The 242,847-nt window shown below is 43.9% G+C and overlaps 3 protein-coding genes and 1 long non-coding RNA gene across 4 annotated transcripts; 3 read left to right on the plus strand and 1 right to left on the minus strand.

The window, feature by feature from the left end:
* Positions 1 to 8,053: 8,053 nt before the first annotated feature.
* Positions 8,054 to 130,045, minus strand: nbas (NBAS subunit of NRZ tethering complex; the record flags this gene model as incomplete). The annotated part of the gene is made up of 53 exons (XM_079291210.1): positions 8,054 to 9,142; positions 17,201 to 17,335; positions 19,018 to 19,165; positions 22,451 to 22,590; positions 38,399 to 38,582; positions 39,730 to 39,819; positions 42,485 to 42,672; positions 45,322 to 45,546; positions 47,523 to 47,863; positions 50,926 to 51,176; positions 57,487 to 57,597; positions 57,745 to 57,968; positions 65,098 to 65,235; positions 65,894 to 65,970; positions 69,124 to 69,247; positions 75,881 to 75,994; positions 76,573 to 76,749; positions 78,381 to 78,464; positions 78,863 to 79,020; positions 80,714 to 80,827; positions 83,339 to 83,452; positions 85,528 to 85,640; positions 88,031 to 88,185; positions 88,318 to 88,395; positions 88,612 to 88,714; positions 88,814 to 88,936; positions 90,712 to 90,774; positions 92,836 to 92,969; positions 93,296 to 93,469; positions 94,828 to 95,013; positions 98,366 to 98,519; positions 99,269 to 99,355; positions 102,142 to 102,278; positions 102,622 to 102,726; positions 104,410 to 104,488; positions 109,183 to 109,320; positions 109,492 to 109,643; positions 109,953 to 110,078; positions 113,569 to 113,829; positions 115,357 to 115,550; positions 116,038 to 116,101; positions 116,530 to 116,658; positions 116,774 to 116,839; positions 116,934 to 117,072; positions 118,834 to 118,932; positions 120,535 to 120,668; positions 121,851 to 121,984; positions 125,122 to 125,165; positions 126,122 to 126,169; positions 126,801 to 126,878; positions 128,924 to 128,960; positions 129,511 to 129,562; positions 129,953 to 130,045. The coding sequence occupies 53 exons, from the start codon at positions 130,043 to 130,045 to the stop codon at positions 8,867 to 8,869; spliced, it is 7,092 nt and encodes a 2,363-aa protein (XP_079147336.1). The 3' UTR covers positions 8,054 to 8,866.
* Positions 130,046 to 130,361: 316 nt separating this feature from the next.
* ddx1 (DEAD (Asp-Glu-Ala-Asp) box helicase 1) lies at positions 130,362 to 136,606 on the plus strand. The gene is made up of 26 exons (XM_079290888.1): positions 130,362 to 130,397; positions 130,517 to 130,568; positions 130,665 to 130,728; positions 130,817 to 130,846; positions 130,962 to 131,058; positions 131,208 to 131,255; positions 131,354 to 131,437; positions 131,590 to 131,673; positions 131,796 to 131,872; positions 131,969 to 132,041; positions 132,143 to 132,219; positions 132,310 to 132,424; positions 132,672 to 132,810; positions 133,056 to 133,116; positions 133,238 to 133,336; positions 133,486 to 133,575; positions 133,740 to 133,928; positions 134,060 to 134,111; positions 134,283 to 134,429; positions 134,517 to 134,608; positions 134,693 to 134,765; positions 134,876 to 134,948; positions 135,147 to 135,189; positions 135,276 to 135,371; positions 135,530 to 135,650; positions 135,815 to 136,606. Exons 1-26 carry the CDS (start codon positions 130,382 to 130,384, stop codon positions 135,943 to 135,945), a joined length of 2,223 nt encoding a protein of 740 aa, XP_079147014.1. The 5' UTR covers positions 130,362 to 130,381; the 3' UTR covers positions 135,946 to 136,606.
* Positions 136,607 to 150,325: 13,719 nt separating this feature from the next.
* LOC306793322 lies at positions 150,326 to 152,440 on the plus strand. Its single transcript, XR_013772875.1, has 3 exons — positions 150,326 to 150,451; positions 150,773 to 150,894; positions 152,319 to 152,440. It is a non-coding gene; the product is annotated as an uncharacterized lncRNA (long non-coding RNA).
* Positions 152,441 to 194,070: 41,630 nt separating this feature from the next.
* itsn2a (intersectin 2a) lies at positions 194,071 to 238,448 on the plus strand (the record flags this gene model as incomplete). Its single annotated transcript, XM_079291211.1, has 38 exons — positions 194,071 to 194,236; positions 215,508 to 215,600; positions 215,692 to 215,755; positions 216,064 to 216,239; positions 216,517 to 216,738; positions 217,696 to 217,789; positions 219,748 to 219,890; positions 220,146 to 220,209; positions 220,803 to 220,940; positions 221,023 to 221,129; positions 221,232 to 221,482; positions 221,572 to 221,721; positions 221,795 to 221,935; positions 222,055 to 222,142; positions 222,241 to 222,380; positions 223,339 to 223,419; positions 224,114 to 224,253; positions 224,358 to 224,781; positions 225,189 to 225,364; positions 225,506 to 225,566; positions 226,792 to 227,024; positions 227,117 to 227,157; positions 227,254 to 227,420; positions 227,653 to 227,686; positions 227,811 to 227,935; positions 228,790 to 228,886; positions 229,630 to 229,821; positions 232,368 to 232,489; positions 232,597 to 232,703; positions 232,931 to 233,114; positions 233,218 to 233,316; positions 233,444 to 233,611; positions 233,917 to 234,129; positions 236,207 to 236,328; positions 236,421 to 236,503; positions 237,025 to 237,108; positions 237,194 to 237,367; positions 237,742 to 238,448. 38 exons carry the CDS (start codon positions 194,071 to 194,073, stop codon positions 237,891 to 237,893), a joined length of 5,316 nt encoding a protein of 1,771 aa, XP_079147337.1. The 3' UTR covers positions 237,894 to 238,448.
* Between the last annotated feature and the right edge of the window lie 4,399 nt (positions 238,449 to 242,847).

The following is a 242,847-nucleotide window of genomic DNA, read 5'->3' on the forward strand; positions in this document are numbered from 1 at the left end:
GAGACAACACTTTGACATGTGATGGAGATGTGAATAGGATGAGGAGTTAAATCAGGAAGCGAGGAGGGAGAGTGAGGTAAGTTCTCACACACACACACACACACACACACGCACACAACAAACACACGTATAGCTTCTCTTTCTTTTCTTAATTAGCCTAAAGCCCTGGTGTCTGGTTTCACTTCTTCCTCTCAGTGTGGTGCCAGCGCTTCTGTTAGTTAAGATTTCAGCTCAACATCCTCCACTGCTTTTATCTCCCCCTCCCCCTCCCCATCGCTCTCTCTCTATCTAGCACACACACACACACACACACACACACACACACACACACACACACACACACACACACACACACTTGTCACTTTGCTCGCATCTCCATTGCACTTCTCGCCGCATTCCTTTCTTATTTCATCACTTCTCCTCGTCCTGCTGTTCATCCATGTTCACACAAATGTGTTATCTGGGTTTATTTCTCTCTCCATTGCCCTTTCTACATTCTCCCTTTTTTCTTGATCAGCCATTTGAATTGGCTTCGAAAGCTTCGCTGCCTGCCATTGTGATTGTTGCCTCGCTGGTTTTCAGTCCACCTCCCCCCCCCCCCCCCCCGCCTGACCTCCCTCTCTCACCCTGTGAAAGTGAGAGAAGCGTTCGCTGGAGCATGTTTGATGACATCTATCCGGTGGCGGTGTGACATTCATTCACCGTGTGACGCCTTAACGAGCCCCGGAGGACGTCACGCCCTCCGAAAAAGAGCATCCGGTAAACTCTTCACCACAGGCCGCACACTCACATAAAAGCACACGGAAAAACAGTGCATACAGTATTCTATTTATTTATTTATTTTTAAATGTTGGGGACTAAATGCCCACCCTGCACATGAGTGGAAGTCTGTGTCAGAGTGCCATTCGTCACCAGGCTGTCAGTGCACCTGCTGGGAGGGAGAATCAGGTAGGACGTTGTTTACCCCAGCAGCAACCTTATCATCATCAAAGCCTGTAAGTGACGCTCTCCAAATGAAAAAGTGGTCTGCAGACCCCCCCCCCCCCTACTCCTCCTGCTCCTCCTCCTTCACCATCACCATGGTAACTGATTGCCTCATTCTCCTCTGGCTTGAATTCCTCAGAAGCACAAACACCTGTTGGTCCCGTTGTTGCCGTCATTATGTCAGATCGTTTGGAGAAGTTTTGCTCAGAGCAAACCAGAAGCTTCTCCACAAACACCTGACGGTGTGCAAACGATAAGATTTTCTTCTATTGAGCTCAACTTTAAAAAAGACTCTGAAAGACTTTTTTTCTCAGTCAGCTTCTTATGAGTGATGGGGTTTTACTTTCACAAAGGTTCGGGTTTCTTCTGTATAAAATAACTGGTTTGAAGTGGGTGATGTCGTATATTTATGTGCAATAAATCAAAAGTGATGACAGTTCTGTCGCCAGGCCGCTGTCAATCAAATCTGATCACACAGCTCTTAACTCTTCTCAAAACAATACCGAAAGATGATTTATTGCGCTTTAACTTCGATTCTTGCGTATTCATGCCATGAATCTTTGCTGTTATAGAGATACCAGAGTAACCAGGTACAAGTGTCTCTTAAAATCCAATTTTCCTTTTATATTTTCCCTTACAAGTGACTGAAGTTGGAAAAGCATTTTATTGCACACGATCTGACAGCATCATCACATATTCTTGTTTTAACTCTCCACTGAAGCGATACGATGTTTACACTGAGTGAAATGTTCAAACCCAAGGCTCCATGTTTTTCCTTTCATCAACTGGAAATGTGCAAATCCACACGTACACACATCCCTCGCCCCGAAGTCAGCCTGACACATTTGGTATCTTTGCATATGTTGTGATCTACACTTGAATTTAAAATCAATGAGTCAAACTTTGAATACGATTTGGCTGCAGATCATTCGTTTGTAAGGGCCGATGCAACAGTGTGACAGTGGGAGTGGAAGGTTCAACATCTTGAGATTGAACTGTACTGGAGCTTTCTATCGCATCACATGCTCTTCCTCAGCAGATGCCGTGGCCTATAGTTGCCACAGAACTGTCAAATGTTCTTCATTTTTCTTGAAAATTCTCCTCTTGTGCATCTATTTTCCTTCTCTTCCTTTGTCTTTTCAAAGAAAAACTCACGCAAGTTGCTGGCAAAGCAGGTAATTTGCCTCATTCAGCCAAAGAGGCCGACATCAATGAACAACTGATTGCAGGAGAAGAGATGCTACACACACACACGCATGGTGAAAACACACAAATACACACGGACAGAATTGGTATTCTGCGTACATGAGGGTGTATTGTACGCACACAGGAACGTACGTGTACACACAGGTAGCTACACACACACACACACACACTGCTGATGAAACTTTTACTCCACTTAGTCTGAAGTATTACCCGGATATTCAACTCCTCTCCCTCCCACTCTCCATCCACTCCTCTCCTCCTCCATTTGATGTGTTCACAAAAAAGAAAACAGACGCAGCAGACTCATTGTTACAGCGCGACCTGTGAGAAAAATATATAAATAAAAGAATCTCCCATGCTGCTCATATTGATTTGGTAGATCTGCTCGGTTCACGTCCTCTCTCTCTCCTAACCACCTCCTGCTTTGCTTCTTCCTTCAGCCCTGTCCTCACACAATCATCCAGTCATTCTGGATCCCCAATGTTGGCACTTGCACCTTCACTGCTCTGTCCCAGGTCTCGAGTCAGCTCCCTCTCGCTTCCGTTCTCGGAAACAGTTTGGGAAACATATGGCAGTCAGCAACAGCTTGGAGGATGCGAGCGCGCCTGTAAACGAGGATCGGGCGTTAACGCCGATATGTGAAATGCAACCAATTACCCCCTTTTCTTTCATCCTCAATGTAATAAAGCAGCTGTTATGGAAACATGCCACGCTTACATCAACACTTTTCTAAAACTCAGAGACATTTGTGTGATGTCATAACCTCACACGTCTCTAATTCAGAGTAAGGCGTCTTTTAATTCCGTCATGATTCCCATATGGCAGCGATCACGCAGGCAGCGCAGAGCTGCTTCTATAGAATTACAGCGAAGAAAGAGAGAAGATACCATATTGATCTGTTATTAAGTGTTGCAATCAATCAGACTCTCCACCAGCTGTGGGAGTTATATTCATGTGTCTCCGATGCAAATCAACTCATCCCCATCAGTTTTGACGAATCAAGTGTCATTCTCCTGCTTAGTTGTGCAGCGATCGGCCTCATTCTGCCGTGTTGAGAGGAACCTCATGCTGCTGGCAAAGTCTTTCACTTGTTTTACCAAATTCTAAAAGTTTCCCAATCAACGTCCATCCATTGGGATCTAGTTTCAAGGGGCTGTGACGAAGCAACTGGTCGGCTACATCTTGCCTCACATCGCAAAACGAGTATCGTCTCTCTCATGGAGCAATGCTTTTACAAGTGGGCCACATTTTTTGTTTGTTTCACGCACGAGGATGTAGACATTGCATTGCACATCCCTGCTGTTGGTTGGATGCACACGATGATTTTGGTGAGCAACACTGAGCGTAAACTAAAAAACTTTCAGATACATTATGAGGCTACTACTCAACCTCACATGCGAGATTTGTCAATAAGTACACGCCGTAAATCCTCTAATAAATGTGCAATTACTTTTTTTCAAAGGGAAACGAATGAATCATGGACGTTTTTTTAAATACATATTTCAGTAAAAGCAGCTTTTCAGCAGTTATCTTTTTCACTGCAGTGCCACTCGGGTTTGCAGGCCCGGGCCGATGTCCTTGTTCTCTCCCGCCTCTGTTGTTCTGAAGCCCTCTCAAGTGATCTAAATCCCACAGCGCCATCTTCAGACCTTCTATTAATCGCTCCTTTCTCTCTTTAGTCCTCATCTTGTTTGCCCTTCACTCACTTCCCATCTCGCTTGCTTATCTGACCTCCCACTTCCTGAACTCTTCCAATTTATTTATATTCAACACTATACAACTCTCTGTACAGCATCCTTTAGAAGGGTTTTGTTTTGAATGTGTGCGTTTGTAATTCAGTGTACTAACAGACAGTCACTCTGTGGAGGGCAAGGCTACGGGATGGATGAAAAACAAGAGGTAAAGGAAACAAACAGGGCCTTGGAGGGTGAATGATTTCCCAGGATTCAGTCTGTTGACAAGGTAGAAAACCTCTCTCTCCTCTGCCTTCCCCTCCCCTCCTCTCTCACTTTCTGGATGGATTGCAATGATGGCTCACACTGCCTGCAACAAAAAAATAATGATGCTGACACTTGACGGGCTGTGACGTCTTGTTTACCAAACCCCGGCAGTATGGGGAGGAGACAACATTTCCCCACAGCTGCCTGCAGTCGATCTGTGCAAACAAGCACAAACCCAAAAGGCATTGACAGAAATGCTTGAAATGATTCACAAGGAGAAAACAGCTCATGAGAGGAACTCTTGAGATTGTTTCAATAGTTCAATCCATTAGAAAGCAATCCGGTGTAAACAAAACCCTGCAATTTCCATTATCAATCTCCACCATGGCTCCTGCAGCAGTGACGTTCAATGGCAAGAGCAAAATGAAAAACAGTGAAGATGAGAACTCCTCTCTGTTTGTGTTTGTGTGTGTGTGTGTGTGTGTGTGTGTGTGTGTGTGTGTGTGTGTGTGTGTGTGTGTGTGTGTGTGTGTGTGTGTGTGTGTGTGTGTAGATCATGTTTAGCTCTACGTGAATGAGAAATGTGTCTCAAATGCTAAATCCAGGAGACTGTCAAAAGAAGAGACATTGTATTTCAGGTAAGTTTGAAAGGCGGAAAGGCGGAGATCTAAACAGACAGGTGCTCTTAAATACTCAGCACGGTTTTGTCAGCATTCGCTTTTCAGCAGTGCTCAAAAGCATGAACATTACGCAGGACTAGATGGAGTTTCTGCGGAAAAACACATGGTGGTTTTAATATTCATGAGATGTTTACAGGGCGATAGGGCTCATGATGACAGCGAGGAAAGGCCACTTTGAAGAAAGATTTGTTGGTGCTGAGCAGGTATTGTACAGTAGGTTTTTCACTTTAAACCATGCTGCGGTTAAGAACGGCTGTGAGAGTGATAAGACAGTAGCGATGCAGTCTGGAAATTCAAAACAAGCTGAAAGATGCTAAAAAGCCGCTCCGTGGTAAGAAGATAATTCTCTGATGGTTCATCACCTTTCAAGCATTTGACCCCTCGTTAACATGAACAAATATTGCTCACCGCTTTAAAGAGAGCAGAAACATTTTCAGCCAGCAGTGGGAAAAGAAAAAGCATGAATTCAGTAAATAAATGAAGAATAGAAAATGCTTCAAGTGACAAACTTTTTTCACATCGACTCTTTCCCTCTTGTGTCCTTGCTGGAAAAGAATGCTGCGAAATAAGATGCAAGTGCTGTGTGGACACGACTGGGAGGCTGTTTGGTATTTCAGGTGTCAAGAGTGGCCTCAGGGGTTTATGGCGGTCAACTCTGCTGATCAAGAGGGGTCAAAATACTGTGCCAAAAAACACTGCAGAGCTAACTTGGTGCTTATCTCCACTCTGGCCTTTTTTATTTTTAAGCTCTTTTCTCTCTTTTTGTTTATAAAATGCTCTACTAGCCTCCCTCTCCTCCAGAGATTTACACATAATGTCCTTTTTGTTGTTTGCTAAATGACGGCTCTGAGTGCACACAGATGTTTAATTGCTGACCTCAAGGGAAAAACCCTCACTCAGACATGAGGGGGAGTGAGTGAGTGAGCGAGCGAGCGAGTGAGTGAGTGAGTGAGTGCGTGCGTGCTTTGGCAACACATGTCAAACATCATGCCAACAAAGTATATTGAAATGAATTGAACAAAAAACATTTAGTGAGTGAGTAAGTGTTGAACCCACATCTTATTAGTCTGCTTCCTGTGTGCGTTCTTTTCCATCGCTCTGTATACACACACACACACACACACACACACACACACACACACACACACACACACACACACACACACACACACACACACACACACACACACACACACACACACACACACACACGCTCTTCTGTTTCTTTTGTGGTACACCACCACGCTTAGCACAATGACTTCTGCCTCCGCCCGACCGAGTGTAATTAGACACAGAAAAGTCGGAGCTTGAACCGGCATCGATGGATGACAATTTGTGAGGGGTCAGAGTTCCCTCTTCTGCAGCTACGTGCGCGCCTGTTGTGTAGTTTTGCTCAAACGTAATCCGAGATGTACCACTTTGGTGCAACGCCAAAAGCCAAAAAAGGTCGGCGCCCGCTGGCTCTGATCCGATCAACCCGTATGAATGGAGGATTAAACAGTTCAGATTGATTACATGAAAGGCTTGGCGTAATCGTGTTAGCACGCCGCAGACAGTTGATTTCATGCTGGCCAGGACTAAAAACGGATTCCTGCTGTAGCTGAAGGGTAGAAACAAACCAATTACTATCTGAGACCAATCTCATTCTGCAAGGTTGATGCAACTTGTCTGACACAAGAGAATGAGCATCAGTGTATGTTCTTAAGACTGCAAAGCCCATTCTTCTTTACAACTAGTGTGTGACACTGGCTTAGAATAGCACTGAATGGCATAGCGCTATGAGTGAAGGAGTGGAAGGCTGTGAAATTGACCCATTCATCTCTGCACTATTATTTCCTCTTATGATATAATGTTGACACTTCCTTGCAGCCAGGCCTGCAATAAACCAATCGGATAGTTTCTTGCCTGGCCGTATTTTCATGTGGCCCTTCACTGACACAAGCATTGTCTCATTTTCCTCCACAGGTGGGGCAGATTCATTACGTTCTTGTTTGATATATACCCCACCCGACCCCATCTCCTATATATGTGCCTGAAACACAGCAATATTGCTGTCAGGGTAAATACCTCCGAGCCACAGCCTTGTATTCAATTTCTGGCCTGATATGAGCTGCTCTACTCCAGCAGCGGTTTTAAATGTTTCCTGCCAAAGTGAATTACTGTTGAATATTTCAGGATATGGAAAACACTCTTATTTTGGCGAGCCTAGAAGTATTGCAAATGACAGAGGGGTTAGGCAGGTGAATACCATTGTGCACTTATGGAACAAAACGATAAGGGGATTGCAAACAAACTGTATTAAGTAGAAACGTAACCGTGGGGGAATTACCGGTAAAATTAATTAACTCCTATTTAGTCTTTGGGATGCAGCGTAAAAAAAAGCAGTCTTTATCGAAAAGCCATGCTGAAATCATTCAGAAGTTTATTCATTAAATTAAGGGATTAAGAACAGCAGGAGAAAGTTAACGAGCAAATATGGAAACATGATCTGCTTATGACTGCCTGAACAGATTTAAATGAGCCTTGAAGCAACTGATGCCACAATTCGCCGATAGGTAGTCGCCGAGAACAGTTTCTGCTACTTTTCCACAAGCTGCGTCTGGATAACTCACTGAAGCACATTGCAGACGTTCGTGAGGCGTTTAGAAATGCTCTGAAAACTTGGCTTCACATCTTAAAAGGCCCTGAAACTTTCTCAGCTTCTGAATGATGTGGACACACGTCATTCAGAAGCATATGGATTAACTTTGGTCATTTTTTTCTGGATTGTTTTTGTCGGCTCTTTTCCCTGGTTTGAAGTTGGTCCGTTTTTAAGAGTTAAAGTGTAATCAAAGTCCAAAGAGCCTGACTCAAATCCTGATTGACGCATTGAAGTAAATTACATTGTCTTTTTCCACCAGATTAAAACAAACAAAATAAACATTAATGTCTCACGTGACGTAATCAAAACATCCACCGTTGGCTAAAAAATGCACGTTGGATGTTTGAGTCTTACGACTGTAAGTTTCTTAGAACAATGAGACTGAAAATAGTTTGAAAGCATTAATTGTGAGATGGAACATAAATCTCTGTTACTAAAAACACAGTATTTATAAAGAAAAGCAAAACTGAAATGTTAACAAGGTCGTCTTTGAAAAATCTTTTCTTAAACAAATAATTTAAGACGTCTATTAAAAAGATTTCAAAGACTTAAATGTTCAACAATTATATATAAAAAAAAAAATCACTCGTTCTCATGTCAGATTTTTCTTTATTTCAGAACTTAAAGGTGGAACACAATCAAACCTGCATTTTACACACAAACGCAGCATGCTGAGCGTCGCTGTGTGCATAAACACACGTTTATTCCTCATCATCATTAGCCCTACGCGATATCCGCGGGGTGGCGGTGCTTGTGTATATTTGTGCATGCGCATACACACACGAACACAGCGCAGGGCAGCTGCGGGGCTAATTTGTTTAGGAGGAATTAATTAGACGTTATTAGGGGGAAAACAATGACGCAGAGGCAGGGTGTTTAACGGTGGGACGTCAAAGAGGCAAACCTGTCGCGGAACAACAGGCTAAAATCCACCCACTGCTTCCCTGCTACTGCTCAATTACTGTATCACACAATAGGAGAGGGGGGGGGGGAGAGAGAGACACACAAAAACAAAGGCAAGCAGGAAGTGCCTTTTCCGATCAACTTCGAGTTATGAAGGAGAGACAGCAGAGGCTGTGTCGCTGTGTTCATGTATGCGTTTCTAATTGAGCAGACGTTTCAGGATTAAAGGTATCCGTTCTTCAAGGCAGACACTGCTGCTGCTGCTGACGGGCCTTCAGTTGATACGAACCCAATTACGGGACAAAATGCAGAGATTTGACAGAACTTCTACTCTCACGCTAATTTCCTTCCGATCTCAATCCAATCTAATTACACTCCTCTCTCAACGCCTTCCCACTTGGCTTCCCAAAATGTGCTTCATCACTGCAGTCAGTGGCTCCTGTCCAAGCTGCCTCCCCCGTCGCGTTCTTTCCCTCACACCTTGTTTCTCCCCCTCCTCCTCCTCCTCCTCCTCACAGCCACTTCTTGAGGACAGCCAAGGCAGAGTTGAAGGTGAACTGGGCCTGGTGGGTCCCGCGGTGAGCCAGCAGCAGGGAGCCGGCCTCTGGCCCGTGGCCCGCTGCCAGCAGCTCGGCGGCTGCTTTGTTGACGTCCCAGCCTCGCTCCTGCTGGTGGGCCAGCATGTGGGAGCTGAGCAGGGGGTACAGGGCCGAGGAGACGCAGCCCACCAGGAGCCCCGCGTCCAGAAGCAATGAGAGGAGTTCGGCGTCGCAGGACGAAGCCGTTTCCTGGAGGAAAAAGAGAGGCGGGAGAAAGTGTAAACACACGTGCGGTAATGGAGTCAGGAGGAACCAACTTCCCTTTTAAAGTGTGATTTCATTTTTCTCTTTCATCCCTGTGAAAATATGCCAAGAGTACGGTAACTGCCACAATTTTGGCGAATATGCAACCAGTCCATCATCTGCCAGGTAAGCGGCCCTCATTGAGCAGACCTAATCGAAACACTCACTGGCTGTTAAAACACGGAACAAAACAGCAGAAACGATGTAGTGCAGCTTCCTGCTGCTGCTGCAGTAGTATGTCCAGACTGTGTAATTACAGTGTTACACGCCTGAAGAAACTTGATGAGGTCAGAGTGTGAGGTCAAATCCTGTGTTGACCCTGCGGCTCACCACTGTACACACACACACACACACACACACACACACGCAAAAACCTTTCTATGGAGCTTTGAGAGGAACATTCTCGGTAACCAAAACAGTTCTGAACACATGTTGACACAGGCACAAACAAACCTTTACGTCACGTTTTAATCCCATCTTCCATCAATGAAACGCATGCAAATGAAAACCGCTAAAACGCCGCTGGGCCTGCTGCTGTGGTTCACCGGACAAAGAGAAGCCAGGCTGAGTGCTGGGGTGGAAAGTGACTCAGTCCATCTTCTCACCTGTTTGCTGTCCTCTATTATTCCGCTTGCACTTGCTAAAACTACACACGCTCTCGCGCGCACAGACACCAGCGAGTCCCTGTCGGGGTATTTCTGGAGCTGAGGCCGATCAATTATGAATGTGGAGCTCATGTCTTCTCTTCTGTCGTCCAGAAGGGGAGCAGAGACGGATGAATTTCTCTCCCTCACCTCTAAAAAAAAAAAATCTCTCATCCCTGCCGGACTCGCTCCATTTCTCCCTCCTCGAAGGACAATTCATGTTTAGAAACATGAAACTGTTAAAGAAAGGGTCAGTTCTGGGTATCGGCGAACCTGAACGTTTCCACGCGAGCGTTGAGAGACATTCAACTGTTGTCATCGACAAGGACACCGTCCCCTTGCGGAGTTGGATATTTTTATCCAAAATTTTTCCCCAAACTGTGGGAGGGAAAGGGAGCACGACAGAGAAGACAGACGGAGACGGTTTTGAAACTTGAGACAGAGGTGGACGAGGAGGTCATCCGGTTATAATGAGAATGAGACGGGAGGTCTGCGAAGTACGGGAAATGTGTGACGGAGAAAGCGGGAGAAAGGCAGACATGCACTGAAAGCATCAGATGCATTCATTGTTAAGTGCACCAACTGCTTCCGAGGGCTGAATGCACACTGGAGTCAAGGAGAGGCACTTCAAAACAACTGAACACTTCAAACTTTTGATTTGGGAGCCACAGCAGAGGCCCAGAACAAATGTTCTACATGCGATTTCTGGAGCTGCAGTCAACATTGACCTACTTTGAAGCTCAATATCTTACAAGGACTATTTGAAACTTCACGGGTAACGGAGCAAAGGATGATTCGTTCGTTGGAAAAAACAACAATGTGAGACACATTTGTTTACAGGGCAGGCCGTACTATTACAAATCGGGCTAAAACGATTAATGATGAATGAAAAAGTGATATGAACAGCAAACTATTGTGCAAATTGATTAATCATTCAAGTGATTAATCAAGGACAAATGCCTCCTGTTTCACTGAGGAATTGCCCATTTGCTGCATTTCATATCATTGTACAACAGGCTGGGTTTTGGACTGTTGATCGTGTTAAAACAAGACAAAGCGATTAAGCTCGAAAATCGACTTAATCGATCATTTAAACAATTAATAGTTACAGGTTGGCTAACCGGGGGATTTGTTTGATACGAGTCTTGTCTGTCCTGTCGTTTCACCGACTTTTCCGCGTTACCGAACCTCACAGCACTGAACACAAAGTAAAGCTGTTGTACAGTATTAGGTCATGAACCAAAGCAAATAAAAGAAATGTACATGCTGGTCCTGCCACATGAAGTGAGAGGATCACTTCTGTTATAAACAATTAATCCTGAGGGAGACATGAATCTCTGCACAACATTTCATTGCAATCCATCCAACAGTTGTCGGGATATTTCCGAGAGATCCATTCTGCGAGCACGGCTACAAATAAGACCAGAAATGTAATGAATCGCACATATTCGTTCATGGCTGTGTCCGTTGAAGCTATTACCGTGATTAAGGGATGCACAAATTAATTAGACTTGATTTGACCTGATAGTGTGCTAATGACTGAAATCACCTTCTGGGGTGTCTGCAGCAACTGAGAAATGCAGTTCTGTGGAAGTTTGAGTCTGTTCCACAGCGAGGAGGCCAGAGCACGTGTCCGGCTGCTTTGTACAGTCGACACGCTGCAATAAGAAATCTACCAAAACTGGTTTACGATTAAAAGGAATTTAATCCCACTGATGCAAGTACGATTACAGTTACACAAAAAATTAAATTAAATTAAATTAAATTAAATTAAATTAAATTACTCCTAAGACATATTACAATATTAACCCACTTTGGAAAAAACTACCTCTGGTCCCAGGACACAGCCGTCCCAGGCAACCACACGCTAAAAAGAGGCAGAAAAACACTTTCTGTCTCCCGCCCTCATATCCGTTCCGTTTATCCCAATTCCTATTGGCTAACTTCCCTGTGCACTTCTGTAAACGCCTGTCTTCATGACTCTTTCCCTGAGCTCCTAACACATTCAAAGACTGTCAGTTATTGCTTAATCACTTCTATAATAATCCTTCAGTATAAATGTTAAACTTCTGCAACTTTGGCAAAAGCTTAATGTCTCAAATTCTACTTCTAGCTGCTTATCCTAAAACACTTTATGCTTATCTTAATTATGCATTTCCAAAACACTTATGATTATGACTAATTATGAATTATGAATTATTAAACACTTTTATAATATCTACTGATCACACAGTTCTTTGCTCAAATTTCTTACAATTCGGACAATATTGATAATTTCATAACTGAGTTTGACTTCATTTTTTAAGGGACAAGGAGATCAAAACCCCCTCCCATATCTACGCATTAAATATGCAGCTACAGAACAGCCAGGGTACAGTTAGCTTATCTTAGCATAGATAGCTAGCCTAGCCCGGTACAGCAAAGGTAACAAAGTTAGTCGGCCTAAACCTCTAACCCTCACTAATTAACACAATATATATATATATATATATATATATATATATTGATAGCTTAAAAACACAAGTGGTATCGATCTTTTTATCCAAGTCTCAGGAGGGAAGCAAATTAGCATATTTACCAACGTATTACTTAGTTTTACATATGGGAAGAGTTTGGTCTCATTTAAGTACAATTGGCCTCATATAAACTCATATTAAAGATGACATCATCAACCGAAGCGCACTACAAACTGGAGTCACAGCGTTCAACTGTCAAGTACGCCATCCTCCGAGTCGACTACAGCTAACGATCCAGTCGACTGTACCTCTGACACACCTGTACATCCATCCGTACCGCCTCCCCCCTCCTGTGAGGCTTCCCTCCTCACCCTTCTCTCGCTTTGACTGTTCACACTTCCCCCGGCGGTCTGTCCGGGCCTCGCCTTTACAAACACTTCATCGCAAACAGAATCTGACTGAGCAGGGAATACATCCATCATGCCTTGCTTTCTTTCTCAAAGGTCAGCGGCTTGGAGAACATGAAAACCTGTCCCGCGGTGTGTGTGTGTGTGTGTGTGTGTGTGTCAGGTTAAAAGCCCCCCAAATCGCCTTTAAAGGTTCAAACAACACTTTGTCTCTCTGGTGAAGCGAAAACAAGAGGCATCTTGTCTCTCCTGTGTGTGTGTGTGTGTGTGTGTGTGCTCCCACATGCCGCCGGCGTGCACCTTGAGTGAATGAACAAACACTTAGCATGACAAGAGACCTGTCACATCAAACTGTAGCCATAAGATGTCCAACCCGCCCTCTCGCTCTTGTTATTACCTTCTCGTTTCCTGCTGTCTTGCTCTGTGAAAGACAGCCAAGGTTGTCTCGTCTCCCCCGCTCGTCTACAATGGACGCTAAATATTGACTGATTGGTCTGGTACATTTTTAACGCCCTTGTTTTCTATTCTTGCTCTGCACGTCTCTCATTTCCTGTATACGTCTGTCTCCGCCTTCCCCCTCCCTGAGCTAAACTCGGCTGAGAGCTTAATTGGGATTACCGTACACGTACAATGCCTAATACTAAATTATTTTATCATTTAAATCATAAAGCATCTTTGGAATGCCAAGCGACACACACACAACTATCTTCTTCCCTTCTCTCCTCTCTCATGCTTTTCTCTGTTTCCCATCCCTCCGTCCTCGCTGTCCCCAGGCTTTAGTGGTGCAACTGAGTGTGCACACGCACACACACACACACACACACACACACACACACACACACACACACACACACACACACACACACACACACACACACACACACACACACACACACACACACACACACACACACACACACACACACACACACGCCAAACAGTCCTTGCTTACAGCGCGACATGATTGAAAGTGACAGACGAAGAGGCTGTGAAGCCAAACAAACAGAAATAAAAGTGGGGATGTGACGCACATGAGCGCAAACAAACACACGGTGAGCAACCACAGCAAGATTAACAAGTCCAATATGGCACAAAAGCTGTAAACAAGCCCACTTAAACAAGCAATTAGATTCATAATCACTCGATCACACACAGACACACAGACGCCTCGTCTTTCCTTCACTGAGCAGATGAACAAGGTGTACGATTCTTTGGAGAAGCAGTGGAGTGTAGTACAAGAGACACACATAATTGTGTCTTTTTGAATTTATCTGCTCTAACGTTGAGCTACAATTGTTAGCATGTCCAGCTAACTAGCTTACTTCCTACAGTGGCCCCCCTCGCGTTGCTTCCAAGGCCAAGACTTCGATTAGAATTATTAGATGAGAATGAAAATGTGGGAAAAAATCCGTTCAAAATAAGTAGAATATATCTGAAGTCAAATGAAAGCTGTGCAGTTTCGTGCACGAGTCCTTTCAGAGGGAAACATTGATGGCCACCAGCTGGAGAAGAGAAGCCTGCTTAAGTCGACCTCCTAAGAGCAGGGAGTAGAATTTTGGGAGGTAAATTTGCCATTGTTATCATATTAAACTGCATCTGTGCCATGCGGGGGCTGAAAGCCTGACACACATAGCAACAGTAACTTGGGGACGGGGGGGGGGACTGAACAGATGATTAATTAACGCTAAATCTGATGAAGGAAGAGGAAGAGCGAGTGGAAGCGCTAATGACAAAAAGAAGGCGAGGAGACACGAGGTGTCAACTGCAGCTGTGTATGTGTGTGTGTGTGTGCACGTGCATCCATGTATGCTGTACGCTAACAGCTCATTCATATTGGCAGAAAGCTCTTATCATCCCTTTGTCTCTGTCTTCCATTAGTCAGCCTGGTGTTGAACTCTAGCTCCCTGCTCCACTCTGCTCCTCCGTGCTTCCGCACATCCTCACTCGGAGGAGCAGAGCAGAAAAGGAAGCAGAGGAAAGGAGGAACTAATGTGTGGGGGGGCAAAAGTGCAAGCGACGAAGAGAGGAGATGTGCTTCTGTTCCAAGTGAAAAGAAATAAAAGCCTTCGCGGTATTCTCCTGCATCATTGCTTCATTACCTGCTCTTTCTACTACTTCTTTGTCTCCCTTTCAATTCATACACTCCATCCTCTCTACACCCCCCTCCTCCTCCGCCCACTGTGGTCTCCTCCACAGCGAACAGTGAATGTGAAGCAAAATAAAAGTAGCTCACGCTAAAGCAAAATAAATTACTTTTTCTCCCTTACGTTTTGTGTCAAGTGGTTTTTTGTAACACCTTTTTAATTAAAAACTAATCTTCAGAATGAATCTTTTTTTTTTTATTTATTGTGATCCAGGGCCATGTGTCTTATGGGAAAAATACAATACAAATGTGTTGATGCTGGATAAAAACAATGTGCGCTGTAATCTATGACACCAGACAGAGCAGAGTGCCAGGGAACACACGGGGGTCGGGGGGGGTGCTGAAGATAAGGCCCGTCAGTCACTCAGAGCGGCATGTCATGTCCACGCATCTCATTAAGAGCACCGTGTTTTTGCAGTTTGCGGTTGATAAATATATGATGCATTGTGGGCAAAATCAGCCTCAGGCTTGATAATGTAGACATGAAAGTAAATAAAACCACATGGTTTTCTGTGATGAAAAATATGTTTTTACAAGTGTGTGGAACTGAAAACAATGTGACAAAACAAATGAAACGCCGAAAGTAATTTCAAAATAACAGCAGTTAATAAATAGCTACGCCTCCACAGTGCTCTCACCTGAATTTCTGATCGACTAAGCTGAACTGAAATAAATCATTTCTGATCCCTTGATAAGACCTTCTGTTAAAGGGTCGGGGCAATTCGGTCGAAGCAACATTTGTTCAGTCCAATAAAGTTTTGGGAGCTCTGATGCAACGTGCAGACACTATTAGGGAGGAATCGATGACACTGGATCTGGCGTTGCCACCAATACGACCTTATTAAGCGGACTAAGTATCAGATGGACTTCAGCATTGCTAATGAGGCTCGTCCAGCAACATCAGCAGGGTTTCCAATGCAGAGTGATCCCGCCAAACAGTTGTGACGTTCATCTGGCAAGGTGCCGTTGTGGTCAATCAAATTCATGCAAGCACACATTCCTGGTATATTACATTGCACATGCGCTATATTTCTATTGTTTACATCGCGAGGGTCGCAACTAAAAGATGAAGTAGTTTGTAAAATCCTATATTAGAGCGTTATAAACTCATGTGCAGTGTTTTCCCGTACTGGACTACTGCAATACTGCACTACTGCACTACAATACTGCAAATACTGCACTAGACACTCGCACACACAGACAAATACACACGAGCCGACACATTATCTGATGCACGAGATGTTCGATCATTTCTCTCCGTCTCTGTTGATGCTATCTTCAGATGAACACTGTACTGCGCTCCTCTGAACATGGCCCTGTTCGTTCTGCTCTTAGGGGGCAGAGGCGAGATTATTTCTCAAAGCAGTGTGACACACGACCTGTCTCACTCTATTCTCCCCCCCCCCGCCCTCTCTTTCCATCTTCCCTACTAAACCATCCCCCTCTACTCTCAGGCTTGTGCGCCCTGCTCCGTCCTCTCTACTTCAGTCTCAGTAATGCTCGCTTTACATGTTCATACATTTGCTCCGTCTTTGCAATTTCCCTTCTCATCTCATCTCTCGCTCTGAACACGCATTCCCCCCCCCCCTCCATCTGATTTCCTCTTCCCACATCTAAATCACACATCTTTTTCTCCTTCCAACTTTAACACCCCGCCTCCTTCAGTGTTGCTCAGGTGCACCGATATATAGGAGCTGTAACTGCTTCATTGAATAGGGGGCTCTGTCACTGAACAGAGTGGCTTCCTGTTATCTGATGCAGGAACAAGGAGAGGGTCTGCTGGGTCCGAGAGGCCTACTTTGTGACAATTGCTTATCTGATGGGGAAACAGTGGCGGCTGGCCCACACAGTCTTAAACTATTACTCTCTTATCCGATCGTGGCTTCGAGCAAGTGAATGAGCGCTTTTGTGAATGTTGAGATTCTTTTGGAGAACTTCATTCGGTGAAATGGTTTTATAATTTTTGCCTCAAATTTGTATCAGTAGTCTCCTTTCCTGCCTGTATTTTGTATTCCATCTTTTTTATATTGTTATATTCTTGCTTCAAATACAAAGTTTCACAGTGTGCGTGTGTCCTTCTGAACACAAGCGATGCACGGAGAGAAGAAACAACGATGACGTTGGAGCTCATCTACCGCGGGTTTGCGTAGCACTGAAACGCGATGAGGTTTGGGTTTTGAATGGACCAGACAAGGAATATGAAGACATTATCTTGACCTCCGCAGAGTTGTGACGGAAATGTTTCACTATTTTTCCCCAAAACTTTAGAAACTCAGTAAATAACCGATAATCCCCCCAAAAATGACATTGAAATTTGAACATGGGACCATGCAGACTATTAAAACATCACTTACTGCGCTCATGCTGTTGATCTGATCCAGAGTCAGCTGCAGCAGTTGCTCATCGCCACTTTCAGCCATCAGCTTGAGTGCAGGCTGCTGGAGGCTCTGGTGGTCTTGGAGCAGCAGGGTAGCTATATGTCTGATACACTGGAGAGGAAGAGAGAGGGAGAGAGAGAGGCCGGGGGGGCGGGAAATAAATGGAAAGATGTGTTGATGAATGGATGAATGGAGGCGGGGGTGAGATAAAGGCAAACGTGGGATGAAAACAGTAAAAAGGAGTGATAGAGAACAAAAGAGGAGAGCAGGAGACAGAGGGAAGAGAGTAGGCAAGGAACAGTAAAGGTTAATCGATGTGCATATACTGTACAGACATGCAGGCACATAATACTTTTAAAAAGGTCGACACACACACACACACACACACACAGTCCTATCCAGTAATATATGGATATCACAATGCAATCTGACGTCCCCGTGCTCTGGCGGTTTCATTCCAGGAGATTCAAATTAAAGCTGTTGAGAACAGAGTAAAAGGCCTCCTTCTACGCCTCCCACCCCTCTTCCCACACTAATATCAGACAGCCAGGCAGACACACTGGCCCATTCACACTGAATAGCATTAGCGCTAAACTAATATCACAGTCAGCCGGAGCCAGACGTACAGAATGGCACGGCTTACTACTTCCATGGTGCTCAGTAGGGCATGAATAGCATTAGGGGCAGTCAGACATCAAAGAGCGGCGAGTGCCGATCGTACATTGCAAAAAGCACTGAGCTGATGCTAACATGTTGCTGTGGGTAACATGCTTAATGGCTTCAGGCTCCTGTGTTAAGATATGGGGTAAAATGGTGGCACTGCAGTGAGATATTCATGTTTATCGGAGGGGAATCGAAAATGTGTTGAAGCCGCGTTTTTTTTTCTTTGGTTCAAAGCTTTCACGATTCTCACTGTATTTGAAGTAATAATCTTGCAGATTTTCATTTAAATAAAGGTCAGTTAAGTCACCATCGACATACCCGGGAACAGTGGCGCTCTGCTCTTCAAAACTATGGGTCTTTGGTTTTCAACACTCTTTCAGATGTCTTAGGGGGCCCTGCTGACCCAAGTCACCACAGTGCCATCTTTAGAGTACCAACTCATATACAATGTACAAAGATATAATGTCATAACTAACCTTAGAAAAATGTACTGTCCTGTGGGAGGCTCAAGAGAATGTTTATACTAAAAATGGCCGTCTAAATCTTTTTTTTCTGCGTGTTTTGTTTGTCTTCAAAATATGAGGCATGGAGATATTTGTTACTTTGGAATACTGGATTTTTACCAACATCTCCAGGAATGAAAATACTTTCGAAGGAGCAAAAGCACAAGCGGTGACTTCTGGAAAGTGAGATCCAAAACACACTCCTGTGACTACTTCATAAAAAAGGCAAACTCGTGTTCAGCCATTTAAATCTTTAAACATAAAGCTGCAGCAGTGGGAAATATTTGGTTTGCATAAATAGTAACTTAACACACAAGATGTTTCTGGGGATGTCGCCACAGACACTTCATGATACGGACATATAAATATTGCAGTTCTTACATCAATGGGCTCAATTGCCATCGTGTTACCTCATCCAACAACAGATAACAGACATTGATATCAGTGAACATCTTTGTGTAGTTCATGTAGTTCAATCCCCCAAAAAATATTTGAATTTAATCAAACTGAATGTTTAGCTGTAAATAACTAGCAGCTATAACTGTCAGATACATTCCGTGGACGTAACGGTTCAGTCATTCCCTCTGACACGAGTTAAAGTAAAGCAATGAAGTGTTTGATGTTTACCTGCACAGGAAGCTTGTGTTTGGTGCTGTAGATGGATCGCACCATGGCGACGACCTGCTGACCCAGGTCGAATTTGACCTCCGACGCCTGGCAGCGGCTCAGCAGTGCCGAGGTCAGCACCACCCAGGGGTTACGCTCCGACTCCGCCCTGGAAACAGAGAGCAAGACAGACCGGTGAACGAGCAGTGCGTTTGCTGTGTAGTCCTCTGCTGAACGTGCAAGAGAGGAACACAGGCTGGTGAATACATCAGCTGTATTAGTGAGCGTGTTCAGGATAATATATGGGAAAACAGCATGTAAAACTCCTGGAATGTTAATCCAATACTCTGCAGTCTTGTGCCGCCAGATTGTAATCCTCTTAGACAATGACTGGGCCACAGCAGCCGACGACTGTATGTTATTATGAATAATATTATGGATAATATAAATACAACAGCCACGTAAGAATAACAGCATCAAATCACGGGCTGACATGAGCTCAGACGGACCTATCAAGGGGTTTGCAGACGATCTAATGAATTCCGACATGTAAGCGAGGAGGAACGATGTTTGACCACTTTACTCCTGCAGTTAATATTCAACACCTACACGCTGCATTTCCTCTGCGTCTCGGTAAACACCAGGGGGACCAGCTGCCAGCGCTGACAGGCGTCACTTTGTTGACACGCTCCTTTTATGAGGTCCTCAAGACCTTTGCTAATGCCTCCAGAGTAACCCATTAGCTCCCGCCGAGGCCAGCAAATGCCACCGACGTTAGGGCAACACCACCTTCGTGGATCTTTATTAATATCAGTCATAGGAGGGGAACAAATACACCTATGGGAACCAGAGAACGACTCATCTGTTAATTAGATCTTGGTTGACGGATGGATCCTGTTGAGATGATTAATTCTATTAATATTATCATGAGCATGGCCTGGAGTCAACGCTATAATCGAGTCCCTCTAACTGCCCACTAACATTAATGGTTATGGACGTTGTCGTTGAATAAAAAGGATGAATAATCGAATCTATCCATCTGTCCGATCACGCCACTTAACCCGACGACGGAGCGCATTGCTGTCCGCGGTCATCGAACAAGTCCGAAGAAACACGCGTCAATCGCTACGAAGCGATCTCGAGTAAGAGGCTGCTGTCTGGCCAGCGGCAGGCCACAGTGCGTTTCTGTAACCTTGTTTGTTTTAAGTTGAACTGTACTGTTATTGTGTATGCTACAAAGTTATATGTATGTGATTAACGTGACAAGCAGTACATCAAATATCAAACAGTCCGGAAAGGAAACGGAGGTGATTGGAGACGAGAGGATGAATCCGATATGAACACGGGTTTTGTTTCACTCCGGGTGTTTTCACATGATAAAGGGTCGATGGTAACACGCTGCTAAATCCTCAGTGATATGCTGAGAAATTAAAGAAAAAAGCAAAGCGGGTGAACCCTGATGTCAGATTAGGCGGCTGAAGGGTGTCTTAAGAAAGCTCGTTAGAGGAATGAGACCCTGTGATGTGATGTGTGTGTGTGCGCCTGTGTATATCTGCAAAAGGAGATGGTGTGTGCGATAGAAAGAGCTTTGAAATGAGAAAGAGGGAGACGGCAGGGGGGACAGCGGGGCTCCTGTGTTTGACCATCGGTATCAAAGGCAGCTCTCCATCCAGCTACCGGGGGCGTCTTGTCCTGACAAGCCGCTTCACCTTCGGATGATGCGGCCATGGGAGCAAACACTTGCGCTGTCTGGCACACCGCCGCTCCCTGTGCTTCACCAGGGGCACCGGCAGGCTCTGAAGAGCGTCCGTGTGCTCGCCAAATCTGTCACAGGGTGCAGTGTGAGTCACAGCCAGCCTCCATCCGTGCTTTGAATCATGACTCAGTTTATGTGGACAGACAAAAGGATAAGCTTTTCAGATGCAACTCAATATAGCTCCCAAAGCCGCCTCTTGTAGTCTCACTGAAACAGATTACCTCTCCACAGATACGCGCAGTAAACACACTTCCATCCCGACCAGGATTAAATGCTGAGTCAGACCAGTAGTTAAGGTTACCCGTGTGTCACGCACCCCTCAAGTCCTAACGGAACATTTGAAGTTTAAGTTATTCTGAGTTTTGTGTCCCAAATTATGACTGACGGATGCAGCGACCATTACACATAAAATGCACACTAAAAGCAGATCGGTCCTAAATTTCAGGCTCCTGAGCTTCAAAGAGGCAGATTGCATCGTAGTGCCTGTTGCAGCAAATGAACTCAAGCGGTTTAAATCAGGCAGACTAAAGAGACAAGCCAAAACAAAATCCGTAATCAGAAGCCAAGTTTGTACTTTGCATTTAAATCTGAATTACAGTACAACAGCTCAGTCCACAGTTGAAAGAAGTGACTGAAGCCGACTGTCCCAGCAGCGGCAGTTTGACGACAGCTGTTCCGCACTCGCAAAGTCAGAGGAATCTGTGGGTGAACTTGAAGCACCTGTGTCGTCCCGAACCTAATCCCAACCCTCCTACCGCTTCTCAGTTAAAAAAAGACACAAACTCAATGCCAACTCTGCAGTCCATTACTAACGCACGGAGGATTTAAACAGCAGTTCAGCTCCTGATTCTTAGTTCTTGATTAGTTTGACACTCGGCGAGACTAGGTGAAGGATGCCATTGTTGCTGACATTCCTGATCCAATCAGCGTTACATCACAAGCAGGTTGGGAAGTCGCTGCAGGAACGTGATCCCCTTATCTGACAAAATACAGTTCATTCAGAGGTTGAAAGAGAAAGTATCTTACAGGTTGTGCTGGCCTTTAAACCGCTGCAACACTAATGTACACGTGTAAATCTTGTTCATCACCAAACAGACAAAGTTGTCAGAGTCCATGAAGCAGACTTATGCACACAAACACATATAAACAGCTTAGTGAGTTTCAAACAACTACTGGAGAAGAGCTCTACTTTAAATCGCTGATCGAAACCGTTTCAAACAAGAGTCTGCTTCGATTGAGCTGGAAGGAATAAACTCCCGACAGCATCGCCCTGTATTGTCTCGGCGGACTTCAGAGTACCGCTCGCTTTTAATCAAGAACAATGGAGAAGGAGAAGAGCAATCGCATCATTAGGCACTTATCGAAAAAACAGCCAACACTGGCCGAGGCTCATAAGATGTCCATACGTTAAATATAAGGCTACAGCCAGCAGCTGATTAGCTTAGCATTAATTCTGAAAACTAAGACTACCTCTTACTCAAAAGTAAGAGGTAGTCTAGAACAACTTGTCATTTTTATCGTTTTTTTGGTACAGATTAGACCTTTGGACAGATGTTTCCCTTTATTTATAGTCTAAATGCTAAGCTAGGCTAACCAGCCCCCGGCAGTAGCGCTCTATTTCTATCGACTCCCAAAATGTCAAACCATTGCTTTGACCAAAGGGCAATGAAAGAACGAGATAAAAATCATTTGTCTTACACTTCCTCTTTCATCATGGGTGGCCAAGCTTGCAGGAGGAGCGAGAGCAGCTGAAAGTCCTCCCACTTTTGTGCAGCTTCCAGCAGCTCCAGGAAGAGGGCGTATCTCTTCTCCTCATTCTCCACATCTTCTATCTCAACCTGAGAGGAAAGGTGGCGAGAAAGACGGGAGGTGAGAAAGGCAAATCAATTTGAAAGCTCAAAAAGCAAAAGGCGTGCTGTGAGGCTCTTGATTAAAACATAACACCAGTTCATCGAGCAGACATCAGGAAAATGAAGAGTGTTGAGTAACTGGAGTAACCATCTGTTCCTTTCAAATTCTGCTACACGTGCATTGTTGCGGCTAAATGTGTTGATAGATGGCAGCAGGAAGTGGATTTCAGCGACTTGTTATCTTGGACACTTCCACGAGATTCTTTTCCAAAACAAGCGCCACAGAAACAGGAGAGCGGCTTTCATTGATTGCAAATGAAGCTCTCGATTGGGATGGCGTAAACCTGACAACCTGATGATTGCAGTAGAGTTAGTGGGAAAGGCATCCTGCCAAAACCGGAGCCCAAATGAACTGCGCAATCACAGACCCTCAATCTAGACGAGCATCAAAGCAAGCTTCAAGCGAGGCGTTGAAAGGGAAGGACGAGGCTTCGTACGTAATGGCACGTTTCACTGTTCGTTTAAAAAAAACGTCAGCTGTGGCCAAACATATACCATACCATTATGAGAAGGAGAGTGCAAGAGCGAGAAAGGAATGAGGGAGGGTTGATGTGGAAAGGCGGAGGGAAAGTAATTAATTTTCTTTTCAGAGGTTGGCTTCTAGTGTGATTTAACAGTTCAGAGAGCGGCTGATTTCTGAGGGGAAAACTACAACCTGCCAAAGCGTGGCTGCTGCAAAGACAGGCTCCGTCACACACACACACACACACACACACACACACACACACACACACACACACACACACACACACACACACACACACACACACACACACACACACACACACACACACACATAGTTTCAGCCTCAGTGGTGGGATCAAATTTACAAGCCTGGATATCCATGTAAAGCCTGGTGATATTTCACCAGTATGAAGGTCTATACATCGTCTCATTTCAACATTTTAAGACACCAGCAACTGTGAGTGAACCTGTTAACACACGCCTCTTTTTTAAATCTTTATTATGGCAGTTTTGCAATGAAGCTGGGTCAGTACAGAAACCATCTGTGCACTGCCATCAGTGCTGGTGAGATCTACTGTCGCTCCAATTACTCATATTTTGGGTTAGCAAATGAAGCTGTCCCATTGGAAATAATTGAATGAAATGCAGTAAAAGACTTTTCCTTAGAGAGGATGAATAGCTGCATTAAGACGCCAAAGGGGACCACGGTAATTCTAATACATGATGCAATATTGCCATCAAATTGATGAGGAAACTTTTCGGTGTCACATAAATAAAAATCTGTCACGCTGTCAATGCTGCAAACGTTCTGTGGATCGGAGCTCCTGTGGCCGCCCCACTGCATGTTGCATCTACAAAACGTTACACCCCGCTTTACGCTGTAGATCGTTGCGCAGTCAATGGTGGATAAAGCCACACATTGCTAGTTCTCTGGCAACTACTGGACACAGATGTATCTGCTTGAATGTTGATGAGAAATATAACACATGAAAGGCACTTATTTTGGTGATTTACATTCGCTACAAAAAGTCCACTGGCCATAAATTCAGCTAATATGCATCATAGTGCTCAACCCTAACAGCTATTTTACATATGATGCACAGGGGGTCCTTAGGTGGCCATAACAACGATTCCCAGATTCCTTAATTTCCAAAAATGAGTTGAAAAAGTGACAGTGACAAATTAAGATATTCCTGGTCATCAAAGAATGGAAAAATATAAAACAATCTTCACTTTTAAAATAGAAAGTTACAGTCCTACACAAGAATGCTTTGTTTTCTTCCAGTTTACAGAAACCAGCATGAAGCCTATATATTTTAAATAATATTGCAAGTTAAATAATCAAAATGGACCATAAAAAGAATCACCGTTACTTCCTTTTGCTGATGGTGGGGCTCCATGTAATCCACTTGCTCGTGTAATTGTGTTACAAAGGACCAATGTGATGGTTGACTGGTAATTAAGCAGAACTCACATTGGCTGATTTGCTGAATAAAGTACTGATACTCTTCCTGATTTTCAGACATCCGTGGTGTTAAACCTCTAATTTACATGCGTGTGCAAATAGGCAGCAGCACAGCGGATCCACGCACAGCGGTGCAGTGAAGCGCCTTACGATGGGGGGATGGAGCAATAAATGAGTAGAGCTGAAGCTCAGGACCCTCTGGAAATGGAGGTCATTTTGGAAACAGAAATGGAATCTTAACTACCTGTAAAAAGCCCTCGCTGTAATCTAAAGCCCTCAAATCCATCACCGAACGTAAACTGCAACCCAAAGCCTGTTCATCATCGTTATTGCCTTGCTGTGCTGTGAACACTGAATACTGAACACTCTCGAGCTATTCAAGCATTTTACAAAGTTGTATGGCCGCATCTCTTCATTTTTTGAAAATGTAAGGGGATGCAAGACCTTGGGATTCCTTGATTATATTTGGATTGCGTGTTCTCCATTCAACACGCATTGCAAATTGCATTCAGACATACTAATAAGCACTCTTTTCAGAAATAAATACACACCTACATCCTCTCTTGCACTCACTAATCAACACTCACCTACAGGAGGCCGCGAATAAATAGCTGCCGATTACTATGAGGCTGTGATGAGGCTTTTATTTTCTTAACAAGGAAGGATGGTAATTAATTATGCCCAGTGATTAAAAACATTTCCTCTGTGGTGTTGTACAAACAACATGGTGCCGAAGGGCAGAGAGAGGAGGGAGGGACGAGACTGTCAGCCAATGCCGTCACACTATAGCCGGAGAAGTGCTGGCAAATTAGATCCGACACACGGCCTCTCGGTCAACCAGTCATCTTATATTCTTCCCTTTTGGGTCCATCGAGGCTTTTTCCTATCGTCACTATCCATCTGTCCATCCAAAGATCAGTTACAGCAGTCGACCGCAGGATAAACGCTAATCGCACAGTATATTTGTGAACGATAGATTTGTCTTTGGCTAGCTACAGGAGCTATATCTGATCATAATCCCTCAGGGATCGTTTCAGCCAGTTGAAGACACATTATTAATTTCACTGATATGAAGCCATTCCAAACGGTAGGGAAAAAAAGAGCGAAAAAATAAGGATAAAGAAACAAACATGGACCACGAGTGAAAAAGCAGATGGTGGCCTGCTTGCATGCAGGCGAACAGACATAATTCCTGTCAACACAGCGATTCATGTAAACCAGTTTCAACCACTGATACCGAGGGGTCAACAAACAAAACGATCCAATGTGAACAACACAGTGCGACAGAGCGCAGCGCATGCACACAGGCATGGAAGTGAACACGAACAAAAAGCTGCTAGCTCTCACCGCCTGCTTCAAAAACACTGTTTTTTTCCCCCGCTGGCACAGGAAGCAGCGCTGTTCAAATTATGCCGACCACATGCGACATGCTCGCCTGCTGTGACTGGAAGTAGCCGAGCTTTTAGCAAAATGATGCACGAAAGGAAACATGGAGATGACGTAAAGAGACGGGGAGGCTGGAGTCAATGAATCTTGACAACTATTGCTGTTACCAGCAGCTGAATTACTACTTTGATGACAACCCTTCACTTTTCAACACAGTAAAAAAAGAAAGCATCAGTGCATGTGTGTAAAGTGACTTTCCAAAACTAAGAAGACTGACTGACTAAAAAAAAACCATCACTTCGAAACTTTTATAAAGTTATACGAGAACGCGGTCACATACACGTTTCTATAGGACGAACAGCAATTACAGAGTGAGCTGTGGTTTGTCCAAAAAAAGCTTGTGTAGTCAGACAGGGTATCTCTCCACTGATTAAAAACTGCAATGCAGTCTAACCCTGCTATCAGCATATGATAAAAAAAACGGGGGGGGGGGGGGGGGGTATGTGTGTGTGTCAGGGAGGCGGGAGCCGCTTTGGGGCAAATCGATAGGCAGAGCAGAAAGCTCTCAAGAGCCACGTGGGTGAAAACACACACAGTTCACCAGAGGATAAAAATGGAGATGAAGTAAAGATAGACTGCAGCAGCAGTAGTGTGTGTGTGTGTGTGTGTGTGTGTGTGTGTGTGTGTGTGTGTGTGAGAGAGAGGGAGAGCGCGAAGGCCAGACAGATGAAAGTAGAGTCATCTATTCCTCCTGAGAATGACTGGCATGAAACACACACACACACACACACACACACACACACACACACACACACACACACACACACACACACACACACACACACACACACACACACACACACACACACACACACACACACACACACACACACACACACACACACACACACACACACACACATAATAAGGACTGTGCAAACAAGCAGGCGTGTGCACACAATCAAACAACGGGTGCCACTGAAACAGAGCTTCATTAAACTCCCGTGAAGTAATTTCCTCCATATGTCACCGTCTTTCCTCGAGGAATAAACCCGCCAAATAAATATTCCAACATCAAAGTGCTCCACTGTAGTCTTTTAAATGTGAACTGCTTTCAACGCACAGGTGACACTGTGACGTCAACACTGTGGATCGTTTTAGACACACAGGGTGAATATGAAACACCTGGTCTGCTCTGCACTGACTCTTCACCAATGAACATCACAGCTGTGGCTCCAGCAATGCGAGGCTCGAACCGACATGCGACTCCAATCGAGATCGAGAAAACTGGGATCAAAGTGTCGGTCGGTGTGAGCAAATTAGGGGCCTGCTTGACAAACTCCAGCCCACTTGTAACGAGAGCCGTCCTCCAGAACTGATGAGACGGACTTGGGTTCAGTGTCTGAGCAAAAACAAATAAAAGGAAAATTGCCAATTTGTTGAGCGAGATATGGTTTTTTTTTTTCACTTTTCATTATTCTAAAATAAACTACATGCATCAACGCATAAGGATTGAACATTAAATATAATTGAATTCTGTTTCGATGCTTTTCATCACTGACACACATGCATCATATTACCAGTATGCGAGGGGGTTCCATTTGCTTTTAGTGTCATTAGTTTAAACCTGAAGAGGCGCAAACATTTCCAGCAGGATAAAAAAGATATCCTGTTTGGAGTGTCAGCGATGATTGTTGACATTTTCCTGTTGTTTTAACCCGTGCATGTGATGAGGTTGAGATGGTTCAGAAACCTCAAGCGTTTGATCACTTCAACACAGCAGCCTTGTACGAGGGTTTTGAAGGGGCAGTGGGTGTCCTAAAGCCACACAGCCCATAATTACATCTTACTTTCGTCTGATCTGTGAATACACCAGCAGAAGGGAAATTGGCCCTTTGGTACGGCACACAATGCCCAGTGTTTCCCACAGTTGTTAATAGTGGATGTGGCCCTACGCCACTAAATTATTGACATTCACTGCTAAGACATTAAAGCGGCTTTCTCACATTAAACCCACAGAGAAAGAGACTATTTCAACCAGCAAAGACTATATATGCACGTCGTGAGCCAATAGAGTGACTAAATAAAAGACAGTCAAGATGATTGAGAGCCCGTCTATCACAGCTCAGAAGATTACAGTGATTGACCGATCAGCCTCACACATTGTACGTGCGCGTTTCTATAATTTATCAAAACACCACGTTGGATTCAAAACGTGAGTTATTTGTTGTGCGGAAATGTTGAAGGCAAACGGCTCAATCACTCACTCTGCAGGGGATGTCTCAGGAATAACTCACAGCACTTGTTGAGACACAACAACCAGTTGGCCAAGCACCAAGTTGAAGTTTGGTCACAGTTTGAAAATGATGACCTGAACTTTTAACATCAATAACTCTTATCAGAGGTTCAGTTCAGGGGAGGAGATCAGTCAGAGCTCAGCCTCTCCGTCTGTGTTTACTAATCATCCTGTGGCTGGAAGAGCCAATGGATCACACTGGTAGAACATAGACCAGATCGAGGATGGCTACTGGCTAAAGTATGCATGTACTGTGCATGCAAAATTATTTCATGACAAAAGATTAAAAAGTACGGTTTGGAAGCCTTCCAGTTCGGCTTTCGGCCATCGTCATCTTGTTTTCATGCTACCGAAGAGAAATGAGACGCAGAATAAGACATTTTTACTGAAAAAACAACTCTCCCAGAACGGACAACACCATGGTAGAGAGCCAGAATTCACAAGGCAGCCACACCCTAAAGCACACTCTGCTATATTCTCTATTTCAGTCTAAATGGAACCATCATTGACGAAAGGAACATCATGTTGTTGGGCTCTGACCATGTGGCTTAAACATGTGCTGTGGACAAAGAAAATGAGGCCTTAACTTTTTCAAGCAAAGGTCTCATCCTGATTTGTAGTTGATAAGAGCAAAGGGATTTCACACTAGGGTGTGAATTTCCCCCCCCCCAAATAACCATGGTAACCGCGGCAATCTCATTGGCCGAGAGCCAAGAGACCCCAGGACCCCTGTGGTTCGGCCACTGTTCTATAAAACTCTCTGCTGCCCCCACCTCATAGCTTTTTCCAACTCTCCCTCCGGGGTAACAGGAGGCACACAAGGCTCTTCGCTCGGACACCCCCGTCCAGGCCACAGAAGAACCAGCTTTTTCCCTTCGACCTCCGTCGAACAGGGAGCACACCGCGCTCTCTTCGCCCGGACCCCCCCCGGCCAGGCCACAGAGAGTCCAGCTTGCCCCGCCAGCGCACGAGGCCACGAGGAAGCAACGGCCCTTCAACCCTACTCAAACCCTGACAAGCCGTTTCGCTGGATGAAACAGCCCGCGATAACGAATCTGCTTCAGCGATCAGTTCAGCGCTTTTTGTTTCTTTTTCTTTTGGTGCACACATTCCGGCGAAGGAAAGACGACAACGCCTCCCTCCTTCACCGACGATTCCCGGTAAGACGCACGGACCACGCCGTCAGCCGAAGTTAGAAAACTGTCCTCCCTGCCGCGAGGACAGATCACGTCTGCCACGACAGACCGAAACAGCGCCAGCTCAACGCCGCGCTGAGAAGCACCCCCCCCCCCTTCCTCTCGAAGAAAAAGGACAACTTTGCTCACGAACCCTTCAACGTTGCAACGAAGCATCTACAAGTAAGATTCTTGGCATTTGGGCATAGCTTAGCTTAAATTAACTTAAGTTTAATTCAGGCCATTCATTTATATGTTGATATTCCCGTGTTTTTGTGTGTTTAAGACTGTCGCGTGATATTGAGGCATTACGCAATCATTACGGAGCAGAGAAGCTCCGCTGTATTCGTGTATCAACTATGACTGTTTGCTTGGGATTTATTTGATTTCTTTTCATTGGTTTTACTACACTTCGTGTAGTATTCTCTGCTCATTAAATCAGCTCTGTGAGTGAAGTGTGGAATCTCGGCTATTGTACATAACTGCTGGCAGTTCTACCGACAACGGCACGTTATGTACGATACGCCAGACACCCCCATTATCACTACAACGCGGACAGCACGCAGAAGTCTGATCCATGAGCCCCCACCTTTTTTCTCGTTCCTCCTTTCACGAAACACGCACATACACATAGCTCCTAGTTCTACTCCTGGGGAACCTCGTTCAAACGAGCGCCTCACATCACGTGCTGCCCAGGCACACGTGAGTACATACAGCAGCCTAACTGCCATTTTGTCCGGGTCCCTCGACTCCGCCATCTTTGTAGTTTTTAGCTGTAGTTCTTAAGGCCCCTCCCCTTTGGCCAGCGTCACTCGACGCCGCCATCTTTGTAGTCTTTAGCGTAGCTGTAAGACTCCCTCCTTTTCACCCACAGACCCACACACACACACACACACACAGACATACACTCTCATCCATTTTATTCATTCTTTAGTTTAGGCATATAAAATTGTATGATAACGTTTGTTGGTTGCAATATTAATTGATTCTGATCATCTATTATTTTGATTTAATAAACTCTGTTATACTTTAAGGAGCAGTCGTCTGTGATTACTTGTGCATATGTATTTGATAAGACTGTATGTAGTAGCCTGTGCTCGAACTCAAAAACCTTCACTGTCACTGAATGAATAGTCATACGCAGACTATTGACATTATGAGTGACTACTAATTATGAGACTTAGTTTTATCGTTTGGTTATTGGTCCCTGTTCGCAGGGTGGTGCCCCGTTTATATTAATAATCATTAATAATTGTTACATACATCAATAATTCTATTGATGTCAAGAATTCAGTTTCTTAAATGCTGATAACCCAAACACGCTCCTTTAGATCCCAACAATGTTGTATCAAAAAACACTTGAAACTAGCGAGTGAGACCATAAACTCACGTGTACAATGTTTACTGAGGTAATAAGTCAAGTCAGAAGTAGAGTCGTTTTCTCATATACTTCTATACAATCAGACGTCTTCTTGCAACCACATGAGACGCCCCCTGCTGCTCTTCAGCTGTCAAAACATTTCAATAAAACCCAAAAGTATCAACCTCATGGTGGGGCAAGAGGAAAAAGTCACCAAAGTCCTGTGTGCAAGGACATTTAGATGAAAACTGGAAGCCTACGGGAGTGTTCAATCCAGCATTGATTGCTTCAGAACAACCCAGTAATGGAATGCAATTGATATGAAACACCAAAGTAATGGAAAAGGACTCTTGTATTACCACTTCTCCAGGCAGAAATGACACAGGAACACTCAACAAGCACCACACACACTCAAACGGTCAGTACAACTCAGAACTTGCACACCAGTGATTATATCCCGCCCAACACACACACACACACACACACTGAATACATGTCGTGTCTTACATAACCGCCAGGAGCCGAACCCTGTGGCTGCCTTGTTAAAGCATGTGGTAATCCAATCATCACCTCTGTGCTTAACACCGTGGTGGACAGGTTAATGATCGGTGCGACCGTCACACTCGTCACATCTTATTACCGCTGCCAATCATGATGGGGAGCGCCATCACGCCCCACCTTTCTATCAGATTAGCAGGAGAAATGGAGGGTAGCGCGTTCTATTAAATGTCACGGCGTGCTCCAGGGTCAACTTCATCGTTTACGGGTGTCAGATTGCCATATTCATCTTCACGTAACTGTTTTCTGGCGGTTTAACAATTTGTCGTACATAAGTTGATGTTAAATTTGAGATGCTCGGGACTACTGCACCCATGCTTCCTCCATCCTGCCGGCATAGTAACCAATTTTTGTCAATATTTCGTGAAGGTTTCCTTATTTACATGTATACTGCAACCAAAAGACAGAACATGAGGGTTAACCGTATTCCAGCAACCTGGTAAGCTATGTTGATAGAGATGTGTTGATTAATTAATTAATCATCATTTTGTTATCTTCATTTCATCACTTTTAGGCTGATTATTTTACCCCTAAATCACAAAAGTAGGTCACTGAGGGAGAGAGAGAGAGAGAGAGAGACAGACGGAGAGAGAGAGAGAGCGAGAGAGAGAATGAGCGACGCTGAGAAAGTGTGGGGGGGGGGACGATAAGAGAGTGCAGGTTTCAGACAAAATGAGAGCACAGAGAAGCAAACACCAAAAGGGCAAAGCCTCGGGGCCTGTGGGGGGCTGGGGAGTTCATTGCGGCTTGAAAGTGAAACACATAAAACATGCAGAAGAAACACAAGCGCAAAAGATAAAGACAGGCGCGCTCGTAGAGAACAAACAAACGCGCACACACACAAACACGATCGTGTGCCTGCAAAGTATGACATGGCAAGGGGAGTGCAATGACGAACAAATACAGCTTCTCCAAACCGCTCCCCCCATTTCTCTCTCTCTCTCTCTTTCTCTCTCTCTCTCAGAGGAGCTCCATGTTGTATAACATGACACCCGAGTATACATAATGGTACACGCCTCAGGAGAGGAAGACGAGGAAGATAAGAGACAGGGGGAGCTCACAAGACAAACCACAGGAGGGGAGTGGTTAGAAAGGAAGAGCAGATCAAGGTTGGAAGGAAACAACGAGCTCGTAGCTCGACACACACACACCTGCGTGACACGACGTCCCAGCGCCACACATCAATGTCGAGCACATAAGCAGAAGCGGCGTTTACAGTATATCTGAATATTTTGTGCCACGACTGCAGCCTCTCCTTAATCATGCACGCTATAGGCTGTGATGAATATTCAAGCCGGGACAAAGGCCAAGGGGAAGGGAAGATGCAAAGGTATGTAACACACACACTACAAGAAGCACACTGCTGCTTGACACGCAAACGCACGCGATTACTTAAGATCAGCGGAATTACTTACACCGTTCCGTGAGTAAACGTGAGAGGACGTTTAAGCGTGCACTCACACTCAGGCTCAGGCTGAATCACACCCGTTGAAGCGAAGCCTTTACCGGGTGCTACAGAGCAGCGGAGAGCTTGCCAAAACAGATAATGGTGCATGAGTGGCCCCCACTTCATCTCAGATTGGGCCGTCTTTCTCCCTCCCTCCCATCTGGCTCTGTGCTGCCCTCTCCCATCACTTCAACTGTCCTCGGGCTCTTTTCTCCGTCCGTCTCCCTCTCCACATCTCCTCTTTTCTTGTTTACTTTACAGCACTGCCTCCTGTCTGGTGTTTTCTGACTGCACCATCAACTATCCCACCGAGATGACAAAGTGTTGTGCTCTCCTCTCCTGGATCTCCAGAGTTTAAAAAAAATGATATCAAAAAAAGGAGCATGAATAAAGTTTTCGGGGCTGAGGGTGATAAACGCTGTCCAAAACACGTGGACTTATAGCTGGGGCTCGGCGATGACGGCAATGACCCCACGACCTGTTGCATTAGAGCAGCGGTTCCCAAACTTTTTAGGCCACGCACCCCCTTCTACACCCCGCCCCCTTCATAACATTTTTTTAAAAAAGCAACAGAGCCTTTTAAGCCTTTATAGCCGCATAAGAATCGGACCAATGAGAGAACAGTTTGATCGCGCGTGGCGTTTGTTTACAATATTTAGTCCGCTGTTAAATGTTGCAGTGTGAACACAAACCGAACAAAGGGGCAACTGCAACATTGTATCATATTAATCCCTGAATCAGAACAAAGGGACCTTTGGGGAATCTGCGTTGCCAATCCAAGTGAAGCCCAGCCACAGATACTTTTCATCATATTTCCTCTTTTTTTTCCCAGTCTGATGCTCACTCTAGTTTCCTCTTTTTTCACCTTGACTCGATGGGCCGATGTGCTCCCGATTTGTCTGTGCTATCCCTTCCTCCTTTTCGGTCTCCTCCGTCTCATCTTCCTCTGACTCCCGTTCGATTTCTTCTCCCGGTCTCTCCCCACGCACCTCTCCGTTCCCCTCGCCTCCGATTCCTCTCTCTCTCTCTGTCCCTCTCCTCTTTTACGACTGATGGCTTCAGATGTCCCACCTGACAGTTTCCCCGATTTCAGCCAGTTTAGCATATTTGCATTAATGTTGCTGAATGAATGAAGTTCGCTGTTAGCTGACGTTAGCTGCACAAGCTAGGCTAGCTAGTGTGTACGACTGGCGACTGGCATTTATTAAATTTTTAATTTAAAATCTTACAAAGGGAATTTTTATAATTCATGTTTTTATTTTGTGAAAACTTTTTAAACTTTTTAAATTAAAATTACATTTTTTTTAAATATTTAATATTATTACACCATCACACCGCCATTTCTCTCTCTCTCTCCCTCTCTCCCTCCCTCCCTCCCTCCCTGCCTCCCTAAGCCTGTCTTTCCAATAGCAGACGTTGATCTGAAATAAGATTCTAAAATGGAAAAAAAAAGTCCATACCTCTGAGAATAAATGGGATGTTTGTCAAACTCAAAATCTCAGCCTTGATCAAATCAAACCATCAGCAGCATTTCCAGGGAATCGCAGGAGGAGGAAAAAAAAAAAAAAGCACAGGACATTTTAAAAAGGTGAGACGAAAACAAACTAAAACGTGCCTCAGTAAAGTGAAGTCGGAGCTCGGCCGGGGTGTAGGGATCTGCAGGCTGTGTAGCTGACAGAGTGCAGCTACACAGCCTGCACCGCTCCGCTCATCCATATCAGACAGACGACGCTCCGCAAGGCCAAACAACACAGCACCGAAACAGGGTGTCACAGCAAATGATCCATGACACCGACGACGGGGGCAAAGGGGCATGTAGCATCAGCTATCACTGTTGATGAGTTTAGATGATGACATTTCACACACACACACACAGGGTTGATTTCCCTCGCAACCTTCCCTTATGCCCCGCAACATTTGGAGTGCACACAGGTGTGAAGACCTTGATGCGATGGCCGGGATGTGTGTGTAGTTATATATGTGTGTGTGTGTGTGTTATAACCCTGATGTGGGATTCAGCATGATACTTACTATCTTCACACTACAACATCAAGGATTGAGCAGAAGTGGGCTTTACATTAACACGTATGTGCACGTGCAGTATAAGTAGTGGTAGTCACCTCTTTGTGAAGCGCCATAACCAAATGACCCTAAGTATACTGTTATTAGCAACATAAAGGCCAAATACTAGACACGCGGACAAAGAAAAGACCCCCCAATGTTGACAGGGGTGACATTTGGATGCCCTGCTGTTATGACTGATCACTCAAAATGAAGGCACAAAATCTATCCCCAGCTTCACCTCCTACACCCCCCCCCCTCACTACCTAAATGTCAGCATTTCTATTGGGCTCATTAATTCCTCCCTTTTTATGCGTCTGTGTGTGCCGGCGCCTGAGTAGTGTGTTGGGATGCTGCTGGAGGGAGGAAGGATGATGTATCGGAATGGTAAATGGCCTCTTGTTCTCTTTTTCCGTTTCGAGATCATCTCGAAATCCTTCCCTCTCTGTGCACGTTCATGATCCATCATTATTTCCCTCCTTTCTCTAATCCTTTTGCTCTGGTTTCCCTCTGATCCATCATCGCTGGGTGTGTGTGTGTGTGTGTGTGTGTGAGGCAGCGGCTTTGAATCATCCAGTGGCCTTTTCACTGACACGGCCCGGCCCGGCCCAGTCTGGACAGCACCGATGCTAAACAGCATCCGTCATAGTAACATTTGTCTGGTCCTTTCACGGGGCTGGCTTGCTGGAATGCAGGCATGTTTGTCTGTTGGGGTGTATTATACAAACATGCCACTGTATATGGATGAGGACGCATGGACAGAAACATGCAGAAGGGACGAGGAGGCTTGGACAGCCAGTGTGAAAAGAACACAAGACTTTTCAGATCCGAACAGACTGTGAGGATCTGAGGATTTCTTGAGGTGTGCGCACAAGGCAATGAGGCAAGGATGGAGGATTACACAGTCAGTGAATCGGATCTGTAAGAATACACAATGCAGCCTCGAAACACCGGCAAGCGGGTTATCAGGAGGCTGGCAAACAAAGAGAGCTGGAGAACCAATGATCTCTGAACTAAATCAACTGATTATCAGAGGTACTGTACCGCAATTTGAAAATACACATCATGCCAATGTAAGTGAAATATGAGAGATAGGTGAAAAAGGTGAGTAAATAATGGACTTGCATTTGTCCTGTAGCCAGACACACGACTCCATATGAATGAATGATAACGCTGCTTTGAGAAACTAGATGCAACTGTTTGCGGATGTTTGCTATACGAGCTTAAACTGTGTCAGTGCTGTGTCCTCCTCCCCGGTGGCTCAGGAATCTGCAGGTTTACATATGGTGGTTTAAATTAGTCCCCGGTGATACTGATGCACAGGCATCAGACTCGGCTGCGAGCCGTGTTGTCAGGGATGTGAGAGCCTGCTGGCAGCGTGTCAGACAGTTTATTACCAGCAACAATCAGGGACAGACATATTTACATACTGCACCAAGCTGTGACCTAGCAGACAAAGATAGAGTGGCAACTCCAAGCTTACAGTGTACATATGGTAATTCCCTTTAAACTTAAAGAAATAGTTTCATATTTTGGAAAGAGTTAGATAAGAACATGAGTACCACTCTCGTGCCTGTGCGGTAAATATAATGCTACAGCCGTCATCAGCTGATTAGCTTAGCTTAGCACAGAGAATGTGACCCTGTTTGCTGCTGTTCATTTTGGTCCGACAAGCTGCCAACTGCCTGGAAGGTCTCCAACCAGAGTCCCAGCCTGAGCTAAGATTAACATCCACATCAGCAGTTAGTAGTCTAAGATCTAATCGTCTTCCTGCTTGTTCCCTCTATCAGAGGGTCAACAGTCAAAGCAGACCAAAACCACCCAAACCACAAGACCCACATTTAATTCCCTTTTTGTAATTCAAGTAATGTCTACATGTCGACATCAATCTTTTTCCTGTTTTCAAGAACAAAAAAAACTCAATATAATGCAAGTCTGGCATAATGTCTGTAATTTATCAATGACAATTAACCAGGCTGATTTTTAGCACATTAAAAAAGATAAATGACAGCAATTTTGATCCTGAAAAATGACTCGATCCATTACAAACTTTAAATAAAGACAACCTGTAGTTTCATCCCCTCTTTTTTGCTCTCTAATTCATCAATATAAATGTTATGCCCCTTCTTATTATTCCTCTTTCCAAAAAGAAACAACCTTTTAAAGTATTAGTTTCCTTTCTCTCTTAATTGGCCACAAATATAAATAATAAAATTCAAAATGAATGACTTGTGAAATACGAGCATTTTGATTCATTAATGGTATTTTAGTGTTATTGATGTTAGAGAGCCAGGAAGAAATACAGAGAGCGAGCACGAGAGCGAGAGCGACATTTCTAAGATCAAAACGTTTCTTCAGTTACATCTGAATTAAGACATTCAGACAGTCGGCATATTCAGTCTCTGCGCGTGTGAGTGTTTGTGTATGTACGCATCTTAACACATGGAAACTTCTGTACATTTGAGAGTACGCCTGTGAGTGTTTGAGTGAGTGTGTGTGTGTGTGTGTGTGTGTGTGTGTGTGTGTCTGCCTTTGATCGGAGACGACAGCGCTAATCAGGCGCCTTTGTCAGAACAACAAACGGACCGCAGCGGAGAAGACTAGACGAGAGAAACATAAACATACTTCTGGTTTCCGTTCCACTCACACGCTGTCGCTTGACAGCCCGGTTGTCATGGATATCACAGCAGGCGGTCCGTTTGTGCACGAGTGTGCGTACACACCGTTACGGTTACACGGTTACAGCCGGCGGTGACAAGTTTCGCTCCAATTCGGAAGCAAAAAAAGGCTTTGAATTTGTGTTTCAGCACACGTGTGGCCGTGGAAAATCTTTGCAAATACCAAAAAATTTGACTAATCTCAATGAAATGAGACATTTGGCTACAAAAAGCCTGTTCACACATTGTACGGCCTTTTGGTTGCCTCAGGGAGAAACAAGAGAAAGCACTTCATCTGAAACGAGTCTCGCTGTGAGAGCGAGAGACTAATTTCAGATGAGGTTGATTCATCTTTCACAAGATTAATTCAATGATCCCTTGGATGTACACTCTCTTAAGAGCACACGTGTGTGCCCGCCTGTGTGTGTGCGTGTGTTTCGTGAGAGGCTGACAAAAGTCGGGAATGCACCCAATTAGTTAAAGAGTCCGGGCCCACGCACCTGTCTACCTGCGCCGACAGTGGCCCACGGCTGCGTGCATACATTTACACATTAATTGACCAGCTCGGGTCATTAATTAGTCAGTCAGGAAACTTAATGACGAGCCGCTCGTTTGTACGTGACACCACTTATGTCTTCCCTCAATCTTTTCAAAATGTATGGCCCGGCGTTTGATAATACGCCCTTGGAGATAAGAAAAGTAAAAAAACATATCCAGACATCTGTAGCCTCCTTCACATCAAGTACCAGTGTTGTAAAGTTGTTTCTAAAGTAACTATACTTTGAGTGAGCATGCTCAACATCTCTCAAAGTCGCAGTCTGTTAGCGAGAGGGCTGATGCAGCGTGCATGTGTGAGCGCACGTTACCTCTCTGTCTTTGAGGACAGCCCGAGTCCGGTAGAGCAGCAGGAGACGGACGTCGCTGTCCCGGAGGCTGAAGTTACTCTCCAGGATCTGCAGCACGTCGATGCGAGGCAGAACGGGGAGCGACGCGTCGCCGCAGAACGGATGCAGCCAAACCAGGAGGTCGTCGGCAGTCACCGCGCTGTCACTGAGAGAGAGGGCGGCGGGGAGGACAGCAGTCAGACAGGCTGAGTGAGGCAGACATAAAGTGACAGAGATGGAGAGGTAAAGTGTCGAGGTTCTTCTAAAAGTTATTCAGTGGTTAAGAGCTTCTAGGTTTATTCCCACGAGCTTGTTCAAGCTCACGTTTATTGCAGTTCATTACAGATTCATTGTAAGGAGGCGTGTGTCCATATTGAGCTTTTTTTCCTCTGGCACAAAAAGCGCTGGCAGGGCGCTGGAGAGCGCTTCAGACTGGCGTCGCCTCTTTGCTTTATATTATGCATTTGGGCGACTAGCTTTTTGCTTGTGGAGCATCTCATCGCCGCTCAATCCGACAGCCGAGGATGCGGTGCATGTACGATCCGTCTGAGACGACAATGCGGTGAATATCATTGCCTCGTCCAAGAGCTACTGTGTAGCGCGGTTCCAGGCCTATTCATGCATTCACATGCAGCGGTTAACATAGCACTTTGTATTAAAATCTCCTGCTTTCAGTCGGGGTCTTTTTCTGACGGAAGTGGAGAGGTGTGAACGGCTGAAACAATGAAAACAAGAAACACTTTACATTACTTTTTTTACTGCTAAAAGTGTTGCTTTTGTAACGCGTTAACACTGCTGTTCTAGCTAGCAAACATCAACCAATCAGTAGAAAAATAATCTCCAACATTTTTGATAATCGATTAATCGTTTAAGTCATTTTATTTGTTTTTAAATGTTAGGATTTGCTGCTTTTCTTTGTCTTTTGGATTACTAAATATAACATTTTCAAGAAGCTCAGAGGAAATCACTTTGACACTCCGCTGATAATGAGGAGTCATTTTGTCACAGATCTGTTTTACTCTCATTTGGTTGGCCGGTGGTTACCAGGCTGTGGCAGGCGCTGTCTAAATGTTGTCGTCTCAAAAATAAAGCTAGCAGGCAGGTTGGCCGCTGCCTCTTGTTGATTTAACTGGTTTGCCAGTTGAATCAACTGGCAATTTACTGGCATTTGACACTCAGCAGGTGTTCATTTCAGGCCTTGAACAGAAGCTGAGAGAATAAAGAGAGACTGACACAGGAGGAGAAATATTTTAGAAACATGTTTGATGACAAAAGTGTGTGTGTGTGTGTGAGAGGAGATCTGGATAACCTACCCACTCTGGACATTATTGTGCACAGCGGTCACCATGGCCTCCAGGACACTGAGGGCTTGTGGGTAATTTGTCAGGGCGTCTGGGTCTCCACTGAAAAACAAACCGCATCACCACAATTAAGATGCATTTCCAAATGACCACAATAAAGAGGGACAACAACTGAGGGAAAGAAAACGATCAAAGGCTGTATTCTCCGGCACAGTGTCAGTTAAAAACGTGTCTGGCAGCAAGTAAATGTTTCATGCAAACACAGCTTTGTAAAAATTAGCCATCTTGAATTTATTAAGTCCTCGAGACATGAAGCAACAGAAAAACATTTTAACTCGTCTCCATCGTTTCAAGCTCACAGAGCACGTTGGTGAAACTCACCAGCATATTAATACTTTAATCATTTGACGTTGATTAAAGAGCTACTTTCAAATAAGGTGTAAATGAGATTTAATGGCACATAATAGCAGCTGAGCTTAGAAAGGTACGGTCTGTTCTGCTGCATTGTGTGTGTGTATCTGTGTGTGTATACACACTGTATGTCGCAAGAGTTGGGCTATTTTTCACAAAGACAGAAAGGGAAAAAAAGGGTGATTTCCCCCGACTCCACTCCGCTTTGCAGCCGTGCTAATGTACGTACACTATACACAAAAGCACCAAGGCCCCCGCACACGCACACACGCATATATATACACATACATACATATATACATACAAATACATATATACATATATACATACATACATACATACATATACATATATATGCACACAACATACAAATGATCTGGCAAAAGATGAAATGACGATGCAGCATTTCCTTTATTGCATTTTACTACTTATGAATATTTTCTCTTCAAAGACACACAAACACAGACTCGTTATGACAGATACAAAAGATGGCCATTAGTGTGAGACTCAGGTGTGCCTGCTGCGCCAGACTGAAGGCTTCGGGAGAGCCAAAAACAAGACCGGCTCATTCATACCTGCCAAACACAATGCTTTGAGAAAGCCCTGCAACAATGGACACGCACACGCACGCGCACACACGCACACATACTTGAATGCATAAAGGGATATTGTGACACGTTCAAGGGAAAGAGTGCCTCTGATGAATACATAAGGCTGTGTGTGCGTCTTGCACCTAACACACACACACACACAGACTGAGTGTGTGTGTGTGTGTGTGTGTACTATACGTGTGTGTTGGAGCAGGAGCGGAGTGAGATCTGGAGGGGAACAGCTGTATCAGGCTGCATTAATTATGAGAAGATAATGACTCAGAAAAAGGAGAAAAGCGTGTGCATGCAAAAACAGTGTTTCGTTCATCAGGGACGGTGCACACTTGTCTGATGAACTACAAATGTGTGAGTGTCTGGGCCCGCGCACGACAATCTTCTGGTGTGTGTGAGTGTGTGTGAGTGTGTGTGCCAGTGTGTAAATGCAGGTGCCATCTATCTGCAGCATGCGCCATTGAGCAGCCATAAAGAAGCGGGAAATGAGGCAGGAATATAATCAAGGCGATTGGCACTCATTCATCAATCGGATGGCCCGATAACATATCTGTCCCCGTCAGTAAAACCTTGCGCATTGGTCCGTCAGTGTTAGCGCACAAGGTTCTATGAGCATTAAAGAAAAACGTAAAAAAACACACTACTCTGAAGATAAACCTTCCCTTTAAGCCTTGCTAGTTTTCTCGTTTTTGGATGTGAAGTCCTACAATATCCAAGTACTTTCCACTGGCCTGAACTCTTGCAGCTCCGAGGCATGTCGGCCTGAATCATTGCTCCCTTCCTTTTCAAAAAAAGACACCAATAAAATGCTGTGAGTCCAACTCCCACAGGCAGCTGCTGCAAAATCAATTCAACACTTTTGTTATGACAGTGCCAACATGCAGAGCCCAAAGTGGACCACCATGCAGAATATATTTTAGATAACAACCAACAGAGATCGGGTAGTAGGTGGTGTGTTCGGGTGGCCTTCAATATTTTAGAATATACATCATAAAGGCCGCTTTTGCGGTGGATGAAGATATTTCTCTTCATCGGATTTATTAAAAAAAAAAAAAAGACATATATATTTGCATACATATGTTTGCAATCACAGCAGACAGGTATGAAAGGGCTGCATGGAGATGATTATGTTGTTTTTGAAGGCGCAACAGTGAATGTAAAAGAGAGAAAAAAGGGAAATGTATGTACTAACCTGACAACTTGATTTTCCTCCTGCCTTCGTTAGGTTAGTCACAGTGTGCGTTATCTTTGGTAGCACACAGTGCACACGCCTACAGCGGGGTCATTTTCTCAGTGCCGTCCTATTGTTAACCGTTTTCTGAACAACTCGAGTGTGCTACCCAGTGCAAACACCAGATGCCCACAAAACGCCCATCATCTGGATGATGGTGAGGAATTTGGTAGTGAGGCATTAAGTAAGCTTCACTATGTAGGAAAGTGTATGAAGGAAATTTAGTCAGACATATGACAACTTGCACTTTAGAGGTGCTGGTAGGTTTATTATTAAACTGAAGAGAAAGCCAGGCCAGCATTTTACCCTGGCTTCCACTCTTTATGCTAAGCTATGCTAAGCTAAGTTACTCTCCTGGCTCCAGCTCCACAGGTAGGTCACAGACGTGACGTTACCGATTTCCTCATCTAACTCAAGAAAGTAATTAATTCTGGTGCACAGCCAAGCTTCTCTGTGTCGCTGTCTGTGTTCTCAACGGGCAGGTGTTTTGTAACCTGTAGGGCCAGAAGGAGAGAGATGTTACCTGAGTGCGGCCACCACTCGCTCCATCGCGTCACGGAGCACCGTTTTCACAGACAGGTTTTGGGGTCCAACCGCCACACGCAGAAGCTCTCCGATGCGCTCCAGAGGCTGCCCATCAGTTGCCATGTCGACTGCCAGCTCAAGAACTTTTGACCTCTCGGATCGGGACAAATCATAAAGTTGGCTGTACTGGAATAAAGAAAAACAAAAGTGATGGTGTGAGAGAGTGCAGACGTGTTTGACCTATCGGGGAAAATACGTGATGAAGGAAAGCAAAGTTCACAATGTACAAGTTCACAGCCTTGTCAAACAGACATTTAGAAAAGATAAACAGACGCGAGGAAATCGTAATGTGAGATGGCAGAGACAGGAATTAAAGACAGAAAGAAAGATGTGCAGTGTGGTTCCTTGTCTTAAAATATTTTCAGCATAAATGCATCTTCTTTTCCTGATATATTCATAATATACTTGTTCCTCTACAGGCAGCACTCTCATCTTTGAGTCAAGATTTCAGTACATGCAGCACTAGAGTACATTGAGTCAGAGCAGATCCTCAAAACCTCGACCCTCGTGGCAGCTCCAAGGATTAGATCTGGTTGGTGCTCGTCATTGCAGCAACCAAAGAATGTGCTGAGATGCACAGTGCTGTTGTCTGCCAGGGGAGACACAAGAAACAAGGCCAGATGCTGCTGTTGGTGTCTCGAGTACCTCAAGATGGCAAACTTTTAGAAAACAATCTGAACGCACGAGTGTTTGGGGAAAACTGGCAGAGGGAGAGCTTTCGTTGAGACATTGACATTCTTGGCATCAAGTCAACGCACAATCACCGTCGGCATTGGACTCAGACAAAGGTGCCCCTTGTCCCCTCTCCTGTTTGTAATATTCACGGTATATGGACGTCATATACTCATTTATATTATATTCATAGGAAGGTTATCAAAGCCTAGCTGAATACGGATTGAGCTTTTTTTTTAGACATGGTTCAGAAGCCGAGTGTGATACAGTTTGAGAGTCAAGTTTGGGACCATGGTCGTCTCTTGGAAAAAATATAGATCTTTCATTACAGGCATAGAGGAAGCACTGTTTCAGTGCCAGTTAAGGACATGTGGGTGTGGTGGAAGACAGAGCTGCACGATAAAACTAAGCTCTCAATACTCTGTTCCAATCCTCCCTTATTAGCACACGTTTTGCTGACAGAGAGCGATTAAGGACACAAGCGGCAGGTGTGTGAGGCTGATTTAGCTGAGAGTAACAAGACGGAATACCAAACGCCAAACAGCAAATGTTATTGGTGGCAATTTTGGTGCCAAACAACAACCGCAACTTCCCCGGTTTGCATCCAGTGGAGGATCCTTGTTGCGTTTTATTTCCCATCCATCTCTCGTCTATCTACTGTTGCTATCAAATAAAAGGTTAAAAATGCCCTAAAAGATCATTATTTCTAAAAAAAAAAGACGGTAATTTTGCCTGCTACAGCACTGAGAAGGCTAATCACCACAGTCATGGGTTTTACACTCTGCAGTATTTGATTCATCGTCTCTAATGTCAAAGGGACATGAGCAGGTTGTAATACAGATCTGTACTTACTTCGACACAATATCTGCAGTGTGTGTAATTTGCCGTTTGTCTTCATGGCAGGTCAAGGCACTGTGGTAGATTCCTCTACGATCCGCTATTATCCCCGGCAGCTGGTCACATACGCTTGACAAATGACCAGAGTGTAGCCAAACAGAGCCTACACGGCTCCTTCTATCTATCTCTCTCTACCGATCTGCCCTTTCCTGGTACTTATATCCTTTGTATCAATCTCTAAGGATATAATCGCTTCCTGCACTACTAGAAGGAAACATCGTACAGGTTGGTGTGTGTGACTTTAGCATTGTAATGCTTGTATCTTCTTCACCATTATGGAGGGTAAACGCTTTCAAGCACCGATGAATCATTGGCTAAATATCATAAACTTGCACAGTGTGGGGGTCAGAAATGATCAGTTTCCTTGGTCGCATAGCAACACTCAGCTCCCCAAAACCACAAAGTCCCATCTCTCTGGCCCCACATACACACACACACACACACACAGACAAAAACACACCAACCCAGGAATATACAACACACACACACACAGTCTGTATATCCAACTAAAGGTGACCCCGTGACCAGGCAAGGGGAACAGGATGCGAGTGTAAATGTGTGTTAAAGGAAGTGAATGAGTGACTTGATCAAAAGGAATTTCGGAGAATTGCTGTTATCAACAAGATGAACACACAAACGAACCACATGTCCCTTGTAGATGTGTCACAGCATGTCAGAAAGTTCACAGAATTTCTAATATGGCATGCGTATTACGTACATTTTTTTTATTATATATTAATTTACTTTATTTTTTCTATTTTTCACTTTTATGTCCGTTTGTTTTTTGTCATTAACGATGTTTTGTCACGTTTTTGGTTCAGTGTAACAGCAACTGAAATAAAAAAAAAGTTTAAAAAAAAAAAGTATATCATCTCGTTTATCCTGCTGATGAAGCGAGGTCTGTGTTTGTAACTACCTAAAGGTGAGCAAGCACAGTCTTGCCATGTTCAGTGGATTTGTTTTGTGCAATTTCTATGCGTTTCCTCCACAAAGCCACCAGATTTAGCTGCATAGGACTTACAAAGACCATCTAAGTCTTCAACTGCTCACTCGACACAGTTTGCTGAAGCGCACCGATGAATCACTACAGCAAACGATTTGCGTGTCTACGTCCACACTACTTTTAACCCATCATTTGCCATAAAATGTACAGCAAGACGTCTTCTCCCTCTTTAGCATATGAAGTGTCTGGCAGATGGGGCCTACCTGCTGGCTGTCTTTGAGTGACAGAACGAAGGCATGGCTCAGGGTGTCCAGGTGGGCCAGCGATTGCCGCAGGTGTGTCAGAGCCTCATCAAAAGTCATCCCCGCTGGGTGCGACCCTTCCTGCACCCCGCCACCTTCGCCTCCTCTCTTCCTGCTCTTCTCGCCCAGCTGGCGCAGGGCTTTGGTGGCTCGCTTTATCACCTCCGACCTCGCCTGGATGCTCAGCTGGAGACGGAATAGGATCAGAATAAGGAGGAGGAGGGACGGAGGGGATAAGGGAAGCAAATTAGGGTGAGGGTGTGGGTCAAATTGAGGGGAGAGAGGGAAAGAGAGGTGCACAAGTTATGTGTATTCATTTCAAACTTACCATGTTGACGAGGGGCAGGCATAGCCCGATATATATGCACCAAAATACCACGAGGAATCGGGGTAGCATGTGTGTGAGGAGTGTGTCCGTGTGAGAGAGAGATGCACAATTTATTTTCGGGGGGGTAAGTGTATAAGCATTATGTGCATACAGTCTTTTGTTTTACGTGAGAGTGAATTAGATACAAGAACTCACAACCAACTTCATTCAAAGCCTCGGGCAAGGTTTGAAAACAGGCTGGAGGTTGAGCTTCCACTAAAGAGGCTACCTCAGATCAATACTTCAGAGAGGGGGAAATGCCAACGCTGTATCCAGCCATCCGTCTCACCCTTTGGCCTTGTAGGAAACGGATCAGTCCATTGTGTGGGGGGCAATGGGGGTGTGAAAGGTCAGATGCATTCCAGGTAAAGGGGGTAAAGAGTTCCCCTTGAGGGTTCAAAAGGGAGAGAAAAAAAGGAAAGAGGAGGAAGGTGAGGGGAGAAGGAGCAGACAGTGGGTTTCTGAAGGTTAATCTGCATGTTAAAAAGCACAGTGGGGAAAATAGTGCCTGGTGGGAATTGGAGTTTAATTGGCTCTGAAGTAGAGTGAGATCAATTAGCTCTCTTGGAGTGTCTGGGAAAGACAAAAGTGACATTGAAGAAAGGTCTGGGGTGGGGAGGGGGTGGCAGTGTGCCAGCATGAAAAAGAAAAAAAAAGCAGCGGGCCACCATTGATAAGGTGCGCTGAGACACTTTCCCCTGCAAGACAATTTTTTCAGAGTGCTGTAATTATGTGGCTGATAGTTCTCCTGCTATTTCATAATTTATTTTATAAATCATGACTGGTATCTGTGTACTTTGAGGTGGCAAAGTGTGGATGTGAACAGAATAAATTAGAAAAGGGCTTATGACGTTCCCAAAAATGTAGCCGAGGGGCACGAGAGACGACTGGGCGGACGATGGAGATTACAAAGTGATGAAGATGACAGTCGGATGAATCTTGTCTGGGTGGCTGCCGGGAACTACCTTCTGTGCTGAAATTCTAAATCGTCAGTCTGCCAAACATACACCAGTTCCTGTCTGAGCCTCCTTCACACTGTACTGTGTCATACAATGTTTCCTCTTTTCTGCCTGGCGTACAGTGATTCATGTGAAAGAGATGGCTGGATTTCAGGGGGGGAAAAAACGCTGCTAAATTGCAAATTCAGAGCATATGATTGAGGGATTGCCTCCGCACGGCTCTCAACATGGAAACGGCTGAGCTGGTGGCTCGAAGCTAGAAGAAGAACGCCAACAGTGCAAACAATGGTAACAGTGCCCACAGACCACACGGTGTTAACCTGAAGGTAACTGGTAGGTGGACGCTACACTTCTGCGTCAATGCCGTTGGTTGGGATGCCGGTATAAGCTTTGACCGCTATGAGATGCAGTGCAGAGTGGCGGCCATTAGCTTGCCAGTTGGTAAGGCAAGGCAAGTTTATTTGTATAGCACATTTCAACAACAAGGTAATTCAAAGTGCTTCACATGAAACCATTAAAAGCATAAAGGCAAAAGTAAAGGAGATTTAAAACATACATTGAAACAATAATCGATGTCTCCCTGAGACATTACGCTGCACGCAATCAACCATACACTGCCGCAATTCTGCAATTACTCGCACACAAACCACGTCTGGTAACACACAGAAACTCTGAGTCGCTAGCCGGTCCGGCTACGTAAAAACAAAGCACAGAGAACCTGCTCAGGTCGACACATCTTTACATAGCAAATAGTTTGCTGCTAGATTAATGCCCTGAATTTTACACCTTTAAAAAAAAAAACACAAGCTTCCCTGTTTGACCGAAGTTAGGCTTACATGTTCGGCTGCATCAGGTGAGAAGGTGATGGTATCCAGGAAGTGGACAGCGTCAGCAGGGACAAGCCTGTCCAGGTATTTGCCGCAGGTGTCGTACGCATGGAGGTATTCTTGGTCGCTCTGAGGGGGTCTCTTCAGCAACTGGGGGTCTCCTTTCCAAAAGAGCTTCTGCAGCCACACTGCGTGGACTGCACTGGGGGACACTGTGGTCCCTCCACCACCGGGCACAGGCAGCCGATTAGCAAGTTTGGAGATAGACAGGACGTTCTGACTAGTCAGAACTGGTTGTAGAGTCAAAAGCGGATCCAACGATTCATCAGTCAGGTTGCGGTAGTTCAAACCTGCAGGAGAGAGTTTATTATTTAGAAGAAAAAAAAACAAGATAGCGACGTTCAAAACAAAGATGGCGACGGCCAAAATGCAGCGCTCAAGGCGTCAAAACGAGGGCGTCTATTCTTTGTACACATGATCTACTGTGGCTCACATGTTCAATGCTTTCTAAAGGGAAATATTCATTCAAGCTCAACACAATAATACGATGAATAAAGAATATGACCTTTTCAGTTTATTGTTTAATTTACATTGTTGAATATATTCTCTTTTTTCTTTACTGCTACTCTTAGAAATACAGCGACGTTAAAAACACAAAAGGCATTTTGAGGCATTGTGCATACAGCGTTAGCACATCTGCATTTACTTGACGAGGCAGAGCAAAACAGCTGCATTGTGGGGGGGAAGAATTAGCATTCAAATTGCACGCCCAACACGTCACGAAAGCGGCAGTTTTCTGCTGCATTCACATGCGACATGTCCAAACCATGCAAGTGCTTTGCAGGATAATTACAGTGATTTGATGTGCAGATGTTGTGAAATGTTCCATTACGCGACAGAAACGCACAGAAGAGAGTAAAAGGTTTATGTGAACAACAAAGATAGTGCGTGAAAAGGGGTGCTGTCTGCTTGCGTCCACATGCACAGGTTTGTGGATCCGTCTGAAGGCGCCATATCTCCTACCACTGCAGTACTCTGTGTGTGTGTGTGTGTGTGTGTGTGTGTGTGTGTGTGTGTGTGTGAGAGAGAGAGAGCAAGTGGCATGCTCTTGGTCTCAAGCGCTATCAGACATTACTGGGGCAACACCACAGCCTGTCTGGGCTTTAAATATTTAACACTGGTCTGCCTGTGGGGAGGGCTCAGAATCCGTCACGTGCGCACACACACACACGAAACTGTGTGCGCGCGCACGCACACACGCACACACACACACACACAATACTTTCAGACAGGCCCAGACGGACACTTAAACCGCAGATAAGAGTTACATGCACTTCCACATGTACACACTCTCTCTGTCTCCGTCTCTCCCCTGCCCCACCCACTCCTCTTTCTGCCTCCGCCTCTTCCCGACTCCAAGCAGCATTTCATCCTCTTCCTCAGGAGAGCCCCGCTCACACAGTCACTTGGTACCGTGTCTGAAACCGTGACGAATATTGGACACACACCACCTGCCTCTACATGGTCTGGATGCTTTTTAAGTCTGTTTAGGAATGCAAATTAGTCACTTGTGTGTGTGTGTGTGTGCGTGCGTGTCTTAGAGTTGGAGTTATTCGAAAGTCGGTGGCCGGTGAGACACCGCAACAGCCTGTGTGTCAATTTTGCTACAAAGTGTTTGTGTGTGTGTGTGTGTGAGAGAGAGAGAGACACGGACAGTGCTAGTTTGTATGTGTTATATACGTATGTGCCAGCGCATAAGTGTTGCTCATGCATGTACGTACAGTATACATGTGTGCGTGCTAATGTGTATCTGGTGGTCTTACTTTTGCTGCAGTGGTTCAATTTACAGTTTGCATTCCATCTAGGGCTGGGTGTGATCATTTATTGTCTTTCAACGAAATCATATATTGAGATATGCCATTGTTGAAATTAACGATAAAAAACACACAAAACACGAACTTTATCAGAAAACCCCCAGTGGAGTTAAATCTAACTATTATTATCTCAGTATGATTACTCTGTATAGCGTGGATGCATTTAAATAGCTGGAAATATTCATTGTTTTTTCCTGTATAATTCTACTTTATGTCTAAAAGAAAATGTACTTTTTGTTATATAACAGTTTTGTTATTTAGAAATCTGCTTTTGTCTTGCTTTTGAAATCCAAGAACCATTGTTTAAAAAAGAAACTACTTGTAATTCCAAGTGAAAATGAGCAACACTAAAGAATCAGTTTCTATTGTAGAGATATGATACGGTAGCTGTGTGTGTGTGTGAGTGAAACTGAAATGACGCAGCAGCAGCGAGAGCTTAAAGTAAAGTACCCTTTTTCTTAGTTCATGCAGAAATGCAACAAAGTGTCGGTGTGGATGACTCAAAGGCGAGCGCGTCTGTGTGCTAAACGCAGACATGCGTCACCGGTAAAAGCGGCGGCGTTATCTGGGGCTGAGGGAGGAAGCGAGGCGTGAAAACACAGCTGACACCCGGCTGACCTTCACTGAACTCCATCGACAGGTGACACCGCCTCCAGCCGTGCACGCAGCAAAGTCTGTGCACTCTAGCCGGACCGCTGACACGCTACAACCTGGACACGGCGTCCTTGGAGAGAGGGTGCTGCTGCCACAGACGTCTAAGTGGAAAACAGCATCTCACTGAGACGCTGTCGCTGTTTCGGGAGCTTGGGCTGTTCGGTAGATCGACATACAATACAGAGGTGGATTCTCCTCGCTTGTCGTTCACGCGAAAGTGCGAATGGTTTTGTTTGTGTCAATCCTGTTGCTTTTTTCTATTTTGGAAACTAAAGAGGAATAGAGTAACGAGAAGATGACGTAGAAGATGACGGGCGTGTTTGATTTGTCCTCTTTTCAGAGGGATATTAGGATTGGTGCCAGAAACGTTGACGATCAGCGACATGCCGTTATCTAGCGGCTCGAAGGAACTTCAACATCTGTATGCGAGTCATCAATCATGCCGAGAGGGATTTTGTTCAAGCCTTCAGCACTGGACTAGATTTCTTGACATTAAAGGCTTCCTGCTGATTTTCCACTGATGATATCGGTGCATTACCCGATGGCTTTCTTTCTCTATTTTCTCTCTTAAACAGCACTACGTGTTCGGCAAATGGGTGCTTTTGTTGAGTCTGATTTTCTAAGCAGTGCCATTGTCGAGCAAAAGCAAATAAATTCCTTTCTTTATGATAGATGGCTCCTGCGTAGACGATCGCATGAGCAAAGTGTGGATGAATACATTGCGGATGGATTGGTAGTTACCCATATCATTAGAAAGAATAGACTTAATCAGGCTTCAGTTGCAAACTGCAGCCATTGATTGAAGGGGTTACATTTTACATGAGAACAAGCTGCCTTTTGTTCGTCCTGTAAACCACCTACTAGTTTTACGGTAACGGTCTTACCGTTGGCAACAGCTCGAAGCTTCTTGAGCAGTTTGACATGGCAGTCCGGCTTGATGGCGGTGGTGACGTACGGCTCACAGCCGGCAGCGTCGAGTAAGGTGTAGTAGTAGAGCAGCCGGCTCTGGTCGCTTCCCTCCACAGTGGGCAGAACATACTTGGTCATGTGGCTGTAAAAGGCCTCGGGGTCGCACTTCAAAGTGTCAAACAGGCCGAGGGACTCGCTCCGGGTTTCAATAGCCTTGGTGGAAAGACTGGATATGGAGGGAGAGGGGGGAGAGAATAAAGCCATGAGAAGGTTTTTTGATTGTTTCCAAACCATGAAGTTTTCACAGGGATATGAACACACAACAATAATACAGCCTATCCCGAGTTCAAAGCTTTTACGTTCGCTGTGTTCAACACCTGCTGTGTGAGATATGTCTTGTCTATGGAAATGACCCATTATGTACACAGGAAGGAAAACACTGAGCAGCAGGTTTCTGGCATCACAAACAGCGGTTTGCTTGAAAAACAAAAAAACAAATTAAGATCCAAGTTGTTCACATAAGCAGAGATAACCACCATGCCGGAGAAAGATATGAGCAACACTGACAAAGACACCATCAAAGGAGGAAGACAACCGGCACTGTAAAATAGTTGGTAGTATAGAAACAGCACTGATCTGAAGGCTTATCACCAAAGACACAGTCCCTCGAAAAGGAAGACGAGGACTTCACAGATTCCCACTGAGAATAGTGAAGAAAAGAAACGAGGAAGACGGAGAGAGAAACGAGAGAGTAAGAACGGGATGTGGAAATACTCAGCGAGCGGAAAACAGTTTCAATTTGCTTTGCGTGTTCAAAAAAGGGAACAGCAGCAGGTGGTCTGAAGAATGAGAGGACAAGTGAGAAGAACACGATCAAAGCACCGGGGAGAACTACGAAACAAAGGTTAAACAAGGGAAGACGCGAAGAATGGAAAAGGAAAAAAGGAGAGCTGGTGGCTGGTTGCTGGTTGCCACCGAGGGGCTCTGAGCAATCAGTGGCTGTCGTTGAGTGCGTTTGTGTGTCTATCCGTTAGAACGGGACGACATCAAAGAGGACAACGGTTCCTTCAGGCTCTCCAGCAGAGCTCCCTGGGAGGCTTTCGCTAATGAAAAGAACACAGACAGCGGCAGCAGACAAGAAGCTCAATAATGTAAATAACACTAATCGTCCTCGCAACAGGGGCTCTAATAAGACCGGAGTCAACTCGAAGAACTAACTCCAAGTAAAGACTCTCTCAGTCACTGCTCCTCTCTCTCTGTGTCCCAACAGCACACAATCACAGTCGGATGTTTCATTATTTAATCACATTCGCACCAAAGTGACTGAGAGCACCAAGGCATGAGAACAATGGCGACAACTTGTCCCGGTAGGACTGTTTGAGTGGTGTTAAAAGTTCTCCTTGGCAAGCGCACACAGGCAGACACACACACACACACACAGCTGTGAATGGCGGATAGCTTTGGCAGAGGGTGTTAACTGTGTTTCTTCAAAGCCAGGTCGTCGCCTCACCTTTGCCTTTCATCTGTCAGTGACGTGTGTTTAGCGCCTCCTCTGTAACTTTCTGTCCCACTGATGAGTTCCCTGGCGCTGCTCACTCGCTCGTGTGTTTCTCTCTCTGTACACACTGCTCCCCTCACTCGATCTCTGTTGCGCTCATGTGGCTGTAAAAACCAGGAGCTTCTCATTTCAATCTTTTCTTGTTGGTTTTTTTCAAAAGCCGGAAAAGAAACCGATTTAATACGGTGGAGTATTCCTCATTCTCTCTCATCCCGCCTCTCCTTCCCCGTCTTACATTACCATATTCTGTTTCTCGTCTCTTCCGCCACGTCTAAAGAAAATCAGGCTGCTTATATTCGTAAATTCAGCTTATTTAACTGCCGTGGTAATCAGACGGACTCTATGGGGGCTTTGGCTGTGTAGTGATAATGATTCAGCGCGTGTCAGTGTTTTGAATTCATGCAAACTTTATTTTTGTTTGTATGATCTGCGCTGCCAATGTGTACAAATGACTGTCCAGTAAGGGGGTTATGAAAGTGTGTGTTGTGCTGTCCAAGACAATAGCGCCCGACAATTTGACTTGACAACAAGAGGCATACAGCCGATTCACTTTTTCTTTTTGAGGCCATTTCTTTCTGCTCATCGCACATTTACGCACACACACGATACACCGATACTTCACACACCATCTGCAAACACACACACACACACACACACACACACACACACACACACACACACACACACACACACACACACACACACACACACACACACACACACACACACACACACACACACACACACACACACACACACACACACACACACACACACACACACTTGATCCTGAGGAAAGAGTCACACAGTAGAGCATACACGGAACTCAAGCAACACATTAAAATCGTTTTTTTTGGTGAAAATGATTATGCAGTTTTGGAAAGGGGGGGGGGGGGTGGAATGAAACTGTGAACACAAACATTACATATCATCAGGTATTGTACGGTGTTTTTTTTATTTTACTGTAAACAGTTGCTTAGTGCAGATGGGAACGTCAATAGTTTCACAGTTATTTGGCCATCAACCAAAAGCACAGGACAAATTTAAATAGAGCAAACTGGTGGACCAACCAACCTAGAGCGCTGCTGCTAGCGCGGCTAAAATTCAGCTTTCACATGTGTTCAATTTAAGGCAAAATAAAATACTTTTATAAGAAACATAATTGCCAAAATCAAGCCTAACTCTAAGTGGTATATGGCAGTTAAGAACAGCGGGTTACATGAGGAGCTGGTGGCATTAATGGACTGACTGCTTTGTTTTAACTGTCAAACTAAATGGCCCAAGTGCCGTGCATGTCCCTGGTATCAGACAAAAGTGTCAACTTGTTTCAATCAGTTCAGTCAACTCGGTGGAGTGGGCCGCTTCAAAGGTCTGGACCCACGCAAGCCACGCATAGACCCCCGCCTCAATGCAGTCAGGAATATTGTACCGTTTTGTTCCACCGACTCCAGTACGAAACCATACGCAGCTGTATCCTTCAGTCCAGCTCCGGCTTTCCCGGCTTCTCCAAGAAGCGTGCCTCCAGTCACGCTCCAGGCTCAAACCTTGCATGAGAGCATCACATCGACAATCCCGACAGTAAGCATCAGAACCAACAGCAGCCGAGCGTCAGAACGTACGGGACTGTTCCTAACCTGTGTGCAGCAGCAGCACGGTCCTCATTCCTGCTTTTTTTAATTCAACTTCCTCACGCATACGCCAATAAGAAGGGCCTCAATTGTAGAAATGATCACTCACTTGCTCATAATTTACAGTTTGCTAAAAGAACAAAATCCAAAATTTGCAACATGGCAGTAAGGAAGAAGTCCATTAAGAGTAAAAGGTGAAACCTTCGGTGACGAGGGGAAGAAGGGGAGCTTTGCTGTGACGGGGGCGACTGCAGTTCACCGTGTTCTTTAAGTATTGATATAATTTGCATGTAAGGTTAAAGTGACTTTAGACAGAGAACAAAGGAGAAGTAAGGTTCAAATTAATTGGTGGATTTCATGAAAAGGAAATGGCTCGAGTTAATTAAGGGGTCTTTGCAACCAGTATATTGGATTCTGGCACCACAGGAATCACAGAGAGTCAATACTTAGCCTTCTTGGAGTGCTTTATATTGATCCAGGACACCATCAACTAAAGGAGCACAACTGGCAAAATGTCACTTTTCAATCAGCCTATTTTGACCACCTGGGAAGCCAAAAAGTTGTGACTGCATGGTGTGCAACACTGCCAGTGTCTGACGTCATTTCAACTTGTATTCACCAGCTGATGCAGTTGGGAAGGCGCTTGTACAGAATTCAAAAAGGTGTCCTCTCCGCCTCTGAGGATTCCTCATTAGGCTCAAAGCAAAACACCTCTTGAGGATGAGTCAGACGGGAAGGTGCCACAGAAGACGATTTATTTCTCATCAACGGGCAAACGCTGATCTGCAATAAAAGCAGCACAAGCGGTCAGCAGCATGAAATGAGGAGCTTGTTTGTTTGAAATGTGTGATGTTTGTTTGGATCAGGTGACTGTGAACCGACGTGGAACACATTATTTGTGTGCTCCCTATACCTGAAGTGATTAAAGTTTCATTGACTCAGCGTATTCATCAACCGAATCCTGACGTGTGCCGAACATCACGGAGGATGTTAGGATGTCTGTGGTGGTAAAACTTTTACAAGACTCAGAGTTCATTTTAGGCGCACAGAAAAAGGCCGTCGCAAAACAGAGAAACAACTCAATTGGCCGGTTACGAAGTAAAAATTGCACACCCTTTTCTGTTTTTGGAAAAGTAATTTTAATGATCTAACAGCTGTCATTAAAATGTCAACAGAACTTCATGTCCCCAAAGACTCCCCACGCACATCTACAGAGCCCTACACGCGGAGCGACCGGCTGCGTTTAGCGGGGCATCGATTCCTCTCAAGAGTTTATTCTGTGTTAATAGGACTGTCTCAGGGACACTCTGGCTCTATCATCCATCTCTCCTTCCTCCATCCATCTGCCCCCTCCCCCCCGCTCACACTGATTCAGTGGGTATTTCTCTGCCTAATGACCTTTCTCTCCAGCCTGCATTCTGTAACACTTAGCGGTGACTGCTCAGCAGCTCTTTCTACTCATTTGACCTGAAGTACATTTATGCATTTTTTTTTCCCATTTGTCAACCCTTTGACCGTTTTATTATTACTGTACGTGCAGATCTTTACAGTGGCATCAGGACTTTTTAAAACAATCTACCCTACTGTACTGCCAGTGCTCGTTCATCGCTGCTCGTAGCTTTAATTACCAACCATATTACTGTGATACCTTTGAGTCGAATGCCGAAAATAAATGAAATACTTTTGCTCCTCTGAAATAGAGTCATGTTTGATCGCCCTAATCGAAAGAAAATAATGAATCAATCTAACTTGTTCATAAAAGCGCGTGAGATTCTGAATCATAATTCCGGTTTTCTCAGCCCGCTCCTGTAGATTCCTCTTGTACAACATCAGGAGGATTCGGGGAGCAGCCCACTGTTCAACCAACGACGACTGCAACTCCCTTCTCGATGGAGCGCCTGCATCTGCCATCGGTACTCCTTCCTTCCTCCAAACCACGGTCAAACTCTTCGTTCCGGCCTGCTCCACCTCTGGATGTTTGGCTGTCCCGTCACTCGGAGCACCTTGCGGTCGCGCCTCTCGGTCAAAGCTCTTCTCTCTTCTGACCCAAATAGTGGAAAGAACTGAAGTCAGGATTCCACAGTCACTGCCCATCTTTCTCCACAGCCTCACTTAGCTGCTGATTTAAGAAGGTTGCACTCCCAATCTCTCACGACATTCAGTTTGTTTGAGTTTGAATGCACTTATTGTAAGCCTCTTTGGACAACAGTGTCTGACTTGTGTTACTTCCTTTACTCCAAGCACCAGCGTCAGACCTGGACTTGATTCCCGGAGCACTGTACTGTGGCTGCTGCTGCTACTAAACCGAATGAGTGAAAGAATGCATCTCCCTACAGGGATCAATAAAAGTTTAAATTCCATCTCACACCTCTTTTCCTTCAATTCTCCCCTCGTCCGTCTGCTCTGTTTATATCCGTCCCCGTGTCCAGCCATCCGTTAAATCAACACGCACATTGCAGATGCCTCTCGGCGAGATGATAGTATGAATATTCTCTTCAGGCATTTGTCATGATCTTGAGATTTTGGTAGAAACTCTCACACACACACACACACACACACACACACACACACACACACACACACACACACACACACACACACACACACACACACACACACACACACACACACACACACACACACACACACACACACACACACACACACACACACACACACACACACAGCAGCTGTGGTCGGGTCTGAAGGAGGAATAGGTTGTAATTTATCGTTAAGTGGAGTCCATAAACCATTTCCCTTATATCAGAATGCGACAGGGGGATATTTATCACAGATGCACACACGTGTGCGCACAAACACGCACACACACACACACACACACACACACCTGCTGAAAAGGCATTGTATCAAAACAAGGAAAAGGTGCAGAGCTAGTCAGTTCCCTAGCTATAAAGTCCGAGAGCAAATAGATTATGGAAATAGACTGACACACTCACGTCCTCTCTCCCTCTAAAACACAAGCACTCACATACGAACACATATTCACAACATGTTTGATTTACCCTGGGGGTGCCATGAGTCGGCTTTTTATGGGGGCGGGGTTTGTCGTAACTCCGAGGCTGTGTTGCTACTTAAATTCACTTTGTTACACAGCACTTTTCAGACTTCTAAATAGAGGACAAGGACATGTGCACATACTAAACTTAATAAGACATGAGAATACAGAAGCAGTCACCAGCAGTATGCGTTTCTTTGTCAAAAAACAAATGCATTTAGGAGCATTTCTCGTGCACATTGACTGACGAAATATTTCAAACTGATGAGATGCTCAGGGAGAGGTTATGTGAGGGTGTTTTCCTTTGTGTGTGTGTGTGTGTGTGCGCATGTACCCGCTGTCTGTAAAGAGGAACTCGAGGTGAGTCATGTAGACCTCCCACAGAGGAACACTGTAGCGCTTAGCCAGAGACAGAGCGATTCCGTACACGTCGTCCTGCAGTGTCCTAATCACATGTAGAGAGGAGAAAAGTAGCATCAGATTTCATCGCATGAGTTTGCTTTTGTTTTTCATGTCAGATTACTGACTCAAAGTTCAGTCATTCAGTCAGAGCAACATGGCAAAGACGGTATATTGTCCACTCCCTCCTTACTCTGTGAGGCCAAGGATGGTCTCCTTCTTGTAGCCGGCGTCGGAGCTGAAGCGCTGGACGTCCACTCCGCGGCCGAGCCCCTGCAACACCTGGGCCTGGGTGAAGTCCCTCAGGCGCTCGTTGTACACATGCAGCTGGCCGATCAACTTCTGTTGCTCCTCCGGCCAATCCGAATACGCAGACACATGGTGCGTGACCAATCGAATGAGCTCCTTTGGGTCAGCCTATGAAAGGGGGAATAAATCTCATGTTTACTCACCAAATGCTGCCGAATGTGTTATTTCACGCTGGCTGCCTCACAGGGTAATAGTATATGAAGAGGACATTTGTGCTAAAAGCCCAGTTTAGTAATCCTGAGAATTACTATAACGTATTACACGATCCTCTGAATAAAAGCACAGAAAGACTGAAGGTGCAAATCTCTGGTCCTTTGCTGTGGGAGAGTATTTACATATCGGCTCCTGATTTTGAAAAATAAAATCTTTACCATGCCTGCCAGCATGATTTTTTATATAATTAAGAAGATGTTTTACATAATGTTAAATATGCTAAATGTTGAATTATCTTGTGAAGAATATATCGGGTTTGGTCTCAAGTTTCTGTCGTCCTCTTCAATTTAGGGGAACGCTAAATATATATATATATATATATATATATATATATATATATATATATATGCTTTAACCTTTGACTAATTAAAGCAATAGTATAATATTCCCAAAATCCAAAACACACAAAATACACACAAATAAGAAAGCATGACAAATCAAGCTAAATCTTTCCACATCTTGACAAAACAATGGAAATTATGTGGTAATGCGATTGAAATATGGTATTCACGTTAATTTTACACAACACACACACACCACACAAGTATCATGTTTCCATCTGCCGCCGGTCTTCATCTCTTCAGTTGAGTGGGAGCTTGAGGGCCATTTTATGCTTCATCGTGGTGTACCAAGCACTTTGTCACACGCACACTTTTTTACCTCTGCCAAGCGTTACAGAGTTACGTTTGTCTGGTCCTGTTTGTTCCTCTCTGTATATAATTTAACTGAACATCCAGTACGGAGAACAATAAGTGATCCGTTTTTACCTTTATTAGCTTTCAAATGCAGTTCCTACTCATAGAGCGATACAGGAAGTGCGCCACACTGTACGAACCATGAATAAACTGCCCTGAAGGCTTCCTCATTAAACTGCGTGACACGCTGGGGTTCAAACAACCTGCACTGCGTGGTATCTGAACCTTTCACAGGTCTTTTGCTGCTTTGCAGTGGCAAACTAATGAAGCCACTTTCAGAAATGGCTGTAATTTAAAAAAAATAGGCAGCAAAAGGTAGCGGAAGACAAATGTACCCTGGCTTTACTTCTATAACTTCTAAAATGTTGCTTCCAGGAAGACAGTGACTGAGTCGCCCCATTTAAATCAGCCAACTCAATATACCGGTGTGCCTTTTTTCCTACGCGCCTGAAAAATATGGGTAAATGTACCAGGAACCATAATTGCTACCGGGACTCAGGCCTATGGGGAATTTGACGGTGGCCACACATTTATGATTGAGAATGTCATGTGCGGGGAGCGGTAGGTGAATGTTGCATCTGTCCCATTAACCTCTGCTCTAATTAAATGAGCTCCGGAATTTAGTTTTTGGCATCTTATACGTTGTTGCCCAGCAGGATGAGGTGGTTCATCTGTTGATCTTATTTGCATAAGGTAATTATGGCTGCTGGAAATGTGTGAGCTTGAAAACGGAGGGGGTGTGTGTGTGTGTGTCTATCTCTTCCTGCTCTCAGCATGTCTCTGTGTGTGTGTGTGTGTGTGTGTGTGTGTGTGTGTGTGTGTGTGTGTGTGTGTGTGTGTGTGTGTGTGTGTGTGCGGGTCTTTAGATGTGGCTTTGGCAGCAGACCTGGTGGCAGTTGAAAAGCAGGACAGGAGGGAGGGAGAGAGGAGAAGAGTTAGAAAGAGCAGAATATTCAAAGTGTCGAGAGTCAGAGGGGGAGGAAATAAGCCAGGAGATTGGAGCATGGAAAGTAATGCAGGGGAGGGGGGGGGGGAGTAGGGTGGTATTTGTTAATGCTGGTATCATTTAAAAAATTCAGACAAGGAAGAATGACACAGAGGGACATAGGGAGAGAGAAGAAAGTCTGCTGGAACTGTGATGGACGGGCCGATGTTTGAAGAATGTTATTGAAATGAGTCTTTCATGACCAAACTCTATTTGCTGTCTCTCTCCCACCCTGTCTGTCAATCATCTACAACACTTTGTCCTTTCAGCTAGCTGGATTAAATGTTCCATAACCTCTCCCAACATGGTTTTCCCCGCCTCTCCCCGTTACCGACCAATCCCTGAAATCCTTCCTCTTTCGAAATAAGTATTTCTTTGCGATCCCATTTAGTCTTCAAATTAAGCAAAGACAACATTCCGCATTCCTCATTTTCTCTTCATCTCATATCATTGCTTGCTTATTTAATTTCAAAGTATGTTAAAAAGCCACTTCTAGTCTGATGTATAAATGTATGTGATGTTGCTCCCCTTTTAGCTCTTCTCTCCACGCTCCCCCCTCCTTCCTGTGATGCCGCTTAAGCGGGAACGGTGTAAAAATTATTTTTTTTAAAGTCTACGTCTCGGTCTCAAATCTTTTCATCCACGCTTGCTCTCTCATTTCACTCCTAACGTCCCTTGTTACTGGGTTTCAGTCGCAGCCCTGCACCCATTTAATCTCCTTTATAGGAATCATAGGAACTAAATCTTAATATGACACAAGCAGCGTTCCGCCTGTGATTGCGAACAATATGTAAATATTTGATGGACTGCTAACATCATCAAAAGATACATTGATGTCAACATGTTGTACGTGTATTCACAGATTAGACTCCTCATTTCAGGCATTGTTGTACTTTTCAAAAAGAACACCGTATTGTAATAAATCCAGGAAACATCGCAGCTGCTAAGAAAAGAACAAAGGTGAAAGATTTACAGCCGCGCTAGCAGAATAAATTCATATTAATTGCAAGAGTGTTACAATCAAAACAGACCATGTGTTTTAAAAGGTGAGTGGGGGGGTTGAACTCTGTTACATTCTCAGCATAATTATTATTCTGTGTTTGTGTTGCCGTCACATCATCAATGCCCCTCAGTTTCAAACACATTGTCTCTTTGAGTGGTAAGGAACACACAGAGGTTACATGAATTCCCCATCTCGCGTGTTCGCTAACGATCCTAATGAGTTATGTTTGTATCATGCCTAACACGTCGCCATACAGTCAGTGGCCTCATTAGCACTAATTCATACAGTACAGCATGTGCACATTATTAGGCGGGCTGATCGCTCCATAAACAAGCTCTGCTGCACTGCGGGTCATAATACACCATGAAGGGGACTGATCACAAGAAGACTGCAAAGACACGGACGGGAGGAACGACTTAGCACAATCAACCCCAGTGCATAGAATCAAAAGGTTTAGAGAGACTACATATCGTCTCAAACCGGCGCCTTCATCTGCAACAGTGCATTACGAGTTCATATTTGTCTAATCGGGCTCTTTCTGCAGCTCTCCTGCTCCACGGAGCTCCCGTGGGTAAAATATAGACCGCTAATGATCGTGGTACAAGAGCTCAATTTGTACAAGTAGAGGAGAGCAAAGTCATTGAGTCTGCCGTGCTTTTCCTTTGACGGGGCAGTGATTCGGTCCAACTCATTATTACAATCAATTCAACAACGGGGAGTTGGCGCAGTCGTCCAAGGTCGGACACACGCAATGTGAAATGTCACCAGATGCCGTTTCATCATGTGAACTCGATGCGATGAGGGAAACACTTTCATCTTTGCTCCCAAAACAAGTTCTGTCTGCTGAGTGCTGCGCTAAATCTGTGCGCTTTATTTTTCCAGTCTGAAAAAAACCAGTGTTTAGATTTCCAACAGATGTATGTACTTAATAAAGGTACAAATATTATTTCCAATTCACTGACTCAGTGCAGAGCACCTAACAATAATTGGTGGGCTTTTATTACAAAGGGAAACATCAGGATGAGATGTTCAAAGAGCTAAGAGCAGTTGTTCTGCATGATGTACTCTACAGTCATGCTGTGTGTGTGTGTGTGTGTGTGTGTGTGTGTGTGTGTGTGTGTCCATAGCCCGGTTGTGCATGCTTTCAATGCGCCTTTGCTTGTGTGCACCAAGAGTGCGAGTGATCAATACTCAGTGAGAGAATGGCGACTGCAGGCGAAGATAAATGGTGCGATTGAAAAATCTCAATCTCTTTACTCAGCACATTGCTGAACACTGGCGGCACATTCACAGCTACAACTATGCGAAGCGCCAGGATTCTGACACACAGACACACACGAGTACAGGTAAACAGACCCTCACACGTCCATGAGCACGGGCTATTGTGCAATACTGTGTAAATACCACCAGCAGAACAATTACGGTAAAGAGCGCCTCTTTGTCGCAAACGAGCACTTTAGTCAGAATAATGAAAACGTCCGGTGCGAGCAAGAGGAAATCGGCTCATTATGCCTCGGGGAATAATGGAAACCGAGCATCCGTGTCATTGAGCGCGGTGCTGCTCCGGTATGCCTGGGAGCCGCACTCATCACTTAGACCTGAGAGTCCATAGTGGGCTGCAGGGTCCGTTTGTTGTACTGCTCTGTAACCAGAGGCGCCTATCTATGTTCCCGAGCTCCTATGTTCCAGACTGTAGACGTTGACGCATGTATGAATGTTTTTTTAACCATTCAAATTACATTTGAAAAGTCCATCTTGCTTCATAATTTTGCAATTTGAATTGCAAAGATAGGCCTGAGCAATGACGTACAATAACAACCCTGGACCGACTACAGGAGCTGACGAAATAGCTACAAAATGAAATCATGCACAAGCATCACAAGACCTGAGGACTTAACTGTTAGTGTAATATTGTGAGAGCTGAGAGATATTAGGGTGACGCGGGGCTTATTTTTCCAGACTGAACAAAAAAAATTTGCTAAATGTGACTAAATCAGCCTCAAGTTAATCACAGATTTTGGTAAATGTACTCGGTAAATATTTGAAAATAGCATTTAAGGGATTGAGGTGAAGTCAGAGCGGTAGAGTAAAGAGAACGAGAGGGTTTTAAATGAAGGATCACTTTCAATTTGTTACGAATCGGTTCATTTTCTTAATCATCGTCACCAAAGGATGACTCAGGTCTGGGAACGAGGCAAATTTCACAACAACAACAACAAAAAATAGTCCAGGGAAACTCGCAACGTCATGTCTTTTCCACGATTATCCAATTTGGAGGTAAAATCAAATGAGAATGTCAGACATAACGCCCTCATTCATTCCATCAAGCACGCTGAAAATGCAGTTTGGCAGCAGTTGTGTTTTCTCTTCCATGTATGTTTGGATACCCAGATATCAGTGATTATTAACTCGGTGATCATCGTGTTGAGACTTCCGTCTCACACCTGTCAGTTCCAAAGGATTCCTCAAAATCAAACCGAGGTATCTGCTGCAAACCTTCATGGTCTTGTTTCTTTACAGTCACCGTTACTGCATGTTGTAAAGTTCTGGTCATATGTTTATCAGCATAAATGTCAAAAATAACTCATGTATGTGTGAGTGTGTATGTGCTGAATAGACGAGGTAAATAACATGTCAACAACGACGATTGATGCATTGGTAAAACATTCCTGAAGGTACATATTACTGTAGGAGTCAGGAGTCGTGGCAGCATACATTTTTACAATGTTTATCATATGTGACATTTATGAATAAGTACTGTATGTGTGTGTTTTTAATGAAATTGACCTTAGGTTTCAATGTTTTCTTAGCAGGCAGCGTCGGCGCCAAAAACCCGTTATTTCTCCAGAACAGTGAGGGAACGTTGATTGATGCTTTCAAACCCCTCAGAGAGTTGCGTTCCTATTTGCGACCGAATGGCTTCGGAGTCTTGAGTGTTTGGCGTCTTATTGCTTGGGTACGAAATTATGCGACAGCGACAAGAGAACCGAAAAAGCGTGAGCGCTATAGAGGCAGTGTTGCTGCTCCTCAAGTGGAGAGTGGGAAACACTTAGGGACATCTTCACACACACAACGCACACACATGTTAGCCTGCAGTTACACGTAACACACTACACACCAACAAAAGCATGCACACGAACAATTCTACATGTAGAAAAACTATTGTAAAACACACGCTTGTGTATGTAACATGTTATTCTCCCCCGAACCCGAACTTGCAAAGCAAGCACGTGCGAGATACTTCGATACGGGCACCCTGTCATACATATCTGCAATAACATATCACACGCCATGCAACGTGCGCCCTTAAAAAAATAAGAGAAAGCGAGAGAGCTCAAGAAAGCACAAGAGAATTGTATTAAATATGCAGAGTCAAGATAGTATTGTGGACGGTGAGGCCCGAGATTTGACAAGAGCGAGACACGTCTATGGAGGGGGAAATAATCTGAAGAGTGTAGGAGGAGGAACGACAGCAGAAAGAAGCCTGCGGAGACAACGTAAAAGCAGAACTGTCACGCCAACAAAGCAATTCATTAAGCTGGCAGAGGAAAAATAAATAAGGAAACAGAAAGGAAACAGCAGGAGCACACACACTGGGGGAGAAAACGACGGTGGATGAGGAGAACGAAGACGAGGGTAAAAGGGTTGAAAGGTTTTCTTCCCTCTAAAAGTTGCCACTACCTCATCAATAAGAGCGAAGTGAAGGCAAGACCTGGAACACAACGATAACAAGCTGGAAGAACACACTGAAGAGGGAAAATGGAAGGAAATGGCCGATGATGAAAGAAAACAAGAAGAGCTAAAAATGAAGGTACTGCCAAAGTGTAGAGCGGAGGAGGGAAAGTGGTATATATTTTTAAGTTAATGGATTTGAACTTCACGTTAAGCAGGAGGTTGAGGAGTGATTACTGCCATTAGGTTGCAGGGAGCATGTGTGTGTGTGTGTGGGGATGAGCATGTGGCGTTGAGTAGAACTTGTTGATGTGTGTGTGTGTGCGCGTGTGTGAGCGCGTGTTTTTGTGCACAGTTCTGACCTTGAATGTCAACTGGGATACACTTATCCACTTCTTCTGCTGGCCTCTTTCCCTCTTCCGTTTTATGATTTCAACATTTTACCTTCACTTCCTCCACCGAGGCTAAAGCCCACGAGAGCCACAGTCCACTCAAGGAAAAGGTCAGAACCAGTTCTTCTTTTTATTCTCCACCTCATCACCCCCGCCGCCACTCTCCTCCTCTTCCCCTTCCCACTCGTATGTTCGGATCTTTTGCCCACCTCTGCATTGTACCCAATACCTCCATTCACACAACCACCCACACACAGAATTGGTATTCTTTGCTAACCTGGTAGAGAGCGTGGTTCTTGTCCTTGAGGCAAGGTATGAGGAGAGAATAGATCTGCAGGGAGTAGTAGTACGCAGCCAGCTGGAGCGACAGGGCAGAACGACACTGTTTCTCAAAACACCTGTTGGCATCCAGTACCTGCATAGACACGGATGGAAACACATGAATAAGAAAGTATGCAAGTGGTGGGAAATGTACTTTATTCCAATAGTTAATCCACTGAACTCACAATAACGTCCAAAAGCAGTTCAAAATAAAAGTCCAAAATGCAGCGGACCAGCAGACTCTGAGCTCATCGTGTCAGTAACGTCAGTCTAATCCGGGGGGAGTTAACAAACTCTCCAAGAAATATCTACCGGTATGTCATATCCACTCCAGCAGTTTAGTGTTTCACTGGAGACGTGTGCTGAGACTCACGAGGGATCTCACTCCCTCCACTTGAATCTACTGCAGTAGAGTTTCTCCGTCTTATATTTCATTTTCTCAGCGATCAAAAGACATGCACTGCTCCTCTGACAGCTGGGAGAAGATGGACAAGGGCCACATATGTCACTCAGCAGCATCACGCGGTGCCTTTTAAGAGCGACTTTGATTTGACACACTGATGATGCAAACTGTGTAACACAATAGCTCATCTAGAAGGGTGAGGAACATGGACTCCCTCTGCCAGAGTCTCACTAAAATACAGTCGCACTTATATCATCAGAGTCTTTTTGTATGTGCCTAAAATGAAGCTGTGTGTGTGTGTGTGTGTGTGTGTGTGTGTGTGTGTGTGTGTGTGTGTGTGGCCACCTACCTGAGGCAGAGCCAGTAAGTAGGATAGAGCCAGCATCATGTCCCTGGGAAACGCATCGTTGGCCAGCTGCAGCAAAACTGGAAAGGGATGGAGAGGGGGGGAGAGAGAGAGAGGGGAAAGAAAAGACTTTAACTAAAGCACTGAGGATTAGCAACCAACCCCCCCCCCCTCTTGGACGAGTTTCATCCCACGTTTGTTGAATACAGACGACAATGGCTGTCAGAGCACACCTCTCTGTGGGCCAGACAAAAGAGAGGGAAGGTAAGACTAGAGGGTGCTGAGAAGAAAAAGGGGGGAACACAGAGTCAAGAAGAGTCATTTCTTATTTCATTATTCAAAGAGTCAGGACATGCCCACTTCTAATAAGTGCTCTCCAGATGAGTCCAAACGTCATCTGAGTGCACTTTAAAGTTGAATCTCCTGCCTGAATGCCAAATTACTCTATGCGTATTGACTGCGAAGTTTGATCATAGGAATCCTAAAATACCGTTTAACTGGTTCTGACTCGTCCACTGATCTGGCAGAGAAGGACATGTCGACTGTGAATAAGTAGTTTGTGACTAAAGGTCATACTGTCGTAGTGTACCCGACTGTTTTGTACAAACAGAAAAATGGACACGGAAACTTTGGAATGCTACCGCCGACTATGCCGAGCACTGCTAAGCATAACGCCTCACAAAGAGAACAAAAAGTGTTTTTACAATCATCCGAACGTCACTCGATGAGCTTTAATGTTCTGCAGCTGTGCACTGCACTTCCATTTACTTTCTGCATTGCATTGTGGGACACGGTATGCATCGACACGCTCACGACACGCTCGAACAATCAAGTACACTTGATGTAAAGCCCTATTTGCAGGGGACCGGTACCACCGAGGGACATAATGGGATTTAGAAATCGCCCCCCCACATCTCTGTTTTGTGCGGCGCATTCGCTCGGGATAAAGGAAGCATTTTAATCAAATTTACTGACATTATCCTCCATGTATGATGCCAAGGCTTTGTGTAACATCCGCTTAAATTAAAAATAGTATACTATATGATATTTATGTTTAATACTATAATACTATTTTATTATTTAGGCCTATTTATACTCACAAAGACCTCTTGCTGTGAAGCATCATTTAATTGCAAATGCAGCCTCCATACGTCTCAACCAGGAAAGAGGCAGAAAAAAAAAAAGGACCCTAAATCACCAAGATGCCGATTTTTTAACGGGACTGATATTATCAGACAACCTCTGTGTTTTTACTTGACAAACTACAGATTCGCACAGGTTTAAGATCACAGACGGCCTCCGCAATTCTTACAAATTACTTGAGGTCCCCATGTGATACTAGTCCTATGCGAATAAGGCATAACACACACTGAAAAACTGCTGAGAGTTAGTATGGAATATGGAATTGGGACACAACCCATGTTTTTGGAGTCCCTAAGGCTGATGGGATTTGTAGTCTCGAGGGGGCTTTGGGCACGGGGATGGACTTTTGTCCACTGCTTGCCTCGAGGCCACAACAGGCAAACACAAGGACGCACAGAGCGGAGAAAAGTAGAGCATGGACACTGGAGAAAGGCGGGGTGGGGGGGGGGGGACGCATTCTGTCGAACAGAATGCACACAAATATTCATATGTGCACAGGCCATTACCTGACATATACAGTTGGAGGTTCAGTGTGAGAGCCGGGGGCGGACTGATGCGCCAGCTTAAAGAGCCATAACAGCTATCTTAAGCAGAGTGCCCACCCTCCTCCTTCCCCCCAGCGTTTCAATGAGCTACACCTCAGAGTGGGCTGATTACACGCCTCTCTAAAGCCACCGATACCATCGGGACAGGAATTACCAGAGGGGTAAACACACCCCCACACACACACACACACACACACACACAGAGAATAGATAACCCTGACTTAAAAGCAGACAGTATTTCTGCTTGTGAGGAAGAGAAAGGAAGGAGAGGAAAACAGACAGTGTGTATATATGCGTGTGTACGTACATCCACACACACACACACACACACACACACACACACACACACACACACACTCACACACTACTGCTCCTATGTCTGAAAATCTGATTATTATTACATTATTAGCGGTATGGTGAGACAGTGACTTATTAGTATGTTACCTGTGCATGCAGTGTGGAAAACAACTGATTGTGGCCCGGTCAATATGCAGCCAATGGCAGCACTCCGTGCTCTGTGTGTGTGTGTGTGTGTGTCTCCCACCGCTTCCCGCGTCCTGCACCTTACTCAGCTCAATCCCATTGAGTCACTTTCCACTGGTGTCATCATGAATTACCTCCACCTTATCTGGGGCCAGGTGAAAAATCGATATATTTATATTCTTAAAGGCCATCTCTCCCGGTCTGTTTTTAAGGCCAGCCGGTGCGGCGGGGCCGATACGCGAGTCATTAATCGACGGTTGTTATCGGACGCGATGCCGTCCACGCCGCCTTTTCGCTTTCTCGACACGTCGCTGCTCGGTGGAAGGTGACTTTTTAAGAAGAGCGATACAGCACACAGAATGTGTGTGTGTGCATATCAACGCATTAGCACTCCATGGTCAAAGTATGTTTATCGCATTCTTTAGTGTCCACATATTAGTATTCAAACACACACGCACACATACATTTGCTCTTTATTTTCGTCGTGGCATTGATTTTGGCGAGCAGCTGTGATCCATCACGCAGCGTGGCCTTGATGTCTTGACTTGATACTATCTCTCCGATATCGCAGCGGTGACGTGTCATTATTTACCTTTGCTGCGGGATGCAAGGCCATACATTCATTAATCAATCTGAAGCTATTCTTGCCATGTTGTCCCCTTGTCCACCACATACGGGCTCCACGGCTAGACGGATGAGGAGAAGAGCGGGAAGGGTGAAGGGGGGGGGCCACAGCTTCACTAAGACGGAGCACTAAGAATCAAAGTGCAGCTTTATTTCTATCAAAGCACAGTCTCAGTGGTTATAACGTGGAAAAAACTGCTCCAATATTATTTTTAAAACAATTTAGTCTTTAACAGGTTTTCTAAGAGCAGCAATGCAGGAAATCGGAACCGCGGAACAAATCAAACGGAGCATAAAATGACGACCGACCTGGCAGAAATGATGCCCGATCCTAAAAGTAGTCCGTGGCTATCTGGGATTAAAATGCAAGTATCTGTGTGTGTGCGCGTGTGAGTGTGTGTGCGTGTAACTGTGTCACATGCGTTTCTGCATGCTCACCCTCCGTAGCAGGAAACAGGGTTTTCCCTTCAGTGTTGGCCTCCGCCAGTTTGCCGGTCCTCAGCAGAACCTCAGCAAAGTTTTCCTGAGGCACGTCCTTGTAGGACGAATACACATCTTGACTCTAAGAGAAGGAACGAAGAAGAGAGCGAGCGACGAATAAACACCGTGTACTCATCGCTGTACTGAGGGAATCCATCACTCGGGAGAACAGATCAGAGCACAGAGATGTGATTGAGGTGACGGATGGAGTAAACAAATGAACTTCAATGCCAAATAACTTGGATAATTCATTCATAGGACTCTTGTTATTTCTCAAGTGTCTTTAAAAAGGATAAGAATGAAATTTGCACTCTCGCGAGCGTCCGAGCTGTCCCTCAAACACACGACGTCTCCCGTCCATCGCTCCCACTCGATCCATCTTTCCGACTTGTTGCGCTCGTCTCTCTTTCTCTCTCTCAATCAGCCTCTCCTCCCTCTGACCACTTCCTCCATTGTAACCGTTCAGGTAAAAACCAAATCCCATTGATCAGCCGATTCACAGACAGACGGACGCGGGGAGCCATTATTGGTCGACGGATGATGGAAGATGGATGGGCGCTGGAGATGGAGCGTAGGAAGGGATTTGGAGAGGCCTATTAAAATGCCATGAGGAGAGATGTATCGGCGTTCTGTTTCCCCTCGCGTCCACTCTTTAAGCTATCCACATGATTTGTGTCTCTGAATAAAAAGCCCAGTCATAGCCCAGGGCGACCATTTTCTAGTGTGGCAGCCGGGGTGGGCGAGCTCAGGGAGTAGTGATGGCCGGAAGATACTACAGACTACCAGAGAGAAATGGATTGCACTTTGCACACGCTCCCTTAGTGCCAGCAGGCAATCAGCGCAACAAGGCACACCTGAGAGAGCCGGCCAGTGGAGCTTCATGGGCGGATATAAAAGGAGAAGGAAGATGTGAAGTCGGGGGAAGTAACTTAGGTGAAACCATTCGAGACGGTGAGATATTGTGAGACTACTTAGCAAACGACCCTGGAACGGAAGACTACCCCAACTGGATTGCCCCCGGCTACTGACCCCTGCTTGGAGGAGAACGACGCCCCTGCCCAACCCCTGGACCGTACGAGAATTGCGCCTTGTGTATCAGACCCCGGAACTGCACCTAGACCCTTCTCTTGCTTAACGGACTTGTATTGGCTGTGTGGCTGCTGTGTCGTTACCAATACCCCAGTAAAGTATTTGATTGCCACGTCTTTAAGTCTCCGTGTCTTTATAAGTATTGCATATTGTCCAGTAACACCCCTGACCACCCCGGGGGCTGTTACATTGGTGGAGAATGTGGGCATTTAACCGGCTTCTGGACAATATCTAATATTTATATTACGCGTCGTATCGACATCAAAATGTCCGCGCCCAACCCTGTGCAGGAGCTTCTCGCAGGTCTCATAGCCAGCAATGCGGAGACTCAGAGGAGGCACGAAGAGGCAATGCAGATGCAAGTACAACTGCTGCAACTTCAACAGCAAACACAACACCAACACCACCAGCAAATGGAAAAATATATGGAGTTGCAAACCAACCAACAGGAAGGGAAACGACTGGAGCGAGTGAATCCCTCGCGCTTCCTGGTTAAACAAACAGCCAGTGACGAAGTGGAAGCTTTCCTTCTGACTTTCGAAATCACTGCAAAACGTGAACAATGGCCCGAGGAACGGTGGGCAGACTTGATCGCTCCTTTTTTGACGGGCACCGCGCAACGGGCTTACCAAGACCTAGCCAATATTTCACCCGTCACCTACGCAGCACTGAAGGAGGAAGTGCTTCAGCGTAGCGGGGTGACGCTTCTGACAAAAGCGCAGCGATTTCATGAGTGGAATTATGATGCCACCCTCTCTCCAAGAGCGCAACTGTATGATATCACGCGGATCACTACCGCCTGGCTGATGTCGGAGCCCCTCTCATTTTCCCCCCTTGATCGGGTAATCATGGATAAGTTACTGAGGTCATTACCGTTTGAAGCCAAAAAATTGGCAGGACAAAAAAATCCCCGCAGTCTCGAGGAACTGACTGAGGTAATGGAGGGCTGGCAAGCGGCGCAGGCTCTGGTGCGGGGGGGGAGACCGCCCAAGATGGAAATATCCACCCGGCCCGACTGTTGAAACCTGGAGATTCCCCACGAGAGCCGGCCATGAGGACCCCTCCCGTGGAAACCCCCCAGCGCAGATCCCTGTTAACCCCCGACACCCGCAGGTGTTATGACTGTGGTGAGATGGGACATATTGCCTGGAACTGCCCACAGCGGGGGGACGCCCCCATGCCCACAGCTAGCGAGACTAGTCACCCCTGTGGACTACTGACCACCTGTTGGGCCCAACAGGGCGATTCGGCCCCACTCACCCCAGTACGAGCGAACGGGCATGACGCGGCCGCCCTGGTCGACTCCGGCAGCGCCGTCACCCTCGTCCGCCCCGACTTCGTCGAGCTACCCTACCTGAAAAGTACAGTATCAGTCACCTGTATTCACGGGGAGACCAGAGACTACCCCACCGCGATCCTAGAGCTTCACACCACCCAGGGGAAGAGCACCGGACCGGCAGGGGTGGTACCCGACCTACCGGTGGACCTCCTGATCGGAAGGGACTCCCCTGTCTTCCCGGGGCTATGGAGAGGCCTGGCCAACGGGAAGAAAGCCCCACCACGAAAACCACACCGCACGCCAGGAAAGTTGTGTGGGTTTCAGGGGGCCGACCCCCTGAGCTCCACGTCCCCCCTCTCAGAAGGCGCCGCCAGCGCCGCCGTCCGGGCCGCGGAAGCCGCCCTTCGTCCAGCCAGGGAGGAGGACCCTCTTCCAGCCCCCGAAGAAAGGGATCCAAGCCAGGCCAGTGAGGACGCCTGGGCTGATTTGTTCCCACTAAACCCCGAGGACCAACCCCTGCCTGCCCCTCTAGCGGGACGCTTCGGGACCGCCCAGCTGGAGGACGCCAACCTCCAAAATGCCCTGCGACAGGTGTCCGTGGTGGACGGCAAACCCATGGATGGGGTAAGACAAATAATTTACCCTCACTTTGCCATTAAAGCTAATTTGTTGTATCAAGTGGTAATGAAGGACGGGGCACCCCTTGAGTTGTTATTGGTGCCCCGCCCTTTTGTGTCGGTGGTGCTCCAGATGGCCCACACCCACCTGTTGGGGGCCCACCTGGGGGTGGAGAAAACCCTGGAAAGAATCAAGGCCCGGTTTTACTGGCCCGGGGTGAAAAAAACGGTGGAGGACTACTGCCGGAGCTGTCCTGACTGCCAGCGGGTTGCCCCCCAGCCGCACCATCGCAATCCGCTGATCCCCTTACCCATTATTTCAATTCCCTTCAGTAGGATTGCGATGGATTTGGTGGGACCCCTCCCAAGGTCCAGTAAGGGATTCCAGTACATCTTGGTGGTGCTGGATTACGCCACTCGCTACCCAGAGGCCATTCCCCTTCGGACCATGGCCACCAAAGGTATTGCCAGGGAATTAATGATGTTATTTTCTCGTGTAGGCATCCCGGACGAGATCTTGACTGATCAGGGGACCCCCTTCATGTCAAGAATCATGAGGGACCTGTGCGGGCTAATGAAGGTAAACCAGTTAAGAACGTCGGTATACCACCCGCAGACAGACGGCCTAGTAGAGAGGTTTAATCAGACCCTGAAACGGATGCTCCGGAAAGCCATGGAGGCAGACGGACGTAATTGGGATCAGCTGCTCCCTTTCCTCATGTTCTCCATTCGTGAGGTTCCCCAGGCCTCCACGGGATTTTCCCCCTTCGAGCTGTTGTACGGAAGACGGCCCCGGGGACTCCTCGACCTGGCCAAAGAGGCCTGGGAACACCAGCCATCACCCCACCGTACGCTGGTGGAACACGTGGAAGAGGTAAGAGAGAGAATGGCAACAATTTGGCCGATGGTTCGAGAACACATGGCCGAGGCCCAGACTGCCCAAGCCCGGGTCTACAATAGGGGAACCCAGCCCAGAGAATTTAGCCCGGGGGACCGAGTCCTGGTATTAGTCCCCACATCTGAGTGCAAATTCCTGGCTCGGTGGAATGGACCCTATGAAATAATGGAAAAAGTAGGAGAAGTGAACTACAGGGTACGACAACCAGGGCGACGACATCCCACAAAGGTGTATCACATTAACCTGCTAAAAAAATGGGTGGCCCGTGAGGCCCTATTTTCCCTCTCTCTCTCTCCCCCTCCCACCACAGGAAAGACGGAGGCAGTAGAGGTCCCCATGGGAGAGCAGCTGACCCCCAGCCAAAAGCAAGACCTCCGCGAGCTAGTGGACCGATTCCGGGACGTCTTCTCCCCAGAGCCGGGGTACACCGACCTCATCCACCATCACATACATACCGAACCTGGGAAGAAGGTACGTCTCAGGCCGTATCGGGTGCCAGAAGCCAGGAGGACCGCCATTGAGACAGAGGTACGCAAAATGTTGCAGGCGGACATAATCGAGCCCTCCAGAAGCGAGTGGTGTAGCCCCATCGTCCTCGTCCCCAAACCTGACGGCTCAGTCAGGTTCTGCAATGACTTCCGCCAGCTCAACCTGATCTCCAAATTCGACGCCTACCCGATGCCACGAGTGGACGAGATGATCGAACGGGTAGGGAGTGCCAGATTCATTACCACCCTGGACCTCACGAAGGGCTACTGGCAAGTGGCCTTGGCCCCCGAGGCCAGAGAGAAGACAGCCTTCGCCACCCCCGAGGGGCTGTACCAGTACAAACGGCTCCCCTTCGGTCTACACGGGGCCCCACCTACCTACCAGAGGCTGATGGACCAAGTCCTTCGGCCCCACCGAGAGTATGCCGCGGCGTACCTAGACGACATCGTCGTACATGGGGAGGAGTGGGGGACCCACCTGCGTCGGGTCGACGCCGTGCTCCGAGCCCTGAGGGGAGCGGGGCTAACAGCTAACCCCAAAAAGTGTCGCCTCGGCCTCCGAGATGCGGATTACCTGGGGTACACCATTGGGCGAGGTTGCGTCAAGCCCCAGGTAGGGAAGGTCGAGGCGATCCGGGAATGGCCCCGCCCCCTCACCAAGAAACAAGTAAGGGCATTTATTGGACTGGCGAGCTATTACAGGCGATTTGTCCCCCACTTTTCCTCCCTTGCAGCTCCCCTGACGGACCTAACAGGAAACCGGCTGCCAGAGCGGATCCAGTGGACAGCAGAGACAGAGGAGGCCTTCGAGAACCTCAAGAGGGTGCTGTGTTCAGAACCAGTGTTGGTGACCCCGGACTTTGAGAAACCGTTGGTGGTCCAGACCGACGCATCAGAGACCGGGGTAGGCGCCGTCCTGGCCCAAGTACAAAATGGTGAGGAACACCCGATAACATACATCAGCAGAAAACTCTTGCCCAGGGAACAGAAATATTCCACAGTGGAAAAAGAATGCCTAGCCATCAAGTGGGCCCTGGGCGAGCTCAAATATTACTTATTGGGACGAAAGTTCACTCTGGTCACCGACCATGCCCCATTGGTATGGATGTCGAGAAATAAAGAAAATAACGCCCGGGTCACCCGCTGGTTTCTGTCTCTGCAGCCCTATGCCTTCTCTGTCGTCCACAGATCCGGTGCCGCTCACGGAAACGCCGATGCCTTGTCCCGCAGGGACGCCTGGTGTTCCTGGAGCAGTCCTCCCCCCAGGTCAGATTTAAGGGGGGGGGTGTGTGGCAGCCGGGGTGGGCGAGCTCAGGGAGTAGTGATGGCCGGAAGATACTACAGACTACCAGAGAGAAATGGATTGCACTTTGCACACGCTCCCTTAGTGCCAGCAGGCAATCAGCGCAACAAGGCACACCTGAGAGAGCCGGCCAGTGGAGCTTCATGGGCGGATATAAAAGGAGAAGGAAGATGTGAAGTCGGGGGAAGTAACTTAGGTGAAACCATTCGAGACGGTGAGATATTGTGAGACTACTTAGCAAACGACCCTGGAACGGAAGACTACCCCAACTGGATTGCCCCCGGCTACTGACCCCTGCTTGGAGGAGAACGACGCCCCTGCCCAACCCCTGGACCGTACGAGAATTGCGCCTTGTGTATCAGACCCCGGAACTGCACCTAGACCCTTCTCTTGCTTAACGGACTTGTATTGGCTGTGTGGCTGCTGTGTCGTTACCAATACCCCAGTAAAGTATTTGATTGCCACGTCTTTAAGTCTCCGTGTCTTTATAAGTATTGCATATTGTCCAGTAACACCCCTGACCACCCCGGGGGCTGTTACACTAGGCTTAAAGGTCAAACTACTCCTTTTCTTACTTTTCTCCTTTTCTACTTGCAAAGCTCCGTCCGTCGACGTCCTTTTCTTTTAGAGTATTATGGTATTCATCTCTCGCCCTCCGTCTAATACACGCAGTACTTCTTCTGTTATGCTTAGCATTCTTCTGACCACATCTACACATTTAGCTGTTATCTTACTATTTATTCTTTGGTTTGTTATTCTTTCCCTGTTAAGTACTATTAGTACTTCCCAAATTGCTTTTGGCATTAACACTACTTCGTCTGAAATCACAATTAATTTAGTTTCAACGTTGTTTTTGAAGGGCTTTATATAAGCCACAGGAGAAAAGAAATTTGATTAAATGTCAAGCATTTTTGCTGTAATACAAGTAGGAGGCCTCAGGTAAAAAACAAATTAAAGGAGAAATAAGGACAACAGGGAAGCGGAAGGAAGAAAAAAAAAAAAAAAAGAATGAGCCATGAGCACTGGTCTTCAGCCACTCACCAGGTCCACACAGGGATCATCAATGAGCTGCTGATAAAAGGGGCTACAGCCCTGCCGCTGCAGGTTGGAGTTCTCGCACGCCCCTTCCTGACTAGTGGCTCCTGCGTCGTGACCCTGAGGAGCCATCAAAACATCATTAAACTTTCACAACATGCCCACAGCACTGTCATCGCTCTCTGTCCCACAGCTCACATCCTCCCCGGTTTCTTTTCTTCTTCTTCTCTTTACTTAGAAACGTGCGACCACGGGCCGCCCTCCCCCAAAATCGCTGCCGAGACGAAAGACGCCATCAATCTCCGCCCCGGCGACCGCCGAGCCGGTCCAGCCGCCGGCAACCGCCACATATTGAAATATTCAACATGCGGGCCGATTAATTATGCAGGGGATGAGCTCTTGATTAGTTGTCTTTAGGATGAGGCCTATGAAGTCTGCGAGCGAGAATATTTGCGATATGAAGGCAGGGGCAAATGTGCATTTTCACGCCACACACGTGCTGTGCAGCTCAGGAACTAATCGAGTTACAAACAGGCATAAAGCGAACACATCTGCAGTCATTGCCCTGGTATTCTTGGCTGCTTGAATATGCCTTTTACGGCACACTACTGTCTACGCATACATAAACACACATAAGTCAATACGACACGCAAAACCACGCACACTTAGATCCACAAAACAAAAAAAGGTGTGCTCACATGCAGCGGCCGGAGGTAGCTGAGCGAGTCCTTCCACCAGCGGTGGTCGCTGACTGCGGTCAGCACAGCCTTGGTGGTCAGTCTGGTCGTGGTCAGCACTTTCATGGTCTTAGCTGTGGTCCTGTGCAGCAGGTCCCCCGCTGTCCCCACGGGGGAGCCCACAGAGGCAGCGCAGGCCTGGGGCCGAGCGAGGGAACAGCGGTAGCAGGGACGGACAGAAAACACGAGAGCCGCGTTATTCCAGTGTGTCACTCAGTGTAGCAGAGCCTTCGCTGCTTGAGGAATTACAATGTGCACCGTTGAGCCCTCCCAGCCCTGCTTGAGAGACATACAGCGAGCGCTTGTGAGTAAATGTGATAAAAGTCTCAGCGCAATGCTTTATGTTGTGTCGTGCTACGGCAGTGTGCGGCAGATTCATTACACAAAGATCTTTTTACCTCTTGTGACTAGGATTAGACATTTGAATCAAAGACTTCCACCCAGTGACACAATTTCTTGTTTCTTAAAGCAAAAGTCCAACATCATGAGAAATATGACTGTTCTAGAAAGTCACGTATTTAAGTTTGTTGCTTGCAATTCCTTTTGGTTTATTTGTCTTTTTATTCAGTTTCATTTTGCTTTTATTGTCGAGTCTGTTTGCAATTCATGAACTGTGTAGTTATGCGTTTTCATGCTGTGTACTATTTTGCATTCTTTTATTGTCTGTGAAGCACTTCGGAACTGCTGTTTTTGAAAAGTGCCGTATAAATAAAGTTGACTTGTTTACTCTCCAGCCTTGAGTTAGATGAAATAGACACCACTCGTATATCTGTCTGAAGCCAGCAGCCATTTAGCTTAGCTTAGCATAAAGAGTGGAAAAGCGCCGTACTACTTCATCTTCCTGGCACCCTGAAATAGTCCGGCGATTTGTTGTTTTTGTACAGACTAAACAAACAAAATACAATGTTTAATCCACCTACAATGCTAGTAGGTGATGATGAAAACATAATTAGATGAGAAAATTGACACCATTCTCACATCTGTCCGTCAAATATGAAGCTACATATGTCCGTGAAATATTTAGCCCCATATTTGACGGACAGATATGAGAATGGTGTCAATAAACGAACGAAAATCAACAAATGAATGCTACAATGTACTGCGAATTGAATTCGTGGGGTATTTTTTGAAAGCGAGCCACCGGTTTTCACGCCATGTTGGCTTCCGCACAATTGAAAAGGGATTTTAAAACCAAATTTCGAGAGCCAGTGGGCCGAGGCCAAATCGTTTAGTGCCTTTCATCAATACTTTATTTCGCAGGGGATCGAGTGTCGGGCAATGAAAAGAACCCAAACACGCATACACTGAAGATGTTTGTTTGAATAAAAAAAAACACGTGAAAAAAAAAGCACCTCTAGAGTGCGCACACGCACACACACACACACACACACACACACATCCATCTAAGGCTTAAATATACACGAGTGACGGGTAGGGACATCAACACAACAATAAAATGACAGACAGTTTCAAATGAGCACCCGTCCCCACACAAAAGAGATGCAAAGCAAGTCATGAAACATTAACACCCACTCAAGGCACCATGAAGCTGGCGGTGCTGAGGGGGAAGAGAAGGTGAGGCATAAATAAACCAAGCGAGCCGAGCAACCTTAACACTAGATTTACACCTCATCAAATATGAAGCAATCGCAAAACACACCAGCCGAACAAAAGCGCACACACCCACACAGGAACAGCGGAAGAGGGCTCTGCATCTCGGAGACAAAGACGTACAGAAAAGAAAAGATGTGCGAGAACAACACACAAACCTTGACAGAGGCCGTCTCGTCGGCCTCTCGTCCACTCTCGGTAATAACGGGCTCCATTTGATAGTTAACTGCCTGGTACAAAACCTGGAGGACAGAAATGGGGATGGAGACGGAGGAATCTCATTGGACACAGGGATTAACTGAAATGTGGGCGTAATTGGTATGATTGAAAGGCAAAATGGTGAAAAGGACGTTTTTACAGCGTTTCTTCAACGAAAAAATGACCAGAATTGAACTTATTTTAAATGTACCTTCTGTTCAGATAGGACATGAGTTTGTCATACAAGAGGTTGATTTTACAATTTTAGTATTGTTAATAATTATGGTGGACTGGGTCCATCAAATGACATGTCATTCCTATGTTTCGATACGGACTATTGGTACAAAATATCAGCTGTAGTTGTAAAGCATAAAGAAAGACTGCACATTGGGGTTTATAAAAAGCCACATTGGTGAAGCTATAATTAAAGGTGAAGAGTGACCTGAGTTTGCAGGTCACTGGAGGCAGCCAGCAGGCCGTGGATGCTGTCGGGGGGGCAGTGGGTGAGAGAGAAGGCTAAAAGCTCCTGTCGGGCCTCCAGGTCTCCGTAGCCCTCACACTGACCCAGCAGACTGCACACATCCCACGCTGGGCCGTAACCTGGAGGACGAACAGATGGAGCCAAACAAGGAGGGGGAGGGGAGGTGAAGTCAGGGTAAGAAAGGTTTTAATTAAAGTGAACGAGTGCAGGATATAACGGCACCTGCGATAAAATCATCTATAAAACTACGATGATGCAGGAGACCAAATTCACATTCAGAGCGCTGCAGGGAGAACGTCGTTTTTTGTCGGCCGAACCTGGAAGTTAGCGTCCAAAAGAATCCAACAGGATTCTGCAAGATAATCCCAATAAATTATCCTTTTTGTAAAGATTGAAGTGACGTAAAAAGCTCAGGTTAGGCTGGAAACAACCTAACCCACGGCTGCATGAGCCGCGAGTAAACACAATGAGGCCGTGAGGGCGGACTAGTCTGCAACTTTCTGTCGTCTCATTTAGCCACTTTCAAAATTCACGAGTGGGATATTTACTGTACGGAGATGTGTTGTATCACAGAACAAAACGTTTGAAACTAGCTTCTGTTCACCTTATTTCAGACATTTAACCAAAAACCCATCTAGAAAACTCATCAACTTCGAGACGAGGGAACCGGAAGAGCAAAAAAGCGCCAACTCATTTCTGCGTACTCGCACTCGATCCTGCATCGCTCTATGCAAACGCACACATTGCATCACTAAATAGCTGAGCAGAAGTGCTGTTCATTTTCTATCAGTGTCCTGCCAGCTCTGCTAAACTACCCTGAACCCGATCAGATAGAAGAGCAGGGCATAAAGAGGTAGAGGGGGCACGCACACACAAACAGTATGAATTTGATGAATTTGTGGTAAAAAAAAAAAAAATAGAATGGAAAGGATATAATGCTGAGATAATGATGACACAATAAAGTGCAATAAAGTGCAACCTTGTAACATTGTAATAACTGCGCTACATTCGTTCCGGCTTCATCACAGTCAAGAAGCAACACGCCGGCCTGACTTCATTCCTACAAACAGATTCAATTACTCCCACTGCGTTCGCAGAGAACACCGGTGCTTATCTGATCACGCCTTCTCTTTCTACCAGACGCCTTTTCTTTACTCCATCTACCTTTACTCGGCACCGAGGGAAGACCCGACCAAATTCTACCCGCTTTGAGTCTTGCGTGGCGTAACGCGAAACGGGGGTCAGAGAAAATACCATTATCGCAGCGACCACTTTGAATCCCTTCGGGGGAAACGCTGAGGAGCGGGCGGTCTCGATAGGGATGCTATTGTCACGTCTCCGTCATAGTTGCTGTTCTTGTGCGTGAACGGACAACAAAGTCACTCAGCCTCGATTTGGGGCCATCCGAGGAAGGATGGAAGAAGCCCAAAGTGAGTGATTGTTAAGCGTTTGAGACAAGAAGACAAACCATTCGAGGCACCGCCGCAAAGAGCCCAAACACACAACACGGGCCGCAGTCTACAGCAGCCATGATTTTCACCTTACTTAAAGTGGAACGCACCCAGTGACATTTATTTTGGTGTCTTATACTGGTTGAGTACAGTCGTCGTTCTGTATGTTTTGCTGGTTGCAAGTAAACGTTACTTGCTTTCTCTATTTCTAGAAACCTGGATCTTCTCCATTTTAGACTGTGATTTGCATTAGAAAATGAGGCAGACAGGCATGAGGGAGGTTGCCATTTAACTTTCCTACGGGCTTCAGTGATACTTCTGTTACCTACGTGTCCCTCGTTGTCCAATGCCAACTACGTACCTGCGGCCATGAGGTCCCGACTGTGGATGTAGGAGGCCTTGAAGTCCAGACACTGGAGAGCTTGCTCTGCCAGCAGGGTCAGCACTTGGCCTTTCCGCACATCCTTGTCATCACCTAGATTCACAGACAGATATCCATTTAAGCACACATCATTTATATCCCTCTTTATTAAATCTCCTTCTGACCACACTCACACACTCACACACACACACACAGAGGCTCAAGGTTGCAACATAAGGGTATAACTGTATTAGCTGCGCCACAGACCGCGCCCGTGACTACATATGAATCAGTCTTCCGTAAATGAGACTGTTGCTTCGTCTGTTCGTCTCAAACAGAGAGCATGAACTATTTTAGAAAGTACCATCTCGCCGTCTTGCTTGGTTGTGGTGTTTAACATTCACGAGGCGGCTCAGGACGGCCTTTGATCTCGGTCCGAGTTCAGTAAACAAAAGGGAGCGGACGGGGCGATGAGAAGAGGCACGGGCAGGACTTCTGAACAAACCTGCATGCTGCAGATCAAAGAACGCGGTCGGAGATGAAGAAATACGATGGCGCTACATTGATCGGTGTGTGTGTGTGTGTGAGTGGGTTAGTGTGCGGAGTGAGTGGCAGATAAAAATGTGGCGTTTACTGCGAGGGGGAAAAAAGCATTGGTCAAATATTTTCAGAGTGACTGGTGAAAAGGTGTCTTCAAAAGCTGGCAAGACCTCAATATAGAGGAGGTGCATTTGTGTGTGTGTTTGTGTGTGTGTGTGTTTTCTTTCAGACCAAAAGCTTTCATCAAGACATGCTCTGGCTTTTATTTCAAGCCGATCTCAATCAGGCATCTTGGCAATCCAATAGAAGCCACCAACTGAGTCAGCACAATTTAATGATAATTATTGATCCAGTCGGACAAAAACAACTTATTTTTTCCTCTCGGCTCCGTCCCAGGAGACAGAATGATTTTACGGAGCATTTCTGGAGACCGAGGCGGGAACCAAACCCAAAGGGCTTTCAACCGGTGTGCCGGTGATACCTGCATTAAATATTCACCACAGAGCCCCGGAGCGATGCGCCCTTCAAAAGCCTCCCCCCTGCATTTATTTATTTAAAAATTAGTTTATTCCTCTTCTCATCTCCCTCTGCCCCCCCCCCCTGAACCACACAGGGAGAGCTGCTGCCTGCTGCCTGAATGTGAGCAGCACAGACATAGAAATGCCACAAGGCCAGCACGCAGGTTTCCTTTAGCTGGTGACAGGCCTCAGAGAGAGAAGACAGGACGAACTTCGAGTTAAGAGCTGGAGGACGGAAGAGAGAGAGGGGGGGGGGAAGCAACACACACGGAGCGACAGACAGACGCAGAGGAGTCTGGCTTATATTCTTGAGGAACAGACAGATGAGAGAAAGACAGCGATACAGCGATGTTCATGTCATTTTGGAGGAAGAGAGGCAACAGGATGACATCTTTAACTTTCCCGGTACGTCAAATTTCATATGGTGGCGTTTGGAGGCGGCTGTGGATGGTTGGAGGGAAATGAACTAAATGGAGAATCCCATTAGGAAACAGCACAAGCAGACTGCCGTAAACACTTTTTTTTTTTCTGGTGCAGAGCTTGTGCTGATAGTAACTTCTAAAGGAAGTGAATATGAAGGGATAGAGAGAGACCTTGAGTTAAAGAACTTTCGTCTGTACTCAGACTAGACAAGGATCGTCAGTGGCTTCCCAAGCGAGGCTTGCGAGTCTGTAGGATGTTGATAAAAGAGCCGTGTCCAGATTGCAACCAAATAAAATTGTCTTCCGTGTGCCAAGCTCGTAGGGGAACTTCTCGAAAAACGCAAATGGCCCAATAGAGAGCCAGTGTTCGTTGTCTGTTCTGTGCTGCTGTAGAAACAGGGTGGCCGGCTCCGTGTAGAGTACCCGGCTCATTTTAAGGTAAAGTTATTTTCAGGTGATTATACACTGAAGAAAACCTATTTATTGTCATATTCAATGTCTGCCAATAGATCCCCCTAAAGGCTACATTTTACCTTTTGCATGTTGTTTTAGGTACAACAAACACAAGTACTGCAATGTATTTTCTACGCGGATGCTGCAGCTTTCTCAAAACTCATGACAGCATCTGTAAACATTATCAGCTTTGAAGAACAGTAAACAGAAAATGTATTCGAGGTGGTATTTATGAATGTACTGCCATTCAGAATCTATCCATCTATCCTGTACACATATCCTTACAAATCCTGGTGTACAGATGTGCTTTCATGGCCTAGAGCTGAACCTGCCCCCCCGACTGTCATGACTACATGAAACTTGGGTGCAGAAAAAGCGGCTTCAGAGAGCGCACAAAGTGATGTCTCTGGGGAATGAAATGTGCTTGCTCCTTCAGCGAGGGTGTGCTCAAGTATGGACTTTGGCTTGCGAGCTGTAACGCCGCTCATGAAGCTGAATTCCCCTCTAGTGCGAGAGCCGTCAGTGCGCTCGCTGAAAGTACCCACGCATGCCGGGGTGCGTCTCAGCGCCTCGTGTGGGCGGTCCTTTCTCACTTAATCTCATGAGCTTCATCATGACACTGCCGCCAGACAAAGAGCCTCATACAAAGATGATGTGATTCGTGGTACGTGTGTGTGTGTGTGTGTGTGTACCTGCCACTCTGAGAAGCGAGGCCAGATTCAGCAGAGTAGTGGACTGCTTGTAAGCCGTGGAGCAGTGGGCGATGCATTCTTCTACGAGAGACAGACGGTCCGATCGCAGGCGCACTGGGAGGGAGAGAAGGAAGGCAGAGGGGGAGGGGTGCAAGACATATTCGGCTCATTAGTGTGTTCAATCTGAGAAAAGTTGCAGCTGACGATACAAACAATGTCGTTGCAAATGATAGCTGCAGCTGCTGTCGTGATGTCTGCAAAATTATAAAATGCTGTATTGAGTAAATCCCCACCATTATGATAAACTGGCTGATGATGATGGGTGTTGGTGTTTCTTTCTTTTTTTTTTTTTGTTCGTTTCTTGGAACAATCACATGATGGAAGAAAAATGCCATCACAGACGAGACCTTGGACTCAGAGGAACTTTGTCATTTTTCGCTATTTGCTGACATTTTATAGACCGATTACTCAAGAAAATAATCATACGGTTCAATGAGGATGAAAATAATTGTTACTTGCAGCCCTGGACGATATTAACAAAAATATATACACAACAAAAAACATATCGCGGTTGAATCCCGTACAAGAAAACAATCATTTACAGCAATTTCCATACAGTGGTCCGGCTCTACGTTGAAGCAAATATCAGAGTACTTTGTTAAATAATACACAATAAATATCTTCTCAACCACAGTCCCTTGATTCCTGTTATCCTGTAAAAAGTACCAGACTTTGTTTAAACTCCACTGTGTATATATGACTCCAAACAGATGGACATTTTATAAACTACTGCAGGAGGATTTGCATTTGATTTGTCCGTTAACGTGGTGCATAATCAGTTCTTACTCAATCAACAGGATTGCAGTGAACTTTTAAACTTTTTCATAATTTGAATTCAAGATACAACAACTACCAAAAAATCCATTTTCATGTTTTTTGGTTTCTGAAAACCTGAGAAATCACTTGTTTGGTGCCTCCACAGGCCTCTGAGCTTTCCCTGCACCCTGCTGAGGATCTTTGTGGCTCGGCATCACTTTGGGCGAGGCCCAGAGGGAATTCTGGGGAGGCAATACAGAGTAAGAAGCATCGCCTGAGGCGATGTTGGGGCGCTGCAGGAGACAGCCGAAAATGGATTACCTATGCTTTCACTTTATACTGGTGCGTGTTAATCTGCGAGTGAGAAAACTTCAAGGGATATGGCTTTTACTTGAGAGAAAAATAAATATAATGTGTAGTTGTGTGTGCGGAGAGTATGTGCGAGTGTGTCTTTGAGTCAGTCCATAACACTGCATGACGGCACTGCAGGCAATACAGAGCCATGGAGCTGGTCACGGACACAAAACCCATAAAACACAAAAACTTGGTAATTGGAGAGCTTTACTGCACCTCTTCTTTCTATGTTTCTGTCCTTTGTTGCAGTTTTCCTCCTCGTACTGTACTTTCTTCCTAAACCCCCTCCTGTTCTCACTTAGACTCTCAGGTAAGGATGAGTGGGCAGTGAAAAACAATAATGCAAGTAGACAGCAGGGAGTGGGGAGAAAGAAACAAAAACTGAGGAATGTGTGATGCGGAGAGAGAGAAAGGAGGAGAGGGCGAGAGAGCTGGCGGTTTGTGGTTCTCTCTGTCACAGTGGGTTTATGCTGGCAGCTCAGCTTGATGAGGGGGAAGACAGCGCGGGCCTCGGAGGCAAACAACACCTCGGTTCAGAGGTGAGGCGATGAGGGGCCAAGCTGGCTCATTCTGGCTTCACAGTTTCCTTTAACAGGGAGCCATGCCTGGAAACTGCTGCGATGGGGAACTTATGTGGAGCCAGAAAAGAGAGAAACGATAAGCGTGGAGGTGAATACTGATCGCTCAGCTTTACAGATGGAGCGCAAATATAAAAAAATTACGTATGAGAGCGTCGGAGAGAGAGCGCACACACCGAGAACAAGCACTTTAATCCTAATTAGGCCATCAGGCAGATGTTGTTCGCACAACAGTTGAGCCATAAATAACCGTACATTTAGATACAGTGGCAAGAAGAAGTGATATATAGAGGGAGGAAGGGACTGACAGCAGGGAGAGAGACAGGTTGGATGGTACGTGGGTGAGGTGGGGGACGGCGTCCTTACATCCTCTTCATGCCCGACTTCAAACAAAGAGCACTTGAATGAATAGATACCGCATAGACAACACTTGTGCGGTACCTTGCAGGGGCAGGATGCTGGCGCTGAAGTCTTCCAGTCGGCTGAGGGCGCTGATGAGGTCCAGTTCCACCTGGATGATCGGAGGACAGTCTGTGATCAGCTGGAGACAGGACCTGGTGAAGAAACAGGGACACATGACCACCAACCAGATGACCTCGCAGGATCCAGAAGAGGAAGTCTGAAATTCAGACTCAGATGCAGGACAGTGGGGTAAGTTCAAAGCAGAAGTTTGACGATTGATACCACTCTCATGCAGCAGCACGTTAGCTTAGCACAAAGGCTGAAAACAGAGGGAAAGCAGGTTATCTTGAACCCAGAACAGATGCAGTAGAGACCTTTGATGTAAAGAGCAGTGACATGATGATGACTGGAGCAAGGCAAGACTCCTAAAAACACATTAACAGCATAACTCCTATGTGTGGACCCCAGGAGCTGCTCCCTCAGTGGCAGCTACTGGAGATCAAACTAAAGAACGTATTTTGTATCTGTAGCTAAATACTTCTGAGACGTCATACCAAATCCCAACAAACTGTAAAACTAAAAATACACATCTAGAGAAACTAAAAGTAAACATTTCTGAAAAACTGAAACAAAATTAAAAACAAAACAAGAAAAAACTAACTTTTACACTTTCAAAGAAAAAAAAAAGCTTATTAAATCTGAAGTTTGTGAAGTTCCAACATCGTGATCAGAAACATGGTGAGACATGGATTCATTTACAAAGTCGAGACTCATTTGACGGGTCTACAAACAGAGTTGTACTCTTCTAAACCAATCCACACTCATTACCTTTAATAGGATTATGTAGCACATCACTTAGCATATGTACCAGTACACCGAATGTGTGTGTGTGTGTGTGTGTGTGTGTGTGTGTGTGTGTGTGTGTGGGGTGCCGGCTTGAGATGAGAGTACATGTTCTCATTTTCTTGGTTTTTCATCAAGCAATTATACAGCAAAAGCAAAATACTGCAAAGCTTGAGAGAGAGGAGCAAAAAAAAAACACGAATGATTAATTTACAAAAAAATAAATCCACCATAAAACAAGAGCTTAGAGAGGCGCTCTGACGTCAGTGTCAGTACAGAGGAGGAAGCTTGTCCTTGGAGTGTGTATTCGACGAAGGCACAGCAGTTTCCTTTAACGCTCGCAGTGTTTGAACAAAGACAACGAACACAGAAGAAGAGGCGTCTCAGGATCCCCATCAGCGTAATCAAAGCAATCCCAAACGCACATCTTCAAAACAGGTTGAATCGATGTTGTTCACAGATTAGAGTACACACACACACACACACACTCAGCAGCTTCCCACTCTTTGAGCATGGCTGGTGTTCTTGCCAGGAACAAGAGGTTTGTCCTGGCACACGAGAGCAGGAAAAGAACATGGCTGTGGATGGACGAATGAGAGACAGAAAGAGGGCATGTTGATTATGTACTCATGCTGTGAAGTGTCTGCAGGCCTGTGTGTGTGGTTGTTTGTGTTTGTGCGCGGAGACCGCCTTAGAAGAGACGATGGTGGGAAAAAATAAATAAAAATTTCTATTTTGGTTTCAAGAGTGATGTTTGTGCTTTGCGGCATGTTTTCTGAAATTTGCAGATAACTATTTCCTGTTAGACAGACACACGGGAGAACACCAGTTAACCTTTGTGCAGCAGTCATCAATGGAACACCACCGCAGAGACCACCGAACCACCACCGACGTTTGTCACGTCGCACAACACCTTTCATAAAACACACATCTTTTGATTCTTGTTCTTGTAGAAATATTGATTGGTGCAGCCTGAAACGACATATGAAACCTTATTCTTCTTGTTGATATTGTGTTTGTCCTTCTTTCTTTGCCCGAGTGCATGTGAGCATCTCTCCGTCTCTGCGTGAGTGGGCCCCTCTTCTGTCGGTCCTGAGTGATACTACAGGATCACCTTTGTAGTTGGAGGGCTTTCCCATGTTATTTTAAGAGGGATCTCATTTTGTCCTTGTGTAAACTCTCGCCTGGTGCAACTGACCGCATCCTTTCAGGACACTGGCAGGTGTGGTTTATGTGTCTGTCCAAGCATGTGCGTATGTGTCTTTGGTATTTAGTACACAGGATAAGATGTGTGTCTGTGGAGCAGTTATTTTAGTCTAAAAGGACACAGGCAGCCAGTCTGTAGGGACTATTCATTTTAGAGCAACATGCACAAGTTCAGACGCTGCGTTCTGTCTCATGTCTCAAATTCACAAGCAGCAAAACACACACAGATTCACGCGCACACACAGCGGGACTGCTACAATGGATGATGATGTCCAAATGTGTGGAGGGGGGCCTCTGCCAGAGTTACTATAAATTAATGACGACCCAATTACTGTCCCACTTCCCCACTAGGAGCAGACGGTAAGGTTAGACACCCAGCGAGCCCCTCCGAGAGCTGAAACCAGCAACTGGCATAAAGAAGTAAGAATTAAGAAGTAAGATCAAGCCGGTCCTCATAAGTAGAGAAACGCTTCTTTGTCATGTTCCTCCTCACCTGGCCAGGCCCATGCAGGGGTCTGTCAGCGTTGTGGATGAGTTGAAGTACTCTCTAGCAGCAGCTAACACTAATTCCAGGCTGTTGTCGTAGGCCACCTTCAGAGCGCAACCTTTACCCCGGAAAGACAAACTGACAGGAACATCCTGCCTGACCTGGAAACATGAAGAGAACATTTAGAGATCAATGAAAGCAGCATTAGAATTCATTGCGGGTGGTTTAATATAGTTATATAAAGACCGGAATGTGCAGTGTGAAGTGGAGTCGTGCAGTCATGTTTAATATACCTTGGAGCAGTGCATGAGCTGCCCTGCCAGGCGTACGTTCTCCACACGGCTGGAACACAGCAGGGACTCAACAAAGACCTGCAGCAGTCAGGGAGGAGAGGGAGCATTATGCAGGGAGAGATGGCGTTTAACGGAGCGCTGTAGAAGTGTCAATTCAGTGGTTCTGGTGGAAGCACACCACTCATGTCACGCGTGTCATTTATGGACCAAAGTGTCATTCAAGGAGCGAAATGTGCACTTTTGTCACCGTAAATTACAGCTTTCGCTCTTTTTACAACGCAATTTCGTTTGTACCTGGTGACATGTCTCCGGTTTTAGACAGGTGTAGACGTTCTGCTGCATGTCAAGCAGGTCCTGCATTAGACCTCTCCACACCGTCTCACTCACTGGAGGAACTCTGGACACATGGCATGTAAATGTTAGGTATGGTCAAGGGATCCTTGACAGACATTTGAGATTTTAAAGTGTCTTCTGTTGAGTCTTTCTAAGTTCATACTTGCGACCAGTGTGCCGGCACAGTTTGACCATCAGCTGGTGCGCCTCCTCTTCGCTGTTCTGGCTGTTCTTCACATATAAAATGGGCTTCTGCAGGCCGTGTTTCTCCAGAATCTCCACCACACTAAGACGTATAAGCACAGAGACACACATCTATAGTCGCTGATGTCATAAGAGCGGGCAACCACGAACATAATCATAGAAACTAGGGAAAACGTGCAATAAAAATCAGACAAAAACAGCTCCGAGTCACATTAATCGACACGTTCTCTCAGTGGAAGCAGAAGACGGGATGATTGGCAGCGGCAGGTCTCACGGTAGGAAATGCCAAAAGAAACTGGGGTAAAATAAATGTAGATGAAAAATTGAAGGGAGAGTACAGATGAGAAAGACAGAAGATGTGTGCGCTCTAAGCTGTTCATTATTTTGGCAGCAGATAGTCATGTGCAAGCCACGGTGCAGATTAGAAGACTGAAGAGCAACATGATGAACTGCAAGCAAACAAGACAGCACCTCTTTGTAAGCGGGTGTTCGTCCTGGGGCATTTAAATGCTGGCAGTAACATATGACCAAGGGAGAGAGTGTGTGTGTGTGTGTGTGTGTTGGTTTGGGATTAGCATGGGTGCTACAGATGTTCGCTCTCTTCTGCAACTCATTACCATCGTAAACAGGTGACTGTCTGGGTACGTGAGCAAAAGATAGAGCGAGACAACAAGCCTTGATATTAACATGCATGTGTGTGTGTGTGTGTTCGCTCGAGTGTGAACGTGGGTGGGGGAGTGTCTGCATGTTCCCTGTGCACATATTAATGTGCCAGCAAGTGGTAGTGGCAGCAGCTGAAAACAGCATTTATTCTGGAGGCGCTCAATGAGCAGACACTTCGCATTTACTGCCTGATTCATCTGGGTAAGAGTGTGTGCGTGTGTGTGTGTGTGTGTGTGTGTGTGTGTGTGTGTGTGTGGGTGTGTGTGTGTCTCAATGCTTCAGCACAAGAAATATACATGAACACACTGCAGAATCCCCCGGGTGCATTTTATATGGTTGTGTGTGCCTGTGTGTAAATGCGTGTGGATATTTGTCTGCAAAGGACAACACGGGCTTTCCTGTTGCTGCTTCCTCATCATCTATATTCGCATTCCCTTCAGGCTCCCACCCTCCCCCTGCCTTCATCCTTATCCTCCTTCCTTCCTCCTCATAACTTCTCTATTTTGGAAGTTCATCCTGAGAGGAGGGGTGGAGGAGAGAGAGAGGGGGGGGGGAGAGAGGGGGAGAATAAGAGAGCGAGGGGAGAGGGATCGACATGTAGGTGATTTTAACCTGTAACAGAGAAAATGCCTGAGGCTGTTTGAATACCATGAGACAGACAGAGGTGCTTTGATATTGAGTGTGTATATGTGCGTGTGTGTGTGTGTGTGTGTGTGTGTGTGTGTGTGTGTGTGTGTGTGTGTGTGTGTGTGTGTGTGTGTAGGTGTGTGTGTGTGTGTGTGTGTGTATGTGTGTGTGTGTGTTGACTGCACATCCATGTCTCCTCTCCTTGTTGGCGTTTTCCATCAAGCAATAAGCATGGCTACAAAGTGAACATTTCCCAAGCAATGCAGCACTAATCAACGAACTGACGGGCTCCTCCTCAACACTCTGAATGCCTCGCAAACAGACACAGATACAGCAGCGATGTACGGAGCCGGAGCGAACTCTTGTTTTGTTCAACCATGAGTCCAGAACCCAAAGATGTTAAATTAAAACTGTTAAGAGAACCGGAAAAGGTAAGAAAATACTCCGGCTCCTGAAACTGGAGAATGTTTGGAAATAAAGCTCTGATGGCTGAACTGGGTGGACGGGAGAAGACGAATGAGGAAGAAGGGACGACAGCTGAAAGACGGTGCGAGTGTGTTGACGTACCTGAGATGCTTCTCAAGTCGGTCCACCTGATCGTGGAGGGGCGCGGTGAGGCCCGTGTCTGGTCTGTGGGACGATAAAGCACACGTGCACAAAGAAAAGCACGGGTTATTTTGTGTTCAAGTCACCAAAAAAAAAAAAAGGGAAGTAAAAAGTAGAACAAAATAAAGTGCGTGCACAGTTTGAAAGTGTATGCCTGTGTGGGTATTTAAACTAGTACAGTGTACTGTATGTGTGTGTGTGTGTGTGTGTGTGTGTGTGTGTGTGTGTGTGTGTGTGTGTGTGTGTGTGTGTGTGTGTGTGTGTGTGTGTGTGTGTGTGTGTATGTGTGTGTGTGGCCTACCACTGTGAGGTTGTACCGATTCCCCACTAAAAATAAAACCCCATGATGCTTTTGCCTTGAGGCATAGGATTCTGGGTCAGGCTGGCCTGTCCCCCACTAGAGTACTGACCCTGATGGAACAACCTTCTGTGTGTGTGTGTGTGTGTGTGTGTGTGTCATTTTTTTGTGAGCACACCATCTCTCTGTATTCACACAGGCAAACATCTTCACCTCTCAACGCATTTCTCTTCTGCTGCCCCGCCTCCCGCTCTTCCCCTTTTCAATATCCCTTCCTCCCTCATTCTATTTCTCTCCCTCCCTCACCAGCTAATCCCCTGGCCATTCCCCCACTCGCTCAGGGTGAATGCACATCACATTCCTCTGAGCAGACCGAATTAAGGTGTCGCACCAAAAAATTAAAAAATACAAATCAGAAAATTGGGTTGAAACTACTAAGTCATGGTTTCTCTCCGAGCAAATCTGTAATATTCCAACACTGGGGCAGCAATTTTGGAGATTAGTAAATCAGAGAAATCCTTCCTGGGAGGAATGTGAAGTTGAAGGCATTGCATGTACAGTAGAGCCGGGCAGTGCTGCTAATCCAAACACTGCAGAAAGGAAGCCCGTCTGGCAAAGTGAAATGCTTCGTATGAAACGTGCCGATTTAGAGAAAAACATGTCGGATATGATATGCACTCAAATAATTGGACAGTAAAACCATGAGAAGTTAATACGCTCACTTGCTAATCTGCATTTTTTTTTTTATGACTGTTTCGAGAATATGTCCTAATAGCGCTGAATACTTTGATCTTGGTGCCTTTTTGGTGGAGTGACCGGCTCAACTACACAGGATGCATCTGAAACTGTGATACCGCCATGACCGCTATGAATGAATTAGCACCAAGACGTCCTTTGGTCTTAAACTTGTTTACTACAACAACACAGCTTGGTTGAGAGTGGCCCCGCTCCCAGGCCGAGCCACAATATCTTATTGCATTGCAGTTATCCCCTGCTGCTGCGAGTGTGCAGTGGAAAAGCATGAAATCACAGCACGGACCAGCAGCACAGCACAAAGTGAGCCCATTGAAAAGGGCTAACAGACGCTAGTGGTGAAAAGTATGTTTGCCGTAATGCCGTCAAGACCAAAACAAAGCACATCTAAGTGGTGATTCAATTTTCCAATTGAGGTGCACACAGGAGGGCTAATCTATCCAGGAATGAGTCAGTTTAATTCATTCAAAGTACTTAGACACTCTACAGGACCATTTCCTCAACAAGTTGCTCTTTTGTGCTTTCTACCTTTCAGTCTTTTACTGCTGTATCGCTCACTCACCTTCAAATGCACTGCACACTCGCACAGCCTCGTGGGAGACTGAAAGGACGGGCCCTCTTGCCATGTCAAATAGATGTGCTACAGAAGAGTGTGGGGGGGGACGGGGGACACTGCGATAGTAGGAGGTAGGAAATACTGTATCGACTGTAGCTAGGCTAACAGATCGCTCTTTGGAGTCAGAGTTAAGCATGAAAGACAGAGAGAGAATGAGGTAGAAAAGAAAAGGTGCAAAGGGAGGGAGGCAGGAACAGAGGTGGTAGTTAGCGGCATTGATGGGTCCTAGGAGAAAGGCGGGAAGGTGGAAGGAAAGGAAAGAGCTGGGAGGGGTGGAACCGATGTATTGTTGTGTGTGAGGCAATTGGGGACTGCTTCACCGTCGTTACAGCATGGTTTACAACAGATAAATCTGTTGTGTGTGCATATGTGTTAACATGCATGGCTCCATGAGAGAGTGTGTGTGGGTGTGTCTGACCCGTAGCCCCTCTGCGGCAAACACTCCAGGATATCATAACAGAGGCTGAGCTGGTCATCTCTCTCGCAGCTGTAGATGCACTCCAGGGCGACCGCCATCAGCTGGTCCGGGTCCCCGATGATCTTTTGCTGGCACTGGAGGAGAGGAGAGGTCAACACGCGTGTATCGAGGCATGACCGACCCTGTAGCTTTTCTGAACATACACACTGGGGCACTATCAATTTGAGTATTTTCTTCCCTTTGACTGTGTGTGTGTGTGTGTGTGGTGCATGTTTTCTAATAGCCAGGAGACCTTGGCTGTGCCCTTATGGCGTCATAAATATAACATTTACAGCGCAGGGATACGGCACCGGCCCTGACAAGTCACAAACAGCCAGAGACGCAGTGTGTGTGTGTCATGCTTACCCAAGTGTGACGCCCCCCCGCCCGTGTGTGTGTGTGTATGTGTTGGGATACTTGCATCAGGTTTGGAGTGCTGGAAGATGACGAGAGGCAGGGTGAGGTCTCGCTGGGCCAGGATGACCAGGTACTCTCTGAGCAGAGACTGAGCAGCGCCCTCTGTCTGCCCCTCACATCGGTGCAGGAACGGCACCATCCACTGGAAGGCGTCTTTCACGTAGCGCTCGGTCCCGGACTGTTGACGGAAAGACATTATATAGACATAATAGATCCTCTTCATCATCAACATTCAAGCCAAAAGTCTTAGTTGCGCTTGTACTCGTGAGCTATAACTATATTACAAGTGTAAAGTTAGCCAGAAGTTAGATGCTTGTTCCCGTGATGCGTTTCTTCCTTCATTGTCTTGTTCATACGTAGATTTATGTATGAACAGTGCAAAGTACCTAAGACTGCATTTCCACCAAATGGTGCTCTGCAATTAAACCTGAACCTGAACTGTAAACGCTACAGCGCGTGGGTTGTGCTGCGATTTGATGTCAAGTTCGTGCAGGACCACGCACCCACCTGGTGACAGCGCTGACTCAGGATACACGGATAGGAGAGAATCCACAGGAATAACATTCAGATGGTAAATGCTAACTTGCACACCCACGCGCAAACATTTTGCTTTGCCGCACTGCGTCTCCGATAAAGAAAGACATCAGCCGCGGGCAACGCAGGACATTTAATCTAGGCAGATTTGGTAAACACTCAAAGTCACGCACACAAGCGCCCAAAGGGAGTACCAGTCAAACAGCATGTGTTAGCGCAGTCAACAACATTTGCTGGCTGCCTGCCTGTATGGAAGATCCTACTGGCAGTGGTCCTCACAGGCTAAAGCTGGCAGTTATCAGCTACAATTTAGAGGACAGCTCATATTATGTACTCCAAAGGGACTTGTAACTGTAGTACCTACGACACACCAGTTTTCAAAGCTCTCTCTCGCTGCTGCTGGATGCAGAGTGTGTACTGTTCAATGTCAGGGACTTCAGAAGTTAAAACAACTGATTTACAGTGAGATGGTTATTCAGTACATTTTGAAATGATGTACGTTTTCTATTTGTTTTGTTTCCTTTTTAAGGTTCCATTAGTACACATCATGTTCTTTAAAGCTACAGGAAAGGATTACAGCTACTTCAATATGGGACGTGAAATGGATTATTCTTGTTTTTTTTGCTGACAGTCAACAACCCACACACTGAGCTAGACGAGGCAGCATGTTGGGAAAGGCACATATAACATAGAGCAATACGTTTGTCACCAGAGACTGCTGGGGTTTGGTCAAAACTGTGAAAATACTTTTGAAGAAATGTGTTTCAAATAAATGTGAAGATGCAAAAGACGAATAATGACACCTCTCCATGACCATCCTGTTTCGGTCGTGTAGAGATGGACCCTTTATATTTTATCTTATGTCTAACATAATGCTACATCAGCACAGACCAAGTGAAAACTATTGAATCAGACTTCAATCATTACTGTTATGACACAAAGTATACAAATTACGGGGGAAAAAATCATTCTTCTCATGAAAATGTTAAATAGGCCGCTTACATTTTTCATGAGCAGGTGGAGCTTGTCGATGTCTCTGAGCTGCTGCAGATCTTTAAGTGTCAAACTCAATTCACACGACGTCTCGTACACGAGTGTTTCCATGGTGACCAAGTCATCGCACAGGAGCTCCAGGCCGGGGATCTCGCGCTCCTTCGCCAGACGCACCAGCGACAGGGCGCAGTCCACCTGATCGAGACGAAGGCGTGCAAAAACATAAGGGAGGAGAAAAAAGAAGCAAAAAGCAACTTGACAAAAAAGCTCCGCGTAAACAGTTAGTGTGCAGCATCTACATCCTTATTTTCTCATCAGGTGGCTTTATCTTATTCATTGTTATTGTTACCTTAGCCGACTGCGGAATCTATTTCTTTAACAAGTATGTTTAGAGGTTTTCAATGTTGGATGCCGCCAAATCCTGCACACTAGACATTTAAGGTCAGATCACCAAAGTCAGTAGGATTCATCCTCTGGGGACGATGAATGTCTGTACAAAACTTTATGGCAATTCATCCAATAGTTGTTCACCTTCTTCCGTCTGGACCAAAGCGGTGGACTGACCGCTTGCCTATCTCTAGCTCCGTAACAACTAACCCCCAATGTGAGTCTTTATTATTGTGCTGAGTATTTACTTTAAAAGTCAAAAGGTGAGCAACCATTGTATCGATGTACTCGGTCTGTCTTCAGTCAAATACTCCTCACTGACGCTGCAGTGTGCCACCCTTTACTCTGGTGGTCCCTTGTTGACCAAATGTTACATTCAACAAACTCTTATCTTCAGAGCGCTCCTGCAGGATGATGAGATAAAACTCCAAAACTGTATTTCTATTTTACAGGCGCTTGTATCTTGTGCGATCCATCTTCCCGCCTCGTTACAAAGGTAACCCAGTCAAAGTCACGCGTGCAGCGGTTGAATAAAGATGCGCTTTCGAGCAAGTTGCCGTGCCATTGAAAAACTGTTGCTGAGGTCACTGAACTGGGAACGCAAACAACAACATCCCAACCAATCGGAAACTAAATAATACCAGTCAGTCATTGCTAATATCCAATCATTAGTCTTTGGACAGCAAAACGGGGAAGATTTGGGCTTCCTGCTACTGTGGTCGATAAAATTCCATCCAGAAGAGCAGCCGGTCGATATCCGACCACCTATACGCTGGCCGGCCAATCGATGCCCGGCCACCTGTGGATGCTAGCCAATCAATAGCAGATGCCGCTGGGCCCTGTAGTGATGATTGCTTTCTCTCCACCTTCTAGAGAAGGGAAGCCCTTTAGCACAGCGGTTAGAGCAGCATCTTGCTTGTGCACGAGCACATGCACACGTGCGTGCGCGCACGTGCTTGTGCACGAGCACGTGCACGAGCACATGCACACGTGCGTGCGCGCACGTGCTTGTGCACGAGCACATGCACGTGCGTGCACGTGCTTGTGCACGAGCACATGCACGTGCGTGCGCGCACAGGGTCCGCAGCCTTGTTCGGCTCAGCTCAACACATTTCTTGCTGAATAAATAATTCCGCGCTTTCATTTGTAAGAAGGCACAGACACACGGGAGGGAGCGAGAGAACCCAAATCACCTGGAGTCAGAGCAATTAGAAACAACAAGAGAGAGAAGTCCATTGATCCAACTGTGAGTAAAGAGCCTCCCCGTTCCCTCCACCCCTCCCTCTGCTCTCCAGAGAGAGATTCCCAGCTAACCACAGACTGTTCAGATGTTAATATATCACACTTTTTAATTACAACCTCATCTCCAGGCCCGCCCCTCATCAGTCTCACAACACGCAACTTGCGTCCTCTGTCTCGCTCTCTCTGTGCCGTCTCCCTCTCAAAGCCCCGGCAGATTTCACCGACAATCAATTTTGTCCGTCTTTGTCTCTCTCCTGCCCGTCCTACATATCGGCCCTTTCTTTCAAACATCATTTTCTCCTCCTCTCGCTCTTCCCACCTCTTTGCAAGAACTCTGTAACAGTCGCCACGACTGGCCTCCATTTGACCTCAGAGTCTGGCCCTCTTTGCCTTCCCCGTCTCCTGTCTCTGTCTGCGTTCCACAGAGCCACCCTGTCATTTTGTGTCATTTAGTTACCAACAGTGTTTCAATACAACACTTGTCTTTAATATCCTTTATTTATACCCTTTCAACGGGTCATTTTCCTTCCCACAGACAGCCCTTTCCATGAGATCGCTTTCCACTTTTACCTCACCGCCCTCCCCTATTTTTGTGTTTGCAATACACTCAAACAAAACAAGGGATGACGCATTGGCCCAGCATTTATCTCCTTTTTCCCCCCCTTTCTTTTGCTCTCTCCCTCTCCCCAATCTTCCCATTCAGCGCCTCGCCTCCTGTCGCTCCGTGGCTGGTTTAAAAACACTCCAGCTCCCTCTGATGTGGCTCCTTTTAATCAAACCCCATTTTCCTCCATTAAAACGCTCTTCCAAGCATAAACACGGCCAGATGAGGGATGGGCGGGGGGGGGGGGGGGGTCGCAAACAAGAGAGAACAAATGAGATGGAAAAAGTAAGGAGGGAGAAAAACACTCCGCAAACGGCAGCAGACCCGCTCCAACGTCTCCCTCTGTTGCATCCCTCCCTCTGTTGCGAAGCGAGAGGCGTGAGAGTTTGGGACGTTGCCAAGAGGCTCCTGGAGTAATGTGCGAGAGAGGAAAAAGGAGATGAGTTCAAATTAAAAAGGAACAAGTGAGGAAATGAAAGAGAGCTGGTGTGATTCTGAGAGATGAACCGAGACACAATCAGTCTCTATGAGTGGATGATGAAAGGCCCGATTTCCCCCCGTTGTCTTCAAAAAATGAGCAATGGACTTCCAAATTCCCTTCTCCTCCGCCCTCCTCACACACCCAGTGAAAAGGATGAAATGGAGACATGAGGGGGAAAGATATGACTGCACCCTAGTTGGTCCGTTCACAAAGACAAAAGGGAGCGCTGTGACAACCTTGATCCATCACTGTGAAGGAGCTACAGAGGGGACGGAGCTGCCATGTGGATGGGGTGGGTGGAAAGGGTGGGCAGCTCCAGCGGTTACATCCCATTACTCCACTAAACAAGTCCGATCAAGTCCTGTTTTTCAGTTGCAGCAACAGATGACAGAAGCTTTGCAAACTCTTCATTAGAATTCCATATGGCAGACCTGATAATGACGGTCACAGATAGGATCAAAGTGGCCTTGACTGATGGGGGGCTGGCAACGTCTCTTCTGCAGCCCCGAATCCAAGCTCGTCACATATTTCTGCCCCGATTCTGTAAGAGGGCAATGTGCAACGGCAATTATCACAAGTGCCAGATGTCTAACAACTCCTTTAAGCTGCTGTCGCGCTGTAAGTTCAAATCAAGAAGATGTAACCTGCAAAGGAACCTCAGCAGGGCCTGGAAATGTGTCACCGTAATGGTAAGTGGCCAAGAACCTCCGTGAGTGAAGCGCCTTTGTGGCAATCAGAAGTCTGATGCTTTGAATCTGTAGAAATACAGTCCCTGCTTGGTTTTGTTTCTTAGCTACGACTGGGAACCTGTATTAACGTTGAGTGCTGGTTACCTGTCTGGAGCAGGAGTCGATGTCCTTAGCTCTGCTCTGGTACCAGTCGGTCAGCAGCTCGATGGACGGCGCGGCTGTGCGGAACCTCAGCCGCTCCGGAGCGCCCTCGTACAGGAAACCGTCGTCATCAGACACGTTCTGGTCCAGCATTGATCTGAGGAAGAGCGGAGATAGATGAAAGGGAATTTTAGGAAAGTAGAGACAGTAGATAACGGGGGAAAGGGAAAATCTATATTATATAGTAACACAGCGATGACTCTTTGGTCTAATAAAAAAAAAAGAAAATTCACAACCCATATCCTTTCAGGGGGATATCGGGTTCCAGTGAAAAGGGAGAAGAGAAAAAAACATGAACAGAAGAGAGAGAAATAGCAAAAACTGAGGATATAATATGGCAAAAAAAAGGAAGCGTGGCCGTTGTAAACAAAGTCGTAAACGCAGTCGTAAACGCAGTCTTAAACGTCGCTGGCACCACACAATCACACTATCAAACTTTCACCCAGCAATCCCGGGCCAAGCACAGGACAATAGCCAACTGGTGTTACGACTCGACACAAAAGAGCAATAAAACAAGAGCTCGCTAAATGAAATCGTAAATGACGGTGGCCCCCAAATGCAGCGAGCAAATGGCATAAATTGGCTGCGCAACAAGATTTGGTATTAGCTTGTTATGGTTCCGTTTCACATTTAGATAATAGGATGTCATGTTTTGTTTCACATCATGACGCCAGCACAAGCATCTGGCCTGTATGGAACATGAATTTTAACAAGTCTACGCTCCCAGAGCCTTTGTTGTCGTGCGTATGGAGAGATTTTACAATCCCATCAGTCGATTCAAAGTATTGGTTTCTTAGAACACCGAGAGGACGATGTGACAATGTTGAAGTGATGTTGACCGTTTACCTGCACTCCTCTGCCTCGCACCAGTCCATCTCACTGTGTCTCTGCTCGTCCCACGGAATCAACACCAAATCACCTCCGTCATCCATGCTGAGAGTAAAAGAAAAGAAGCACAGGCAAATAAGTCAAAAAGAGGCAAAGAGGCAAAGACACAGCAAGATACAGAGGACGAGAGGAGGAGAGAGATCCTAAATCAGAAGAAGAAAAGTCGGTTTTAGGGAAAAGCTCAAGAACAAATGTCTAGCCAGGAGTCCAAAAACACCTACCCCCCCACCTGTAATGGCACCTGGTAAATCAGCAAAGACATTTACTGTCTCAAACTAAACATGGTCATAAATTACAGGAAAACTCTGGTGACAGGGAGCACCTTATGGGAAATTGAAACAGCAGAGCATAATAAGGAAAGTACCGGTGAGAAAACAACAAAACAAAAGCACAGCAGTAAACAATTCACAGAACTTTCGGCGCCGTGCCTGGGTTGTAAATAGCCGGGACTTTTATTTTCTAAATGCCGTGTTGGAACTCAGCTTTGCTTCTTCCTGGTCTCCTTGAGTATGACAGGTCTGAGGAAGATAAACAGGGAACACACAAGAAAAGAATCCAAAGTGACGAATGACTCTGTAACCTCGCGTGTCGGTGCTGACAAGACTCAGACACTTAGAGACAGACGCACGGATGCATGCACTCATTCTGGGACACTGGGGGGGGTGAAAGGAAGCCGCTTCATATCTTATTCTCGGATTAATGCTTTTCTTCTTCTTATCTATTTTTCTGTAGACAGAAAAATATGTACTGTGACTGTAAAACCCAAGGAGATAGTGCGAGCTACAAATCATCTCGAGCTTTGGTGCAGTTAAAGGCCGAGTGCACGAGCGCTGCTGCAGTTTTTTTTTTTTTTTAAACACGACCATAAATTCTATCCAATCACGAAAATACATAGGATGTGTCCGAGTAGCGGGTGTGATTTATGTCAACGCACAAAAGTGGGAAGATTTTTTTTTTTTACCAACAATCCATTCCGATTGGAGTTTTAACGCAGAGTCGGCAGAGATCGAGAAGTCTCGGTTCTTCCTCTAAAATGCCCCCAGAAAGCGAACCTCTTTCTTTTTTTCCCTCCCTGTCGTTCCCCGACTCCCTGGTCCTCTTTCCTCATTAAAGACAGCCGGGTTAGAGGGTGGAGAGTAAATATTGGTGTGAGAGCTGGGATATCGATGAGGGGAATGAATTATTCCGCGCTCGCTCCCCTGATCTACTTCACGTCAGCCCGAGAGAGGCGAGGAGGAAAACGGAGACGCAAAGCAAACCTGGAGCCGGTGCTTTGGTTTACTTCTATTTATTCCGATCCGTTTCAAGCTCGGGGGCAAACTTTTCAACTAAATATCAGTGTTCTGCATTCTTCCACGCACGTCCCCATTTGCAGACCTGATCAATAACACAGGAGAAACACATATTTTCCCCCTTTTCGGTGACGCAAGACTTTAGGATGTAGCAAGTGAGCTCCAAAACAGATGGCGTCCGTCTGCTGCAGTGGAGGAGCGACGCGCTGTTGGGAGGAGCAGTTGGTGCTCACAGGCTGGGGGAAACAGGAAACTGCCCCACAGCGGCAGAGCCATGATGGATGCTCACTGCAGAGCCACAGCCACCTGACCTCCATACAAACTCAGACACAGCGAATGAAAGAGCGCGATGGTCCTGCGCAAAAATTTTCTTTTTTAAGCTCCAGGGGACTTTGGCCTTGTATTCATGCATTTCTTTATATAAATGTATACGTGGTGTATGAATAACTTAAATACTGGCACAGAGAATGGAGGAATAGTCGAAAATGGAGGAACGGGAAAAGGCCGAGGGAGACGAGTTAAATGGAAATGACAAGTTAGAGGAAACAAAAAGGCAAAAATGGATGGCCGGCTGCAGTCATCAGTAAACCCGGGCTGTCACCTCTATTAGTGAACCATAAAGGGGTGAGGAATGAAGCGCTGCTCCATCATCTCCGTCTCACATATCTCCTCTCATCCCAAAGCAAAAAATTAAAAACTAGAACAAAACCCCTGCCACATGTATCGTATCATTTTAAAGTATGACATATTGTCTTCATGTAAATTTAGAAGTGTCTCTCTCCTTTTATGTCATTGCAGCTCAGCCCTTAAGCTATATGTGCGTACACTCGGTGTACTGGAAGAAAGATTCCTGCTGTGCGACGGTGAGAGAGCGAGAGAGCGAGAGAGAGAGAGAGAGAGAGAGAGAGAGAGAGAGAGACCTCCGACTGCAACGCTCCCACAGAGGTGTGATTCCAGATTGAGGTGATCCTAGTTTGAAATGTGGGGATGCGTGCCACTTGTGTATTCCAGAAAGATGTGAATGTTGATTTTCAGACATCAGAGGGGGCGCGTTCCCCTGAGGTAACGTACGTGTTTTTACACCGCGGCGTCTGTGTTTGCAAAGTGAATTGTTTTTAAAAGGGGAATTAGGAAAGAGACACGGGTAAAGAGTTTTTCAGTTGGGCTAATTTCTAAATAGTTTACATGTTACTTAAATGGTCTTTTTAAACTGCCCTTCGGCATTAATTAAAATCAAAAGTAAGTATTTTCATACATGTTCAGCCCCATCAGTGCATCTTAATGGATTGTTTTTGTTCCGTAGTGTAAATTACAATATTAGCACATCGGAATAGACACGAATGAAGTCGTTTCTTTGGAATTCAAACATAAATCCTTGGATAATGAATGAATGAATATAATATCTCGTCATCTTCTTTACTTCCACAGGATTGAATTGGAAAGTCTCACTTAAATTGCTTGTTTGTCCCGGTGGTTTTAGGTAGTATTTGAACGAATGTAGACCTTGATGACACGTGTGTGCATTTGTGTGCATCTCACCGGGCTTCAGGCAGCAGGATGGTGTACTCGTGTGGAGAGGTGGTTTCTGGGAAGTTGTGAAGGATGGCGAGCCGATGCTGGAGGAGCTCGGCGCCGTGGTACGTGAACAGGATGTCCAGCGCCTGCACGTTGCTCTCCTGTAGGCAAACGAATGATCCAACAACTGAAACCTTCCATCAAATCAGAGTTATTTAAAACAGCAAATTCTAATGTGACCAACTGGAGAAGAAAAAACCCTTTGGTAGAAAACACAAAGAAACACACGCAGGTGCTCATTAGTTAGATCGAGCTCAAGCTAATGCAGTCTGATCCAACAATCCTGCAATAAATCCTTCCATCACGACGAGTAAAGTTAGCATGTATTGCAGGACTGTTGCATTCGTTCTGTGAGCGTGGATCTCATTGTATGCCAGTGGAGATGCAAGTTAAGTGAGATTATTACTCACTTATTATTATTACAAACAAATAGCCTTATGTTACCCTGGCGTAGTTTCTTGCTGATAAAACGATATTTTGACTGCGGAACTTCTTGAAGAACTCTGCATCATATTTCTGCTCCGCTGCGTGAGCACCGCCAAGAACGTCCTGTGGGGGGGGGGGGGGGGGGGGAAGAGAGAGAGAGAGAGAGAGCAAGAGAGAGAGAGAGAGAGAGGAATTGAGGAATACAACTGTGGTTCATAAAAAGACATTTGTGAAGCTAATTTCTTTCCCCCCCAGTGAGTGGTGGGAAAGTCGCACCAAAGATGAACCGGGGAAAAAACAAAGAGTGGGTAGAGGAAGTGAATGCAGATGAATGCGCAGAGACAAAATCAACAGAGATGCTATTTAACTTTCGAGCACACGGCTGTCGTGTCCTTTTAGTTGAAACCATCTGAGGAAGGTATGAGAGTGTGTGAGTGTGTGAGTGTGAGAGTGTGCGAGAGTGCACGAGTGTGAGAGTGTGCGCACACGCACGCATCAGAAGGGAACATTTCTTGTGCTGGCCTTTGGCTGAGAGGGATGTCTGTGTGTCGGTGTGTGTATAAAATCTCTATAGCCTCCTCTGTGCCAGGGTGTGTGTGTGTGTGTGTGTGTGTGTGTGTGTGTGTGTCTGATGGATAGCCTTTGAATGGGCCCTATGCAGACTGAGCCGGCCCAAGTGGGGATGATAAAAACCCTAATATCATATTCATAGACAGCCAGAGAAAATGGATTGGGGCAAAAGGAGTCAGACGAGTACTGCAGTTACCATGACAATGTCCGAATAAAAAGAGAGACGTCATTCTGTCTGAGTTGAATATGTAGCAGGGTACAACCTCATCTCTCCTCGAAAAGTACGGCCCTGTTCGTCTGAGATTTATTGTGGATGAAAAGGGCGTTCGTTTTAACATTCATCATCGTAAATCTCACGGGTTAAGTGGTTGCAAGTGTCAAAGTTCAACTCTCTATGCTGCCCTCTATGCTTTTATACTGAAGGACGGTCGCTATCAGAGTAAAACGGGGTTTTCTCACATTCGATTTGTCTCTGGGATGGCGACCGTCATTCTTTTATTTGCATACTTCAAATGTCCCTGACGTAAATGCCAACTTTTTAATATTTCTAAAGAGATTAGTGGGGTTAAGAGAGAGTCTTCATAAAGAGGGAGACGAGGAAAGCCGATGGGAAAACAACAGAGCAACGAAGAATGTTTGACAAATGCATTAACGTAGCGCTTGTGTCTTCTGCTAAACATGTTAATGTATTAGTTACTATCTCACGTCACTGGCGTGTTGAAGGCTGATCTCATCAATTACTGTCTATGCCAATTGATCCTTCCGACGTCGAGATGAGCGACGTGAACATTTCGTCACAGTGCTGACTGCCGTTTGTGGTCCAACACTGCGTTTACACAGGAGTTCAGAGCCGTATTTCAGGCGTATCGCTTCCGTTTACATGTGTAACTGCAGTGTAGTCTTGGCTCAACGGTCTCAGGGAAGACACTGACGTGTAGACGACAGGGTGTTTACCTCATGACTTTTACATTTAAAACTTTACTGCCTCCTCCTCCTCAAATGTGAACATTTTGTGCTTTTCTTCTACGATAATAAAGTGTCTTGTTCTCTGAGACTGACATTTTTCACTATTTGCTGACATTTCACAGACAAACAATTAGACAAGAGGAACAATCTTTATAATAAATCTTTACAGCCTTATTTCAGTCTTATGAACTGTGGCAAACTGTGATATCTCAGACTGACGTCATGTCGTGTAAGACGAGGATTTCCTGGGGGGCTGGTTGTTGTTGTTACCTCGTATGTTTCCAGACGGTCCAGGTAGGAGAGTAGTTTCAGTCGGCTCCGACACAGTTCCTTCTGCTCCAGAGTCAGCCTGAGCGTGGGCACACATAAAATCAACAACATGCCCGTGACAATCACGTCAACACATCAACATGCCTGTCACGTTCAAAAGCGGGACACTGAAAACTCAAATTACAGGATCTGAATAGTGTTTCGTACACCGCACTGACACGCACTGTAGCTTTAAATTGACCCGATACGGAACACCCGCAGGGACCTACATAACAATGCTCCGGACTGGTGACTACAATACCACATCGTGCCCTCTCGACCTAATCATTTTTTAAGGGCAACAAATCAACTCCTTATGACCACAAGAACCCTTCGGTTGTTATGTATGGCACGCCGTTTGTCAATGAGGTGAGCGATTGCCCTGCGAGAGTCAAATCCATTTTCAATGTTGTTTAATCACGACCATAAATAAATTGGATGACCACAAACACCAAGGCTAGGTTATAAAGCATCTACCTACAATTCCATTACCCAAGGTGTGCCCGAGGGGAAGGAACCGCAAAAGGCTGAAAGCTACCGCGAGCGGTCGGGTAAAAATAAAGCCATTTTCACCACTTATTCTCTCACACACACACACACGCACACACACGCTCTCTCCAAGTGCAATCCACAAGGAAACACCATGTGGAGCAGTCCCCAAAGCTCCCCTAAAAACTTGTCCCGGATCAACCGCAGTGTGACCACAGGAGAGCTGACCCCTCCACCGCCGTCTTAATCCCTAATCCCTCATTACAGAGGGCACTATCAGGCCTTATCGGGGTTCCTCTACACAGACTAACAGAGATTAACACTGGCTCAACACACTCTCTCCCCGGCACATCAAAGAGTGGCGGCTTAGCACTCGTACCAGTGGTAATTATTGCTTTTGCTCTGCCTCTTCAGAGCAAAAGTTTAAAAAAAAAATGGCGGGAGAGATGAGAGGAAATGTTAAAAAGGTAGTTTAGCCTGCCTGTTGTCCTCTTGGGGGTTTGAACGATGGCTCAATCAAATTCCAATATAAAAAAAAAAACATGTTATCAAGACATCTCTCATCCTCAAGTTTTGATAACCCTCTTCATTTTCTGCCAAACCAAATCAAATATGTACACATCGAGTGCACTTTTAGCCATGCCAGCCAGACACTGTATCGAAGAAACTAAGTATTACCAGTCGGGGATTTAACATCAGCCATTGATTAATTAAACAGTCTTTTCTCTGAGTGCACTTCGTGGATGAACACCAGCGTGGCGGAAATGGCCACCAACGGGTTATAGTTGGCTGAGTGTTCAACTCGGTCCATGTCTGCTTCTTCTAAATTGCTCGTCCTGCTGCTGAATTCCACCGACGTACGGCATAAACAGCAAGCAAAAAAAAAAAAAAAAAAAAAAAAAAAAAAGGGTAGCAGAGTGCCTGCGCCTTTGCAAAGGTTTATATTGGTTCCCTGAATTGCCCTTTCGATAAACACTTGACTCGAGGGGGAAACGCGGTTAAGAGACGGGCCACGAGCGAACGAAAACACTGCGACACCTCTGACGAGAGACGTCGGGCTGTGAGGTTTAGGATTTAATGTCCACGGCTTATGCTGCGCTTTAGACTGTTACACATCATCGCACATGCTGTCTAATGTAAAGAGACTGGTCCCTGATTGCCTCAAGATGTGTGTGTGTGTGTGTGTGTGTGTGTACGTCATATATTCTGAAGCTATCAGGACTGCAGGTTATTACAATCAGATGGCATCGCCCTCCATCTCTGTACAAACACCCTTGATATGACTGTTCTGGACAGAGATTGAACCGCATAAACAGGCCAACACACACACACACACACACACACACACACACACACACACACAGAAATGCAGAGAGTGATAATAGCGATTGTCACCCAGTGTGAGGGACAAAATTGGACTGCATAAACAGACAAAAACACTTCGGCTCATGTCTTCACATGCACACAGATCCCACGGAAAAAGCATAAACAGGCGTCTGCGCGCGCGCACACACACACACACACACACACACACACACACACACACGACCAATACTGGAGCAAATGAGAAAATGAGACTTCTGATTGAGGTCTGAATCTGATCAGATAAGAACATAAACACCTTGCAGCAGACTGCACTCTCATCCTCACACCTTTTCCCCCCTCTCTCTCTCCCACACACACACACACACACACACACACACACACCACTACTGCAGTATTGTCCATCTTGTTGTTGTATGCAGAGAGTCGGAGCAGCAGATATAATGGCCCTTGGCGGATGCTGAATTATACTTTATTATGCACACACAGACTGACGAGAAAGGGGCTAGAAGATAAAGCTGTCTGCATGCAGCCAAAATGGTTTCAAAACAGAATGGAGCGCGACAGTTAAGAATATGAAGCAATAACCAAGACCTGAGGAAGTCTGTATTTTATGTGACATTACATTTCCGGATAACGGAATGCGTCGCCTATAGGGGTGAAAAGCTGGCGGTAACATGAGAAAATGTGACAAGAAATGTCAACGGCGATCTTTACGACTGACTTTTAAAAGTCTGTTTTTTTTAACACAGGAGTTAAGAATAATCACACTTTATTTCATCATGATAGACACACACACACACACACACAGAGGTCTGTGTGACAGTCAGCGGTTAAGTACGGCCCTTATCTACACACAAGAGCATCTCCCACAGAGCAGCTGTGATCGACACCGAGCCATTTCTGTAATGGTGATGTAGTTAAAAAGAAATTAAGAGAATTATTATCCATCTCAGACCTCGGCCGCAGGCCTCAAACACACATATATGTACATGTACATATATATATATATATATATATATATATATATAAAAACATTTTGGGGACACGTGTATTAGCTGCCCGGCAGACACTGTGACTTAAAATAGAGAGAGAGGAGAAAAATCCACATATTTAAAGAGGGCAATTCACTGACGATTTAATGCAATGGCTTTGTTTTTTATGTTTGTATATCATCTTCTTTTTTTTTTACTCCCGCTTCTATCTTTTTCTTCGCCCTGCATCTCCTCCATCTCCCACGGACTACAGGTCCGCAATAAAGCTAAACTGTTTTATTGAACAATGAGCCGAACCGACACAAAACATTAGCCGGGGAGCTGAGGGGGAGATTTTACCGCGTTTCTGCTCTTCTTCATTCAAACACCGACCCGAGGCTCACTGGTTAAGTATCTGAGGTGAGGACAACAATGGAAACGGCACAAACCAGCTGCTGAAGCTTAAATACCTGCATGCACAACGCTAGCTGGCGCAAACCCAGTGTGTGTGTGTGTGTGCGTTGTAAATGTGCGTCATTCATTTCAGCGTATTTCTTTGTGTTGACAACTGAAGTGTGTAACACGTGTATGAAATCAAATTATGCTTAAGAGTGTTTGGTGATACATGGGTATGCTTATTTGCATGTGTGTGTGTGTGTGTGTGTGTGTGTGTGTGTGTGTGTGAGAGAGGTGATTAGTGATCACTAAAGGGTTTTTCATTAGTCTTTCCCTGGGCACTCAACAACAAAGGCATAAATGCCTCCAGCAGATTACCCACTAATCTTCACCAACGCTCCCTCCCTCCCTCCCTCCCTCCTGATCCTCATTAATGTCCCGGCCTCTATGATCCCCTCTCTCCAGTGTGCGACCCAATCAAACAACCTGTGGTCAATTCGGCGGAGCTCTCGCCCATTTCCTCATCGTGTCCTCGTCAACACCGTCACAACAATTTCTCTTATTTTCAACAAACCGGCCGCTGCTACCCCCTTCATTGTAGTTCACACCGTGAGTAATGATTTTCATTTAAGCTCTTTAAACAGCAGGAGACAACCTGTGGAACAGGCGACTCACTCGGGGCAGCGTCAGGTTTCCCCTCGGTGGGATTCCACCGCCCACCTAACAACTGTTTCTCAGAGTCGGAAGCTGGCATTGAATTCTGGTGGCGCAGTCTGAAAAGTTTAGTGGAAAATAATACAAACGGCCTCCACCAGTGTTGTGACGAGACTCATTTGCGGCTGCCGATGGCGCCGTGAATTGCGCGTCACTTGCAAATCTGACCTCTTGACGTGTGATTAACACAAAAGATTGTACGAATGGTGCGACGGCGCCAACACGCCCATGAAATAAATTATGACCGCCAGCTACAGGTCCTGACCAACAGAGAGAAACCAAATTGGGATTTAATATCCCAGTCCGTTTTCAAATGCACACCGTCAGACTGTGAAACAAGAACAGCCCATATGAACGCGCTTCAGTTACCACCAACTCTCCGATTAGTGCCAACCTTTGTGAATTGGACTGTGTTTGTATTGAGGCTCATTTGCACAGAAAGGGGCCCCATTTCGCTCCAAATTTATGCAAATTATAATTACATTGAATTAGCACAAGAGCATCTAAGCGGCATTCGCCTGGCAGTGAAGTTAGGCGTGCTATTCACTCCTTGCACCGAAAAAAGAGTGCACCGTACCTTTAAAAAGGATTATATGTAGGAAATAATGATTTCAGTTTCACTTCAGTAAGGAAGATGCTTGCTAACCAAGCTTGGGTCCTCCAGCTGAAGGATGGCCTCTGTAACCACTAGCCAGCCTTGTTCATTTCGTTGAAATAAATACTCCAGTCTCTAGACATTCAGACCACTGGCAGCGTTTCTGCCTGCTGCGACTTTCTGTTCTCATCTGCTGTCTGGCTGAATAACTGCGCTGACTAACCAACAGTCTTGTCTGTGTACCTGCTGAAGTCGACCCTGGCCAACAGCTCTCCTCTCTTCCTGCTCTCCCGCTCCTTCTTCACCTCCAGCTCCTCCTCGCCAGACAGGATTTCTTCGTAGGGAACGTCATCGAGGTCGACGTCACCGGGCATGATGAACCTGGGAGATGGCAAGGAAAGGACACATACTGGAGCTACAAAGTACATTTGGATAAAATAATTTAAGGCATGCAGAATGAACCTCAGACACAAACTAAATTAAATCGATTGACATTCATACTGCAGTATTTTGGCTCAAGGATTTGTGTTCATGTGTTCGTGGACGGCCCACCTGCCCCCATCTTCCCTGTTTCCTATGGCTATGAGGGCCTCGAGGTCGGTTCCCTTCAGGCCGTACTGCAGCAGCTCCTTGGTCGCGTCGACGTTCTCTGGGACCCGCTCCGCGCACTCGTGCAGAACCCATGAGCGCTTGCAGATCTTGCTCTGGGTGGGATGTGGGGGAATGGAAGGAGAGGGAATGAGTTCAGAAGAAATGATGGGTTGAAGTGAAATAGAGAATTAGGAAGGAAGGGTGTGACAATTTGCAACAAATTGGTAAAAATGATGCGTGAAATAGAGTAAGGGGGCTGTGTGCAGTACCACTCGCCAACACACATACGGTATGTTTCTTACCAGACGTCTCATATACTGTCATATACTGTGATAAACGCCAAAAATCTGATGGAGTCCTTCTCCTTCTCCATCCCTCGTCCTTTCCTGACATCTATCCATCTTATTTCTTCCGTCTCTTACCAGATAATCTTGTATTGAGGCGATGCTGACGGTACTCTTCCTCCACTGCCTCTGGTAAACCAGGTCAGAATCCAGATTGTACGCTTGAGCAAGAGACAGGGCTTCACCGTACTCCTCATTGTCAATCTGTGGGATGAACAAAAATGCATCCGATCAACACATTATGAGGGCATGATCTATCTATCTATATGTATATATATACATATATGTATATATATATACACACATATACATACACACGTGTTTTCTTCACAGTGTGGAACAAATCGCACTACAACAAATGTGTACGATCAGAAAAGACGAGCCGATGAACATTTATTTGCGAAATGAAGAAAATAATCCATTTGAAGCGCAGGATTTGATCAGACAACTCTAATTAAGAAACAGTTAAAGTTTATGTTGGGTACAAAACAATGTAGCTGAATAACAGCATCAGTTGAATTCCTTTTATATTCCGTGTGGTACTTTATGTTTAATATTATCCCAAAGGTATACGACTGATTCAATCTGCATCGACACAGGTTTGAATGAATAAAATGTTTTAAACTGATTAAAAACATTTATTAGCAATGTCTCCTCTATTTAAACAACGGCTCATTTTTTAAAAAGGCTGTGCAACTATATCACAGCGTCATGTTCTGTTTAACACTATTATCTTATCGTTAACATTTGAATCGAAGGCATATCAATAAGTTGAATTACTCTACGTTACTTTAAAACGCTCGACCTGATAAATGTGCCAACATGTGATTACAATGTATGAACAATTGCATTTAGTGGCAAGAATAAAACAATAGCATAGACTGCTAGTCTTGTTACCATGTATTTTTCTTTGGCAGCAGCATCAGTAGTTGCTGTTGTCATCATTATAACTATAATTAATGTTATTGAATTGGCCCGCCTTAGACGGTACCATACAATAATGCTCAATCAGGTTTCGTGTCATCTCAATGTCTCACAGAATGATTTGATCCAACAACATCATAACACCTCAGTTTATGCAGGCCCACTCATTGTGTGCAAGCGCACTGACACACACACACACACAGTATCCATCTCTTTTCTGTGTGTAGGAGTACAAAGCATCACATTAGCCAGACTCTTGGTTCCTTCAGGGCAGAGAGAAGCCCACACAGTTAAACCTCTCGTAGGAGGACATCAAAAACGGCTTCCTTCTCTCTCTGGATTCGGCTAATAAAACGGTTAGCAGCCCTGCCGGTGTGCTACTCGCGCAGGCAGGGTTACGCCCCCAAACGCATCATCACACTCCTAAAAGCACGAAGACGCCGACTTGAGGAAATCACCACGAAATCACTTGATCTGGTCTATTCGCAGGCGGCGGCACCACAAACCTCGACTGAAGGTGGATCTCAGAGGAGAGATCGGGTCATTCGGATTTCTGTGAGTGAGCGTGAAGTGTGGGAATGTCAAACACACACACACACACACACACACACACACACACAGTATCCATCTCTTTTCTGTGTGTAGGAGTACAAAGCATGTCACACACAATAAATCAAATGTGCATGCACAAACATACATCCTCCCCGACACTCACACGCCTACATGTGGTACATGTGAATAATAAAAAATAAAAAAAAACCTTTCCACCAGGAGAGCAGCAGCTGGAGAGGTGCTGTGTTACAAAGTGTTACAAAGAGATAATAATGATATATTACTTTGTAACCCTCCACTGGTAGGATTGACGGCGATGACTAATGGCATCTAATGATGATGACAATGATGAAGAAGGAAGTCGATGACGGGTCATAAAAATGACTGATGGGCCGTGCTAAAACTTGGGGCCGTTGGGAGCCGATACTGTGCTTCATGACGGAGCATGTTGTTGTCTTTGCAGCAATTTGTAGCGAGTAGCAACAACAAGCCATATTTCTAATGCGGCAATTAGCATTTCAGAGGAACCCCTGGGACTGAGAAATAGCCTTAAAGCAGACTGATCATCTCGCCTGGCTTTCATTTCTCATCAGCGGCACTCTGGAGCTGATCCAACAAAACAATAGCACTTCACTGAGCTGGCACAGGGTTTATTTAGTCAGAAACCAATTTCGCAGATCAGCCTGTTATAACTCCAGTGACCACACAGATTCATGCGACGTCCTTCGGGTGCTGCTAAATTAAGCAGCAAAAAGAAACAATGGCGAGTGCGATACCCGCCATTGAAGACAATTGACGGCCGATCTTAAAAAATGATTAATGGCATTACAGTGAGGCGCATGTGGCTCGTGTATTACTCTGCTTATGATAAAGGCCTCACAGAAGGGGCTGGTTTAATTAGGAATGGAGCATCTTTGAAATATTAAATAGGAAATATCAATTTCTTTGCCAAAATGAATTCATAACACTGTGTGAGGCAGAGAACTGCACGTCAGCTCTGGATTGCTGTTTAGATTGCAGAGCTGAAAGCAAATTCAGATCCAAACATGAAGGCGGGAGCACTGACTAAAGCTGTTCTCGCCTAAGCACATGCGATTCTGTTGTGTGTGCCCCAAGGAATAAGTAAACAGCAACAGAAATGTGACTCTCCGAACGAGAGAAGCTACCTCATTCTGAACACTCCTATTGGACCCACTGTGACCAGAAGCTTTATTGTGTAAATGTTATGAAATATGAATACTGTGATGTGCCTTCTCCACAGAGTCACTGAGCACCTCTACCAACCAACTGGCTCTTCATTAAAATCTCAAAGACTAATGCTGGCGGCTCTGTGTGGCTCTAATTGGGCACAGCATTAGCACCACACACAAACCAGAGCTACTAAGGACAATGGGAATGTCATTAGTTCCGGAGTCATTTGTCATTCCAAAAAAAAAGACCTGATGATGGCGCTAGATGAACCAAACTGACAAAGTGACAAAATTCATCCTGTGGGGAACATGAATGCAGGCACCTACATTTCATGAAAGTCCATCCAATCGTTGTTGAACCAGTTTAAACAACCTCAATGTGGCACAAGAGGAAAAGTCAGTGGATCACCAAGGGCAGTGTGAGTCATCCTCTTGGGAGCATGAATGTTTGTTCAAAATCTCATAGCAGTTCATCAGATAGCTGTTGAGATATTTCAGTCTGGACCAAAGTGGCGGACCCACCGACCGACCGACCCACCGGCCGTCATCCCTCAGGCTGTGCCTCAAGTAAAGTCCAAAAACTAAAGACATCCTGACACTTCTTTGAAAACGTTGCCCTGCTCAACATTTAATAGAGTTCTACCGAATCAAGCTTGTCCTCAAAAAGGTGAGACATTTTTTGCAGAAAGCTGAGCAACAACATCGCCGATGTCAAACCGCAGGGGGCTCATTATTCTCCCTTTATCCGAGGCAGCACTTTCAAAAAATTCACTCTTTCAAACGAAGAAATGTGACAACATGGATTGAGGCATGGAAGAAAGTCTTCTAAAATACACCGACGAAGTTATCCGCATCCCGCGAACCAATTAAGTTGTCATCGAAAAAAAGCAATGTCGAGAGGAGCACTTTTACCTGTGGAGCACATCCTGGAGCCAAAATCCAAAGCCCTTAAAGTCAACGAGATGCTCAGGTGTAGTGCTGAAAGAGAGCTAATCAAGCATCAGCAGGTCTCTCACGGACAAGCCTACCTTCCTCTGGTACAGTTCCTCCGGTGTTGTTGACCTCAGGCTGACCAGGCGGTAGTTCTTGGTTACGGTGCGGGCCCTCTTGCGTGGCGGGGCGAACCGCTCCATCTCCGTCGCATAGTACAGGCCCTGCTTGATGTAGCCAAAGTAGCGGGCTTTGGCCGAGGACTCTTCGTCCGAGTCGGAGTCTCCGCCGTCGTACCCCTCCTCGCCGCTCAGGTCGCTCTCCAGGCGCCCACGCTTCTGGGCCAGCTTCACCTCACACTGTGGATGATAGAAAAAAAATATGGGCCGGTGGTAAACTTCAACAAGGATGGAAGCAGAAGAATTCACAAAATCATGGCGCACAAGAGGATCGATGAACAAGAGTTGCAACAAATACACAAGTGATTTAAACATAACTTTGAGTTATACTGCAAACATATGCCTCGGATGTCATCATAAAGCCCCAGTTATTGCGATACATAAAAGTACATCTGCCTTGTTGGCCCAAATCATAAAGTGAGAGCTGCGAAACAGACGAACGCCCATTCCCGATGATTGAGACCGAGAGTGTCAGAGATTTACAGCCTTCGCACCTGAACGACTTTCCCATGCTGAGCGTGGACACTTCTTTGCCAGCAGGAAGTGAGGAATGAAAAATTTAGCGCGGAATGCAATGCGGCACAGTTCACATCTTGCTGTGCTTAAGCTGGTCAACACAATAAATTGAACATCCTCATGCCAGATCAGCACGCTGTCGACAACACAAAACAGCACAAGCTGAAGCTGCTCGATAAAACTAAATCCAAGCTGTCCGGAGTACTTTCTCCAACTTGTCTCGTCCCGTTCTCTAGTTTATTGCCTCAGGGGGGGGGGGGAATATTATTTGTTCCAAGTCGTCATATTCCGTCGAGATGCACGTCTGTGTTTTCAGCTCACGAGAGAGAAGTGCTAGCCTCCAGCAGAGGGGCTCCCGGCCGGGGCTTACAAAACATTGAGCACCTGTGACGCATTCAGCGCCTTTAATCAACGAGGAGCCGAGGCTGCCTGCACCAGTGCCGCACTAATACACTACTCCAGATGATGCACTTGTTATCATCTTCAACACGCCAGGTCACATTATTATTATAATAATGCTCAAGGTATTTTCAACACGCGCAAACCCTCAGCTTCAGATACAGGGCACCCATCCCCCCCCTATCTCTCTCTCTCCATGCAGAGGCAGGCTGATGAAACCTTTCCAAAAAGTTGGCAGCTGGCTGGTAAAGAAATATCTCCCTTTTTCTCTCTTTATTTATGCGATCAGGGAGAAAAAAAAGGAAAAGGGGAGGACTGAAATAAAAGTAGAGGGTGATGTGATATCAGGGTCTTTGTTGGGGAATAAAGAGAGATTTCATCACACACTTTTAACCATTTTACACACGCATGTTGTTACACGGTGACATTCTCAAACTGATGTAGTCATAAAGGATCACATTTGTATTTGTCTGAAAGAAAAAAGACCTTTGGGGATTCCCATCTGCTGGAAGTACAAAAGGATCTCAAATCAATGCACACATTGATTTTACTGTACAACAGACTCACGTTGCACCAGAAACAGGGGGCTCAAGAAGCTCATTTTATATCTTTAACAATTTAAACAAAAGAACTGACTTCCCAACGATGGACGGGTGACCTGGCCAGATCTGTGATGTGTCTGTCTATGAGGGTGACTGGCGCTAAAAAGAAGCTGACCACGAGTCTCACACGCTCTTCTGTGACTAATCGGTTTACTTGACCACACATGCACGCCGCCGCCTTGACATTCACCTCCAGGCTGAGGAAGCCCCCGTCGTGTGCCGCGGTGACTCGCGGCGAGGGCTCGAACCATTCGCAGGACTTCCCCAGCAGGTTGCGCAGCGTCCTGACGGACGACACGGTGACGGAGCCGGAGCAGCGGGCGAGAATCAACACGATGTCACTCCACCAGCTCACATCCTCCAGCGGGTAGTACTGCTCCTTATCTGGGACAGGTAACGGAGAGAATTACAGTTCACAGATGGGGGTAGACCAAAGTAGATCGGGATTTGTGTTGAAACTTTCTCTCCCCCCGCCCCGTTAACTTTTTGGAATCGGCTTCCTTCTTTAAGACATATTTACACATGTGGACATATTCATCACGCGTCACGCATTAGATGAAGTCGCACACAGATTATTGCTTACACGAGCTGTCACTGCTGTCACAACTGGCCCCAAACTGTCAAACAAAAGACTGTAAAGCTGCAAACACACAGACATGCAAACAAGCACAAAAACCCACAATCCTCAGCACGGACACTGTGAGGGAGGGAGATATTTCCTGGCCTCGGCAGACACTATACGGTTGTATGTGTAAATAACTGTATAATTCAGAGAATAAGACGTGTCAAAAGATCATTGAATTGTATCCAGTATGCACCGCTGTGTGAGCAACAAAGCCGCTTCTCTTTAGCCCTCCGGGGGTCAAACTACCTTTTATTTTCTTCCTTCTCTCCAGCGATGTCTTCCACTCTGGGTTGATCTCCTCAAATCCTGGCTGCAGGGAGGACCGAAGGATGAAAGGGCCGAAGAGGAAGGGAGGAAAAAGAAGAAGAGGGGGGAGAAATTTATCTGCTAACCCGGTTTACACTTACAGAACACACACACACACACACACACACACACACGCACACACTCACTCACTCTGCTGGCTCAGACCAGGCGACGAAGAACAACATACACACCCGCCGCATAAATCGGCAAAACATTCAGCAAATACAAGTTCTCTCGAAGACACCTCACTTTATGTCTAATGGGCACGCACACACTCATACTTGGGCCAGAAAGAGATTACATTAACACATTCAGTCAAGCATTTAATGCATAAAACAATACCAGCACACACAACTGATATGCACACAGGTTTATTCAGCATACGCAAAATCACGCACGCACACATAAACCACGAGCAGCTTAGAGGTGTACCTGTTGGTCCTGGCTCCATGTCGCCCTCTGTTTCAGTGATGGGACGTCCCAGAGAGACAGGCGACCAGAGAAGTGGATGACAGCCAGCAGGGTGCCGTCGGGGCTCAGGCTCATGCGGAATACACCGTCCTGTACGTCATGAATGCGCACACACACACACACACACACACACACGTTGGCCAGATTCTTCCCATTAAGCTTTTAATTCTTATCGAGGAAGACGGAAAGACGAGAGCTGCGATACCTTTTCATCTCCCTGTCTGGAAAACAGTCGGAAGCTTGGGATCTTGAAGAAACCTCTCTTCTGATTCTAACAGACACAGAGAGGACATGACATACAATTAGTGTGTGTGTGTGTGTGTGTGCGTACAAGAATAACTTGTGCATGTGTGTAGTCTCCTCACCGCGCTGACGTCGTCCTCATAGCTGGTGACCTGCTTGTAGTGTGGCGAGCCAGACAGAGCCCTCCAGGCTGTGATCCCATAGCAAGAGGCCATGGACGTACAGTCATCCCCCGACTCACAGCCTCCCACCAGCAGCAGTCTGACAAACAAGCACACGCACACACACACACACACACACACACACACATTCATGATAAGCACCTCCTGTATTGTGCCCCTGACAAATCAATTTGCATTGCATAACAAGGACAGCGAATTAAGATGGTCACTGCTGGGTCATCCTTCAGCCTGGGTTTAAGCAAAGGTATTCGTTAGTTTTCCCACGACTGAAGAGCCACTTATTAAAGTAGCAGGTCTTAAAAAAAAAAGTTATCCAAGAGAGGTAAAAGTCTGGCTGGAATCAATGGCTTGAAGACACAGACAATAGCACAATGACCACAGTGATTTCTCTCGTTGCGGTGAAACAGAACAGATGAGACAATGGTCAGGAGCTCAGGGGAAAGGTGTGGATGGAGCTGTCCAGCTCAACACTGCCCCCTGGTGCAGGCAAGTTGGACATTTAGTAAAGGACAAGAGCTGAGAGTAAGCATATAAACTAATGGTGAGATAAATCAGGCATCAACATAGCAGCTCATGTCTGATACGAGACACTTTTTCTGTCGACTGCTGTATAAGGTTTCATTAAAACAGATGTTGGACTACTTCTTGCATCCCCGATGCACATCTGTATGTTCTTCGCAAACATGATGCTACCTCTGTAATCCTAATAATGAAAAGATCACAATGCCTAACTGCACATCTGGAAACACTTCTGAGTATTTGTAAGCTCATCTTTGCGCCGCTTCATTTTAAACTGCCACAAGTTAACACTTCCATGGTGTCTCCTTGAACCCGAACACGTTTCATCTTCATCATGTATGTTCAGCTGTTGGAATTATTTTTTCTCACCTTGCCTGTTTTCGCGCCATCCTATTCTTTCTGTGGCTGACCCAGTTTTCACACCGGGATCATGAAAGTTTCATCTCATCTGTCAGTTGGCAAACACTTGACAGTAGCTGCCAAAATCCATTAGGCTGCCAAACCAAGCTTCACCGGGCCAAACTAAACCTGGTTTGTGCAGACTCGGGGAGCGTGGTGAGAAACAGTAAGGTCACGCAGGTGTGAGTCAGACATAATGAAGCAAAACCTTTGAATGCCATATGGTGGGGAGGGCCAAGGACACCCTAGACTGCTATATTCAACTGCTGCAGGTTCTGCATTAAAGTTCGTGGTTCATTTAGTCCTGAGGAAGCAAATCGGCCCCATTCCATCATATAAAATCTTATGCCTGTGCAAGAATGTCCTTTTTTCTGGTGTCGTCAACTGATGTTTATGTGTTGCTCTTCTTAATATGCGTTTTAACTGTACAACCTGTCTGCAAAGCGACTTTATTTCATGGTAAGATTCGCAGTAAATTCAATACGATACATATTTACGAGCACACTGAAGACTTGCTGGTGTTTACTCGAATTGCCCCCCCGAGATGTCAAATGATGAAAGCGTTTGAAATGACATGGCTACTTTCAAATCCAAATATTTAGGATGGACAAGGCATCATGTGGAATCATCTGCCGTGGGTTTAAGATTGATTCAAAGCATTTATTAGGGCGTCTGTAGATGTTTGAATACCAATGCACGAACAACACTTGATGAAACGCTGTTGTAATAGAAGTAGGCTCGAACTGTGGAGGCCACAAGAGGAAATAAAATCACAGAGGGTGTCAAGCGAATGCTGCAGGCAGTAATTATGCTGCCACTGATGGATTCAAAGTCAAATGCTGGTAAAAATGCTAATTTTTCAAAACATATCCAACTATATTCGACAAGCGCGTAAGGTTGAGCGGGTGTTGGACTAACTTACCGGTGGCCAGGGTGGTAAATAGCCGAGGTGATGCCGTGGGAGTAGTGAACGGAGAAACTGAAGCTGTGGTTCTCGTGGAAGTTCCGATTGGTTCCCACACTGAGAGAGGGAGAAGAGAGTCACGGGACAAGTCACCTATAATTACACTCCGGCACATAAACAATCAAAGCATCAACAACCATGTGCCAAACGTTAATGTGTCGACAAAGCTGTTTCGGGGACGATGACAGAGCAATTTAAATCCCACCTGCAATTAAAATGAGACATGGCAAAATATATAATCTAATTTAAGTGGGCAATCTAAATTAGACTGGTGCTCGATGAGATGCCGCGCAATTTGTGCGGGCACATCTCATTGGGGGGGTGGGGGACGGGGGGGGGGGACGTGTAACGCAGTGCAATGTAGACTGTACAGGGAGAAGGGGGAAAGGGAGGTAAAGAAGGAAAGAGCACAAAACAGTTCAACTCCAGATGTTCATGCCACAGTAAAGCACACACACACGCGCAGAGCAAGAGAGAGAGAGAGTAAAAAAGAGAAATGACTTACTGTCAAGGCTGAGCTATAATTCTGAAATTCTAATTCAAAGTGTTTGAGCGTCAATATTGGAATGCAGTCGTATGAAGATTATGAGATCCATTCTGAAAATGAACGTTTAAAAACAAGCCAGCACTTCCAGAGTGAATCTGGAGCAAATGTCTCGCAAATCTTAATTACCTCCTGACACACACACACACACACACACACACACACACACACACACACACACACACACACACACACACACACACACACACACACACACACACACACACACACACACACACACACACACACACACACACACACACACACACACCTTCAAAAGGCAGCTAACACCATTTATCTGGCTGTAATAGGAAAGTAAAGCCGCGTTTCCCCCCCCCAGTTCTCGGCTAACACCGCTGTGCACACAGAACTGAAGGGACGTTGTGTGTGCAGGACGTCGTCTGATCGAAATTCAACGCGCAATCTCGTCCCCGTGTGTTGGAGTGTCAGTGCACCGAGGCTTGCTATGACGGCAGCAATCATACGGAGTGAAATGGGAAATCTGCGTATTAAATAATGCTAAATTGAGAAGGGAAGTTGTGGGGCAGCCATGAGGAAAGCGCACACGCAGACTCTTGCAGGTTCGCACGCACAAAAGGTGGAAAGAGTCAGACGTCATTCATCAAATAATCCCAAATGTGCATTTGGATTGGCAAGCAGGGGAAATGGTTTGCAAAGAGAGGTATCACTCCGCCCAACGTTTCCATATCGACAAGCATGGAGCATTAACTCTGACCACAAATAGGGTACAATGTCCTAAAGGTTAGAGTGAACAGTGCATTTAAATCAAAGGATCATAAAGAAGCTTCGCAAATCTCCAGAAATGGGACAGCTAGAACAGAATAGATTGAAGTGCAGTTTAAATGGCTGAAATACTTTGTTGAGTTGAAGTTCAGCAACAAGGAGCCACGTACGGTTGGCTGCAGACCGTTATGTTTCAGATTTCGAGAGGCTCGCGCCGGATCCGTGCGTCAGCCACAATTACGCATTTGAAGATGTGAAATTAGATGGTCATAGATATTTGTGGGGTTTTAATCTGAAAGAACGCTGGACGAGAGAAGCCAGAAGGTGCTTTGAGAACTTAAGTGCGTTACTGAAGCAGTTTCCTCACTCACCTGACGAGGTAACTCTTGAGTCCGCCGCCGCAGGTGATAACAAGCAGCTCGGCGGACCACTGGGCGCCGGCTGTGTACTCCAGGAAGATCAGGCCCGCCACGGCACAACTGAAATCCCCGGGAAAACTCACCGCCTGGTGCAAGACGGGGAGGTGAAAACGAAGAGTCAACGGCAGCGGGGGAATTACTGACGGTCGATGAAATCAAGAGAAGTAGAAAAGTGTATCACTATCGGTGTCAGTCCGTGGCACCCGCCACGTTTTCACAATGACAAACAACTCAGACACTCCACATCAGCGGCAATAGTTAAAGAACATAAAATAAGACAGAAAAAATGATTAAGGAAGAAAATGCTGGGGCAGGGAGGGCGGTGAACAAAAGATAAGAGACAGAAAGTGAAAGAGAGATGGGGGGGGGGGGGGGGGGAGGTAGAGAAGCAAATTAAAATTTCTTTTATACATGCATACTTTGTCAGATTGAAAAAAAAAATGTCTCTCGCCTCCAGGAATAGCAGCACGTCACCGATGTGTGCACTTAACAGTGACAAACAAGAGGAAGAGCACAGCGAGCCGGGGGAAGGGAGGTGGGGGGGGGGGGGGTAAGTGTGCAGACACACATACTGATTATGACAAAGCAGAGTGCCACTAAAGGGATGAAGATCGCCGACTTGGGCAGTCTCAGGGTAGGAGGGAGGGAGGGAGTGAGAAAAATTAAAGAGAGGAGGTGATGAAGATGAAGGGGGAAAGAGTAGGACACTATGATCACAGAGGGAAGAAGAGAGAGAGACGAAAGCTTCAGACGATGAAGGGAGAAAGCAGGCAAGACAAAGGGAGCACACGGTGGGGGGGGGGGGGGGGGTGACAGACAGCTCAAAGTGCCCGGTAAACGTATGCTCCACTGACAGAAGAGAACATGGCCCAACAAGTCTCCAAGCCGAGCTCATGGATGTCTGAATCCTCAGAACTGTGTCGCTGTAAAGACACAGCCAACTCTGCCGGAGCATATTGGCACTTAGTTCGGCTAAGAAGCTTAAATTAAATCCGATGATTTCATTTCAAAAACAAAACCAAATCAAGCTGGAGAGTACTGAAAGGTTTAGACATTAACAATTCATATGACACACAACAGATAGCGGCTGAGTTCATCATCTGTGCAGAGTTTCCATAATGCTACGCCTGGTCACTTGTTATTAGTGTCAATGCATGCACAAGAGAACAACTAAATGTTTCAGACATGAAAGACAGCTTAAAGGGAGGAAGAGGGGGGGGGGGGGGGGTTGTTCGATGACATCAAAGAGGAGGGACTGGCACGGTTACCGGCGGGATGACGAAGAGTTCGCTGCCCATGAGGTCGAACAGGCGCACGGTGCCGGTGCTGTCGGCGTAGGCTAGCAGGGTGCAGTCGTGGCTCCACGCCACCCTCCGCCACTGGGGGTTCGGGTCCTTTGGCACTGCGGGCGGACGAAACGGGAAAAGGAGACTTGAAAGCTGTCGCACACAAACAGAGAAAGAGTGACAAGAGATTCAGGGAGCCGAGGGGTTCTTATGAAACCAGATGAGGGAAAACTCTCTGCGAATAGTCCCCCCCGGTGCTCCGTGGTGTGCCGGCGACGAACACAGATGGGAGGAGGAGGATAATGCGAATGCAATACATCAACACATTGTGTCTAAGGACCTATCCAATTCATCTATGAGGGATAGCAGGAGTAACGCGTCTCAATAATTGTCTCTCAAAGACGCGCCTGCGATGAGAGGGGGATGAAAGGTGGAGAGAAGGGGAGGCAGAGAGGATGGGGGAGGAGAACAGAGATCATAAATCCAGCTTATTGAAGTATAGGCCACTGTTTTACTCATCTGCTGGCTCAGCAGTGCTGCGACTGGAACTCGCTGTGATAAAGCACATCTCTGCCTGCTGGCACTTTCTCAAGGCTCCTCTGTCATACTCTCCCTCTGATAGAAGAGCTCGGGCAGTCTGGCAGGTCTCTGATTCCAGATCCGTTTAGAATACCGGCGAATATCACGAAACATTAAGCGCTATGAGGAGAAACGGGGTATGACTTTGTGTGCACAGTCTCTGTGGATTGGGTACGAGACTGCTGAGCCCATTCGAACATTTAAGTAGAACTTGATACAACCTTCAGCACAGACATCTGCATGTAGGAGAACAGTGTGAAACATAATACGCCACCGCGGGTGCCGTGTCTGCAAAGCAATAAAGTTATGAAAAGGAAGTTGTGTTTTTGTTGATATCACATAACGGCGCTATCTGCGTTTATTGTATTGAATTTCTTGGCTGAGGAACACTGCCGCAACCCCTGGTGGGCAATACAGCAAACGAATGGAGGCGTCGGATATTGTATGACTAGAATTTTAAATGAAGAACAAAGGGGGGGGGGGGGGGAGGCAGGCATAGAGAGGGGAGAGAATGAGCGAGAGCGAGCGAGAGAGAGAACAATGAATCCGGCACCCACTGAGAGAAATAATAGCTCCTCAAATTTTAAGGCCTAAGTCTCAGAGAGCTCCTCAGGAAGGAGGCGATTTAACACACCTTGGAGACTCTCGGCTGAGGAGGACCAGACAAAAACATGGAGCACTTATGAGAGTCAGAGGTACCAAGCGTCTCCTCTGCTCTCTTCTTGTTCTTGTTCTTTTGCTTCCTATTTTCGATCTTCTCCTTTTTTTCATTTCACTCTCACGCTGCCTTCCCTTCCCCATCTCGCTCCCATTATCAATTGTATACAGTATGTTGTTCTAGGGCTCCATTTCCACATAGATGGGTTTTTTGGAGAGCTGGAAAATTGGATGCTACTGTCCGGATTTTTTTGCATCCACCGACCCAAACAGAAGCCTTCTATCTGAAGGCTCACGGATGCATTTATCAGAGCTCAACACTTGAGAATTATGTACGGGGGTGGGAGACAACTGCACTGTAACAGGAGCAGACAGTGAGTGGGGGGAGGGGGAGAGTGATACACAGGTGTGGATAAACCGAACGCGCTCACGCACGGGGTGCATACGCACAAAAATGCATTTAACACACACACACACGCGCACGCTCCTCCATTAAAAGCAAATGCCATTAAAAGGCAGGATCACAGCGAAATCTTTTCGGACAAAATCTCCGTGAAATGAAATTGAAGTAAAAGTAAAATGAAACAGAGATGAAATGGAATGAAAGGGAGGGAGGGAGGCTGGGTTTACACAGGCCCAGGGGCTACTGTTACCCACACCATGAGCCATTAGAACCACAATGACGGCGAGCCGGGGAAAGAAAAAATACAAGTACAACAGATATAGTGTGACAAAGACAGACAAGATGGTGAAAATGAGAAAAAGAAAAAGGAACAAAGCAAGAAGTGGAGAAGGTACGAGTAGAGCAGAGTGTGTGTGTGTGTGTGTGTGTGTGTGTGTGTGTGTGTGTGTGTGTGTGTGTGTGTGTGTGTGTGTGTGTGTGTGTGTGTAGAAGATGTGAATAAAATAAAACTGAAAATGCCATTTTTTGGCTTGTTTTTCTTGAAAGTGGCCCACTATATGGAGACTGTGGGATAATAGCTTCTTTCACATGACCGATGCCTTTTGTTGTTTTTTTACAGTCGACATATGAACAGAAAAGTTTCTGCAGTCTCGTTGTTGTTTTCAGACAATTCATCTCGTGTCCTCTGGTTGGATCTGTGGGACATTGGTCGTTGCGTGCCAAAGTGTCTTTTGTTGTTGCTGCCACTATGAGGTGTAAAGAAATGTGTAAAAGTATGAATTCTGTGCACACAGTGGCTCCAAAAGTGGTGCATCTGTTGCACATATTCAAACCAATATGTTTGGCAACCTGGCGGCAGCGCAACAAGCTGTTAACACAACATTTGCAATATTAATATGACCTTATAAAGTAGTTATGCACATATTCAGCAGCCACAGAGCAGCATGGTCAATCATTTGGAGTCATGTTTCGGTCTACCCGCTGTTTTGGTATCCACCAACACCTGCAGGAAACATCTGGCTCTTTAGCTGCTAAACGCTCCACTGTGTTCACCAGCTATTCACTGACGCTGGCTGTCTAGCGGTTGGTGCTGGTGTACAGCTTGGTGTGTCTCAGCTTTTGGCTGGACAGGATGGATGAAAAAGGTGAGAGCGAACCAAACGATTAAAACCAAAACAATGAGCTGAAAGACGCTGAAATGCTCAGCAGTTTAGTGCAGCTTTAATTTCAATTAGAAAGACGTCAAACATCTCGGTGGGTGTCCTCATTTTCCTGGATTATGCATTTAGAAATGTCTAAACTTGTAGAAAGTTTGTGCCTCCCCTTGTTTTCGAACAATTAAAACCACCGTCGCAGGCCATTTTACCAGCTCATCAAACAACGGAGGCGATTTATTTTTATCAGCCACTACGAGAGGGTGATTATCCGTGTTGGTGCTCACAGTCCCTCTCACACACGTTCCCATGAGCCACCGTGGTCGTTGGTTCTCTTTGAAACAAACTCAAAGTCGATGTGCAAACACGGACGCAGACATACAAAACTGTAGCGGCGGTAAAAGAAGACCACAGGTTAAAAACAGGTCACGAACTACAGCATGCGGCGAGAGGATCTTACCCTGGCACTTGCCGATAACTGAGCCAAAGTCATCTCTCACGGACCTGAGGAGCAAACACAGGAGAGGTGAAAAGAAAAGCAGCACACCGCACCCGGGGGTGCTACCATACACACCGTTAGCCTTATATGACCGGGTTATAAGGGAGGTTGTAATCGCCTGCCAACTGAAGTAGCTCAATGGATCACGCTAAGGGCCTTGAGAGTAGGCAGCAGACAGACTCTTTAACGGAGCTCGATGGATCAGGCCTTGAGCTGACTTAACACCCACTCGCACCAACGAATGCCATAAAGCGAGGCCATAAAACACGCTGTGATTAAACAACAGTGGTGCAAACAAAGGACACGGGAGAAACCCCCGGTATCAAGCTGAGGCGGGCGAGAGGAGAGAGGCGATTGCCTTCGATGACAGCGGGGCAACCCCCCCGCAACACAGTTCTGTAGCGTCGTGAAAGAGAACAATGAATAAGACACGCTCTGGTTTTAGCTGCGTGAACATTACGTCCAATTCCACAGAGTCAACAAGTCTTTTTCGGTTGAGCTTGCCTCTCGTCAGCCTCTGGAGAGCGAGGACGTATTTGCATACTCGCTTCATTGCTGTTGATTTTCATTTCAATTTTGCTCCATTTAAAGAATTGCTTTGTGTCAATGGAGCGCACTGCTGAGTAAGCACATTTTGTCTGTGCAAGGGGGGGAAATTGACTTTGTGTCTGAAAATAATTACAACCACTCAAAATGAGAACAAACACTCATGCGTGCGTGCTTTGGTCTCTTCCTCTATCACACACACACACACACACACAATGCTTTTACTACGCCTGATTGTATTTGTTACTGATTGTATTGATGCTCGAAGACAAAATGTTCATTCTTTAGATACAAGCTGAGACCGCAGCTCCTTCTTAAAGGGAGACGTGATAAACCACCACATTAATTAAAAAGGCTCTTTATCACTCGGCAAACACAGACAGAGTGCCTCGCATAGCGGGAGTTCAGTAATTACCTAATCTCCACACACTGGTCCTGAACCACGGCCAACAGTTTGCCATGACTGTGGAGAGAACGAGAGAAGGGTGAGGAATGAGCAAGAGGAGGGACGAAAGGAGAGAGGAGACAAAAGGAGCAGAGGGGGAGAGGGATAACATAATAATGACTTTTTAACATATCAGTCATTATGATTGTGATTTAGGGAAATAAGAGCGCGTGTCTATAGCGGGCCGGCTTGGACGGGAGATTAAGACTTGAATAAGGGTCCATGTTGGCTGGCTTAAAGTGAAGAGAAACAATCATAATAGTGAGCATGAAACAGAGCGGAGATAGTTTCAAAGGGAATTAAATGAGGTAGAAAAATTCAAGGGGAGACAGAAACGAAATGGAAGGATCAAGCACATCAAAGTAATGGATATCCGCAGCATCGTTTGACCGCGCTTAACGCCGTCTTACATCGTGGGATCGATAGCCAATTAAAAAACAGCCTTTCTATTTGGTTTGTCTGCTGTAATGAGAACAAGTAAATGACTGGTCGAGGGGCTACACACAGGGGAGAGGAAACCAGAGAGGAAGGCTTAGTGCACGTCAGCAGCAAAGGTAGGTGTGTGTGTGTGTGTGTGTGTGTGTGTGTGTGTGTGTGTGTGTGTGTGTGTGTGTGTGTGTGTGTGTGTGTGTGTGTGTGTGTGTGGCACCTTGCAAGCACCAGCTGCCAGTTGATCTGCTTGTTGGCCAGGCGGACCTGACCAGGCGGTAGAGAGGAGCTGGAGGGGCTGAGGTTTACAGAATCAAACAAACAGAAGACGAACACATTACAAACTGCTTCAAGGTATTCACTGCGTGTCGTGACTTACTATGAGTCCATCTACATGAGGCTGACAGAAAGTTCACTTTCCTCTCAAGAACTGTTCACAGAGCAACTTGAACTGAGTGAGAGAGATCTCCAGAAATGAGAGAAGCAGAGGGAACGCAGAATGTTTAAGACACGTCAGCGTGTTTTCAGAACCTACAGTCGCTGTGACCAGTCTGTGTGCCAGCGAATGTAAAATGAAATATCGGTATTCATCAACACAAGTATGAACAGGAGCTAGATTCGATTAAATTAGCTTCGAAAAATAATAACTTAAATAAAATTAAAAGAAAATAATTGAATAAAATTCAGTTACACTTACAATTGTGATTAAGTTAGATTAAAATGTAATTATATATATATTAAATGATGGTAAATAAAAAATGTTGCATCAAATGCAATAAAAAACAAATGTAGGTTGCGTCAAAAATAAATAAAAAATACATTACATTAAAACTAAATGATTAAAATCGAATTTAAATTGTATTAAATTATAATTAAATTTTAAATAAATTAACCACGAGCTTAAATGCAACACAATTATACCTATTTTAAATTACACAAAATTGCATGCAATTAGAATTTTATTCAATTAAAAATGAAATGGCCATGAAATCAGTTTTATTTATTTATTTAATTTATTGATAATTACACTTAATGATCTGTCAAACAAATGGGGTCCATAGTGTGATTGGATTGTTTGAATGTGTTGTTCAATTGTCCATTTGGTAAATTAACGATCTTACTTACCATCAAAATATGCTTTTAAAAGTTCATTATCATTGTATTTCTGTATTTCTTCGCTGTTCTGATTGTGAACTTCTGCAGAATTGCCAGAAGCTTCTGTTGAAAGTGAAAATGTCACAGAATGTGAGGTCTGCTTGGTGCGTTTGGACATTTCTAATAAAATCCCCGTTCCTTTCTCCTCCACAAGAAGTAAAGGAGCGCTAAGAGACAAGCACGGCTGGAGGAGTTCCTAAATATTTAACGAGCTTATTGATGGTGCTAGCTAACCACCTGCTGAGAAGATAAGCAGACCTCGGTGCTGCAGCATTACAGAACCTACTGCAGGCCACATCCAGCCATCTTTCAACAGGATGGGCAGTAAGAGCCGGGTGAAGCTAATATACAGGATTGTGTGTCTCGGACGTTTGTGCAGTAGATTTCAGGAAGTACAGATCAAGTACGCCTGGCAGGGTTGATGTAGAAGTGTCGTCCTACTCACGTCTGGAGCAAATGGTTACATATAAAACTTTTAATCGAAGTTAGTGAAGGATTCAAGACATCCAAATAAAAGATAGAATGTGAATAAGCAATGCCCTCATATGATGCAACATGTCATAAATCATATACAAATACTTCATACATCAAATACCACTTCATAAATAATAAATAATATTAAAGTTGTGAGCTCAGTATGGCCAAAAAACCTCAACTAATGTGCTTTTAAAAGTAGATTCCTGTCATTTTTCTTGATACGGTCACACATACTGCACAAACGGTTTACATTTCCAGGACAAAATCTATTTGATTTTGCTTTTATTGTCGTGTTTTCTTAACTACAGCTTGCGCAAGCATGTGGAAAAATATCTAAAGGAATTGCATGAAGGGAGAACATGTTACATGTGTCTGCGGTTATTAACAGATATTAGAATTCCAGGTAAAATCTAAAAGCATAGGCTCCTTTTTACCAACTGACTGAACTAGCAAATATGACTCGAATTGAATTGAACACGGTTAAATGTGACTACTTCGAACATTACAATTTAAAAGAGTTGGATCTCTTGTATTTCCTACGTTGCTCAGCGTTAGTACTGCCGGCAGTGTGCACTGCACCCATTATCCAGCATTTAAACAGACTTGATTGATTAACACAGATTGATAGTAAATCACAGCTTTGTGCGGCATGTCAATCTATTACAAAAACACCGGCAGAGATACCTGCCAGCACAATAGTGATGAACTTACCTGTACCACAAGTAGTGCAAGATCAAGCGGAATGGCCCTGTAAGAAATATATCACAGCCAGTAAAAATAATAACGACACCATCACATATTGTATTGATCCTCGGATAATCTTGTCGCATCCTAGATTATGATCACAACCTGCAGTTGAGGACACACAGGACCTGGAGATCAGTCTCTTTAATCCCGAACCAGGCACAGAGGGTCTAACTATACACAACTATAGACCCTGCAGGACCGATGATGATGTTCATCAATGCTTCTGGCACCTCCTACTGTAGGATGTGTTGTTTTCTTTGCTATAAAGACACTGGTATCATAACAGTTGTGCAACATAATCTTGACCAAGTGAACTTGCCTATCTGATATATCATGCATTACATCATTCGATATGTTGCAGACTGAGCAGTCTTTGATAAGAGGTCTATAAGCATGCATCCTTTCTTTATTACAGATTTGGGTAGACATGTAGATGTTGTTGATCCTCCAACACTCAGAAAACAAAACACGTCACAAACACAGTTACTCCTACAGAAATGTAGGGCATCATAACTAACGTTAGGCAAAAAAAAAAAAACAACTGAACTTACCCGTCACTGCTTTTGCAATAAGTGAGGTGTTGTGCTCCTTGCTGCCTCGCAGCTGCAGAGGTTAGAAAGTGGCATGTGAGCTTATCGTCGGGGACATCATGAAGTATTTGTTCACTTTAATGAATGCACGACAGCCTCGTACTTTTGGGATTTAGCTCGCTTAATAGAGCAAAGTATGAACGTTGCCTTGCAGACGAAACGTTCCGTTAACTTCACACAGCACAATAAATCACGATGAAAAATGCTACTACACTGAACGTTAATGTGAGATGAGGACTTAGCTACAGATGTAACGTTAGCAGTGTGTGTATGCTACGTGGCTTTTGAGCGGCTGACCGCTTGCAGCTGATTAGAGATAGAGTTGGGTATTTTTACAAATAAATGTTCAACCAAAGACCTACACACTCAACTGAAAACGTGCAGAAATGGAAGTCTGACTGACCTGAGTGTCCGTCTCTGGCGGCCATTCAGTAATGACAAGTAAGTCGTATAAAATGTTTTCGTCTTCGCCTTCAATCAGACTTTCTTCAGCCATGTTTACGTGAACAGGCTGTCAAAAAACATCTACGGCGAGTAGCGCTGGACAAAATACATCAAGGAAACCGCGTTTGGAAAATGTACCTTACCCACTCAAGATAACCTGTTTCACAGCTTTACTTCGCCTACCATTGTATGATAGTAACATAAATATATATTTCCCAAAAATCAATGCGTGTAGTATAATATTTAACCTATTTTACGAACTAGTTCACCAACCGGAACCAATGGCATAAGGCTGCTCGGCTGTCGGGCTTGTCCACTAAACGAGTTGCACCGAGCAGACAATTCTGAATACGTTACATCCGGTGAAATTGCACTCGCAGCAGCAGTAATGGCAGCGTTTTCTGGTAAGAATATATCAACTTCATGATGTCGACGGCGCATTCGTATTTCACTTCAACTCCAAACAGCTTTTAACAGCTACGTGGACGTACGAACTTAATACAATATGTCTTCTGTCCAACAGAAATGGGCGTTATGCCTGAAATCGCGCAGGCTGTGGAGGAGCTGGGCTGGCTGTAAGTCTCTGCAAACCTCAGACAAAGCCATGTCCATATTACTGTTGCCTGTTGCAGTTGACACTGAACTGATGAATTCCAACCTTTGGATTTCAGGCTACCTACTGACATCCAGGCAGAGTCTATTCCTCTGATTCTTGGTGGAGGAGATGTACTCATGGTAGGTTTACCTTTTTATTTCTGGTTGTCTCAGACAGAAAGTGTGTGCACAGCAAGTTTTAAATCTATTTTTATTTTAATTTGTTTAGGCAGCAGAGACTGGTAGCGGTAAAACAGGGGTAAGTACATGACAGCCACTCAGTTTGAAATGCTGCTGTACCGCTGCAGTTTGAATCAACCGCATCAGGCCAAGTGACATATTAACAGAATAAGTGTAATCCTTGTCGTCCTCAGGCCTTCAGTATCCCAGTGATCCAGGTCGTGTATGAGACCCTGAAGGATCAGCAGGAGGGCAAGAAGGGCAGAGCCTCCATCAAGACTGGAGGAGCTAGTGAGACCACTTTAATATCTGTGTGTTTGATAGTCCGGCTAAAACGTGTTCATAACATTGTACAGAGCTCTGGCCTAATAATACAAACTATTATAAAAGCAGTGGTTTGTGCTCTGCAGATATTAACCTACTCTGTTTTTTTTGTTCAGTTTTCAACAATTGGCAGATGAATCCTTATGACCGCAGTGCCGCCTTTGGTAAGAGGATTAAGATAAGCATGTAATGCCACATTCCAGCTTTGTTCTCGGTCACCTCTCCTCATTATCACTTTTTGTTGGTTTTTTTGCCTCTACAGCGATTGGTCCAGATGGTATGTGCTGCCAGAGCAGGGAGTTTAAAGAGTGGCACGGCTGTCGCTCTACTAAAGGGGTCACCAAAGGTGTGTAATGCACACAAGTACTTCAATACAATATAAGGATTTCAAGACAACATGCGTGCATTTCACACGGAGCGGAATATTTCTTTGATAGACTTGCAAAGGAAGGATCATTTTACATCTTTGCATTTGTTTATTTGTCTTTCTGTGTGCAGGGAAGTACTACTATGAGGTGACCTGCCATGACCAGGGTTTGTGTCGCATTGGCTGGTCCACCAGTCTGGCCGCCCTGGACTTGGGTACGCTCCTCTCCACTTCACAATCGGCATGCTGTAGATTAGAGCATACAACGGCTAACACAAACGGTCTAAAGAAGAGAAAAATAACCCAGTTCTCACAAACTCTTTCCTTTTCTTTCCAGGAACTGATAAGTACGGTTTTGGTTTTGGTGGGACTGGGAAGAAATCCAACAACAAGCAGTTTGACAGCTATGGAGAGGTGACACTTAATCAGGCAGTATTTATATATATATGTAAACAAATGTGAGGATCATTTTCAAACATGTTTTCTCTTTGTTTTCTGGCCTCTTTGCAGGAGTTTACCATGCATGACACTATCGGATGCTACTTGGACCTAGACAAGGGCCAGATTTCCTTCTCTAAAAATGGTGCTGTCTCACTCTCACTGTCATGATTATGTAAAACATCTGGTCTCGGGGTTAAATGGCAACATTACTCACGTTTCTTTCTCTCTGTTTTCTTCTTTCAGGCAATGACCTGGGTGTGGCTTTTGAGATCCCTCAAAATGTGCAGACTCAGCCCTTCTTTGCCTCCTGTGTGCTCAAGGTACCACATCAAAAAATAGTGGTACAAAACAAACTAACGGGTGGCAGATTTGCACCGTACCAATGGCTCTTTTCCTGATCTGTTTGCCAGAATGCAGAGCTGAAGTTCAACTTTGGAGGAGAAGACTTAAAAAATGCCCCTCGGAGTGGCTTCGTTGCCTTGGACCAGGCCTCAGAGGGCCACACAGTCAAATCTACTCAAGCAGGTGTGTGGATGCGACCTCATTTCAGGTGCAGCAAGAAAATATACCAAATGTGACTGTGAGATATATATCTATCGTACACTTACATAGAACTAGAGATATGTTAGAGAGGTAATGCTGTAGTTCTTTTCACACTATTTTCCAAGCTACTAAGGTTACATTGTTACCGTTGCTGACACACCTATGCATCGATCACCACTACGACGGTATTCCGATGTTTAATAACCGTCTTCGCTCTGTGTTGGTGCAGGCAGTGCCAAAGTGAGTCAGGCGAAAGCATCCTCCAACGCACCCAAAGCACTGATCCTGGAGCCGTCGAAAGAATTGGCCGAACAAACCCTCAACAATGTCAAACAGTGTGGGAAATACGTGGACAACCCCAAACTCAGGTACGACTCCACACAGCTGGTGTCCACGTTGGTCGGCACGAATATCGGGAAACCGTGAATTGTGCAGAAAATGCACGCGTAGGTACTTTTTAAAAACACCGAGCCACAACAAAATCCATCCTTAAGCATTTATAACAGTGAAGTCATTGCATGCTGTGTTTGCCTTTTGTAATTCTTGTTTTATACCAGAAGATGGAGCCAGGGCTTCATTTTAACTGTTGACTTGGGTTTATTTGTCCCTACAGGAACCTGCTGGTGATTGGTGGCGTGCCTGCCAAAGACCAGCTGGCTGCTCTGGAACAGGGGGTAGGTGACATGTAGCCTGCTGTCTCCAAACAAACATTTGACATTTAAAAACAGAGTTTAAACAGTTTTAACCAACAGACATCATTACTTTGCCATGTTTTTGGTGTCATCTTATAATTAGATTGACATTGTGGTGGGAACACCAGGAAGACTGGACGACCTCATATCTACTGGGAAGCTCAGTCTGTCCCAAGTCCGCTTCCTAGTCCTGGATGAGTGTGTACGTACAACACATCAGGAGTATTTCCTGTTTCATCAAAAGGATTGAATATTCCCGGTCCTACAAAGTATGAATACTGCCGTGAATGGTTGCTTTCCATAACAGTCCCTGAAGTCCCTCACCATCGGTCTCTGTTCTGTGTCCCTCAGGACGGCCTACTGTCCGCAGGCTACACAGACTTTATCAACAGGATCCATAACCAAATCCCTCAGGTCACTTCTGACGGCAAAAGACTGCAGGTAAAATGCATGTGTGACAGTAAATATAATGTAGGAACTAAACAACACCCTCAGATGAAAGTCGAAGCAGATAAAATGTGTTTTATTGCTGTACGTTGGGGGGGAAGTCCATTTGAACAATGTCAGTTCTGTCCATGTGCATCAGTTGATGTCTTCTCTTCCAGGTGATCGTGTGTTCAGCCACGCTGCACTCGTTTGACGTGAAGAAGCTGTCTGAGCGTATCATGCACTTTCCCACCTGGGTGGACCTGAAGGGGGAGGACTCTGTCCCCGAGAGTGTCCACCACGTGGTAGTGCCTGTAAATCCGAAGAACGATCGCCTCTGGGAGCGCCTCGGCAAGAACCACATCCGGGTGAGTCCCTCGTGTTGGCCCAGAGACATTCAAGATTCAACACTTTTTTTTTTTTAAGCTCGTACGTAGTTTCTCTCCATTTAGACTAAGGTGCTGACAAAGCTTTTCTCCTGTCGATTTGTTTTGGACAGACCGATGAAGTCCATGCCAAAGATAACACCAGACCAGGAGCCAATTCTGCAGGTGAGAGCAGAAAGGAAGCACAGACCGTCCCGCCAGTGTCATGTGTTTAACATGGTCCCGTGCGTCAGTGTTCATCACACGAACGACCACACGGATGTCGTTTTAGTCCTGTCCTTTCAGGAGTCGTGATTGAGAGAAATAAAAAAAAAAGTGTACGTGTGCGCTTTTTAGAAATGTGGTCGGAAGCCATCAAGATGCTGAAGGGCGAGTACACGGTGAGGGCCATCAAAGAGCACAAGATGGACCAGGCCATCATCTTCTGCCGCACCAAGATCGACTGTGACAACATGGAGCAGTACTTCATTCAGCAAGGAGGCGGTAGGAGGCATTACCGGACACACCTTCGAAATAATCATGACGTAATCCATGACAAAGTCTAATTGGTGTCTCTTTTTTTTTCTTTAGGTCCAGACAGTAAAAGCCACCAGCTCTCCTGCGTCTGTCTGCATGGGGATCGTAAGCCGAACGAGAGGAAAACTAACTTGGAGCGCTTCAAGGTAAAAGGACATCAGCTGTTTCATTACCCTTTCTCGAATTACAACCAGTCTAGCGCTGTTTAAAGATGCTTCTTGTGTTCTCAGAAAAAAGAAGTGAGGCTGTTGGTCTGCACAGACGTAGCTGCCAGAGGAATCGACGTCCACGGAGTTCCTTATGGTAAATATGTTCGATTTACAACTTAGATTCCAACATTAAATACAGTGTTCATCACAAAAGATTGCTTTGCTGTATATACAAGTCCACTCTCTCCGTCTCTTTCTCTCCAGTGATTAACGTCACCCTGCCAGACGAGAAGCAGAACTACGTCCATCGTATTGGAAGAGTTGGAAGAGCCGAGAGGTAAACATGAACTTTCATGAAAATGACTTTGTGTGCCGTGGTAAATTTCACCACATGATTATGTTTGTAAAATCGAATTAATCTCGATTGCAGCTGTTACAGACGTATATCTTAAAATGTCTCATCGCATTATGATTCAACGGAAAAGACAGAATTATATGATTGACTTTAAAAATCTCATTTCCTTTTAACTCGCAGGATGGGACTGGCCATCTCCTTGGTTGCAATGGAGAAGGAGAAGGTTTTCTGGATTATAGAAAATATGCTGTTGATTAATTTAGATAATTTTACAAAAATAGGTCAAATACAATGTTTCTATTTGTGCAGGTGTGGTACCACGTTTGTGCGAACCGAGGCAGAGGCTGCTACAACACCCGGCTGAAGGAGGACGGAGGTTGCACCATCTGGTACAACGAGAAAGAGGTGAACTAAGAAACACAAACTTAAATCAAGCTCATGCAGCAAGTAGAGTTTGCCAGACATTTGAACTTCACACATATGACACAATAGGACATAATACCCATCATAGAGCTTTCAGGTCTACTTCTGTCCTTTTTTTATTCCCTTGCCTCGCACCACAGCTCCTGTCAGATGTTGAGGAGCATCTAAAGTGCACCATCACCCAGTGTGAGCCAGACATCAAAGTACCCCTCGATGATTTCGATGGAAAGGTCACCTATGGTCAGCGCAAGGCTTTGGGAGGTATGTGTGCTCCACAGGGACCCCTGTGTGCGAGCATATTGTGGCCACACTGGCTTTGTGAATAGTCAACAATCTTCCAGTACACTAATCACAATATCTATAGTTATCGTGTGTGTTGGCTGTTGATTCACTGCTTGACCAACAAACCTCTTGTTCTTGCCAAGGTGGTAACTACAAGGGCCACGTGGAGGCTCTGGCCCCGACGGTCCAGGAGCTGGCGACCCTCGAGAGAGAAGCCCAGTCTTCCTTCCTCCACCTGGGTTACATGCCGAACCAGCTTTTCAGAGCCTTCTGAGCAGACCAGCACAGCACTGATACGTATCGAGAATAAAGACAAATACATCGATTTTAATGTTGCACCAACAGGATACAAGTCTTTATGCAACCAAGCAGCAGTTTTATCTCAAGGGTCTTTTTTTCCACCCAGACAAACATATAAACATAACTCATAAATGATTTACTGTACATAAAATGTATATTGTAAAGTGTCAAAATGCCAACTTGTCCTTGGCGTCTAATGCTCACGCTAATTCAGACCTAATTTGTTGTGTTTTGTGTTTTTGTTTTCTGATTTGATTTGGTTGAATGACATATTTAAGTTTCCTTATGGAGTAATTGGCTAAAACGTGTGTGTCTGGGTGCTTTCTGAAATAAATAGTCTGCTCAGTTTGAGTTAATTTTCTACAAAGGAAGGAAATATCTACAATAATTAGGAATGCCTCTTCTGTTGAATTGATTCATTTAGTGTGGGCTTCACCAAATGGTGGACTGTGAGTGACGGTTATATCCCAGTAGATCTGGACCTGTCACCAATGTCTGATAAATAATGAGAATAAACCCGCGAATAATATTAACAATACATTGTCTTGTTTTTTCTGACCACATTTCATTGATATGTGTACCTTTTATTTAATTTTACGCAAACTAATCAGTAAAGATATAGCTATTTTCCATACGCGCCATACAAGTTGAATTGCGTCTTTATTTTGACAGTATAATAGTTTCCAAATTGACAAATGTTGTTGAAACGATGTGAAAATATATGTCGTTTTTTGTTTCATTTAATAAAGTGCTGTAGGAAGACACAATTCAGATATAGGTTTGGACCTTTGGTAAATGAACCTCTTTCAGTTTTAATTGAATCCCCCTGATTTTATGTTTTAAGAATTTATGTTTGTGAATTGGTTATTTAATATAAGACAGCCGTGCTTTTGATGATTTGTTTAAAGCGCTTGTGGGTGGCGGGAAAAGACATCGCTAAAGTATTTCTATATTTCTGTTGTATTTCTGTAAAAATCCCGTTTTAATCACTGACTCGCAGTTTTTAGACACTTTTATTTTGAAATCCCTGCGCAGATGGTCTTTCGTCACTTCCTGTGATGGTTCCAGACCCATTCTTCCCAATGTTTCTTCTTCAGTTGAGAGACATGAAGCCTTTCTTTACACATGAAGACATCACATGGAAGTAGTGCGAGTAGTTAACAAGAAGAATATCCGGTGATTGTTCAGCCTACATGTGGTACGTTTCACTCGTTTGTTTCGATCATGGTTGGGCTTTTCTCAAAACTATCATGGCTGCTGGGGCTGTTTCTTTTCCCCCTAATGTTGTGTGTACCAAACAATGATTATTTTCGTATATGAAATATATACGATCGAAAGAGCAACACCTTTGAGTCGAGAAATTGGCCAGTCAGCGTTTCTCAGATTGGAGTGAGACGAGGAGAAAAGGTGATGTGGTGATCTTCACAATAAAACATCATTGATGTGAGCGTTAAGATGTCTACACCGTCTTTCCCTCCGTTAAAGTTTAAGTTACGTTATGTTCCAGTACAGTTCAGACTTGGTGGGTTAAGGCTGACGGCCACTGCATGCGGAACTTGTTCGTCATTATCGGGATTCAGGAGGAGAAAACACTGCGGTCAATCCAGCCTCCACTTCGAAAAACACAGTCAAGCCAGCCCGCACCTTGTTTTGGGGTACGCGTATGTACTAGGCATTACGGTAGTAGCGTGTAAGAAGTGACTTCAAAATAAGAGAAGTTCCGGTTAACATGAGAGGACATGTCATTCATTCAATAAGTCTGTAAATCATAGATACATGTATTAACCCTTACATACTGTTTATATTTGATACCTTCACAGTATGGTTCGGGTCAATTTTGATCCAGACCAAGAATTCCCTCACAGTTTAAACTACAGATCTATTTAGAATGTCTAAATAGCCCATGTCTCATTAATAAATGTATGATTAATCCTTAATAAATGTTTCAGAGAGCAGGAAGAGTGTATTTTTTAAGTTTTACAACATTCGTTTTTTGGAGAAAAACCTCTACTATTACACATTATCGTGTCCTGTTTTACATGAGACATAAAAACATAAATTACTTACTTGTATTGAATTTCAAAATGGCATGAACATTCTGGAACTGTTGGAATTATATAACCATATTTTATCATTGCAACCATTAAACACTGTCCCCACTGCTATATCATAATAAATCATAATTATCAATATTATTTCAACATTTACCACTTCGAACACAAAACATTACATCATAAAATGCTCATTAAAAACTACTCAATAATGAGTCGGTAATCAGAGCTTTCTTCCACGTTGTCTTCCTGCTCTGACACATCCTCCAAATCACTATCAACCTCCTCATGTTGGAAGAACAGATCAAGGGCCTGTTGCACACTAAATCTTGCTGCCATGATGTCAGTCACTGAAAGGGCAGCTCAGGTACCTTTATTATGTTATGAACCCCCCCACCACCCTCCCAACTCAAATTGATTCAAATTTGTTACTTTGTAGATTATGTTTTTACATTACAGGTGCTTGTGCTTGCAGGTGCAGATCTTGTGTCTGTTACAAGGCACCCTCTGACCTGTGGATGACCTTTGTTACCTTTGTGGACCATGAACACGCCTATGCTGTTTTACTATTTCACTGTTTCGAGGCTCCCCCATGTCCCTTCAAAGACCAGCAGGTGTCTGTCTCTGCGGGAACCTGGGCAAACGTTGTTTTATATTTATATTTATATATATATGTATGTATGTATATGTTTATATATATATGTATGTGTGTGTATGTGTGTATATATATATAATATATATATATATATATTAAATATTTATTTATATATATATATATATATATATATATATATATATATATATATAATATTTTGCGGAATTTTCTATTATTACAATAAAAATCTAAGATTTTATGCCCTCAATGTTATGTCAATTTGTCCCTGTGGTAATGTGACAACACTAGTATACATGCTAATTCATCAAACCTCATGAGATTTTTAATGCGGACCGTAACTTGTAACAGTGTGTCTACACTGTAGTATTACTATATCTGAATGCTTCGTCCACCGCTGTTCAACTCTGCTGTGTCTATTTTTGGAGGGCATGCGCTAACAAACTTTTCAAAATTGTTTCATTCAGGGTACCACTGTACCACCGCCGTCCCATCGCTGATTGGGGGATGTCCAACTAAGATGCAGGTATGCAGTGTGGGCAAGACATGTTGGAGGAACTCCTTGCTAAGCTAAATCCTGTCTTATTAGGTAAATAGCGAGCTGAAATCACCACAGAACAGATTATAATCCAAAAGATGTGGTTCATGTAACTCAATTTGAAGGATAGGGAGACTTTACTCTAATATTAACATGGGGTGAGGCGAGAGTCAGAATTTCCTTTTTCACAGAGATTCCACAACACTATCGTAAAGAAGGTCGCCTGTTTTTCTTTTTTGCACTGAACCAAATAACACCAGCAAATAATGCAAGTTTGTGTCCAGGCCACAGTCAGAGAAAAACACAAGAGGTTTTAAAGATGTCAACAGCAGAGACAGCTTCTGTCGCTTGAAAAGCCTGTTAATCTCCCGGTTTTGGACAGGCCCAGGCTCCGGCCCCTGCATCATATTTAAACTCAATGCACCCTCTGTTGACTTTAGCTGTAGCCCTTGCATATTGCTGCTTGAGAAATCCCTTCACCTCATCTCTAAAGAAATGCTCGTCCCTTTATTGCAACTTTTTTCGGCATTAGTATTTTAGTGTTTAGATAGAATGATCAATCATTTAGCCAGGAAAGTGTCAATGATTTTGCCTAATGCCTATCACAAGTAACCAGAGACTCGACGTGATGACTTGTGTTTTTTGATCAGCAGTCCAAAACCCAAATGTATTAAATTCACAACAAGATGGTGACAAAAGTGCAAATCCTCACATTTGAGAACCTGTAAGTGTAAAATGTCTGATATTTATGAATACATTTAACTTGTGTATGACTCCAGGCTAAGATATATTGTTGATCATGTATCCTTTTTTTCCTCATGAACTAAATACAGGAAAGAAAGACATGGACGACAAAGAATAGACAACAAGAATGGACAACATGGACACCCGCAGTCTGGAAGACCACAAAAAGATGGATTCCAACAAAGTATGGCAGTGGCGCATTATGCGTGGAAAGGAACATTCAAGGGGTCTAGAACCATTCCATCACAGCAATAGAATAGGATTGGATTTTAATGTAACATCCAACACACAGAAAAAAATGGACTTACGATTAGTGACAAATGGTGTCATACTTGAGGTCTGTGACTTTGCTAAAACGGTAAACGAGAGTAAAGGGCATTTTATCACTAACATTCTGGAGAGAAATTTTGATCTTGGGTTGAAAGATGAGCAACAACTGACTGCTTTTACTGCTCAAATTCTGCACAAAGTCAAAGACCTGATCAGGAAACCTACAGATAAAAAAGAAGTTTTTACTCTCTTTGACACGTCATCAAAGCCAGAACGCAAAAGCAACAATGGACTGAACATGGCATCTGCAGAGGGTAAGACTGAATGTTATGAGGTGGAGGTGGATGATACTGCTGATGGTGAACATGGAGATGAATACACATCTTCACAAGCAGCAGCCAACGAATACATGAAGACGGAGAGTCTCTTGGAAGAGATGGAAGGAGCACACGGTGAAGACAGTGATAAGGATGAATTTAAGTGTTCAGGAGAAGTGTCAGCAGAAGAACTGAAGGAGGATGGTCCTCTCCCTAAGTTTCCTTATTGTGAAGAAATTGGTCTGAACCTTGATGTTGGGTCAAAACAAAGTCTAGATCCAGGTTTGTTGACAAAGGGCGTGATGTTAGAATTGGTACACTTCACCAAAATACTGACTGCATCCCACAAGCTTATTGTTCTGGGTGTGCTGGAGCACAATTTTGAACTTGATCTCAACAGTCAACGGGAAACAAATCAAATTTGGTTCAGGATATTACACCTACTAAAGAGAAGAGATGGACTTATCACCACGGGTAGTGGGATCAGCATGGAGTTGAAAAGTGAGCCGTTTTCCTTCCAGACAAACTCCTTCAAAGGATCCAGAGGCTCAGCACTGTCCAGTATGGACGTCCAGCAGACTCTGTTTAAGGAAGTGACAAAAAGAAGGCAGTCTGGTTTCAAAAGTAAACGGGAAAAGAGGGCTCTGTTAACAACAGGTGAAAGGGCAAACAGAGGACAGTCTAAAGACATGGAGACAAACATAATCTCTCATCACACTGAATTGAGTACCACTCGAACATCAGAGGGAGATCATTGTCAAACTTGTCCTCTATCAGAGTTTGATCTGGACTCCTACACTGGCAATGAATGTGACAGAGAACAGGAAGAAATGGGAACGGAGAACGACCACACTTGTCCTCTAGGAGAGTCTGATCTAGACTCAGCTGAACTCAAAGACTCAGAAAACTCTGGCAATGAAGATAACATATTACAAAGCCAGCCTGATGAGAGAGAGCTTGGTGAAGATGAAGAGCAAACACAGTCTCCAAAAGATGGACCAAATGAGAGTGACATGGAAGAAGAGGAAATGGGAGAGAACATGTGGAAGATGCGTGCAAACCGTGGAAAACAAATCCTCTCTGCATTAGAGTTCGGTCCATTCAATAAGTCCAAGACGTTTGGCCTTGAATTCAACGTTGGATTTGGTCCAAAGCAAAACTTCAGTGTTGACTCGCTTCCTGATTATATTCTGCTTGAAATTGCTAAATTTGCCCTCGCAATGAATTCATCCCAACAGAATTTCATCATGGAGATTCTTGAGTACAACTTTGACATCAGCCTGGAGAGTGAACACCAGAGAAATATTTTCACAAGTAAAATTATGAACAGAGTAAGACAACTAAAAGTTTGTGAAGATGCAGTCAAGTTCTCAAAAGAGGTCTTTGAAGTTCATGGTCCCATACCATCAATAAGTATGGCAACTCAGAGTGTGGGCAGTGCCAACGCTGAACTCGGCAGCATATCGAGGATGGAGGAGTGTGATGTCTCCTGTGGGTTTCCTCCTCATTCACAGGCCGACACTAAAGAACATATTTCACAGGAGAGTGTTGATCTTTATCCCTTCTGCAAGGAAATTAGTCTCAAACTACATGTGAACAATACTCGACCAAGTAAGAAACTGGATATCAACAAACTGACCTATGGAGCAATGACTGAAGTGACAAACTTTGCAGAAAAGGTGTGTGGAACATTTGAGCAGATTTGTGTTGACATCCTAAAACACAATTTGGATCTTGATTTGCAACGTGGAGATTCTGACCATGCCAGAAGTATTGTTGCACGAATTCCTGCTATGTTGGAAGAAAGCAAACTAAAAACATATTTAAAAGAGTTCAAGAAGATCAATTACTCAACAAATGACTCCTCAACAAATGTGAAACTGGATTCCCAGTACAACCCATATTCAGATGCAGCTGGTGCTGATTCACCCCAGGCTGCATTCATAGACCAAGATGTTAACAGTTCCCCTGACATAGAACACCAAAATGAGTTTGAATTAAAGCTGTGGCAATTGCGGGCCAATCATATTCAGCAAATCCTCTCAAGACCACATGAAGAACACTGTCCACTTTATTCTTACTCCAGATGCAAGAAATTAGGCATTGATTTCGATGTAGGATCTGGAGTAAAACAGAATCTTGATCCCAGATTTCTAACCAATGGCATCATGGTTGAACTTGGTACATTTGCCACAGCCCTACTATCAGCCCAAAAGCATTTCATCACAGAGATACTAGAGTATAATTTCCATCTGAATTTCAACAATGAGCTGTGTCGCAGTGCCTTTACAAACAAAACGATGATGAAGATGAGAAGTAAGAAATTGGTCGAAAAATGTGGTGTTCGTCAAATGAAAAGGCAGTTTGAACTCCCTGACCCAAAATCTAGACCAGGACCAAGCCATGTGAGAGTGATATATTGCCCCAAATGCGATCAAGTTAGAAATCATAAGCATCGTCAGGATAACCCTGACTCTGGTCACATGCAGCGTCCAGGTACCATGACTGATGCAGGCTCTGCTGATGGAAACTGCACTGCACAAGAACCAGCAAAGGATCCGTCCTCTGCTGTCTCAGCAATAGAGGAGATGATAATGGACAGATACCCTCTCTGCAAGGAAATAGGTTTGAACCTGTGTGTGGACAAAGACCAACCAAAAGAAAAAATTGACCCACATGTATTGACGAGCGGGGTTATGGGGGAAGTGGCTCATTATGCCAAAAAATTGTGTGGAACAAAACACAAGATCCTTAATGAAATCCTTCAACACAACTTTAACATTGACATGCAGGAACGAGATGTAAATCCTGCATTGCAGTTCTGCGGAGTGACGAAACAAAGTGATTGCTTGCTCTCCTGGCTCAATAAAGTATTCGTTATTCAACATTTGTCTCACACACAACCTGGACATGTAAGTAAACTGAAACGGGCAGCTGCTATGCACGGAAGTGAATTGAAGGAAACTATCAAAAAAAGAAAGCTGGCACTGCAAACACAGGAGAAAACGCCGAAGACAAATTCTCCAAGTAAAGAAAACCGCTTTCCCATTTTCACGGAAAATAGTTTGACACCACGAGAGAAAGAAAAACTGGACTTGAAGCTTATGAACAAATCTGTGTGTGACATGGAACGAGAAGAAATGGCACAAGAGGATGACTACACTTGTCCTCTAGGAGAGTCTGATCTAGACTCAGAAAACTCTGGCAATGAAGATAACTTACGAGTCCCAAAACATTGTCCTCTGAGCTCAGACACCTCATCTAGTTTATCAACTGTAAACTCAAATTTGAACCCACGGTTTGCAAGCAAACCTGATGAAAGAGGGCTTGGTGGCAATGAAGAGCAAACACGGACTCTAAAAGATGCACCAAATGAAAGTGACATGGAAGAAGAGGAAATGGGAACAGAGAACATGTGGAAGATGCGTGCTAACCGTGTAAAACAAATCCTCTCTGCATTAGAGTTCGGTTCATTCACTATGTCCAAGATGATTGGCCTTAAATTCAACATTGGATTTGATCCAAAGCGAAACTTCAGTGTTGACTCTCTTCCTGATTATATTCTGCATTACATTGCTAAATTTGCCCTCGCAATGAATTCATCCCAACAGAATTTCATCATGGACATTCTTGAGTACAACTTTGACATCAGCCTGGAGAGTGAATACCAGAGAAATATTTTCACAAGTAAAATTATGAATAGAGTAAGACAACTGAAAGACTGTGAAGATGCAGTCAAGTTCTCAAAAGAGGTCTTTGAACTTCATGGTCCCATACCATCAATAAGTATGGCAACTCAGAGTGTGGGCAGTGCCAACGCTGAACTCAGCAGCATTTTGAAAATGGAGTGTGATGTCTCCTGCGGGTTAACTCCTCAGTCACAAGCTGACACGAAAGAACATATTTCACAAGAGGGTGTGGATCTTTATCCCTTCTGCAAGGAAATTTGTCTGAAACTACATTTGAACAATACTCGACCAAAAAAGAAAATGGATATCAACAAACTGACCTATGGAGCAATGACTGAAGTGACAAACTTTACAGAGAAGTTGTGTGGAACATTTGAGCAGATTTGTGTTGACATCCTAAAACACAATTTGGATCTTGATTTGCAACGTGGAGCTTCTGACCATGCCAGAAGTATTGTTGCACGAATTCCTGCTATACCGGAGAAAAGGAATGTTATAAAGCCTATACTTTTTTTAGGCTTTTTATGCAACAAGAAGCAAAGCTCAACAAACGTGAAACAGGATTCCCAGAACAACACAAATTCTGATGCAGCTGGTGCTGATTCTTCCCAGACTGCATTCATAAATCAAGACGTAGACAGTTCCCTTGACATAGAACACCAAAATGAGCTCAAATTAAAGCTGTGGCAATTGCGGGCCAATCATATTCAGCAAATCCTCTCAAGACCTCATGAAGAACACTGTCCACTTTATTCCTTCTCCAGATGCAAGAAATTAGGCATCGATTTCGATGTAGGATCTGGAGTAAAACAGAACCTTGATCCCAAATTGCTAACCAATGGCATCATCGTTGAACTTCACACATTTGCCACAGACCTACTATCAGCCCAAAGGCATTTCATCACAGAGGTACTTGAGTATAATTTTCATCTGAATTTCAACAATGAGCTATCTCGCAGTACCTTTACAAAGACAACTATGAAGAACATGGGCCGTAAGAAATGGATGAAAAAATATTGTCCTCAAATGAAAAAGCAGTTTAAACTCCCTGACCCAAATTGCAGACCAGAACCAAGCCATTTCAGAATGATATATTGCCCCAAATGCGATCAAGTCAGAAATCATAAGCATCGTCAGGATGACTCTGGTCACATGCATCATCCTCGTCCACATACCATGACTGACGCAGGCTCTGCTGATGGAAACTGCACTGCACAAGAACCAGCAAAGGATCCGTCCTCTACTCTCTCAGCAATAGATGAGATGATAATGGACAGCTACCTTCGCTGTAAGGAAATAGGTTTAAACCTGTGTGTGGACAAAGACCAACCAAAAGAAAAGCTTGACCCGCATGTATTGACAAACGGGGTTATGGGTGAACTGGCTTGTTTTGCCAGAAGATTGTGTGGAACAAGACCCAAGATCATCAATGAAATCCTTCAACACAACTTCAACACTGGCATGCAGGGGCAAGAAGTAAGTACCAGGTGGCCGTACAACAAACGGATGAAACAAAAAGATGGCTTTTTCACCTGGCACAATAAAGTATTTGTCATTCAACCATTACCTAGCAGTCAATCTAAAATTGTAAGTAAAGAGAAACCGACAGCGGCTTTGCATGGAAGTGAAGTGATGGAAAGTATTAAAAGAAGAAAGCTGGCACTGCAAACAAAAGACACACTGGCAAGTGTCTTAAAAAAAACAGAGAAAATTGATCGGAGTGAAGTATCGGTACGCCGTTATCCAATTTGCATAGAGATGGGTTTGGATCTAGACGTGACGTCTAAATCAAGAGAGAAAGAAAAACTGGACTTGGAGCAATTGACGAGAGCTGTAGTGTTTGAGATACATAAATTTGCAGTCACGAAAAGTAAATGCCATTTGCCACACACTGTGTATGACATCCTTGACTATAACTTTGATATTAGCTCACAACATCACAGGAGCTGGGAATTTACAACAGCTACTGCATCCAAAGTCAACTCCATGGTCAAGGGGTATCGTAAATATCAAAATGACCCAGACGAGGTCTTCCAACTGCCATTTGTGTTTACTAAAAAGAAACGTGACGGGTATTCCAGTGAAGCGCCTGGCAAGAAGACGAACCAGGGTCATTTTGTGAGACAAGCGAGATATCTTTCAGTTGAAGGTCGTGTGCATTTACTCGATGGTGCCAAAATTAACGAGAAAACTCTGTTCCATGAGGACCCTGAGTTCCCAACAGATCTGGGGAATGATCTAGTGGATGTAGGTTGTCGCAGTCCTCTTCAGGGAAACTTACAGATAAAAGAGGAGAAATATGATCCACGTTATGGCAATATGAGTCCAGAACCAGACACGGAGGAACAATGTTATCCACTTTATGATGATGTCAAAACAGAGTCACACATTGCCGAAGTTGAGTACATAGTCCCAGGTGAACCTACAGGACCCCTTGGATATACTTTTCTCAAATCAGACAATGAGAAGCTTGAGTGTTTGCCGGCTGAACCACAAGGATCTGCTGTATCTCCAAATACTGCGAGTACCATAAAAACTGAATGGAACACTGAGGTTGTGTATTTAGTCCCAGCAAGGTACCTGGGATACTCAATGGGAACCACAGGTCAGGGCAATGAGAGCACATTGATCAAAGAAGAGCAAGAAAATGTGCCCCCGTTGATCAAAGAAGAGCAAGAAAATGTGCCCCCGTTGATCAAAGAAGAGCAAGAAAATGTGACCCCATTGATCAAAGAAGAGCAAGAAAATGTGCCCCCGTTGATCAAAGAAGAGCAAGAAAATGTGCCAGTTGACTAACACAGTAATGGAGTTCACAAAAATGAAGTGGTTGTCTAACGGGACCGACTTCCTTAATGTTCTATGTTGGAGTTGACACAAGAGAGAGGTTTGTTTTACACTAAACAGATGCTGGGTGCCGCCTTCATTGCTATGCAAATGAATATATGTAGATCTTGAAGCTGTGATGTATATATGGAGGAGAATGTAGATGATGACTTATTTCAGTTCTGCAGGAATGCATACTTTTGAAATGTTCACAGGTCAACCTTCCTCAAAAAGATGGATCTGACTCAAATGTTCCAGTGTCAGTATTCATGGCTTGAAGCTTTGTTTTAAAATGTTTTTGTGCCACACTTGGACATTTAAGCTTTTTAGTCTTTCCTTTTCCTCGGTGGTGAGCCTCGGTCATTTGGAATTTGTATGAGGGTATCTTGACACTGAACTTTACTCAATGGGTAACAGATTATTGTATCGCATTGTTTGTATTTCAATTATTTTTCTTTACTTGTTCTACCCCGTCATATGGTACTAGTACCTTTTCTGACCCCATACCTGCATCGTCATTTAATTCTATTATGTTTTTTCAAATGGAAAAAGCCTCTGTAGATTTATGTAAAATACTAAAACTGTCAATTTCTTGAAGCTGTGATGTAAATCTGTCTACAGAAAGGATACAGAAGGATTTCTGTTCAAGTACATTTATAAAAACTATTTTCATAGCATCCCGTCTACCGCTGTCTTTTCATCTACTATGAACGTGTACCATATAGATAGATTTGCTTGGTTTGGTATTTAACATTTTGTTGGACTGCTGATTCAGCTGCATTCCAACTATTTTTTTCGTCTAATCTTTATTCAACTTTTGATCATCTTTTTAGACCTTTTCTGACTTTATAATGGGTGTGTATTGCGCAGCTCAGAGCAAGTGAAGCTATTGCTAGAGTGTAGAGGAGCTCCAGAATCCTGCGAAAAAAACATTTAAAATTTGCCACCAATCCCGCAATTTTCACTCTTCAGCCATCATTTTTGGACTAAATGTAGCTAATCTTGTCCTGGTCGCAGACATATTACTATGGAATCCAACAGACTTACACATTTGGCAACAGCAGCCTGAAAGTCCAACTATCTGCTCCATAAAGACCCATAATTAATTCTGACTAAAATAATCTTGCACAGAAAATCGTACACCATTTCTAGATTACCAAAAAAGCCACATTTTTTACACTACAGATACAATTGTCAACATTATCTGTTCATCAAGTCGCCCTTCCTCCCAAGGTCTGATATCGAAGCAATAGGAGCTACGATTTTTTAGATTTTTGAAAAGTAGTTTGATGGGTGCACCTCGGCTTTAACTCTGTAAATCTAGTGCAACTGTAGTCTCTTTGAAGTTACATCGCTGTGGCAACCTTTGATGCTGGCAGGCACACAGGTGATTGATATGAGCTAATTAGTGCAGTTTAACACACACTGACACGCACACAGAGACCTGACACACACACTGTAGCGTAGGTTTTTCTCACAACTATTTAAAGTACACGTTGGGCTCCAGACGGGAGAATAATAGAAATTCTACCCTGTCAATTTAATAAAACAACATCACTGCGAACAGTTAGAGAGAGAACTAACCCGACTAGCCTGCTAACCCGGCTACAAAATGTAACGTAAGCAAAACTCAACCAATTAATGCGTTTCATTGAAGTCAAGTGTATTTTACGCACACATCATGAATCAAATCAAAACGGATAGTTTCTTTTCAAATACAGAATTAAACACAAAAAAAGTTACTTCAATCAAATAAACCACATGTCCGAGATATAGAAATCAAATGTTCATTGAGAAATCAAAATTAAATGAGGACTCCAGGTGAATGTCAATATGTGCAAGTGATAAGGTGTGAGTGGCATGAGTGTGTGTGTGTTGGGTTGGGGGGTTGTCATTCCGTTCCGTTGTCATTCTGTTGTGCTCTACAGGGACCCCTGTGTACGAGCATATTGTGGCCACACTGGCTTTGTGAATAGTAAACAATCTTCCAGTACACTTATCAAAACATCTATCGTTGTCGTGTGTTGTACTCACTGCTTGACCAACAAACCTCGTGCTCTTGCCAAGGCGGTAACTACAAGGGCCACGTGGAGGCTCTGGCCCCGACGGTCCAGGAGCTGGCGACCCTCGAGAGAGAAGCCCAGTCTTCCTTCCTCCACCTGGGTTACATGCCGAACCAGCTTTTCAGAGCCTTCTGAGCAGAACCCCCAACTAGCACAGCACTGATACGTAGAGAATAAAGATAAATACATAGATTTTCACGTTGCTTTAAGTCTTTATGCAACCAAGCAGCAGTGTGCAGTTTTATCTCAAGGGTCTTTTTTCCACCCAGACAAACATATAAACATAACTCATAAATGATTTACTGTACATAAAATGTATATTATAAGGTGTCAAAATGCCAACTTGTCCGTGGCGTCTAATACTAATGCTAATTCAGACCTAATTTGTTGTTTTGTTTTCTGATTTGGTATGGTTGAATGAAATATTTAAGTTTCCTTGTGGAGTAATTGGCTAAAAAGTGTGTCTGGGTGTTTTCTGAAATATACTGTGATGGCTTGCTCAGTTTGAATTCATTTTCTACAAAGGAAGGAAATATCTACAACAATGGTGGACTGTGAGTGACGGTTATATCCCAGTAGATCTGGACCTGTGACCAATGTCTGATAAATAATGAGAATAAACCCGCGAATAATATCAACCATGCATTGTTTTGGGGGTTTTCTGACCACCTTTCATTGATATGTGCACATTTATTTCATTTTGCACAAACTAATTGGTAAAGATATAGCTATTTATTTTCCATAAGCGCCATAAAAGTTGAATTGCGTCTTTATTTTAACAGTATCATAGTTTCCAAATTGACAAATATTGTTGACATGGTGTGAAAATGTATGTCGTTTTTTATTTATTTAATAGAGTGCTATAGGAAGACACAATTTACATGTAGGTTTGGACCTTTTCTGGGAGGAAATTTTAGTAAAAACCTCTGTGTTTTAATTGAATACCCCTGATTTTATGTTTCAATTTAAGTTTGTAACAAATGAATAAAGTATACATCTATCTATCTATCTGTCTGTCTATCTGTCTATATATCTAATATAAGACAGCCATGGTTTTGATGATTTGTTTTAACGGATATATAAAGTGCTATACCAAACTGTTTTGGTGGAAAAAAGACATCGCTAAAGTATTTCTATATTTCTGTTGTATTTCTGTAATCCCGTTTCAATTGCTGACGCGCAGTTTTTAGACACTTTTATTTTGAAATCCCTGCGCAGATTGTACTTCGTCACTTCCTGTAAATGTTCCGGACCGATTTTTCTTCAGTTGAGAGATGTGGAGCCTTCCTTTATACATGAAGACAGCACATGGGAGTAGTGCGAGTAGTTAACAAGGAAGAAGAAGATCCGGCGATTGTTCAGCCTACATTTGGTACGTTTCACTCGTTTGTTTTGATCATGGTTGTGCTTTTATCAAAACTGTATCATGGCTGCTGGGGCTGTTTATTCCTATATATTTAAGTCATTATGGCTTATGTTTTTATGTCTTATGTAAAACAGGACATGATAATGTGTGATAGTAGATTGTTTTTCCCCAAAAACGAATGTTGTAAAACCTAAAAAATACACTCTCCTTGCTCTCTGAAACATTTATTAAGGATTAATCATACATTTATTACAGTTCCTGCTAATACTTTTGTACTTTTACCGAGTGAGATTTTTAATGCAAACTTTTCCAAATTGTTTCATTCAGGGTACCATTGTACCACCGCCATCCCATCGCTGATTGGGGGATGTCCAACTAAGATGCAGGTATGCAGTGTGGGCAAGACATGTTGGAGGAACTCCTTGCTCAGCTAAATCCTGTCTTACGAGGTATGTAGCGAGCTGGAATCACTATATAACAGAGCATAATTGCATTGTACAAAGATTATAATCCAAAAGATTTGGTTAATGTAACTCACTTTGAAGAATAGGGTGACATTACTCTAATATTAACATGTAGTGTCCATGGGGTGAGGCGAGAGTCAGAATTCCCTTTTACACAGTCGCCGGTTTTTATTTTTTACACTGAACCAAATAACTCCAGCAAATAACTTAAGTTTGTGTCCAGGATGGGAGAGGTCGATCACAATCGCACGAAAACACAAAGATGTTTAAATATGTCAACAGCTATCTGGTCCGGCTGCTTTGCAGAGCTTCTGCCTCTTGAAAAGCCTGTTAATCTCCCTCTATTCAGGATGGATCAAGTCATCATTGTGGTGGGGGACGAGGGGCTTCTGAGGCGGGGGCACTTTTAGACAGGCCCCGGCCCCTGCATTATATTTACCGTAATTTCCGGACTATAGAGCGCACCTGTATGTAGGCCGCACCTGCTAATTTTTTTAAAGAAAAAAGAAGTTGTCCATAAATAAGCCACACTCGTCTATAAGCCGCAGGTGTCCCCGTTGAACGGTAAGATGCTTTTAACAGCACTAAAGTTTTCTTCTTCTCTGAACATCATAACATGTCCAACTCGCTAGCTTCTAAGCTAATTTTAACATTACCGCCGATGGGGAAATGCTAACCGCGATTAGCATCAGCGAATATAATATATTTTCGTAGATCTTGTCATGCTTCATACAGACATACTTACAGACTACGGTCTCTCAAGGCTACCAAACGGAAGAAGTAAAACGAAGCAGAATGTCTTCTCATTAGAATCTAAAAGCAACGAGGCAATGACTGTTGTTGTAACTGGTAGCTCTGAATAGCATTTACGGCTGCTAATGGCGCTCGCTAATCGCTCCAATAACCGCTGATTCCTCCGCAGACTTTTACTGCACAACAGCTAGCAGCTGTTGTGCCGCAGTCTCAAAGTGTGTGGGGGGGGAAAGTAGCGGCTTATATGCCGGAATTTACGGTAAACTCAATGCAACCTCCATTAACTTTAGCTGTAGTCCCTGCATATTGCTGCTTGAGAAATCTCTTCATCTCATCTCTAATGAAATGCGTGTTACTTTATTGCAACTTTTTTCGGTCTTATAGTGTTTAGCCAGGAAAATGTCAATAATTTTGCCTCATGCCTATCAAAAGTAACCAGAGACTCGACGTGATGACTTATAGTTTTTGATCAGCAGTCCAAACCCCAAATGTATTAAATTCACAACAAGATGGTGACAAAAGTGCAAATCCTCACATTTGAGAACCTGTAAGTGTAAAATGTCTGATATTTATGAATACATTTAACTTGTGTATGACTCCAGGCTAAGATATATTGTTGATCATGTATCCTTTTTTTCCTCATGAACTAAATACAGGAAAGAAAGACATGGACGACAAAGAATAGATCATTGTAATGGACAACATGGACACCCGCAGTCTGGAAGACCACAAAAAGATGGATTCCAACAAAGTATGGCAGTGGCGCATTATGCGTGGAAAGGAACATTCAAGGTGTGTAGAACCATTCCATCACAGCAATAGAATAGGATTGGATTTTAATGTAACATCCAACACACAGAAAAAAATGGACTTACGATTAGTGACAAATGGTGTCATACTTGAGGTCTGTGACTTTGCTAAAACGGTATACAAGAGTAAAGGGCATTTTATCACTAACATCCTGGAGAGAAATTTTGATCTTGGGTTGAAAGATGAGCAACAACTGACTGCTTTTACTGCTCAAATTCTGCACAAAGTCAAAGACCTGATCAGGAAACCACCTACAGATAAAAAAGAAGTTTTTACTCTCTTTGACACGTCATCAAAGCCAGAACGCAAAAGCAGCAATGGACTGAACATGGCATCTGCAGAGGGTAAGACTGAATGTTATGAGGTGGAGGTGGATGATACTGCTGATGGTGAACATGGAGATGAATACACATCTTCACAAGCAGCAGCCAAAGAATACATGAAGACGGAGAGTCTCTTGGAAGAGATGGAAGGAGCACACGGTGAAGACAGTGATAAGGATGAATTTAAGTGTTCAGGAGAAGTGTCAGCAGAAGAACTGAAGGAGGATGGTCCTCTCCCTAAGTTTCCTTATTGTGAAGAAATTGGTCTGAACCTTGATGTTGGGTCAAAACAAAGTCTAGATCCAGGTTTGTTGACAAAGGGCGTGATGTTAGAATTGGTACACTTCACCAAAATACTGACTGCATCCTACAAGCTTATTGTTCTGGGTGTGCTGGAGCACAATTTTGAACTTGATCTCAAAAGTCAACGGGAAACAAATCAAATTTGGTTCAGGATATTACACCTACTAAAGAGAAGAGATGGACTTATCACCACGGGTAGTGGGATCAGCATGGAGTTGAAAAGTGAGCCGTTTTCCTTCCAGACAAACCCCTTCAAAGGATCCAGAGGCTCAGCACTGTCCAGTATGGACGTCCAGCAGACTCTGTTTAAGGAAGTGACAAAAAGAAGGCAGTCTGGTTTCAAAAGTAAACGGGAAAAGAGGGCTCTGTTAACAACAGGTAAAAGGGCAAACAAAAGAGGACAGTCTAAAGACATGGAGGCAAACATAATCTCTCATCACACTGAATTGTGTACCACTCGAACATCAGAGGGAGATCATTGTCAGACTTGTCCTCTAGGAGAGTCTGATCTGGACTCAGCTGACTCAGACTCAGAAAACTCTGGCAATGAAGATAACAGATTACAAATCCCAAAACATTATCTGAGCTCAGACACCTCATCTAGTTTATCAACTGTAAACTCAAATCTGAACCCTCAGTTTGCAAGCCAGCCTGATGAAAGAGGGCTTGGTGGCGATGAAGAGCAAACACAGACTCTAAAAGATGGCCCAAACGAAAGTGACATGGAAGAAGAGGAAATGGGAACAGAGAACATGTGGAAGACGCGTGCTAACCGTGTAAAACAAATCCTCTCTGCAACAGAGTTCGGTCCATTCAATAAGTCTAGGAAGTTTGCCCTTGAATTCAACGTTGGATTTGGTCCAAAGCAAAACTTCAGTGTTGATGCTTTGACTGATTCTATTCTGCTTGAAATTACAAAATTTGCTCTAGCAATGAATTCATCCCAACAGAATTTCATCATGGACATTCTTGAGTACAACTTTGACATCAGCCTGGAGAGTGAACACCAGAGACATATTTTCACAAGTGAAATTATGAACAGAGTAAGACAACTGAAAGATTGTGAAGATGCAGTCAAGTTCTCAAAAGAGGTCTTTGAACTTCATGGTCCCATACCATCAATAAGTATGGCAACTCAGAGTGTGGGCAGTGCCAACGCTGAACTCTGCAACATATCGAGGATGGAGGAGTGTGATGTCGCCTGCAGGTTTCCTCCTCATTCACAGGCTGACACTAAAGAACATATTTCACAGGAGAGTGTGGATCTTTATCCCTTCTGCAAGGAAATTAGTCTCAAACTACATTTGAACAATACTCGACCAAATAAGAAACTGGATATCAACAAACTGACCTATGGAGCAATGACTGAAGTGACAAACTTTGCAGAAAAGTCGTGTGGAACTTTTGAGCAGATTTGTGTTGACATCCTAAAACACAATTTGGATCTTGATTTGCAACGTGGAGATTCTGACCATGCCAGAAGTATTGTTGCACAAATTCCTGCTATTTTGGAAGAAAGGAAACTAACAAAATATTTAAAAGAGTTCAAGAAAATCAATTTCTCAATAAATTACTCCTCAACAAACATGAAACTGGATTCCCAGAACAACCCAAATTCAGATGCAGCCAGTGCTGATTCACCCCAGGCTGCATTCATAGACCAAGATGTCAACAGTTCCCCTGACATAGAACACCAAAATGAGTTTGAATTAAAGCTGTGGCAATTGAGGGCCAATCATATTCAGAAAATCCTCTCAAGACCACATGAAGAACACTGTCCACTTTATTCTTACTCCAGATGCAAGAAATTAGGCATCGATTTCAATGTAGGATATGGAGTAAAACAGAATCTTGATCCCAGATTTCTAACCAATGGCATCATGGTTGAAATTGGTACATTTGCCACAGCCCTACTATCAGACCAAAAGCATTTCATCACAGAGATACTGGAGTATAATTTCCATCTGAATTTCAACAATGAGCTTTGTCGCAGTGCCTTTACAAACACAACAATGATGAACATGAAAAGGAAGAAATTGCTAAAAAAATATGGTGTTCCTCAAATGAAAAGGCAGTTTGAACTCCCTGACCCAAATTGCAAACCAGAACCAAGCCGTTTGAGAATGATATATTGCCCCAAATGCTATCAAGTCAGAAATCATAAGCATCGTCAGGATAACTCTGGTCACATGCATCATCCTCGTCCACATACCATGACTGATGCAGGCTCTGCTGATGGAACCTGCACTGCACAAGAACCAGCAAAGGATCCATCCTCTACCTTCTCAGCAATAGAGGAGATGATAATGGACAGCTACCCTCGCTGTAAGGAAATAGATTTAAACCTATGTGTGGACAAAGACCAACCAAAAGATAAGCTTGACCCCCATGTATTGACACACTGGACTATGGGGGAAGTGGCTAGTTTTGCCAAAAGATTGTGTGGAATAAAATATCATCTCATTAATGATATCCTTCAACACAACTTCAACATTGGCATGCAAGGTCGAGATGTAAATCCTGCATTGCAGTTCTGCGGAGTGACGAGAAACAGTGATTGCTTTCTCTCCTGGCTCAATGAAGTATTTGTTATTCAACGTTTGTCAAATGTAAGAAAAAGGAAACAGGGTGCCATGCATGGAATTGAATTGAAGGAAACCATCAAAAAAAGAAAGCTGGGACTGCAAACACAGGACAAAACGCCAAAGACAAATCCAAAGAACGACTACACTTGTCCTCTCGGAGAGTCTGATCTTGAATCAGAAGAAGTCACAGACTCAGAAAAGTCTGGCAATGAAGATAACTTACGAGTCCCAAAACGTTCTCTGAGCTCAGACACCTCATCTAGTTTACCAACTGTAAACTCAATTCTGAAACCACGGTTTGCAAGCCAGCCTGATGAAAGAGGGCTTGGTGAAGATGAGGAGCAAACACAGACTCTAAAAAATACACCAAACGAATGTGACATGGAAGACGAGGAAATGGGAACAGAGAACAACATGTGGAAGACGCGTGCTAACCGTGTAAAACAAATCCTCTCTGCAACAGAGTTCGGTTCATTCACTAGGTCCAAGAAGTTTGGCCTTGAATTCAACGTTGGATTTGGTCCAAAGCAAAACTTCAGTGTTGATGCTTTGACTGATTCTATTCTGCTTGAAATTGCTAAATTTGCCCTCGCAATGAATTCATCCCAACAGAATTTCATCATGGAGATTCTTGCGTACAACTTTGACATCAGCCTGGAGAGTGAACACCAGAGACATATTTTCACAAGTGAAATTATGAACAGAGTAAGACAACTGAAAGATTGTGAAGATGCAGTCAAGTTCTCAAAAGAGGTCTTTGAAGTTCATGGTCCCGTACCATCAATAAGTATGGCAACTCAGAGTGTGGGCAGTGCCAACGCTGAACTCAGCAACATATCGAGGATGGAGGAGTGTGATGTCGCCTGCAGGTTTCCTCCTCATTCACAGTTTGACACGAAAGAACATATTTCACAGGAGAGTGTGGATCTTTATCCCTTCTGCAAGGAAATTAGTCTCAAACTACATGTGAACAATACTCGACCAAATAAGAAAATGGATATCAACAAACTGACCTATGGAGCAATGACTGAAGTGACAAACTTTGCAGAAAAGTCATGTGGAACATTTGAGCAGATTTGTGTTGACATCCTAAAACACAATTTGGATCTTGATTTGCAACGTGGAGATTCTGACCATGCCAGAAGTATTGTTGCACAAATTCCTGCTATTTTGGAAGAAAGGAAACTAACAACATATTTAAAAGAGTTCAAGAAAATCAATTGCTCAATAAATTACTCCTCAACAAACATGAAACTGGATTCCCAGAACAACCCAAATTCAGATGCAGCCAGTGCTGATTCACCCCAGGCTGCATTCAGAGACCAAGATGTTAACAGTTCCCCTGACATAGAACACCAAAATGAGTTTGAATTAAAGCTGTGGCAATTGAGGGCCAATCATATTCAGAAAATCCTCTCAACACCACATGAAGAACACTGTCCACTTTATTCTTACTCCAGATGCAAGAAATTAGGCATCGATTTCAATGTAGGATATGGAGTAAAACAGAATCTTGATCCCAGATTTCTAACCAATGGCATCATGGTTGAAATTGGTACATTTGCCACAGCCCTACTATCAGACCAAAAGCATTTCATCACAGAGATACTGGAGTATAATTTCCATCTGAATTTCAACAATGAGCTTTGTCGCAGTGCCTTTACAAACACAACAATGACGAACATGAAAAGGAAGAAATTGCTAAAAAAATATGGTGTTCCTCAAATGAAAAGGCAGTTTGAACTCCCTGACCCAAATTGCAAACCAGAACCAAGCCATTTGAGAATGATATATTGCCCCAAATGCTATCAAGTCAGAAATCATAAGCATCGTCAGGATGACTCTGGTCACATGCATCATCGTCGTCCACATACCATGACTGATGCAGGCTCTGCTGATGGAAACTGCACTGCACAAGAACCAGCAAAGGATCCGTCCTCTACCTTCTCAGCAATAGAGGAGATGATAATTGACAGCTACCCTCGCTGTAAGGAAATCGATTTAAACCTATGTGTGGACAAAGACCAACCAAAAGATAAGCTTGACCCGCATGTATTGACACACTGGACTATGGGGGAAGTGGCTAGTTTTGCCAAAAGATTGTGTGGAATAAAATATCAGATCATTAATGATATCCTTCAACACAACTTCAACATTGGCATGCAAGGTCGAGATGTAAATCCTGCATTGCAGTTCTGCGGAGTGACGAGAAACAGTGATTGCTTTCTCTCCTGGCTCAATGAAGTATTTGTTATTCAACGTTTGTCAAATGTAAGAAAAAGGAAACAGGGTGCCATGCATGGAAGTGAATTGAAGGAAACTATCAAAAAAAGAAAGCTGGGACTGCAAACACAGGACAAAACGCCAAAGACAAATCCAAAGAACGACTACACTTGTCCTCTCGGAGAGTCTGATCTTGACTCAGAAGAAGTCACAGACTCAGAAAACTCTGGCAATGAAGATAACTTACGAGTCCCAAAACGTTCTCTGAGCTCAGACACCTCATCTAGTTTCCCAACTGTAAACTCAATTCTGAAACCACGGTTTGCAAGCCAGCCTGATGAAAGTGGGCTTGGTGAAGATGAAGAGCAAACACAGACTCTAAAAAATACACCAAACGAATGTGACATGGAAGACGAGGAAATGGGAACAGAGAACAACATGTGGAAGATGCGTGCTAACCGTGTAAAACAAATCCTCTCTGCAACAGAGTTCGGTCCATTCAATAAGTCTAGGAAGTTTGGCCTTGAATTCAACGTTGGATTTGGTCCAAAGCAAAACTTCAGTGTTGACGCTTTGACTGATTCTATTCTGCTTGAAATTGCTAAATTTGCCCTCGCAATGAATTCATCCCAACAGAATTTCATCATGGAGATTCTTGAGTACAACTTTGACATCAGCCTGGAGAGTGAACACCAGAGACATATTTTCACAAGTGAAATTATGAATAGAGTAAGACGACTCAAAGACTGTGAAGATGCAGTCAAGTTCTCAAAAGAGGTCGTTGAACTTCATGGTCCCATACCATCAATAAGTATGGCAACTCAGAGTGTGGGCAGTGCCAACGCTGAACTCAGCAACATATCGAGGATGGAGGAGTGTGATGTCGCCTGCAGGTTTCCTCCTCATTCACAGTTTGACACGAAAGAACATATTTCACAGGAGAGTGTGGATCTTTATCCCTTCTGCAAGGAAATTAGTCTCAAACTACATTTGAGCAATACTCGACCAAATAAGAAAATGGATATCAACAAACTGACCTATGGAGCAATGAATGAAGTGACAAACTTTGCAGAAAAGTCGTGTGGAACATTTGAGCAGATTTGTGTTGACATCCTAAAACACAATTTGGATCTTGATTTGCAACGTGGAGATTCTGACCATGCCAGAAGTATTGTTGCACAAATTCCTGCTATTTTGGAAGAAAGGAAACTGACAACATATTTAAAAGAGTTCAAGAAAATCAATTTCTCAATAAATTACTCCTCAACAAACATGAAACTGGATTCCCAGAACAACCCAAATTCAGATGCAGCCAGTGCTGATTCACCCCAGGCTGCATTCATAGACCAAGATGTCAACAGTTCCCCTGACATAGAACACCAAAATGAGTTTGAATTAAAGCTGTGGCAATTGAGGGCCAATCATATTCAGAAAATCCTCTCAAGACCACATGAAGAACACTGTCCACTTTATTCTTACTCCAGATGCAAGAAATTAGGCATCGATTTCGATGTAGGATCTGGAGTAAAACAGAATCTTGATCCCAGATTTCTGACCAATGGCATCATGGTTGAAATTGGTACATTTGCCACAGCCCTACTATCAGACCAAAAGCATTTCATCACAGAGATACTGGAGTATAATTTCCATCTGAATTTCAACAATGAGCTGTGTCGCAGTGCCTTTACAAACTCAACAATGTCGAAAATACTAGTTATGAAATGTGGAAGAAAAAGAATTCCTCTAATGAAAAGGAAGTTTGAACTCCCTGACCAAAATTGCAGACCAGAACCAAGCCATTTGAGAGTGATATATTGCCCCAAATGCTATCAAGTCAGAAATCATAAGCATCATCAAGATGACTCTGGTCACATGCATCATCCTCGTCCACATACCATGACTGATGCAGGCTCTGCCGATGGAACCTGCACTGCACAAGAACCAGCAAAGGATCCGTCCTCTACCCTCTCAGCAATAGAGGAGAAGATAATGGACAGATACCCTCTCTGCAAGGAAATAGGTTTGAACCTGTGTGTGGACAAAGACCAACCAGAAGAAAAGCTTGACCCGCATGTATTGACAAACGGGGTTATGGGGGAAGTGGCTAGTTTTGCCAAAACATTGTGTGGAACAAAACACAAGATCATTCATGATATCCTTCAACACAACTTCAACACTGGCATACAGGGGCAAGAAGTAAGTACCAGGTGGCCGTGCAACAGTCGGATGAAACAAGAAGATGGCTTTCTCACCTGGCTCAATAAAGTATTTGTCATTCAACCATTACCAGTCAGTCAATCCAAAATTGTAAGTAAAGAGAAACCGACATCGGCTTTGCATGGAAGTGAAGTGATGGAAAGTATCAAAAGAAGAAAGCTGGCACTGCAAACAAAAGTGAAAATAGACACACTGGCAAGTGTCGTAAAAAAAACTGAGAAAATTGATCAGAGTCAAATATCGGTACGCCGTTTTCCCATTTGCATAGAGATGGGTTTGGATCTAGACGTGACGTCTAAATCAAGAGAGAAAGAAAAACTGGACTTGGAGCAATTGACGAGAGCTGTAGTGTTTGAGATACATACATTTGCAATCACGAAAACGGGATGCTATTTGCCAAACACTGTGTATGACATCCTTGACTATAACTTTGATATTAGCTCACAACATCACAGGAGCTGGGAATTTACAATAGCTACTGCATCCAAAGTCAACTCCATGGTCAAGGGGTATCGTAAATTTCGGAAAAACCCAGACAAGGTCTTCCAACTGCCATTTGTGTTTGCAAAAAATAAACATGACTGGTATTCCAGCAAAGCGCCTGGCAAGAAAACGAACTAGGGTATTGTTGTGCGACAAGCGAGATACCATTCAGATGAAACTCGTGTGCATTTTCTCGATGGTGTCAAAATTACCGAGAAAACTCTGTTCCATGAGGACCCTGAGTTTCCAACAGATCCGGGGAATGATCTTGTGGATGTAGGTTGTGGCAGTCCTCTTCAGGGAAACCTACAGATAAAAGAGGAGAAATATGATCCAAGTTATGGCAATATGAGTCCAGAACCAGACACGGAGGAACAATGTTGTCCACTTTATGATGATGTCAAAACAGAGTCACACATTGCCAAAGTTGAGTACATAGTCCCAGGTGAACCGACAGGACCCCTTGGATATACTTTTCTCAAATCAGAAAATGAGAATCTTCAGTGTTTGCTGGCTGAACCACACGGATCTGCTGTATCTCCAAACACTGCGAGTACCATAAAAACTGAATGGGACACTGAGGTTATGTATTTAGTCCCAGTTGAAGCATCAGGGTGCCTGGGATACTCAATGGGAACCACATGGCAGGACAATGAGAGCACATTGATCAAAGAAGAGCAAGAAAATGTGCCAGTTGACTAACACAGTTATGGAGTTCACAAAAATGAAATGGTTATCTAACAGGAACGAGTTCCTTAATGTTCTATATTAGAGTTGACACAAGAGAGAGGTTTGTTTTACACTAAACAGATGCTGGGTGCCGCCTTCATGGCTATGAACATGTATATATTGTTGGAGGAGAATGTAGATGATGACTTATTTCAGTTCTGCAGGAATGCATACTTTTGAAATGTTCACTGGTCAACTTTCCTCAAAAAGATGGATCTGACTAAAATGTTCCAGTATTCATGGCTTGAAGCTTTGTTTTAAAATGTTTGTTTCGTGCCACATTTAAGCTTTTTTTGGTCTTTCCTTTTCCTCTGTGGTGAGCCTCGGTCATTTGGAATTTGTATGAGGGTATCGTGACACTGAACTTTAGTCAATGGGTAACAGATTATTGTATTGCATTGTTTGTATTTCAATTGTTTTTCTTTACTTGTTCTACCCCATCATATGGTACTAGTGCCTTTTCTGACCCCATACCTGCATCGTCATTTAATTATATGATCATTTTGTTTTTTCAAATGGAAAAAGCCTCTGTAGATTTATGTGAAATACTAAAACTGTCAATTTCTTGAAGCTGTGATGTAAATCTGTCTACAGAAAGGATACAGAAGGATTTCTGTTCAAGTACATTTTATAAAAACAATTTTGATAGCATCCCGTCTACTGCTGTCTTTTCATCTACTATGAACGTGTACCATATAGATAGATTTGTGGCTCATGATTATTTGCTTGGTTTGGTATTTAACATTTTGTTGGAATGCAGATTTAGCTGCATTCCAACTATTTTTTTCTTCGAATCTTCGAACAACTACTACTACTACTGCTACGTCTACTACTACTGCTACTATTACTACTACCACTACTTTATCTACTATTACTTTGACAATAAAATCGTTTAACTTCAGCTAACTTCCAACTCTAACATTTTTTTAAGGCAGGTAGTTTCACATTTCTGTATTTTCACCAGTGCTTTGAAAATGATGATGCATTTTCTAGTTGTTTTTTATTTGCTCACAATTGCTTTAAGAGTATTGAACACCAACTTTCTGATTGTCATATATCCCGAACTCAACCAATAAAAGTATCGAGGTCAGTGAGGTTATGACTGTTAACTTGTAGATGTAATACTCAAAGTGGGCTGTTGGCGGTGCTCCACACCAGCAGCTTTCTTCCTTTGGGGGCAGCAAACACTTTCCACTGCTAACATGAACCAAGGAGATGAAATTTACTACAGATAACTACATCTCAGAGGGATTCACTCTTCACATGGGCCAGATATGGAAAAAAGGAAATTATGGAAAGTTAAAGTGCGATATAAAACTGTTTTGGTGGAAAAAAGACATTGCTAAAGTATTTCTATATTTCTGTTGTATATCTGTAAAAATCCCGTTTTAATCACTGACGCACAGTTTTTTCGCAGAGTCTCCCTTCCTGTTTACCTTGTACACCACTGACTTCCAGTACAACTCTGTGTCATGCCATCTGCCGAAGTTCTCTGATGACTCTGCAGTGGTCGGGTGTATAAGGGACGGACGGGAGGAGTACAGGGCAGCAGTGGATGACTTTGTGGAGTGGGCGGGTAGAAATCACCTGCTTCTGGACGTGGCCAAGACCAGAGAGATGGTGGTCGACTTCAGGAGGAAGACGACGGCTCCACAACCGCTGAGAGTTCTGGGAGAGAATGTGGACATGGTGGAGGAGTACAAGTACCTGGGTGTCTCCATCGACAGCAGACTGAACTGGAAGACCAACATCAACGCTGTGTACAAGAAGGGGATGAGTCGACTATTCTTCTTGAGGAAACTTCGATCCTTCAACGTGTGCAGCAAGATGTTGGAGATGTTCTACCGGCCTGTTGTGGCCAGTGCACTTTACTTCACCGTAGTCTGCTGGGGGAGCAGCATTGGAGCTGGAGTGTTGTGGAATATTTCTATGAATAGTCGGGAGAAGAGTGTCAAAGTTTTCAACTAAATATAAAACAAAACAGAGTCTGGATGAACCATCAAAGTTTGTAAAGTCAATTTATTTGCTTGCAAGCAAAGAGAACACAGTCTCACAGATACATCACCGTCATCTGCAAGAGGTGCTCTGACAACACAGTCAAATGCATGGACATTTATGCTCAGCCAGCATGCTGTTATCTTGCTTTGTAAACAAGAATAAACAAAGACGACAGAAGAAGAAAAACAAGTCAAGGCAGATGTTTTCCTTCGAAGCATAGTGTCCTGTCTTTACGATAACCTGAAGGCGCTTTACGGCCTGTTTACAAATCCCTTTGTTCTCAGTTTGCCCCACAATAAACCATGGATACACCCAGCCAGGTGCTTCCTTTGATGTCACTGTAACCTGGTCAAAGAGTTAAGTCACAGTATTGCGGAGACGGAATAAACCTGTTTTACCATCACACATCATATATGCCTGCAGAGGGTCATGCCCTTCAGCTAATGCTCATAAAGGAAATACCGTAATCAAGACCTCTGTGTGTGTCCGTCCTTGAAGACAGAAACAATGCACAGGATAACAGATAGCAAGATAACAGATAACAACACACCTGGATGCAAAACTTACTAGAATCATCTACTGAAACAAGTGTTTGGTGCCTGCACTTTTAAAGACTTACATTCTTTAACCCTAAAGCAAAAGACTATGACATATTTTCCCATAACAGGAGACACCAACAGACTTCATAAACTGGTTAAGAAGGCCGGCTCCATCATTGGCTGCAAACAAGACTATCTGGAAGAGGTGGTGGAGAGGAGGACACTGAAGAAACTATTATCCATATTGGATAACCCGGACCACCCTCTCCACCACCTCCTGCAGGGACAGAGGAGCACTTTCTCCAACAGACTCATCCAGCTCCGCTGTCACAAGGACAGATTCAGAAAAAGATTCCTGCCCACTGACATTGGACTTTATAATAAAACACCTCGGGCCAGATCATCGTCCTTCACATGACTACAACAATGCTACACAGTTGTTGCTTGTTGTTGGTGATCCTGGCTCTACTGTCCAGTTTGTTTAGTTTACTAGTTGTTAATTTAATTAATACCACTCTATTCATTGTATATACTGTGCATTTCTGTTTTTTTATTCTATTTTATCTTATTTTGTATTAATCTATTCCTTCAAATTCATTATCTGCTCTGTTATTTTATTGTACTGTATATATTGTATACGTTATATTTTACTCTGTAAATTGCTGCTGCTACAAACTAATTTCCCCCTGGGGATGAATAAAGTTTCTATCTAACTATCTATCTGTCTATCAGACACTTTTATTTTGAAATCCCTGCGCAGATGGTCACTTCCTGTGAAGGATCTCGACCTATTCTTCTCAATGGTTCTTCTTCAGCTGAGAGACGTGAAGCCGTTCTTTACACATGAAGACAGCACAAGGGAGTAGTGCGAGTACTTAACAAAGAAGAAGAAGATCCGGCGATTGTTCAGCCTACATGTGGTACGTTTCACTCGTTTGTTTCGATCATGGTTGGGCGTTTCTCAAAACTGTATCATGGCTGCTGGGGCTGTTTCTTCCCCCCCAATGTTGTGTACCAAACAATGATCATTTTCGTATTTGAAATATATACGATCGAAAGAGCAACACCTTTGAGTCGTGAAATCACAGTGGAGTTTCCTTGTGTTTTTTCTGCATTGTCGCTGTACAGAATGTCGGTGTTTTGTAACGTTAAATAAATCACATGTTGAGGGAGGAAGACTCTACTCTCGGGGTCTGGAGAGGAAAGTTGAAACCCACGCGTTGGAGCAGAAAATGGCGTTTATTGGGTTTTTGGGAAGAGGTGTCCTGTGAAACTGTCTTCACAATGTTAAAGCCCAGCTGGCCAGCGTTTCTCATTTTGGAGTGAGACGAGCAGAAAAGGTGTTGTCGTATCTCCGCAATAAAACATCTTTGATGTGTGCGTTAAGATGTCTACACCGTCTTTCCCTCCGTTAAAGTTTAAGATTCGTTATGTTCCAGTACAGTTCAGACTTGCTGGGTTAAGGCTAACGTCCACTGCATGCGGAACTTTTTTCGACTTTTAACGTTCGTCATCATTGCGATTTAGGAGGAAAAAACACTGCGGTCAAGCCAGCCTCCATTTCGAAAAACACAGTCCAGCCAGCCCGCACGTTGTTTTGCGGTACGTGTATGTACTAGGCATTACGGTAGTAGCGTGTAAGAACTGACTTCAAAATAAGAGAATTTCCGGCGAGTTCCGGTTAAAAAAAAAAGGTAAACAAAGAGGACTGCTCACGTGTGTTCAGCCTGTCCTATTCAATTTACACAGAAACATTAAGAGTTGAAGATCGAACAAAAAATGAACTTGAAATCAGAATATTTATTCATCAAATATTTTATTTAGTCATTGAAGCTGTTTTGACAAAAACGAGTAAATAGATTATATGAAATGACCTCTCTTGTGAGGAAAGAGACGTAAGACGTTCAAATCAGGGAGTACAGAGTACAAATACCCACAATGGTACATCATATTTCTTGTCGTTCATGGTAACGTGATATGTTGCAGCAAAGTGCTGTCTCATTCCTATTTACACCATCTCAAGCCCTCACAGTCTCTCACACTCAACCACTTACCAGGTGACTTACACTTACAGTTTGCATGCGGTAAATATTATTGTGTGTTTAAAGTTATTTACGTATGTATCTATTTATGTTTTTAATGTATTAATTGATGTATCTATGATTTACTGACTTATTGAATGAATGTGACATGTTTTATCACGTTCACCGGAACTTGGCTCTTATTTTGAAATCAGTTCTTACACGCTCCTGCCGGAATGCCGAGTACGCGTACCGCAAAATAGATAGATAGATAGATAGATCGGTGCTTTATTCATCCCCAGGGGTAAATTTGTATGTTACAGCAGCAAGACACCAAAAAGCAAAGTAACAGAGTGACCAAAATATTAAGTATTAAAAAAATGCACAATATATACAATAGAATAGTGTTAAATTATCTGCCTAGGTGAAAAACAGTCATGCAAAAATTAAAAATCAACCCCAGCAAACGACAGTGTAGCGGTGTGTAGTTATGTGGAGGATGATCTGGCCAGAGGTGATTTATTGTAAAGTCTTATTGCAGTGGGCAGGAATGTTCTCCTGTATCTTTCATTGTGACAGCGGAGCTGGATCAGTCTGTTGGAGAAAGTGCTCCTCTGTCCCTGCAGGAGGTGGTGGAGAGGGTGGTCCGGGTTATCCAATATGGATAATAGTTTCTTCAGTGTCCTCCTCTCCACCACCTCTTCCAGATAGTCTTGTTTGCAGCCAATGATGGAGCCGGCGTTCTTAACCAGTTTGTTAAGTCTGTTGGTGTCTCCGGCTCCAATTGCTAAAACACTAAAACCCATTGGCTGAACAAAGTTCTCAGTTGCCTGATCTCATTTAGCTAATTGTGCAGTCTGTTGTCAATACCTTAAACTATGTCACATGGTCAAACACAATTTGCAGATCTCACTTAGACTTTTCAGCAAAACTCTAAACTCAGTCTCAAAACACATTCTGCACTCTAATGCACATGTCATCCATACTGGTAAACACAAGTGGCAACAATCAAATACAAATAGAGAACACGTGTCATTGATTAAACACAATCACTCAAAATGGATTTCACTTGTATCAAATGATGTGACACAACCACTATAAGCCAGTTTAGAGAGCAAACAGGTGGTTGAAGGTGATGTCGACGAAGTGCTCTGGCCTGACCCAGCCCAAAGACAAGAAGAAGCACATTGATGCTATGTTGACTCCTTAGATTTTTGTCCCTTTTACTGTAGTATTGTATACTGCAGTAGGCCTACAGTGCATTGTAGGCTGTATAATGTACAATAAACAAATTGTATGGCCTCGAACATCGTGCTTTCTATTTGTTACAGTAACAGTACTGACTGCTCAATATATTTTGACTGGTTGCAGGTTCATATCAACAAAGAACAATAATTACAGTATCACAGAGACAAAGGACACGTTTGTGAGATGCAGGGTACAGTACTGTAAAAATAGGGGTACAAGGAGGAGGAAGAACAAAAGAAATTGCAAAGAGCAAAGCACAGTAGTAATTTCTGATCAATTTTGAGCTACTGTAATAGAACATGTTTTCGTTCATATGAAATTTGTTTTGAGATTAAAAATGTACATCTCCCTGAGAACTATATGTTTTGAACAATGTGTTTTCTATTTATTGGTGTATTGTTTCCTGATGCTTGATGGTGTATATTATTTTGATCACTTTGTTTATGATTTGAGAGCAGTGTTTGATTTTGAGCACAGAGTCAGCAGCAATCGTGGCACCATGTAGTTTTGATTAATATCTTGCTGTAGGCTAATACTAATAATAATGCCATTTGTTAAGTGTTCAAAAAGCTGGGCAGGAACAAGCTGGTAAAAAAGGGAACCGTACAGATGTTTTATTTATTGCTAGTATAGATAAATATACCTGTATCGGCACCAGTTTTCTATTTTGCTCTGTAGCTCACAGTTTTAACACCACAAACCTAAAAACTACATCACCGCGTTCGGCAGAGTCTTATCTTTCTCATGATATTTTGGCAATCAGACTCCTGGAAAAGGAGGCAGGAGTGTTAGTTTTACTACTACCTTTACTACTATTACTTTGACAGTAACATTCTCCAGCGTCAAGCTTTTCCTGCATTGTAATTCAGTTCTTAGCTTCTTTAGATAGATTTTAGAAACTTAAAGGATATGTTCATGCTAATACTTTTGTACTTTTACCGAGTGAGATTTTTAATGCAAACTTTTCCAAATTGTTTCATTCAGGGTACCATTGTACCACCGCCGTCCCATCGCTGATTGGGGTATGTCCAACTAAGATGCAGGTATGCAGTGTGGGCAAGACATGTTGGAGGAACTCCTTGCTCAGCTAAATCCTGTCTTACGAGGTATGTAGCGAGCTGAAATCCCTATAGAACAGAGCGTAGTTGCATTGTACAAAGATTATAATCCAAAAGATGTGGTTTATGTAACTCACTTTGAAGGATAGGGAGACTTTACTCTAATATTAACATGTCGTGTCCATGGGGTGAGGCGAGAGTCAGAATTCCCTTTTACACAGTCGCCGGTTTTTCTCCAGCAAATAACGCAAGTTTGTGTCCAGGATGGGAGAGGTCGATCACAATCGCACGAAAACACAAAGATGTTTTAAAGATGTCAACACCGGAAACAGCTGATTAGACAGAGTCTGGTCCGGCTGCTTTGCAGAGCTTCTGTCTCTTAAAAAGCCTGTTAATATCCCTCTATTCAGGATGGAGCAAGTCATCATTGTGGTGGGGGGCGAGGGGGCTTCTGAGGCGGGGGCACTTTCAGACAGGCCCCGGCCCCTGCATCATATTAAAACTAGTGCTGGGCAACGATTACAATTTTTAAATCGCGATTAATCTCATGGATTTTTTGCGATTAATCGCATTGTTATGGCAAAGTTCAACAATGAATTCAAAAGTAGTGTATTGCGCACTTTCATTTTAAAAGTACTGCTATATGAACAAAAGTGCAATAACATTTGGTGTAAACACTTATTAAAACAAATAAGGTTATTTTTAACAGCAGTAATCCCTTTACACAGTAGCAGTTATATTTCTTCACTATCTGTGCTCAGTGTGTCTTTATGTGAAACGTTCCACTGATGTGCAACATGAATACAATGTTTCAGCAGGTTTCAGCAAAATGTCTGTCTTCATGACAGTCAGAGCATGTGACTGCAGCTCTACTGTTCATCAATAAAAGAATAAAGACACTTTACGCACAATTTAGGTATATTTTCCCTTGAACTCACGAGATGCAGGTAGCATGTTTTGTACTTAATGTGAATATAATTCATACTTTGTTGGCATCTTATTCTGAAAACCGGATGTTGGTCTGAAGAAACCGGATGTTGTCTCACGTTAATCTTTACGCTAATTTTCAAAGCCCTTCGCTCGCTCCCGATCTGCGCACCTTGAGAACGTTCCTCACACTGAAATCTTCCACAATACTAACCGGCTGCAGTTTGTATCTACTTCTCTGTAGCATCTGTTGGCTTGTCTTGCTTTTGTTTATCTAAACTTCTCCCACATGCTGCATCAACGTAGTCTGCCGAAGCCTCCCTCCACCGCTGCCAGTGAGCAACGGACTTTCAAAATAAAAAAAATGGGTTAATGCACGATAAAATGATTGTCGGCGTCAATTAATGAATGCGATAATAACGCGTTAACTTGCCCAGCACTAATTTAAACTCAATGCAACCTCTGTTGACTTTAGCTGTAGCCCTTGCATATTGCTGCTTGATAAATCCCTTCACCTCATCTCGAAAGATGCTCGCCACTTTATTGCAACTTTTTTCGGTCTTTAGTATTTTGGTGTTTACATAGAATGATCAACCGTTTAGCCAGGAAAATGTCAATGATTTTGCCGAATGCCGATCACAAGTAACCAGAGACTCGACGTGATGACTTATGTTTTCTGATTAGCCAAAACCCAAATGTATTAAATTCACAACAAGCTGGTGACAAAAGTGCAAATCCTCACATTTGAGAACCTGTAAGTGTAAAATGTCTGATATTTATGAATACATTTAACTTGTGTATGACTCCAGGCTAAGATATATTGTTGATCATGTATCCTTTTTTTCCTCATGAACTAAATACAGGAAAGAAAGACATGGACGACAAAGAATAGATCATTGTAATGGACAACATGGACACCCGCAGTCTGGAAGACCACAAAAAGATGGATTCCAACAAAGTATGGCAGTGGCGCATTATGCGTGGAAAGGAACATTCAAGGTGTGTAGAACCATTCCATCACAGCAATAGAATAGGATTGGATTTTAATGTAACATCCAACACACAGAAAAAAATGGACTTACGATTAGTGACAAATGGTGTCATACTTGAGGTCTGTGACTTTGCTAAAACGGTATACGAGAGTAAAGGGCATTTTATCACTAACATCCTGGAGAAAAATTTTGATCTTGGGTTGAAAGATGAGCAACAACTGACTGCTTTTACTGCTCAAATTCTGCACAAAGTCAAAGACCTGATCAGGAAACCACCTACAGATAAAAAAGAAGTTTTTACTCTCTTTGACACGTCATCAAAGCCAGAACGCAAAAGCAGCAATGGACTGAACATGGCATCTGCAGAGGGTAAGACTGAATGTTATGCGGTGGAGGTGGATGATACTGCTGATGGTGAACATGGAGATGAATACACATCTTCACAAGCAGCAGCCAACGAATACATGAAGACGGAGAGTCTCTTGGAAGAGATGGAAGGAGCGCACGGTGAAGACAGTGATAAGGATGAATTTAAGTGTTCAGGAGAAGTGTCAGCAGAAGAACTGAAGGAGGATGGTCCTCTCCCCAAGTTTCCTTATTGTGAAGAAATTGGTCTGAACCTTGATGTTGGGTCAAAACAAAGTCTAGATCCAGGTTTGTTGACAAAGGGCGTGATGTTAGAATTGGTACACTTCACCAAAATACTGACTGCATCCTACAGACTTATTGTTCTGGGCGTGCTGGAGCACAATTTTGAACTTGATCTCAAAAGTCAACGGGAAACAAATCAAATTTGGTTCAGGATATTACACCTACTAAAGAGAAGAGATGGACTTATCACCACGGGTAGTGGGATCAGCATGGAGTTGAAAAGTGAGCCGTTTTCCTTCCAGACAAACTCCTTCAAAGGATCCAGAGGCTCAGCACTGTCCAGTATGGACGTCCAGCAGACTCTGTTTAAGGAAGTGACAAAAAGAAGGCAGTCTGGTTTCAAAAGTAAACGGGAAAAGAGGGCTCTGTTAACAACAGGTGAAAGGGCAAACAGAGGACAGTCGAAAGACATGGAGACAAACATAATCTCTCATCACACTGAATTGTGTACCACTCGAACATCAGAGGGAGATCATTGTCAGACTTGTCCTCTAGATGCACCAAACGAAAGTGAAATGGAAGAAGAGGAAATGGGAACAGAGAACATGTGGAAGATGCGTGCTAACTGTGTAAAACAAATCCTCTCTACAACAGAGTTCGGTTCATTCAATAGGTCCAAGAAGTTTGGCCTTGAATTCAACATTGGGTTTGGTCCAAAGCAAAACTTCAGTGTTGATGCTTTGACTGATTCTATTCTGCTTGAAATTGCTAAATTTGCTCTAGCAATGAATTCATCCCAACAGAATTTCATCATGGAGATTCTTGAGTACAACTTTGACATCAGCCTGGAGAGTGAACACCAGAGAAATATTTTCACAAGTGAAATTATGAATAGAGTAAGACGACTCAAAGACTGTGAAGATGCAGTCAAGTTCTCAAAAGAGGTTTTTGAACTTCATGGTCCCGTACCATCAATAAGTATGGCAACTCAGAGTGTGGGCAGTGCCAACGCTGAACTCAGCAGCATATCGAGGATGGAGGAGTGTGATGTCACGTGCGGGTTTCCTCCTCATTCACAGGCCGACACTAAAGAACATATTTCACAGGAGAGTGTGGATCTTTATCCCTTCTGCAAGGAAATTAGTCTCAAACTACATGTGAACAATACTCGACCAAATAAGAAACTGGATATCAAAAAACTGACCTATGGAGCAATGACTGAAGTGACAAACTTTGCAGAAAAGTCATGTGGAACATTTGAGCAGATTTGTGTTGACATCCTAAAACACAATTTGGATCTTGATTTGCAACGTGGCGATGCTGACCATGCCAGAAGTATTGTTGCACGAATTCCTGCTATATTGGAAAAAAGGAAACTGACAACATATTTAAAAAAGAACATCAATAGCTCAATTAATGACTCAACAAATGTGAAGCTGGATTCCCAGAACAACCTAAATTCAGATGCAGCGAGTGCTGATTCACCTCAAGCTACATTCATAGACCAAGATGTGAACAGTTCCCCTGACATAGAACACCAAAATGAGTTTGAATTAAAGCTGTGGCAATTGAGGGCCAATTGTGTTCAGCAAATCCTCTCAATGCCTCATGAAGAACATTGTCCACTTTATTCTTACTCCAGATGCAATAAATTGGGCATCGCTTTCAATGTAGGATCTGGAGTAAAACAGAATCTTGATCCCAAATTGCTAACCAATGGCATCATGGTTGAACTTCACACATTTGCCACAGACCTACTATCAGCCCAAAGGCATTTCATCACAGAGATACTAGAGTATAATTTCCATCTGAATTTCAACAATGAGCTGTGTCGCAGTGCCTTTACAAAGTCAACAATGTCGAAAATACTAGGTATGAAACGTTTAAAAAACAGTATTCCTCAAATGAAAAAGCAGTTTGAACTCCCTGACACAAATTGCAGACCAGAACCAAGCCATTTTAGAGGGATATATTGCCCCAAATGCTATCAAGTCAGAAATCATAAGCATCGTCAAGATGATTCTGACTCTGGTCACATGCATCATCGTCGTCCACATACCATGACTGATGCAGGCTCTGCTGATGGAAACTGCACTGCACAAGAACCAGCAAAGGATCCGTCCTCTACCTTCTCAGCAACAGAGGAGATGATAATGGACAGATACCCTCTCTGCAAGGAAATAGGTTTGAACCTGTGTGTGGACGAAGACCAACCAAAAGAAAAGCTTGACCCGCATGTATTGACAAACGGGGTTATGGGGGAAGTGGCTCATTATGCTAACAAATTGTGTGAAACAAAACACAAGATCCTTAATGATATCCTTCAACACAACTTCAACACTGGCATGCAAGGTCGAGATGTAAATCCTGCATTGCAGTTAAGGGGAGTGACGAGAAACAGTGATTGCTGGCTCAATGAAGTATGTGTTATTCAAAGTTTGTCGAAGAAACGATGTATAAATGTAAGTAAAATGAAACGGGCTTTCATGCAAAGAAGGGAATTGGAGGAAACTATCAAAAAAAGCAAGCTGGCACTGCAGACTCAGGAGAAAACGCCTAGGACAAATCCTCCAAGTAAAGAAAACCGCTTTCCCATTTTCACAGAAAATAGTTTGACACCACGAGAGAAAGAAAAACTGGACTTGAAACTAATGAACAAATCTGTGTGTGACATGGAACGAGAAGAAATGGCAGAAGAGGATGACTACACCTGTCCTCTAGGAGAGTCTGATCTAGACTCAGAAAACTCTGGCAATGAAGATAAGTTACGAGTCCCAAAACATTGTCCTCTGAGCTCAGATGCCTCATCTAGTTTGCCAACTGTAAACTCAGATTTGAACCCACGGTTTGCAAGCAAACCTGATGAAAGAGGGCTTGGTGAAGATGAAGAGCAAACACAGTTCTCAAAAGATGCACCAAACGAAAGTGACATGGAAGAAGAGGAAATGGGAACAGAGAACATGTGGAAGATGCGTGCGAACTGTGGAAAACAAATTCTCTCTGCAACAGAGTTCGGTCCATTCACTATGTCCAAGACGTTTGGCCTTGAATTCAACATTGGATTTGGTCCAAAGCAAAACTTCAGTGTTGATGCTTTGACTGATTCTATTCTGCTTGAAATTGCTGAATTTGCTCTAGCAATGAATTCATCCCAACAGAATTTCATCATGGAGATTCTTGAGTACAACTTTGACATCAGCCTGGAGAGTGAACACCAGAGAAATATTTTCACAAGTGAAATTATGAATAGAGTAAGACTACTCAAAGACTGTGAAGATGCAGTCAAGTTCTCAAAAGAGGTCTTTGAACTTCATGGTCCCATACCATCAATAAGTATGGCAACTCAGAGTGTGGGCAGTGCCAACGCTGAACTCGGCAGCATATCGAGGATGGAGGAGTGTGATGTCGCCTGCGGGTTTTCACCTCACTCACAGGCTGACACTAAAGAACATATTTCACAGGAGAGTGTGGATCTTTATCCGTTCTGCAAGGAAATTAGTCTCAAACTACATGTTGACGATACTCGACCAAATAAGAAATTGGATATCAACAAGCTGACCTATGGAGCAATGACTGAAGTGACAAACTTTGCAGAAAAGTTGTGTGGAACATTTGAGCAGATTTGTGTTGACATCCTAAAACACAATTTGGATCTTGATTTACAACGTGGAGATTCTGACCATGCCAGAAGTATTGTTGCACAAATTCCTGCAATTTTGGAAGAAAGGAAACTAACAACATATTTAAAAGAGTTCATGAAAATCAATTGCTCAATAAATGACTCCTCAACAAATGTGAAACTGGATTCCCAGAAAAACCCAAATTCAGATGCAGCCAGTGCTGATTCACCCCAGGCTGCATTCAGAGACCAAGATGTTAACAGTTCCCCTCACATAGAACACCAAAATGAGTTTGAATTAAAGCTGTGGCAATTGCGGGCCAATCATATTCAGAAAATCCTCTCAACACCACATGAAGAACACTGTCCACTTTATTCTTACTCCAGATGCAAGAAATTAGGCATCGATTTCAATGTAGGATCTGGAGTGAGACAGAATCTTGATCCCAAATTGCTAACCAATGGCATCATGGTTGAAGTTGGTACATTTGCCACAGACCTACTATCAGCCCAAAAGCATTTCATCACAGAGATACTGGAGTATAATTTCTATCTGAATTTCAACAATGAGCTGTGTCGCAGTGCCTTCACAAACGCAACAATGGCGAACGTGAGAATTAAGAAATTGATAAAAACATATTGTCCTCAAAGGAAAAGGCAGTTTGAACTCCCTGACACAAATTGCAGACCAGAACCAAGCCATTTGAGAGGGATATATTGCCCCAAATGCTATCAAGTCAGAAATCATAAGCATCGTCAGGATGACTCTGACTCTGGTCACATGCATCATCCTCGTCCACATACCATGACTGATGCAGGTTCTGCTGATGGAAACTGCACTGCACAAGAACCAGCAACGGATCCGTCCTCTACCTTCTCAGCAATAGAGGAGATGATAATGGACAGCTACCCTCTCTGCAAGGAAATAGGTTTGAACCTGTGTGTGGACAAAGACCAACCAGAAGAAAAGCTTGACCCGCATGTATTGACAAACGGGCTTATGAAGACAGTGGCTAGTTTTGCCAAAAGATTGTGTGGAACAAAACACAAGATCATTAATGATATCCTTCAACACAACTTCAACACTGGCATGCAGGGGCGAGATGTAAATCCTGCATTACAGTTCCGCGGAGTGACGAGAAACAGTGATTGCTTGCTCTCCTGGCTCAATGAAGTATTTGTTGTTCAACGTTTGTCTAATGTAAGTCAAAGGAAACGGGCTGCCATGCATAGAAGTGAATTGAAGGAAACTATCAAAAAAAGAAAGCTGGCGCTGCAAACACAGGAGAAAACGGCAAAGACGAATCCAGAGAACTGCTACACTTGTCCTCGAGGAGAGTCTGATGTAGACTCAGAAGAACTCACAGACTCAGAAAACTCAAGCAATGTAGATAACTTACGAATCCCAACATGTTCTCTAAGCTCAGACACCTCATCTAGTTTGCCAACTGTAAACTCAAATCTGAACCCATGGTTTGCAAGCCAGCCTTATGAAAGAGGGCTTGGTGAAGATGAAGAGCAAACACAGTTCCAAAAAGATGCACCAAACGAAAGTGACATGGAAGAAGAAGAAATGGGAACAGAGAACAGCATGTGGAAGATGCGTGCTAACCGTGTAAAACAAATCCTCTCTGCATTAGAGTTTGGTCCATTTCCTGTGTCCAAGTACTTTGGCCTTGAATTCAATGTTGGATTTGGTCCAAAGCGAAACTTCAGTGTTGACTCGCTTCCTGATTCTATTCTGCTTGAAATTGCTAAATTTGCCCTGGCAATGAATTCATCCCAACAGAATTTCATCATGGAGATTCTTGAGTACAACTTTGACATCAGCCTGGAGAGTGAACACCAGAGACATATTTTCACAAGTGAAATCATGAATAGAGTAAGACAACTCAAAGACTGTGAAGATGCAGTCAAGTTCTCAAAAGAGGTCTTTGAAGTTCATGGTGCCATACCATCAATAAGTATGGCAACTCAGAGTGTGGGCAGTGCCAACGCTGAACTCAGCAGCATATCGAGGATGGAGGAGTGTGATGTCTCCTGCGGGTTTCCTCCTCATTCACAGGCTGACACTAAAGAACACATTTCACAGGAGAGTGTTGATCTTTATCCCTTCTGCAAGGAAATTAGTCTCAAACTACATGTGAACAATACTCGACCAAATCAGAAAATGGATATTAACAAATTGACCTATGGAGCAATGACTGAAGTGACAAACTTTGCCGATAAGTTGTGTGGAACATTTGAGCAGATTTGTGTTGACATCCTAAAACACAATTTGGATCTTGATTTGCAACGTGGAGATTCTGACCATGCCAGAAGTATTGTTGCACGAATTCCTGCTATTTTGGAAGAAAGGAAACTAACAACATATTTTAAAAAGTTCAAGAACATCAATTACTCAACAAATGACTCCTCAACAAATGTGAAACTGGATTCCCAGAACAACCCAAATTCAGATGCAGCTGGTGCTGATTCACCCCAGGCTGCAATCATAGACCAAGATGTGAACAGTTCCCCTGACATAGAACACCAAAATGAGTTTGAATTAAAGCTGTGGCAATTGCGGGCCAATCATGTTCAGCAAATCCTCTCAATACCACATGAAGAACACTGTCCACTTTATTCTTACTCCAGATGCAAGAAATTAGGCATCGATTTCGATGTAGGATCTGGAGTAAAACAGAATCTTGATCCCAAATTGCTAACCAATGGCATCATAGTTGAACTACACAGATTTGCCACAGCCCTACTATCAGACCAAAAGCATTTCATCACAGAGATACTAGAGTATACTTTCCATCTGAATTTCAACAATGAGCTGTATCGCAGTGCCTTTACAAACTCAACAATGTCGAAAATACTAGTTATGAAATGTGGAAGAAAAAGAATTCCTCTAATGAAAAGGAAGTTTGAACTCCCTGACCAAAATTGCAGACCAGAACCAAGCCATGTGAGAATGTTATATTGCCCCAAATGCTATCAAGTCAGAAATCATAAGCATCGTCAGGATGAGTCTGACTCTGGTCACATGCATCATCCTCTTCCACATACCATGACTGATGCAGGCTCTGCTGATGGAAGCTGCAATGCACAAGAACCAGCAAAGGATCTGTCTTCTACCTTCTCAGCAATAGAGGAGATGATAATGGACAGCTACCCTCTCTGCAAGGAAATAGGTTTGAACCTGTGTGTGGACAAAGACCAACCAAAAGAAAAGCTTGACCCGCATGTATTGACAAACGGGGTTATGGGGGAAGTGGCTCATTATGCCAAAAGATTGTGTGGAACAAAACACAAGATCATTAATGATATCCTTCAACACAACTTCAATATTGGCATTCAAGGGCGAGATGTAAATCCTGCATTACAGTTCCGCGGAGTGACGAGAAACAGTGATTGCTTGCTCTCCTGGCTCAATGAAGTATTTGTTATTCAACGTTTGTCGAATGTAAGTCAAATGAAACGGGCTGCCATGCATAGAAGTGAATTGAAGAACACTATCAAAAAAAGAAAGCTGGGACTGCAAACACAGGAGAAAATGCCTAAGACAAATCCAGAGAACTGCTACACTTGTCCTCGAGGAGAGTCTGATGTAGACTCAGCTGAACTCAAAGACTCAGAAAACTCAAGCAATGTAGATAACTTACGAATCCCAAAATGTTCTCTAAGCTCAGACACCTCATCTAGTTTGCCAACTGTAAACTCAAATCTGAACCCATGGTTTGCAAGCCAGCCTTATGAAAGAGGGCTTGGTGAAGATGAAGAGCAAACACAGTTCCCAAAAGATGCACCAAACGAAAGTGACATGGAAGAAGAGGAAATGGGAACAGAGAACAGCATGTGGAAGATGCGTGCTAACCGTGTAAAACAAATCCTCTCTGCATTAGAGTTTGGTCCATTTCCTGTGTCCAAGTACTTTGGCCTTGAATTCAATGTTGGATTTGGTCCAAAGCGAAACTTCAGTGTTGACTCGCTTCCTGATTCTATTCTGCTTGAAATTGCCAAATTTGCCCTGGCAATGAATTCATCCCAACAGAATTTCATCATGGAGATTCTTGAGTACAACTTTGACATCAGCCTGGAGAGTGAACACCAGAGACATATTTTCACAAGTGAAATTATGAATAGAGTAAGACAACTGAAAGATTGTGAAGATGCAGTCAAGTTCTCAAAAGAGGTCTTTGAACTTCATGGTCCCATACCATCAATAAGTATGGCAACTCAGAGTGTGGGCAGTGCCAACGCTGAACTCTGCAGCATATCGAGGATGGAGGAGTGTGATGTCGCCTGTGGGTTTCCTCCTCATTCACAGGTTGACACTGAAGAAAATATTTCACAGGAGAGTGTGGATCTTTATCCCTTCTGCAAGGAAATTAGTCTCAAACTACATGTGAACAATACTCGACCAAATAAGAAAATGGATATCAACAAACTGACCTATGGAGCAATGACTGAAGTGACAAACTTTGCAGAAAAGTTGTGTGGAACATTTGAGCAGATTTGTGTTGACATCCTAAAACACAATTTGGATCTTGATTTGCAACGTGGAGATTCTGACCATGCCGGAAGTATTGTTGCACGAATTCCTGCTATATTGGAAGAAAGGAAACTAACAACATATTTTAAAAAGTTCAAGAACATCGATTACTCAACAAATGACTCCTCAAAAAACGTGAAACTGGATTCCCAGAACAACCCAAATTCAGATGCAGCTTGTGCTGATTTACCCCAGGCTGCATTCAGAGACCAAGATGTCAACAGTTCCCCTGACATAGAACACCAAAATGAGTTTGAATTAAAGCTGTGGGAATTGCGGGCCAATCATGTTCAGCAAATCCTCTCAATACCACATGAAGAACACTGTCCACTTTATTCTTACTCCAGATGCAAGAAATTAGGCATTGATTTCGATGTAGGATCTGGAGTAAAACAGAATCTTGATCCCAAATTGCTAACCAATGGCATCATGGTTGAACTGCGCGCATTTGCCACCGCCCTACTGTCGTCCCAAAAGCATTTCATCACAGAGATACTAGAGTATAATTTCCATCTGAATTTCAACAATGAGCTGTGTCGCAGTGCCTTTACAAACTCAACAATGTCGAAAATACTAGGTATGAAATGTGTAAACAAAAGAAATACTCTAATGAAAAAGAAGTTTGAACTCCCTGACCAAAATTGCAGACCAGAACCAAGCCATTTGAGAATGATATATTGCCCCAAATGCTATCAAGTCAGAAATCATAAGCATCGTCAGGATGAGTCTGACTCTGGTCACATGCATCATCCTCGTCCACATACCATGACTGATGCAGGTTCTGCTGATGGAAACTGCACTGCACAAGAACCAGCAAAGGATCCGTCCTCTACCTTCTCAGCAATAGAGGACATGATAATGGACAGATACCCTCTCTGCAAGGAAATAGGTTTGAACCTGTGTGTGGACAAAGACCAACCAGAAGAAAAGCTTGACCCGCATGTATTGACACACGGGCTTATGAGGCAAGTGGGTAGTTTTGCCAATAGATTGTGTGGAATGAAACACAAGATCATTAATGATATCCTTCAACACAACTTCAACACTGGTATGCTGGGGCGAGATGTAAATCCTGCATTGCAGTTCTGCGGAGTGATGAGAAACAGTGATTGCTTTCTCTCCTGGCTCAATGAAGTATTTGTTATTCAACGTTTGTCTAATGTAAGTCAAATGAAACGGGCTGCCATGCATAGAAGTGAATTGAAAGAAACTATCAAAAAAAGAAAGCTGGCACTGCAAACACAGGAGAAAACGCCGAAGACAAATCCAAAGAACTACTACACTTGTCCTCTAGGAGAGTCTGATCTAGACTCAGAAGAACTCACAGACTCCGAAAACTCTGGCAATGAAGATAACTTACGAATCCCAAAACGTCCTCTGAGCTCAGACACCTCATCTAGTTTACCAACTGTAAACTCAAATCTGAACCCACGGTTTGCAAGCCAGCCTGATGAGAGAGGGCTTGGTGGAGATGAAGAGCAAATGCAGTTCCCAAAAGATGCACCAAACAAATGTGACATGGAAGAAGAGGAAATGGGAACAGAGACCATGTGGAAGATGCGTGCTAACCGTGTAAAACAAATCCTCTCTGCAACAGAGTTCGGTCCGTTCACTATGTCCAAGAAGTTTGCCCTTGAATTCAACGTTGGATTTGGTCCAAAGCGAAACTTCAGTGTTGACTCTCTTTATGATTATATTCTACTTGAAATTGCTGAATTTGCCCTCGCAATGAATTCATCCCAACAGAATTTCATCATGGAGATTCTTGAGTACAACTTTGACATCAGCCTGGAGAGTGAACACCAGAGAAATATTTTCACAAGTGAAATTATGAACAGAGTAAGACAACTGAAAGACTGTGAAGATGCAGTCAAGTTCTCAAAAGATGTCTTTGAACTTCATGGTCCCATACCATCAATAAGTATGGAAACTCAGAGTGTGGGCAGTGCCTACTCTGAACTCAGCAGCATATTGTGTGATATCTCCTGCGGGTTTCCTCCTCAGTCACAGGTTGACACTAAAGAACATATTTCACAGGAAAGTGTGGATCTTTATCCCTTCTGCAAGGAAATTAGTCTGAAACTACATGTGAACAATACTCGACCAAATAAGAAACTGGATGTCAAGAAACTGACCTATGGAGCAATGACTGAAGTGACAAACTTAGCAGAAAAGTTGTGTGGAACTTTTGAGCAGATTTGTGTTGACGTCCTAAAACACAATTTGGATCTTGATTTGCAACGTGGAGATTCTGACCATGCCAGAAGTATTGTTGCACAAATTCCTGCTAAGTTGGATCAAAAGAAACTAACAAAATATTTAAAAGAGTTCAAGAAAATCAATTACTCAATAAATGACTCCTCAACAAACGTAAAACTGGATTCCCAGAACAACCCAAATTCAGATGCAGCTGGTGCTGATTCACCCCAGGCTGCATTCATAGACCAAGATGTTACCAGTTCCCCTGAAATAGAACACCAAAATGAGTTTGAATTAAAGCTGTGGCAATTGCGGGCCAATCGTGTTCAGCAAATCCTCTCAATACCACACGAAGAACACTGTCCACTTTATTCTTTCTCTAGATGCAAGAAATTAGGCATTGCTTTCGATGTAGGATCTGGAGTAAAACAGAAGCTTGATCCCAAATTGCTAACCAATGGCATCATGGTTGAACTTCACACATTTGTCACAGACCTAGTATCAGCCCAAAAGCATTTCATCACAGAGATACTAGAGTATAATTTCCATCTGAATTTCAACAATGAGCTGTGTCGCAGTGCCTTTACAAACACAACAATGGCGAACATGAGAATTAAGAAATTGATAAAAACATATTGTCCTCAAAGGAAAATGCAGTTTGAACTCCCTGACACAAATTGCAGACCAGAACCAAGCCATTTGAGAATGATATATTGCCCCAAATGCTATCAAGTCAGAAATCATAAGCATCGTCAGGATGACTCTGACTCTGGTCACATGCATCATCCTCGTCCACATACCATGACTGATGCAGGTTCTGCTGATGGAAACTGCACTGCAGAAGAACAAGCAAAGGATCCGTCCTCTACCTTCTCAGCAATAGAGGAGATGATAATGGACAGATACCCTCTCTGCAAGGAAATAGGTTTGAACCTGTGTGTGGACGAAGACCAACCAAAAGAAAAGCTTGACCTGCATGTATTGACACATGGGGTTATGGGGGAAGTGGCTCATTATGCCAACAAATTGTGTGAAACAAAACACAAGATCCTTAATGATATCCTTCAACACAACTTCAACACTGGCATGCAAGGTCGAGATGTAACTCCTGCATTGCAGTTAAGGGGAGTGACGAGAAACAGTGATAGCTGGCTCAATGAAGTATGTGTTATTCAAAGTTCATCTAAGAAACGATGTATAAATGTAAGTAAAATGAAACGGGCTTTCATGCATAGAAGTGAATTGGAGGAAACTATCAAAAAAAGAAAGCTGGCACTGCAGACTCAGGAGAAAACTCCTAAGACAAATCCAGAGAACTGCTACACTTGTCCTCTAAGAGAGTCTGATCTAGACTCAGACAAAGTCACGAACTCGGGAAACTCTGGCAATCAAGATCACTTACAAAACCCCAAAAGTTGTTCTCTGAGCTCAGACATCTATAGAGAATCAGAAGCAAGTTGTCTGGGTGGTCGTGCGCCTTTCCTCACCACCACAGACACCTCATCTAGTTTGCCAACTGTAAACTCAAATCTGAACCTGCGGTTTGCAATCCAGCCTGATGAGAGAGGGCTTGGTGGAGATGAAAAGCAAACACAGTCTCTAAAAAATGCACCAAACGAAAGTGACATGGAAGAAGAGGAAATGGGAACAGAGAACATGTGGAAGATGCGTGCTAACCGTGTAAAACAAATCCTCTCTGCATTAGAGTTCGGCCCATTTCATGGGTCCAAGAAGTTTGGTCTTGAATTCAACATTGGATTTGGTCCAAAGCGAAACTTCAGCGTTAACTCTTTTCCTGATTCTATTCTGCTTGAAATTGCCAAATTTGCTCTAACAATGAATTCATCCCAACTGAATTTCATCATGGAGATTCTTGAGTACAACTTTGACATCAGCCTGGAGGGTGAACACCAGAGACATATTTTCACAAGTGAAATTATGAATAGAGTAAGACAACTGAAAGATTGTGAAGATGCAGTCAAGTTCTCAAAAGAGGTCTTTGAACTTCATGGTCCCATACCATCAATAAGTATGGCAACTCAGAGTGTGGGCAGTGCCAACGCTGAACTTGGCAGCGTATCGAGGATGGAGGAGTATGATGTCGCCTGCGTGTTTCCTCCTCATTCACAGGTTGACATTAAAGAACATATTTCACAAGAGGGTGTGGATCTTTATCCCTTCTGCAAGGAAATTCGTCTGAAACTACATGTGAACAATACTCGACCAAATAAGAAAATGGATATCAACAAACTGACCTATGGAGCAATGACTGAAGTGACAAACTTTGCAGAAAAGTTGTGTGGAACATTTGAGCAGATTTGTGTTGACATCCTAAAACACAATTTGGATCTTGATTTGCAATGTGGAGAGTCTGACCATGCCAGAAGTATTGTTGCACGAATTCCTGCTATACCGGTGAAAAGGAATGTTATGAAGCCTATCAATTTTACAGGCTTTTTATGCTACAAGAAGCAAAGCTCAACAAATGTGAAACAGGATTCCCAGAATAACCCAAATTCTGATGCAGCTAGTGCTGATTCTTCCCAGGCTGCAATCATAGACCAAGACGTAGACAGTTCCCTTGACATAGAACACCAAAATGAGCTCAAATTAAAGCTGTGGCAATTGCGGGCCAATCATATTCAGAAAATCCTCTCAATACCACATGAAGAACACTGTCCACTTTATTCTTACTCCAGATGCAAGAAATTAGGCGTTGATTTCAATGTAGGATCTGGAGTAAAACAGAATCTTGATCCCAGATTGCTAACCAATGGCATCATGGTTGAACTTCACACATTTGCCACATACCTAGTATCAGCCCAAAGGCATTTCATCACAGAGGTACTGGAGTATAATTTCCATCTTGGTTTCAACAATGAGCTGAATCGCAGTGCCTTTTCAAACACAACAATGATGAAAATGAGAAGTAAGACATTTTTACAAGAAAGTGGTGTTTGTCAAATGAAAAGGCAGTTTGAACTCCCTGACACAAGGTGCAGACCAGAACCAAGCCATTTGAGAGTGATATATTGCCCCAAATGTTATCAAGTCAGAAATCATAAGCATCGTCAGGATGACTCTGACTCTGGTCACATGCATCATCCTCGTCCACATACCATGACTGATGCAGGCTCTGCTGATGGAAACTGCACTGCACAAGAACCAGCAAAGGATCCGTCCTCTACCTTCTCAGCAATAGAAGAGATGATAATGGACAGATACCCTCTCTGCAAGGAAGTAGGTTTGAACCTGTGTGTGGACAAAGACCAACCAGAAGAAAAGCTTGACCTGCATGTATTGACACACGGGGTTATGGGGGAACTGGCTTGTTTTGCCAAAATATTGTGTGGAACAAAACACAAGATCATTAATGAAATCCTTCAACACAACTTTAACACTGGCATGCAGGGGCAAGAAGTAAGTACCGTATGGCCGGATGAAACAAGTCGGATGAAACAAGAAGATGGCTTTCTCACCTGGCTCAATAAAGTATTTGTCATTCAACCATTACCAGTCAGTCAATCTACAATTGTAAGTAAAGAGAAACCGACAGCGGCTTTGCATGGAAGTGAAGTGATGGAAAGTATTAAAAGAAGAAAGCTGGCACTGCAAACAAAAGTGAAAATAGACACACTGGCAAGTGTCGTAAAAAAACCAGAGAAAATTGATCGGAGTGAAGTATCTGTACGCCGTTTTCCCATTTGCATAGAGATGGGTTTGGATCTAGACGTGACGTCTAAATCAAGAGAGAAAGAAAAACTGGACTTGCAGCAATTGACGAGAGCTGTAGTGTTTGAGATATATAAATTTGCAATCGAGAAAACAGGATGCTATTTGCCAAACTCTGTGTATGACATCCTTGACTATAACTTTGATATTAGCTCACAACATCACAGGAGCTGGGAATTTACAATAGCTACTGCATCCAAAGTCAACTCCATGGTCAAGGAGTATCGTAAATATCGAAACGACCCAGACGAGGTCTTCCAACTGCCATTTGTGTTTACTAAAAAGAAACGTGACGGGTATTCCAGCGAAGCGCCTGGCAAGAAAACGAATCAGAGTAATGTTGTGAGACAAGCGAGATACCATTCAGTTGAAGGTCGTGTGCATTTACTCGATGGTGCCAAAATAAACAAGAAAACTCTGTTCCATGAGGACCCTGAGTTCCCAACAGATCCGGGGAACGATCTAGTGAATGTAGGTTGTGGCGGTCCTCTTCAGGGAAACTTGCAGGTAGAAGAGGAGAAATATGATCCAAGTTATGGCAATATGAGTCCAGAACCAGACACGGAGGAACAATGTTGTCCACTTAATGATGATATCAAAACAGAGTCACACATTGCCGAAGTTGAGTACATAGTCCCAGGTGAACCGACAGGACCCCTTGGATATACTTTTCTCAAATCAGACCATGAGAATCTTCAGTGTTTGCCGGCTGAACCACAAGGATCTGCTGTATCTCCAAACACTGCGAGTACCATAAAAACTGAATGGGACACTGAGGCTGTGTATTTAGTCCCAACAAGGTACCTGGGATACTCAATGGGAACCACAGGTCAGGGCAATGAGAGCACATTGATCAAAGAAGAGCAAGAAAATGTGCCCCCGTTGATCAAAGAAGAGCAAGAAAATGTGCTCCCGTTGATCAAAGAGCAAGAAAATGTGCCCCCGTTGTTCAAAGAAGAGCAAGAAAATGTGCCAGTTGACTAACACAGTTATGGAGTTCACAAAAATGAAGTGGGCATCTAACAGGAACTAGTTCCTTAATGTTCTATATTAGAGTTGACACAAGAGAGAGGTTTGTTTTACACTAAACAGATGCTGGGTGCCGCCTTCATTGCTATGAACATGTATATATTGTTGGAGGAGAATGTAGATGATGACTTATTTCAGTTCTGCAGGAATGCATACTTTTGAAATGTTCACTGGTCAACCTTCCTCATACCTGCATCGTCATTTAATTCCATTATGTTTTCGTTTTGTTTTTCAAATGGAAAAAGCCTCTGTAGATTTATGTAAAATACTAAAACTGTCATTTTCTTGAAGCTGTGATGTAAATCTGTCTACAGAAAGGATACAGAAGGATTTCTGTTCAAGTACATTTGATAAACAATTTTGAAAGCATCCTGCCTACCTGTGCAGTCTTTTCAACCACTATGCACTTGTACCATATAGATAGATTTGTGGCTCATGATTATTTGCTTGGTTTGGTATTTAACTATTTTTTTCAGACCTTTTCTGACTTCACAGCTCAGAGTATGTGAGGTTATCGTTCGTGTAGAGGAGCGCCAGAATCTTGTGAAAAACAAAACATTTTAAATTTACCACCAATCCCACAATTTTCACTCTCCATCCATCTTTTTTGGACAAAATGTAGCTAATCTTGTCCTGGTCGCAGACACGTTACTATGGAATCTAACAGACTTACACATTTGGCAACAGCAGCCTGAAAGTCCAACTATCCAACGACTGCTACTAGCACTACTACCTTTACTACTATTGCTTTGACAGTGAAATCGTTTCCAGATTTTCCTGCATTGTAATTCAGCTTTTAGCTCCTTTAGGTAATGCGGTTTAACTTCCAACTCTACCAGTTATACATTTCTACTATGGAGTTTTTCAGCAGTGTAGTGCAATGCTTTTGGCCTTCAACATTTTTCAGACAGGTAGTTTCACATTTCTGTACTTTCACCAGTGCTTTGCAAATGATGATGCATTTTCTAGTTGTTTTTTATTTGCTCACAATTGCTTTAAGAGTATTGAACACCAACTTTCTGATTGTCATATATCCCGAACTCAACCAATAAAAGTATCGAGGTCAGTGAGGTTATGACTGTTAACTTGTAGATGTAATACTCAAAGTGGGCTGTTGGCGGTGCTCCACACCAGCAGCTTTCTTCCTTTGGGGGCAGCAGACACTTTCCATTGCTAACATGAACCAGGGAGATGAAATTTACTACAGATAACTACATCTCAGAGGGATTCACTCTTCACATGGGCCAGATATGGAAAAAAGGAAATGATGGAAAGTAGGTTCAATAGAATTACATGGTACTCTAAATAGGCTTTAATCTAAAAATATTGTACAACTTTGACTTTAGGCCTTTAAGTACACATGTTTGTCTCAGTAATGAGTGTGAATGAAATACAGGTTGAACAGTAATATCGCTTTAACCAGACTGACTGGCCAGTCAAATCATCAATTAAACCAGAGCACTGACGGTAAGTGGTTGTCCCTTCATAGTAAAAGTCTTAAAAGTGCCCAACAGTGTAAGTGAAAGGGGATTATTAAAGTGGACACATGTGGTAGTGTAGTCAGTCAGACATTACAACACTTAGCCTCGTGACTTGCTGAGCTTTGACATTTATCTACAGAGGTTCAACAATTACTTTCTTAAAAAGTACTTTTTAATTTAGTTTAATTGTTTCCACACTTAAAATAAAGCAAAGTAAAATGTATAAACTGAGTCCACCACATGGATACAAACTCAGATATACACTCAATGGTCTACTTCTATTTTTTAAAGCCTGTGCAGGGGAGGTAGAATGTACAGAAACCTCTCAAATGCTCTCGGCAAGATAAACATGACAGAATGGCACTCAACAGACATAAAATATAATAATTTCCCATCTCTCCAGCTATCCAAAATAAACACTATAAATGGGAAATCACCAATGTTTTTTTTAAATGTCTTTTAAATGTCTTTCAGGGGTAAACATCCAACAAGATAATGACTTTGACTCACTGAAACACATTGAAAAGGGGAGAAGCATTGAGTCCAGGAAAGTATATGCGTGAACAACTGAATTAGCATATTTGATAAAGGTGTGGTTTATGTGTTTTTGTTGTTTTTATCAAAATGTCATATCACGTGCGTCGAGGCGTTTTATTGTGAAAGCCATTACCGGAACTCCGATATCTGTGGGGCTGGACTCTCTGGAGACGCCCATTTCCAGTCCACACCCACCCCGGCCGCTGGGTCGGTTCCTCCCTCTTCAGAAGCTAATTTGTCCTGCCTGGATGTCGGATCACCACCGCAGTTCAACCGCAACAGGTAAATGACAAGAAATCATTTTTAATGCATTTATCGGGACCGGACAGATGTGACACTACTGGACACCGTTGCTGTTGCCCTTGTTGTTTGTTTTACCTCTTCATAGAAGGTAATGGGAGATATCCTGCTTTAATAATTCTAATTTTAACAGCCGAGGCAGTGTAGCGTATTAACACTGTAGCCTTGAGGTGATACATTTTTTGTCTACCCTAAAAAATGTGAATTCCTGACACCTGTCACTACAATAAACCCTCAGTGATGGCTTTTTGTCTGCGTTTTAAGATTAGGAACACACCATAAGGGAAGAAATATGAGACATGTGATCAGTAAAATTCAAAAGGCCATCATCAATGTTGAAAAGTGGTCGTATGACTGGGGGTTTAAGATGTCTGTTGATAAGTCTTGCTACATGCTATTTACCAGAAAGAGAAATATAAGCAATACTCATCTGAAATTATATGGACAAAGTATGGAGAGGGTGACAGAGTTTAAATATTTAGGCTTATGGTTTGATGAAAAATGTTTGTGGAGAACTCATGTTAAGCATATTGAAACTAAATGTAAAAAGGTGCTCAATGTTATGAGAGCGGTTTCTGGACATCAATGGGGAGCAGATAAACGGTCACTAATGGACATCTATAGGGCTATTATACGAGCAGGTATAGATTATGGATGTATGGTTTATGGAATAGCTGCCAAGAGTACATTAGATAGAATTCAGTTCAGAGCGCTAAGACTTAGTATAGGTGCAATTAAATCTACCCCAAACAACGCACTTCTGGTAGAAGCAGACGAACTGCCATTAAGCCTAAAACGAGCAAAACCAGCTCTGGCATATTGGGTGAAGTTAAAGGGATCTGCAGAGGAACTTCCCGTAACAAATGTGCTGTATGAATGCTGGGAATACACCCAAAGTAAAGGCATAGGGTTTGGTTGGACAATCAGTGCAACAGCCAAAGAATACGGGTTAACTGGGTTGGAGTATGGGCCCAATGTAATATGGGGAAATGTTCCTCCGTGGATACTACCAGTGCACAATGTGGATTTAACACGCATAGAAGAGAGGAAGAAATGGATGACAAGGAAATTGTATGACATTGGACATCAGACTCAAGTATACATCAATAATAATTATTATAACTATATGCAGATTTATACAGATGGATCTAAAGATAACGGGAATGGACACGTGGGATCAGGGTATTCATACCAGAATTTAGTGTGACAATATGCAAACAAATTAATGACAGATTGTCTGTCTTTACAGCTGAAATTATTGCAATAATCTTGGGACTGCAATGGGTAGAAGAGAGAGTGGTCATCTGTTCAGATTCTGCTGCAGCTTTAAACAGCCTGAAGACAAAACAAACAATTCGAGAGGATTTAGTGATGGAAATATCTCTGATAATGTTGAGACTTCAAAGACTGGGAATTAATGTTCAATTTTGCTGGGTTCCTGCTCATGTAGGTGTGGAGGGTAATGAGAGAGCAGATATGATTGCAAAGAGAGCACTAACACTAAAAGAAGAGGAGATATTGAAAATTCCTTTTGGAAAGGGGGAAGCTAAAGCATTAATAAGAGGCAGGACGGGAGTTATGGCAGAAGAAGTGGGACAACGATAACAAAGGAAGACATTATTATAACATTCAGAAATCCATAAATGTGAAGACATACAAAGGGAAGTATAGAAGAGAGGAGGTCATAATATCAAGGTTAAGGTTCGGACATACATGACTTAACTCAACTCTGTATTTAATGGCAAAAATGAACTCAGATAAGTGCACTATTTGTAATGCTACGGAAGACGTGGAGCATGTTATCGTGAAATGTCAAAGATACAATTCAGACAGGAACATCTTGAAGCAAAAAATATGTCAGTTGGGACGGAAGTGGAGTTTGGAGGGAGTTCTGGCAGTGGACGGAGAATGGCGCGAGTGCTGCAGAGCACTGTTGCGATTTCTTAAAGAAACGGGATCAGACCGTAGGATTTAGGTGCAAACAGTGAAGAAAAGGTTACCCTGAAACTGCACACTCCGGTACAGTAGGTGGCGGTATGCAACTATACAAGTTGGTTGCGACCCGCCAATCAAATTTATAGAAGAAGAAGAAGAAGCAGAGACGTGAAGCCGTTCTTTACACATGAAGACATCACATGGGAGTATTGCCAGTACTTAACAAAGAAGACATTTGGTACGTTTCACTCGTTTGTTTCTATCATGGTTGGGCTTTTCTCAAAACTGTATCATGGCTGCTGGGGCTGTTTCTTTTCCCCCCAATGTTGTGTGTACCAAACAAGCTGGCCAGCGTTTCTCAGATTGGAGTGAGACGAGCAGAAAAGGTGTTGTCGTATATCCGCAATAAAACATCTTTGATGTGTGCGTTAAGATGTCTACACCGTCTTTCCCTCCGTTAAAGTTTAAGTTATGTTCCAGTACAGTTCAGACTTGCTGGGTTAAGGCTAACGTCCACTGCATGCGGAACTTTTGTCGACTTTTAACGTTCGTCATTATTGCGATTTAGGAGGGAAAAAACACTCTATTCCTCCATTTCGAAAAACAGTCAAGCCAGCCCGCACGTTGTTTTGCGGTACGTGTATGTACTAGGCATTACGGTAGTAGCGTGTAAGAACTGACTTCAAAATAAGAGAATTTCCGGTGAGTTCCGGTTAAAAAATAAAAAGGTAAACAAAGAGGACTGCTCACGTGTGTTCAGCCTGTCTTATTCAATTTACACAGAAACATTAAGAGTTGAAGATCGAACAAAAAATTTACTTTAAATCAGAATATTTATTCATCAAATATTTTATTTAGTCATTGAAGCTGTTTTGACAAAAACGAGTAAATAGATTATATGAAATGACCTCTCTTGTGAGGAAAGAGACGTAAGACGTTCAAATCAGGGAGTACAGAGTATAAAATAAATACCCACAATGGTACATCATATTTCTTGTCGTTCATGGTAACGCGATATGTTGCAGCAAAGTGCTGTCTCATTCCTATTTACACCATCTCAAGCCCTCACAGTCTCTCACACTCAAGTGACTTACACTTACAGTTTGCATGCGGTAAATATTATTGTGTGTTTAAAGTTATTTACGTATGTATCTATTTTACGGCTCCATGACACTCAACTGCCACTGCTATTACTGCTACCACCAATACTATTACGACTACTACTATTGCTATTCCTACTGCTTATACAAATACTACTGCTTCTACTAATACTGTTATTTCAACTATGACCATTACTACTGCTATTACTACGACTACTACTACTACTACCAATAGTTTTACTGCTACCTTTACTACTATTACTTTGACAGTAACATTCTCCAGCGTCAAGCTTTTCCTGCATTGTAATTCAGTTCTTAGCTTCTTTAGATAGATTTTAGAAACTTAAAGGATATGTTCATGCTAATACTTTTGTACTTATACCGAGTGAGATTTTGAATGCAAACTTTTCCAAATTGTTTCATTCAGGGTACCATTGTACCACCGCCGTCCCATCGCTGATTGGGGGATGTCCAACTAAGATGCAGGTATGCAGTGTGGGCAAGACATGTTGGAGGGACTCCTTGCTCAGCTAAATCCTGTCTTACGAGGTATGTAGCGAGCTGAAATCACTATAGAACAGAGCGTAGTTGCATTGTACAAAGATTATAATCCAAAGGATGTGGTTAATGTAACTCACTTTGAAGGATAGGGTGACTTTACTCTAATATTAACATGTAGTGTCCATGGGGTGAGGCGAGAGTCAGAATTCCCTTTTACACAGTCGCCGGTTTTTCTCCAGCAAATAACGCAAGTTTGTGTCCAGGATGGGAGAGGTCGATCACAATCGCACGAAAACACAAAGATATTTTAAAGATGTCAACACCCCAAACAGCTGATTAGACAGAGTCTGGTCCGGCTGCTTTGCAGAGCTTCTGTCTCTTAAAAAGCTCGTTAATATCCCTCTATTCAGGATGGAGCAAGTCATCTTTGTGGTGGGGGGCGAGGGGGCTTCTGAGGCGGGGGCACTTTTAGACAGGCCCCTGCATCATATTAAAACTAGTGCTGGGCAACGATTACAATTTTTAATCGCGATTAATCGCATGGATTTTTTGCGATTAATCGCATTGTTATGGCAAAGTTCAATAATGAATTCAAAAGTAGTGTATTGCGCAATTTCATTTTAAAAGTACTGCTATATGAACAAAAGTGCAATAATATTTGGTGTAAACACTTACGCTAATTTTCAAAGACCTTCGCTCGCTCCCGATCTGCGCACCTTGAGAACGTTCCTCAGACCGAAATCTTCCACAATACTAACCGGCTGCAGTTTGTATCCACTTCTCTGTAGCATCTGTTGGCTTGTCTTGCTTTTGTTTATCTAAACTTCTCCCACATGCTGCATCAACGTAGTCTGCCGAAGCCTCCCTCCACCGCTGCCAGTGAGCAACGGACTTTCAAAATAAAAAAATGGGTTAACGCACGATAAAATAATTGTCGGCGTCAATTAATGAATGTGATAATAACGCGTTAACTTGCCCAGCACTAATTTAAACTCAATGCAACCTCTGTTGACTTTAGCTGTAGCCCTTGCATATTGCTGCTTGATAAATCCCTTCACCTCATCTCTAAAGAAATGCTCGGCATATTATTGCAACTTTTTAGTATTTTGGTGTTTACATAGAATGATCAACCGTTTAGCCAGGAAAATGTCAATGATTTTGCCGAATGCCGATCACAAGTAACCAGAGACTCGACGTGATGACTTATGTTTTCTGATTAGCCAAAACCCAAATGTATTAAATTCACAACAAGATGGTGACAAAAGTGCAAATCCTCACATTTGAGAACCTGTAAGTGTAAGATGTCTGATATTTATGAATACATTTAACTTATGTATGACTCCAGGCTAAGATATATTGTTGATCATGTATCCTTTTTTTCCTCATGAACTAAATACAGGAAAGAAAGACATGGACGACAAAGAATAGATCATTGTAATGGACAACATGGACACCCGCAGTCTGGAAGACCACAAAAAGATGGATTCCAACAAAGTATGGCAGTGGCGCATTATGCGTGGAAAGGAACATTCAAGGTGTGTAGAACCATTCCATCACAGCAATAGAATAGGATTGGATTTTAATGTAACATCCAACACACAGAAAAAAATGGACTTACGATTAGTGACAAATGGTGTCATACTTGAGGTCTGTGACTTTGCTAAAACGGTAAACGAGAGTAAAGGGCATTTTATCACGAACATCCTGGAGAGAAATTTTGATCTTGGGTTGAAAGATGAGCAACAACTGACTGCTTTTACTGCTCAAATTCTGCACAAAGTCAAAGGCCTGATCAGGAAACCGCCTACAGATAAAAAAGAAGTTTTTACTCTCTTTGACACGTCATCAAAGCCAGAACGCAAAAGCAGCAATGGACTGAACATGGCATCTGCAGAGGGTAAGACTGAATGTTATGAGGTGGAGGTGGATGATACTGCTGATGGTGAACATGGAGATGAATACACATCTTCACAAGCAGCAGCCAAAGAATACATGAAGACGGAGAGTCTCTTGGAAGAGATGGAAGGAGCACACGGTGAAGACAGTGATAAGGATGAATTTAAGTGTTCAGGAGAAGTGTCAGCAGAAGAACTGAAGGAGGATGGTCCTCTCCCTAAGTTTCCTTATTGTGAAGAAATTGGTCTGAACCTTGATGTTGGGTCAAAACAAAGTCTAGATCCAGGTTTGTTGACAAAGGGCGTGATGTTAGAATTGGTACACTTCACCAAAATACTGACTGCATCCTACAGACTTATTGTTCTGGGTGTGCTGGAGCACAATTTTGAACTCGATCTCAACAGTCAACGGGAAACAAATCAAATTTGGTTCAGGATATTACACCTACTAAAGAGAAGAGATGGACTTATCACCACGGGTAGTGGGATCAGCATGGAGTTGAAAAGTGAGCCGTTCTCCTTCCAGACAAACCCCTTCAAAGGATCCAGAGGCTCAGCACTGTCCAGTATGGACGTCCAGCAGACTCTGTTTAAGGAAGTGACAAAAAGAAGGCAGTCTGGTTTCAAAAGTAAACGGGAAAAGAGGGCTCTGTTAACAGGTAAAAGGGCAAACAGAAGACAGTCGAAAGACATGGAGACAAACATAATCTCTCATCACACTGAATTGTGTACCACTCGAACATCAGAGGGAGATCATTGTCAGACTTGTCCTCTAGGAGAGTCTGATCTAGACTCAACTGAACTCAAAGACTCAGAAAACTCTGGCAATGAAGATAACAGATTACAAATCCCGAAACATTCTCTGAGCTCAGACACCTCATCTAGTTTATCAACTGTAAACTCAAATCTGAACCCTCAGTTTGCAAGCCAGCCTGATGAAAGAGGGCTTGGTGGCGATGAAGAGCAAACACGGACTCTAAAAGATGGCCCAAATGAAAGTGACATGGAAGAAGAGGAAATGGGAACAGAGAACATGTGGAAGATGCGTGCTAACCGTGGAAAACAAATCCTCTCTGCAACAGAGTTCGGTTCATTCACTAGGTCCAAGAAGTTTGGCCTTAAATTCAACATTGGATTTGGTCCAAAGCAAAACTTCAGTGTTGATGCTTTGACTGATTCTATTCTGCTTGAAATTGCTAAATTTGCCCTCGCAATGAATTCATCCCAACAGAATTTCATCATGGAGATTCTTGAGTACAACTTTGACATCAGCCTGGAGAGTGAACACCAGAGACATATTTTCACAAGTGAAATTATGAATAGAGTAAGACAACTGAAAGATTGTGAAGATGCAGTCAAGTTCTCAAAAGAGGTTTTTGAACTTCATGGTCCCATACCATCAATAAGTATGGCAACTCAGAGTGTGGACAGTGCCAGCGCTGAAATCGGCAGCATATCGAGGATGGAGGAGTGTGATGTCTCGTACGGGTTTCCTCCTCATTCACAGGCTGACACTAAAGAACATATTTCACAGGAGAGTGTGGATCTTTATCCCTTCTGCAAGGAAATGAGTCTCAAACTACATTTGAACAATACTCGACCAATTAAGAAAATGTATTTCAACAAACTGACCTATGGAGCAATGACTGAAGTGACAAACTTTGCAGAAAAGTTGTGTGGAACATTTGAGCAGATTTGTGTTGACATCCTAAAACACAATTTGGATCTTGATTTGCAACTTGGCGATGCTGACCATGCCAGAAGTATTGTTGCACGAATTCCTGCTATATTGGAAGAAAGCAAACTAAAAACGCATTTAAAAGAGTTCATGAAAATCAATTACTCAATAAATGACTCCTCAACAAACATGAAACTGGATTCCCAGAACAACCCAAATTCAGATGCAGCCAGTGCTGATTCACCCCAGGCTGCATTCAGAGACCAAGATGTTAACAGTTCCCCTCACATAGAACACCAAAATGAGCTTGAATTAAAGCTGTGGCAATTGCGGGCCAATCATGTTCAGCAAATCCTCTCAATACCACATGAAGAACACTGTCCACTTTATTCTTACTCCAGATGCAAGAAATTAGGCATCGATTTCGATGTACGATCTGGAGTAAAACAGAATCTTGATCCCAAATTGCTAACCAATGGCATCATGGTTGAAGTTTGTACATTTGCCACAGACCTAGTATCAGCCCAAAAGCATTTCATCACAGAGATATTAGAGTATAATTTCCATCTGAATTTCAACAATGAGCTGTGTCGCAGTGCCTTTACAAACACAACAATTGTTAACGTGAGAATTAAGAAATTGATAAAAACATGTTGTCCTCAAAGGGAAATGCAGTTTGAACTCCCTGACCCAAATTGCAGACCAGAACCAAGCCATTTTGGAATGATATATTGCCCCAAATGCTATCAAGTCAGAAATCATAAGCATCGTCAAGATGATTCTGACTCTGGTCACGTGCATCATCCTCGTCCACATACCATGACTGATGCAGGCTCTGCTGATGGAAACTGCACTGCACAAGAACCAGCAAAGGATCCGTCCTCTACCTTCTCAGCAATAGAGGAGATGATAATGGACAGCTACCCTCTCTGCAAGGAAATAGGTTTGAACCTGTGTGTGGACAAAGACCAACCTAAAGAAAAGCTTGACCCGCATGTATTGACAAACGGGGTTATGGGGGAAGTGGCTCATTATGCCAAAAGATTGTGTGGAACAAAACACAAGATCATTCATGAGATCCTTCAACACAACTTCAATATTGGCATTCAAGGGCGAGATGTAAATCCTGCATTGCAGTTCTGCGGAGTGACAAGAAACAGTGATTGCTTGCTCTCCTGGCTCAATGAAGTATTTGTTGTTCAACGTTTGTCTAATGTAAGTCAAAGGAAACAGGCTGCCATGCATAGAAGTGAATTGAAGGAAACTATCAAAAAAAGAAAGCTGGGACTGCAAACACAGGACAAAACACCAAAGACAAATCCAGAGAACTGCTACACTTGTCCTCGAGGAGAGTCTGATGTAGACTCAGCTGAACTCAAAGACTCAGAAAACTCAAACAATGTAGATGACTTACGAATCCCAAAATGTTCTCTAAGCTCAGACACCTCATCTAGTTTGCCAACTGTAAACTCAAATCTGAACCCATGGTTTGCAAGCCAGCCTTATGAAAGAGGGCATGGTGAAGGTGAAGAGCAAACACAGTTCCCAAAAGATGCACCAAACGAAAGTGACATGGAAGAAGAGGGAATGGGAACAAAGAACATGTGGAAGATGCGTGCTAACCGTGGAAAACAAATCCTCTCTGCATTAGAGTTCGGTCCATTCAATAAGTCCAAGAAATTTGGCCTTGAATTCAACGTTGGATTTGGTCCAAAGCAAAACTTCAGTGTTGACTCTCTTCCTGATTATATTCCGCTTGAAATTACTAAATTTGCCCTAGCAATGAATTCATCCCAACAGAATTTCATCATGGATATTCTTGAGTACAACTTTGACATCAGCCTGGAGAGTGAACACCAGAGACATAGTTTCACAAGTGAAATTATGAACAGAGTAAGACGACTCAAAGACTGTGAAGATGCAGTCAAGTTCTCAAAAGAGGTCTTTGAAGTTCATGGTCCCATACCATCAATAAGTATGGCAACTCAGAGTGTGGGCAGTGCCAACGCTGAACTTGGCAGCATATCGAGGATGGAGGAGTGTGATGTCGCCTGCGGGTTTCCTCCTCATTCACAGGCTGACACTAAAGAACACATTTCACAGGAGAATGTGGATCTTTATCCCTTCTGCAAGGAAATTAGTCTCAAACTACATGTGAACAAAACTCGATCAAATAAGAAACTGGATATCAACAAACTGACCTATGGAGCAATGACTGAAGTGACAAACTTTGCAGAAAAGTTGTGTGGAACATTTGAGCAGATTTGTGTTGACATCCTAAACCACAATTTGGATCTAGATTTGCAACGTGGAGATGCTGACCATGCCAGAAGTATATTTGCACAAATTCCTGCTATGTTGGAAGAAAGCAAACTAAAAACACATTTTAAAAACTTCAAGAACATCAATTGCTTAATTAATAACTCCTCAACAAACGTGAAACTGGATTCCCAGAACAACCCAAATTCAGATGCAACTAGTGCTGATTCACCTCAGGCTGCATTCATAGACCAAGATGTCAACAGTTCCCCTGACATAGAACACCAAAATGAGTTTGAATTAAAGCTGTGGCAATTGCGGGCCAATCATGTTCAGCAAATCCTCTCAATGCCTCATGAAGAACACTGTCCACTTTATTCCTTTTCCAGATGCAAGAAATTAGGCATCGATTTCGATGTAGGATCTGGAGTAAAACGGAATCTTGATCCCAAATTTCTAACCAATGGCATCATGGTTGAACTTCACACATTTGCCACAGACCTACTATCAGCCCAAAGGCATTTCATCACAGAGATACTGGAGTATAATTTCCATCTGAATTTCAACAATGAGCTGTGTCGCAGTGCCTTTACAAACTCAACAATGACGAACATGATAATTAAGAAATTGCTAAAAACATATTGTCCTCAAATGAAAATGAAAAAGCAGTTTGAACTCCCTGACCCAAATTGTAGACCAGAACCAAGCCATTTGAGAGGGATATATTGCCCCAAATGCTATCAAGTCAGAAATCATAAGCATCGTCAGGATGACTCTGACTCTGGTCACATGCATCATCCTCGTCCACATACCATGACTGATGCAGATTCTGCTGATGGAAACTGCACTGCACAAGAACCAGCAAAGGATCCGTCCTCTACCCTCTCAGCAATAGAGGAGATGATAATGGACAGATACCCTCTCTGCAAGGAAATAGGTTTGAACCTGTGTGTGGACAAAGACCAACCAAAAGAAAAGCTTGACCCGCATGTATTGACACACGGGGTTATGGGGGAAGTGGGTTGTTTCGCCAAAAAATTCTGTGGAACAAAACACAAGATCATTAATGATATCCTTCAACACAACTTCAACATTGGCATGCAGGGACAAGATGTAAATCCTGCATGTCAGTTCCACCTGGTGATGAGACACCGTGAATGCTTGCGCTCCTGTCTCAATGAAGTATTTGTTATTCAACGTTTGTCTCACAAACGATATAGAAATGTAAGTCAAATGAAACGGGCTGCCATGCATAGAAGTGAATTGAAGGACACTATCAAAAAAAGAAAGTTGGCACTGCAGACTCAGGAGAAAATGTCTAAGACAAATCCAGAGAACTGCTACACTTGTCCTCTAAGAGAGTCTGATCTCGACTCAGACAAAGTCACAAACTCGGGAAAGTCTGGCAATCAAGATCACTTACAAAACCCCAAAAGTTGTTCTCTGAGCTCAGACATCTCTAGAGAATCAGAAGCAAGTTGTCTGGGTGTTCGTGCGCCTTTCCTCACCACCAGAGACACCTCATCTAGTTTTCCTAATTTAAAACACAATTTGGATCTTGATTTGCAACGTGGAGATTCTGACCATGCCAGAAGTATTGTTGGAAGAATTCCTGCTATACCGGAGAAAAGGAATGTTATAAAGCCTATAACTTTTTCAGGCATTTTATGCTACAAGAAGCAAAGCTCAACAAACGTGAAACAGGATTCCCAGAACAACCAAAATTCAGATGCAGCTCGTGCTGATTCTTCCCAGGCTGCAATCATAGACCAAGACGTAGACAGTTCCCTTGACATAGAACACCAAAATGAGCTCAAATTAAAGCTGTGGCAATTGCGGGCCAATCGTATTCAGAAAATTCTCTCAATACCACATGAAGAACACTGTCCACTTTATTCTTACTCCAGATGCAAGAAATTAGGCATTGATTTCGATGTAGGATCTGGAGTAAAACAGAATCTTGATCCCAGATTGCTAACCAATGGCATCATGGTTGAACTTCACACATTTGCCACAGACCTAGTATCAGCCCAAAGGCATTTCATCACAGAGGTACTAGAGTATAATTTCCATCTTGGTTTCAACAATGAGCTGAATCGCAGTGCCTTTTCAAACACAACAATGATGAAAATGAGAAGTAAGACATTTTTACAAGAAAGTGGTGTTTGTCAAATGAAAAGGCAGTTTGAACTCCCTGACACAAGGTGCAGACCAGAACCAAGCCATTTGAGAGTGATATGTTGCCCCAAATGTTATCAAGTCAGAAATCATAAGCGTCGTCAGGATGACTCTGACTCTGGTCACATGCATCATCCTCGTCCACATACCATGACTGATGCAGGCTCTGCTGATGGAAACTGCACTGCACAAGAACCAGCAAAGGATCCGTCCTCTACCCTCTCAGCAACAGAGGAGATGATAATGGACAGATACCCTCTCTGCAAGGAAATAGGTTTGAACCTGTGTGTGGACAAAGACCAACCAGAAGAAAAGCTTGACCCGCATGTATTGACGCACGGGGTTATGGGTGAACTGGCTTGTTTTGCCAAAACATTGTGTGGAACAAAACACAAGATCATTAATGAAATCCTTCAACACAACCTCAACACTGGCATGCAGGGGCAAGAAGTAAGTACCGTATGGCCGGATGAAACAAGTTGGATGAAACAAGAAGATGGCTTTCTCACCTGGCTCAATAAAGTATTTGTCATTCAACCATTACCAGTCAGTCAATCTACAATTGTAAGTAAAGAGAAACCGACAGCGGCTTTGCATGGAAGTGAAGTGATGGAAAGTATTAAAAGAAGAAAGCTGGCACTGCAAACAAAAGTGAAAATAGACACACTGGCAAGTGTCGTAAAAAAACCAGAGAAAATTGATCGGAGTGAAGTATCGGTACGCCGTTTTCCCATTTGCATAGAGATGGGTTTGGATCTAGATGTGACGTCTAAATCAAGAGAGAAAGAAAAACTGGACTTGCAGCAATTGACGAGATCTGTAGTGTTTGAGATACATAAATTTGCAATCGAGAAAACAGGATGCTATTTGCCAAACTCTGTGTATGACATCCTTGACTATAACTTTGATATTAGCTCACAACATCACAGGAGCTGGGAATTTTCAATAGCTACTGCATCCAAAGTCAAATCCATGGTCAAGGAGTATCTTAAATATCGAAATGACCCAGACGAGGTCTTCCAACTGCCATTTGTGTTTGCTAAAAAGAAACGTGACGGGTATTCCAGCGAAGCGCCTGGCAAGAAAACGAATCAGAGTAATGTTGTGAGACAAGCGAGATACCATTCAGTTGAAGGTCGTGTGCATTTACTCGATGGTGCCAAAATTACCAAGAAAACTCTGTTCCATGAGGACCCTGAGTTCCCAACAGATCCGGGGAATGATCTAGTGGATGTAGGTTGTGGCAGTCCTCTTCAAGGAAACCTACAGATAAAAGAGGAGAAATATGATCCAAGTTATGGCAATATGAGTCCAGAACCAGACACGGAGGAACAATGTTGTCCACTTTATGATGATGTCAAAACAGAGTCACACATTGCCGAAGTTGAGTACATAGTCCCAGGTGAACCGACAGGACCCCTTGGATATACTTTTCTCAAATCAGACCATGAGAATCTTCAGTGTTTGCCGGCTGAACCACAAGGATCTGCTGTATCTCCAAACACTGCGAGTACCATAAAAACTGAATGGGACACTGAGGCTGTGTATTTAGTCCCAACAAGGTACCTGGGATACTCAATGGGAACCACAGGTCAGGGCAATGAGAGCACATTGATCAAAGAAAAGCAAGAAAATGTGCCCCCATTGATCAAAGAAGAGCAAGAAAATGTGCCCCCGTTGATCAAAGAAGAGCAAGAAAATGTGCTCCCGTTGATCAAAGAGCAAGAAAATGTGCCCCCGTTCATCAAAGAGCAAGAAAATGTGCTCCCGTTGATCAAAGAAGAGCAAGAAAATGTGCTCCCGTTGATCAAAGAAGAGCAAGAAAATGTGCCCCCGTTGATCAAAGAAGAGCAAGAAAATGTGCTCCCGTTGATCAAAGAAGAGCAAGAAAATGTGCTCCCGTTGATCAAACAAGAGCAAGAAAATGTGCTCCCGTTGATCAAAGAAGAGCAAGAAAATGTGCTCCCGTTGATCAAAGAAGAGCAAGAAAATGTGCCCCCGTTGATCAAAGAAGAGCAAGAAAATGTGCCCCCGTTGATCAGAGAAGAGCAAGAACATGTGCCCCCGTTGATCAGAGAAGAGCAAGAAAATGTGCCCCCGTTGATCAAAGAAGAGCATGAAAATGTGCCCCTGTTGATCAAAGAGCATGAAAATGTGCCCCCGTTGATCAAAGAAGAGCATGAAAATGTGCCCCCGTTGATCAAAGAAGAGCAAGAAAATGTGCCCCCGTTGATCAAAGAAGAGCAAGAAAATGTGCCCCCGTTGATCAAAGAAGAGCAAGAATATGTGCCCACGTTGATCAAAGAAGAGCAAGAAAATGTGCCAGTGGACTTACACGGTTATGGAGTTCACCAGTGGACTAACACAGTTATGGAGTTCACAAAAATAAAGTGGTTATCAAACAGGAACAAGTTCCTTAATGTTCCATAATATGGAATAATCTAATATTGTTAGAGTTGACACAAGAGAGAGGTTTGTTTTACACTAAACAGATGCTGGGTGCCGCCTTCATGGCTATGAACATGTATATATTGTTTGAGGAGAATGTAGATGATGACTTATTTCAGTTCTGCAGGAATGCATACTTTTGAAGTGTTCACTGGTAAACCTTCCTCAAAAAGATGGATCTGACTAAAATGTTTCAGTATTCATGGCTTGAAGCTTTGTTTTAAAATGTTTGTTTTGTGCCACACTTAAGCTTTTTTGGTCTTTCCTTTTCCTCTGTGGTGAGCCTCGGTCATTTGGAATTTATATGAGGGTATCTTGACACTGAACTTTACTCGATGGATAACTGATCATTTTTCTTTACTTGTTCTACCCCGTCATATGGTACTAGTGCATTTTCTGACCCCCATACCTGCATCGTCATTTAATTCCATTATGTTTTCGTTTTGTTTTTCAAATGGAAAAAGCCTCTGTAGATTTATGTAAAATACTAAAACTGTCATTTTCTTGAAGCTGTGATGTAAATCTGTCTACAGAAAGGATACAGAAGGATTTCTATTAAAGTACATTTGATAAACAATTTTGAAAGCATCCTGTCTACCTGTGCAGTCTTTTCAACCACTATGCACTTGTACCATATAGATAGATTTGTGGCTCATGATTATTTGCTTGGTTTGGTATTTAACTATTTTTTTCAGACCTTTTCTGACTTCACAGCTCAGAGTACGTGAGGTTATCGTTCGTGTAGAGGAGCGCCAGAATCTTGTGAAAAACAAAACATTTTAAATTTACCACCAATCCCACAATTTTCACTCTCCATCCATCTTTTTTGGACAAAATGTAGCTAATCTTGTCCTGGTCGCAGACACGTTACTATGGAATCTAACAGACTTACACATTTGGCAACAGCAGCCTGAAAGTCCAACTATCCAACGACTGCTACTAGCACTACTACCTTTACTACTATTGCTTTGACAGTAAAATCGTTTCCAGATTTTCCTGCATTGTAATTCAGCTTTTAGCTCCTTTAGCTAATGCGGTTTAACTTCCAACTCTACCAGTTATACATTTCTACTATGGAGTTTTTCAACAGTGTAGTGCAATGCTTTTGGCCTTCAACATTTTTCAGACAGGTAGTTTCACATTTCTGTACTTTCACCAGTGCTTTGCAAATGATGATGCATTTTCTAGTTGTTTTTTATTTGCTCACAATTGCTTTAAGAGTATTGAACACCAACTTTCTGATTGTCATATATCCCGAACTCAACCAATAAAAGTATCGAGGTCAGTGAGGTTATGACTGTTAACTTGTAGATGTAATACTCAAAGTGGGCTGTTGGCGGTGCTCCACACCAGCAGCTTTCTTCCTTTGGGGGCAGCAAACACTTTCCACTGCTAACATGAACCAAGGAGATGAAATTTACTACAGATAACTACATCTCAGAGGGATTCACTCTTCACATGGGCCAGATATGGAAAAAAGGAAATGATGGAAAGTAGGTTCAATAGAATTACATGGTACTCTAAATAGGCTTCAATCTAAAAATATTGTACAATTTTGACTTTAGGCCTCGTGTTCGTCTCAGTTACCTCCTATAACAAGGTCCATAGGGGCAATAAACAAATGTTATATTATATAAGTGTTATTTACTGCGTTTTTCGTGTTGGAATACATCTTAAATATTTAACTGCAAAGTAGTAATGCGTGTTTGATACTTCATTTTTTTTTTTGCATGAAATCATACTGGGATGTTTGCTGAAATTGATAGGATGGCCCTACCTAGAAACTTTCCACCAGCCGCCACTGCGCAATGGTCTACTTCTATTTTTTAAAGCCTGTGCAGGGGAGGTAGGATGTACAGAAACCTCTCAAATGCTCTAGGCAAGATAAACATGACAGAATGGCACTCAACAGACATAAAATATAATAATTTCCCATCTCTCCAGCTCTCCAAAATAAACACTATAAATGGGAAATCAATGTTTTAAAAAAAATGTCTTTCAGGGGTAAACATCCAACAAGATAATGACTTTGACTCACTGAAAAACATTGAAAAGGGGAGAAGCATTGAGTCCAGGAAAGTATATGCGTGAACAACTGAATTAGCATATTTGATAAAGGTGTGGTTTATGTGTTTTTGTTGTTTTTATCAAAATGTCATATCACGAGCGTCGAGGCGTTTTATTGTGAAAGCCATTACCGGAAGTCCGATATCTGTGGGGCTTGACTCTCTGGAGACGCCCATTTCCAGTCCACACCCACCCCGGCCGCTGGGTCGGTTCCTCCCTCTTCAGAAGCTAATTTGTCCTGCCTGGATGTCGGATCACCACCGCAGTTCAACCGCAACAGGTAAATGACAAGAAATCATTTTTAATGCATTTATCGGGACCGGACATTAGTGACACTACTGGACACCGTCGCTGTTGCCCTTGTTGTTTGTTCTACCTCTTCATAGAAGGTAATGGGAGATATCCTGCTTTAATAATTCTAATTTTAACAGCCGAGGCAGTGTAGCGTATTAACACTAGCCTTGAGGTGATACATTTTTGTCTACCCTAAAAAATGTGAATTCCTGACACCTGTCACTACAATAAACCCTCAGTGATGGCTTTTTGTCTGCGTTTTAAGATTAGGAACACACCATATGGCTGAAAACGCCTGTCAGTGGCTACAATTAGACCGGAATAAATGCTTGAATGTATTTCAACAGATGTGCTAAAATCACATTTCAAGATATATCTTTTTTAAATCACCAAAATAAGGGCTGTTTGCTGCAAATTGCCTCTCTGTTGTCAGGAATGTTGTCAGTCAGTGACAGTATATCTAGTGTGGTGTGATGAATGTTTCTTATATATATTTATTATCCATACAGCATATTACCTGGCACAAATATGCTGTGGGCCATGTACACTGGCTTTATTGTTTCATGCCAGAAAACATAAATCCAGAGGTTATTCACATCTTTTTCCCTGAAGTAAAGTTACCATTCACAGAGACAAATGACACAATGCTCCCTAAACATTCAGTGTCCCAAAAATCCAGCCCAATAATAATAATATGTCCACCAGGACGTCTCTGGAGCTCCCCAGAGAGGAGTGAGTGTCTGTAAAGCATTTGAAATGGAAAGATGTTATCAGACGTTTGCGTTGTTTCACGTCACTGCAGTTTTCCATTCATCAATAAGGAGACGTTGAGGCAGGTGCAGCAGTCCATCCGCGCTTGTGTTCATTCACTGCAGCATAGACTAATTATAGAGATTAAAGCGTGCATGCGTTTGTTTGTGTGTGTGTGTGTGTGTTCTGCTGCTCTCGGTTGGAAACACAAAGAGGAGGCCTTTCTTTGCTGAAGTGGCAAAGTCCATCTAAACTGCACTTCCCAAATGACATCTGGCCTCATCCCAGCAGGGGGCCGCTGCACATCCACCCGCCAAGAAGACGAGGCACACATGCACATAAATGCACACAAGCATACATGCATACTGTACATACATTCATTGTTGTATTGAAGGTTGGAGCGTAAATGCAGACTTTCAGGGTCCAGTTTCACATGACAGACGCAGTAAGCGAGAAAGCCAATGCTTTATTGAAGACATTTTGGTGTTATACTTTAAATCAAGAGAATAAATCTTGTGCCAAAGGGTTGTTCAGGTAAGAAGCTGAGGTGGGGCATGCTGTTGAGTGTGTGTTTGAAGTGTTGGGAGTTTAAAGGAAGTAAAAAAAGAGGCTTCGGTGAATCATTGCTCAAGCTGACCCACAAATGTATCAAAGGGATGATAAATATAAGACGGATTTCTTCCGCTTCCCAATTTTTCACCTGCAGCACAGCAGAGGAACGTGTGTGTGGATGTCTTTGTGTGTTTCTGTGCTCTTGTGAACAGGCAGAAACTACGAGCGCACACACACACACACAGGCCTCTTTCTTCCCCAGGCACAGCAAAGCTTCCTGGGCTGTGTCTGCCTGAACAGGGTCCCCCTCTGTTTGTGGAGTGTGTGTCGAACACACTCGTGCACACAGGCCGACGCATTGATACGCACATCCGAGCGCGGCAGTGCGCCGCACACAGGTGTCAATCAGCATGCAGGGCAGAGTCAAAGGTTCTTTGACAAATTTTTCCCTCCCTCAGTGCAGTGGATCAGCAAACGCCTGGCCCTTTTAAAGTTGACTCACGCTGTTCCCCCAAATCAAAAACTTTTCAAGTGCTTGAATTTTTAAATGTCAATATACCATCAATGCTGACATGTGCCCACACAAGAAGCACACTACTTAGTATTACAGGCCTTAGTGTTTGATGTTGACGCAATCATTGTAACCCAATGTTTGTTTGTTTTTCAGTTGTCGTGATGAGGGCAGACATTTTGGTGTGGATCCCTATTGGTCACCCCCCCCAATCATTGTGTATGTTCCGTGTCGCATTCAAGGTCTCCGTGCAGACAGTACTCCTGTTACTGCCGAGGCCGCAGCCTATCCTTTCTAGATAATAAAAAATCATAATACGAGACGCAGGGACTCTTTACAAGCTGTTCTTCAATATTAACTAACCACTTGACATGCAGTGTACCCCTGCGAGTCCATGGCCCCAAATATCCCTTGGCCAATAGTTAATCAAGCCTTAATCACGTAATCAAAGCATAGAACTTCTGTCATGTGATACCCGGTTTTTAAGCTGCAGAAAAAGTCAGTGGGTCTTGGCTCAAGACTAGTTTTGTAAATGAAAGCATGGATGAGATGGTGTCAATATGAAAACATATTCAAGAAATGTTGCCGTATATCCTTCCACCCTTCCGAAAAACAAAATGTGTCAATAACCACAGGCCAAGTTACATTACATGAACACAGGGATTAGTTTGTTTTGAACAGACCAGGGTTTTTTTGTCGTCGTTTGTAAGGTTTCTTTAAGACCTTTGCCAGGAAATGGACGAGACTTGAAGCGATATTTAAATCATCACTGTGAGATAACGTGATATGTCTCTGTAACGTAACATCAGTCACATCAACACGGACTGAGCCAAAAGGTAAATCAGGTTTTCTTTTTTTTTAAATGCACACATTTCTGAAGTGCTCATGGGTCTTTAGGGATGACAGATGGAGACATCAAGTCGTGAGCCTCTGAAGTTGCTGTCAGTGTTGATGTAGAGGGCGTCCTCTGAGCCTCGTGTTGATTCTGTGTTACTTTAATCCAGGATGTGTCCAGTTTGAACAGAGACGGCTCTGCCGGGGCCAATAGGCGATAGGTAATATCTTGTGTTTTAAACCACACACACCTCAGGGTACCAAAGTGTTTGTGTGTGTGAGGACGGATGGGAGTCTGCTAAATACCCTCATGAAAAGTGTTTACATAAGCGAGTTTAAGGCGCACACATACAGTATTTACACAGACATAGTTTACCTAGTAATGATTATTTTGGTATTATCTACTTTGCCTCATGTCAGTTAAAACACTGTGAAGCTTTAATACATAACGCACGGTGAGTTACTACTGTAACGCAGCTTAATTTTAGCCCCCTAGAATTATTTCTTTCAACAGGTTACAGTACGCAAACCTATTTTACATAAACATTAATATTTAATAACACTGGACACCAAGACAGCCAGGAATGAGTCCTACAAACTGCACTTTCGGTTCGCTAGTCTCAAAGTCTGTTTTTTTCAATGGGTTTTTGTTTGGAAGCTCGAAATAAGGTCTATGAATAACACAAGCTTAAGAGATTTAAAAGTTTTGTTCTACGATATAAGATATGTCAGTAAACACCCCTCATGTGAATTTTGAAGCTCTTACCTGTCTTCAGATTGATAACAATGAGACTAAAAAACGACTGACTAGTCCACCTTTACGGCCTTGTGCATACTTATGCTCATGCGATGTATGGTTTGTTTAAAGCCTAACGTTAGCTTTTTACTTCTGCCGAGCGCATTCACGCTCCAAAAATCAATTAAGTGGTGTTCATTTGTGAACATTATCTTGCTGAATAAAACGTGTCAGTATCATAAACTTGTGTTTGCCAGAGAGATTATTTTCTGCAATCATCCAAAATCCAATGGAAAAACCTTATTGGCTATGCTAACTTCTGGGTTGGCCTGAGCTAACTGACAAAGCAAACATATGACCTGTTGAGAGCGCAGAGTAAAAGAGATAATGTAACAAATCTAACCTGACACTTAATACATTTGTGTTTAATAATTATGTGAACTGGGAAGATTTATACATTTTGAAACTAGCTAGTGATACGAGCTAGTTTGAAACTAGCTCGTATTTGAAACTAGCTCGTAATACAAGCTAGTTTGAAACTAGCTAGTGATGCTAGCTAGTTTGAAACTAGCTAGTGATGCTAGCTAGTTTAGTGGTTTCTAAGAACTATGGATGGATACTGTGTCTAAAATCCCAGTTCATCATGCAGTGACAAATTAAGATGGCTACTCACAGTTAGCCTTATTAGGATTACCAAGATTTTCTCAGAGCAACTGCTTTCTTTGTATTGTCCAAACATTTTTGTTTGTATTTCCCTGGATGGAGTCATGTTGTTTTTTTTGGACTTGGAATGCCAGTATTGTTTACCTGTGTGTGCGGAGGCATACGCCACAGTTCATTGCTCTAAAGTAATTGGCAGTGCCGGCATGTGCAGAGAGTGATTTATACTACAACAACCTCAGCTCCCCCTCCAGGAATTCACACGCAAAGAGGGGAAGCCGATGATGGAGCAAGAGTGTAACAAGAGCAGAAGGAGAGGAGAGGGATGAAATAAATTTGGTGGGAGTCATATAAGAGGGGATGCATGTTCGAGTGAGACATGATTAAGAAGTAGGGGAACAGAAATGAAAAAGAAAGTGAAGTGAGGTAAATCAAAAAAAAGAAAAGAAAGTGTGGCGGCGGAGAGGAGATTGCTTCGACCTGACAGGAATCGCAGCTGATGAGAGAGCTTGCTCCTTAGCTATAGGCTTGTAGATAGATGGATGAAACAGGAGGAAATAAAGGGTTAGGTCTGAGTGGAGGGACTAATAGAATCTGAAGAACAGGATTGAAGGGGTGGCTAGATTAAGGGAATGGGGAACTCAGCTTGGGATGAAAAAGGAGGGAAACTGCCTCTATAAATTTGAAGATGGAGGAAACACAAATGATCGAGAATATGGGGTGTGTATTGCTGGAGTAATTGGACTGAAAAATGATTCGGCAACAACGGCATAGCAAAGGAAAAAGATGAATGGCAAGAGGAACAATAGACTAGACCTGGATTTTTTTATGTGGCAGGGCATGCCGTAACGCTGAGAAATGAAAGCCCGTGCACACAGGGCTCATTTGTCCCCTCTACCTCCTGGGTCTCTGCCAGAGATCCCACAGAGGAATATCTCATCAGGTGGGCCAGGCTCCATGCCCACTGACGACAACAGTGGATGCAAACTGCACTCAATACATCCATAGCTCTTTATTGTGTGTTTAGTGTGTGCGGTGCAGATACACGTGGGAATACATGTTTTATCTTTCAACTTAATCAGAAATGCCCTTGATGAGAGGCTCCTATATAGATGCTCCTATTAGGACAAATATGTATAACCCCAAAAAGACTAATATTTACATTCCTAATAAAACAAATATGTGATTTCCCAATGAGGAAGATACATACCTTCCTAATAATGTAAATGTTTAAACTACTAAAACAGGAAACATTCATATTCCTAATTAAAGAAATTCTTATACTTCCAAATAATGCAGGTTTCATTCCTAATAAGACAAATATGTATATTCCCAATGAGAAATATTTCCTGATAAAACAAATATTTGTATTGGAAAAAAAGACGTATTAAAATTCCTGTCACGGCAAATATGTATCTTTATATTCAAATACATATTCCCAATAAGTGCTAAACTGTGACTCGGTGGCAATTGAAGAAAACCACAAAAACCACTGCAGATATAAAGATACTCTTATATTTGCAAAAAGCCGCCATCTGTGATGCGAGATGCTCCCTCTCTTCTCAGACCACCATCATTCTTCCTTCCTCTGAATCCTTCAGCTGTCTGTCCTCTTGCCTACTTCTCCCCGGTAGCATTGTCTTCCTTCTTTTCTCCTCATCCTCCCTCTCCCTCCTCTCTCTCTGTCATTTTGTCCCCCCTCCTCTCTCTCTCTCTCTCTTTCCCCTCCTCTATACCTCCCTCGCTCTGTCATCCCTCTCCATGTTAGCCGTTCACTGTGCCTTCCTTGCATTTTTAGCCGGGGGATGAAATTATTCCCCCTCTTGCCCGCATTTATATCGTTTCCATTCTCTTTCTTACTCACACACGCATGCTTGCGTTCCTCACACATACGCCGCTGCTCTGTGACACACACACACACACACACACACACACACACACACACACACACTCACGTCTTCCTCCCTCTCTCTTTCTCTGCAGATGTCTGAGAGCTAGCCAGCTGAGTAGAGGACTCACCTCTCCGCCCGTGCTCTCCACCTGCAGCCATGAATGGTAAGAACACTTTGTCTGGCATGTGATATTTTCGTCTGCGGGAGGCAATTATGTACTTTGCGGAGAGAGGTCAGGGCGGAAATTAGAATTGAACAGACTTTAAAAAAAATCTTTCACGAAAAAACCCCAGAAATGGAGAGACAGAGCTGACCAATAAGCAGCAGTTGTGTCGTGCCACTTCTTTAAACTTAATCGTTCTCTCTGGTTATCTTCCTGTCGAGACTGGAAGGTGCATTTGCGTCAGTCTCTCGGGATGTTTGCGTGACTGCTTGTCCCTACTGTCAGCCGTAAGCTGGACCCTGAGATCGGGCAAATAGGATATTGATCTGGTGCTGGAGTGAAGGATCAGACTTAAAACTGAACCCCGTCTCTGATCCCGTGACATTTCACATGTCTTTAATTGATTTCATGCAAATCATGAGCTATTCTTGCGTATGTGTGTGGACAGATTTGCTCAAAAGTGTGTGTGTGTGTGTGTTAATCCTCTTGTTTCACCCCCCCCCCCCCCCCCCCCCCCCACCACCAACTACACTCTCTGCTTCGATCCCATCCAGTAAATAAATGCTAGGAGAGAGCAATTCCGACTCGCAGCATCAGTATGTGATGAGCTTCTCCGTCGAGCGGGGAAGGCCGAGCTCTTTGCTTCATTGCGCACTCATGAACACGGGTGAATCTGAAATGAGCCAATTGTAGAGTCATTAGCAAGTCGATTTACAAAACAGGTGGACACGGCATGCAACAGTGTCTGCTGACGTGCTGCAGCGTGCACAGACTGTTCATCCATCGAAGCGATCCGAAGCGTTTGACGTGTAAATAGTTACGGAAGCAGTGATGTGGTTTCCCCCAGAAGGCCCGGCAGGCGATGGGTGTCTGGAGGTTTGACTCCAGCGTCCCCCTAACAGCACCTAGACAACAAGCGCACAGGCTGACAAAGGGAAGTTACACCACACAAGCAGAGGCTCTTTGTGTCGCAGCTGCTGCGGCACAGTTGGTTTAAATTCAGCGCAGCCAATCATCGCTGTGGAAGCTATTCCATGAGAGTTACTGCCAGTTTTTTTTTGTGTGTGTTTGTTTTTTGTAGATGGACTGTGTGCTATGTTGTCCCAATGTTTGCTGACCAGCTCGTGTGTGTTCGCTGAGAGTTTGTGTTCTAGGTTTCTGTGCAGGAAGCTGTTCCTCTTATATTACACTCCAGGTGGCGGTCTTGACGGTGTCTGTCGGGATGGGTTCACAGTGATGTTGTCAGGATGCTAACCGAAACCCAGGGAAGGAATAACGGAGAAACGAGATAAGAAAACGACTAAACAAACAAGATACTACTTGTTAAATGGGGGGCTTCAGAGCTGCTGATGGGCCTCCTGCTTTTAGCCTTTTATGCCACGCTAAGCCAATCATCACCTGGCTCCAGCTTCATATTTGGAGTCTTTAAAAAAACAGATTAAACAGCCAAAAGACTCATTATAATCCGCTCGTATTTGCTAAATATTCCAAAAGTTGGCACCGTTTTATCTGGTCGCACATTGAGCGGTCTTATGCTGTCAAGACCCCCATGGATTGGTGTGTAAGGAGCTTTGCGGTGCCCCACTTACTCGCCGAGCTGATGCACACATGCTGGATCGACTGACAGGCCTGTGGATGCGGCCATGCCAGCTACATGTCCCAGTGGCCCTGTGCTAAATATCCCCTCCCATTTTTCCCTCACTTACAATAGCCTCTAAATGAGGTCTGTCAAAGCCAACGAGACAGTGCGGAGAATACTCACATCTCTGTGAGAGATTAATTACTTTACGCCTTTTCGTGGCTGCAATTTTGCTGACTGTGCCAAATCTAGGTCGGGGACCGCAAGGTGCTAAAGTGTTACCGTGGTGGTTTAGAGAAGAGTGAGTTGGTTCTGGTACTGAGACCAGTTCAAGGCAATCAGTCCGGAGTGTGACATTTCATCTGCTGGCCGCTTAGAAGGGACTGATGGGCTGTAACTTTGTGTCAGTCCTCAGAGGTGTGTGTGTGTGCGTGCGTGTGTGCGTGCGTGCGTGTGTGCGTGCGTGCGTGCGTGAGTGCGTGCGTGCGTGCGTGCGTGCGTGCGTGCGTGCGTGCGTGCGTGCGTGCGTGTGTGTGTGTGTGCTGTGTCAACAGTGGCCAGTGGGGTGTTTGGGTTAGCAAAAGGGGAGGAAGTTCCATCATGGGCAGGGTGGCATTTCCTGAAGCTGGTGAATACATTACACTCTAGATACCAGGTCTCTAAAGACATGCACTCATAAATAGCACAACTTTAGCATTTTGCCAAATAACAATATTACAACTACAGCTTTTGTCCTTATCTCTGCAGACTTCATTCCTACCTTTGCATCTACCAGAGATACCCTCCCCTGATAATGGCGTCGTCGTTCATGTTGAAGTGGAAAGTTTAGAGAGAACTACCTGTGTAAGATATTGTCTCTAAGAATAAATCAGAATCAGAGTGACTTTATTCCCAACATGTCGCTTATCGAGAGGAAATATGGGATTATCATGAAAATCAATAAAAGCAATCGCATGATAAACTATTTTAGATTATATAACAAAACAATGTCCCAAGGCCAAATAACATTGATAGATTCGGTCAATTTAAAGTTAGAATTTATTTTTGACAAAGTGTTTCATCTTTTCTTTCCTTTTATGTTTTTTAAACATTGATGGAAAGACAGTGAAAGCAATATGTGGAAATGCATATGATATTTTAATGTAATCTTTGTGTACACTGCACAAACATTTCTTTTTGAGTTGCCTTGCCATGAGTTGCTATGACAAGTATCTAAATCATGGCCTCCAATTATATTTAGATTTGTTTTGCTTGGGGTTGAATTGAGCGTCTTTAAGCAAGTTATTTTAGTTTTCTTTATCAAATAGCTTGAAAGACTTTTCTTTTAGTAAATTATACATTATCATACCAAGGTGAGCTTTAAACCAATGATTTTCATTTTCGATTCATTCGTCGAATATCTTTCTCAATTAGTCGTTTTGTCTATAAAATGTCAGAAAATTATGAAAAATGTTGATCAGTGTTTTCCAAAGCTCAAGATGACGTCTTCTCATGTCTCAGATATGATCCGTTTACTTACACAGAGGAGCAAAGAAACCAGAAAATATTCACATTTAACAAAATGGAATCAGAGAATTTTGAATTTTCTTCTGAAAAAACTCAAAATCAGTTACCGACAAAATGACAAATGATCAATTAATCATTGCAGCTCTACAACGATGCGCTCACAATGATAGGCGGTGAATTCATTTAAAAGACAAACTCAACACGTTGTCTTCATTTCACACTAAACTCACTGTTGTAAGAAATCCGTCTAAACATTTCGTTTGAGGGTTGACTGGCACCAGCGAGGCCCGTCTGTCGCTGTCGGGCAGAGAATGAGCTGTTTACTGAGCTACAGAAGGAGCTCATAGACAAAGTTTGTTCTTTTTTTCCCCACCCAGTTGTTTTCCATCTGTAACATCGCAACTATCCACTTTACCACCGAAGCGTTCCTCACATGAAACAATCTGTTTCTACCGTCTGAATGTAGGTTACAGTCGATTAACTCGTCCGTCACTCTACTTATATATCTCCGCTGTCTGGGCTCGTTATCTGTCATTGTCTCCTTATCTGCATCTCTGTCCTTCAATTACTGCCATATGGGGAGATCCAGCTGTGCACAACTTCCATACAGTCCCTCCTTTAATTAAAAATGGCCTCAGGGCTCCCAAGTTACGAAAAACGAAACAAAGGGAAAAGACTTTGAGTGTACCCTGATCGTGATTTCATTAATTTCGTGGATTCCCTGATGAGTAATTGATTATCAGCTCCGATGAAAATCTGTCACCCCCCCTCAATTAAAGACGTCTTAGGAAAATGAGTAAGAATTAAGTTTTGTACCCCTCACACAGCACATTCGACTTCATATTTAATTCACCGACAACCCTGAACTTACCTTGAGAAATGCATGAGTGGAGCGGAGTGAAAAAGCTGACTGGACATTTTTACACATTAATCATTGTTGGGAGTTGGTGGTGAGTGGTTTCATCTGAGGGGGGGGGGCGGGTCTCATTTGGGATGGAAATTATGCAGACTTTTTGGGTGGCGGAGTTAAAAAACACTGCAACTGAATTCGGTATGAGCATTTCCGCTTTGGGGACTTTCAACGTGTTGCTGCATTTGTGTGTGTGCTGACGAGTGGAGCGCAGCCCACGCATAAGGGTTTAAAATAGCTTTCTTCTCTTTCTCTTTCTTCCTAAGAACTGGCGCTGTCATATTTAGGAAAGTTTGGGGCTCCAAAATATCGCTGGCATTATAATAAAGCAGGATCTTTTGGGATTTGAGCTCTTTTTACATAGCAGCGCCAGTGGCGGCCGTTGACGCAGTGTAGAATTACAGTCTGTTGAAATGATAATGTGTGGTTTATATACTGTATGCGTGTGTTAGTTTGCATCTCTGTCTGAGTTTTTGCAGTGCTTGTATTACTTGTTACTCGTGTTGGAGGCGTAGCTCTTTGGATGGCAATGTCGGTCGATGCCGTGGCATTTTGTTACCCACATTCATGGTCTCCAGAGGATCAGAGCAACTGACTTTGGCGATCCCCTGACTTTTCTTCTCACTCCACCGTGAGGTGGACGTTTCTGTTTTTATGGTATCCTGATGTAACCTTTTTTTCTCCATAAGGCATTTTTTGCTTATGATATTTGCAAGTGTATTGAGAGACAAGAAACATAGTGAGAGAGAGTCAAAGTCCAACTGTGGACATTTCGCGTTATGTGGCATGCATCTTAACCAGTTGGCTACAGGGACGCCGCTGTGGCTCACACTTGTTAGTGATCTTTTACCCTGTTATCTCAAAATCCTGTTTTCATTGCGATTTCAAAGAACATCTCTTGGCTTTTGTCCAGGCGGAGCCAGTGTGTGGGCCATCACTCCAGAGGAGAGGGGGAAACACGACAAACAGTTTGACACCCTCGCCCCCGGCCTCGGCTATGTCTCTGGTAGGCTATTGTCACAACAAACAGAAGTGTTTTTTTAAGCTCTATCAAATGCCCGTCTCTCTTAATTCTCGTGATTTTTGTCTGTTTCCAGGGGAACAGGCCAGGAAATTCTTCCTCCAGTCTGGCCTGCCTGCTTCTGTCCTGGCTGAGATCTGGTAAGCAACATTGAATCACAATGTTAAGACGGAGCAAGTAGGTCAGCAGGTCCAACCTTTGTTTTTGGCCAGAGTTAGTTTGGTCTTCTCGGCCTGCTTTTCATTTCCTGTCGAGCGCTCACTTCCTTCACAGCCTGCCCCACCTAGTAAAGTGAATGTGTAAGAGGGGGGAGACAGTGTGTGTGAACTGTAATCAGAACAGAACCTTGTGTAACCCTCACCCTTTATACTGTCTAAGAAAGACTAGGAATGCACACTTTGCTATAAACAGATCATATTGTAAGTCTCTCTTTCTCCTTCTCCTGTAGGAACCTAGCTGACATGGACAGCGATGGGAAGATGGACAGACAGGAGTTCTCCATCGCTATGAAGCTCATTAAACTCACACTTCAGGGGCGGAACTTACCGTCTGTCCTGCCAATCACCATAAAGCAACCTCCCGTCTCCAGTTCAGCGTCAACCATCCCTTCATCAGCACGTTTTGGTAAAGATTTGTCGGAGGAGTTTTACAGCCACAATCCAGTTTCAAAACCACGACATCTCAACTCTTTGTCTCACGACTGTGTCTCTTCGAAGTGTTGTTTCACAAAGAATAACAACTCATGCATTGTAGTTGTATTTCAAAATGGGATGCTTATGTATCTGAGTCATGGTAAAAATATAAGTTTCCTATTTTTTAATTCAACTATAAGTTAGTCTCTCTTCTGAAACGGTCTTCTGGATCAGTTCATGTTTGACATGTGTGTGTTTCCTCCTTGCAGGAATGGGTTCTATGCCAAACCTGTCAATCGGTCTGTCATCCATGTCAACTATGTCAGCCATGCCCATCCTAACACCCTTCCCAGCTAACTACTCCATGCGCTCCATGCAAACCCTTCTGCCAACGCCAATGACTCTGCCCCTCATCCACTGCCTGGGAAGCTGTGGACTCCCCAACGGCATTGCCAACCTCCTCACCCCACCTCTTGTTCCCAACAATTCAGGTTGGTTCTGCAGTGGAACCATTCCGATTTGCTCCAGGGACAAATACAGCCAGATATTAATTAGTGGATTAGCACCAATTCTTTCCAATTTAACCTGGGATTATAAAAAGTGAATGTGCGCGGAAGATTTTGGATTATGTTCCAGAGTAACCGAGATATTTCACTGGCACATGTCCCAAAATGAGATTAAATGCAAAACAGGAGAACATAAGCAAAAACGAGCCTGACAGAACAGCATCGATAAGAGGCTTATGCTATTGATAACTTCTACACATGCAAATAAACCCATTACACAGCATTACAGCCGGGAACACAGATCCGCGTAAAGTGAGAGGAATACATGTGTTTATGTCTGTTCTCACCTTTTTCCGTGCTGGAAATTGTAGGTGTAAATCTACTGAAAACCTTTGGAGGACCTATCAGATGCACACACATACTCAGTCTGTTTCATCTTGTATCTGACTGTGCACTCTTCCTCTCTCACCTCCTCCGGCTGTCCTTTGGCGGCTCTTTTTATTCTCACCCTGTTCGGGATTCCTTTCCGGCTGTGAAATGTGCAACCTAATTAGCGTGACGTTTCTCTCCTATTTGGTGCTCCCTCGATCTTCAGCCTTCCTCTCTGAAATGGTGAAAAAGCTTTCCGGACTAAACCCTCTGTGGCGCAGAGTTGCAGAAAGCAGCCATGGGTTTGTTTTTAACCAGATGTCAATAACCTTGCTGCTGGAGCTCTGTGTGCTGCGACTGTAAAGTACGAGGAGATAAGATTAGATGGACACACGTTCAAGGGCAGCTGCACCCTTCACATAGTATGTCAGAGATTGATTACATATTTTAAAAAAGCACATACACGCTTGTGTTCACATGCATGCACTAAAGCATTCAGCAGATTGTTTTCTCATATGTTTGTTAAAAAATGACATTTGACTATTAACCAGCTGCCTCCAACCCTATTTGCAGCGCTCCCTCTCTCTGGCTTTTCCTCTCCCATGGCGTTCTCTCCATCCACCGGCATGTCGAAGGCCAACTCTCTTCTGGACCTTGGATCCAGCAGGTGAGAGTATAAATAGATTTTCACTTTCAGCTCCCCCAAAATAGAGACTTCTGCTCATTTTGAATGTCAGCACCAAGTTCCTCCTGAAACATAAATTTAGAATCAAGCACTCAATTTCCAAGTTCATAGGGAGATGTGACGATTTCTAAAGTGCAGCATTTATTATGCAGAGATTTTGAGGGAATGGCTGCTGTTAACACCGGTCTGTGTCGCACACTACCAGCCCCTTCGCCCTGTGCTTACGAAGAAGCAGAGCTTTTGCAGGGGAAGGGACGAGGATCAGAATGCAGGCAGAGATGAAACCCTTCGATAACAGAGAGGAGCAGGAAGGGCATTTTGAAATCAGATTGCAACATTAGGAAGTGGGCTTGTTTAGACTCACAGACATTAGAGGCAAAGGGCATTCTTACGGGAGGTCACTGTTACTGTGAAGTCTCCATCTAAGCCGACTGGCTTGTGATCCCCTGGCGTTTCCTCTAGACTTTATGACTTAATACTTGCAAAAATTATGAAATTTTCATCAGTCCCAAGAGCTAATGCTAAAAAGACAACATGCAAATGTTAGCATTTCAAATGACTGCTGTATCTATGCATAGAGCTGCTAGCGTGGCTGTAGACTCTTCGTCTTGTTAAAGTTTAGGAAGAGTTGTGTTTGTGTGTAAGATGAGGTCTGTAAAGCATGTTAGATAGTGGACTGAGCGAGATGTATACGCTGTTGTTTAGGTTCTAATAACTTGGGTTGTCCCATTAAATGGTAATAATGTCATATATACGTTATCCGCCGTGAATGTTGCCATATCTCAAAGGGAAGTGGAAATAGGAGACAGCGACTGGAGGGGTTCGCAGTCCTACATCCATGGCACTCAAGCTGCCACTGTCATTTGTGGTTTTGCACGAAGCACTCTTTAGCGCTGCCTGGATTAGTTACAGCAGTGGGATGTAACGAGGAGTAAACAAAGAAGAAATCAGAGTCCGGGAGGTGCAGTTTCAGTCACGGCCAGATTCCCTTAAGAAAGACAATATCATATCTAATATCCTGGATCCTTCACATGGCGTTCTGTGTGGTTTGGGAAAATGAGTAAGAGTAGTGTCTGGTTTCATTTTGAATGTATTGTTTTTAAATGGCCCAGTGTTTGTCCTGGCCTCAGGTGTAGGTGGTGGCAAGTATAAAAAAAAAGTAGTGTTGGGGAGTCAAATACCAGTACAGGTTGATCCAGCTGCCATCCACATCACTTTAACATTTCAACTTTCAGCTTTATTTTTGTCCCAGAAGGGCAAATGTTTTCTACAGCAACGCATATAACAATACATGAACAGTGCAGTACAGTAAGGGAAAGGAGAGGCGTCCTGAATGCAAGTGGGCTAGAAGTCAAACAACAGAAGTCACTGCTATGCGACTCGCATTTCCACAGTGTGCAAAAGCATCTTGTCCTGTTTTTATCCCAGAACCATAACAAGTTTTAGTATAAGTGACTTATACCCTACTGGTGGCACTAAGTCATTCACGCACACACACACACACACACTAAAAAATATCCCCAAGGCGGAGGGAGGATGCCGCACTGCATCTCCCATTGTCTCCCTGACCCCTCTTCTATTTCAGCTACAATGACTGAAAAAGGACATTCTTCTCAAATGAACACCATCGACCCAGCCTATGCTATTGCTATTCCTGCAGAGGCGTTTACTATAAAAACAGAAGGGCTGATTAGCCCGAGTGTACAGCGCTGTCTCGTTGCAGAGAGTCATTGTCTACGTGGTCGGTTGCTTCCTCTACAGCTAATTAAGAGCTGAGAGATAACACCAGGGAGTCTCGGAGCAATTAGTGGGTTTAAGTCGAGGCTCGAATACAACGGAGAAAGGGAACACTGACCATGTAATATTATTTTGTAATTTCCCTTTAGGTGATATCTTGGTGGAACATCATGCCTTTTTTTTTTTCTTCTCTTCGTCCATAGTTCAAACTCTTCCTCCACCACGTCGCTGGCCAGTAACTCTCCGAAGACGGGTGCAAGCGATTGGGCCGTCCCGCAGGGCGCGAGGCTCAAGTACCGTCAGCAGTTCAACACGCTAGACAAGCTCATGAGCGGCTACTTGTCTGGTAGGTCCCGCACGGACACACGCATACGTACACACTCCAGCCAAAACAAACAGGAGGTTCTCCGGACCGCTTGGCTGCTCATGAGCGGACTTTTGGTTGAAGTTTGACAGAGCGTACTCTGCGTCTGCTTCACTTTACACACGCATGCGCACACGGAACTCTTGTGATTGCTCTTAACGCCGCTTGACAGCTCATTCATCAGGTGACGTGATAATTCACTGTGTTATTATTTCTGATGTTATCTTTACTTTGCAGGACCTCAGGTTAGAAATGCGCTGATTGCATCCAACCTGACCCAGACTCAGCTCGCCACCATCTGGTGAGTATAAGGTGTGTGTGTGTGTGTGTAGCCAAGTAGCCACATCTCTGGCTGTGTGCCTTATTTACTTCATACTGGTATCTATTGATCACCAGACAGGCAGAACATGTAGATGCATAATACCATCAAATCTAATTTCTTCCCTTTATGTGAAGCTTAATTCCATGATTTACGGCACAAAACCTTTCCATGAATAGGATTTAATGCCACTTGGTTTATCATTTACCAAAATCATACCTCTTAATAAGTACAGCTATACATACTATAAACAGCGATCCAGCTAGCAATAAAATAAGTTTTTTTTGTATTTTAGCTCATTTTGTGGTTTATTGAAGCAAAAAAGGCTCTTACAAATCAAACATTCACTACTGGCCCAGCACCAAAAGGCTAGTAAAGGAATTATGAGCCAGGTGTGTCAGTAACATTGCTGCTAATGAATCTTAATGTTGCTCTTTGTCTGCTGGATGAGTAGATAGAAGTCGTACACAATCACAACTTGACAGCTTGTCTCGCTGCCTCTAAAGAAGACCGTCATGCTGCTTTAAAATCACGATATTCTCACCAAAGAAAGTTTTGCTGTTGCGCGTACACAGGTCCTTGGCAGACGTGGACAAGGACGGTCAGCTGCAAGCTGATGAGTTCATTCTGGCCATGCACCTTGTGGACATGGCTAAAACTGGCCGACCGCTACCCCTCACACTGCCTCAAGACATGGTGCCTCCTTCCCTCAGGTAACACACACACAGATTGACATCAATGGATTATTTTACACATTCATTATTGTTTATTATTGTCTATTTTTTTATATTTCAGAGGAGGAATTAAGCCCAGTGAGCTTGTTAATGGAACGGGGCCCTACATAACTACCTGTTTAATAGAAACACCAGAGATAGAACCTGCACTAAAGACCAAGAGCAGTGGTAATGTCCTGCATGCCCTGCACACAGTTTGTTGTGTTTATAATTTGAGTCTTTTGTCTTCCTCTGGGTCACACCTCTCTGTCTGTCTTTGCCTCTCCTTAGTGTCCTTTGAGGACAAGCTGAAGGAGAACTTTGCGCGAGGCAGCGCCGAGCTGGAGAAACGCCGGCTGGCTCTGGAGGAAGAGCGGCGAAAGGAGAGGGAGAGGAGAGAGCGGGAGGAGAGGGAGGCTCATGAAAGGAGGGAGAGGGAGGCAAGGGAGCAGGAAAACCGGAGGAGGCTTGAGGAGGAGAGGCGGAGAGAAATGGAGAGACAGAGGGAGGAGGAGAGGCTGAGAGAGCTGGAGAGGAAGGAGGTGAGCTGGAGAAAATGGCCTCACCTGTGAGATGCCGAACATCTGGACCGCCATGCCTCTGTGATGACCATGTTCCTTCGTGCTTTCAGGCGGCGAAGCAGGAGATGGAGCGCCACCAGAGGGAGGAGTGGGAGCATGGGAAGAGAGAGGAGCTGGGCAGAAGGAAAGAGGGGGAGCAGGAGGAGATCTCTCGACTCAGGGCCAAAAAGAAGAGTCTCGAGTTGGAGCTGCAGGATGTGGTGAGACATTCAGAAATGAGCACTCATAGGAAAGCACGGGGAGCACACTGACACCTCTTGCCTGGTCTCGCAGGGTAACAAGCACAAGCTGATCTCAGACCGTCTCCGCGACGCTCAGAGCAAGAGGCGGATTCTGAAGGCCGAGGTGGACCTCGTCAATCAGAAGAGGGACTCGCGCATCGTAGAGGTCAACGCGTTGCAGCTTCAGTTTGAGGTTGAAGAAATGCCTTTGCTTTAACTTCCTCCCTGTCAAACAGTTATTCAATCATTCCCATGAATGTTTGTTCTTTTCCTCATTTTCTGCTCGTATGTATGCCTCTGTGTTTGCCTTAGGACTGGCAGAGGAAGCTCTCCCAGCTGGTCCCAGAACAACACAGGCTGAGAGAAAAGCTGCGAATCATCAACCTCAACAAAATCTCCCGTGGGTGACAAACGCCTGTCGCACGGCGCGCAGGACACCTCGTCGGTCACCGGATTCCCGACACTTGCCTCTGACCTTTTGACATTTCGCCTTTGCAGCGGTGACTCTGACCTTGCTGGCCGGGACTGTGACGGAGAAAGGAGGGAACTGCCGGAGGCTGAAGGACCAGCTCGACACTCTGGAGAGGGAGACCACCGACAAACTGGCCCAGATGGAGCAGTACAACAAGGACCTGAAGGTGATTGATCGGCACAGACTTGTTCAGGATGCGGAGGCTGGGAGTGACCTTTTTAGCCCATCTCAAGCCCAGGAAGAGCCAGGTCAGGCCACTACAGAGTAGTTCAGACCACTCATAGATTATTTTAGGTAGCACAGCTTAGCTTTGAAGACGTTTAGGATCACCTACAAAGCCAGACGAGCCGTATTCCCCTGTTTCCAGTCTGTAGACGGCTAGCTAAGCTAATCAACTGGCTCATTCCAAAATGAATGCGCAGACACGAAAGTGGTAATTTTCTCATTTGACTCTCTGCAAGAAAGCAAATAAGTTTCCCAATAAAACCATATAATGGATTACACCAATATTAGGAAGCAGAACATTCTTTTTATTGTTTTTCCTTCAGCGATGGTTTATTGGAATAGAATAAAAAAGTGAGTTTCACACTGAGAACGCAGCTGTGAAATCTTGTTCAGCGGGTCTTTGAGTTTCACCCCTGAGGAAGGGAAAGAACACCTTGTTACCGAACGTCATTGCACACAGACACACAGACTCGGACGTGCACGCTCGCTGGTAGACAGCCTGAAAATCGAATACCTGTGATGAATGATGTCATATCTTCTTACAACATATCGCCAATCTAATACTAATAGTTGCAGCATCAATAGTTGCGCTCGCTCTCTTTTTTGGTCTCTTCTATTGTTTTCTTTTCTGAACTGCTTTTTAAAGCTTTTAACACCTTTCCTTCTCTCCTCTGTCCCCCCCCCTCTGCTTCCCTCCAACTGGAAATGTTTTTTCTCGTCGATGTTTTTTTCCATTTATTGTGTTTCTTTCTGATGCTTCTTTTCTTTCTGCTTTCCTTTTCTCCTTTTATCCGTCTCACAACTCACCTCTGTATTCCTCCTTTTATCTCGAATATCGACCCCTCCTCTATTCTCCTCCCACTTTCCTTCCCTCCATCATCACACTGTGTGTTTCATAGCTCGGGGATATGGATGACTGTGTCCTGCGGGGCCTTCTGTCTCTGCTGGCCTGTCTCAGCCAGCTCTTCCTTCTCATCAAGGTTATCCCTCTTTCTCTCTCTCTTTACCTCCCACTGTGTAATCTTTTTCACCCCTCCTCCTTTTTAGTTGTTGTTTTTTTTCATCTCGCCTCTTGCCTCAATCGTCAATCGTCCTCTCCTTTTCATCCCGTGATGATTCGATCTGTTCGCTCATCCCTGGGACTCATCATTAAATGGCGCTCTGCTTTGGTACCATGTCTTCCCTTTTTTGTTCGAGCCTGTGTTTTTTGTGTAAACAGGATGCACCCTGAGGGTAAAACACACACACGGAATGCTTAACCTGCACAATGTATGTGTTAGAAAAGGGAAAGAAAATGAACTCTGCTTGTACATACACACACACATCTGCATGTGTCTGTGAATGGCTGCTGGTTTGTGGACTTATTTTAGATCAGTTTTGCATGTTTTGACTGTTGCACCAACAATGTGTATTTATTTAAACCACCACATACTGTATGTCGGGGTGACGTTTGCAACACAGCCACATCTTTCTATGCATTGAATGCAAATGTAATGTGCAGCTGTGTGCGTCCACTACTTTGGCTTGTTTGTGGTTGGAGCAGAATGTAAGCTTGCACCGACTTGTGTTGTGTTTTGTGTCCGATCACAACACTGTTTTCTGCTTCGTTAAACCGGTCGTAAACTGTCTTTTATTTCTCTCCAACGCATTGTACATTCTGTACGGCTGCATCAGGAGCTGAGGGAGAAGCAGGTGAGGCAGCAGGCTGTCCTGGACGACCTGCACAGAGTCAAAGAGGAGAAACTGAGGGAGCTGCAGAGGCGCAGGGAGGAGGAGATGGAGAGGAAGAGGAGGGAGGAAGAGGAGGCAGCCAGGTGAGTGCGACTGTAAAATTACTCACAATGTACTTTGCTTGAATCGGCTGTTGTTTCTCGAGATATTTTAGGTGACCTTCATTCCCAAAATGTACTTTCCACAGACAGGCAAAGTTAGAGCAAGAGAGAAGAGAGAAGGAGAAGGAGGAAGAGGAGGCGCGACAAAGGAGGCTTCTGGAGGAGCAGAGGGCCAGACAAAGGGAGGAGGAGGAGAGGGAGGCACGGGCTTGCCTCCAAGCCGCCCAGGAGAAAGCGCAGGAAGAGGAGAGAAGACGGCGAGAGGAGGAGGAGGAGAAGGAGAAGAGGAAGAGGGAGGAGGAGGAGGAGCAGGAAAGGAAACGGAAAGAAGAGGAGGAGGAGGAGGAGGAGCAGAGGAGGAGTAGCAGCAAAGAAGAGCAGGAAAGAGGAGAACAACAGCAGGTGTTGGTGGCTCAGCGACCGTCCGAGCTGACCACGTATCGAGCTCTGTACTCGTTTGTTGCCCGAAACGCAGACGAGCTGAGTATAGACGCAGACGGCCTGATAGAGGTACGAGATGCACTCGCACTGTGTTTGAATCACGTACTCACACATTTACCATCAGGGCTGGGAATCACCAGAAGCCCCTCCAGACAATATTATCACGATACTTGTGTCATAAAACAAACTTATTGCGATTTCAAACAATTTCTGATATGCTGAGCATTGCGATAACATATAGTTTTGTGGTAATATTTGTCAGTTTGTAAAACAATATTTGATGAATAAACACAGTCTAGTGGACAAAAACACCATATGTGCAACGTAACAATTACATTTGGTGTGATGGATGTCTTTATGTACGTTGCTCTGTAATAGTTATTGTTCCTGACTGCAGCTGGGAAACAACACGTTTTACCATCATCACCGTGTTATGCCTGATTGCCGGTGATTAAGCAGCGTTTTTCATGATGCAGGTGGATGAGCAGACCGTCGGTGAGCCTGGCTGGTTTTGCGGGACTTACCAGGGAAACAGGGGCTGGTTCCCCCAGAGTTACGCGGAGAAATGTCCGACCCCCTCTACTACCGAGACAACGGCCCCTTCATCGCCTGGAAAATCGTCCCGTCCGCCGCCACCGCCACTTAACACAAGGTAACGGGAAGACACGGGATGGGACGGCCTTTTATAACAGTCGTGCTTTGGGCATTGCATGTTCTGCTACCCCTCTCTTGGGTTGCTTTTATTCTTGTGTTGGCTCCTTCCCTAATGGTTTGTCCCTCCTGTTTAACCCAGAGTCCCAGACAAGAAGGTAGCATGCGACAGGACTGTTCCTGCCCGATCGGACGCTTCGCAGGTAAAGCTCCACTTGAAACCCTGTTTTGTTGCTGTGTCAGTTCAGAGATTAGCATTCTACCTCTGGATAGAGTAGCCACGTTTATACAGGAGCAACGTTAGAATAAAGGTTCTCGTAATGTATTTTCAAAAGCACTTGTATGAGCTGTTGGAATATTTAAGGCCTCCCTGTGCTGCCATTTTATCATTGAACCTGCTATTGTTAATATTTTTTATTTTAATAATGGATCAAATAAATGCTCATGTGAAAGAAGTCACTTGTAATGAAAAACACCCAAAGAATTATACAACTCAGCTCTACGGAGCTTTTTAGCTTCTTTCAGCTCATTGTTTTGGTTTTCCGTCCCGTAACTTTACTGGTTTCGCTCCGTCACACCGCTCTCATCAGCATCATTTCCAGCTGTTATATATTCACAGACAAAGTATATTGGCAGCTAAAAAGCCAGATATTACCCTCAGGAGTTGGTGGCAAAAGGAGAGTGAATATTGGACTTTCGTTTAGTTTTTCTCTATATCTGTTTGCATGTGTAAATAAGCAACTGTTTGATAAACATGTTGCCATATCAACTTTGTACGGTGATTTTATGTCACGGTTGTGATTACAGCTTGTTGCTCTGTCGGTTTAGTGATGTCTGCCTTCATAGTATATCTGAGATATAAACAGGCTTTGGCAGGCAACTATCTAGGTCTGGCTTGGAACACGCACTGCTGCTGTCACCAACACACACACACACACACACGTATACATCTTCAGCAGCATGGCTGTATATTTATAGCTATTCCCTATGAGAGTTCCTCTCTCTGTTTGCCTTTCTGTGGGTCACACAGACATTTACAGATCTCCCAATAAATAACATCAGTGTTAGTAGCGGAGACGCTCCAAGTCAAGTCTTTGTGGGTCAAGTCTCAAGTCCCTTGTGTTTTGTAATGAAGGTTCTATCATCTGCTGCATGCCGTCCGGTCTGCTTCGAACAGGGCACAGCGTTATCTAAAGAATTAGCATACAGCTTCAGCAATGCAATTGCTGTGTGTGGAACTCAAGTACGACTTGAGTCCAAGTTAGTAGATCTCATGGTCAGAAATTGTCAAGTGATCTGAGATATTTGAAGTTGCTTTACATCAGGATGATTCGCCCAGAGGTCGATTTTATGTTTCCCTTGATTTCGTAGAAGAATTGTTGAATTGTAATGTGAAACCGCTGCTGCCCTTCTCATCCCACTCCTCAGTCCTCCGTCCCTCTGTTGGCTCGAGCCGTCTCCTCGTGGTCAGCCACCTCGGAAACGAACCTCAACCTGGCCTCCGGCACGGGCGACGTCATCACTGCGATGCTGAGCTTCTCCCAGGGCGACGTCATCGGCGTGCTGCAGCAGAGGGAAGACTGGTGGTTGGGACAGCTCAACGGGACTCAGGGATGGTTCCCCAAAAGCTACGTCGCTTTGGAGACGGGAGGCAGCACGGAGTACGAGGACACACAAGAGTACACGCACCTCTCTGATGCCAACTTTAAGCTGATCGTAAGACTATATTGACTTTGTGTTGTTCCCATTCCAGTGTGGATGCATTTGACACATCTGATTCTGTTCAGCTAGAAGGTAAGAATAGTTGATATGTCTCTACGTTTAATCATGACAACAAGCCAACTGTCGGATATGTTGCTCTGACTTACTCTTGTGTTTTATCCAAACCAGAGTACGTGGCTTTGTACACGTATGAGAGCCCAGAGACGGGGGACCTGACGTTTGTTGAGGGAGATCTTGTCATGGTGACGGAGAGAGAAGGAGAATGGTGGCGAGGATGCATCGGGGATCGGACCGGAGTTTTCCCCTCCAACTATGTCCGACCTGTTGAGCCAGAGGTGACACAGATTTGTGTTTCTAATTTTATTAATTGTATAAAGTGTATTATATGTTAAGGAATATTGCAAAGATCAGTCAGCTGTAAACCTTTTATTTATATATATATATATATATATATATATATATATATATATATATATATATATATATATATATATGTTCTTTAATTTTGAATGTAATTCACTGATTTGTTACTTTACTCCTTAATGTACTGCAACTTTATTAATTCAGGTGTCAAAACCTGGAGCTCCAATCAAAAAGCCTGGTGAGTCTCACAAATACTGCACACACACACACAAAGACTGTCACAGTCTGCTGACGAACTCTATTATGCTCTTGACATTGACCTGATCTAAATCCACCCTCGGCTGTATCTCTTTTGTCAACAGAGATAGCTCAGGCAGTCACCACCAGCGCCGTCGGCCCGATGATGCATCAGCTGCATCTTTCGCCAGGGCAACTGATTGTGGTCCTGGCCAAGAACTCCACTGGCTGGTGGCTCGGGGAACTGCAGGTCAGTGTGTGTACATACTATATTTATGTATATACATACATCTATAAGAATACAAGAAAAATGTTAAAACTTAAAAATGGCATTAACAAGGTTTTACAAGAATTCATTTGGCTCTTAATGCTGATGTGCAGTTCAAGGAATGCTAAGAAAATATAAATGAATATATAATACGATGAAAAATATCAAATGCTTTATTAATAGATTCAAAAGAAACATGTGTTGCAACACGGTGCACAGACAGGTTTAATGTATCATGAAAACTGACTCGATGTCAGTAGATTTATCGCTGCTGGTGCTGTCGATGTTTTTGTATCTGCTGACTTGTCGGATCAATGGAGAGCTGGTGAGGTAAGAGGAGTAATAACAGGGTTGTCTATAGGTCGTGCATCTGCAGCAGCGAGAGGTCGATCCTAACTGCCTACTTGGTGCTGATGCAGCCGCTGTAGCTGTTGAAACTCTCAGTGAACAGTTTGACACAGTAATGAGACAGTAATGAGTCAAGTTTGCAGCTGGGGGACAGTTCAGACAGGACAGTCACAATTTGAATGAACATTGTTGGAGGATTACCACAGCTTTGTCAAATTGTTCAATACCCTAAGGAAAGAATGAACTGATTTATATTTGGATTAAGTTCAGTCAAGTAGGATTTGTCATTTCACAGACTTTAGGTTGAGCTTTGGCTTGATTTATGACGGCAGAGAATATAAATTCACAGTAAAGACCTGTCACGATTCAGTGTAGGTTGTTTTTTTACCTGTTGAGACTGAAATCTGACAAAATGAATTCATCAATTTTAGATTTCAGAATTGAACCAGCAGGCGACTGATTACTCTCACTGGCTCTTTGCCCTCCAGGCTCGAGGCAAGAAGCGGCAGAGAGGCTGGTTTCATTCCTCTCACGTCAAGCTCCTCGGCCCCTCCAGCAGCAAGTCCTCCCCCTCCCCCCTGCCAGGTGCTGACACACTTTGAACACAGTGATAAATCGCCTCTGTCTTACATGGTCAAGCGGGCACACATTTCTTGGCCACGATTACTTTGACAACGCTGCCAATATGAGTTTCTGTGTCTCTGATTTTGACATTAAACGCAAAAATATGCTTTAATGCATGAAAGTATGGAACCAAGATGCTATTAAATTACAGTGACTGATTAATCTGGAATGAGTGTACACAATTCAGAGTTGCATAATGTAGTTTCTGTCATTTTGTGAATTATGGTAAAACTGCATTGTTGTGAATTTCACAAATATCCAATTACTGCTCTATTATGTCTGGTAAAACCCCCAAAAATCTTGGCTTTATCAATAGATTGATGACATTTAACAAGATTTAGAGTCTACAGCCATGCTAGCAGTCCCGTGAGCTAAATGCTAATGTTCAATCCATCCAATAGTTGTCAAGACCTTTCACTTACAATCCCAAATGTCAACCTCGTGGTGGTGCTAGATGAAAAGTCAAGGGATCACCAAAGTCAGTAGGATTCATCCTCTGGGGACCCAGAATGTCTGTAGAAAAGGTCACAGCTTTCTATCAAACAGTTGTTGAGATAATTCAGTCTGATCCAAAGTGGTGGAGCAACATTGCCATTCCTGGTTCCACTCCGCAAGCAAAAATCCAGAAAACTGAACCATCTAACTTATGAACATGCTTAAACTCACGTCCTTACAAAACCCCATTTGTGCCTCTGAACCCTCAGTGTGCCAAGTTATTGCAATGTACGACTACACCGCTGCCAATCGGGATGAGCTGAGCTTCTCCAAGGGTCAGCTGATCAGCATTCTGGACAAGACCAACCCTGACTGGTGGAAAGGAGACGCCAATGGGGTCACAGGCCTGCTGCCCACCAATTATGTGAAGATGACAACAGAATCAGACCCCAGTCAGCAATGTGAGTAAACCTCAAGTTTTCTTTCTGCCTTTACGGCTTTATTCACAGAGGGACAATATTTCTCTGTCTACTTGAGAGAAAATCGATAATGCACACATGTAGTTTGAATTATTGTGGGGGAAAATAAGACAAATGGAAAATGATGAAACATTTATCAGCTGGAGAAAGAAACTTCTCTCTTGTTGCTGACAATATGATAAGTGTTGAACATGAACCCACTGCACTAAAGAGGCTCAATCCCAACATACTTTGGGTGTGATACTTTTTGAAATGATTGGTGTCTCACACCTCCCTAAATTAACAAGACAAAAGAAGTCAAATGAATATTTATTTTTGCCCTTTTAAGTGTCTGCACCAACAATTAAAAATCATTGAAAGGTATCGTTTGACGCTTTGGGAACAACGTTCATGCATCTTCTTGCCGAGAATGTCTGTCTATTATATGAATTAAAGCTAGGGCTAGCAGGCGGTTAGCTTAGCATAAAGACAGGAAGCAGGGAGAAAACCTCCGTCCAAAAGTTAAAACTAACATTAACCTCTCGGCAAGAAAGTGCAAGAGCATTTTGCCCAAAATGTCTTTCCAACAAATCACTGGGTCACAGAAGAGAAGGGAACAACCACTGATCAGTTTCAAAGTAAGAGCACATGTTTTCATCGTAATCAGTCACATTTTGGAAGCTTAATTTGGACTGGGAGGATTGATAAGGTAGGTAAAGATAACGGACAATGCACTTTTTCCACTTTGCATACTGCTGTGTGTACAGTACACTGATGACTGCTCTGTTGGGTGTAATTCACATAGCTGGCCTGATTTCTTTCTTTTCGTTTTAAGTGCCCGTTCTTAAGCAAGAGGTGTACGTTTGAATTAGTATTCATAGCCTGCGTGTTCTCCCCACAGCAGTCGATCTCTGTTAACAAGAGCGAACGCTCTGGACGTTTAATTAGGATGAACTTGTTAAAGCCGCAGACACAAAACACAATGAAATTTTAATTCTAATGAACTCGTACACACCCGAGCACACACACGAGGCCTGCGCTTCATCAGAGAGAGAGAGAGAGAGGAAGAAACTACCATCATGCTCCAGCTGATACGAATAGTAAAAACATTTACATTTCCAGGAATACATTATTAATGCATTTGCATGTAAGAGTCCAGCATTAATATAAAAACTATATTAATGTCTCTCCGTCTCTCCTTCATCTCACTCACCTCCCCCTCCCGCTCCTCCACTTCATCTCTTTTTTTCTGTTTCCTCTGTAGGACAGTAATGCTGGCTTTCCTCTCTACTCCTCTTCTTTTTCCTCCTCCTCCTCCTCCTCCTCTTCCTCTTCCCCCTTCTGTCTGAGCCAATCTGAATTGCCCTGTCGCAACAGGAAGCCCAGCCGTCAGCAAGAACAGCCCGGCTCTTCGCTTTCCGCCTCACTCGTTTAGGACGGTGTTGTTCTGTGCTTCTCTATGTTTTTGGTCTCTTTTTAAATTTGATTTCGCTTCCTTTACCTTCCCCTCTGTCATCTTCTATAAGGCATTTATTTCTCCCCCTCGCTCTCGCCTCTTCTGTGTTCCCCTTGTTGTTTCTTTCACTAACTAATTAACCGGGGGAGGCAGAGGCAGCTCGACGTGTTTTAGAGGCTTTTTGTCCCTCTGATGCAAAAGCATGAAATGTGCAATTTTGCTAAAGATGAATGGAAATATATTATATCACAAAAGTTTAGTAACATAGTATAATGAAAATAATCTGTAAATATAATCAGACTGAAGTCATTTAGTTTTCTAAAGGCTATGAGTTAGTACGACTTCTTCAACAGGGTCACTCATTCTTGCACTAACGACACTAAACCGTGCTAAAAATGGACCAACGTGAAGACTGACTGTTGCTTAATTCACCAATAACCTTTATTGCTGCTTGCTGACGCGTTGCTCGTACTAAAAAGAATTGTGATTGAATTATTCTCTTCTGATGCACTCCATTTATTAATGCTTCCAAGCGATTAAGGTCGACACTCATCCTGTACTGAACTGTGATATCACCAGCAAAAAAAAACTAAAAAAACTCACAAATATTAGCGTGCCGACTGGTACGAGTAGATCCAGAGATAATGACGCCGCACTGCTGACATTCACGTCCGACTTCTGCCAAGTTTGAACCTCAAAGACTACGAGCGGAGTCTTCCACTGCTCTTTCCTTTGAGCATTTGCTCCTTTACTCATTTACTCTATGCAACCATTAGGGGTGAGCACCCCTCCATGAAGGGTGCTTCACTTTCCTTTAATGCAGCGACCTTAGCGTTAGCATTGCCTGCTATGATCCCTGAGTTCATGTACAACGTGCCTCACTCTTCTGTCTGTGCATTCAATGTAAAGAAAATATAGAGCCGACAATAAATGCAGATTTTAACATGCTCCGTGTGTTGTGTTTCTGACGAGAGTGCTTGCTGTAATTTCCCCAGACACTGTGTTGATGATTGACAGAAAAGTATTTTCACATTTTGTGTGTGATGCACATGCTTGTGTGTCGCGTGCATGCGTGCACGTGTGTACGCCGTAGGGTGCGCTGACCTGATGACGTTGGACACAATGACCCCTCAGGAGAGGAAGAGGCAGGGTTACATCCACGAGCTCATCCAGACCGAGGAGACCTACGTGGAAGACCTGGAGCTGGTTCTAGAGGTACGAACGTACACGCACACACACACACCTACACACACACACACACACACACACACACACACAGGTGTTTTTCTATCGTGTTTAATTTTTCTGTCTCTTTGCATTAGGTCTTCTACAAGCCCATGTCCGAGTCAGGCCAGCTAACAGAAGCTGAGATGGGAGTGATCTTTGTTAACTGGAGGGAGCTGATTATGTGCAACACCAAATTACTCAAGTAGGTACCACGCACCACCTTTCATGAAGCATTCTGGGAAATCTTATGTCCATGAGCTTCTTCATTGGAGGTTGTTGTCTACTATGTGTTAAAGGAAGCAACTGCAAATGATTGAATGATTAAAAGTGATTTAATTGAAAATCCGCAGTAAAACTGATTTTGATCTACTAATGAAGATGTAAGAAGAATCCTGTTCTCCATCATCATCATCATCCATTGTTTTCCAGAGCGCTGCGTGTCCGTAAAAAGACCGAAGGAGAGAACATGCCGGTTCAGCTGATTGGCGACCTGTTGGCGTCGGAGCTCGCGCACATGCAGCCCTACATCGGCTTCTGCTCCTGCCAGCTCAACGCCGCCGCCCTGCTGCAGAGCAGAACCCACAACCAGCCTGACTTCAAAAACTTCCTCAAGGTACGGGTTGCTGATAATGGGTCGTGACAAGGGAGAAACAAAGGGACAAAAACAGACAATAAGGTATCTTTTTCTCTCTCACTGTGTGCCTGTCCTTGAGCAGAAGATAGCCACTAACTACCGCTGTAAAGGAATGCCACTGTCCAGCTTCCTGCTCAAGCCCATGCAGAGGATCACGCGCTACCCCCTGCTCATAAAGAACGTATGTGGAAAATATACTCACTGTATGTCTAATTACAACGCCCCCCCCACCCACTACTTTTTTTTTCTCCCCTGATATTCATTGTGTGATTCCACTTCTCCCTCCTTTCCTCTTCCCGGTTGGTCAGATCCTGGAGCACACCCCAGACGGCCACGCGGACCGCAGCCCCCTGAGAGAAGCTCTGGAGCGGGCCGAGGAGCTGTGCTCTCAGGTCAACGAGGGGGTCCGGGAGAAGGACAACTCAGACAGGCTGGAGTGGACACAGAGCCACGTGCAGTGTGACGGACCGATAGAGGTAAACACTTTCAGACATTTTTCTAAGGAGTCTATAAATGTCAATATTTTATCGCTGCAGTAAAGTACAGTTGTAAACGTCCTCTACAGTGCGTTTTAGGTTGGATGCCACTGTGATGGATTCTGCTCGATTGCTTTGCAATAACTCAGTTTCACGTCTCTTTCACATCAGGATTTATCCTGTTGCCAAAACAAATAGATAGATAGCATTAGTAGCATTTTTCCACTCAAGCACTGACTGTACTCGATCGTGTTCGTCCTTTCCTACCTCTCTCCTCAGTCATGCCCGTCTTTACTGTCTTTCAGCACTTGGTCTTCAATTCGCTGACTAATTGCCTCGGGCCTCGCAAGCTGCTCCACAGCGGTCGGCTTCAGAAAAGCAAAAGCAGCAGGGAGCTGTGGGCTTTCCTCTTCAATGATTTCCTCCTCCTCACGCACAGCGCCAAGTCCTTCTCCTCCTCAGGACCAGACAAGCTATTCAGCCTCAAGACCAGCATACAGCTGAAGATGTACAAAACAGTAAGCGACAGGCTCGGCGCTGACCGTAGACAGGAATATAAATACCTTCTGTGGTGTTAAAATAGTACATGCGCTGTTTTGATTATTTATTTTTTTTTTATTTTAATTTGAATTTTTTTTTAAATACTTTTTATTGAAAGACACGAGACAATATTAAGACAATAAATAGACATAACAACAAGAGGATGACGAGAACAGTGGGATAAAAGCCAGCAAATATCATACAGTCAGTGTGTGTGTATGTGTGCGTGTGTGTGTGTGAGAATGTCCTTGAGCCTTTTGAGATGGAGGAAAAACAAATATATATAAAATAATAATAATTAAAAAAAATATGAAAAAATGAAAAACAGGTAAGTATGTGTGCATATGGATGTTCATGTATGCATGTACGTGGGTTTCAATTGGTTGTCCGGCAAGAAAAACAAAACAGAAATCAACAACAGTAACAAAATACACACAAAAAAAAAATATATATATGCCGGTATATATACTATACATCTTTCAATATGAATAGAATGGGTGGTGTCACGTTTGCAGAAACATAGTGAGGGATGACCAGGTGGAATGGTGTTCTGTTGTATTGTATATGAGGGATGAGGTTAGATTTTCCATTGAAATATATTCTGTCATTAAGTTTCTCCAGTGTGCGATGTGTGTGTTGTTCCTTGATTTCCAGTTCATGAGGATAGTTTTCTTGGCCACAGTTCGGGCCACAAGGAGTAATTTGCGGTTTGTTTTACTCCGATGTATTGTTGAGATGTCTCCTAGTAAGCACAGTGAAGGGGACAAAGGGACGAGGCAGCCCAGGAAGACAGACAGTGACTCACTTATTTCTTCCCAAAAGTGATGAACTGGTGTGCAGTGCCAGGTGGCGTGAACAAAGCTCTCCGGGCTGTTTTGAGTGCAATGTGGACAGATATCTGACGTGAATCCCATTTGAAACATTTTTTGCCCGGTGTAATGAATTCTGTGAAGTATTTTATACTGTATTAGTTGTAAATTGGCATTTTTAGTCATGAAGTAGATGTTATTGCCGATTTGGTTCCAGAAATCAGCATCAGGAGTGATGGATAGGTCTGATTCCCATTTTCTTGATGGTATGGATGATGTTTTGTCAGACTGTGATATTACTCAACATATTTTTGAGATGAAGAGGGGATATTAATTAATTCTGAGGTTGAGGGGGGTAATTCTAGGTTAGTGGCCTGAATATTAAGTTTGGATTGAACGGATGATTTGAGTTGCAGATATTCCAAAAATTGATTGCTCCTGATGCCGTACTTCTGAACCAAGTGAGGGAATGAAACCATGGTGTTGTTACTGAAGATGTGTTTCAGATGAGTGATGCCTTTAGCGGACCATGTGTGGAGATTTAGAGGTGTCTTGTGACTTAGAAAATCAGGATTGTTCCATATGGGAGTAAAATTTGAAGGTGCAAAAGTGATGTTAGTGATTTTGTGGAATTTCCACCAGGCTGTCAGAGTTTCTGCTGTTGTTAGGATATTGAAACAAGGATGGCGTTTGATAAATTGGCTTAAAAATGGTAAGTCAGAAATCTGAATGTCCTTACAAACTGTCTGTTCTATATCTAACCATGTGTTGTCTGATTGGTTGGGGTGGATCCATTTAAGAATGTACTGAAGTTTATTTGCTAGAGAGTAGTGAAAAAAATGTGGAGCTTCAAGTCCTCCTCGTGTTTTTGGTTTTTGTAGAGTGGCCAGTTTAATTCTTGGCGTTTTATTTTTCCAGTAGAATTGAGTAACGATTGAGTCAAGCGACTTGAACCAGGAGTGGGTGGGTTGAGATGGTATCATTGTGAACAGGTCATTTATTTTAGGAAGTATTGTCATTTTAACTGTAGCTATTCTGCCCATGAGTGATAATGGTAGGTTCATCCAGCGGAGGAGGTCGTCATTTATTGTTTTAAGTAATGGAGTGAAGTTGAGTGTGAACAGCTGTGACAGCCTGGGGGAAATATGTATTCCCAAATACGTGATGGCACCTGTGCAGAAAGGGATAGGTGGTGCTTTGATTATGTATGACATACAGTCATTGATCACTTCATTTTCTTCCCCAGCCACTGTTTCTCAATGAGGTGTTGGTAAAAATGCCAGCGGACCCGTCCAGCGATGATCCAATCTTCCACGTCTCGCACATCGACCGAGTCTACACGCTCAAAACTGAGACCTTGAACGAGAGGTACGCATGCACATGTTAACGTTCGCAAGCTTAATAACCAATCACCTGATCGTATTGTCTCTAAAGGACACATGTATGTACTGTGTCCGTAGGACAACGTGGGTCCAGAAAATCAAAGCAGCATCTGAACAATTCATAGAGACGGAGAAGAAAAAGAGAGAGAAGGCTTACCAAGGTAAACACAGTGAACCTAATCACCATGTGAGTGTGTGTGCGTGTGTGTGCTGGAAGATCTGACAGTGTACATACACATATTGAATTACACTGAATTAATAACCACATACGTATTCTCAGCACACTGTACAGTAATTATTGTGGTTGAATATATTACAAGACCCTCCCTTGCATTCTTGATCTTATCTTTGGACCCTTCATTTTGTGAAACTAAAGTTAAGGAAGGAACCAACTGTACTGTGTATTGTGATGGGGAAAAAGTAATTTTTTAGATTTGCTTTAATCAATCTAGCAGGCAATGGCTAAAATAGAACTTTGTTAAAAGACCCACACCTGCTCTCCCTACCCTCCCTTCAGAACATTCTGAGAATTATCCTCCCAGAATAATTTTGGAATCGCCCCCGAATTGTATAAGCACCTGTTTTGTCCACACATTCGTCACAACAGCAGCCATTCCAGCTGCAAAATATGCGATGGGAGTGTTTTGGGCGGACATCTGATGTCTGTGTGTTTTTGTTTTAGCACGTTCCCTGAAGACCAGCGGCATCGGCCGACTGCTGGTAACCGTCACTGAAGCCCAGGAGCTCAAAGCCTGTAAGCCCAACGGTAAGGCCTTGTGAAGGAATGCAGAGCCCACCGCTGCTCCCTGTTGCCTCCGGTTAATTTAACGACCCATATAACTTCCCTCCAGGTAAGAGCAATCCGTACTGTGAGTTGACGATGGGGGCCCAGTGCTACACGTCCCGACCGATCGGCGACACTCTCAACCCAAAGTGGAACTTCAACTGCCAGTTCTTTGTCAAAGACCTCTACCAGGACATCCTGTGTATCACTGTGTTTGAGAAAGACCAGTTCTCACCAGACGGTCAGTGGATCAGAGACACACAAACAGAATGGATCGTTCGGCTTTTTGTCCAATTTGAACCTGCCTGTGCAGAATGAAGGAAACGCACATAATCACTGGTTGCAAAGCAGACGCTGATGTTTGCTTCTTTAGCCTTTTAAGCAACAGACATCACCTGCAATCCTTTTTTTCTGTGTTCTGTCTTTTCGTTCTTTGCTCATCACATATAGTGTATCTCTATCTGCAAAAGATCTTTATCTGTTGACATACTGACGTTGGTATTGTCCTCAAAAGCTGTCTCAATCAGCCTCGACTAATATTTGAAATCCCTTGAAGACGTGCATTTCTTTGTCATTTTATCAGTTTTACTAAATGACAGTTTTCTGCCTCTTCAGATTTCCTGGGTCGTACTGAAGTTCCCGTGGCCACCATAAAGAAAGAGATGGAGAGCAAAGGTGCAGCGAACCGTCGCCTCCTACTGCACGAAGTCCCTACTGGAGAGGTTTGGGTCAAACTAGACCTCCAGCTTTACGAGCCAATCAAATGAGGACAACACACAGCCAAAACATTCCCTCAGGGCTCTCGCACCACTTCTTTTTATAGTAATGAAGAGAAGACATTTTGCATCAACAGCCGCACACATTTATAAGTGGCTATCTGTAGCAGTGCAATCAGTGCAGAACTCTTGATTTTACTGTCACTGCCTTATTCTGCCTTCAGCCAAAAAAGGGTGTTCTTGTTGCCAACAAACCAGCGGAAATGTAAAAATAATTTGTAAACAACACTATTTTACTCGTCATGGAGGAATACGGCCTGTCCAACATGTCTTCTTTGTTTATATGAAGACATTCGCCGGCACACTGCCACACGTCCTTGTTATGCCGTCATTTTAAATGCTGCACACTACTGTACAATGCAACGTCCAATGTTAACCCTAAGTTTGCCATTTACGTCCTGAAAATGGCATGAATATAATGTACATTCAGAAAAACATTTTCTTTATTGCGGCTGAATTCCTGGTTTCCTGTATTCCTACACGATTAACCCTTTCTAGTACAGTGCCTGGGGGGGGGGGGGGGAAGAATGTGTGTTAGTTAGGAGCGAGCAGAGGCGAAGATTCACGGTTAAAATGGATTTTATTTGGATGCAGGCGAGGGCTGAAGCCGTGAACTCGCTGGTTGTTGCCGACGTCCGAGCAGCCAGCAGCCGGTCTGATGGCACCGTCCATCTCGTGTGGCAGTTGCACTGATGTGGTATGGTATGGTGTCGAGCCTGCATGAGACAACGTTACCTCTCAACATTATTTTAAGTGAATGAAGTGCCGTTGTGCTGCAGCAGTTATCACATTGTCACCGCAGCTCCTGCTTTGTTCTGTAAAATATGTTTGGACAATAAAAGTTATCATAATAATAATAATGTATATTTGTACCTGCTGGACTTCTTTCCTTCTGTCTCATCCCCCACTGGAGTGTTTCTGGATGCAGTGACCGGATGATTAGATGAGGTCACAGACTCCCAAAGAGGAGGATCGCGCTGCACTGGTCTCTTTGTGTATTTACATCCTGAAATAGAAGGGAAATTGGTTAGCTACAATTAGCCGCCATAAGCTACTGGTCACACCAGACCAAGTGAGGCTGTAGCTGCAACACCTCTTGAGTGTATTGAGTTGAGCAAGCTTGCCTTTTATTGCTCATGAATGCAGCTTTTCTTTTGTAACAGGAAGAATGTCTTATTTCTTATTTCAAAAGTCATATCGTCTCACATTAATTCCCACAAATTGAAGAGAAAATGCCACTGATGATATCTCCTCTCAAAGCAAAGCATCCATACAAGTCTTCAGTTTCCTTTTAGTTACAAAAAGAAAGAAGGAAATGACCTGCTTCACAAGAACCGGCTGTTCTCTTTTCCTTCAGTCCTTCATGTAACTGAAGGTACAATGGGTCCTTTAAGTCAGCTGGACTGAGCTGAAGGAATAGAGCAGTGAAAATAGTGTCAGTAACAGACACATTCGGAATACTTCAGTGTGTCCAAAGCTTCTATCTATTCAGTGAAATAAAAATAAACAATCTTCACCTTAAGAAAGTGTGGCTTTTTGATGTGTAGAAGAAACGGATTGTATTCCTTTAGATCATAGGTGTCTAGAAACACACAGCCCTGAAGAGGAAATGCATTACAGCAGTTAGATCATTACACATCACTTGTGTGAGGTTTTGTGAAGCTGTTTCCAGTCTAAAGCGGACCGTATGGTGAGATCGGCTTCACCTTGGTGCTGCAGTGATGGAGGTAGTGACTGTATAAGCTCTGGCGCCTCTTGACCGCCGCGGGGCTGCAGCTGGACGCGTGTTCCTCCACTCTCCTCTGGAGTGGAAGCCAGACGCGCTCAGTCCAGCGCTTGTGCAGCAGCTCCCTCCTCCTCAGCTCCGTCACGTCCCGCTGGCTCAGAAACCTCTCCAAGTCCTCAATGGAGACACATTTCACACAATGCTTTACTTTGTAAAGACACAAAGTTACAGATTCAAAGTCTCTTTTTGTAGATGGTAAAAATGTAAAAAGCTGCATTAAACTGCAAATTAAAAAGAGTGGAAAACCACATCATTTGGAGAATGTAAGCTCACACAAAACAACAAACATTGTGCTTTTCTTACCTGCACTAAACCATTTTCTGTGTCCAGTAAGGGTTGGGTTATTTCCTTCGCCTGTTGATTTTCAGCCTCCATCTTGGCCTAAATAGTAATACATGTGGTAAGATCATCCACTGTCTTTTTGTGCCGGTCTGAGTTTGGTTGAGTGCAATACCTTCGGTCGTCTGAGGGAGGCGTGAGAGAGCCGGTCCTGTTTGGCTCCCGGCTGTGGCCAGGAGGGTGAGGCCTCATCCCTTGGCCCTGCTCTTACACATTTAGCGGGGCTCCTCGGATGAGACGGGCTCCCTCTGCGGCCTGCAGCGTCCCTCGCATCTGCCGTGCACTCCTGGAAAAAAAAAAAAAGAGCATTGATCGAGTCTGTGGTCACTACTATCTTCTGTAACTGTCAATAACGGCACATATACTGTAGTGTAAGAAAACCACACAAATTGCAGAGCTCCATGTGGATGATCGACTCTTACAAATCCCAGCTGGAGTTCACGGACAGACCAGCACAGCAGGTACTGACAGATCATGTCACGACCAGGAAACCTGAGCTGCATCTCACCGTTACGTAAACTCAAGGGACGTCAGTGCATGTTTTTAAATGATTTAACACATCAGTCCAAATGTGGCAGCTTCCTTGCTGTGCTTTCTGTTGTGCTGTTCTGAAATAATACCAGTTTATCTCTGGATCTGGAGGGCTGGTTTGTTCATCTGCATCCCCCCCCCCCCCCCCCCCCCCTATTGTCCAGAGTCAAGAGAGGATAACAGTGGCTACCGTATATCTTTCATGTCAATATAACCTGAAACCTTTCCATTCATCTTCTCCAAGGCCCCTGAGATTCCATGATTGCACATTCAGACATGAAGGTACAGACAGAGGATGAAGAGGAGCAGCCGGGCATTCAGACGAGTAGGCTGCCCAGGGTACACACACCGTTTCTAGGCAGCCTCGTTGACATTTAGAGACAAGTTTGTTTTTTTCACCTCTGACTTCAACAGGTTGACAGGAAAAGGTGTGTGGAAGGTGATCACACCACTGGCTGTGTTCATCTTCTTGGGGCCCATCACCTAAATCATGAGGGAATGAAACGGTTTGAGCCATCAGAGGTGACTTGTGCCAGTTTGTGTATGCAAACTGGCACAAGTTAGTACATGTGTATGCATGTACTAACTTGTGCCAGTTAGTACATGCAAAGTAGTTGCATCGTATTACTCGAACAGTACATTGTGTCTGGTCATGTCAGGATTTACCAGCCCGTGTCATCGTAATGTTGTGGTGTCTTACCTTTGTAGACTTGAGGGACGTTTGGGTCCGAAGTTCGTGTGGAAAAAACGGCAGAAATGCGCCAAAATGAACAGAAACTGCTTTGGTTTTTGGGGTCAGCGCATCGTCACATAAAACACACGTAACATTTTAAACGTGGGGCGACTGCTAACCTTTGGTTTCCCCTTCAGACTATTCAACAGAGGCGGTGACTTGGAGAGAGAGGGAGGGAGAGGGAGAGAGAGAGAGGGAGGGAGGGGAGAGCTACTCCTCCACGTGTCCTGCCGTCTGAAGCTTTTTTGTTGCCATGACAAAGACGCACTTCGGCGTGCCTGTGTGTGTGTGTGTGTGTGTGTGTGTGTGTGTGTGTGTGTGTGTGTGTGTGTGTGTGTGTGTGTGTGTGTGTGTGTGTGTGTGTGTGTGTGTGTGTGTGTGTGTGTACGTATTGAATGTAAATCAATTTCACCCAAATATTCAGTAAATGTAAATTTGTGCTGTTACTAAATCCAACACATTTTAACTGTTGCTTTTATTATTATTTACTTTTTTTTTGTTTAGCTTCAATTAATTTATTCAATACTTTTTACTCAAAGTTTTAGTTTTCAAATCGAATCAATTATATTACGTGTCACTTTGTTGCCATCATTTTTTTAAAAGTTTTTAGAGTGTATAGCCTAATTCATATCTTGACTTTTAGATTTATTTCCTCCTTTTAAATTGGCAACAACTACAATATCTTTCTTTAGGCAAGGTGATTGCACGTTGTCTGGCACTCAGGTGTGTCTAGACTAACTTGGAGTTTATCCAGGTAGCAAACTCATGATGGCTATATTTGTAGGCCTACCGGTACTTCATGTTTAGGAATTAGCCGCGTGAAGGCAGGGCAGGGCAGGGCTTGGCCAGATCATAACTTAACCAGATCATAACTTGGGGAGTTCACTGCTTTCCTTCTTTCTCGTTGCCGAGTCCTGGACAGGGGGGAGACCACATGGATTGGTGGACTTCGTTGGCAGCGATTATTGCCCTGCTCTGGATTTTCTGCTTTATAGACGGTAAGAGAATATTTTGTAAAAGGAGATTTGGAAGCCTTTCAGGGACGACGTGGCACCGGTTTACAACCTTATGGCAGAAACTGCTGTCATACATTTATAGCACAAGATATGAGATGCCTCATCTCTCTTTATAACATGTTATAATAGTAAGCTGCTCAGTGTGTGATTTGTTGGGTAAAACAGCATTTGACCTTGCAGTTTTGCTAAGAATTGATAATCAGTTTCCAAAAACATATGAAAGGATGGCCCACTGAGACATCTTCAGGAAATCAGGACAGTAGTTTCATTTTATACGCGTTTCCAAAATTGAGCTTTATTCTGCAGGTGTATAGCAGTGCAGTGCCCACTACAACCTACTTGTGTTGCGTAGAGTATATGTAAGAAGGTCTGCTTTAGTAGACTTCATGAGTCACAAAATGTTTATTTATTGTTGTTTTTAATGAGACATTACAAACATTTAAAGTATTTTTATTCTTTGGCATTTATGATTACCTGTTCCAATAGCCTACATTATTTTGATAAAAGTACAATACTTGGGGAATATAATCGTAAAGATCT

The sequence above is a fragment of the Melanostigma gelatinosum genome (genome assembly GCF_949748355.1).
Source record: "Melanostigma gelatinosum genome assembly, chromosome: 19".
NCBI lineage: Eukaryota > Metazoa > Chordata > Actinopteri > Perciformes > Zoarcidae > Melanostigma > Melanostigma gelatinosum.

Coding starts and splice junctions, on each gene's coding strand:
- ddx1 (XM_079290888.1), top strand. Junction 131,873..131,968: donor AGTTTGACAGCTATGGAGAG/GTGACACTTAAT, acceptor GCCTCTTTGCAG/GAGTTTACCATGCATGACAC. Junction 134,430..134,516: donor CTTCATTCAGCAAGGAGGCG/GTAGGAGGCATT, acceptor TTTTTTCTTTAG/GTCCAGACAGTAAAAGCCAC.